Here is a 288,358-nt window from a genome sequence, read left to right on the forward strand (position 1 = left end):
TGAACTTTTCCTGTTCTCAGACCTTCTTTGTCCTCAATGAATATTCAAAGAGAATTGTTCCAAGATTATTTTGGCTCATATCCCTAGACTCTTTCCTGGAATTCGAGCCATCCTGACAATTAAAATACCTTTAACTCCTTGTTTTCTTCCAGATTCTGGTCTGTATCTCAGTCCTCTGTTTGAAGTGGCATAAATGTCTGGTCACAAATAACCCTAATTGCAGATGAGATACAGATTTGAAGTATACACTCACCTAAATCAGTGCTTAAAAAATCCCAACATCAATAGGCAGTGGGATTGATGATACTTAGCCTGTATGTAAACACTTAAACCTGACTTGGTTCTCTTGGATCCTTCTCCTTGCCTTTTCTCTATAGAGGCTGTACTAAATATGTAACTCTTTTTACTGGCTTTTTCGTCTGTTCTGCCTCAGAAATAGTTTTCACTTCATGTTGGTCAGTGCTTAATCTTAACATTCATGTTCAATTCAAACTGGACGCTTCCTCACAGCCTCAGTACAGACATTTACTAAACCTTTTTCCTGAAAATAATCTGGCATAATGTATGTTTCGCAAGCTCCATCTGGGCTGACTTTACTGAAGCTGTGCTGTATGTTGTTAAGGTAGAAACTATACATTTGTTTTCAGAAGAAAAGACAGTTCTGTAAGAACAGTTAAGAAAAAATACATGGATGTCCTAAGGACTGAAGTTACATAATTTTTTATTAAACATTTTGATTTGATAGTAAATATGCAAAAGCTATAAATAGGTATTGTTTAGGAATGCATTACTCAAATGCAAATATTCAGAGGCTAGTATTCCATACTTTTCCCTCTGTCCACTGTACAGGTGCAGCATTATAGCTAAGGACAAAAACTGATAGAAAGGAAGCAGTCTGTGCTTCATGGCTAGCTGAACATGAAGCAGAAGGAAATGGAGAAATAATCTTCATAGTTCTTATTGATCTCCCTTTATATTGTTGCAAGCTAGAAAGCCAAGCTATTTATTGACTGAACTTTGGATAGCCACCTCTGATTAGCTCAGCTTTCATGAGCAAATCTCAGTTCAGTGAAAACACTGCATGCTGTCAGAAAGCGTAGGAAGATGTGAGGTTACAAAACAGATGTCATTTTTTCTTCTTTACCAAATAAATTCAAAAATATTCAAGGTTAACCTTATCACAGTTGATGACAAAACAGAAGGTATTGACATGCTTCTGAACTTACACTTCCTTCATTTTTATTGACAAATGAGTTAAGGTATTTGTCAAAGATTGATACAATACAAACTCACAAGAATGGAAATATTCAAACTATAATAAATTTATCTGGATTAAGTCCTGCTTGCCTACTGAAGTTCTCAGACCAAATGTAATGATGCTCCCAGACTGATGTTTCATTTGGCAAACATACTTGCAGAGTAATGTCACTTAAGTTCCATCCTCTGGTCACAGATGTTTCTCCCCAGGAAACTGAATTTATAAGACATACAACTCTGGATTCCGCATTGGCAAATTAAATGGAGCTCAGGGACCTGTTCTTAGAGGCTGTAACACGCCATTTTAGGCAGTCTCTAGTTTCAGGTTCAGGGAGTGCAATGCAGCCCTTGATGTCTCACGCTCCAGAACTTCTCAGCAGTCAATAACAAACTCAGGAAGAAAAAACCTGCAAATACGGCTATGGTACCAAGAAAAGTTGAGGGTCATGTATGTACCTTAGATCCATTCCATGGAAGGAAATTTGTTACTGTCCTAAAAGCTTTAGTTACAAACTAGAGTATGCTCCACACTCCGTGAAAACACATCTCCAGCACCCCTTTGTTGATATATTCAGAGGAGGTGGAAATTTTCTTCACACTCCAGATCTAGAGGTAGGCAACTGTGAACTTTTGAGCAAGACCAATTAAATAGGTACCTGATGACTTGAATATTACTAGAATTAAAGACATACTCTCATTTTCATCCTTCTTTCTAGTAGAGGAATGTTTAAAAAATATTAGAGCTCAGTTCTACAGGAAGAAGAATAGAGTAGAAGAGCGCAGAACAAATAAGTGGGGTAAAGCAGACAAGAATTAAATTGAGACTAAACAAATAAGTTGAAAAATTATTATCAGCAGGAAGGATCAAGTCTTCTTTTAAAGTCCTATAACAGGACACTCAAAATCTTACATTACCCATCTTTAACTTTTAACTCCAGGATCTTTTCTGCCCAGCTAATTGCAGCTAATCTATCCTGATGTTATTCAGGCTGTTTTTCCCCACAGCTGATCTGAAATACGTAGTTATCACTCCTCTCTTTGGGTGACAAAGAAACTCCATCAAGTTTAATGCCCGTTTATATTTATCTATTATATTATATATATTATATTATATATTATATATATTTATTATATCTATTTATATTTTATTTATCTAATCAGAGAAAAATTTAGGGCCTAGAGATTTTTCCAGTCAATACAGGATGCCCAGAAGTTCCCTCCCGTAGGATGATAAGCCATGGGAGAGATCCAGCAAGGTACTATCACAACTTTTTTCCCTCTCGCTTTGGAGTCCAACTGGGAATGTACAATTTCCAATGCCTCTCTTCTGAAATCAGTTCATTTCCAATTTATATCACATCTGTTGTGGTGCTAGAAAGTTGGTGGACTTTTGCTGGCATTTTCCTAAGCTTCTTAATTTCACCACATCTTAAATCCAGTGGATAAATATTCACAGGATTTTTGGTATAAACTGGTCCTTTTGGGATACTTTTTTATGAGAAAACTTATAAAAGTGCTGCCTGGAATAAAATGCAAAATAACAGCATCTTGGATTAACAAACATCAATTTTAAAAATAGCTGCTTTTAATTACTGAGCTTTACATCAGAAAGTCAGGGCAACATCAAGGGGCTGCTTTTCTCTATTGAATGTGAATAATATTTAAAAGTGAGATGTCTTCTAACCCTTTAATTTACACCTTCTAGGGATGGTTCTGACTCACAGTTTTAATTTCTCCCTATTTTTTCCTCCATGCATTGCAAAACGCATTTCAAAGCCTAGAATAAGTGCAGAGACCTGATCCAAAATTCCTTGGCAAATCTCCCTCCTATTGTGAGGAATACTGGCTGCCAAGAGTCCAAGACTGAACTCTGTAAGGACAGAGTTTTTCCAACAGTTCTTGGTCACTTCAAATATCTCTTGTAAATCTCCTTATTGTGTATCAGGTGGCTGAAGATTTCCCGTTCGTACTGTTCCACAGCAGCAGTCCTTTATTCTTAACTTGGACATTGCAGGAAATGAAACGTTCAGCCTCTGTGTGGCTCTTGTAGCTGAAACACAGAACCTCCATGTGACCCAAACTCACATAGAGGGAAGGGTTTGCATTAAATGTTACCACCGCTGAGCTCTGGTATTCCCCCAAAAAATATAGTGGAAGGCTGCTGTAAAATCTTTAAAGGAAAAGGCACTTTTTACAAGACTCATAGTCTCGCTGTTGCTGCATCAGAGCCTTCTGAGATGAATGAGTTTCATTCACAACTGAGGCAAGTTTCATTCAGTTATTTGTTACATCCTACTGACGACTTGTAACTTCCAGTAGATGAGGGTTTTCTTAGCTAATTGAAAAAACATTTCTTGACTATGATTTTTTTTCTGAAGCCAATTAATTTCAGGGGTGTAAAAGGCAAGCAGTGTGGTGGGTGATCATTGACTTTTTGACAGTACATGTTTTGGTATGGGGGAATGTTTATTAAGCAATGTTAACTTGACCTAAGACTGACTTTGATCTCCAGCAGGAAGACCTATCTAATGATTAAACCATGGAATTAGGCTCTTAGAACCATAGTTAATAAAAGCCTTGTGTGTTTATAACTGGGATGCTGCAATTCTTCATTCTAGAAACATGCTGACCACATGAAATCCAGGGACTGAGGGGGATGATTTAAAGCCATTCACTGAGCAAAGAGCTGCTTTCAGCCAGCCCCAAAAAAGGATTAGTACAAGAGTGAAGGCTGGACTCTGACCTCCTTAGAGGCTAGGTGCCTGAGGGAGGCATATGAGGTGACACACAGCAGGGCAAGATTCATTGAACCAGAAGGGGAGGTGTTAAGGAAGCTGACTCCACTTTTCTCAGCTCTGGTACACAGCTGAGAGCAGGTAAGTCCTGCTTTTAGAGGGCTGTTTTCCCCTGGGCAATCACAGAAGAGAAGAGTAGGAATGACCCCGAGAAACCAGGACCTGGGGATCTCCACCCCACTGGGGCTGTGATTTAGAAAATGGACTGGGGCCCAGGAAGGGCAGGTTGTATTAGGAAGAGAAGGGAAAAGGAGGGTCATCACACAGAAGATTGAGTTGAAAGGATGGGAGCACATGTTGATGGCTCTTTTTCTCTCCCCAGTGTGTAATATAAGTCTGTAAACCTTACAGAAGCCATCCTCCTGCAGTGGCATGATAGGACTACCAGAAATGCTTAGTGCTTGCCCAACCCTAGAGAAAAGAAGTACTGTTAGAGCATGGTGTTCAATGTGTTCTAATGAACCTTTAAAAAGCTTTCTGTAGGCAAATATACAGTCTTTAACATAGCAGAAATAGTTACAGAAAGCCAAAAAGGGATCTTTAGAGTTTAACAAAACTAGCTTAAGAATATGCAAATTTGGTGATTTTTTTTTTTTACCATGGATTTAAAAATAGCTGAATAACCAGAATAACCTTACCATTTGCAGGGTGCTGTTGCATAATGATTTTGGTGCCACCACCAAATTTTAGAGACTGAAGCCTAGCTATTTGAAGACATTTAGATACCTACTCCTATGAGTGTTGGGGGAGCTTGGGGTAAGATTCAACTGTCTAAGCACAGGTGGATGCTTAGATGGTACCCAAAACCAGGCAGACATGACATGGTACCTGCAGGAATCTTGTACTCTGCTTGAGAGGCGGGTGAGGAGGACACTCTGTGGGTAACGATGGCTCTGGGAATTCATGTGAGTCACCCAAATCACTTTCTAGGTCTTTGGGGAATGCGTTTGCTGTAGGTGCAGAGATGCCCACGCTGGCTCTATCTGAATGTTGCACTGAGCACCCTGCTTCGTCTCTTGCTGTGGACTTCTGTACTACACAGGTTTTTTTTGGAAAGACGGCCACAGTGGCAAGGTTCAGGGTCCAAATTGACAACTTTCCAAGGGAGGAACATTTTTATTCTGATCTGTGAAACCTAAGTGAAGACTTGGGTCCTAAAACTGTATTTTATTATGTGTTGGTAAGGCACGGCAAAAATTTTCAATGCTTTATTAAAGGTTTTTAATATGGATGATTGCATATATCCCAGCCAAAATCTTCTCCATCCTACATAGGTATTTATCTCAGCTAGCAGATTTTGTTTGCTCAGATCCAAATTAGAAAGCATTTAAAGCAGATAGCACATCTCTAAAAATATACTGAATTTACAATGAAGCTTTAACATTCTCTTGCTAAATTTCACACATCTCATTTGATTTCTGAAGAAAAAAGGTAAACACAGAAATTTTCTTCACCAGTCCTCATGCATTGCTTGCAACAATAAAAAATGTGTATTTCTCATATTACCACTCTGTGTTTCCAGTAGAGAACAAATGGCCATTCCCTTTACAGAAAAAGAAGTCAAATTCCTCACTGTGGTTTGTACCATTTTTTTTTCTCTTAATTGGTAATGTAAGCTCCTATGCAAATTGAATGGCTGCTGTTCAGACTCAGTTGAATATAACAGGGGAGGATGGGACGAAATTACTTCTGTCTATCTTAACAGGACTTTTTATTAAAATTTTCCTTGCATGGATCCAAATCTTTCCAGGATAAATTATCACTTTAGCCATGTTCACATTCTTGTTAATGTATTTTCACTGCAGTGCAAAAGGTTAGGGTAATGGGAAGAGATGAAGGCAGAATGGTTACAGTGAAAACCAATTGCTGCCTGTATTTAGATAATTTTCCTTCCAAGTGACAGTCCATTAAGTCTCTAAATTGTTTTATTTGCTACTTAAGAAAGCTTTGCTTAGTCTTTGGGTGTCAGGAACTAATGAAAGAAGCCTTAGAAGAAGAAAAGTAAAAGTAGAAATAATATGACATGCAGAGCTTGTCTACTTTGTGGAAAAGTGAGACAGTGCATCATAAAAGGTATTTTTTTACAGAGATTTTAGATATTTATTTCTCCCTTAATTTTAGAAAGTAATAGTTTCAAAATTCAGGCTTAGAAAAATGTCCTAATTTTTTATTACTTAAAAAAAATAAAATTCTACATTAAATATGTTGGGTATCTTAGTACAATTCAATTTTTTTTTTTTTTATACTGAACAGAATATAAAAAGGTTTTCAGTTTTGGTATCATACAGGTCTACCCTGATTTGTGTCACACAATCCAATATAAATAATGTTTTGAAATACTCAGTTATCCAAAATTCATAAGGACTTCTGTAAATCAGTTTATACGACACCTCCTCTTCTCCACCCCTGTTCTTCTTTGCTTGATATGGCCTCTGTGTTGCTAGCTCTTCTCCATCTCAAAGCTATTCCAGCTACAGTGGCTTACTGCAAATACACTAGATCTAATTGGAAAGACAACAGGAATTACCACAACCATCTGATATGCCTCTCCTGAGTTATGTGCTCATAACCGAATGTTATCAACACTCATCAGTTGAGGAGTTAAAACTGTCATTATGCTTTTACGTTTCAGTACATTATGCTCTCATATTTGTGTATATTTTTCCATATATTTGCAGTGCTGTCCCACTTGGGAAGAAATATAACTTTTTCTACTTCTATGGAGTATTAAAATGTTTAACGAGAGAGCACAAAATGCCCAAGTAAGTGCATTGGTTTTTTGACATTTCACACATAGGTCAGGCTTTCAGAAAGCGCTAAGAAGATACTCTGGGAAAAAATGGACCCTGATCTATCCACAACAGGTTTAAACTAACAAGAGAAGAAAAGAAGACTGTGTGGTCTAATGTCTGTACTTGGGAGTATGAAAGATTTCCAATAAAGAAAATACAGGGTACCAATATGATATCAGAAAATACATGCACCAAGTTTTAAACAGAATTCTTAATGAACTGCAAAAGAAAGAGTATACAAAATATCTGTCAAAGGCTGCAGAAAAAACTTTGTTATTATGCTGAAGAAAAAAAAACAAACAACAAAACTTGTTTTTTATAACTGAATGGGAAAGTTTTAGCTTTGTTTGCAGTTCTAGAAATATTTCATATCAAATTTATATGAGAATTTAAGTTATAGCAATCCTTTTTAAAAGAGCCTGGCCCTAAACATTTAACAAGTCAGTAAAGTAGTTAGTTGTTAGAAAAAGCTATTTTCCTCATATTTAACACAGCATTCCATTTGGTGTATGCACTATATGTAGGGCTGCTTTTCTCTCCTGGGATGTGTGATGTTTCTTATTGTCTGTCAAGGCAGAACTTGTGGATCTTGTGTACTGGTCTAACAAGGCATTAGCAAGGAAGCTTATTTCACGTAACAAATACCATTGTGAAATATATATTTTACTTGATCTGTCATGACATTTGAAGCTATGGATTTTAATGAAGTACCACAAATCAACAAAGTAAGTAGATGCAAAAAATGGGCTCTTGCCTTGTTTCTTTTTGTCTCTTTTATTTCATTTGTATTTGCAATATGAGTCAATTAAAGCTATGCTGACTGAAACACATGAATTTACCTGTTTGTAGACCCAAGCTGAATGCTGAGCTGGCGTTTGAGTTTTACAACTGGTACTTCAATAGTCATTGCATTTTAATATAGAATTTAAGCAGCATGTAAAAAATTGCACAGAAACAAAACAAGACCAGCCTAGAAACTTTGGGTATGACCTCCGGAGGACTTCTGGTCCAGCCTTGCAGCTCAAGCAGGGACACCTGAAGACATCTGCCAGCCATGTCCATGGCTTTTGGATATCTCCCAGGTTGGAAACTCCACAACTTCATTGGGCAACCTGTGCCAATGCTTGGTCACTCTCTCAGTAGAAAAGTGTTTCTTGAAACTGTGTTTCAGTGTGTGTGCCCATTGCCTCTTGTCATGTCACCAAGCACCACTGAAAAGAGCCTGTCTCTGTCCTCTTTGCACCCTCCTCACAGGTATTTGTACACATTGATAAGACCATCTCTTCTCCAGGCTGAGCAGTCCCAGCTCTCTCCACCTTTTCTCACAAGAAAGATGCTCCATTCCCTTCACCACCTTTGTAGTCCGTCACTGGACTCTCTCCAGTATGTCCATCTCTCTCTTGTACTGGGGAGCCCAGAAATGGACTCAGCACTCAGGCTGTGGTCTTACCGGTGCTCATCACTTTGGTACAGACTTTGATAGGCAGCAATCCTGGCAGTCTGTCCTTTTACCATAAAGATTGTTTGGTGTTGTCATTTTGAGGATTAGTAATGCCCAAGTGCTCAGCTAAAAGGTGGGAGTCAAAAACAAAGGGGTTGTAAGTTTCAGCACTGACAAAATCCTTGTTTCCTTTGTTGTGCTTACAAGGGCTTTTTCTATAGATTGAAGTTATTATTCTGGTCAGTCTGAGCAGCCTGATGTTCAAGAGATTTTTCAACACATTTTTACAAGTTGGATTCTCTATAGGCTCACAGTGGAGTAGTCTGAACTACTTATTCTTTTTTCCTTTTAAGTATCAAGCAACAATTAGATAATGCTGTGTCCCATTATTTTCCTAACCTATATAGCCTACATAATCTGCATGAGCTCTTTTATATTTTGCTATGTGAAGCAATTTTGCAAACTATGAAACCCAAGATACTGCAGACATAGTCAAATCCATTTCCACAGAAGAAAGCAGTATTACTTAAATGGATTTTAAAATTCATTGCTGAATTTGGAAGCAGAATTTGTGACATGGCATCCCCAAGTTGCCCTCTCACCAGAAAATACTGGGTGGAATCATCAGTAGAGAACATTTGCTATCACCATGTCCTGGGTTCAGCAGTAGCAGTCATTTTTCTCCTTCTTGGTAGCTGGTGCAGCGCTGTGTTTTCACTTCCAGCCTGGGAACAGTGCTGGTGATACCGATGTTTTCGGTTGTTGTTAAGTGATGTTTACCCTGACCAAGGACTTTGTGAGGCTCATGCTCTGCCAGGGAGGAGGGGAAGCCAGGAAGAAGCAGAGACGGGGCACCTGACCCAAACTGACCAAAGAGGTATTCCATACCACAGCACGTCATGCCCGGGGTGGGGGGTAACTGGGAGTTACCCGGACGGACATGGGTTTCATGGTGGGACTCGTTTCTTGGCGGGTGGTATTGTTTTCTCTTCCCATGTTATTTTCTCTTATCACTGTTGTCGGTGGTGGCGGTGTTGATTTGTGTTGTACATTGGTTGCTGGACTGTTCTTGTCTCAACCTGTGGGAGTTGCACTAGTTCGATCCTCCTCCCCATCCCTCTGGGAGCAGGGAAGGGGAGAGCCCGGGGCTGGGGGAGGGGGGACTCAATTGCTCTCAGCCCAGCGCCACTCTCTGGGAGTGAGTGAACAAGCTGTCTGGCTAGGGTTTAAACCATGACATACCAGATTCCCAATGCTCCACACTTCTGCTATATTTCTGTTGTTTCAGAGTTTGGAGTATTTAATAGGAGCACCATGACCTAGGGTGGTGCCCCACAGATTCAGTCTCCTATAAGAGAAGGACCCAGCCCACTGTTCTGCTTTGGCACAAGGATGGCTGCTGAGAGGCTGCATTGGGTGGATGTCACATTCTCCTGAGTGGACACAGCCTTTGGGATGAAATCTCATGGGACTCACAGCCACTGAACACCGGAGTTTGCTGTGTACCTGGCCCCTAGCCCCACTCCACCATCCTGCTCCTTTGGCTGAGGATGCTGCTCACAATAATGAGAGTTGGACCTAAATGATCTTAAGGTCCTTTCCAACCCTAACCATTCTATGACACAGTGGTTTATCAGCTTTTGTAGTTAAGCCCACAGAGATGCTGGCTGTGTTGGGACCCTTTACTCCACACCACCCCACCCGCCCACCCCCACCCCCACCCCACCCCCCCCCCCAAGGACAGTTATGGAAAATTGGTTCTGGAAATCATATGGCAAAATGAAGTGACCAAATTGCTACCTACACTTACATTTATGTAGCACCAGACTGGAGGTTACAACACTTGCTGCCACCCCAGTGAGCAGCCAGCCTTGCTAAGTATTCCACATGCTGCTTTCTCACACCATCAGAAGTGAAGAGCATTTGCAAAAAGAATTTTATGCTGAGATGAAATAATCCTTTTGAAATATTCTTTTTTTCTTTTTTAATAGCAATTTTATTTTTTCCTAGGAAAAGGCAACCGTACAATATAACCCCACTATTCACAATGCAAGGAGCATGGAGCATTTCCTGCGTTAAAGCAGTGCAACAGTCTCTAGACATATCTAGGACTAAAAAAAATAAAATTTAATATCAGCCCTGTAAATATAACTATATTTATCTTAACAATAACCTCTTCTTTGTGACATGCCATTTTCCTTTACCTTCTTGCAACTTCAAGAAAGCTTTAGAAAACATGGTTTTGAAATATCTCCGTGTGTGGAGCTTATTAAATTAGTCTGTTTCTTCCAGTATATAAAAAAGAAAAAGAATAAATAGATTAAACCTCAAGTCATTTCATGGTCTGAAAAGAGTGTCAATAAAAATGAAATAACGTTTGTACAGTTTAGTAAGGTGGGTTAACCTTTTGAAGAACACAGCAAATGTTTTGTGGGAAAAGAAATTACATTCACATGTCCTTTTGGCTTCACAGAGGTAGTTTTTTAATATAACATGAAAGAGCTGCAAATACATGTATTGAATGGCAAGTATGCTGATGGTTGCCCTGTGGCAGGTTTAAGAAAGGCGACAGGCAGAGCACACAGCAGAACTGCCTGAGAGATCGGTTGCCGTGTCAGTTTTGACATCTGTTTTGGAAGAATTTTGTCTGTCTCTAAAGCAGTGTGATCCTCAGTGTACAGTCGCTTTGGAAGTGTTAGCTAGTCCATGTTGTGCTGAGCACACTGATGCTTTGAAGTGTCAAAAGCTGCTCAAGATATTTTAGCAATATATAAGCCCATTTCCTTTGACGGAAGATTCAAGACAAGGCTGTGGGAGAGTGAAATTTCTTCTGGAAGATTACACTCATTGCTATATTAAGTGGCGGAAAATCTTCCAGTCACTCTAGCCTTTGAAAATTATGATCTACAGCCTGAGTCAGTGTGCTCATATTCTTCCCCTGACTGGGTGGTTGAGACTCAGGAAGTGTCTCCATTAAAACCAAATGACTGTGGCTGCAAAGAAAAGGAAGGCTCTGGGGTTGAAAAAACCCAGAAATGTCTCTAGCCAAGATGAGGAAGCCAGGGAAACGTGGTACAACATGAAGAACTCTGCACAATTTAATCATTTTTCTGTACACATTTGTTCTGTTCCCTGTAATAGCTTATTGTAATCTAAAAAAAAAAAATTGTTAATTATGAATGTATTTTTTTCCATTCTGTTAATTTGAGAGACTTTTACAATTAGAATTCATAAACCAAACTCATTTAATGTTCAGAAAGACAGAATTGCCGCTAATTAGAGATAACAGTAAATCAAAGGCATAAAACAATCACATGCTGTACTGAATATGATTACAGCAGCCAATATGTTGAATACTGTGAGATATATTGTCTGTTGTTGATGGGAAAATATGCTGTGTCTTCTCTGATAATGCAGTTTCTCCCCCTTGCTCAGGTAGCCTTTATCCATTTTTCAAAATACTGTCATCCTTCAGATTAGTTGCGGGCAACAAGGCTTTTCATAGTTTGACTCTAATTCCCCATTATGATATAGCACTTCACCTAAGGCATTGCATTGCAAGCAATAGTGAAGATTTACTTTCTACCAGTAAATGATACACAGGCACCAGAGCCAATCTTTCTATTGACATTGTCTATTTAAACAGCTATGGATGGTCCATCAACTCCCTGTGCTAACAGAGAACAGACAGCTCTCATCATTATTTTTCTTCCCAGTTTTCTTCATCCTCCAATTTTGTTTCACTTACTGAAGATTATAGCAGGCCACAATGGAGCAGAGCTGGTTAATAAGCAAGGCATAAAACAAATTAATTATTTAAGTTTGGAAACATGCTAACTCAATCAATTTGAGAGGAAGTTTTAGGTACTGAGTTAACTGATTAACATCCAAACTTGTGCATGTCTCTAAAGAGTCATTTCAGTAATATTCAGCTCCCCTGTCTTGAAAGGAAGAGACACATATTTTCTTGGCATCAGAGTAGATGCCAATTTAAATCTGCTAGCTGAATTCAAGCTCCCTTTCAAGAAAATCTCAGGATATATGAATACATACTCAATAAGACAAAACCTCAAAGTCTGTTGTTAAAACAGTGATGACACTGACAGTGACTGGACTGAACTTACCCCAGGGAATACACTATTAACCTCAAAGCCCGAGCTTTGAGAGAGTAATCTCACTTTACTCCATGTAAATTAAATGAGGATGTGGAGAGTTGTATAAGAAGCAGTCAACAGGGTCTAATTTTGCCTCAAGAATGACCCTCATTTATGAGGCTGTGCATATACACTTGAACCAGCATAACATGTGTCCTGGGTTCAGCAGTAGCAGTCATGTTTCTCCTCCTTGGTAGCTGGTGCAGTGCAGTGTTTTGACTTTCGGTTCAGGAACAGAGCTGATAGAGATGTTTTGGTTTGGCCAAGGACTTTGTGAGCCTCATGCTCTGCCAGGGAGGAGGGGAAGCCAGGAGGAAGCAGAGACAGGACACCTGACCCAAACTGACCAAAGAGCTATTCCATACCACAGCACGTCATGCCCAGGAGGTAACTGGGAGTTAGCCGGAAGGGCTGGGAGACTGCAGGGTTGGAGGAGGTATCGGTCGGAGCTTGGTCGGGCTTGGGGGGCGAGTTATCGGTCAGCGGGTGGTGAGGTGTTGTATTCTGTTCCCTTGTTATTTCCTTTATCATTATTATCATTGATGGTAGCAGTAGTGATTTGTGTTATACCTTAGTTACTAAACTGTTCTTATCTCAACCCGTGGGAGTTGCATTCTTTTGATTCTCCTCTCCGTCCCTCCGAGAGCAGGGGGAGGGCAAGAAAGGCGGGGGGGGAAGTGAGTGAACGAATTACCTGACTGGGTTTAAACCACGACAGTTCTTTTTGGCGCCCAACGTGGGGCACGAAGGGTTGAGATAACGACAGATCTGACCAGATTAATAGTCACTCATCACAATGACGATTTATTGGCTCTCAGAGTTGTTTCTCTTGATCTCACAGCTTCAGAATGTTGTAACTTATGTAGAGCCGGTATTTGCTGTGATAGTGTTTATCAAGTGTGGGGCCTGGGCTAAGGTTCTTGTCTCACTGTGCTTTATGGCAATGGCTTGTAATACGGGTGGGCTCCAGCAGCAGGGCGGGATGGACGTGGCCGTGGGCTTGTACCTGGCCGTCCGGCTGCTCTTCACCGTCCTGGCCCTCACCCTACTCTCCATCTTCGTGAGGCTGCAGGGAACTGAGGGGGAGCGGTCCTGGGAGCCGGCGGCAGCCGAACCGGCCCGGGAGAGCGGCCCCGGGGACCAAGCGGCGGCGGGAGCGGGGCCGGAGGTCGCCAGGGGACGGCTGCGGGTGGAGGAGGTCGGGGCAGTCGAGGAGCAGAAGGAAGCGGCTGCCAAGCAGCAGGATAAGGCGGCGGAGGAGCCGAGCCCCGCGGAAGAGCCGAGCCCCGCGGAAGAGCCGAGCCCCGCGGAGGAGCCGAGCCCCGCGACGGCCGAGAGCATTCCCCGGAAGCCGCCCGCCGAGCCCCAGGAGGATGCCGGAGACCACGCAGCACTTCCCAGCACGGCAGAGGAGGAAGAGCTGGACTCAGGAAAAGAGAAGCTGGCGGTGGGAGAGCCGGCAAGCACAGCAGCTACACCAGCCCCAGTGACAAGCACAGCAGCATCAACTGAGAGTTCTGAAGGCTCTGAATGGCCTTTGGGTATCCTTGGGACCTGCCTGCTGATTGTGATGGGGATCAGCATGTTGGCACACACACAGGCTGTGTTCTACCCACAACCATTTTGTCTGATCTCAAAAGTTAAGCAGAGTCAGGTTTGGGTCTTGTCTGGGGTTAGACAACAGTATAGGAGGACCAAGAGATTTTCCCCAAGGCTGGAGAGTCATGAGTGGCAGGGTGTGTGGGACAGTATGGGCAAGTATCTAGTCCACTGGGCCCCTCCAGTGCTTTGGAAGCGTCGGAGATGGAAGGCAGCTGTATGGAGTCCCCAGCAACAAGCTGCAGAAACTGCTTAAGGGGACAGTGAATTATTTTAAGCCTGGTGGGCCCATGGCACTTCAGGCCATCAGAGCAGAGATGCAACACAGAGATGGACTCATGATCGAGGGGTGGACTTAACAATGGACACTATTGCCCAGGTTATTCACGAGTGTGAACACTGCACACAGTCTCTCCTGCTCTGGAAGACTCTTACAAGAGATGGAGCCTGACATGGACCAGATGGACGCAGCAGCTTTATAGGGACTGGTCCATGCACTAATATAAGAGTGCACCGAGATAAGAGTGATGGTATATTGAAAATGTGGGATCTGAGCATGACGTGAATGGTATGGAATAAGGGGTGGATAATGTCCTGGGTTCAGCAGTAGCAGTCATGTTTCTCCTCCTTGGTAGCTGGTGCAGTGCAGTGTTTTGACTTTCGGTTCAGGAACAGAGCTGATAGAGATGTTTTGGTTTGGCCAAGGACTTTGTGAGCCTCATGCTCTGCCAGGGAGGAGGGGAAGCCAGGAGGAAGCAGAGACAGGACACCTGACCCAAACTGACCAAAGAGCTATTCCATACCACAGCACGTCATGCCCAGGAGGTAACTGGGAGTTAGCCGGAAGGGCTGGGAGACTGCAGGGTTGGAGGAGGTATCGGTCGGAGCTTGGTCTGGCTTGGGGGGCGAGTTATCGGTCAGCGGGTGGTGAGGTGTTGTATTCTGTTCCCTTGTTATTTCCTTTATCATTATTATCATTGATGGTAGCAGTAGTGATTTGTGTTATACCTTAGTTACTAAACTGTTCTTATCTCAACCCGTGGGAGTTGCATTCTTTTGATTCTCCTCTCCGTCCCTCCGAGAGCAGGGGGAGGGCAAGAAAGGGGGGGGGGGAAGTGAGTGAACGAATTACCTGACTGGGTTTAAACCACGACAACATGAATAGTCACACTGAAGTGTGAATGTTTGGAGAGTCAGTGACCTTTGTATTTCAGACCATTGCACAGAAATAAAATAACAGAACAAGGATGCAGCTCCTCTCCTGGAGGACTTAGAAATGTTTTAGTATATTTTGGCTGCTGGCAGATGATAACTAAGCTAGAATGATAACATAGTCTTCAAATGTTTTTCTTTGTAGATAGTTTATCTGCCCAGCTCTCTGTACCTAAGTCAATGCAAAAGTCAAAGGTATGCTAAAGACATGCAATTCCTCCTGTTTCAAGGAATATGTTTGTTCCATTTTAAGAAGTAAAGCTACCTTTATTCTCACTTATGCTGGACTCAGGTCTTATTCTGAAATTACCAGAGTGTGACAAAAGAGTGTAAAACTTTCTCTTGCCAGTTTTGCTCACTTTCAGGGCTCCTTGAGTGGTCAGAAGGCATTAGAAACCTATTGTTCATGAAACTCAGGCTTAGTATATGTAAGTAATAGCACAGAGGAATATTAGAAATCTTAAAAATTTAATAGATCAGTCAAAAAAAAAAGCTGAGCTTAATTAGTTAATCGTTAATTAGATTTGGATATATCACACATCTCCCAGATCAAGCACCTTGTAATTAAAAATTAGTTTTCAGATCTCAGTTTTCCCTATATGAAAGAGTCATCCATTTTATTTTTATCTCCAATTGTTCTTGGCAATCCATGTCAATCTGGGAATGCTCTGGATTTTGCTCCAAAACTCTCCAGTAAGTGACCTCATTAAAAATAGAGTAGTATAGCATAAAGTGGCAGAAAATGGTTGCAGCTTCCAAAACACTAAATTTCCCAATGCAACCAAATATTTTGGTAACTGGGGCAAACGCAGATATAGGTGGAGAGTCTCTGCTACTTAGAGACATAGAAGTGTTATGATTTAAGCTCTGTTTTCTTCTAGATTATTCTGGTTTAGGCTGTCATTTGATTGCAGTGAAGATCCTGCTAGGACTGTTTTTCTGAAATGAATCTTTAAAATCCATGAGAATAAGTTGGTACAGCTTATTATTTTGTAGATGAAGCCTTATTTTTGTAGCTACTTTTAATCATTGTGATATTCGTTTCATGTATTCAGAAATATGCGCATCACCATTTGTATGAGAGGTACCAGGTTACTTCTGTTTAGAGAAAAAAACAAAAAAAAACAGTGATGATTTCATTCACGTTTCTCAGCATGTGTGACTCAGAGCTAGAAACATTGCTATAAATAACATGAAAAAAATTAGATTGTTATTAAAAGCTAAGGGCTAATTTTTCCTTCGGAAAGACTCGCTAACCTACCAGCATCCCTAGTCTTCTGTTGCTCAGAGCACCAACATATTACATATTCGATGTAAGCTGCTCAGAAATCATGATGTTGGGACAGCATTTAAAAGTTAAGATTTCCTTTTGCATTTTGTATCCAGTAAAGAAAGAGCAGGACAGATTCTTTCATTTTACTTCTATGACCTAGGGTACCTTCCTATATTTTTATAGTTTTGAAGGAAAGGATTTTTTTAAAGGAACATAATAAAAGCTTTTGTGAAAAATGTATGCTTGCATCTTTAAACAGAAATGCCTACAATTCTGATTATGTGAAGTCATTAAAGGAGTATTTTCTATTTTTTTTCTGGGACAGTCCTTTTGGCATCATCTCATTCAGCATTTCCCATTATAGCCAATGATTCCATTATGTCAGAGCAACAGCCTGGAGCGCCTTTGAAAAGGAGGTTTCCCTGGGCTTTGGGACTGTTCTTGCTGTAAGGAGATGATGATTTCATTAAGTGAGATGGAGTAATGTCTTGGTCCTAAAAACCCAATGCAGGCTTGCTGTCATGTGCAATAGCAATTACGAGGAAAGCAGAGGTGCCTTGCTGCCCACCAGGAAGCACATGGCTTCTTCCGTACTCCACCCTGGTATTCCAAGCTGGAAGCTGAAGGGGATGAAGATGCCAGCCCATGTGCATTTGACTGTGTGCTTGCTCCAACACCTCACATTGAATGGACAGCCTGGAGGCTTACATGATGATTATCCAACACCCAGCACATATTTTTGGTCAGTGCAGTGCTTGGCCTGCAGAAGCGCTGGTCCTCTGGTCACAAGGTCAACCTTGGCTGGCTTCTGGCAACCCACAAAGTCACTGCCTCCCCACCTCCTCCCCAGCAGGGCAGGGAGGGATGGATTAGTACAAGGTGTGATGAATCCAGCGGAGCAGCAGGTTTTCTCCTTGGTTGCATTTCTTTCATTTTCTGGCTTTCATTCAGGCCTACCACTTGATTAAAATTAATCCAGTCAAAAAATGGTCTTAATGTTAATTCAGATAAAAACTGAGTTGAGGCCTCAGAGTATTTCCATGAAGTTCATTCACAGTAATTTCTCTTTCCTTGTTTTGTTTTTTTAATAGGACTATCTCATGATGCACCCACCTTGCCTTCACACAGAGCAGTAATCCTTTTTTAGTCAAGGCAACAACTATCCCCATGGGTCCTCTTACTCCACATGAGATTCCACAGGGCATGGACATGCTTTGAAAAAATGAGTTTAAGAATCAGCGTACTTTTACAGTGCCTATTGCTGATCAAGAATGGCAAGATGAAATCCTCGTAGGTGTCAGACAGAAAGAGACAGCATATACATTTGGTGTTTCTAAAACGAGAGAATGAGTGCACCACTTAGGCTATCTGCCTTCTGATCACCTGTATGCTTTCCTACCCCTCCTCCCCTGTCTCAGCAGCTGAATGAGTAAGGAACTTTTGAGGCAGTAAAGGAGGGAGGGAAGAAAGAAAGAAAGAAAGAAGACTTGGACTGTGGTGAGATTGGTGTTCCACCACCTGACTGCCAAAACTAGTGGCCCACAGAATCCACACTCCTCCCTTATGATTTGTTGGGGAAAAAACCAATCTGTTCACCTTGCTGAAGAGAGTATACCTTCATCTTCAGCATTGGCAGATTTCCAGTTCCTGAGGCTTGGCTTAGAGACTCATGGTAGAGTGTAAACATGCCAGGTGGAGCAGAAGAAAGGCTGGGTCCAGGGAAAGGGAGGTGTATGCTGTCCCTATCCAAACACACAGACAGTTTTTAGGAACAAATGTGCCTTGGAAAGGTATTGACATTTTCATGGAGGGTCTCAGGGGAGGTAGAGCCACAGCTGCTGTGCTGGGTGAGGGCCTGTCTGGGTTGCATTTGCTTCGCCACCTGTCGCAAACGGAAATCATATTGTCTATTGTAGAACCAATGATGGACTTTAACAGCAAGCAAATAAGCAAGGGCACGGCTGCAGCTCTGCTGGCTCTATTTTGACTGACTGTAGCTCCATGAAGAGAATGGGCAGGGCAGAATACAGGACCTAAGCCCTGGTAAGAGACTTTTCAGCATAACAGATGAGAAAATTCACATATTTACACACACAGATCAAGAACAAGAAAGCAAATAAATAAATAAAGACTCTACTTTCATTCTTTTCTGCTAGCAAAGAGATATATCTGAACTCCAGTTTTAGTTCAGAGGATTGCAGTTTATTTCTAGACACTGAAATTTATACAGAAACCAACATTTTTTTTCTGTCTAAATAAAGTATGGGAGAAAAAGCTGTAAGGCATACGGTAGCCTTAGAAATCTTATATGCATGTTACAGCAAAGACTGGAAAAAACAGCTACTAATGGCTAACATGGTGCTGAATAATCCATTCTGTTACCATGATAGCCACACTGGTACCTTGAAAGAAATTATGCTTGTGTGAATGCAGCATGATAAATGACAAAAATAGCCTTGGATCCTCGAAGACCCTGGGAAAGAACTAATCAATCATGTTCTGTTTCATTCTTTTTAAACAACAATTGTTGCTGATAACAGGTAAGTAAATAGAATTTATTCTCCCAGTGGAGGAAAGCTGAATTAGCTGTTTGATGATAAGCTTCCATACTGGGAGCAAATTGACTGTTTGCAGATTCAGGCTTGAAGGTATGTGTTTTGTCAGAGGTATTCTTTCTGATGAAAAGCCACATTTGGTTTTAAAGGCTGTCCAGCTGATGATGTTCACCCAGCAGGGATTTGCAGCCTACATTTTGATGCCTCACTCCCTTATATACATGGTTTGGCAGCACTGGTGCTTTCCATTCAGCCAGGCATTCCCCGCCCAAGAACCCAGGATAAAGTTTCACAAATGTGGGAGTCAAACCCTTCTAAGTCTAATGCTATAGACACTGGAAAATACCTTCTGCAAGCTTCCATCTGTTCGACCCAGGGAAACAGGGCTTGGGTGCTCACACCCAGGTGACTGATCGACTGAGTAGCTGCAAGCGCGAGTGCGAGCATGAGAGCTAGTGTGAGCTTGGGGTGCCTGTCTCTTGGCCCATGTACTTGTCACTGGCCAGATTTGACAATTGGCCCAAAGTTCTGCATTATCCAGGTCCTGCAAGTTTCATAAAAATAAACAGTAATATAGGTCAAAAGACCATCTTAGGGCTTCCTCTGAGGGGACTGCTGCTATTTAGTTTCAACTCTTACTATATTTAGAGGCCAGAAAAAGTAAATAATGCCTGATTTGTACAGAAAAAAAAAAAAAAAAGAAATAAAGCAGAGATGAGACAGTTTGCAAATTCAGAAATCCCTGTAGGAACTGTCACTATAAGAATTTTATGAATGATTAGTTACTCATCAAGTCATTCCTCCCTTCTGCTTCTCCTTAGATAGTTCCCTTGTTAACCTGCTACAGCTCAATAAATACATTTAATTACTGTGGAGCAAAATAAAATGCCTGCTACAGAAATGTACTTTACAAGAGCAGCAAAAATTGTGAATACTCATTGCCCTGTGTGCGTAATCAGGCAAAGGTCTCGTGGATGAAATATTACATGACCACTTAATTAAAGACTGTCTCACAGTGAGCACACACAGGGGGAGTGTACTGAGTCCCTGCTAATTCTGGATGCTTTTCTTTAAATTCTGAATACTTTGGTCTGCAGCCTTTTCTTTCTTTCTCTTTCTTTCTTTCTTTCTTTATTTCTCTCTTTTCTTTTTTTCCTTCCTTTCTTCCTTCCTTTCTTTTTCTCTTTGTTTTTTCTTCTTTTCTTTTCTTTTCTTTTCTTTTCTTTTCTTTTCTTTTCTTTTCTTTTCTTTTCTTTTCTTTTCTTTTCTTTTCTTTCTTTTCTTTTTCTTTCTTTTCTTTCTTTCTTTTTCTTTCTTTTTCCTTTCTTTCTTTCTTTCTTTTTTCTTCTTCCTTCCTTCCTTCCTTCCCTCCTTCCTTTCTTCCTTCCTTCCTTTCCTTCCTTCCTTCTTTTCTTTTTTCTTTTTCTTTTCTTTTCTTTTTTCTTTTCTTTTCTTTTCTTTTCTTTTCTTTTCTTTTCTTTTCTTTTCTTTTCTTTTCTCTTTTCTTTTCTTTTCTCTTTTCTTTTCTTTTTTCTTTTCTTCTTTTTTCATTTCTTTTTTTTTCTTTTCTTTTCTTTTCTTTTCTTTTCTTTTCTTTTCTTTTCTTTTCTTTTCTTTTTTTCTTTACATAAAGGCTCATTTGAAGTTGGTCTGAAGGGCTTAATGATTTCTTAAAAAAACAGGCAAGCATCATTTGAACTTCAGCAGCAGTGTTGTTTATTGACATAACTACTGCATAAATCTCTGCTTCCTGATCGCTTTTGCTGCTGGAGCAGTGGGGGGTTGTGCTGGACTGCAAGCCAGCTGTTTGGAAATGAGAGAAGGTGAGATTCACACATTGTTATTGGATTTCTTAGATATTGACTGACAGCAGAAGAGTGAAGATGCTCCTGGGATCAGACTGACTTCCTGGAGGGCAGAACACCCCAGTGGCTACAGACGGTCTGTCTCTGAGTTCTCTTTTCACTTCCCTTTACTCTTACCATGTTATTTAGTCTTTTATCTCCATCCATCTCCACCATGCATCCTTGCATCCCACTGTTTATCCCATATGCACTTATTCTGCCTCTCCACTCCTACTCTAGCCCTCTTCTCCCATGAACAGGTCCTCCCTGAGCAATGCCACCTCTTCAATAGCTTGCACTTGCATACAACCACACCTGGCCGTGCAGTAAGCTGGCAGCAGGCAACACTTCAGAAGACAAGCTGCCCTCCTGAAAGTTCTGACAAGGATATCCATACTGAAGTTGTTCATTTATTATGTGAACTGAAGAAACTGTTAATGAGGCCAGGCACCTTCTCAAAGAAAATTAAGAAGAGAATCATAGAATCGCAGAATGATTGGGGCTGGAAGGGACTTCTGGAGATCACCTAGTCCAACCCCCCCGCTAAAGCAGGTTCCCCTAGAACAGGTTATACAGGATTGCATCCAGCTAGACTTTTATTATCTTCAGGGGAGGAGACTCCACAACCTCTCTGGGCAGCCTGTTCCAGTGCTCTGCCACTTTCAGAGTAAAGAATTTTTCCCATATTTAGATGGAACTTCCTGTATTTCTGTTTGTGCTCATTGTACCTTATCCTGTTGCTGGGCACCACTCAAAAGAGTCTAGCCCTGGACTCTTGAAGCTGTCTTTGAGATATTTGTTTGTGTGCATTGATAAGATCCCCTCTCAATTGTCTCTTCTCTAGGGTAAAAAGGCCCAGCTCCCTCAGCTTTTCCTCATAGGACAGATGTTCCAGTGCTCTAAACACCTTGACAGCCCTCCGCCGGACCCTCTCCAGTAGTTGCTTGTCTTTCTGTACTGAGGAGCCCAGGATTTGACACAGTACTCCAGATGCAGCCTCACCATGGCAGAGCAGAGCAGGAGGATAACTGTTCTCAACCTGCTGGCCACGCTCTTCCTGATGCATCCCAGGATACTATGGGCCTTCTTGGCCACAAGAGCACATGCTTAACTTCTTGTCTGCCAGGACCCCCATGTCCTCCTCCGCAAAGTTCTTTCCAGCAGGTCAACCCCTAACCTTTGCTGGGCTGTGGTGTTCCTCTCCCTAGGTGCAGCACCATGCACTTGTCTTTGTTGAACTTTGCTATGTTCCTCTCCACCCAACTCTCTAGCTTGTCCAGGTCTCACTGAATGGCAGCATAGCATTCTGGTGTATCAGCCACTCCACACAGTTTTGCATCCTCAGCAAACTTGTTGAGGGTACATTCTGTCCCTTCATCCAGGTCATTGATGAATAAATTGATAAGGACTGGAAACAGTACTGACCACTGGGGAACACTGCTACCTTCAAGCCTCCAGCTAGACCCTGTGTTGCTGATCACAACTCTCTGAGCTCTGCCATTCAGCCATTCTCAATCTGCCTCACTGCCCAGTCATCTAACTCGCACTTCCTGAGATTACCCTACAAGGAAGTTATAGGAGACAGTGTCAAAAGCCCTGCTGAAGTCAATATAGGTAACATCCACTGCTCTCTGCTCATTTACCCAGCCAGTCATTCCATCAGAGAAGTCTATCAGATTGGTCAAGCATGATTTCCTCTAGGTGAATCCATGTTGATTACTCCTGATAACCTTCTTTTCCTCCACATGCTTAGAAATGACATCCAGGGTGAGCTGTTCCATCACCTTTCTAGAGACAGAGGCTGACTGGGCTGCAGTTTCTTGGGCCATCATTCTTGCCCTTTATGAAGACTGGAGTGACACTGGCTTTCCTTCAGTCCTCAAGCACCTCTCCCATTCTCCATGACTATGAGAATAATCCTATTTCTTAAAATGGACAGGACAGTAGATTCTTTCCTCATCCCATCCACCAAAGCTGTTCGGCTGCAAAAACGTTGCAGGGAAAAAATGTCAGCTAGCAGAAAGCATTTCTTCACGTGGATTGCTTCCCTGCAAATACTATAAAAGGCAGCAAAACTTGCCGTTAGATGGAGACAGTCTGTGTCATGGTGGGTGTTCCTCTCCATTCTGCGTGCTATAGCAAATCTTCACAACAAGGAGACAAATGTCTTGAAGAGATAATAATGGAAGCATTTACTCTGCTCCTTCTGCAATCTTTTGCAAAGAAAATGTTTTCTACTCAAATGTCCAGTGTACCTTCTAAGACATTTAGATAACCTACCTTCCCTTGAAACTATGGTAGGTGTCATGGCCATATTTGCAGACTACTATTTGCAGAGGTAATGAGTTGCGGCCCAATCTCACTAGAGAAGCTCTAAGCTTGGCTGAAAGCAAGCCTTTTGTGATTCCCATTCTCACAAAGCCACGTAATGGTAGAGAACTGTGATCCAAAAGCTAAGCTTTCATTAAAGCCAAAATAAAACTCATATATAAATAGAATATGAACCAGGTCATTCTTGCCAATCAGAATTTGCAGACAGTCTGAAATAATAGCTCTGGGCAATATATAAACTGTTCCTATTCTTCTCAATGTGGTGCTAACTAGGAAATCTAATTATCACAATTTAAATGTCAGTATCATTAAATATTTTGCTACTGAATACTCTAACAGAAACATCCAGCTAACGTACTCTTATTACATTCTCAAAACACCTCCCAGATTTTTCAGTGTGTGCCAGATGTGCCATGTGACCTCTGCCCAGTCATCAAACTCTCTAGATTCCTCCCCAAAATCCCTAGGCTACAAGGTAATTCAGCATTGTCAGTCTAACAGGCTGGGACACACCTTGAAAATAAACAATTTGGGAGAAGATAAATAAAATTTAGTTAAAACATGCTTTGCAGGTAACATTTAATTCAATATAATACTGATTCTAATATCCATTTTTATATGCAGTTCGATACAGTAACATATTCATGATTGCATTTATCTGGATCTGCCATGACATTTCAGACAGTTTCCTTCCAGGTTTTTTAGGAGCTGGTAAAAAAGATGTTGGCTAACAAAATAATGCAACACATAAAAGTAAATTTTTATCAGAAAGAAATAGCAGACATTTGCGGCAAGTTTCTCAGTACAAACGCCTTTCACTTATTGTTGCATATGCTGTGCCAGGGGCTGTATTTCACCTTCAGCAAATGACTGTTAAAAACTAGCAAATGAGCTCCTGATTTATTTCACCATCCAACCAAAGAGTGTTGCTGTTTTTTTTTTCCCATTGAAGCTCAGAGGCTTTTCTTGAAACACTTGAATCAATTCTTTGCTTCAAATAAAAAATGAGTTTTTAGGCTTACTTGTGATCAGAAGTAATAATAAATTATATCCTTTCAGGTACTGATATATATATTGAAAATTGCATTGAATAATCTTCCAGAACGCAGTCTGACATGGAGGACTCTAGTAACCAAAGACCTGCTTCTTATTTTTATCTTTGATGTCAGTTGTTGTCCATAGGCAAAGCCATGAAGAAAGCCTGAAGAATAAGTTGCGTTACTTATTATTATGCAACTTAAGTAAAGGCAAGCTTAAGAATATGAGATGGGCAGCTAGAGAATAAACTAACAAACAGAAGGCCTGATGTCCATCAAAAGACAAGCAGAAGTTAACAGATAGGCGGAAAAAATGTTGTGGGTAGGGGCATAGGAAGAGTAGGAATGTATAATAAAGATACATGGCACGAACAGAGCTCATGGAGCATTCAATGACCTAGAGGGTGTGTCTCAGGATTGAATAAAAATAGCAATCACAAAATAGACACTCTATGTATGAAATAAAAAAAAAAAAAAAAAAAGAAGTGTAAGAGACAGGTTTATGTAAAAATGCCATTGTATCACTGAGCTGCTGAATAGTTGGATTCCCCTGCAGTCTCTGTGGCTGGTAATGCACAACATGGGGCTTTCTGTTTGCTGCAGTGCCCAAAGGGTGGCCTATGCACAGCAGGTCCTGTGCCAACACAAGTCTTGCAGCTGGGGTAAGGTCAGCTCCCAGATGGCTCCTGAACATGCCAGTGGACAGTGGGTGAACAGTTCTATCCATGACACTAGCAGACCTCAGCCCCAGACACCTCTGATGTTAATAGTGGTCAATAGGAGAGGCAGATCTAGAAGGATGAGCCAAAGCTGTTTAAGGAAGGGCACAGACACCTAACTGGATGCTGGCACAGAAAGGTGACCAAATTCAGAACTGCAGCTCTAAGAATGTGCAGTGTGCCCATCCCCATGGAGCCACCAGAGAGCATTGCAAGTTATCACATCTATATAAAAAAAAAAAAAAAGATATCTTATAAAATTTATCTTTAAAAATCATGGGTTTGAGGTAAGACTTAAGGAACTCCAGGAGCTCCAGGAGCTTCAGGAGCTAGAGTTATGGCACTGAAGACCTCAGAAAGACTGTATCTGAATTCCTGATGACAAAACACATTTAATGTTACTGTCACTGTGCATGCTACAGAAGTAGGGGCAGTCAATGGCACTTTGAGACTGATTCTCCGGTGTCTCTTGCATCAGATGTATAAACATCTGCCCCAGGAACTACACAGATGGTACAAACTGAGCAACTATATCCACAAACTATGGCTTTATTTCCAGATGTGCAGGTGAGATCCATCTTACAAAAATGTCTCCCTGATGATGTCATCTTGGACAGGAAGACAAATGAGGGCTTTTTGTGTCAAGGCAGAAGTACTTACCACAGTCTGTTTCTTATTTAGATTATATCACTGCTGTCAAAATCAAACTGAATACTTTGCAGTTTTAGATCAGGAAACACAAGTTTCTTCTCAGAATCATCTCTAGGTGAGATTAAAATTCAAACTGTATTTCCCTTTAAAATGGAGGCCAGTACAGTCTGTGTAGTTGTGCCAAACTTTTCCCGCTTGCCAATTTGTTTGAAACAGGGAAAGCATAGTTTGGACGAGTACTCACTGTGCACTCAAAATAGATCCTAGTTGTGCTTTTGGAAACAACTAATCAATGAGCACTTTAATACAGAGACTTTATTTCCCATCAGTGTCATCCCTCCATATAGCTGGCATACTGCACTTCAAAACTTCTCTCATTAGGTACTCCACAGAGGCCCTTTATTCACTCAGGCTTATCAGCTCAAAACGCACTTGTCTTGTTTTACTGTCTCTTAACTGAAAAGTACAGTGTGGGCTACTGCTTGTTTTAGACTGCTTCCAAGGGCTAATTGAGAGCTCTTTGGATGCACCTTTGCCATCACTTTTGGAATGATAAGTCAGTGAAAAAAAATGGTTTTTGATAGCCAGGCCACAGAGACCAAAGATCCTGAAGTCTGCCAGCTTGGTGAGGAGCCATATAAGAGCAATTCAGATGGAGGACAGCATTGGGTTTGTAATGGTATTTTGTTCTTGCTCTGTCTTCTCATCTCTTTCCAGTCTGCTAGTGCTCAGAGCAGTGAGTGTGTGTGGTCTCTCTGCAGCCATCCAGAAGGAGAGAATTAGTGGTCTTCTTCATGACGTGATTAAAGAAAAAAACAGGCTTGTAAAATAAATACAAATTTACTGGGATATGAACATTGTCACTGGGAATAAAAACAAAACTCGAATTTTAAATTAGTTTTTAAAAATCTACTCCTCCATAGATGAAAAAAAAGACCAGAAAATTGACCAGATATTCTGTAGAGGGTCAGATCTGTTTCGCATAAGTTTCTTAAGGCTCTCCGGGGAAGAAAAGTCCCCGGAGGTGAGGGGAATCTTAGCTCCCAAAACAAGTCTGTGGCAGGGCTTGGAGGTATCTGTGAGTCTCACAAGATGGTGCTGGCTGGGAATAGAGTATTTCCAAGTAAGCAGTGCTTTATTGTGTGCCATGCTGCAAATACTTTTGCTGTTCTGATCTTACCAGACTGTAAACCATTCTCTTTTCTACTCCTGGGGGATCTCGCAAAGGAGAATTATAAACAAACAAACTAAACCCTTCTCTTTGTTCCTGTGTCCTCTGATTCTTCAGTGAAGTTCTCCTTTGAAGAAGATGCCTGAACTGCACCTGAATGGGTAAGCTGAGCTGAATAAATACATTTTGATGATTTGGAATTTCAGAAGTCCACAGAAGCATAAAGTACATTGCTATAGATCCACCAAGCATTTGAAAACTATATTCAAGGCTCTCAGTGCTGCTGATATTTGACCTATCATAAAAGTAATATATTTGGCATCATCCTTTCCAGAAAGAAAACAAGCTAATGGCTTATTATTTGATAAGTGTTTTCAATGGAAACATTCCTCATTCTCGAATAATGTTTTCATCCATAAAAAGTATCAAATCAATGGGAGAGGTCTTTGCTAAAGTGAAAAAAAAAGCATCTTTTTGAAAAGTCCTTTGCTTAGCTTAAATAGCTTGCATAAGCAATATGATGATGTGTCTACTTTCAAAACTATTTTCATTGAAAGTATAAGAAAACTTTAAACAAGAAAGTATTTGTTACTTGGTTTTGCTCTAATACAGTATTTCTTCCTGCAAATGATCTGTTAATTGAAAAACACAAAATGAATGTGCTTTTTCTTCCACCTGTGTATGTCGTAATTTTGCTTTATTCAGCAACTTTGAAAGGTATTTCTTTTATTGCTCAATTTTCTTTCTTTCCAATTGAATGCAAAATACACACTTAAAAAAAAATTGCTTAGTTGTAGAAATTAGAGGAGTTAGGGTGGTTACCGAAAGGAGTGAAAAATGCTGGCCAGAAAGCTCCTGATGCATACTTCCCCCTCTTAGGTACCAGCCTGGAAGCTAAAGCCACTCTGAGATAATTGTAGGCAGCTCTAGAATTACCCCCAGGCCAAGAGGACTCCAAAGTGCAGTGCAACGGGGCCATTTGCAAGAGTTCGATTGATTGAGGTAGACTTCAGTAAAGGTAAATGCAAATGACTGCAAAGATGAGCTGTTTCAATGACTGTTAGACTTGGAAGCAAGTTTGAGCGTCAAAACCCTTGTGTTTGTGTTTACCATCAGTACAAATGTTCACTGGAGGAAATTTTTATAGATCCATCATTCTTCACTAAATATTGCAAACAACTGATAGAAAGCAATTTTAGAAAAATCAGTAGCATCATTTGCAACAGCTTGTTAACATAAGGAACAGGAACCTATCAGGTAGCTCACAGTATTTACTTAAACTGCTAATAAAGAGAATTCAGATGTATTTTCTTCATTTTATAAATTCATTTTTGTTTAATAACTGTGTTATTTTATTATATGTTTTATAAGGTGGAATTAGTCTAAACTAGTGGGAATGGCCTTATTTCTATTTAGAAAAAAAATAAGATTGGTAAGAACCAATCACAGTTGCCATCCTGGTAAGACTTACTCAGATGCACTGTTTGCTTATTAACCAGAGAAGACAGTTTTCTATTTTGCTGGAAGCACACACTGTGTTAGGAAACATTCCTTATCTCTCTATGTCCAAAATATTTATGTGGGAACCTAGAAACATTCCTACCTGTTACACTCATGCAGGAGATGGCTTGAAGTCTGCAGAATGCATTTGGTTGTGCCAAGTAGTTCCTCCAACTCTTAAATCTGAAAGGGTTTTATCCAAACCAAACTGCAGACATCCAAACTCATGTCTCACAGCCTAGAGGTTTTAGAATTTTCCACAGGATTAATTATTTATTGGGACCTTGCTTGGGCCTGGGGTGCAGTAAGGGAAATTGCATTTGAGTCTGACAGCATGATATCCTCTCTCAAGTCTGAGCTTGGCCATCAGTATCTGTATCAGCTGCATCAGCCAGTCACAGACTGGAACAAAATTTGAAATACATTTTAGGAGCAATTGCAGATGGTTTCCTGCCTATAAGCAAGATAAAACATTATATATACAGTCCCAAGGAACCTTTTTCTTTCTAGAATGGTAAAATTTTCTAGATCAAAATACAGTTGAAATGAGGAGTAGATAAAAATGGATAGTAAACTATCCTAGTTTATCACATTGTCTTTTGATAGCATTTGCTATAGTTAAGTTTGTAGGACTGAGGTTATAAATCTAGGATTTTAATTACAGAATTCTGAAGTTAAGAATATTGAGTATATGCTGTCAAATATTTAATTTTGAGTCATTCGCCCCCTGTTAATAGATGGAATGATTTTGCCAATGAATGCTATTGATTTTTTTTTTCCCATTTCACAGGTCAGTCAAAAGTACTTTCATTTTTTGAAAAAAAAACATTTCTGCAACAACAAAATCTATTTGAGAGTTGAACTTGTACTGTTACTTCTACAGCATCCTTGTTACTTCATGGTAAAGTTAAAGTTCCACCAAATTTACTCCCTGTAATAGTGACTTACTTTACAAAGTAATGAATAAAACATTATGCAATTCCTACAAACATCTGGTTTCAATGTAGAATGTCTTAATTCAATAGAAATTGAAAGTTTCCACATAAGACTTGGGAAAAGGTATCCTATTTAGGATGGAGCAATCCATAGTATCACAAATCCATCTTCATTGTGAGAAAAAGTTCCTCAAGACTGTCGTGCTGATTGAACTGTATCTTAGCCTTTATCTTTCGTCACAATAAAATTTGGTAGTCGATATACATTAGCTGTTTTCCTTCTGTCTTATTATAAATCTGAATTAAAATCTCAAATCCTGCTCCAGTATCCTGCTTTATTGTAGCCATGAAATTTAGCCAATAATGTTCTAATTCAGGGAAGCACTTAATGGTTACATTTAAAAGTAATTTTGTTCTTTTAGATGTTTTACCAAGCATGATGCTAGAGGACTAAAGCTGCATACAATGTTATCAAAAGAATGTAAAACATTTAAAATCAGTTTTGTAAATAACATAAGAATGCTAATTTTTCTCTTATTCTCAAGCTAAAAGGTCATGGCGTAAATGCTAAGCGACAAGTTTGACTGCAAGATTAATTTTGAAGGCACAGTACATCCTCTGAACTCACACAGCCACAGGCTTATCAGAGAAATGGTAACACATAAAACACATGGTTGACCTTCTTTCCAAACTGCTGAGCACACTTTTAAGGCTTTATATTTTACTGCATGGGTGTGAGGCTCTGTTCTCTGCTGGGGCAGATCATGGGGGCCCCACTGAAATCAGTACCATACACCCCTTCACACTACCCACGACCCTAGTGTACATCATGTATGGCATAGTATTGGCAGGCCTACTTGAAAGCAGCTCAGAAAGATTTTTAGCGTCTAAATTTGTTTCTGAAAAACAGACTGATAAAATGAGTCTTAACCACTGCAAGCAAGACAGCCTGCTGGATTACATGTGTAAGGTACAGCATAGTGGGACAAAATGCTATGAATAATTCACAGAAAAAGTTGTGGCTCTCACTAAAATAAAAAAAAATATGGAAATATATATTCATTTTTCTTCTTTAAAGACTTTATATATTCTTTAGTCTTTATACAAGTAACACTTCAAAGTTGGAATACAAGAGAATCTTCCTGCTTTCTTAATATCCCAGGTTACAACCCTGCTGCTTACCAGTTGCCTCACTACCCTGCTCTTACCAGTTGCCTCACTAAAGTGATGACCATAAGTGGTGACTTCCAGTCTCACTCATAAAACACACACTATTTACAGGTAGGGTTTTGCAGTGTGGTTAGATTTTTTTAAGTGAGTCTCCACATTAATGTTGAAGCCAGAAATGATAAGTAAAGCTAATAGCTGTCTTCTGTTAGGCCAAGTTTGAAAAGTGGACAGTCTGTATCCTTTGCTTTCAGATTCACTGTCTTTCCAGCAAATTTGAAAAATTATAGTCTCAGTTTTGAAAAGCTTTTTTCATCCACTCATGTGATTGAGAAAGATGCTGCTGGTGTCAAAGAAGAACTGGACTTAGATGCATCCATTCTGCCACTTCTACAGTTGTGTGCATTTGAGTTTAGTGTGTGGAGTTAATAAATTGTACGAAAGTAGTCAAATATGTCAGCATATTTGTAGTTATTGAGCCTAATTGATGCTATTCTGTATTCCTTGTTACCTATTGTTTACAGAATCTACTTCATTCTTCAGTTCATTTGAAGTCTTTTGGTTTTTTTAAGTAGGGCCTTCATGAATGTTAACAATCTCTTTTTTCCTGTAATAACTAAGAAGCCGATTTGAGGTCCCGTTTTAATCATTAGTTTTGATCCCTTTATTTAAAATTGAAAATTAAATTATAAAAAAAAAAGAAAAAAGATTCCACATTGATACTCTCCCAAGACAAACATTAACTCACTAAGGAATTACTATCATCTGTCAGTCACCAGTGTGAAGGGGATGGACTGATTTTCTGGATTTTTTTTAACAATAAATGTGACACTTGCTTTTGTGAAAAATATTCAGCTGTTAGGAAGATTAACCCTTCCTCTCCAGAAGAATTTGTGGGCTTATCAGGGAGAATAGTATGGTCTGAAAGTACATATAAGTCTATTAAACAATCCTGCTTCAAGCATTTTTTTATTTTTTAAATATCACATGCCCTGCAGATTATTGATCTTAAGCATATGCAATGGTCCTTTTGTAATCAATCCGTGAGCCATGCTGTAAAACCACATACAAGAACGTAAAGGGTAGTAATAGTAACCATCACAGCAAAAGTAAATGTCATAAAGGAATGACATAGTCAAAATAAAAGGGCTGTCAGGAAGCACCTTAATAAATCTTCTGATCCTCTGAATGTTTTCAGCTCACTTGTCATCTTTATTTTCTCCACTATAAAAGCCTAAGCTTTAAAAGAAGAGAGTAAAAAGGCAGCGTGAGCATGCTCTGCTCAATGCTTTCTTAGGCTTGTGGCAGGTCACATGGAAATAAAAGCAGCCTTACCTACAGCTGGACCTGGTTCTCCATGTCCATTCTAGACCATCTATGTCAGCAGATGCAGTGCCTGTCTGGCCAGAGACAGGACTGGCCTGTTCTCTGAGGACCACCCAGCTGAACATGTGGCCGGGAACACAAGTGGGAAAGCGCAGGCTGGGCAGAGTGGGGCAAGCCCCATAAATCACAGTGCCTGCCTTAGCACCAGCTCTGATTGCCAGCCCATCTACGCAAACCATAACAAATGAGTCCCAAAGGCAGCCCTAGCAGTGGACATTTCCAGCAGCAGAGTGCACAAGCCCTCACAACAGGGAGTTTGCCCTGCACAATGCAAGGCTAAAAGCAGGTACTGTCCCTGCAGCTCAGCTCTTTCATGGGAAACCCATCCCAGGACAAGGAGCTGGAGGTCCTGCATCGTGTTTCAAGCACACACTGCTGCATCAGGAATAAAACACAGGTACAGCTGCTACAGCAAAATGCAGTTATAAGTCCCCACATTGTCAAAAAAGAAGTAAAATGAGAGAGAAGTCAAAACAAGGGAATCTGCAACTTGAAAATTATCATAAGATGATTGCAACCTGTAGGCCCATCCCATCTCATCAGGGGTATCTAAATCCTTCTCTCCTCCCCTCTCCCTACTTATTAAGGCTTAAATGCCATCTCCGAGGGCTATGCACAGTTCCCACCTCAGCTCTTGCCACAAGCTTACCTCCTCTTCCACAGATCAGGTGCAAGAGAAAACAAAAGCCATGCTGTGCTTTGGCCATCTGAGTCTTTAGCATTGCAACAGGGTAGCGAGAGGCAGACACCAATAGAGGATATGTAAAATAAATATTCCAAATCAGTATTAATCTGTCTTTAACACTGAGGCACCTGTTCATTCAAAGGATTAAGGCATACATTTCTTTCCTCCTGCATTGTAGACTTTAGTGTGTGTTGTTGACACAGAAATTTGGGCTAAAATTTTCACCTTCAAATAGGAGCTATTTCTGTTGTATCAGTGAAAAGGCCCAGATTACATACAGCTCAGGCTACAGAAGCACAGTTTCCACTGTCAAATTAAAGAAGGTTCAGTCAAACATGACAAAATGCTTTTTCTGTGGGCTTCACAAATATGTTTGTAAGAGAGGATGGCTTTTCAACGAACTGGAAAGGGACGCATTTAAGGCAAATGCAATAAAGCTTTGCTGCTCTGGTACTATATAGCATCCTGAAGGGATTTATCATGTCACTGGGGTAGAAAGCACTGCTTCTCTTGAAGCATTTCCTCAGACAGCCCAAGGAAATCAAGCTGCGACACACATCTGGATAGCTCTGTACTCAAATGGCATTGCATCTAGAGATGAGGAATTGGCAAGAAAAAAGCAGTAGTCCATGCACTATTACTCATTTCCGCAAATTCTCAATTCAGCAAGAACCACGACTAGTCTAAACAACTAAAGTAAGGTAAAACAGGATTTTTTTTTGTCAACAAGTGTGTTTTTTTCATCCCACCGACCATCCAGACAGAAATTCTTACCTGGAGATCCGTCTAAAGGACAGTTAACTAGTATTTTATTATTTGAAAAAAGCTATCACACCATGAATCTTCAAAAAGCAGGGAAGGAAGGGTGAAACACTAGTAGCACAGCATGTTCCACTGTTTCCAATAAACTAACAGGTGTGGAAGATTAATACATTCAGAGAAATCAGAACAGCCTAAAAAATTCATCAAGCTGGATGTATTTAAGCAGCTGAAAGAGTTATTCATACAAATTAGATGTTGCTTTACTGTTTATCCCTAAAGGAATAAAGGTTTCATAACTTTGTGGGAGAAGCTGTATAGCTCTGAGACTGTAATATACATCTTTTGCAGACTGTTTTGTGAGAAGAGTTCTAATTGATAGCAGGATGGGACTCTAAGCCAGCTTTATGGGGCACTGATTTAAGTGCTGTAGGTTGTATGATGTTGCAGTTAGATAAGCTGCTCTTTGCACAGAGTTCTAGGGTCACTTCAAGTCAAAATTGTTTTTATGAGTGGGGTAAAACCTGTTTGTTAAAATACAAATATTTTTTCTGCTCAGACACAGGAGGACCTTACAGTTAGAAGTTGTCTTCTTGTTTGTGAGATATTTTTCCAGCCTTTTCAGAGCTGGAAAGAAAGAAAGTCATTTATTCTTGGCTACCTTTCTGGGGCCACACACGCTCTGCCTGTCCAGCTGTCTGCTTGCTTTGTGCTTCTTTCCACCCACAAGCTAATGCAGAGCTTCAACCAAATCAATGCCCCATTTCCTTTCTTTTTTGCAACCAATTTCCAGTGAAACCCCTCTAGCCACACGGCCGAGTTTCCAACCCAGCCTTCCTATTTTGTGTTGCACCTTGGGCGGTGACTCGTCTTGTTTCAATTACCACTAAACAAATGAGGCTTTAATTTCTCTTTCATTTCCTTTGAAAGAAAGATGATCAGCATGCCCTTCCACTTCAGTGTGGTCTGTGACTGTCCAGACTTCACACTTGCAGGCTGCCACCAGTCCTGTCCAACAACACTATATGCCTCTTGCGCATTCAGGTCAACCAGACCAAGGACAGATGTTTCTCTGGTTTTACTGCATTTTCGGCCTGGACTGAGGAGCCATTGTAGGGCAAAATGGCCAACCTGCCAGGACAGATGTTTCTCTGGTTTTACTGCATTTTCAGCCTGGACTGAGGAGCCATTATAGGGAAAAATGGCCAACCTGCCATCTCCTTCATCTTGACATTGCTTTCTGGTTGGAAATTGTCCAATATGTTTTAATTTGAAACATGGGAGTATATATATTCCATCCCAAACTTCGAACATAAATATTTTCCTTTCAAACTAAATAATATACCTATTTTGCATCACTAATTGAGACATCCATGTGGATTTATTTAATTTTTCACATTAACACAGGCATAAATTTGATGGCAACAGATGAAAAAACATTCTTTATTTTACAAGCATAATATGGTTTTAATATGCTGGTATGTTTTTAATGATGCATAGCACATTTTCTTTCATCAAAGTCAGAAAAAGGAATTTCACTAGAGTATTTTGTTATTTTGTCATTGGGAAGCAAGAACAGTGCTGCTCTGTGGGGTATCTGAATTAGTCACAGAATCACAGAATGGCTGAGGTTGGAAGGGACCTCTAGAGGTCACATTGTCCAACCCCCCTGCTCAAGCAGGGCCACCTACAGCAGGTTGCCCAGGGCCATGTCCAGATGGCTTTTAAATATCTCCAAGGAGGGAGACACCACAGACTCTCTGGGAAACCTGTGCCAGTGTTTGAGTGCTACCACTGTAAAAAGTAGGGGGGTTTGCATTCAGATGAAATTTCTTGTGTTTTAGTTTGTGTCCATTGCCTCTTGTCCTGGCATTGGGCACCACTCAAAAGAGCCTGCTTCCCTCATTTTTGTTCCCTCCCATCAGGTACTGCTACACTTGCTAAGATCCCCCCTGAGACTTCTCCAGGCTGAAGAGACCCAGCTCTCTCAGCCTCTCCTCATACCTCAGAGGCTCAGGTTCCTCAGTGATCTTCATTAGCTGGACTCACATCAGTAAGTCCATCTCTCTCCTATATTGCAGAGGACAGGAGCCTAGAACTGGACCCAGCACTCCAGCTGTGTCCTCACCAGGTCTGAGCAGAGGTGAAGGACCACCTCCCTCAGCCTCCTGGCAACACGCCTCCTAATGCAGCCCAGGATACGGCTGACCTCTGCGGCAAGGGCACATAGCTGGCTTCTGGTCAGCTGCTTTTAGATCAGGACCTCCAGGTCTTTCTCTGCAGAGCTGACTTCCAGCTGATGAGCCCCCAGCTGTACTGGTGCCTGGGCTTGTTCCTCTCCAGTTGCAGGTCTTTGCATTTCTTTTTATTGTACTTCATGAGGTTCCTGCCAGCCCATGTCTCCAGCCTGTTTGAGGTCCCTCTGGATCGTAGCACAACCTCCTTGTGTATCCACCACTCCTCCCAGTTTTGTCTCATCAGCAAACTTGCTGAGGATACACTCTGCCCTGTCATCCAGATTATTAATGAAGATGTTAAACAGGACTGAACTCAACCTTACGCCCTTGGGTACACCTCTAGTAGCTTGCCCCCAGCTGGACTTTGTGCCTTTGATTACAATCCTCTGGACAGTTCACTTAAAATATCAAATAATATATGTCTTGCTATTCTCTTTAAGGGTCAAGCCTTGAAAGCTGCAAAAGCAGCATTTCATATGCTGAAATGCTAATTCACACAATTTATTTGAAGTCTTTTCTGTACAATTTGATAGATACATACTATAGATTGTTGTTCTGAAATTCTTCAGAATTATTCACTAACTAAGGAGACAATAAATAAGGAAAGCTCAAGTGACAAAGCACGGCTCTGTCATTTGCAATTTCTTAACAAAAAATGCCATTTTCTTAACAACAGTGAAAAATTGCTCTTGTGACATGGGGAAAGAATGATGCTAAAGTAAATTCCTTTCCCTGAATGAAAATATGGTGTAGGACGAACTTAAAATATTAGACAGCATGATGTGGACACATAATCACAGGCATAGCTAGCAATAAGTGACCAGTTAGATTGCCTGGTCAAGTCCCCTGCCAACACTAAACTGAATTTTGCATGCTTTTTGTATTGTTTTAAGCAGCCTGGGTACTTTCAGTAAATGTGATAAGCATAATTCTGCAGTGTCTCAGAAGTCTGGAGCGAGAGAGAGAGATAGAAGCATCATGTCAAACTACTCAGTGTTGATACTGCAGGTTAGTCTCATTTCAGCTTTCAGAGAAAAAAACTGTCAAGCTTTAAAGGAGGCCTCACTGCACAAAGAAATTAACAGTAAAGTGCACATTGATTCCAATAAATCTGTTTCAGTCCTGAAACTGTATATTTGGCGGGGCAGGGATGCTGCCTCTTTCTGTAGTCTTTTAAACATCATGTGTGCCGATGATAGCATAAAAATAAAGCTGTGGACAGCTCTAATATCAGATAATACTGGTCTCTGATTTGAAAGCAATCCTCAGGGATTGGCAAATTATAACAAACACTGCCCTGGTCCTTCTAACAAACCCCATCAATTTAAAATGACCAGGCATGGGCAAAGCAGTGTATGGTTTCATTTACTGGAAATGGAACATTTAAACAAGTGCTCTTGGATTTTGCTGTAAGCAGGTAAGTTGTCAGACTAGAAAACTTTTCAGGAACTAATCTGCACAGCAAGGGAAGGAGGACCCATGCTATGGTGAAAGATATGTGGGATGCCCTTGGGGGGCAAGGGATGTCAGGATCTGGCATTGCCTGCTGATTGGCCAGCAATGGAAGGGCCACAGGGACCATTCAGAAAGGTCTTTCTGTAAAGAAAATGCTGTCTTCATAGTATATTACTATAGTATTTATTTCTCCATATATGTGAACTCAGATTTAGTTGTAAATCCACACCTCTGTCTCAGAAGCTTGAGAAGGGCTGGACACCTCCTTTGGAGTTTGGAGAGTGGTGACCGCCAGGCATTCCTCTCCCACCACCTGGTCTCCCAGAAGCATGTTAATAAGCAGCGGCAGACAAACCATTATTAATTAGGTTCATTTAAAGTAAAAAAACTCAACACTGCCATGCAAATAATACAGAGAGCCCATAAAAGTTTGGATATATGAGGCCAGCCCACACTAGGAAGTACTGATATGTGTAGAAATAATGATGCTCTCTGGTGTAAATGGCTCTTTAAAGTGATGCTGTAAATACTTCCCCTTGTTCATCACCCCATGCTCACAGGCTCTTCATTCTCCCCTGCCGGCCCTCCTCGGGCTTCCACATTCACATCATGGTCAGAGACGGATGTCCTCTCTGTCGCAAGGTTTCAACTTTATATCACCTATTACTGCACATTGTCATGCCAGGTTGCCATAAATCAGATTAACATTCTTCGAATGCAGCCTCGGCAATACATCCTTAGCAGGGAAATTTCAGATAGGGTGCTTAGGATGGTAATTCTAGTAAGGAGAGAATCCTATACAACGTGCTGAAAGCATTAACTGCAATATAAGCAAAAAAAATGCCTCTGAGCTGTTACAGCCTATTAAGTAAATACGTAATGAATGTATGTAAGCCTCCTCCTGGAACATGACTTCGGAAATATGAGCAGAAAGTACCGGAGGAGGGTCAGTGTGATTTATTTGTGTTTTACCTGCCCCAGAACACTCTCATTTCCTGATGAACACAATGACTTGGCACAACTTGAAGCCCAGCAAGTCAGATTTCTCTCGGCAGACATCCTGATCACTCTGATGGACATTTTAGGAACTTGCCATTAGTTCCTTTAATGAATGCCTCCCTGACAGGGTCTGGCAAGGCCTTTTCCCACATCAGCGGAACAAAATACGCTTCAGCCATTTTGTCCAATAAAGCGAGGATGGGGGATTGCTTCCAAAATGCCTAGAGCCAGTTTCCCTGAAGCCCCAGATACCTGCTCCAATCCACGGCAAAGCACCAGCTTCCCCTGGGAGCCTTCCCACCCCTAGCACCCATTTTATGGCACTTTTTCTACATATGTGGATTCTTCCAGTGCCCCTCTCAACCTTAATAGAGATAAAAAACCCTTATAACATGGGATGATGCACCATCAGTCCTTTCCATGGTAGCCAGTGAAAATCTATGTGGCATAACCGAAGTCACTTTCCTGCTCACAGATTCACTTCTTGCCTTGTAGCCCTGCTCCAGCTGGGAAGCCTGGCCTTGCCATCCCCAGCTGGAGCTGTTGTGACAGCATCCCCACTGTGACAACACCACTGACTCTCAGCCGGTGTATGCCTGCTGATGCCTTGCCCAGGGCCAGGTCCCAGCTCCCTCACCTCATCCTGTGTATTCTGCCATAGACCTGGGACTTTATTTTCTATGAACACTTTGCCAAATAGCAGAAAAATCAAGTGAGGCTATTTAACTAAGTTTTGCCTCTGGCTCTTTGAGCCCATCACCTCTTGCATATCAATTTGCAAAGCTGTAAAAGTCAGTAGCTGTACACAGCTCCGTCGATAAATAAAAATATAATGATAAAAAAAAGCAGGCGGCCAGGAAATCTGCTTGCCACACAACTCCCTTGGAAGGCAGGATGTTCTCGCTGAGCTGACCTCAGCTTAACTTATCACAGAAAATTATCATGCGTGCTGAACTAAACCTTCCTAGTTGGAACTTTAACCTTTGCCACTGGTGGCTGGCACCCTGCACCCTCCTTACAAGGAGACCCTCGCTACAGGTATCCTTTGACCTCTTCAGACGACGTGTGGTGGAATTCAGCAATAATTTTCACCACGGGCAAACTCCAGGCGAGGATGGAAGCCAGCACTGCTGGACAAGCTCCAAGGGATGCTGCAGCCCTTCCTACCGCAGCGTTTGTGAGGGATCCCGCTTGCCCCTGCTGCTCAGCTCTGGGGAAGGAGATGGCTTTCCCCACCACCGGGAACAGGGCTTTGCTGGATGGTAAGTACTGTGCAGGCGGCAGGCTTGCTAAATATGGTGATGCTGGCTGCCTCCCACAGGGGATAAGTCAGCCTCGTGGTGACTTAGAGACCTCAGCAAGGTCAGCTATAATCTTGGCGTTAATGACTTAAGACATGACACCCAAAGCAGAGAACATGCTTTCTGCCTCCTAGTAGGACATCTCATGACCACTTTGCTCACTACAAGTCAGTCCTGAGCAGTTCTAGGTCTGCCTCAGTGTACTTTGCTCCAGGGAATTTCTCACTTCTGTGGGGGCAGGGAAGGAAGCTGAGGGTTTCCCATCACATGACAGCTGTGTTCCCAGAGGTGCCACCTCACTTCTCCTGAGATTCAGGGTGATCCCAAATCCAATGGGAGATTACCACTATGTGGGAAGTCTTTCCACGCTTCCACCAGTGCAGCTGTACTTTGATTTTTGTCCCACACCTCCTATACACTGTCCTCCTCTGTGTCTAGAGCACATTCGCCTGAAAGCTACCTATAATTCAAGCAAAAAAGGCAGAAAATTGCTGTGGGTTGCTGAGGGAAAGAGACTGAATGGACGAGGTGCTGGGGTGTTCTGGCACGCATTATTGCTCGGGAGGTCCAGTCTGCTCACCTGGCCCTGTTCTTCAGTTGTCTCAAGGAAGTTTGTGTTTCCCCTGGATCCGTGGTGGAGCACTCACCCTGCTACACACTCCTGGGATCCTGCTGCCTCCCCAGGGCGTTAAGGACCGTGTTCAGCTAGGTTGGACGGGGCGGCAGCCCCTGCACCCGAGCCTCTCGGAGCGGCTGTGCCAACAGGCTCTTCACATGCCTAATGATGGCACCAAGTAACGTCACGGATTTTATTAGTTTGAGCCGAAGGGGGAAAACTCGGGGCTCGGGTGGAAAGGGGGGGCAGGAGCTGCTGATCCCCTGCACAGCTCCTCACCTGCTCCCGGGAGTGCGGCACCGAAGTCCTTCGCCGCCCAGGAGGGCGCTTCGAGCAGGCGGGGCGGAGCGGCTGCGGCGTCGCCAATAGGGAGGTGGAGGGGGGCGGTCCGATCCGTGCGGTGCCGAGGCGAGCTGAGCCGTGCCGGTTGCTGGAGTCTGCCGGGAGCTGCAGGTGGGAGCCCGGCTCCGCGTAAGTTCTGCGGGCCGCGGCTGTCCGCGTCAGCCTTCTCCGCGGAGAGCGGGAGGAGGCGCTTACCGCGGCGGCGGCGGAGGAGAGCGCGTCCCGAGGCAAGCTCAGGTGAGGAGCTGCCTGTCCTCGCTCCCCGGGCCGCCCTTGCACTGCCAGCCCTGGTGCCGCCGCGCAGCCCGGCCAGTCGGTTCGCGATGCACAGCGGGACCGCCGAGCTGTCCTTGGCTTGAGGTCGGCGGGGAGGGCCGAGGGGCCCTCGCGGGGCGCCGTGCTGCTGAGCTCTGCTCCGCGCCTCGGCGCAAGGAGGCGGCCGGGGGCGCAGGTCCGCGCTGCGGGGTCGCCGCTACCCCTTTTTATTTCTCCCCCTTCCGCGTATTTGCCTTTGGCTGTTTGTGATACTCCCCCACCTTCACGTTTTCGCTGCCCCCCGTGGGTCGTTTCGGGGTGCCCTCGATCAGGGCTTGCTCCCCCACAGTCCCCCCAGCGGCGGAGCGGAGTTGCCGCCCGCGGTGCGGTGAGGAGTGCGCGGGGCCGCGAGGCGCGGAGTGCCTCAGGCGGGTACTGCTCTTGCGGGAGCCTGTCCCTCAGCCGCCCTTCCCGCCTCTTTCCCTTCCACGGCATCGTCCGCGGAAGATCCGCCCAGGTGCGGGGGCTGGGACGCAGCAGCAAAGTTGTGAGCTTGGCGCGGTGCAGCTGCGGAACGGGGCGGGCAGAGAGCGGGGGGATCCGCGCTGCGCAGGGTGGAGCGCGGCCGGGGAAACGTCCGATGGTAAGCCCGTTCGGTGCTGATGGGGTGCCGGAGCCCGTTTTTGGGGTGGTTTAGTGTAGGCTTGGGGTCAGCCCTGAGGAAGCCGCAAGGTTTTGCGGGCGGTCGGTGGGGTCAGCACGTCTGCAGAGTTAAAATGTGTAATAGTGGGGTGTTTGTGAGGTGTGCCGCACGCATACTCACACGTTCAGATGTTCAAAAAACGCTAAAACTATTCAGCCGGCACAGTTTACATTTCGGCAGTAACGTAACGGCAGTTCATTAGAAAAGTGATACTAGCAGGAAAATCAGAAGTCGCAGTAGCGGAGCCCCGGCGACAGCGGAGCGGACAGCGCACGGTGACCCGCAGCTCCGCGCTCCGCCGGCGAGAGGGGGCTGCGGGGCGCTCGGGAGCGTGTGGGGCTGCGGGGGGCTGGGAGCGCAGGGTGCAATGCAGAACTGGAAGCACCGAAACTCTGCATTTTGTGCACAGTTCAGTGCTGGGTGGCCATTTTCCTAATTTTTCCTGACGGGCTGTTGGACACCCCTCTCCCCCTCCCCCCCAGATGCTCGTGTGGGACTTGAACCCCCCCTCACCCTCTTCCTAGGGCTGTTTCATTGCCAAGTACTCGCATTTTTGGATCCCAGTTTGGTGATCCTTCATCAAGCATTAAACCTCATTAAGATGTGGCTAACCGTTTGTGAGAAGGATTTCCTCCCCTCCCCCCCCTTCCCTGCTTCAGTCCCTCTGCACTTCATATGCGTGTTCCCCTGTTCTTTCCAGGGAAGTATTTAGCCCCTGGTATGATGGCTGAAATGGTGACACGCAATTTAATGTGCTGCCAGATGCTCACCTTCTTCTGGAGTTTGGGTTAGGCTCAAGCAGTATTAAAAGCTTGCTAAGAGGATACTGTTATATGGTTTCCTCCATTTTTGGGCTGTATTAGAAGCATCTAAAAATACCGGATCATCATTCCTCACAATGTGACTACCACACTTTCAAAGAAACATTCTTGGATGTATTCTTTATATATCCACCCCACACCCTTTTTAACCTTGAAAACTGTTAGTCCTGGTACCTAATAAAGAGCTACTCTGATATCCTTGTTCTTGCAACTTGGAGGCATTGCTGTTGATTCTGAATTGAGCAGTTTTTAACATCAATTTCTCATCGTTATGAAGGGTCAGGTATTTTAACAAAACTTCCTGAAGAGATCCCCCCTAATGTTCCTAGAAATCCCCCAGCCTTTGCCAGCTGCCATAAACACATGCAGTTAATGTAAATTTGTTGAGAAAAATGACCTTTTCTTTGGCCTTTAAAACAAAAAATTAATTTTAATTGGGAGCTAGCAGGAAAGCAGACTATCGGTTTCTCAGTACTACTCCTGCCCTTCCTGCAGCAGCATTTCTCTCAGCATATGAAGTTTCTTTCAGAGGTAAATGTTACAGAAGTCCCTCGCTCAAATATTGGTTGCACATTACTGCCCAGAACTAGCTTAGGAAGGCACTTTACTATCTCGCGCAACCTTATCTGCTGTTCTACAACTTAGTAACAAACCCACTGGAACATGAAATGACCTTGGAAAGGCATCTTTCAATCTGACATGAGGCATTCTCTTACAGGGAGCAGCGCTGCTCCGTGCAGAGCTGATGCTTTCAAATGGATGCTTCTGAACTGACTTTTTAAAGAGGGGAGGCACATGGGTGGAATATTGAATTTGAAGGGAAAATGTTTCTTTTAAAAACAAACCCACTCAGCTGAAGTTGAAGCACCACTCAGCTGAAGAAGAGGTGTATTAAGAGCGTACGTACAATAGTGACACTTAAGTCATGGGTGAAAACAAGTCTTTAATTTTAATCAAAGGAAAACAGCATTTCCTCTGCCAGTTCTGATTTGCTCTTTCATGAGATCTTCAAAAGCCAAAATTATTAGTGGGACTAATTGAAAACTAGTTGGGTGTGCTAAATGGGGAAAAGAAGTGATGAAGTCTGAAGCAAGCTTTACATTTACTTGTATTGTTCCTGACATCATAATGTAACACTTCTATGTTGAAAATATCCCAGAACCCTTCCAGCCCCCCAAATGCTCCTCCTCTGGAAAGGCTGCAAAAGCACTTGAGATTTGGCAGCTGTTGAGGGAATTAATGGAGATGGTGCCTGCCCGGTAAGCTTAATGGGATTTTGGCCCAGATACTGGACTTGATGCTTCAGGTCTTGCAAATGGGTGGTAGATGCTTTCATGACCATGATGGTTTTACCTTTCTGGAGATGGTGCCTCTTGTAGAGCTGTGCCTGCTCGCAGGCTCCCACAGTGCTCCAGCCTCGGGAGCTTGTGCTACGAGTGCCACCTGCTGGGTGATAGAAAAATATAAATTTTATATAAATTAGATACGTATATGTGTGTTATCTCTCTGTGTGTACATGCGTAAACTACGTTTATGTACACTTTTATTTACATATGGGTGTATGGGTTTTTCACAGAGTTGCTCTTAGATGAACCTAGGAAACTTTGCCAAGACCTGAAGTTTCTCACCTTCTGAGGACTGACCATAGTTTGTATTTTGTGAAACTCAAATAGCGCTTGGGCTTTGTATTGCAAGAATGGAGGGGAGATTTTGATTCTGCTCGTGTTTAATGCTGCCTTTGCTTTACTGAAAGCAGCTGGGAGTTTTCAGTTGTGTAGCTCATTGCTCGTGATGTGGTAAGCTTGAAGCAGTTGTCTGAATGGTCAGCAAGCTGTGGAAGTGGGGCTGTAGACCTGACATGGAGACTGAACAAACCAAACCCAGCTTTGTTATGCATCACTTAAATGTGAAACCTCCACAGCACTGCTGATTTCATCATTTGTCATGTCAACTATCTTATTTCCATAAAGTTTTTTTTTGATACGAAATAGCACTTCTCATTTAGATTAGCTGAAGATGCACAGAATTTGTAGGATGTTGCTGGATGGTCTTTTCATTTTAAAGAACATTTTTTCATGTTCACACTTGAATAACGTTCACATAGAGGAGTAAAATATTAAAGTCTGCTTCTATACTAGAATTTCCACTGGTAGGTGATGCCATAAATCCAAATCTGACATCATCCCCAGCAATGGCTTTCCAATTTCCATTAGTTTCTTTCTTGGCCCCCTGGAGCATTGCCTGAGATGCTGTTTAAATACCAGTTTGATTCAGCTAGATCCAGAGTGAAATCAGATGCAGCTTCAAGGCATGTAGTTGTTCTGTATTGTACCAATGGTACTGGGGAAAGATGCATAGCCCTGGTTTTTGTTTTATTTGTTAAACAGCTAACCTCCTTAAGGCTTTCTTGTTTGTTTATTTCATGGTGCAATGGTGCCAGATGAGTCTTTTACCCTGCCTGTGTATTAGGAATGGGTCCAAGCTGAGCATAAAAGTTTTGAGGAAACTTTCAGAAGCTTTCAGCTGGAAAACCTATATTGATGTACTTCTGTGATAAATGGATGAAATGCTTCATGTGGTTTTGAAAGTGAATTCCACCACTTGAAAGCTATATGCTGGAGAGTGTGTAACAGTCAGGAACAAGTTGATGATGCAGAAAGCAAGTAGTGTAATTGTAGAGTTCATCTTAAAGTGCAATTCTAGAAAAAAAAGCACCTGGCATAACAAGAGGGATTACAAGAGAGGGTTTTGAGATGGGGACCCACAGTAATAGTGTGTAACTAAAGTTCACTGTCCCCTAAAACATTCACAGTTAATTTGATGCTTGAAAAATTGTGATTTCAGTGCCTGGTGAAGAAGCAATTGACCCTAAAATTACTGCCTGATGCTGAACCAACGTTTTTGGTTTCCTAACCGGTGTCATGCAAAAATAGCATGCAAGGAACTATTTTAGGGGGAATGCAAAATGTCTCTATGGTCTTGCTCTAATGCATTTCTCCTCACTGTGAGCCAAGCAACTGGCATGTAAGGTAGGCAGTGGATGCTGTTGCAGTACTCAAGGCAGTTTACATCACACCCATTCATACATCCATCCTGTCATGGCATATTGTCACTTCCCCCCTCTCCGAGCTGCCCATGGGAAGCTGTCCCTTGTAACTTGTCAAACTTAAGCAACCACCTTTTGTTCTCACTCAGAAATGCATGTGCAGTATTGTCAGTGGAGATGCTGCAGTACTATCCCTCTCTCCCATCCTCTCCACATCCTAAATAAACTAGTTCAGTAGATTTCCTGCTCAAATTCTACAGATTTTGAGTCATCCACGCTATTTTTTTTTTGTTCCTTCCTCCTCTTTTTGCACACCACATTTCCCTTGTTCCCACCTACTCAACATATGCTTTCCTGTGACTTCTTGACCTCTTATCTCCTGGTAAGTTCATTAATGTTTGTCTTGCTGCATGCCACCATCAAAATCTGACTTTCCTTAATTTGAAGTCCTGTGTTTAGTCAGGTCACTCAGTGGCCATTACAGTCCTTGGGAGTATCCTGGAGTCATCTCTGCTCCAGTAAAAGCGTCCTCCAAGTAATCACAAATTCCCTTGCAGGGGAAAAAGGTAGGTAATATCTTCGGCAGTCACACTGACAGTGATGATATATGGTCACATCTCTGGAGAAGGACTGTGGTTCACAAGACTGACAAGAGAAATCAGAAATGAAGGCAAATCCTTTGTAATCTCTTTTCCCTTTCCCCTCTAATATTCTTCACATGAAGGCGTTGGAAAGGCTCCTTCTGTAAAAGCACTCCTACAAAAACAGTGACACAAAAAAAAGTTGCTCCCTAGCAAAGTGGTAAATACATGAGCAATCATCATCCTTCTTCTGCAGTCTTTGTGCTGTCTTATTAATGGGCCGTGGAGGCAGAGGAGATATTTCATCAGCCGTAATCCACAGGGGGGCTGCAAATTAGTTGACTGTGCCAGTTATGTTTTCCTCTTTGACACCAACAGATAAATTTGCCTTTGTAAGGCATGGTTTCTACAGGGATCAGAAAAAAAACACACCAGGGTCTGTGCAGATAGCTCACTGGCTTCTTACACTGCCTTGGGATTTCTGGAGGGCAAAATGCTGTTCTGGCCCCAGGTCCCTTTGCTGGGACCCAGCAGAAGATCACTGGGTTGTGAGGATATCTGTATTCCTGCAAACAGTCGAAGAATACGGATGGTCAAAACCTATGAAATGGGGAAGATACTCCAGTCTGTTGCAGGAGACTTTGCAGTGACTTTTGGCTTCTTGGCATCTCATTAGCCTTGGTGCTGTTTGCATTGACAATCAATCTGATAATCATACAGCTACTGAGAGAAGATGGCTGGTTTTCTTCACTGCCACCTCCCCTCCACCACAGGCTTCAGTGTTCTCTTCATCTGGTGTCTTTGTACTCATGGCTTTGTGCTCTTAACTTGCAAATGCAATCGGTTTCTCTGGTCAAAAGAAGAGCGTGCTTTCACTGTTGTTACACATGCATGTGCAATTTGTTTAGGCTAACCCATAGTAATTGCCATTTTGTACAAATCTCTTTAAAGCATTCCCTCTCCAAAGGAATAATAATAAAAAAGCAAAATACCAAATGCTGAACTGGCTGAATGTTTTGGAGTGGTTGTCAAAAGAAATCAATGCTGAGCCTGAGAAAGCTGTAAAACTTGTTCTTGGGCTTTTTATTGGTAGGAGAGGTGACACTTACTGGGTTTGGTCACCCAGGCACTGTTCAAGGTCCAAGTAAAAAATATTTGTTATTTCACCTTGGGTATTCTTGACTGTTTGCAGATGTGTAACTGTGCATAGATACTCTGGTGTGGGGTAGGCCTCGGGCCCCCTTAATTGCAAAGAATAAATTATCAATGCTCCATCCTCGACTGTGGATTCTGAAAAGGAGCAGTTGCTGTGGCCTGCGATGGTTTTTGACTTGCTTCCTTGACAAATGTTACATTTCCTCATCAAGGATTTAGAAATGTCAGCAATGCGAGCAAATAATACACCTTTTCTGGGCGTGATGTTGTTCACCTGTTACTGCTAATGGGGAGGGGTTACTGTGAAAATTTGCCTTTTTCTTTTGTAAATATATTTTTCTCCCCTCACAGGGCCTTTCTTATGAAAGCCAACCTTGACAATTCATTATCAGAGTGTAATTATTATTCTTTTATCAATGCGACATTGCTATTATGTTAATTTTCTTTTAGAGTAAGTTAAGGGTGTGGGTGTGTGTTCAGTCCCTTTAATGAGTTATCTGAAACTATTCTGTAACAGACTTTATAGAAAGCAATAGTGTTGTCTTATTAATTGAATCTGAAGAGTTTTGTTTTTGTTCTCTCCTTTTCTGCTTTGTTTTCCTGTTGATTGCTATGAACATGCTACAATCGTGGACTTCACAAACTGGACAACTGGCTGCCGCCTGGAATATGGATGACACTGGTGAGTCTGCAAAATGAATTTCACTTACTTATGCTACTTTGGAGAAAGAGGAGTGGTGTTTATTGGCAGTTGGGCTGGATGAAAGCTAATTCTGTGATGTTTGTCTTGTAGAAGCAAAAGGCAAAGCTTACTGAATTTCAGCTTTTTTTTGGTGTTTTTTTTTCTTAGCCTGTTTTATTGTTGGTAAAGGTGAAGGAATTAACACACCGTGGATTAATTTGAAATAGTGTCATTTTATGAGATTGAGTGTAATAATTTTAAAATTACTTTTCTGTAAGACACACTGTGAAGCAATGGCTTGGAACATTTTAATTTTTCTTTTCTGGCTTATTCAGTTGCTTCTGCAAATAGTTCAGACAGAAAATGATTAATTCGTTGGATGGCTTTTCTGAAAAGTGCTGTGCAGTTCTTACTGTTCCTATACCTGTGTTGCCTGTGGTGTGAACTTTAAGAGATGATGTGTTGATAGTGTGTTTGCATTAAATATTGTACCAAAGTTTTCCATGAAAAAGATTAACATCCCAAGTAGTCTCAGGTGAGATCTCTCTTTTTTTAGTTTAAAAAAAAAAAGGCACAGTGCCTTCTCAGGGTCATACTCTTTACTCGCATGCAGATGGCTGACCTCAGAGTACCAATCTGGGGATACGTGCTGTTGCTCGTTGGGGATGAGGCTCTGGCACTTTGGACTTTCTGTGAAAGGTGCAGAGAAAGCATTTGCTGCAAATGTTATCAGCCCATAGATTTGCTCCAGAAGCATGGTTGGAGGTGGCAGTATTCGCCCAGCGTTGCTGTAGGAGTAAAGCTCTATCTGAGCACTGACTGGAGGTGGTTGGCAGCTTAGCAGCCTTGGGATTTATCTCTGAGCTATTTAGACCTAGCAGGAGTGACTTGTTACTACTAATAGGCTCAATTAAGGAAAACAACTTGCTTCGCCTCTCACCTGCGAGGTGACAACCTCATATATGCACAGCCTTAAATTCTGAGGGAGAACACAAGTATGACGTGGGCATGGTGTTGGCTGCCTACCCTGTCCCAGGGAGATGCAAATGTTCCCCAGTGTGGTGGTGGCGGCCCCATCCTGGGTAAGGCGTGGGGCTGGGTGCTGGCTACTGTCTGACAGATTGCCACTGGGTTTAGCTGGTGCACACCCTGTTGGGGTGTGTGTGTGGCGCACCACCTCTCTACCTTTCTTCCTTTTCATTCTCTTCCATGTGCAGTCTGTGGCACCTGTGTCACCTGTCTTTTGTACCAGTGCAAGAGCCTGAGACTGAAACATGGGTCTTAAAGGTTTCTTCTCAGGCACAGCTTTGGAGAAATCTGAGATAAAAGCTGATATTTTGCTTTTGAGCATTTCCGAAGTATTGCTGTGTAATCCTTTTTATTGATCCGTAGCTTATTCCGGAAAGCCCTTGTCTCAAGGCAATATACAGAGTCCTGGAGGATAATGGCACTAATCACATTTCACATGACCTTTCAGGCAGGATGAACATCTGTTGCACTGCTGCACTTTTCTCCTCTCTTAGTTCTGGTTACATATCTTTTATTCCTCAGTGTGGCTTAGGAGTGCAGTTAAGAACCCTTCCGCATGACTGGTACATGGCAATTTGGTAACTGAGTAGCAGTAAGGTCTGTAAGTGGACTGCTGCTTCAGATTGATGTGCTTTGATGTGCTAAGAAGCCTTGATCAGCCTGAGAGAGTAATAGCTCCTGTGCCCAGGAACAAAAGTAATGTGTGTTTACTGTGATGGACAGACTACCCGAACCTCTCTGAGTCTGAAGATGAGCAGAGTGCATTCCTTATGGCTCTTCTTCAGCATGTATCTTTCTTTTTTAGCCTATTTTGTAATGTATATGAATAATTGGATCTTATGTTACACCTATTTAAAGATATGCCACTTCAGTATCTGGAAATGCAGTAATATGAGTGTTGAAGGGCTGCCATCACCATGGCACATCAGGGGAAGTTTGATGTGATCGCATGGATGAGCATTTCCACCCAAGTTTTATTCTTAGATTTATTTTTCACTTTCCCTCCGATTTGGTTATATTTTAATTTTTTGGCAAATGCAGTTAGCAAAGTTAAAATCTGAAACAGTAATCTAAATCAAAGTGCAAAGTGTACTTTGCATAAACAGATAAATATCAGAGCTAAAAGTGTAAGGAATGATATTTCATTTCCTTTCACTAGAAGAGTAGATTTGATGTCACCCCAACTCTTCCCAGCAGTATGTGGCGGAAGGCCAGGAAACAGTGGGCAGCAGTTGAAAGGAGTGGGGTTCACACTGGTTGCAGGGAGAAGTATTTTCACCATGAGAATGGCTGGCCAGGCAGGGGCACAGTTTGCCAGGGAGGCTATGCAGTCCCCATCCTTGGGATTTTCAAGACCTGACTGGATAAAGCCCTGAGCAACCTAGTTTGATCTCACAACTGACTCTGCTATGGCCATTCCCATCCTTCAAAAATTATGTGAGAGTGCGAATAAGAGGCAGATTAAAACCTGCGGTTGATTGGACTGAGCAGGAGTCTGCTCCCCAGTGTGAAGTAGGTGGTTTCGGGTGGTGATGTGAAGCCAAACATCTACTACTGAGAAGAGAGAAGTGGTCAAATACTGAGGCAGCCTTGCAGGAAGAAGTAGGCAGCTTGTAAAGAGGAACACGTACGGGTCAGAGATGTTCACAGAGATTTTGGAGGAGCAAATGACTGCTTATGGTTTAGACAACCCCCCAAGTAATCCTTTGTGTTTTCAGGAAGGTGGCCTGCAACATCAGAGTTAGTCTGGCAAACACTTGAAAACAAACATAAAATATAAAAAATGTGCTATTAATAGGATATGGCTTATAAACATGCAAGTGACTGTAAGTGTTTAACCCAATCCCAGTTTTTCTGTTGAATTTCTGATTTTGTTGTCTTGATTTTTGTTCTTCCCAGGAGGGAGTTTAATTTACAGGTTGATTTTTCTTCCTTCCTTCCTTTCCTTTGCAATACATGTGAATATGGAAAGCAACAGTTAGTAACTCCAAGTGGGATTTCAAAGGCTTTCTCTTTTTTTTTGCACTTTTTACCATTATCCCGTCTGCTTCCACTCACATAGCAAGTGAACTGTCATTCTTGCTTGTTGTGCCCCAGCTGTGATGGGATATGGTCAGTGGGTGAGATCCCAGCAAGGTCACAGTGTCTCATCCCTTCCATATTTAAAAGCTGAAAGCCATCAGGATTATTGCTGTGGGAAACTAAAAGCTTTAGATTTTAACCTTAACTTTACCTAGACTGTAATCATGCTGCTCTATGTGCCTGCACAGTGACTATCTTTAGAATTATGGACAAAGTCACAATAGTACATGAATATTTTTCCTCCAGTCTCAAATACTACACTGGGTAATAAGCCTTTTATTTTAACTTTGTATATGTATGCAAAGACTTTGTATTTCTTCTCCTCTGCTTTTTCCCCATAGCTGTTTATTTTCAGTTGTTGCATGGATAATAGTGCTGATGAACAAGTATTTAGTCTGACACATAAAAAGCATAGCTGTAAAGAAAATGAAGCAGAGAAAATTACAGTGGCAAAGGTTCCTAAATTATAGTTGTACAGCAAGATTGTGATAAGGAAGTAGTTAAACATTACTATTTAGTCAAACCTGCAACTGTGGCTGGTACTTCAATTGTCTCCTCCTTTTGCTGACACTTAATTTGTGCAGTTGGTGAGATACTCTCCTGCTAATGAAGTCCCTGTTTTGTTGAACCAGAAGCTTGTGAAAGTGAATGGGCGTGTTCCCCCAGATGGTTTTAGGTCAAGTGCCAAACAAAGGGTAATTGTTTTCAGATTTGCTTTTAAAATGAATGTTAGGTGCTTGCTACAACCAGTGTTAAAAAAAAAAAAAATCAACAAAACCAAAACACAAATCCATCTATCTAAGAGCAGATACATGTTCCATTCAGGTATATTGGAAAACATACATAATGGAACAGGACTGAGCCGCAGTATTCATCAACAGAAGTATTAATGTTTGAGTTAACTGTATGCTTGCTCCAGCTGGAAAGCCTGTTGCTTTTACAACAGCAGCATGTTTGCTCACAAGCCTCGGGTCTGACAAATAGCCTGGGCAGGTGTGAGCATCGCCCTGTGCATCCTCCTCAGTTGAGCTGGGCATTCACTTGTCAACATGATGGTGAGTAGAAGCCATGATCTCCTAGCAGCGTATCTCACTTTTTAAGACCCTTGCTTGGTTTCAAAGCGTCACAGCAGCAAGACCCTGAAGACCAGCTTTCATCCACAGGGATGTGGGACCATGAAAATGTGCTATGTAGATGTTTCACAGAAATAAGAAGCAAGTAGGGTCCTTTAGAGAGAACTTGTACTTTTCACAGACGCTTTTTTTCCTTCTGAAAATTGCATTAGGATCCAAGTTGGTGGCTAGTAATTCCTTCTCTCCTCTAATCTCTCCTCCAAGATGATTCAGAAAATGTCCTACGGTAAGCTGGGTTACTGTGGTTAATTTTGTTTGAGAAGGATGAAACACTGTGAGCAAAAGGTAGTCTTTTGTGGTAAAGCTAACTGCCTTCATGCTAATCTTAACCTTGATGAAGCTATTACCATAGGTTTGTTAGGAAGAGAGTTAGGTGAAGGCAGTGGCCCAGGCTGAGCAAAGGTTAAAGCAATCAGTGATACCTCGGCTGTCAGCAGAATTGCATTGCTGGGAATCACATATCAGGCTTTGCACAACTTTATTGTCTATCTGCTTGGCTTTTAGCTGTTCCTGTGAACATGTCCTTCAGCAAGCAAAGGAAAGGCCAAGGGTTGTCTGCCTGTGATTTCTGCTTACCCTTTGATTGTGAAGTCAGCCCAGAGCATGGCTGAAACACGGCAGAAGCAGCAATTGTTTGTGGTGGAGCTGTAGATAAACGTATTTATCCAGTAACCGTGAGGCTGTTAAAGTTGGATCTTGGCAACTTGGCTCTCTTTTTATTTCTTTTTCCTTCTCACCAGAATAGTTGTACTGTGGTTTGGTGCTGTTGCATCCTATTTTTAACACCAGAGCTCACTTATCTCTAGTTAAACATGTGGTATGTTTCATTTGAGAGAGCTGGCATTTTATCAAACATCACAGATGAGCTTTTTTGTTAGAACTGATTCAGACCAACTGAAAACGGATCCTTCCTATTTAAAATCAATTTATTCTTACCAAATTCTCATATAGTTGAATCAGTAGAGTTTATTGTCAAAATCAAGAGGGATCAGACTCAGTCGTAGTCCTCTCAAACCAGCATTTTGTTTGTTATAGGGTACTTAAAAATCCATATGTGCCTGGTTTATCCAAGCATTGCAGGTCTTCTACATGAAGTTTATGTATGTGTAGAGGAATATAAATTCTTGTGCAGTTACTCAGTATTAAAGCCTGTCTCTTTATGCAGAGATCTAATTGCTGGCCAGTATATGTTTCTGAAGTAACGACAGTCACTGCAGCTGTGGAGTTCTGTCATGTTTATGCATGACCAGATATTGCAATAGGCTGGTAAGAATTTGCTGCAAGAACTTTCATTTTTCCAGTCTTGGGAAGTGGGCTCCATCTAGTGTTTAAATTAAAGATCAGAAACTCCAGTTCCTTCTTTGAATGCCCTTGCAGTGTGGATAAAGGACATAGTGGAGAAATTGAGATAGGCATCACTTCCGCTGATGATTATCTGGAATGAGACATTTCTCGATACAGTCAGTATGTGAATGGCAGCTGAAACACTGCTTATATCTTGCAGTGCACTTGAAGCTATAATAATCCTTCTATGAAATGGCATATAGTTAAACAGAAATTCAACCAGAATGGCAATAATGTGATTCTGGACTATATTGTGGTTAGCTCCTGTATATATTCTCACATTATTTGATGTGGCATGTTGAAAAGCAGCATTTTTGTCTATAAAGTCAGAATCAGAGATCTAATTGTGAAGTTCTGAAGTAATGAATTTTGAAATGTGTACTGGATGTTAATATCCAGTCAACAGAATACTTTTCAGGTATGTAATGCTTATCTAAAGAAGCATGTGGGGTTCTGTCCTTTATTTTTACTGTTTTCTTAGTATTTCAGTTTTTATAATATGTAGGCCTCTGTTAAAGGCTGTGTAAATTATTTACTTTTTTATTAAAAGTGATATCATGTTTTGAACTAATATAAACCAAAATAGAAAAGTATTTTATAGCTATTGTCTCATGGCACCAGTGTCCTGATGATAAACAATGTTGTAAAACAAGCAAGAAACATGAAGAACAGTTGTTCATCTGTTCAAGGTGATGATCATTCATACAAGCAACTTCTTTTTCTTTTTCTTTTTTTTTTCTTTTTTTTTTTTTTTTAACTGGCTCAGACTGAGAAAGTTGAAATACTTCAGACTGAACACAGATTTGCCTTCTCCACTGACCTTAAAGTCCAAACTGGAGAAGCAGGGAAGTTGCAGACCTTTGCTGCAGCTTGAAGGCATGGTCGGGTTGTGTAATATGCCCCTGTGGTCAGAGATCTGTGTAGCTGCCTGCCCCTTACAAAGGTGGAGGAGATCCTTGACACCAATCCCAAGACAGCTCTTGGCTTGTTTTCCACTGGGCGCCAGAGTAATGTAGAGCAGGGGCTGGGATCCAGGCCTGTGTCATTGGCAAAGAGCCCATTGTTGTTTCATCTGTCAAGTATTTGGGGTTGGGCTTTCCAGTTGACACTTGCAAGCTGAGTGTGGACAAAGTTAATGGGAAACATCTGGTGCTGGGTGGGAGCAGTGAGATGGTTACCTCGCTTGCATGAAATTGGGAACCATTGTGGCAGGGTGCTGGGGGGCCCAGAAGACTGCAGCATGGGGGGAAAGAATTGGGAGTGGTGGCCATGGGAAGTGGAATGTGGGTGTTGAAACCGCCCTGGGCATGGGGCAGCACTGCTGAGCTCCAGGCATCGGTTTTGTTTTGAGATCCTGGTGTACTTGGCAACCTCTAAACTTCCAGCCCCATACAGACGTAAACTTGGTCTCTCAACCCTACAGAGATAGTAATGTTGGGGTGAACCTGCTGGACTGCCTGGACAATTTTTTTTTTGTTATTAAATACTGTCTTCTGCAGAAAAAAAAAAATCCCAAACATTTATTTAACAGTTGAATTTTTTGGAAAAAAAAATAACACATTGTTAAATCTAATTTACTTTTCCATGTTACTTAATTTCACATTTCTCCTAGAGTGGACAATGAGTGCAGACATAAGTTTGTGTCACTTGAGGTCTCTGAGTCTTACAGTGATCCAGTAGATCACTAGATACCTTGTGTTGTTTGGGGTTGGTTTGTTTTTTATTTCAATTACCTATTTAGAAGCAGTGGTTACATGGCAATTTCTGAACAAAACATGGAAATACCTGTTTTCCTTAAATCCTGGAAAAAAGCCATTTCCCTCCTTAAACAAAATTTGGTCCAAATAAAAAAATGCCCCTGTTCCTTTAAAACCTGGTTGTAAAATTAAAGATTAAAAGAAAGCAAGGCAGTATCTTTCTTTTTGTAGTGCTGGATGATACGGAGTTGTCAACTCAAATGCTGCACCACGCACAAGCCGGTTTGCATGGTAACCAACACTGTACTTATAGCTGAGGCTAAAATTGACCACAAAGGCTTTGCAGGCAGTTTTTATTGTCATCCACCAGCTAACAGAGCACCTCACTCAAATTCTGTCTTCGAATCTGTGAGAGGTGGACTTTGAACCCATGCTTGCCATGTGCAACACTACTGGTGATCACAGTGGTGGTGGTTTGTTTTGGTGCTGGGGGGAAGGAGGGTCCTCAGAGAGTTTTCCACATCCCCCAACATGGCCCCATGGCAAAGCTGCATCAGAACCTCCCAGTCAGGTCCCAAGTCACCTGTGGTGAAGCTCAACAAAGGAGAGAGAAACCTCAGAAAGGCAAACTCTTTACTGTGAAGGTAGTGAGGCACTGGCACAGGCTGCCCAGAGAAGCTGTGGCTGCCCCAACCCTGGCAATGTTCAAGGCCAGGTGGGATGGGGCTTTTAGCAACTTGGTTTATTGGAAGGTGTTGTGCCCATGGTGGAGATGTTGGAACAAGATGATGTTTAAGGTACCTTCCAACTAAAACCATTCTGTCATTCTGTGATGCTGAACTGCAGGCAGGGAGGTGGCAGCACCAGGGGAAGCTCATAAATAATGGGTGCCTCTGAGTCCACAATGTCCCTCTGCTGGGTGTAGAGGAGCCCAGAATGACAAAGCAAATGCCAGATAGTCCCTCTGTACTTCAGAATGGCAAAGTTGAGAATAATCTGGAGGAAAGATGCTTTGCTGTACCTAGGAGAGCTGTTGCAGAGTTTATAGCAGCAATTAAGGAAAGCGAAGTCTTGAGAACATGAGGTTACAAAGGTGCTTCTGGCACATGAAAATCATGTCTCAAGCTTTCTGATCACTTCTGTCACCCTGTTAGAGGAGGAAAGTGATAGAATTGAGACAGGGAGCGGAAAAGAGCAAAAATGATTCATGATTTCGAGTAGTGCCGGTCATGAAGATGTAATTAGTCCTGGCCTGTTTAACCTGAAAGAAAAAGAAAGCTATAAATAAAAAGAGGAGTGGGGGTGGTGGTGTTGTGGGAGCAGGCAGAGAATTGTGGAGAAGAGATAGAATATTAAGAAGACTTGGCTATTTTGGACTCAGTATCTCAGTATCTGATTATAAAATTCAGTTATAAAATAATTTATTATCTTCGTTTTGCTTTATGGTATAGGTAGCAGATACGCAGTGCACTGTGGAAGTAAATAATAAGGGTAGGCAGTTGGCATCAGCTAATTGAAGGGTTAGGCAGTGTATTTTGAGAGGAAGGGAATACACTAATACATCAACTAACTAGATTAAGGGTGCTAAGACAACAAGATCCTTAATTTAGATCAGTATTTCAGACCACAGTATGTCTGCTCCTGGCTGTTAGTGTTCCTCCATGCAAAGGTCACAGCACCTGTGTTGCAGTAGATCTCTGTTCATCTCTCTTGTACTTTCATCTCTCTTCCCAACACAAACTTCAGCCTACTGGTGTGGGAGCTAGAGCTAGCCAGCACTTACAGTCTTGCACTGGCTTTGGGTACCTCACTTGAACCCCATGCTGGGGACTGATGTCTTTGATAGCTGCATGACCTGTTGGGTCTGTGCCATGGTAGCATGTGGCATTGGAAATTTATGAACCAGAAACTTGCTGTTAAAAGGACATCAGTATAAACTACAGGAAGAGAAATCAGGAGGGCAACTTTACTGTCCTGCAATAGAGAGGATTAGTTTCATGGCCTAACCTGTTGCTTTTATCATTAAATTATCCCCTCACTTGGGGAAGAGATGGATCTGCTAATATAACTTCTTTCTCAATGTGCCCATAAGAAATAACAACAAACATCATTGTATTGTAGCTCTGTTCTCACAAGTCTGATGTGATTTGCTTTTGGTATCCTCTGTGCTTATAGGGACATTAATGGTTTCTGAAGGAAAGCTTGCTCTCATTTGTAGTCATTAAATTGGTAAGAATTTGCCTGTTGTCACTGACGTAATTTCTTCTTTGTCTGACCTCATTCACCTGGCATTAAAATCATATTACTGAATCTCACTTTAAAAATTGCTATAGCTAATAGGGAAAATCTTTGCTTTAAGTGTTTTGTTGGCTTGATCTAATCTGTATCTTTAATGTCCACTGTGGGACTGGATCCAACTCTTCAGGGCTGACAAAGTGCCTTTTGGCTTCATTTATTTATTATGGGGAAAACAATTTAAAAGCTTAGTTATTAAAGCCACTTCTTCTATAGGAGAAAGTAATGAAATTGCCCAGTCTGAAGACACAAGTTATACAATTTAGTATCTAATCTTAAATAGCATTATTAAAGCCAAATACCCACCGTTAAAATTATTTGAGGTTCATTTTGTTACAAAACCCATGAAAAATGCCATTTGACATAATACCTTGTAATGCAATAGGCAAAAAAATACTGCTTTACCTACAGTGCACTTTGCAGGTTACATGTAATCCAGGTTTTATTAGCTTGATTTGCCAGACTGCCTGCCCTTGCAGTAAATGTTCCTTGTGCTTGAAGCCCGTGCATGTTTGCAGCTGTTGTCCTTACAAAGTAGATATGAGGTTAGTTGGACCTATTTTGTGGTCTGATTGCTGTGTAAATAGCAATATAAAACTAGATCAGACTGGAGTAAGCAATAACATTTGATATGGTTTTATCCTTCCTGTCTTAAATTGCAATGGTTTTATCCTTCCTGTCCTTGCTCTAAAGTTATAAAGGGACAACACCTACCTGAAAATCTTTGATTCTAGAAAAACTGGGATTTGATCTTAATTTGTCAATTAAAGTGTACATGTTCTCGCATACAAAAAAAAACAACTTTCATAACTTTTTTTAATGCACAATACAATGTCGAATTCCTGGAGATTTGCTTTTCTTGATAATTCTGATTAAAGAAAGAATTGGCAGCTGGTCAGTGGTGGGGAAAAGAAAGTGCTGAGTTCATGATGTAAGAGGAGAATAAGAATTTCATTAATTCCAGAGATAATTTTACTTTTTGTTTGATTTGATTACTTTCACACTTTGCATGCAAATATTTCTTCCTTGCTGTGCTCAGTGTTGAAAGAGCTAAAGTAAATTGCAAACAGAAGTGATGAAGACAAGTCTTTTTTCTCCCAAAGGAGAATGTAAATGTTATCAGTACTAGGATTACTTTTTTTTTTTTTTAAGCAAAGAAAGTATGCTTCTCATAAAAGTGCAATAATCAGAGTTTTGAATATTTAAAGATCAATTTTGTCATTACATCAAACTAGCTCAATCAGAGCAGAAAAAATGCAGTATTGATAAATGATGATGCCTCTGAGTGAGGTATTTGAGATGGTACTATGACCAAAGTGTATTTATAGAGCTCTCAGGAGCTGTTCAGTACTAGCACTTCACAGGAGATTTATCTTCTTGCCTCCTGGTCTGGCTTATTTTACCAGATAAGGAGTAAAATAATTTCCAATCTGTTGCTTATTTTTGAATAGGAAATAATCCATCACTGTTTGGAAATGAGGGCTTTGACTTCCATTCTGAAATTCACTGGTATTACTTTTTCTGGAAGTAGGGGAAAAGAATATAGGGAAACTGACATATCTGGTGATGATATAAAATAAAAAGACTTCTTGTGTGGGGGTATCATTTAATTTCTTCCTGACCTGCATTAAGTCCTAATATCTGCTATTTTATTGTTGAGAGAAAATAGTATTTATTATTTTAGAAAGGAAAAATCTTGTAAAATCTCTGACTGCACTTCATCTCAGACAAGACGGATCAATGACTTTTTCCATATATTGTAGTAGGAATTTACTGGCTTTATGTTTAAAATCCAGTGTTTCTGGGGTTATAATGGTACTACTCTCCGTGTTAATTCAACTGGCTTGCTGCAACGTTTCCAGTTTATTAAAAAGAAAAGAAAAGGGGAGGGGGCAGCCTTTCTTGAAGCCTGCTGGCAAGAGGAGGGATGAGAGAAGGGTGTGTGCATAAAGAGGGGCTGTCGTCTGGAGGTAAACCAGAAGATGCAGAGGCCATCATGCAGTTAAAAGTTGAATTAGGTGATGTTCATGCACACACTTCACATCTGTTTAAGACAGGGTGTGTGAGTAGTCTCCATGTCAAAAGACCCTATTATGTTCTTGAAGTTAAGCGGATTTATAATTGTTTGTTGGATGATGTCCCAAGCTGGTCTTGCAAAAATTATTGCTTCTAATGAATTTCTATTGCTTGATGCAAATAAAGGGGAAAGGAAATCTTTGAACCACCTATTGTACCACCAGAAAAGAAAAAGTTATGAGACAGAAATTTGGAACCCTTTTATTGACAAATGCAGTCAGCCCTGAAGCGCACCTGAGATTCTGTCAGTGGGGTATTCTCCCCTTGAAGTTCTGCCGTGGTTTTGCCTCCCCTCTCCTTGCCACGTTACTTGTTGCAACACTCAGATGCCTTTTTCCCACCCCACTGCATATGGATGTCTCCTTTGGATCTCCCCCTTGCTTCCTTCTCTAAATGAATAACTGCTCTTGACCTCTGCTTGCCATCCTGCTTGGCACCTCACTGCTGTGTCCAGCACTTGCTGTCCTTCCATGCCCTCCTGTCATGCCACAGAGAGCCCGGGTATGTCTCAGGGTGCTCTCCTTGCTCTAGCAGGGCTCTGCCTGCAGCCTCATCCTTGTGCCACTCTGCCCCTGTCTTGCTGCTGGCTTCACCCCTCTGTCACAAGCTCACCCCAGGCAGCTGCATGAGGTGGGGGACTGAGGAGGCTGGTGGCTGTCTGCACAGACACCCAAAGTGGCTGGAGGATTTCCTGTGTTTCCCGTTCTTCCCTCAAATCCTTCTTTTTCTAATTTAAATGCTACACTCACATTTCATTTTCCTTTCGTTTCAGCTTTTTTCATTTTCCTCTTATCCTGATATATGTGGCTCCCCTGAATCTGAAGCAAAGGTTAGACCAGATGATCTTTTGAGGTCCCTTCCAACCTGGTATTCTATAACTCTGTGATATGACTACAGACATACTAAAACTTTCTGACTGAGATCACAGTGGAAACTCGAGGCCAAGATCCTTGCAGCACTAGAAAGCTTTTTTCTGTTTGGATACCTTACCAGAACAGCTCTTTTGAGCTGACTTAATGTTTAAAAAAAGAGCCTGAGAAACTTCCGTTTGAAAGTCTTGCAACTTCTATGGTTAGGCTGAGATTGCCTTTAAAGAATCCCAGAGGTGGAGCCGTCTGGCTTGCTGTTACTATCAAGAGCGGTCACCAAAGACAGCTTTCACTGTTTAACCTCTACAAAATGTTCCTTGCTCTTAATGAATGTCTGATAGCAACCTTAGATAAGTAGATGACGTCTTAAGAGAAGGAAATCATTGTGATAAGGTTAACGTTTTAGCTACTGATCTGCACTTTCCAAATGTTCGTATTTACTGGAAGATATCTTGATTATTTAATTTTAATGTAGTTAGATTTGTTCTTATGTCTGGGCACAAAAGAATCCTTAGGTTTCTGGTTCATCACTTTTATTGTGTGAATATTTTTTTATTATATTCATTTTCTCTGAACTTTTGACTATGAATACATTGAAATACAGTGGTTTAATTGTTATTATCTCTTTTGCATATGTAACATGTTAAACAAATGCATCTTTCATCCATTATGAGGTTACTATGCTTTGCGGAAAAAACTATTCTTTGGCCAGCAACATAAAGATCTGTATGTGTATTGAATAAATGTATCACAACTGCTGTTGAAACCCTTCCCTTCCACATCCCCATAAACTGCTGGTGCTTCCTCCTATGCCAGTTCACTTCTGGAAATATCCTTTCTAAGCATGGTTAAATGTCAGTCTGTCAATAGCCCAGGGTTTATTTTCATTACTGAGAGGAATGATGCTGGCATGCTGCAGAATGTATCTGGCAGCAAGTGCACAACCATCTTGGCTTTTCAGAATAAATTCAGGATTCCTATGGTATCATGCTTTCAGCTTAGAGCTCTGCTGGTGCAGCGTTAGTGCAGCCTTCCTTCAACTCTCCTCCCTGCCACCACTGTCTCAGGTTCACAGTCCAGCTCACTCTCTCTCTCTCATTGCTCTGCCTCCACTTTAACTTGGACATTTCTTCCAGAATGACAGCTGATAAAATACTGGGTGCTCTTCTTCCCTCCTATGTTTTGTTCTTCTTTTCTCCCTTAAAAAAAAGATTTTTTTTTTTTTTTTTTTACTTGTTGCCCTTCTCTAGGTTCTCCTTTCCGCTGGCTCCTGTACAAAATATAGCCAGAAAAGGACTTTTAATAGCTGTCAAGTTTTCAGACTAGTACCAGAATGGCTCTTGTGAGCTTTATACTTTCCTTAAAGTTCTTTGTGATGACACCCAAAGAAAAGCAGTGGCTGGTGGTCATGAGCTTGCTGGTCATCCAGTGGGCTTCTCTCGCCTGCCCTGCTGTACTCTGGGAAGCACCTCTCTCTCCCGTCCTACACCTCAGATGTGAGCAGTTTCTTGAAGCAGCATTTGCGAGGGATGCAGCTGCTGCTCCTTCATGCAGTTTCATACCTCCTCCTGATAATGAAAGCGATAAAATGTTAACAGGCTCTTGCATAGGAGAGAATAGCACTTTGCAGTTATTAATCAAATCCAAACATCCTTACTTCCAGCAGTGGGAGGTTGGGCTCTTGGACCCAGGGCAATGAGATCTTTTCTGCACAGTCCTTGCAGCTTCTTCTATATGTTTTCCCCATCTGGGATGGTGTGCTTTTGAGTCCAGTCTTTTTTATTATTAATTATTATTAGCTAGGGATTTGTGAGAAGGACACTGCTCTCCCTTTGTGGTAGGTCGTACTTGGTAACGAGCTGAGGGACATCCTGTGTCTTTTTGTGGGTCTCCCAGAAAGTAAGAGCTCAGCAGATCCCAGTGGTCAGAGCAGCAGCCATCAATGGGAGAGCACTATAGCAGCACAAGACATTTAGAAAGCAATCCCAGTTTGCTGATGATTTTCCTAGGATCCTGTCCTCAGAGATCCAAAGGATCCTGTGTGATTCCTGTGGCCTATTGCCCAGCAGAGCACACTTGTCTCTCTAAATAACCATCTGGGAGGACTACTGGAAGGGATTCCTGCTTGCTAATTATCTGTCTTCAGCATCTCCTCAGTCCTTTTCTAAGCTGTATATGGGAATCAAAAGCAGCTGTACATGCAATTTTTGAAAATACTATATGTGAGATGTTACTTCTGCCAAATAAGCTGCATTTTGCCCATTGAAGCATTTTGTATAATTTTTTTTTGCTTTAACTTCATTCTGTGTACTACAATTAAGTACCTTCCATTGAGCTAGTTTGGAAGTTTCTGTGAGAAGACTACAGCTGTGTATACTAAATAATAAATCAAATTCAGTAGAAATAATTCTTTATTATATTAATTAACAAATGATGCCTTTAGATTCATCTGCTTGAAAGCGATTAATACACCATGCAAAAATAAGTAATTTTCTGGTTTGTCTATTTGTTTGCTTACAAGTGCTTTCTGTAATTCCATGTTGAAATGAGTTTTCCTACCTAGCCAATATTGTAGCAAGACACGTTATAATATACCAAGAGGAAATGTAAAGAAATCATAATTTCTTGGAGTAAGGTGCACTGATCCCTCTCTCTCCTCCTTTTGTTTGAAGTTCATATAGGACAATGCGTGGCAGAGAGATTAGTCTCTTATTCCCTTCTGGACCCTTACCCTGTCCCAAATTTATGAAATGCATACAGTCCACCAGATGCTTTGGCAATTATGTTAGCAGAGGTGTTACCCAGGTTTCTGCATTTCATTTGGCAGATGTCGCCCATAGTGGCTGCTGACGAGAGGGTGGATGGGATGGTTGGTGGTCAGCAGCCCTGGCTGTTACTGCCAAGGGATGGAAGGGAGAATGCTTTAGAAATCCCATGCAAGTCCCAGGTGCTGGTGGCTTTGCAGGGGAAGGAAGCTGCCTTTATTCAACTCTGCAAACATGGCAGAGAGTCATCAAAGTCTCCAAAGCTCAGTAAGTTGTTCTAAAAAAATATTTAGCGCCTTACTGCGAATATTTGGTATAAATATAGCAGCTCAGATGAGGAAAAAAAGAAAAAGAAAAAAAGGCAGTGATCTGTATGCATTTTGTTCCTGAACTGTCTCCTCAGCATTAGGGTTTTTGCTCCCTTTCCTCATTTAGAAATAGTCATCCACCCTCTTTGCAAGTGTAAATTGCTCTCCGGTAATGAGATCAATGGACCTGCACCGATTTACAGTAGTAGAGAATGATTTGGCTCATTACACACTTAATGAGATATGATCTGGGAGGCCATCTTTGCATGGACAGATAGTAAAATAAACATTAAGGACTAATAAAAAATGTCATATCCTCCACCACTGTGCTCTGGCTGTGCATATGTCATTACATGCAAGTGGTTTAAAGTATCTGTTGGTCAGCTTCCTGGATTGCCCAGATGAAGGCTTTTCTCTTCTTCCTGTTTCTATTGTGCTAAAGCCTGTTTTGTCCGTCAAGGTGGCAAGAGGCTTGGGTTTAATCTTGGTTTAGCAGATGTCCTGGCAAAGTGCAGCTGCTCTTCATGAAAGCATAGCTGTTGTGTTTTGAGATTTTTTTTTTTTTTGTCTAATGGAACATAGATCCTAATGAAGTCTCTTAGAATAGCATCAGGCTGATGTTAAGGGTGGGTGTTTAGAACAATGATCAGGATTTAAAATCAAACCAATCATCTCAAAATTGGTTGTTCCTGTAATTTGGTTGAGTAAGTAATCAATCATGCTTTTGACAGCCAGCTGGCTACAGTCAAGGCTTTCACATTCCTGCAGTTTCAGTGCAGATCCTCAAAACCTCTACCCCACTGTGACTGCTCTTGCTACTGGCTTGTGCTGCCTGGCAGTTGATTCTTCAGGAAAAAGTTAAATGTGCTTGCTTTTTTTTTTTTTTTCTGCTCAAAGAAAACGTGATGCAATGATATTTGTGGTGATATTCAGAAATTATACATGTTCCAGCTCTGGTGGTGTGAATTCTGGAAAGGGAAGTGGGAGAATAAGATAAAATTGATTGTGGGAGAATAAGATAAAATTGATTGTGAGATGTGTACTTGGAAAGTAGTAACATAAATTATGTGGAGGTGATCTTCTGCAGATTGTTTTAAGAGTTAAATTATTTTTGTTTCTCAAGCTTATATATGTTGCAAATTAGTAATGAACTAATATAGAAACGTGAATTTTGCTAAAAGGCTGCAATTAGGACTTCTGTAGAAAATGAAGTATGAAAGAGCTCTGCTGCTGGTCATGGTTCCTGCATATTCTTTTCCAATAACTTTTTAATAGCACTTTCTTTTCTCATATACCAATATTTTCCCATTTATTGTAACACTATAATGAGTTGGATAATGATATATTTCTGGTTTACTCGCATCTTGCACGTGGGCTTCTCAGGACTGACTTCTTACTCTGTACAATACATGTGATGTTTTTACCCAACACATCAAGAGGACTGGGCAGATCACTTTGACCTTATAAATTTCATCCTTGCACTGTAAAACTTTGGAGTGCTTCGAGCTTCTTCCACTCCATACATCCCTCTGGTGAGTAGGGTTAGCTCTGTTCTTAGTAATGACAGAGCTGTTTTATTTCTTTTTTATTTTTTTTTTTAATAAGAATTAGATTATAATGCTAACAGGTGATGCATTTTACTTACTTCGTGGGCTAGGAAGCACTCAGGAAAACAAAGATGTCTTTGAGGAGGTGGAATAATCCTCCAGCCTCCTACTTAGGCGGCTTGGGTTTAATTTCTGGGCTATGCTACTTCAAAATAACCCTTTTCCTCCTCTCAATTAGTGCTGATGACCAGACTGGAGTGTTTCAGCTGCTCAGTGAGGCCTCCCTGCCACGAATCGGAGACGTGTTCTCTGATGGCAGTAACTGCGGATGAAATATCTGCAACAGCATAGGAGCCCTTCAGTGCCCAGGGGCTGCACGCCGCAGATGCTTTGTTTTGTTTATACACCAGCTGCTTTGAAATGGGTCGTAACTGTGCTGGAGTCCGTGCCACAGAGGAGGCATCCTACATAATCTACAAGACTGCTGTGCTTCAAGTCCAATGATGATGTCCTTGTAAATCAGAAACATTAACTTGCTTAAAATGTACTGTGTTTTATGTGATTTTGTGGTATCATCTGAGATGGGATGCTCAAGATGCCTCTTGTCCACTGACCCCAAAACTTTACTCTGATGTGTGACCATGATGCTTGTGAGAAACACAGGTTTGCAAAAATGGCAGACTTCTTGAAGTAGGCGTGAGCCTTGTGGGCTGTCTGGTGCATGCAGAGCTTTTTCATGTATAAACTGGGCAGGACTTAGTTTGCTGCACATTGTACCAATTTCAAACTGAAGTGTGAAATTAAGAGTTAGGGTGTTTTTACCACCCAATGGAGAGGCCATACTCCACTGGGAAGTGGCAGCAAAGATTTTCAGACCTTTTGTTTGTTTGTTTGTTTTCTGGGAGTTGCAACTGGACTACAAGGCACAATCATTTTTCTTATTATTTTTTATTCTACATAAATGCCTCTTTCTACTGCTGATAGTGATGGGGGAAGTAAATACGGATCAGCCAGGACAGCCCTTGGGTTTTTTTATTTTTTTTATATATATATATATTTTTAGACTATGTTTCACATCAACACATCTCATTCGTTTGCTTTGCAAGTACACAAATAGGAAAGCTTGTCCCAGGTTCTTCAGGAGGTTCACAACTATCGCAGTACAGCCCCTGTGTTGTCTTTGGCAGTGTACTCAGGTAGCATCCAAGCATGGTGATGACAGCAGTCTGAAGGAGGAAGGGTAAGGGACACTAAAGGGATTTTGTGTGTTGTTCTCCCAACAACCTCTTGTGGGGCTGGAGCTTCAATATCTTCTCTGTTGTCATGTATAACTGGGAGGGAAGGAGCTCCTGTGTAAGATGCTTCCCAAGCATCATGATACTTTTGGAGGTTAGACCTATTGCCTTGAATTATTCTTAGAAGCTATTCAATGCTAATGTGGGTCTTTATCTTTGGTGGGAAGTGATGTGATCTGGAATTTCACATTATAATTGGGTGGCTCCATTTCTTCTTGTTCCTGAAAACTTCCTAAGCCAAGACTGTGCTGAGAGCACACTGTATTCCTCCAGTCTTATCAGCCAGTCTGGGCACCTACAGTTTAAAACTACCACAGGGCTGCCTTTTTCAAGTACAATTGAAAGCATAAAATGATTGTATATGAGAATATGCAGAATCATTTTGGAAAGTGAGCAAAGAGGGTTTTAAAACATTTTTAGGAAGTTTTGTAGGTCCATGGCCTTTATGTTGCGTAAAGATGTTATTTTCAAAATCTTTTATGAGCATCTATTTTACATGCTTTTCATTTTATGTTAGTCAAGATTTCACAAGTGAATATGCTTTGCTTCTTTGAAAAAAGATAATGTAAGCTCCAGATGTGATTTCATTCTCTGGAGAGGTAAATTTAAACCTAATGATTCCTTCCAGGCTTTGAATCAGCCATTCTTCCTTTCTATTTTCTTTTTTTTTTTTGTCCTTAATCCCTAGCTCATGAATTACAAAAGTAACTCAAACTTTGTTTTCCAGTTCTTTTTCTCTTCTGCTGGCAGGTGGCAGTACTTTTGCTGTGATGTATATCAAATTGCAGCTTGTTGAGGCTCCTCAGAAATAGGTGTGCAAAGCTCTCGTATTGTGTGTCAGGGTTTGCACCTTTGGGTTGACAGTATGCTGGCTGAATGTGAAGTCATTGAGGACTTGATCTCTGGAGCCTTAGACTACTTTGATTTCACTATTAAAAAAAACATAAATTAAACCCCCTCACTGGTTGCCCAGAAAGCCATTACTCTGTGGCTGCTTTTTATGCTCTTTGCACAACGTTTCAGAATAGTTTGCTTTAGAAAATTGAACGAAGAAATGGTCTTGACAAAATCAAATTGAAAGCTCAGCTAACAAAGGGTGTGATTGTAATGTTCTTGCTGCTAATGAAGTGTAATTTAACAAGTCAATTCAATAATTTGCTTCTAAACCCCAGAGTAAAGTTTCATTCAGTTGCTGTCAAATTTAAGATACCCAAAGTCTCTCAGATGAAGCAAAGACCATGTTTATAGCCCATTTGCACTGGGAGCCAGACTGTCAATGTGGAGCCCTGCCAGCTTGGGCCAGATGAGAATGTGGCTCCATACAGAAAGCATGAGATCTGTGTTTTTTACAAGTAGTTTTTGACCCTGACATCTAATCCAGGAACCACAACTGTAGCTGAATTGCTAACAAACAACAATTTTTATTTTTTAGCACAATAGAAACATGTGTCAAGCACTGAGGCTCATGTGCTGTTCCTAGTCCAGGGAGGCTGGGCAGCCTGCCTTGCATTGCACTAGCAGAGCAATCATACAAAAAAACCAACCCTAGGGCAATAGCACATGGGGGTTTTAATGCTTTGGGAAGGGGCAGAGAATGACGAGAAAGCAAAGTTGGCCAAAGCAAGTACACAGGGACGCGGTTAAAGTGCTTCTTATGACAACCAGAAAAACTGCAATGCCCTTGGCATGGGGAGGTGATTACATCCAAGCTGAGATCACTATCAGCTGTTTTTGTGTGGGGCCACACGCTAACCTTTCTGAGGGCGAAGTCGGTGATGTCACCTACTGGTTCAATTAAATATTGTAGGAATTTAGATGGCAATTAACATCCTACCAGCAATATTTTGCTTCAGTGGTGACGGATGAAGTGATTTACTTTCCATGAACTTTTTACTCGAGAAACAATTCTTTCTCCATTGTGGGCAAAGTGTCATTAAACAGGGATCTCAAAGGGATGAGTCAGCTAAATATGTTCCTTTCTTCATCTTCTTTTTCTTCATCTTCCATGTCTAATATTAATTTGATTCTTTCAGAGGCAGCCATTTTAGTTGATTAAGTGGACCCAAAAGGTTGGCAATGTGTTGCCAATATTTTTAACAGTATGTTCCTTCACAAAGTCATCCATCAGCTTCATGCTCTTTTCAGAGGAGGCAGGGGGAAAGAAACCTATCAATTCTGCATCCCTCACCTCATTCTCCAAAAGATCAATCATTCCTCCTTGCTAATCATCTGGTTGAGCACTTCCTAGCTTGCATTGATTTTTACCTGCCTCCGCTGGAGGGAAGTTCAAGATAGCAAGGAATCTGAAGGACAGAATGACAGACCAAGAGAGGAAGGAAGTGTGGCTTTACTTATCCAGGAGAAAAAAACAATAAATAAAAGTGGGATCTTATGAATGGTTTATAGAGAAAGTGATCAGACCCATCTTGAAATGGTATGGAAGCAATGGGGATTCCTGGTAGGTGTAAATAAACAAATTCACAGCAAGAATGATCAAATACCAACATGAGATGCCCAGAGAGTATGCAGACTTTTCATCCTTGAAGATACTCAAGTCTTGACAGAACAAACACTGGATCAGCCTGATCTAATTTTGAAGTTAACCCTGTTTTCATCAGATAAGGTTTGATGACTTTCAGAGGCTGCTTCCAGCCTGAATTAATCAATGATTCAAATAAAATCCTATGCTTTTAAACATGCTTGATTTTTATCAGGAATGACTGCTAGTCTGGGGTTTCTCATGGAAAGTGTTTTATCACCCATAATTATTCCCAATTTGATACACATAGGCTAACCCCTTTACCCAAAAGGAGTGTGTGTGTGTGTCACCTGGAGTGGAAGAGAAGGGATTTATTGGTGTTTTTTTCCCAAGCCAAAATTATCTTAAACTTGTTTTCAAGAGTGAAAGGATAATACATTGTTTTATTTGTATTCAGATATTTTGACAGTCCTTTCTCAAAAATTCTATTATTCTCATGCTTTCTGGCAAAGACCATTAGTCTGGGAGGGTGCGTGGGTCTTTGGCAAGAGAAATACTGCATGAAAACTTTGTGTTCAGTGGGGATTTGAACAAGTTGATAAGACTAGGGCTGAATGGAAGGAAAGCCTCAGAGTGGAGGGTATGACAAGGATCAGAAAGCGGGAGGAAAAGAAGGGAGCAGAATAGAGACGAGTCAGAGGAAGGGATGGGAGGGTGGTATCTTTGCTTTCTCCTGGGTAGAACTCATTTGGTGGTGTGCTTGGAGCCATCCAGCCTCCTGTTTACTCTTTGCAGAAGGGCTATGATAAATGAGGTAAGGCAATACAGGTGATGAAGTAGCAGGTCAGACCTGACTGATCAATCAGTCCTATCCACTGACCCAGAGATACCCAGTGATGCTATGTCACTTTATCTGAATTTTCCCTTTTCTGTGGTTTGAGCTGAGATTTGAGAATCACAATGCAAAAATGATGAGCTGTAGCTGAAAGCATTGGGATTGTGCTAGAAGATACCAAGTGGTGTAAGCACTCTTCCCTGGGTGGCACAAGCTGGGCATCACAAATTGATGGATACTTTTAACTTTAATGTGTGTGGCTCAGTCTCCTGTGTAAAATGGTCGCTGGAAAAATGGTGATTATCAGTATCGATGGCTATTCTTGCAGTGCTCATTTATCAGTGTTAAACAGTACAGGCATTCAAGGAAATGAATAATTCTGTCTTCATAGTTCAATACCTTAAATACTCTTTACACTGGGTAAGGCAGCAGTTTCTTCCTGTCAAAAAAGAAAAAAAAAAACACCCCAAAAGCTGAAACAAATAAAAAACGAGCAAACAAACAAACAAAAACCAAAAAACCAACCAAACAAACAAAAAAAACCACAACAAAAAAACTCACAAAACAACAAAACAATAAGGGAAGGGGGTTCGAAATAGTGTATTGATAGAAGGCAACTGAATTCTGGCATTAAGTACTGACCTCTGTAAGATTAATATTCTGGTGGGTAATTTTACCTAGAATATTGTATTCCTATTTGTTTTGTCGATTTTCTTTTTGTAAAAGTTGGCCCTTGTGGCATGTTTCTCTGAAGCGTTTCAGTCTGTTTATGTCCTCAGCATTACTGACGTTCACTCAAAGAAAAGTAAAAATGGTCTGTCTGAGACCTAGTGGGCCTTTCTGGTGCATGGATTTCAGCCATCCCTTTCACCTCGCTGACGGGAAATACGTATTTCTGCATTTTGGCTTCTGCTTATGATACTGTTAGAGCCTTTATTTTTAGAGTTGCTATCTTTTCTCCTGCTGCCATATCTGTCTGCAGTATATTACACTGCTGCCAAGTTACACTTGCTCTAGACACAACATAAACAAAATTATATGTAAGAAATCTGAAGTTACTTGGATTCCCTGTGAATATTTCACTTTACCCCTCTTGCTAATCTTAATCCTGGGTGTCTAAAGCAAGGCTTATCTGTCGTTGGTATTTACAAGGTATAGCATATTTTATCTCATATCACTGCCTGGAGTTCTGAGATGCTACAGGGGAAGAATTAATAATATTGATACACTTATGTGTATCAATAGAAAGAGCTTTCTCATTCTCAATACCTGAAAATTCTTACTAGACCTGTTAAATAAATTGGAGCTAAAAAAAAAAAGGGAGAAAAATCTTTCATTTTCTTTAAAAAGTGTGGCCCAAATAGTCGGTGGTACAAAGGACAGACAAGATTAAAGGTTTTATTCAGTGTCCCCTCTGAGGTCTGTCTTCATTCCGAGTCCGTTAGTTCTCTGATTATTAAGACTGTTGTGCAAACCACCTTACTTTGATGCAAAAAAAAAGGAAAAAAATAACTAAAACAACCCCAACAAGAAAACTGAACAAAAAAACACCAAAAAACCCCCCACAAACAACTTTAGTTAGTTCAGAGAATGCCTGTTCTCATTTAGCTCTGAAGAGTAAAAACTGTGAGGCTGAACTTCAATAACATGTGTTACTCAAACATTGCTTTGATGACTTTTTGTTTTTTTTTTTTTAACTTGCAGAAGAGTCACAGAAACACAACTGAATTGGTAATTTGGATGGGTCCTGGTATCTGATCTAGTGCTGGCAAGAAGGATGTAGCTGCTCATCAAACTATTGAAAGACAATTTTTGTTAAGGCTGTTTTCAGAAGAGACATGTAGATGTTATGAAACTTACACAGTTCAGTTCAAAACAAAACCAAGTCCAGCCTTTCATTGGGAAACACAGAAGCTCTAGAATACAATGAAATTGTTAATTTTATTCCTGTAGGACTGTCTTGTATCTAGTGGGAGTAAAATGGGTTTGACGCTCCCTTATCTAGATAGTGTTCTGAAATTGGGAGGTAGAAGTGGTGCTGCAAGCAGTGATGAAGGGAAGGAATTAAGTTAATTGCAAAGCAAGGTGCAGATGAGCCCTAGTCCAGAAGACCCTGGCTGCTGGGGAGACATGCAGCTGCGCAGTTCATGGGTGACGTTCTTTTCTAGGACTCTCTAGAATAGCTCTAGAGAAGAGGTCCCAAGCTTGCTCTGATCCTGAGTGAATGAGCCCAAGAAAATGTTATGCTATCCGTGACAACATGTTGAGCAGTGTCTTGCAGTGATTTTAAACAACAAAAAAAAAGGATTATGTGGCCGTTCATGTGACTCCATGAATACTGGCAGTGTTTTTGCTGGCCTGAATAACATAGACTCATTTCTGGAGTCGCTGGCAGAGCAGCCCTGGAGCTGTAGGGGCTGCGCCTCACTTTCTGCTCCCATTTGCTTAGGGGCTGGTGGCAGCCTCAGCTCTTACCCTGTCTGCACCCAGCTTTCCTCCTTGTGTGCATGCCTGCTGCTGCTGCCCTGCTGAAAGGATGTCTTCTTTCTACTGCAGGGAACAAAAAATTAAGCTTGGAATAGAGGAATACTCCAGGCCATGTTATTTTGCAAGTTCTCTGCAAGAAAGGATTGATGTGCAGGACCAGTGAAAACTCCAGCTATTCTGTGTGTGCTCGCTGTGTGAGGAGATAAGATACAGCCTGTTTAAAAATATTCTTCACAGTTAGAGAAGAACATGGGTATAAAAGAGAAAAAGATGGGTTGTGTCATGGCCCTGGTTGTGCTCTTGTAGCACCCATTTAAATTCCCATTTATGTTTTCCTAATACACTCATCTCCTTTTTTTCCTCAGAGCTGTTTTAATTGAATTTTCTTGTTCTGCCTGCCATTTAGCTGCGAGCTACCCTGACTAAAGCCAGTTTCAATGCAATAAAAAACCAAGCTGTTTCACTAAATTTCCGGTGCTAAAAGCAGCTGACCTTCATGTGCTGCTGGGGGAAAAGGGAGGTCCAGCAGGTCTAATGCTGAGAGCCACATGCAAAATTGTTGTGCACATAGCTTAGATGAGAAATTATTGTAACTGCACTAACTGCTATTAAACACAGTCGCTTTCTTTTCTGTGGAAGTGTGTGTGTGTAATTTTTAAATACTGACTGCATTTGGAATCATCAAATGGGCTGTAATCATATGCTAGAATACATTTGGGAGGAGTATGTATTTTGGAATAATTAGTTCATTACTAAGCATAATAATGTAGCTGTTTCTCTCTAATGTACTCTTTTCATTTATTTGAAAAAAAAAGAAAACCCGACAAGTATTTTTAAAACTTCTTTAATGAAAACAGCATTACTAGTATTGGATAAAACAAATAAAGGGATGGGGTCAGAATTTAGTTTCCCATAGTACACTTTATACAGCTGTACAGCTATTAAAATTATCTTTGGCTTGTAAAACAGAACAGTCAGCCAGTGTGCTGTTTCTCTGGCACTCTAATTTTGTTGTATTTGTTGGGCCAACTGCTTGACCACCAGGAATATCAGACTGCTCAGTGCAGGGACACCCTTGTATCATTAAACTGATGAGTTTTCCCATCCTTTTCAGTGGTCCAGGATTTCATGCACTGAGCTGTTGAGATTAGACCCATCTGTTGCCGGGGGGGGGGTGTATTCATGTTTGCTTCTGCAGAACTACTGTGGCACATTACTATAGGTATAATTGATTTAATTTTTTTTTTTTTTGACCTCTGTTGTACTCTCTGGGACTCCTGGTAGTGTGTTTCAGGCTCCTGTTGAGTGAGTGATAAGGTTTTCAAACAGAGGTTTAGAAAGTTTCTGTTACTTCTCAATGGTTTGGTTGGAAAAGAATGTGTCAAGATAAGGCCTTTGAGAAGCACCAACGAATAACCTGCATGCAAAAAGGCAGAGAGGCCACTTATTTGTGTTCTGTAATGCTGCTTTAATTCTTAGTTTTATAAACAACAGAAGTGTTCAGGCAGAGAAGTGGCCTTGTGAAATCTGATATAATTACGGGATGCTGCCTGGCAGCAAAGTATGCATTAGGAAATAGGTATGGAGGAGGGAGGGCTGCTTTTGCCTGGCCCTCCTTTCCTCTCCCCAGTGCACTCAGATTCGGTGCAGCTTTCAAATCAGATTTGAACCTGTTCGTTTAAGCAACCTGCTTTTATGACTCTGGTCATGAAAGTCCTTCCATTGCTTGAGGATAGCATCTCCTAAAATCATTTACTAGAAAACAGATGTTAAAATAGGTTGATGCATTATCAGTGTAATGATGAACACTTGAACAAAATGTCTTTTTTTTTCTTCTCATATACATGCTTTTAGTTTGAGTTTCTTTTATGGTGGAAAGTACTTTATCACAGTACAATAAAGACTATAAAACTTAAAGAAAATTATAGTCTATACAGATATGAGAAGCCTGGATAAGAGCAGGTCCAAATAATTTATACAAGTTGTCCACTGGGGAGTCTGAGTTACACAATGTTGAGTTTCTGTTATTAACTAAAATTTTCAAAAAGGTTTTATTGTGAGTTAATATATGTCACACCATACATAATAGATGTCATACCATCTCTCCTTTCCATGTTTTCTTATTCTAGTTATTTTCTTATTCTAGTTGCAGTTACAACACTCTGCTTCCCTTCTGCAGAGAGCTTTACAGCTCTTTGGAGCCATGAGGCTTAAGCAAAACCAGAAGATGTAAAAATGTGGGTGGGAGGAAGAAGGGAGAATTCCTTCTCAGAAAGACCTGGTAGTTTTTATTTCCCAAAACCTATGTATATAAAGAGAACTAGAGCCTGTAAGAAAGATGAGGAGAGGCTTTTTAGCAGGGCCTGTTGTGATAGGGCAAGAGGTAATGGTTTCAAACTAAAAGAGGAGAGATTCAGGCTGGATGTGAGGAAAAAAATTTTACAGTGAGGGTGGTAAAATACTGGCCCAGGTTGCTCAGAGAGGTGGTGGATTCCCCATCCCTGGAGACATTCAAGGCCAAGCTGGATGTGGTTCTGGGCAACCTGATCTAGTAGAAGATGTCCCTGCTTATTGCAAGAGGGTTGGACTAGATAACCTTTGAAGGTCTCTTCCAACCTAAACTATTCTTTGATTCTATAGAAACATGTTTAGGAGCATTGGAAATTTAGGGAAGAGAATGTACAATACAGTTGGAAGTTATATTACTGCTACATTGCAATGCTTTCAAAACGCTTTCTCTGGTAAGAATTTCAGGCTGGTTTTCCTTCACTCCTCTAGAACGTATTTGCAGCTCATCTATTCCACAGAACCTAAGTTTCTCCTGTCAGATTCGTTATTGGTCCTTCATAACGAGCCAGGCTGGCCACAAAATACAGGCTTTCTATGATGTGATCCGGGTATCATCAGACTTGTGTTCAGGCACGTGTTTGCTCATTTGCGTTGCAGTTGCACAGATGAGCTCCCACAACAGGTCTGCAGCTTGGGGATCCAGAAGGTGGAGGTGCTCCATGGGCTTGTTCAAGCTTGATGTCAGCTGTGCAGTTGCAAGCAGTTGCTGTTTCTCTCTCACGTTCTGCCTCAGATGTGTCATCTCTGTGCACACAATGTACAGTTATTCCCCATGTGTAAAACTCTCAAATATTTGGAATTGCCTAAGTATAGCTTTAACTATTTTCTGTGGGCTAAGGAACTTGTACCCAAAATGTACCTTTTCGTTAACTTCATAAATTTTACACTTGGTAAATAACTACTGTAGGTGTTTCAAAAGTTTCTTTCTTTTTCTTTTGTAAATATGGAAAAACAAAAAACACTTTTATTTTAGTTTTTTTGTTTGTTTGTTTTTCTTTTTGGAAATCTTAGTTTTATTTTCAGATAGTTTATGCAAGTAAACTTCTCTCAATCTGGCATGTGGATTCCCAAGACAAAACTTCAACGGGATATCTTTGGGAGTGGTTTTCTTCTTTCAGCTAATGCAGTGCAGGCCAGTGTGTTTTGAAGTTTTCATTTAACCAAAAAAAAAGTGATATAAACACATTTCTTTTTGAGAGAGTTACTTCATCTGTATTTTATGTAAAAAAGGTTTAGACTGTGAATTAGTTAAGTTTGAACAGGGTACCATGTTTTTTTGCCCTATCACTTTGCATCCTAGATTCTTCAAGCAGCCATCTCTCTGCTTTTGAGTTGGCCACCAGCTTGACTTGACTTTTTCTACACCACCCTTACACTGTGAACGTGTCTTACAGATTTCAGGTAACAGGTAGTGGTTAAGAGCAGTCGCTATACTCACTGTACAGAAGCTGAGGGTATTAAGGAAATAAGAGATAAGGAAAAAAAGATGTAACATGCCTCATAATCTTACCATAACTCAGTTTGCAGGTATATAATACATAACTGCTGTTTTATGGCAAGTTTTCCAGACATTGTAATTGCCTTGTGAATGTTGCTCTGCTAAGTTCATTGACTGGTGAATTCTATACATGAGATGTCTGAGAAGCTGCAAAGTGAAAATTTTATTTGGTTAGTCTAAATAAAATGGATAAATAACGGGGAACACAATTTTAGCTTTAGAGACTCTGAAGAAGGTAAGTGACTAAAATGTTTGCATTGATGATGTAGCCTTTGCAGGAAACCTTACAATTCATGCTCGTTTTAAGATCACAGTCAATTACAGGAAAATAAAAATTTGCTTTTCTTTACTTTGTAAGTTAATCACTGGGGAGTTTAACCTCAGAAGTCCTCACTTTAATCATAATAGTGGACATATGTCAGAGTATTTGATTTCATGGGAATTGGGGAGTATAGAAAATCTATTTCTCTTGAAGAGTAGACTTTTTTCATGTTATTCTAAGAAATGTTCATTATAAGGCGTTGGTGGTTTTGATTTTTGAATTTTTTTTGGGGGGGGAGTGGAGTTTGTTTTATTTTGTTTTGGTTTTTTTTTTTAATGTTAATTGCTGATCATTAAAAATTGGGAGGGAAAAAAAAAAATGAAGCCTGCCAGTGAGGAATTTACTGATGATCCGAAAACACTTTGAAACTCATTTCACAGTACTACACAAAAGTGATCTTGCCATCTGAAGGGTTTTGGCACTCTTGCACCCCAGGAAGTATTTTGCCGCAGTTGTGGTGGTTAAGTTCTCTAAGAATAAGCCACTGTATCTTCTGCTTTTTTGCTTGGATGGAACATGAGAACAAGAGCTCAGGTTTCATCATTCATCTGTATAATCACTTTCAGGTTTCTTCAAAGAGTGGCAGAATCCTCCAAAAAGGAAAATAAAGCAGGACTTTGTATGCTTAATGGAAAGCAGAGGGTGGGTGGCTTGGGGAAAGAGGTAGAGCTCTATATGATGAGACAGTGCTACTGCATCTTTGATACTATATGTTCAGATCTACCCTGCATAGTGGTGAGAGAAATGAGTAGTGATGTGGTGTAGAAGGTTCTGGAGGCAAACTTTGCCTTTCTAAGGGAAATGATTTAGCATGAGCTCAGCCGTTAAATGTCCTGTGATGCTGTAGTGGCTGGTAGCCTGTTTGAGTAACCAAAGCATATGTTGTGATAGACAACCAGCATGTGCAGTGCTGCCTGTCAGCATGCATATAGCTATTGCATATGCTCTCTCTTGCCTGACAGAAAGATCTGAAGGGATATTTGGAGCTCTGGACTTAGTGGTGGTAAAGATGGAGGGTAGAGGACAAGGAGCAGCAATAAAAATCTTAGGAACATGACAGTTCCCATATATAATTTTCCTAACTTTGCTCCCCAAAATGTGAAAGGAACATAGGAGAGCAAATCACTGAAGTCATCTGAACCCTCTGAAGGCTGTTGTAAGAATTCATTTATCTGGCTTGCTTAGGTTTCTTTTTAATTTCTTTCTTCCAGTATAATAACACTTAGACTATGGACTAGATGCTGTACATAAAGCAGTAAAATGGCCCAAGCCTCCAGAAATGGATTCAATACCAAAGTCAGAATTGGAGGGCTTTGGGACATTTCATTCCAAACTAATTGAATAATAGATTTTTCTTGCAGTTGCAAATGAAACAACTCTGTGATGCACACTGTATAAATGCAATAGTTCATATCGATGCCACCATGTCTTTCCTTTGAGAAAATATTGTGGCTTTCATTATTTCTGCAGTTATGTGTCTTGTCAGGAGAAGACACTGTTTCAAAAGGAAATTACACCTTTTACAGCCTTTATCGCACTTGTCTGGCACCTCAAGTATCAGTGAAATTCCAGATACTATGAGCTCTGGTTACTTTTAAGAACACTGCTAGTTCATGATAGGTGTTAATAGGTGCAATGGCATTTGCAAATTTTTCCAAAGCAGCTTCATTGGCCAGGATACCAGAGCACAAGCTGATGTTATCAATCACTGTGGTCTCATAGTAGTCCTGCAAGCAAGTTGGGAAGCTGAGGACTTTTGTAAGTCCTGACACTATTAACATGATTTTTATCTTGCAACAAAGATGCCGCTCCATCTTTTTCCATTTATTACTTTGTTCTGGGAGAGGAGCTAGCATTAAAATCTTGTAAGTGTGTGTGTTTGGCTGCTTTGATTGGTATATTAAAGAGAGCCTTGAAAATAATTTGACCAAGGCTTGAGGAAAAATGAGTTCAGATGTGGGGGAGGACACAGCCTTGTGAAAACCTATTTGGTTTTCAGGTTTTATGTAAATACGTGTTTGTTTGTTTTTTTTTTTGGGGGGGGGGGGGGGGTGACCACGAGATGTATTTACGTGTAACTGCCACCAGTAGCACTGCATTGGCGTCCCAGATGCACTGAATCAGTGTTTGCTTGTTCCTTAATTGGGATAAGGGAAGGCGGTATACACTGTCTGCAGTTACCCAGAAAACAGATTTTTCAACCTGAATCTTTGTTTAGATTTCAGTTTCAGCCTTAGAAACTCCAGCATACACATTGTTTCCCCCTTTTTTTTTCCTTTTTTTTTTCTTTTTATTTTCTTTTTTTTTTTAGAGGCAATGACAGGAATAGCTACGTTTATTCTACTACGAGGAACAAATTGTGTGCCCAGAAGATTTCTGGGAAAGAGGCAGAACACCTCTTCTAAATGTGGGGTCCTTACGTAAGCTTGTGCTTTCCTACCAGCCTTTTTTCTGAGTTACTTTCTTAAAGCAGGCAAGCTGGCCCAATGCTTAAGGCATTGAGGATGTTGCTTGGCAACTTGAGGCTGTGCATGCGCCTCTCAGGGAGCAGCTGGACAGATGTTTGCATACTGGGAGCTGATGGGAGCAAGCCAGTGGCAACTGAGCAAACCTGGTCCTGAAATTATTGGTCCAGGGGATGTGTGGTAAATTAAACATTTGCACTGTGAGAGGCTGTTCGTGATACTCGTTATTTGCAAAGTGTAAAAAGCTTTTATGAGGGTGAGAGGCTGAGATGCCTGCCTTGGCTATTTTTCAGTGCCTAGGGGACAAATACATATAACTTGTCACTTGGGTGAGTGAAATTTGTTTAGCTTAAAGTTGTGAGTTGAAGGTGATTCCCTCCCCCCGCCCCCCCCCCCTTTAATGTAATAGAAATGCTTTCATGCTATTGAGAGGATTGCTCTTCAAAGATACAAACCCAGACTCCCTGGGGTTGTTTTGCAGGTCTGTGTCGGGTAAGCAAGTAGCTGTATGGCAGTTAGAAAGAAACCAGCGGTGTGTGACTTCTTGCTGCTTTTCTGTCCCAGGATACAATATGCTGGGTGCACACAGGGCACCTGCCTTTGGGGTATGCCAGTATATTTGCCAAGGGAAAGACACAAAGATCCTGGGTTGGTACCCCTGATTTTTTTCTCCATGAGAACTGAGAGTGAGTTGCAGGGTAAGCTGTCAAAGCAGAAGGAAAGGATGGGTTTCTCCTCACTACCTTCAATTCAGTTTTACTGGCAGCATCCCATCAACTCAGTGTGAGACTCAAACTGTGTACTGAATTAGAGCATGCTTTTTAAAAGCAGTGCATTTTGAAAGTGCCTAACCAGCTATGAACATAAGGTGGAGGAGCTCCTGGCTGTGCTCAGGGGCTGTCTGTTAGGCAAAGGTGGACTGGTCCCTGGGAGCCCAGTCCAGCAGGGGCTGAAATCTAGGGGTATCGTTTTGAGCAGTTGCTCACATAAATAAAGGCTGGTGGCCAGCACCACAGTCTGACACCAGCACAGGTTGGCGTGACCAGAAGAGGCAGTGGTGTGACTCTGCCATCATCCCCACTTCTCATGTCACACCACACTGTCTGCTTTTCAGTCTCATATTGATGAGATCTCATGGGGAATCGTGGTGAGGAATTGATCAGATTTGTCCTGACTGTTCTATGAGTCTATTATATGATTTTATCTCCTCCCTTTTTAGTTTTAATTTGGATTGGTTTGCCTACTTCTTTCCATGGCCTTAATAAATGCTTATAGTGGCTTGCTGGCAGGGGCAGGATGGAGCTGGGAAGGAGCAGCCAGTAAATGGTGGGGAAGACACAGACTTTTCTCCTGTTGGTACTTCAGACGTGTGACTGTCTGGGAAAGCATGGCAGAATGTGGGATGGGGACAGGGTGCAAGGAGCAAGGGCTGTGTCTGGCTGGGTGGGCTTGGAGTAGCCAGGTGCGGCATGGACACAGAACTGTGTCCTTTATTTGTCAAGAGCAGCTACTTCTGCTGTTAAAATATTGTGCAAGAAAAGAAGTAATAGCAAGAGGAGGCAGCGTACTGGGAAAAAATACTTTTCTAACTAGAGACAGAGAAATTGCACTATCTGTTGTGGGGTTTTGCTTTCTTGTTTTCTTCAATAAGCATATTTGGTAGATTAAAATCACTAGTCTTTTTCTGTGAGTAAAGTTCACTTACTGTCAAGCATCAGATATGGTTTTTCTTCTCTTCTGGCACTCTGGGAGAATAAAAATTGAGAGGGGTTGTTTGACAGGAAGGATAGCCAAGGAACCTAAAATTCTTCTTTAGACATGCCAGGTTAGAAACGTTTTAATTCTAAGGAATCCTTGGAACTAAAGTAATCTTTCAACCATTAAAGAAAACAGCCTCTGACATGTTAGCATGTGTAACTGAGAGCCAATACAGATATGGATAAAAGTGTTCATTCGTGGGCAGGACTTCTTACCTTTTCTCAATAACACTTTAGTATTACGACAAGCACAAGTATTCATTGTACTTTAAATAAGAATCTGCTAGTGCTTCCCTTGATTGCTATTAACCTTCATTAAGATGAGAGGTGAACTGTGTTGGGTGCTATACAAACACTCATTAAAGTGCCTCCCTCCCTGGTAAATCATGCAGCTTGCAAAGACAAATGATATAAAAGCAGTTGGGGGCCAAACCTATTAACCTGGCTACTGAGAGACATTTAATTATAGGTGATAGGAGGAAAAGGTATCTTATAAAGGGATTTGTAGAAGGTGGTTATGGTGTTTCTATTTCTAATAGCACTTAACAAATATGAGCATTGATTCTCCTTCAAGTCAGTAAGACGTATGCTTGTGCTCAATGTAAATTGCTCCTTAAGTCCTTCTCTCAGTTAGATGCTTCATGAAAAGAAGACACAGAAGAGTTTGAGATAGTTTGGGAACTAAAACGCCACACTGGGCTTAATGGCATGGAAAAGAGGGAAAGAAGGTATCTGCTGTCCTGCTTAACACACCACAAGTAGGGCAAAGCACCGTGCACTGTGGGAATGAGAAAAAAAAAAGACAGCATTTCATGGACTGAAATTGATGGACTCAACAAAAACCACCTCAGTAAAGGAAGGTGGTCTGTGGTGACCTTGATAGGAAGCTCTGAGTCCTAGAGCTGCTGATAGAAAATGAGAGCTGTCCTTGCCTCCCTCACTGTTAGGCTGTCTAGGAACCCTACTTAAATCAAAATAAATTGGTATTTGTTAACTGCATGTTGCGTATCTTCTATATTTTCTGTTTCCTATAGTCAGTGTATATTAAATCAGAGTACAGTTAAACCATATTAATGACTATGCATACACAAAATAAATTCAAAATTAAAACCTTAAGTGAGATTAAAAGCTTCAGTTTATTACTCTATCTGAAAACTAATTCTTGTCTGTTTGCAGCACAGCCTCAGGTACATCCCAAAGCATCATATATCCATAAAATTTGGTTACCTCTGTTTATAGTGGGGGCTGGAGAACTGCAGCAGGTGGTAATCACTTAATAATCCAGTTAATGCTCTCAGCCAGAAAGTAGCTACAGATATGAAAGTGGCAAAGGGCAGTGCTGAATTAATTGCAGTAAATCTTATATAGGCAGGATTTCAGTTGCAGCAGCACTGGGGCCAAATTTACTGATTGTTTCTTCAGTAATCTTAAAAAGGGGTGGATTTGGCACTCTCTGGCAGAGTGAGACTTGCTTCAAATGACAGACCAAATAAGTCCCTGCACTGAGGTCAGGAGTAAATCTGACCTGCTGTGTCACTGAGTTACACTAAGGGATATCTCACCTGAAGGTTTACTACTCGCATATTTGAAGGCAGTGGTAATATTGGCTAATTAGAGGTCTGTGGGCCTTATGTTTGCAGTTGGGGAAGACAGAAATAGAAGATTTGGTCTGATTTCCAAATCTTACCTTCATTTGCTGTCTCACAGTGATCGCTCTTAATTATGAGAATTTTGTTTCGTTGCCATGCAGAAAGCTGAGCTGCATGAGTCATGGGCAGAACAGTTTGCTTTTAATAAATGGAAGTGGATACAGTAATAATAATAAAAAAAAAAATCAGTTTGACTCCAAACCCATCCACCCGTCTAGACAGATAGTGCCAAGCTCCTGTCTACTAAGAAGTATCTTCTTAATAATGCTATAATAATGCTACTACTTTTATGGTACTTGCCATTTTTCAAAGTGCTGTACCCAGCTAATTCATCGTTGGCTGGGCTTGAGACAGCCTTTTGCTAGGTTTGATACCATTTTTGTGTCTTGCTTTTCTGTAATGTGCTCTTTTGAATGCCATGTCCAATCAATTAGGGAATCACAAGAATGTTTTAGGCAGCAGTTCCCAGGGCTGGGCAATAATCCTTGTCCCTGCTCTTCCAGGGTTGCCTATTCATCCTTTCCTGGCAGAGACCATGTGTCTCCCCATTCCCTTCTGCTATAAAAGAAAAGTCCTTGTCGTAGCCAAATACTCTGCACAGGCCCATTTTCCGTAGGCTGCTCTCCTCCAACTAGTACCCCATGGGGAAGGGGGTGCATGTGTTGGTACCTTTTCCTTCCCCACCTCTAATTTACCTACTGCATGTCAGAGGCTGTCTTTGCCTTTATTCTTCTCTAGCTTTTCATGCCAGGAACAGCTCCTTTACTTCCTTCCCTACCTTTGCAGGGCTTTCCAAAGCAAATTGCATGTGTTCGTCAAAGGGGCGAAACCAGACAGAAAACCAAGTGATAGATGGATAGCAAAGGGAGTGCAGGGCAGAAGCTGCTGCCTATTTTACTCATGTCCTCAGCTTAGTGTTGATCTCTTGGGTGACTCTCGCTCATACAGTGGGTTACTGGCATCTCGATAGCTATGTGCCTTCCTCCCCAAAGCCTGGTGTGGTGGAAACTGCCTGGATTCCAGACCAGAGTAGAGCAATTTCGATGTGCATCCAGCTCCTTGCATGTTAGGAAAGGGAGAATCCTGGCCTGGAGAAAACACGGGGGAGGTACGTGGCACAAGGGAAAGTAAACTTACTTGGAGGGAAGGCAAAGAAATACCTCTTGTAAGGGCAAAGGAGAAATAGAGGGTTGGGAGGCCCCCGGTGAGAGGTATGGTGGTAATGGAGGGAGGGGAAGAAGGTGCTGAGCAGGGATGGAGAATGGGGCATGCTGGATATGCGAAAAGGAAAGGGGATGATGACCCTGCAGGAGCAGGCTGGGAGAAGTTCTCTGCAGTCACTGAAATGGAGAGGTGCATGGGGAGTGGCAAGCAGGGAGCTTGGGTTTAAAGCAGCAGGATACCAAGAGTTCAAAGGCTGGGCACTCAGGGCTACCACGAGTGTGTGGCACTTGACTTCCTGCCCACGCAGGTGCTGGTTTTAATGAGCACAATGCAGGAGTTACATTTCTCTGTATCAGGCAGCCGGGGCTGCTCATCAGGCGTTTGGTGGTGGTGAGAAAAGGCTGCTTTGGGCCACACCGAGCCTGATGTGTTGGGAGTTGGGACAAACAAACTCAAATGGGATCATTGAACTCATTTACTCCTGACATCCAGGTCTGAAGCACCACTTCCAGGAAGGTGAGAAAATAGCAAAAATAAAACTACTGTCCCACGTCGAGGCAGAACAGTCTCTTCTAGTGCTGCTTGGACTTCATCTGAGCTTCCTTTCATGTAAATGGACAGTGGGATAACTCCAGTGAAGGGGGGGGGGGAAATGAGTCATGTTTCCCAGCTATGTTATAAGAGTATGGATTCAGGCTAGCTGTAAATTACTGGAAGAATAGGATTTTAAAATAATTAAAAACTGCTGATTCATGGAAACCTGTCAGATGGAAGCTCCATGGAAGTTTAGAAGTCAGGGCAAGCTGGCCAACTTAACCCACTTGGGGATTAGAAAGTAACATCTGAAAATGCCAATAAAATAAAAACACTGTGAGTGTTGAGTACTCTGAAACTCAGGCCCATATTGGTATCCCAGAAGTACCAGCTATCTCATATCTGTTGCAAAGATTTCCTGCTTGTAGGAATAGCCTGTTAATGCCACTTGATGTTTTGAGGTTAAATCAATGTGCTGAAAGCCTTATAGATCCTCAGATGAAAGATGCTATTATATATGTAATATATCCACAAAAGGGATCAGAGAATATTGTAGCTGTGGGGCAAATCTGCCTGCAGTAGGGCTCAAGGACAACATGTGTTGCTGTGAAGGAAGTGCTAATACTCCAAGAGTGTTATCTCTGCTTAAAAGCAGTGTCAACACCTTCCTCTGTAATGGGCAGGACAAGAGCTGCAAAATGTTGATCTAGTAAAAACAATGGCATTGTTTGTCAAATAGTATTTCTTTAAGTCTCCTAGTTTGCCTTTGAGACTTGCTTTGATTCAAACCAACTCAGTCTTTTTCCTACTTTGCTTCCTGCCCCCCTCCCCCCCATCAAACCTTATTAACTCTAATGTGTGTCTTAGCTGTCAAGTCCATTCCCTTGTGATTCATGATGGCTTCCAGAGCTCCTCCAGGAGAAGAGTACACAAGTCTTTGTATTTCAACTGACTAGAGGTATGCCCTCTCTCAGTTGATGGCATGCATTTTCCTTCTGAAGTCTCTCTTCTTGTGCATGTTACAGTGTGCCAGATCTGCTAAAAGGCACTCCTGCATAGCAGGTGAAGGGTCTCTGTGTGTGTGCATGTCTCATTATGATTCTGCATTAAATACAGAGCAGTGCAGTTTTGCAGATCTGAAGAGAAGCATCAGCTGCCTACTGTCATAACCTCTTTCCCTTTTTACCTGCCCCCCGAGATGCTGCTAATTAAAGCAGATACTACCCCCCCCCCCGATATCAGAGGCCTGAATATAATTTGGATTTTATAATCTTGGGGAGCTGTCAATACACAATTTAAAGGGAGAATAAGCCTAATTGGTCCACTGTGTTGCAACAGGATTGAAGGTGCAGCATGAGAGTGGTTCTGTCTGTGGCTCCTACATAGCCCCAGCCATCGCTAGCTTTCCCATGGTCAGTTCCTTCCCTGGAAAAGAGCAAGTTCAGCCGCTTCTGGTCCCCCAGAGAAACGAAGAAGCGGTGCCTCTGAGTGCCGGGGTGCGGCAGAGTTTCAAATCCAGTCTCTGCTGCTATGCGTGTAGTTAGTTGCGTGCTCTAAGGGGAGCTACGTATTTACCAAAATGAAATGGTGCAAGTAGGATTATCCCCTCCCATGCAGCTTCTGTATGTGTTAGGAATTTTTGTTGCTTTCTGACATGTGGCATGTTGTGGTCTGTGTTGTAGTGCAGACTCAGAAGTAATTTCCAGTTTTACATTACCCTTTCTGCATCGGGAGCTGATGTGTGGCAGAACCTACTTTTTTTTTTTTTTTCTGTTTTGGTGATGCTCCTGAGTGAAATAGGGTCCAGATTTTAAGAGCATGGGGTTTGTCACTGGAAATTAAAATAGAAAAGGCTGGTACATTCCCCACCCCCCAAGCAAAACCCCCTGTGGAAATCAAAGCCAGACCTTGCCAGCACCCAGCTTACTCCTTACTCACCATCGCTCGGGTTTGGTTGCAACTACCGCAGCTAAACTCATTTGTCTAAATAGAACTCATTTTGCTGAGCCAAAAATCGGCCGGGTCCCTCCGGACGCAGGTGGGGAACCCGGGACCGGGCTCCTGGAGAAGAAGGTGCACTCCCTGCTGTGTGCCCGGGGAGGTGCCCTCGGCACCCCCTCTCCCACCGCGGCCGCAGGCGGGGGGGGGGGGGGGGGGGGGGGGGGGGGGGGGTGTTGGCTCCAGAAACCTGCCGGCATCAGCTTTTGCCGTTCTCCGCGGAGTGGGTTTCCCACCCCCCACACTCCCCCTTTCTCTTCTTTTTCACCTCTCTATTTTTTCCCCTTCCCTTCTCTTCCCCCTTTCCTTTTTTCCCTCCCTCTCTCCGGAGGAGCCTCCGCAGTCCTGATTTGCTGGGAAGCGGCGGAGGCTCGCTCTGGGCAGAGCCGGGCTGCGCTGCTGACGCGTGGCCGCCGCCGCCTCCCGCCGCTGCGCCGGGAGCAGCCGCGCGCCCCGGTACCGCCGCCGCTCCCCGCCTTCGCCGCGCCGCCGCCGCCAAGGTACCTGCCCACTGCTCCCGCACTCAGTGCGTGCAGTGTCCTCTCCGCAAGGGGAAGCGGAGGATATACCGGCGGGGGGGGGGGGGGGGGAGATTCCATTCCTTTTTAATATATACATTTTATCTATATGCGCACATACATGTGTATATGTATAAATGAGGTTTACAGAGATAAAAACCTCATTCCTAGGAGCCATTTTTAAGTTAGCAGAGCGGGGGGGGGGGGGGGGGGGGGGGGGGGGGTGGTGGGGGTGGTGTGTGAGTGAAGCCAGGGTGCCGGTGGGAGTGGGGGGGTTGTGCCGGGGGAGGCGGCGACCGGTGCCCCCTGTAGAGCGGGGAGGACACGGGGGGCTCCGCGCGGTGTCTGACTCGCTCCGGCCTCACGGGGGGGGATGGGGCACGGTGACACGGACATGGCAGAGCTGATCCCGCTGCAGCTGTGCTGGGGAGAGGGATGGGGGGGGGGTGTTGCAATTTTAATTTTTTTAGGGCGATACGCGTTTTTGTGGGAAACTTCTGTAGGCGGCAGAGGCATGGCGGTGGAGGGGGGGATGGTCTGGATTAGTGAGGCGCGGACTTTCCCCCCCCCCTTCCGCCCGGGTGCCCGCTGCCCCGCTCACCTGGGGGGCACAGCGCCCAGGCGGTGCAGGAGGAGCCGGAGCCACTCCGCCCCGGGCCCTCCTCTCCCTCACTGCCCGGCCGGGGTGCGCTGCGCGCCCTGCGGTGAAGAGGGGGGGCTGTTTCCCGCTTCACCCCCCCCGGCCGTGGCTTCTGCAATGCGGTGGGTGTGGTTATGTGCGGAGCACATCGCGGCCCCGGACCGCTGCAGTGTCAGCGCTGGCCCGGGTCCGCAGAGGGGGCACCCTGCTGCCCGCGTGTATCGGAGCCGCCGGGCCGCGCCCGCTCCGCTCCGCGCTGCCAGGGCTGCCCGGGGGACGAGTCGCGGCTCCCCGCGCTTGCTGCCTGCCTGCCTCGGCACCGGCTCGCAGGTGCGCGGGAGAGGCGGCTCCGGCGCTGCTTCCTTCCTCAAACACGAACACTTCACGCGTGGCTCCGCGAAGCGCGGCGTGGAAGTTGCCGTGCTTGGCCGGGTGTGTGGGCAAAGGGAGACCCCGCACATGTGGCCGGCAGGAAGGCAGTGCGGGCCCGTCCTCCTGCATCCTGGTGCAGGGAGCAGAGAGGGGCTGGTGGAAGAGCAGTTTGGGTTTTTAAGCTTTCTTGGTTTTCACTTTGAGTTGAGACTTATATATACTGAGAATAAAACTTTATCATTGTACCGAGTATAAAATTCCCACTCTGTGACCATCACAAGTATCCAAGTAGTGTAGACACTCTGTCCTTGTGGTTTCTTGATCTTATTTCTCTTGGGGCTGTGCTTGAGGATGACGGTGCTTGGTAAAGGTGGTCATTGCGCTAAATTCTGTTCTCCAGCGTTTGAGGCAGAAATGGAAAGTGTATCCTCAACTCAATATGCAGGGTGATGGGAAGTCGAAGGGAAAGTGCCCCCTGTGTTTCAACTCCTTTCTGTCAGAATGATGGCAAGTCAGAGGCCTGCCTGCCAAAATTAAAGCACTCGGTTAAGCATCTTTTTGCAGTGTGGTGAACTGAATATCTTTTACATTTTACTTCTAATATTGTCAGTGCTTGTGTCCATAGAAAGCTGAAAGGTTTGTATAAAGAGAGCAGGTATAACTAAATCTCATAGAAAATGAGAATATAAACAAAATCTGTAAGGTCTTGACCAGTAAATTTTGGTCAGGTGCAATTCAGTGTATGCTTTTTCTCAAAATCTGTGGAAAGTAGTCCTTTCATAGAGTATCGAAAGGTCAAGATCATCACAGAAGCTGCATTACTGGTGTGGTTAAATTCACTAGTGTTGCTACACCTGTGTTTGTACATGCATAATATAGTATAGGCGAATGCTGCTGTGCTGGTCTCCTTGAGTTGGAAAGTTTCAGCTCTAAGGTGAGGGTGAGACCTGCATGGTAATGAGGGGAGGAGAAACCCCAAGAGCACTGCATTAGAGTAAGAGCCGCTGGGAAGTTTATTCCTTACAGCACTGCTTGAGCAGGAAGGCTCCTTGAGCTGCCAGCATGCTGCAGACCTGCTCACTGCAGCAGAGAACACGAAACACATCAGGGAGTATTAAAAATACACTGCTCAGTATTGACTGGTACAGCTTGGGCCTCTTTCCAAACTAATTGGACGCAGTCGCATCCCTCCATAAATGATGCAGCTGATAGCCTTTTCTCCCCAAGGCTGCCCCGTATGACCGAGGAGCTGGTCGGATGTGTGTCAGCAGCTCATCCGATGAGAGCCTGCTTCTGCGGTGGGCAGGTTTAGCCTTGAGGAGCAGGAGGAGAAAGAGGGGAAGTAGGGGGGGACCTCAGGGTGTGGCACCCATCCCCAGCACCCCCTCCCCCCCCCAAGTGCCTCCGCCTTGGCAGCTTCTTGCAGGGCAGGGCTGAGTCTGCTGGGGAACTGCAGCAGAACTGAAGAGGTCCGATTTTAGTTGGGGTTTTCTTCTCTCTTCCAAGAAGGAGCAAGTGAAGGTGAAGCTAAAGCTTATGTAATTTTTAAATTAAGGAGGGTAAGGTGGTTTTGGGGTATTTTTTTGTTGTTTTTTTTTTTTTCTTTCTCTAGTGGGAACCTGCTGAATATTTAGTCTTTGAAAAAGAATCACTGTTTACAGGTTTGTCTTTGGCTGGGGGTGTGTGTGTGGTGTTATAGACAATATGGGCACTCCTGGTAGGTTTGACCCACAGCAGCATGCTCACACCTACGTTTGTTAGATTTGTTGTTTGGTGCAGTGGTTCCTTGGAGGCTATGCATGGTTTGTTGTGTTGGTTTGTTGTTTTTTTTTTTTTAATACATAAAATGTCACTTCTTTGTATTTCAAGCATGCTCTTGAGTTAACAGAAAGTTCTTGAAATGTGTTAAATGTGTTATTCACGCTGGGTGACATTCAGACTTGTTTCATGGAAACATCATGTATCAGGAAATGACTGCTTGTTGTCTCGGGGAAAACATGAAACCATTTATAAGCTTTTATGAAAGAATACTTGTTTCTCATGAGATGAAGCATCAGCTTTATCTCTTGAGCTGCAGTGTTCTCAACATGAAAGTATTAATAACTGTGTGGCGTTTTCACATCAAAATACATCCTTGGGTGAGAATCTGTGTATGCTCAGTGAGCACTCAGTATATGTTGGGCTTTGAAAACAAAGGGTGGGTCCATGCAGGGAGGGTTCTTGTCTGCAGGACTGTGCTTCTTCAGTGTGTGCAGCATGGCCTTCGGATACTTTGTTTTAGCATCTTATTTATCATGTTTTTAACTTGAAATATGTTATGGCTACAGAGCTTGAATTTTCAAGGTGTTTTGTTTGGCATAATTTCTCTCAACTGAAAATAAATGCGTGTGTATGACTGAAAAATGATTGCTGTCAACTAGGCTGAAAATTAAGCTTAAAACATGTTTATTCCAAGCGATCATGACAGATTTTTATTTGGTACAAAAGTCATAGAGCGTATATATATATGAAGATCTTTACCAAACCTAGACTTAAATAGGTACTGCTAAACAGTTTGAATCAGTATCATAAAGAAAATCTTTAAAAGAGATGCACTACTGAAAAGGTGATGCATTAGCTAGGTTTTATAGAGTGTTTCTTTTAATTTTTAATCTCCAGTATTAGCCTTCTCTAATAGCTACTACTGTAAAATGGCAAGTCTAAATGTGTATATGGACACATAGCACTTCCTCCTGCATTAGCTGACTAGAAATGCCCAACGAGAAAAACTTGTTTTCTTTGGAAAGACCTCCATTTCTTTAAATTTGAAATGCACAGGTAGTGGAGAAGAAGAGCTCAGGCACTTATCTTGGTGTTGGTAAGAGAAATCCTATGAGCTCTTTGCTCCTGCCCCTGCCACTCTCAATTGTTGTCACCAAAGCATCGGTGCAGGGGAAACTCAGTAGGATTGCTGGGGACTAAATATCTGTGGAAGAGCAGAAATGGGTCAGTATTTGGGACAACTGAGTTAATCTGAGACAATGTGCTGTATAAACAGCAAACTCAGTATCTCCTGCACCCTCCCTGAGTAATTGATAATGGAATTTTAGTAATTGTCAGCTTTTTATGGCTGGGGAAAGATGAAATCTTGGTCATTGACTGTGTCAGCAGAGCTGGTTGTTCTCAAATAAAGTGGATAAAAGCAAAAGGAAATTATAATAATCTAAATCATGTATCTGCATCCTACAGGATGCAGTATATGAAGGGTAATACATAAACAAAAGTTTAAAGCAGTACATAGAAGTAAGAAGTGAGGGAAAAAAAAATCCAGTTTACAGTAACCCCTTCAGTTTTTATCCTTTCCTTTATAGATCATGGAAATACTTTGAGTGCCTCAGACAGAGAATCCCTTTCAGTGGCTTCACTACATATCAAAACTGATCTGTTGGCAAATTTGGAAACAAAAGAAGTACTGAAATCCGCATGAAGATCACCCACCAGATGTTTGATCCCACTGAGAAAAGTCTTTATAGTTTAGAGGGTTAAAGAAGAATGTGGAAACTGGGGACTCGGAGCGTGTGTGGGGGGTAAAGGGCTAGAATAAATGAAAAGCATATGTGAATACAAAGAAATATTTTGGGAAGGGGCAAGGGAGTGTGTGAAGAGGAAAAATAAAAAAGCAGGCTATAGCTTTGAATACATGCTTAAGTGCATGTATTTACATGAAATGTGACAGAAGGCAAAAGTCATAGCACTGCTCTAATGAGGTAGAGAAGTAAGAAAGTTCCTGTGTGAAATGGAGAATGGTTGATGTTTCTGTTCTCATGCTATGTTAAAATCTGATCTACCAAGGTATAGTGCGTGCCTGTTGCTTGGCTTTTACTACAGCCTTTTTCCTAAAGTAGGGTCTCAGTTTGATCCCAGGTGGGCTGCATGTAGGAAGCAGGAGAATATATTTGAGGTGGGAACAGCTGACCCTGGCACGTTCTTGGTTGGAGTCCTGTTGATGGATGGTGGGATGTTCATGGAAGAGGAAGGGAAAACACCCATCTCTGGCCCATGTCAGACCAGAGCAAGCTGCCCACTTACACCTGTGGTTTTGCTCTTTTCCTTAGTTGTGTCCTGCTCCCCCAGCCAGGTTCCTGCCTATTTGCTTCCACTGCAAGCCCCCTTTCACTGGCTGTCGTCACTGGCTGGGTGTCCCTTGTTTTGGGCTTCATGGAGGGGTTGCTGCTGATGCAGGAGCCTCTGGCACCATCCATCCTTCCCATCACCCAGGAAGGTGGCCAAGCACCTGCTCCACTTCCCCTCCTCCTGATTTGGGATTATCCCTCTGCATTCTTCATCCTCAGAGCTTCCCACCCTTGCAGTGGCTCAGCCTCAGCTCTCTCCACCTCCCCAGAGGGGCGCAGGAGGTGAGTAAATCCTGGGAGGCAGCCTTTCCCCAGTAGGAGGAGGTGACGCGGCTCACAGCAGCTGGGGCGTGTGACATGTCTGGTGGTGATGGAGCAGGAGTTGTCCCTGGTGGTAGTGGTTACCTTGTTTACTCCTCATGAATCTCAGGGCAATTATGTGTAACACCTCCTAGTTTCCTAGGACATACTGGCTGCAAATAAAATCTTGTTTCGTAAGCCAGCAAATGCAAACAGGCTGTGAAGAGGAAAAAAAAACAAACCAAACCCAAAGCAAAATAAAAACCAAAAGAAAGATACAAACAAAAAAAACCACACAAAAACCAAACTCAAAACTCAAACCGAAACAGTTTATGCTGAGGGTTCTGTTCTCGCACCCTGACTCATGTCAGGAGTATCTTTATCTGCTAGTCTTCCTACAGAAATCAGTAAGCAAGGCTTGATTTCTTTTAGACAGAGGTGTCAAAATCTGACCCTACTGTCTTGGGTCAGGAAGCTGTAATCTCTGTAATGACCTTGGAGATGATTACTTCACCAGGTCCACTGAATTCGTCGCTGTTTTCTTTCAATTAAATCACTGCTGTCGAAGAGCAAGGGTTGGGGCAGGGTTGGGGCAGGCAGCACTCGGCTCCTCTGCTCCCCAACACAGTGTGATGGCTGCGGATGTCCCACAGCTCTGTTGGAGTCAGTATACGGGCACATACTTCTGTACAGAGAGGAGTATTGCCTCTTGAATATGGAAGTTGTTTGCAGCAAGAAACCTAGTACTTCTGGTTTGTTCCTAGTACTCCTAGGTTTATTAAGAACCTAGTGGTTTTTGACTTTGCATATCAGTAAATATGAGGTTTGATAAAGGTGGTGGGTGAGGTATAAAAGTGTTCTCTCAGGGAAGCAGGGTTTTTTTGCTTCAGCCAGATGGTCTTGGTAGTCCAGGCACTGGTTGCACAGAGCCTTTTGCATGGAACATCTGGCACCACTGCTGGCTGGGCAGGTTGGGGAGGGTGATGGGCAGCTGTCTTTTCAGAGGTTAGCATGTCACCTTGTCTCAAAGCAGGAATAAAACACAGGTCTCGCTCTCACTTGAGGGGCTGGTACAAGACATAGTTACCTCTTCTTGTAAGCCCGTTTCTTAATATATCATTTTGTAATGGAAGTGTCTGGTTTAACCATGTGTCTTGCTAGGCAGACACTAATGTGAAATGCTGAGAACAGCCCTGGAAGGAGGGGCCAGCTGTGGGGTTGAAAGATAAAGTGAGATGGCAGGTTTTTACCTCAGAATTTGTCTTTTCCATTTCTTCTGTCTCTCTTTTGGATCATTCCAGAAGATTGAAAGTTTTGGTTAATTATATGTGCGTAAAGGGAAACACTGTAATGTAGTTTCCATGTACTGGAGCATTATTCTTGTACAGCTGGAGCTGGCAGCCTTTCATTCCCTTACCACCTTCTTTTTCTCCTAAAAATAGCAACATACTACAGTGGGATTACAGGAGAGGCAGAGGAACGTTTCCTGAGCAACAATTTTTGCCAGATGGTTGTTGAGGTAGCATCAAGAGTGGATTTTGGGGGAGTGAAAGGGAGATAGGAACAGAACAAAGTGAGACAGGGGCAAAACTGGGATGGAGAGGATGAGGCTAGTAGGTGGGAAGCGGATGGATGGTGGGGTTCACTGGGCTGTGTAACATCCTACCCAGGGAATTGGGAGAAACCTCAGCACTTGAATCATTTAGAAGTTGTCAAGGCAGAGCACTCAGCAGCAATGTATGGGTAGCAAACTCACAGTGTGGAGGGGAGGAGTGAGCAAGATGACCTAATTTCCATCTGATTTCTATGATTTATTAAAGAGTTTTGCAGGCTTTCTCTTGGCAGGCTTAGAGCTGGAATTTGAGGCATGGCAATTAGGAGTGTCCTTTTATACTGTGCCAGCACACTGTTGGGATTTGATCACTTCCTTGGAGGGGTAGTGTGCTAAGAGCAGCAAACAGAGGTTGTGGACAGGCTCTACACTAGTTTAGACCTGGTACTTACACTGGTTTGCATTCTGTGTTCATTCCTGCCCTCAATACTACTGGTCTATGGAGGTTATAATAATATATTAATGGGTTGTATCTTTGGAAAAGTAAAGGAAAAATATGGGCACCACCCAGAGCCATTTCTCACACCACCCTATTTAATGACACCTTCAGGAACTAGGGAATAGTTAACTTGTCTTAGTTTATTCCAATCTTGGGAATCCCTTTCCGCCTGTAATGGGTTGGAGAAGAGTCAGCATCTGATGCTTCCTCCCCCGCCGGTTGTCCAAGGCAAGGAGAAGAGAGCACCCACCCCCTTCATCAATATATTTAAATATATTCAGCTAGGCTGGCTGTCTGCATAAACCACATACTTACTTGCTTTCCTTATAACTAAATATGCCACACATTTATTGTGATGGTGAAAAGCTGATGTAACTAAAGTTACGGGAAAAGCATGCTTCTCTCTTCAAAGAGTTGGTATTGAGGTTATTTTTCTGATGTGTATGGATTGACCACAGTTCTTGCAAAGCCAAATCAAACCATCCAGAACTTCATGTTTTAAGTTTGAAAGTGTTTTATTCTCAGTTGGTAGTTGTGTGACTGTCATGGTTTAACCCCACCTCTCAACTAAGCGCCACACAGCCACTCGCTCACTCCCCCCACAGTAGGATAGGAGAATCAGAGGAGTAAAAGTGAGAAAACTCGTGGGTTGAGGTACAGACAAGTTTAACAGGTAAAGCAAAAGCTGCACGTGCAAGTAAAGCAAAACAAGGAATTCATTCACCACTTCCCATGGTCAGGCATTTCCAGGAAGGCAGGGCTCCATCATGTGTAATGGATACTTAGGAAAATAGACGCCATCGCTCTGAATGTTCCCTTCCATCTTCCCCCAGCTCTATATTCTGAGCATGATGCCATATGGTATTGGGATGTTCCTTGGGTCAGTTGGGCTGTGCCAGCCCCCTCCGCCTCCCAGCTTATTGTCCACCCTCAGCCCACTCACTGGTGGGGTGGTGGGAGGAGCAGAAAAGACCTTGGCTGTGTGTAAGCACTGCTCAGCAGTAACTGATAATAGGTTCCTGTGTTATCAACACTGTTTCCAGCGCAAATACAAAATATATCTTCATACTAGCTGCTATGAAGAAAATTAACTCTATCCCAGCCAAAACCAGCACAGCGACACAGATTTCTTGACTTGTTCTTTATTGTGCAAACCCAAAATTGTATTTCTTGCACTCATATATAAACCATGAGGAATATTTTACTTTGCAGCTTCTCTACTAACAGGGCAATGCAGAACAGTAAAGCCAGTCCTTTTCTCAGCCCAAGGGGACAGTGATTGAGTTAAGGATGCAGAGCTGAAGAATAAAAAGAAATTCCTTCTTTTTACATTTTTCCTGACTTGCCACTGCTGTGCTACAGGAATAGACATAAAATGCCTTTTGCCAGAGCAAATGGTGGGGTTTGAGGGTTACCCACAGAGTCATGGCAGTTCTAGTTTGTGTTATGCTGGCCAGAAAGACACCAGCAGCTTCCGTAACAGGAGCATCCATAATAAGAAGTAAACGCTTTACCTGGTTTTGGACTCCTTTCCTTTCAGTTCCGATTTTATTTTTACCTGTCTGTTATGCAGACATGATGATAGTGCTTTCTCCATCTTTTGTTCTGAATCACCTCACCCCAGTAGCAGTTTGGTTATTGTACTTTATTTTGCTGTTTGCTTATGTCCTGCATTTTCCATCATCTGACACACTCCTTCCTAGCTCTTGCTGGCATTTTTTCTATCTAAAAGCCAGATAGCTGTATGAAAGAAGATGCCCCCTGTGACCTTCTGATCCTGTGATGTGGCTTCAAAGAATGCAGTCAATGTAGTTATGCTTCCTTCTCCTAACAAGTTTGTGGAAATCAGTACAAGTGTTTAATATCTCCATAGTTTTGTAAGAAATCTTGCTGTGATTTGTTTTTTAAGTAAAAAAAAAACACCAAAATGATTGTGTGGAACAGATGATACAGCAACAAGCCATCATGTTATACAGATACAAGTTGCCCTAAGAAGATATCCGTAGTTCTGTAACTTCCCAGCAGTTATCAAGGGATAAAATAGATACATTAAGTACATACTACATTACACAGTTTACTAGAAATGCTTTGCTATGTCTGTTTTTTTAAGGTATGCCAGGGCTATTGTCATTCCTCACCTGCAGAATTGTGAGTCTTCTTCCTTGATAGTGCTCTCTGCACCTTGTAGATGTTGTTGTAAGCAGAAAAATCACTGCAGGATGGGACTTGGCAAACAAATCAAGGTCTCAGCCAAGGAAATGCATTGTCTGTTCATTTTCTAAACAAAACTAGTTCAGCTGAAGGCAAGTGTTTTGTATTTTGTTTCCACTAGCTGTATTTTGATTTTGTAAAGTAGCTCTGATGGGCAAGTATTTCTGTATGTGTGCCATTGTTTAAAAAATACTAGTGGTTAAATATCTCTTAATTAAATGTGAGCCTGAAAGAAACTGTCCAGAAATTGAGAAGGGATAGCACAAACATTATCAAGAGTCTGAGTAAGTGTTTACATGATGAACAGAATTATTTCCTACTTAAAAACATACTAGTTGGAGAAGTGGGCTGAGCAGAAGTAATTCTTGGACTACTGGCATGTTTAAGCCCAAAATTTTAAGATTCTCAAGCAAGGAATCCTACTTTTTGGTTGCATTTTGCCTTCCTTTTAAGAACTTATGTAACCCGCTGTAATTTAATCCAGTATTATGAAATTGTGGTGTATGGAAACCCCATTTTAAGTTACTCTGTGGAGATTGTTTAGAACTTTCTTTCTTTTTGAACTCTATTTAGACACTTAAAAAGGAAGTTATTCATCTATTGATTATTGATCTAATTTCAAATATTAGAGAGAAAATTAGTACCTAAGAGTAATATTTAACGTCACTTAAGATGACAGCTCTGCAAAAAGCATAGTATCTTCCAGAAGTGGGTTGTCAAGACTTCAGAACAAATGCACTCTGTTAGAAAAAGGCAACTCCTTGAAAACTTAGTGTGAGCTTGGACTGTTTGTTCCCTTCTGTAGGGAAGTGACCTGCAATAGGTAAAGCTTTCATTTAGATGCAAGTAAAAAGCTCCTCAAGCTTCTTAGTCCTCCCTTTCAGAGCTGCCAGTACAGAATGAACAGCTCTTTCCAGGTGCAGATAAAGCCCTCAACTTTGTTTTGCTGTCACCTTCCTTGCAAACCACAGCATTTTTTATTGTTTGGGCTGCCCAAGGTCCTCTCCTGTTTTGGAAAGCTGAAGCTAGGAAGTAGCAGTGGGGACAAGGGTAGAGGTCCTGTGCCCTCCTGACTGCAGTGCCTGCAAGAAGTGCTTTACCCTGGGGTGCTGCAAAATTCTGCTTCCCTGTCTTAGAGATGTTCTCTAGTAGCTCCTGGGGCTGGTAACTCACTGACTTGATCATTTGTTGTAGGTGCTGTGAAGATTAATAATTCAGTTTGTCAGGTGAAAATTTAAATTGCATCAGTCACACCTCTTGTAGAGTTATCCTGTGATTAAAAATGACTAACAGTTTTCAGTGAAAGGCTGTTTTCACCTTCTCTTAACCTCTGAAAGCATACGTATTTGAAGCTTAAATGTGTCACATGCACTCTTCAAAATTTACCTTTAAAATGATACGTTTAATGTAAGAAGAGAGGAAAGTTTCAACTGTAGTTTAGATAGAACTGAAAGCATATTAATTCCACTTAAAATGTTGAACTGTTGAACTTTCTTGCCTTGCCATTAGGAACAAACCATAGCTGTCCAAGCTTTGATTTTTTGCACCTGTCTGGTATGATACCTTCACTGAGCAACAATGCTTTTAGACTTGACAAAACTCAATCTTCTGGTAGCTTACCAACATAGCCTTACAGTAGTTGATAAATCCTGACCAGTTACTGAAATACTTTTCAGCATTAAAACCTTAATGTTAAATTGTTAGCCTCGACCAGTAGGATAAAATTAAAAATGAGTGTGTTCCCTTCCTGAAGGTGCCCCACTTTGTTTAAATAACAGCTAACTTTCAGCAAGGCTGCAGCCTTCATTCCCAAAGAAACCAGCCTGTGTTTTCTGAAATGTGAAGACTGGATCTAAGCACTTAATTTATCTCTGCTGTGTGGGGCAAAAGGCAAAGCCAAAGCATGCTGTGACTCCTAAACATGTTAAGAGGAGACACAGGGGTGGCTGACCCCGAACATCCTCATGTCTTCATCAAGCAGGCAGTGTGATTGCTGCAGGCTGGTGGGTTGTCATGATTGCTGGTGGATGCTGGCCAGACATGTTATGAATGGATCCAGCTCACTGTTTGTAATGATAGCGTTTCGTCTGCTGAGCAAATGTTGCCCTACTCTGTAACAGATAATATTTGGAGATGTTGGCTCCTGGTTTATATTAAGGAGTTGTAGAGCTCTGGGATTGAAGATGCTGTGTGTGGTTATTCAGCCTTCAGGTTCGGGGTGGAGGAGCATTGTGGACTCAGAAGCTCAAAAGATGTCTGAGGTGTTTGAGGCTTCCAAAGTAACCCAAGTTTGTGGCTGTGTGATGGTGTTTTCTTGTCCTGGATCTGAATGGCTTGTGAATCATCGTTATCCTGAAGCCTGTCTTGTGCATGTGCATACTGAGTGTTATGGTGCTCTAACATGCTCTGTTCAGCTGCCCCAGGGTCCGGTTCTGTCTTGTTACCAGAAAATACAGTGTTTACTTCAGACCTCTTCTCCTTTCCTTTTTCAACTGTGAAGCCAGACGCTTTCTCATAAAATACAAAGTCCTCTTGAACACTGTAACAATAGCATCAGACAGAAATGTTGCCAACCATCTCTACTGTTCATGTAATCATTTACGTGAAATGTGAAAAAGAGGTTTTCAGATTGCAGTGCTAACCCTAATTGACTGTTGCAGTCCAAAGTAATATGTTTAGTCTTTCATTACATCTGTTCACAAGGTATTTCCAAATCTTAATTCTTTCATCTCTGAGCTGCTGTTTAAACTTTGGGCTTGGATTGAACATCTTTGTAAGTGATGGTCCTTATACAGCTCTTTCCAGTGTATTTTCCATGCAAAATGTGGAATCACTTGCAGCATATATCCATCATGTTTTGAGCTCTTTGCTTGAAGGCTTATTTTTATTAGTGCTTGAAAACTTATTTTTATAGTGCTTGTTGGCACTATAAAAATGCATTAGTTTAATTATTAAGATAATGCTTCTTGGTCATTTGATTTCCCTAGCAAAAGATGGAGCAATCTGTAAGCAAATGGAAGGTTTTCAGCCTAAAACCTGGAAGTGTAAGAAGCTTTTGTCCTTGCCCATGGTATTGGAAATTGGAAAAAGGGCTTTTTAGGGACTGCTGAGAAACAAATAATGGATATTGGTGTCATCTCCAACTGTGGCAGCTGGAAAGTTTAATTATAGGCTGGAAAGTCAGTTAGGGATTAAGGAAAGTGTTAGCAGAAGGGGTGAATGTTAATGACAGCTGTTTGCTGTAGGCTTCAGGGAGGCAAAATACATATAGCATATGAAGTGTAGGGCCAAACATACCCTGTCTTTGAACATTCTGAAAGTCTAGGTCAGTTGTTCCTTCACATGTGAACCTGGCTTGTATGAAATCATTTAATGGCTCACATACATGTAGGGGTGTGTGTAGAAGGGCGACAAAAGTCCTGTCTTTGTTTCAGAGCCCTCAGCATGAATGAGCTTGTGTTCACTGTTGGAAAACAGCACCTGGGTCAGGGATAAATATAAACTGGGAGGGTAGCATGAGCCCACATTAGGCAAGGGGCATTGGCCTGGGAGATCTACAATGAAATGTTCAGGGCTGAGGACCTGTCATCCACATGCTTTGCACTGGCTTTACTCTGGTCCCAAACAGCATGCTGCCTGTGCCTGCCAGAACCTGAGAATTAAAGCAAGTTAGAAACCCCATGCCACTGAGTATGGGGTTTATAAGCACACTGTAGCTTGTGTTGCAAACCCACACTGCTAGTTTGAAGGAAAATTTCAAGTCCTTTTGCCTTTGAAAGTGTATAGGTAGGGAAATAGTTCTGCATTTGCTTAGGGTACCTATAAATCATATTGTACAGATCAAGCCCCACTGCTGAGATTAGTAAACGTTCAAATTGCTAGGATGCTTACAGCCAATGCAGTGTTAAGGCTGAAACAGTCTTGCCTTTCTGTAGTTTTTCTCAGTACTGAGTTTAGGTTTTTTTTCATTCAAGTACATTTGGTCTGAAAATAGCACTTTTAATTCTTTCCCCTTCTATGGCACAGGTTTTTGTTTGAATGAGGAGGAGTTGAAAGGGATGTGTGCCGGACTTCAGCTTGCTAGGTGCATACATGACTTAACAAATCTGCTTTCTAACACACTACAGCAAGCAGAGGTTATCCTCTGAGAGGACAGAGAATGATAACATGAGCCCTCATCTGAGAAAAAAAAAACAAAAAACCAACAAATCCAAAAAACCAACAAAAAAAATAAAAACCTCAAAGCAACAACAAAAAAACCCCAGCGTTTTTGTTTTGAATAGTGTTTAGAACAGATGTGCAATAGTGACTTGGTGGAGTTTCTTCTTACGTCATATGGTAATAGCACATATGGACAAGTCTAAGGGAATCATCTTCCCCATAAAATCGAACTAATTTGAGAGGAGGGCCAAGGGGATGATCAGGGGGCTGGAGCACCTCCTGTATGAAGACAGGCTGAGAAATTTGGGGCTGTTGAGCCTGGAGAAGAGAAGGCTGTGTGGAGACCTCATAGCAGCCTTCCAGTATTTGAAGGGGGGCTATAAAGATGCTGGGGAGGGACTCTTCATTACAGACTGTCATGATAGGACAAGGGGTTACGGGTTAGATTGGATATAAGGAGGAGGTTCTTTACTGTAAGGGTGGTGAGGCAGTGGAATGGGTTGCCCAGGGAGGTTGTGAATGCTCCATCCCTGGCGGTGTTCAAGGCCAGGTTGGATGAGGCCTTGGGTGATATGGTTTAGTGTGAGGTGTTCCTGCCCATGGCACAGAGGTTGGAACTAGACGATTTAAGGTCCTTTCCAATCCTAACTATTCTATGATTCTGTGATTCTATGTGGCATTACTTACAATACATTTAATATGTTTCTATGTGTACGTGATCTTCTGTGATAATTAAAAGCTTGTAGAGCACAAAAATGTGTCTAGTTTAATAAACTGTAAAACTTTCCCATATGAAACTTCTGGGTGTTACAACACCGAGGTTGCTGCAAAAAGGTAATAATTCGACCTTTCCACATGTAATTCAGTATGACCCACCCTAATGACTATATGGTTGCAGTATATAGGGTAGTACAACCGTCTGCTTAACAAAGTGTTCATCACACCAAGTTAGTAGCTTTTTGGTTCTTGCCGATTTCAGTTACAGCTGGAGCTGTTGGCAGTGAAGAGTGTTTGGCATTGGTTATCCTGCCAATGGTGTTTTCTGTCCTCACTCGCATGGTTAGAGGGGGCTCAGGCATCACCCATTGCTGGGTGTGTGCTGTAGCATGCAGGGGATGCTGGCTCTCTCTCTAGCCCAACTGCTTCCCACTCACCAGGGAAGGAGAAAGGAATTTATACCTCTCTTTCCTGGAGAGCCTACAGTCCTTGGGAAGCTCTTGGAGGGTTTACAGTCCTTGGGAGTCACACTAGGGATGGAAAGAAAGCACTTTCATGTGGTATTTAAAATACTGGACAAGATTTCACAGCAGGCATTTCCTCTCTTAAGAAGTGTGAGAGGAGGGAGAGAAAAAAAAGAAAAACCCTAACGAAATATAGATCACTTGGTGAAACTGCACACTTGAACCTGTTTCACTTAAGTTTATGTCAGTGTACGTCAAGCAATACACTGACCTGCAGATAAAATAAGAATTAAAAGGAACCCTCATCTTCCTGAAGGCAGCATGCTTTTACAAGACCCTAAAAGATTACAAATTAAAAACAGGCTAGAGCCTCAAGTATGTGTGTTCTGGGAGTTGTGCCCTTTATTGTGTGCTTCCATGTGAGTGTGTATGCGTGAATAAGAGAAGATACCCTTAACTTGCTCAGTCTGCAGGCTGCTGGGGACTTTTGGGGTTCTTTTGATTTAGTTCTTTTCCCTGGTTGATTCTTTCCCTCTCCAGCTTGGAAAACCCATTAATTACAGCTGTAATTCCAAGGCTTAGATGCGGTTCTGGGCACAAAGGACCCTGCCATGTTTCTGGTCTTACTCAGTACTAATGGATTAGACAAAAAGAAAAAAAAAAGTCTGTGAACCCCACCCTGAAATACTGCAGCAGAAAAGCTGCTTTTCTTCTTAAGAACTCCTAAATGTCCAAGTCCACACTTGCATCTACTTAAGCCAGCTTGAACTAGCTTCTCTGCAAGTTTTCAGTCATCTGAATGCCAGCCATTGTCTAGCAACTGGTTTGAGTGAAATGGTATCTTATACAGGCGTGTCAGCCCACTCCTTGGCACCGCATCTCCATGGCACGTTTACTGTCAGTACCAGGGATGGGGAGAGTAGATGTTCTCCTTGGTGGTGTAACATAGGTTGGGGGTTTGTTCCCTCTTAAGAAACCAGTATCAGGTTAAAGGAATCAGCCTCAATCAGCCTTTTGATTTTCCAGTTTTCACTGGGAAGGCATAGCATGGAGTTCATTTTATAAGTATATTAAGATGCCTAGATTAACCTGAAATTGCAGTCTTTCCTCACCATTTAACTTTTGGTGTTCAGTAAGCGTTGAGGCAAGCATTTGCCAAGCATACTGAAAGGGACCTGACACTTCTGTTGCAAATAACTTTTCCCCAAAAGCACTGCTTGTGTTGAAACAGTTCGGGTTCTGGCTTGCAGCCATGAGTTCACCTAAGCATGTTACAAGAAGTGACAGGTAGACAGAAGTAATACATATTTTAACGTGATTGACTTGGCTGGAGACCATAAAATGGGGTAGACTAGACTTTCCTTTCCCAGCACATGTGAGCTTACTCCCAATTTACTCAAGGTTACAGCACTGCCACTCGGGTCACATTAATGGCCCCAAGGCTTTTGAAAACACACAAGAATGTTGAGTTCCTGCAGTTTTTGGAAATGTCCTTAGCTCCTGTGAAACTACTACAGAAAATGTGCCTAGGGGTCAGCCTGCCTAATTGCTAATAATGCCCCTAAAACCAGCCAAGGACTGTGGTAACTGCTTCTGGGGTGGGTATTTCAGCAGTGGGTGCAAGCTGTAAGTGAAATAGGAAATGTTTCCAACTAATATTCCCTAATATTTTAACAAATGAAAGTATCATGTCTTGAATGTACTGTGGATACAGGGAGCCACAGTTGTTCTAATATAAATCACATGCATTCTGTCACTGAAACTAGACCTCATACATTAGTAAATACTTGTTTGAATGATACTCAGCACAAGAGAATAAACTTTTAAAATATAAAATAAATAAAAAAATCAAATAATATCTGCCTAGTAGGTGGTGGCGGTGTTTTTGTTGAATATAATGTAGTTAAGATAGTTTTTTTTCAATTTGGGAGATCTTCAGGCAGGAGTTTAGAGAAACAGTGTGGGACTATGATGATACCAAAGGCTAAACTAAGTTGGTATAAGTGTCATAATATGGTGAAAATACTGAACTCTTTACTACCAGGAGATATAAAGAAGAGTATTCAGAAATAAAGCCATCCTAGGAATCTCTTCAGCACTAGTAGGCACAGTTGATCTTCAGCCTAAAGTAGGGTTTGGATGCTATTGCGTGGGAAAGAGGTGGGCTGACAGGAGAACAGAGGAAAGAGCCTGAGAGAGGACTAAAAATAGGACTTGCCAGAAGAAGGAAAGGAGAGAGTGGTCTGAGGGGCGGACAGCAGCCATCTGCAAGCTGCAGAGCCATGTTACGCATCCACTGTTGTCGGGGCGAGGAGGAGTGTGCCTACATTTCAAATAGGAAGAATTAGGTCAGTCATTTGGGAGAATTTTCCTAAACAGGAAGGCAGTGGAATAAATGGCCTGTGGGAAGCATGGAAACTTCAGTATTGTGGTATTTTAGTGTCAGGGGACATAGATATATACCGGGTAGAGTTTAGACAGAGGGAAGTGGGAAGGGGACCATGAAGCACTGTTGTTGGTATGCGAGACACTTTGAAACAGTGGGTCCCCTAATTAAGATCTGGCATGTATCTGATGTGCTTGTTTTGTTGGTGGTGCTTTTGGCATACTTGCATGGCTGTTTCTCTCAAAAATAATGTTTGGTGGCTGTTGCTGTAGGGATATTTAGTGCAGTTCTGCAGCTGGGGGAAGGATTATTTGGTTTCTTGCTTCCTTGCAAACCTTGGAAAAAAGGATTTCTTAAAGGTGGCCCCAGCTGTGGTGAAACACGTGCATATAGTGAAGACGATGGAGAGCAGAGTGGGTTGGACCCCAGCTGCAGGGTACCACTTCTCCAGGGCATTCATGACATCCAGGGAGGGGATGGATTACTTCATTCATTTTTTAGTTCAGATGTAATGGCCATGTCAGTATTGGCATGGAGATTTCTGTCCCCACAGAAAACAGACTGCGCAGTGAACAGAAGAGGGGAGGGAGAGGTGAAATAGAATGCAACTCTGTCATTTACCTAGCATCAGCTATAGCTACTAGAAGAATTTTTTTGTCAGTGAACTGCATTTTATGATGAAGTAAGAAGTAATTCTCTGTATTTTCTGCATATTAGTAGCTTCTGAAAAGGTTGAGTTGTGAACTAAGATATCAAAATTGTTTGATGTTAAACTTTGAAATGATAAATGCCTTCTTGGGAAAATCTTTCCAGTAAAGAGTGAGACAGTTGCCTTTCTTCCTCTGCACATTACCACATAATGTAATATATAAATAACTTGATTTTTACATGCTGTGATCTGAAGGGTACCGAAAGAAATGAATTGGCATAAAATAATCAGTAGATGTAGTGCACAATGGTCATTTGTCATATGTCCAGAGTCTTGCATTAGGTCCTGTGCAACATCAGGAGGAAGGATGGGAAAAGCCACCATTTATGGGTCTGTTTCACTGATTTGGGTGCTTTCCTGGTTAACACATGAGACAAGTTCGATACCAGATCCTGTTTGGTGCACTGAGTTTCAAAGTCTTTTACTTTATTTCTGAATTGTAGGATTCTCCCTTAAGTAAGGTAGGTCATTTCTATGATTTGGATTATTTAGTAGCTACCAAATTAGTGGTTTGTATCCTTAAAAAACGCACCATCAGACATTTAGCAGAGCTAAGTATAAGTACATAGGGAACAAAATAATTCAGGTTGTCAAGTCATTCATTCATGAGTTAGGAACTAGTAGTATCTGGCTTAATTACATTCACTTCTGATTTCAAATTATAAACTTGATACAGAATGGATTTTTATTTTATTTAAATGATTCATTCCTGTTGAGTAACCTGTAGTGATTTATGTGACTTACTTTCCTTTTTGAATCCCCAGTGATTTAAAAGCTGCAAAGAGCTTTTCTTCCTCTTTCTGCTCCAAGAATTTGTCCATTTCCTCTTACTCTCAGTTTTGTGATTAAGCTGCATCACTGCCACTTTCTCCTTTCTGTTGCCAGATCAATGACATCTACGGAGATGAAGAATGGGTCAGGAGTATATAAAGCAAATTATTCTATAGCTGTATGTATAGCATTTCAGGGTTGAATAGGTAAAAAGGGTCAGACCCCATTTAAAGCTATTTTCTTTGTAATACTGTACTGGATGCTGGTCTCCAAATCCTCATAATTTAGTGTAGCTGCACAGGTGATGAAAGATTTTGGCTTTATAGGGATGCTATGTGAAGACATAGAAAGCTTGCTGTTAATTCCTTGTAGAGTTCATCATGCGAAGGACCCTCAGGACTTAACTAGTATGCACTGGGACAACATGTGCATGAGCTTCCGATGCTTTGAAACTACATCACTAAAATGGTCTGAAAATACGTCACCAAAGTGTAGCTGAAGCTGGGAGAGAATCCCTCTTGCTGATTGATTTTAAGTGAGACACTCTACTCTGCAAATGCCTGGATTTGCTGTAATTCCTTGTTGTCCATACGTTTCCAATCTGACCAGTTTGTTCCTGGAAGTCCCTGCTCCAACACCATCTTTAGGTCTTGGTCTGCATCCAACATATTAACAGCTGGTGGCTTTGAGGCATTGTGGCTGACTGTTAGTATGTGCACTTGAGTTTTGTGGGGACATGTTGGGAGCTGGCCATTTCTCCTAGTTGATGTCTGGCACACAGCGTTGGGCTGGGAGGGATGGTTTTGGAATGACAGCATAACATGCAGCATGGGTGTCAGGGACTGGCTGCTGGTGCCAAACAGTATTTTTGTAATCTGTAGTGAGTAGTTAAAGCGCTGGGGAGCATGGGGATCCCAGAAGTGTTGAAGGATAAAAAGCTGGCTGTCTGATGCCACTGGTTTAGTTGTTTAGACTCGAAAGATTTTGTTTGGGGAGCCAGTGTTTTCCTGATGCGGTGCTCCAAACTGGAAAGTCTCTTACTTGATATTGCAGGGTGTGTTTCATGTTCAAAACTGATGTGAATGCCCAGGAGATTAAAATCTTAACTGCAAAGTGAATAATGTTTATGCCTTCAAAAGTTGAAAAATGTGGTATACAATTTGTATGATACTGGGGGGGGGGGGAAGGGTGGGGGGTGGTGGCGGAAAGATGAAGAGGGAGTGCTTTTGGCCCCAGACCTCGGCGTGATGACTTTCCTCACACAGAGGCACATTTATTTAACTAGGACCCAGTATGGATTCCTCTGTGTTTTTGCACTATCTGTGACTATTTCCTTTCTTTCATGTCTGCCTGAGTTTGAAGGTTTCCCAATTATTTTAATCCATTATTCCAGAAAATTTGCAGGACCTCAGTGATGGAGAGTGGGCGCTGGCCTGGGATGCCGTGGGGTAAGCCATCCATCCCTCAAGCACCCTGTCTTGCATGACCCATGTCAGATGGCTTCCTCTAAGAAGAAATAATTGATGACCTCCTTATAAAAATTTTTTAAAGCCTCAGTTCTGGGCAGGTTCATGGAGAACATTGTGGCCTGCTGAAGCTGAGCAGGCTTCAGGCAGCAGTACGTGAGGGTCCGTGCCAGGTCTGGGAACAGGGAGCAGAGCTCTTGGCTGCAGTCATGTGTCTTGCTGGAATGATGGAAATGGCAGTGGCTGGCTGAAAGAGTCATTAGCCAGCTGACTGCAAAACGTCTGTCTTCTCTGCCCCAAATACTTCCTTTTTTCCATCTTTGAACCACACTGGATTGGAGTAAAGGCTACAGAAAATTAAAAAATGATCCCCCCCCCCCAAATCATAAAAATGGAGGAAAAGCCTCCATTCACTGCAGAAAAAAAAAAAAAATACTACATCACTTTTGCAAGTTAACAGGCTGGGAGAGGTGGTGTTATTTCATCAGTCACTTTTGCAAGTAAAATAAAACGCAGTAAAATAAAACAAAAACTGTTGGTTTCTCTGCTGATTTCTAGTTAGTGAGATGTCCAGGAAATCAGAAAAGACATGTTGATATTTTAAATTTCAGTTCATCATTTCTTGTTTTACTTCATAAAGCTTTTGCATCACCTGAGTTAGAAAGATGAATGGCTGTTGGGAGGGATCAGGAAGCCCTTGGAGGAGATGGGCTTCATGCTGTGATCTGTTGGAGGAGATGGGCTTCATGCTCTGATATGTCCCTTGTCTATCTGATTCCCTTGTTCCTGTGAGGTTAGGCAAGTCACCAGCTTGGGAGCACTAGAGCCATCTATTTAGGTAGTGTATGAAACAGAAAATATTGTTCACAGGTGTTACAGTATTTTGGCCTGAGGGTAGTGTGATAATGTAGCACACCTGCCATGTGTCAGCAACTCCTGCGACTCTTATTTATTTATTTTAAATTGTGAATTGATTTTATTTTCTGCTCAGTATAAGAGAATATGAACTTTAACGATCTGATGCCTGAAGCACACTCAGTCTCTGTAGCATTAAATACAACTTTTAAATAGTGAATGATGCACAGGGGCCGCACGTGAATGTTTGGCTCCAGAGCAATTCAGAAAGGTCAGAACCTCACGGAAATATAACCCAAGTAATCAAAGTCACTTTGCGGAATACCAGCGTGTGCCATTGACGTCTTTTTCTTGCCTTTTTAGTTTCTTGATGAAGTACTACCCATCAGTCAGTCGTAATCAGAGCACTACAAGAAGTTTTATTATTTTCTTTTGTCTGGATTTTTTTTTAATTGAAATGAGAGGGTGAAGGCGGGGGTGTTTTTATGCGGCTCTCTCATGACCAGTGTTTGTGGGATGCTGCTGTAGTCTCCATTACTGCTTCCTTCATTTCCTTTTCCTCCTCCTCATATCTGCCTCCCCCTGTAATTCCCTGTTGTTTCTCAGCATACTTATTTACTGAGTTATTTGTGTGTTATTTCTGCTCCCCCTTACTCTTCCTGTAATTGTAGTATTTGAGCAGATTAAAGCTTTTCAGTGAGCAGATGCTTTGCTAAAGTCTGCTATAAGCAGCAGTTTTTTGTGTTTCTTAGGAGTCCTCCTTTTACCTTTTTGGAGTTTTTTTTTTGTTTTTTTTTTGGTTGGTTGGTTTGGTTTCTTGTTAGTTTGCTTGGATTTTTTAATGAATGAAGTAGCCACCAGGCTTAGGTTTAATTTCTGTGCACTTCTATAGTTATACCCAGTGCTCCCAGGAGAGTTTGCATGGTCTCTTCCATGCAGGAGCCATCTGCAGGATTCGTGGTGTGAGCAGTGATCCACAATCCTGCTTTTGGAGCAGGTGGATGAATCTTGGCACTGGGGATGAGGAAGGCAGAGCCAGCCCCCACTCTGGGGTAGGAAAGAGTGCAGCGGCAACTGCACCCCATTTTCTGGAGACCTGTACAGAGAGGTTGGTGGGAGAATGCGATTCCCATCTTCCTCTGCTAAATACATGTCTGCCCACGGGGAAAACTGCTTGGATCAGCAGGGTGGGAAAAAAACAGCCAAAACAGCTTATGGTGGCCTGATTTTTCTTGCCTTGTTCAGAAATTAGGGCAGCCTTGAGGTGATCTAGTTGATACGACCAGGTGATCTGGTGTCTTCAGGGAACCTGGTCAGTCATACCCTTCATAAACCTTGCATGCAGGATGAGCAACAGAAATCATAGTTTTTCTGGGTTTTATTGCTGTGGGAAGCCACCCATCATGAGAGCAAAACAGACACTGGTAATTTCACTGAATCATAGAAATGAAAGATAACCAGGAGATAGAAATGTTACCCTGTGCATCCCTATGCTCTGAAGCAGAAGGAAATATATGCATTTTGTGAATTCACAGTTGCCAACCCAAGTACAAGGGGTGGCAAAGTCAGCGAAATTTTATTTGCTTATGCTTTCTAAAGTTGCAAACTGACAATTTTGCTACTGCTTTTTATATGTACAGTCTCCAGTGATGACTCCACACAGCTACAGATAACCTGTTCTTGACTGTCGTTATTGTTGCTATACCATCTACTCTAAATCCCACTTCGTGACAATACAGTTCTTGCTCCACTGTTAGCAAATGCTTGATTACCTTCTGTCTGCAAGAAGCTTGTATGTATTGCAAGTCTCTTATCAACTCCCTTCTCCCTATTCCTTTTCTAGGGGTAAGCAAATTCTGCTCTTTAAACCTTTTACTGCTGGTCACATTTTCTGAACCTATTACTGTTCTTCCTACTCTCTTCTTGGCAGTCTTTAGTGCGTATTTCTCAAAAACTATGCATCCCAAACTGAAACATGGTGCTGCAGAACATGGAACAGGTCCAGCGTCATGTACCAAACTGAAACTCGTCTTGCTTAATGTGTTACTTCAGACCCTCATGCTACTTCATGCCTGCTGCCTAAGCCACATCACTTTTCACTTCTCAGATCCCTGCTTCCATGGCTGTTACCCTTATCGGAATGTAGTCAGATTCAGGTTATATATGATTTTCTGTCAGACTGCTTTTCTCTTCTTTAAGTCTGTTGAGGATGCCAGCAGCACCAGTGGGTGTGGATTGGGCACTCTCCTTCACTGATGCTCAAAGGGCTGTGATTCCTAAAATTGGTAAGTTCTCACAGGTTGTCACTGTGCTACTGATAACTGTAGGCTAGGATTTGGGTGGGGTTTTTTTTTAATCATTTGTACAACTCCCCCCCCCCCTTAATCATTTAAACTATTTCTGTGGTTCACTTCTGAAAAAGTCACACAGGACTGTTTTAAAAGCCTTTCTAAACATAGCCTCTGTCATCTGTACCACTTTCTGTTTATCAGATGCCCTGTTGGAGAGAGTGGGAGAGACATTGCCCTAGTTTGGCATGGCTTTTGATATGTTCTTCTTGACTGTTCGTGTTTTATTGTTGTTGGTTGTGGTATTTTTTTTTCTAATCTCATTATTTTTACAGGATTAGCAATCCTTTAGCATTTTGCTCCAGCATCCAGCATTTTGCTCTGGTATTAAGTGTGCTGTAATTTCTGGCTTTTCTGTCCCCACTTTCCTTTGTAAGATCAGGTGCTGTGTTGGGTCTTTCAATTTCTTTTAGACCTTACCTGGCCTCTGTGGCATCTGCAGAGTAGTGGTTAATGGTTTAGAGATGATTGCTGCTGGTTCCCCAAGACTGGTTTCTGCTAATTTGAAACAGCCTGGCTTACTGATGTGTTTGCTCAGTTCTTCCCTTACTCCATCCAGCCTGCATTTGCACATCAGGTGAAAGATGCCTGACTATCTGGTCCCAGCTAGTTGCTGTTAAATGAGGCACTGAATAATTCAGCCTTTCCTGTGTTCAGTAACAGGCCTGATTTTCCTTCAAAATCTATTTATAGACTCTCTTCCTATTGTTTGCTGCATCTCTTGCTGATTGTAAGTCACTTCGCATCCTAGTTTTCATTTCTCCTTCTATGTTGATGTTCTTTTATGTTCATCCCTGAGTCATATGTCCTTGGTTCTGCTTTGGTATACAATCCCTTTTTGATGTATTTCCTCCTCCCATTATTTAGAAGCTCCTGGCACTTCCCATCCCCACCTTTGCTAGGTAGAGGATACTCTCCAGAAACACGTGGTGCGTTTGAGTGGTAGTACCAGAGAGGTGCATGTGTGCCTGAGGTGGGGGAGTTTCAGATCCTAATGTGTAATTCAGGTCTGCCACATTGCCTTTTTGTCCCCTCTGAAGGTTGTGTCTGTTGGTTTTAAGGTGTCTCCTCCATCTCCTCTGGATTACATGGCTCCTTCCTCAGATGTTGTCTCTGGTTTTCCTTCTTTCAAGAAACTTGATGATTAAACTTCAGATTTCACTCAAGAAATCTGTATCATGCACTTCCCTAGAAGACCAAACAGGTATTTTAACCCATCCCATGTTCTGCAACACGTCCAACCAACCTTTTTTATTACTACTAATTAACACCTTCCTGTCCTCCCTGAAGCTATGTTTGGGCCCATGGTTTGTGCCACCAAATCTGTTAAGTCATTTAACAACAGAGCATGCTGTACTGGCACAATTGCTGCTCATCCTGGTGCTTAGCACCTTTCTTCATTGTTTTTTCATCTTGCCAATGTTGTTATTACTTTTTCGGCTTTCTTTTAGTGTTGTTTTTTGGTGGGTTTTGTTTTTTTTTTTCCATGCTGACTCTAATGTGTTTGTTTATATTTTTGATGTTTAAAGTGCAGTGCTAAACAGTCATTGTGTTTGTGAGCTAAAGTGTAATGTTTGCACTTGCTGGCGTGAAGGCCCCTAGCCGGGTTAGACAGATGAGTGACCACTGATGCTAGAACAAGGGGTGCTGCTTCCCCCTGCCCATGTTGGGGAGGTTCAGTGCTCCCAGCTGAGCCACTAGGCCCCCCAGAATCACACTGGTGCTGGTACAGGGAAGGTGACAGGAGCATGCATTTGAGAGGGGGCACATCCTGTTGGCCTTTTGGGTCTTTTTTTACCCACCTGTTTTCATTGAGGCCATGTCTCTGCAGTTGCCCTGGCCTGTTGGTGTCTGCTGGAGAAGCCGTAATGCCAGGAGATGTCTCCTCTGTAAGGCCTCTGGTTGCTGCTGCCTGGATGGTGATGGGTAAAGAGCTGGTCTTAACTCCTGGCAAAGTGCCACAGAGGTCCTGCATCTCCTGGGGACCCTGCACCAGGCTTTTGTGGCTGAGGGTACCTCCTGAAGTGAGGGCGAAACTCAACCAAATTAAAGAGGAGCAGCAAAAAGCCACTGTTTTCCTAATAAGGAACCCAACTGGAATGAAGTGAGCTGAGACTTCAAGCAGTCTGATGGAAACAGTTTATACTTCAAGCTTAGAAGTCGGGGGTCTGGCATGTATTCTTTTCTTGAAACATATTGACATTTCTGTTACTGCTCTTTGCAGCAATATTGTTCTCCGTATGTTCTTCTCATCAGTGTCTCAGCATTATTGGATAAATATGTCTCTAGTTATGCAGAACATTATTTTTGAAGTATGGAATCATTATTTGATTACATAACTTCCAAATTTGGACTTTTGCAATGATTCATAACAATTTTCAGAAAGTATTGTAATTAAAGAACTTTCCACAAAGAGAATTAATTAGATCAAAGAAGCATTTAAATGTAAATCATTAATCTGTGCATTACAGGAAATAGTGACTATGTATAGTACATTAAATTATACTTGGTTCAATTTTGATTTGTCATTACATCCCAATTTTCTTGAAATTAATTTGCAATTTCTTTTGTAATGTGATTTCCATTTGCTTAATATAGCAGATATGTTCACTAACATGTATTTACATATAAATAAAGGTTTATTATGACTGCTGAGTTAATTAAATTACGGACTCTGCTGTCAATTATCTGTGAATTTTGGTGCTTGGTAGATGTTTAGTCTGGAGAAGAGAAGGCTCAGGGGGGACCTTATTGCTCTCTACAGCTACCTGAAAGGAGGTTGGAGTGTGGTGGGGATGGGTCTCTTCTCCCAAGTAACAAGTGATAGGACAAGAGGTAATGGCCTCAAGCTGCACCAGAAGAGGTTAAGACTGGATATTAGGAAAAGTTTTTAACAGAGAGGGTGATCAGACATTGGAACAGGCTTTCCAAGGAAGGGGTGGAATCATTGTCCCTGGATGTGTTCAAGAAACATAGAAATGAGGCCCTTAGTGACATGGCTTAGTGGTGGTCTTGGCAGTCCTCGGGAAGTGGTTGGACTTCCTGATAAGGTCTCTTCCAACCTAGTTGATTCTGTGATTCTGTGCTTTAAGTCCATAGCAAATAATTGGTAATGGAGATGGTAATCTCCCAAGCTGCAGTATGTTGGTAAGTGTAGGTAACAAGGACTAGTTGTGTTGGAAGGTTTTAAGATGCAGGCTTTTTGCGCAAGGGTTTTGCAGGTTTTGCAGTCCCTATGCAATGTCTTTACTTTGTACAGTGTAAGGGTATGAAAAGATTTTTTTTCTGTGATTTGATCTAATAAAAAATATTCTCAAAAATGTCATGTAGTCTTTTGAAGTTGTGTTTTAATACTTTGATAATATGTGAATGTTCATCTTCCTTAATTATTCTTCTGCAGCAGTCACTTATATTTTAAACCTTCATACTGCTGAAAGTACATATGTTTTTCACTTTAAGAAGTAACCTGAAGCTAGTTCTTCTGGGGAGGGGGTTTGTCTGTAGCCAAATTGACTTTAGCCTTTGACTGTCCAGTGTTAGCAGCATCTGGGTTAAGTCTGGACTCAGCTAATCTTTTGGAATCTTTGAATATTGGGTTGTAAGCCAAAACTTTGCTATCCAAGAGCACATCTGGCTTGCATCGTATTACCTCGTTTGTATAAGGTAGTGCTCTTAGTGTCTTTTCATTAGTTTGTTTTCTGTTTGCTGAAAAGAGGAATTTGATACGGGGTTGTGCTGGCAACAGAAAAAGTTTAAGAACCTTTTCTTTCTTCCTGTACTGAAATTCACATTGAAAGTCATGATTTTGGTCCACATCCAGGTATAGTAAATAAACAAGAAATTCTCAGCCAATTATGTTTGACAGATGCGTAGACACTGTTAGCTGTTCTGTCAGGTTTGCTGTGTACAAAGGTAGAGTAATATTTATGTTGTTAAATTTCTTAAGATCATTGTTATTTCTTCCAATAAGTGAAGCCACCTCTTCCTAGGAGGATTGTTGTGCCATTTATAAGAACCAAAATGCTTTTGAAGTGCATTTGAATAAAACAGCCTTTTGCTGAGAAAGGCAAAACAACCTATTGTTTTGAACTGAGAGAGGGATGTTTTCTGTCTCGCAATGTAGGTATTTTCAACCTGCACTAGATGGAATGAGATAAATAGTAATAATACAGTCATCTGAGGAGTTTGTAAGAAATTGGATTCAAAATGTTTGTTCTGCTTCTGTTTACATCTGTATGATAACAGTGTGAAATCGATAGTATTTTGTTCTCAGTATTTGTTATTAAACATATTAGTATGCATTGGGAACTAAAGAAGACATTTGGAAATGGATAACCTTGGATTAATTAAATCCATCTGGTGTCTGACTAATGACAGGAATATTGTATCCAGGAAATCGCTTATGCTAAAAGATTCGATAATGCACAAAAAGTTTTCTAACAAAGCACTCTTAGAGCAAGCAAGGACTCATGTAACTGGAAAGAAAATCAGTCCCAGAGAGTTACTCACTGTGTTGTGAGGCTCTGCTTCGTGTGGGAATGTCTTCATGTGGGAAGAAGTTAAGAACCACATTTGTTGTTCCTTGAGGTAGAAAATTATAGCTGGCAAAAAAAAAAGTAAAGCTTGATTTAATCTCTAGCTACATGAAGTTGTGTCTGTGAAGCTAATTTAAATGGCTGTGTTTCCATACTCTTGAACAGCCAGGATACAAATGTTCATTAGGAAAGAAGCTACATAAGGTGCAAAATTGAGCTTCCAGAAACACATTGATGACAGCTGAAGGAAGACAGACTTTTGGTTCGTATTGGCTATCAGTCTGATCTTATACAGATTAATGCTTTGAGATAGTTGGGTTGGCAGTTTCCAAAAAGCAAATAATGTTGATTGCTTCCTATTTACACTGCCCTAACTCATATCAAGAGGGAGGGGAAAAAAAGACTTTGTACTACAACTTCCAGGCATTACACTTTGTATTGGTCATCTGTGCTGTTTGGTGTTGTTTGGTGAATGGTTTTTCTAGCTGGAAGGCAGTTTTTTGTTACTTCCTAATTCATACCCTATGGAAAAGAAAAATCAAGTACATAGTTTGCTTTTGTTCACTTATTTAGTTGGTTAATTTGCATTTCATGTCTTCATACACCTGTACAAAACATGGTTTGGGGGGGGGGGGGAGTTTGTGGAGACCTGGGTGCTTTTAAAGCAGTGTGCTCATAATCAGCTGAAAAATATTTATTCCTTGTTCATCTGACAGATGGGCAAAACAAAACTCTGAGAGATTAACATTGTTCTGCAGTTTAATTTTTAAAGCATAAAAGAAATAGTGGCTTAATAGAATTAAAGGTGGAGGATGGGTTTGTTTGATCTACATTGGAGGAACTTGTTTAGGCTTCCTTTGTAGTGAGTTGGACAACGTCATGCTAGGATGTGATTTATCTCAGCTTAATGCAGGCATCTAAAATAGGTCAGTGCTCTGAAATGTCTGGCTTTCTGCTCTGCGTTTAAAGTGACCATCTCAGATGTGGGCACCTGAAGTTTGATCAGGTGAATGCCTTTCTGACTGTCACATTTTAAAAGACATTGAGTTATTATTGCTTTTTGGAGATGCTAAAGACAACTTATTAAACAATAAATTATAATAAGTGTTTTTTATATAACTGTGGCTGTTTGAGTGTAGAAATTTATGATGGATTCCTAAACAAGTGTATCACACATTAGTACCTTGAAAGTATGGCCTGAAGCATCAATCTGCCATATATGCTTTCTAGTTCCGCTTCTCTCTTGTGCTGTTTTAGACATGCAGGAGGTAGGAACTAGCACTCCTGGCCTTACACAGTGCAAAAACTGAGCACAGGCTGAATGCTGTGCGCTTGCTTGATGTAGAGACACACATACTCACTGTAGAACTTAGCGTTGAAAGTACAGAGTACATAAATGAGTTTGAAAATAATAATTGGCCTAATTTAAAACATTTCTGTCAAGCAATGTAGCTTATTAAACATCGAAGTAAACAAAAAAAATAAAAACCTGTACTTTTTTTTTGGTGATCCTTAATAAACCTGCTTCTATTAGTAAACATTGCAGTGTATGTTAAGGTTTGATAGTGACTTCCTAGCAGATGAATTAGCAGATGTATATTTTGTGGAACTGCTTATATTTACATAGTAGCTATGGTTACCAGGTTAAAGAAATCATGGCCTGATAATGAACAGAAATAGGTTGCAGCAGATTGGTTTCTTTTCAAGTTGCTTAAAAGCAAAATGCTCAAGGATAAGATCACGAGGACTAAGAATGTATGAGTAACAAACAAAAACACACTCTGCTTAAGTGGCACAAAGTCTGCTTTTTCAAATCTTTGTTTTGATAACGAAATCACGGTATGATTTTTTAACGTTGGGTATAGCTTGTATGTAGTTTGAGAATTGGGTGCCACACACATATTTATAATTAAACTATTTAATTGAAATAGTTAAGATTTTAAATGGATATTGTAATGTTTTAATTTTCATTTAGTATTGGACAAAGTTAAATTCAAATCTCTAAACTTTGTTCATATTCAAGGAAAGTCATATTCACTTTAAATCTAACACATAGAATGACTTAATGGAAGTATTTTTTCTTCTGGATGCTCTAGCACTTAGAAAAAAATGACAGAAATGTTGATGAATTCAAGTGGGAAGGACGGAAGTGGGCTTGAGGACAGTTGTACATTTGCACTGAAGTTGGTGGACCCACTTCAGATGCTTCTAACATATATGTTGCCTGGAAGCGTTGAAAGTACTTGACTCCATTTCTGAAAGGGAGTGCAGGTGCTGAGGAGTTCAAGCCCTGTTGACTTTAATGTAAAGAACAAAAGATGTAGTGTTTGCAAAAGTTTCCACATGGTTCAGAAACCCAAGCTGCAGTGAATTGTGTTGGATTTAGGGCCCTCAGTCACATGAGCTTTTCTCAGTATGTTATTCTCCTTTATGGCCATTGCTCTTTGTCCTGTTGCTGGGCACCACTGAAAAAGGGTCTGGCACCATCCTCTTGGCACCATAATGTAGAATAAGATCTTATGGCATTGTGCTCTTCCTTAGCATATGGTTGCATTTAGATCTCTTTTGTACCAGGGAAGGTTTTCTAGGGAGCCTTGTCAGTCCTCTTTAGTTCTAAAAGCTGAGCATATGAGACTAAAACTTGTGCCTGATGTTTCTCTGTTTTGTAAGCCTAGCTTACAAATTCATGGCTATGAGATCGTACTCAGTAGGTCTGCTCACCTTGTTTTACAGAATAACCAACCATGACTACGGAATCAGGATCGGACTCAGAGTCCAAGGATAAAGAGCAGGATCAGCAGGAGAGCCCTGCTCAGCAAGAGGCAGCGGAGACCCAGCCACAGGACCAGCAGCAGCTTAGCGAAGAGCATCATAACGCGCTCGAGCAGTTCTCAGCTGTGGCAGCCCACAGCACGCCAGTGAAAAAGGAGCAGGTAAGGGAGCTTCTGCATGCATGCTTGCTGCACCCCACTGGCAATGTGCCCCCACTTATTACTCGTGGGATAAAAGGGGCCTGGTGTGCTATGAGTGGAAATATATATTCAGATGTTTGTGGAAGGATGTTTCATGTGATGCTGTAGATCTTGAGTGGTTGGTCTTTTGCTTTCAAAAAACAATAGTTCTCATGCAGAGTGTTTTTAAATTCATGTTAGGTCTTTTTGTCTCCAGTGCTTAAATATAAGGGAAGTCTTATTAACTAAGCAGAAAATGTCTGCAGTCTTCCATTTGCATTAAATAGCAAACAGTGCCAGTTTTTAAGAAGTTGAAGATGTTTTTAGAGTTTATTTCTTTGAGACCTGCTAAGAACTGATTTCATGCTTGCTTGTCTGATGTGTGAGCCATGAAGAATATGTGGACCCTTAAGCTTCTCGTAGTTCTGAAATGACTGCATTATAATTACTCTAACTATTCATGTAATAGGTTTCAGGAGAGCTTTCACATGCTTTTCCATTTGGTTCGTTGTTGCACTTATTAAATTTGAGGAAGCTGCTTTCTTTTTCCCTGTTAATAATTTCCAGTCAATAGGATTAACAGGCATTGTTCTTCATGGGTAAGTGACACACAATTAATGAGGTACCTGCAAATTACATCTCTTAGCTCTGTAAGGTTATGACCTCCACTTGATTGCATTCACACTTGAAGGAGGGGAGTAAGTCTAACTCCTCTTCTTCACCCTTTAAAAAGTGGGGTCCTGTTGTTTTACCTAGTTGTGAAACAGTGCTTATGAAACAAGCAGATGTGAGGTGTTACTTAAAATCAGTGTGACCCTTCTGTAGAAGCTATTTGAGGGGCTGGCTGTGCTTTTGGGTTTGAAACAGAGCTACAGCCCAGTCCTGCTGGTGGGGAAAAAGTGGGGAGGTGAGCAATTTCAGATACAAAGTATTTATGTATCTCCCTCATTTAGGGGTGCATTACATAAATGCTTGGGGCAACAAATGATTATGGGACCAAATTAAAAGGACGTCTAATAGTTTATAGAGGTAGACATGGCAGAGCAGGATTTCTCATGCTTATTTCTGTTGGAGATCAACTATCGGAAGAGCTGCTTATTTTTTTGATTGCCAATCATTTTTACCATTAATGTAACCCTTGATCACCCTCATGCTGTGCACACCAAAGACACCTCTGCTCTTGCTCCCACACCCACCAATTATGTGTTGGAACAGTCTTGGTCTCTGAAAGAGATCAGAAATTGCATGTAGTTACTTTGGGGAAAAGTGGCAGGGATGCTTGTCCAGAAGAGAAAGGCACTGCGTAAGCTGGTACTAGTTTAAAGTGTAATTCTATCAAGCCTAGGCATAAGTATTATTAATTTTGTTCTTCCAGACATCTTCAGTAATCTTTCTGTCCCCAGTAGAAAAACCCAACAAACCAACAAACCAAACCAAAACCCAAAATAGCCACCAAAAAAAACCCAACTCTTTAGACACCACACTTGTCCATCTGTGTTTACTATGTAGGTTTGAGTTTGGAGACCTGAGATGATCTCATTTGCATGATCCCTTCCTTTCCCAAAGACCACCACTTGTCAGCCAGTGTCTGTAAGAAGCCTTGATAGAAGAACTGGATTTGTGAAGGGATATGTGAGACTTTCCCACTGAGATGACCAGATTGAATCCAAAAGTCCATACTGTAAAATGAATGCCAAATCCACCTACAGTGATCTGCCCAGTATATTTTGTAGTGGCTTTAGTGTCTCTATCACAAGAAAGAACTACTTAAACAGAACACTGAGACAGAGCTGTTGGGAGTAGTATCATTAAAAAGGTCAATGAGAGAACCTTGGGAAGAAAGATTTAAGTTACCAATCCATGGCAGTGACATTTTGTCATTCAATACACGTAAAAAAGAACATTTTAATGAAGACTAAAAGGCTTCTTAATGTTGAGATTAGCAGCTACTAGAGAAATTGCATTACTATACCTTCCTATCATGTATAGTAATGCAGTCTTACGATCTTCCTGCTTACCTTCTTGCTTTTTCTCAACAAAATAGGAATCATGGAGTTTGGACACTAACATTACTGAGCAACTACAATCAGTAGGTGGAATTCATGTGTTGTGCAAGCTTGGCAACTTCATACCGCAGTGAGAAGCTGTGAAGCATCAAAGAGCATTACTGCTGAATCCTATGACTCTAAAGGCTTTTTTTGAGAGAGGGGTCCAGCTTCAAGAAGGGGTTGGACATGCTGTGTCAGAGTAAGGTGCAGTAATATAGACAAAAATAAGAGACCTTATGCTGAAAAAAACACAAATCCTGAAGCAGCTTGTGCTGCACGAAAATTTAGTCTGCAACACTGAAAATACTGCAGAAATAAAGCACAGAAGTATCTTGGAGAAGAATTAAAGAGAAAATGTAACTGCACTTGCAGAATTCAAAATAATTCACTGAGTACATGGATTTTCACTGGCCACTTTTTTCCCCCCTCTTCCTAGATACCACGATGTCGGGTTTCTTTAGGAAGAAGATGCTTAATACAGCCTGAAAGTACCTCAGTGCCTGAACATGTCAGCATAGTTTGGAGAATCTTCTGTAATAGTTCTTGGCATGTTTTGTTCTCCAGACAAATGAGAAAAAATCCTTTGTATGATTTTAACATAGACACATTCTGTGATCTTCGTGTAGATGGGAACCTTAACAAATAAAATAACCTCAGTACTTTTGTTTTTTAATATTTATAAATAAGCAAATAGCTGCTGTATTCTTGAGATACCAAATGTCTTAATGAAGACATATAATCACCAGTCCACTAGGATTCGCAGAAACATTTGCAGGCGGAAGATGATTCTAAAACTTAAATGGCTGCTTGATTTCCTTGTTGTGTTCTTTTCTCTCAAGTAGCTTGTCTGTTTTCTTGCAAAAGATTAATTCCTTGTATCTGTTTGGGGTTTTTTGTTGTTGGTCTGATGGAGAGGGGTTCTGACTCTCACATCAGAAATCTTAAAGAGCCACCAGGTATGCCAGTATATTTTTTCCAGCCCTGGAATGACTTTTGCAGCCACACATGTGTGTGCACCTTCCCTGGCAGATTTCTTTAACAAAGCGTATGAAGATCATCAAAGAGCCCTTCAGCAGCAGCACAGCTCTTCCCAGAGGCCCTAACAGGAGACATCTTCAGTCTTGTTCTTGGTGCAGTAGGTTGGACCACTTGCCACCTGGCCGTGGTTGTGGTAGAGGGGTAACTGACCTTCAGCCTTGCTGTGAGCATGGAGGGGCTCTCCCCATTCCTCACAGTGTTAAATGCTCAGCAAACAGCTAATCCACTGACATACGTTGTTCTTTCATCTCCCACCAGTCTTCAAGGTATGTGAGAATCTTGATATCCAGACACAGATCTGGTGTTCAAGTGCTGGAGCCAGATCGGAAAGAGCTGGCTGGCATGGGGCTGCTCCTGGGGAAGAATTTCCATGGCTCAGGGAATGAAGTGGATTTTCAAATCAGCTCTTGCTCTTTTATCTTTCTAGTTCCACTTTCTTTTTAGTCTCCCTGCCCAGGGAAGCCCACAAGATCATGGCTGTGTGTCCTTTCTTGCAGGTTAAGAAGGACTGTGCGATCTTGCCTTGCCTTCTTGCATTTGCCTCTTTGTGATTTGTTGTGGCTTTGGTGGGAGCTGGTGCTGTTGGTAGTGCAGCTGATTCCAAATTCCTTTTCCCCCCATTCACCCAAAGGCAGAGGTGAAGGTTATGGCTTGTATGAAATCTCTAGGGGAAAGTTCCCTGTGATTTAGCAGTACACTGTTGTTGCTGTTTATATGATGCAAGGCTGTTTTGCTCTCAAAGCAGATTAAAGCATTTGGATGGATTTGCTTCATTCAAGGTTTATTATATACCATGAATGGAAACCGACTTGGAGGATTAATTTCTATTCTGTTTCCAGCAATGCTTGTTGCTTATTACACTGTCATCATTCAGAGCCAAATATGTTTGGGTTTTCTTTCCTTGTAGTGAGATAATGGAAATACATTATTTTAATTTTATTTTATTTAAGCTTTAGCTTAGGTATTACTTCACTCACGTTGAGGTTTTGTTTGGAGACTGTCAGGGGCATAACTGATGAGAATGGTAATGACTGTGACATAGAGCTGTTGCTAGGGAAGGTGAAATGCTGTAGAGCTGTTCTGGCTTTCATCTAGTGCTGTGGTGAGGACTACGGGCTGTGCTGCATCACAGTAACTCTTCAAATGGTCTGACCCTCAGATAAACCCAAGCAAAAGTAAGCACGGTTGTTTCTTCTTACCGCTTTTCCCTGCAGTGTATTTGTCTTTCAAATAGCACCTAGTTCTTGCCAGCTTGAGGGACTTACCAGGCATCTGCAGAGAGCAAAATTCAGCCTCTCATCCTGTATTTATCATCCATTAGCCAGCTGGCTGCACATGAAAGTTGTTTGGTCCCTCACTTCCATCCTGTTTATTTAACCCTTTGCTTACAGAGCCTTTCACTCTCCCAGACATGTCAGCATCCCCCTGCAGATTCACACTGTTACAGGGATCCATTCCCTCATTCAGGTACTGCTCGCTTACAGACAGCAAAATTAGTGCAAACCTGATGGTCTTTTCCTGTTCCGTATGACACTATGGAAGCATCATACAATTTCATAGGTAGAGGACTTGAAAGTAATATTAAGAAACTGTAGGAATATCTGTTCATCACATTTACCAGTTATTCAGGATTTCCAACAGGGCAAACAGGTCCAGGAAGTCCAAGTGCGATTTTGTATCTATGGAAAAAATAGAAGCCTAAAGTGTTTTTATACATGTCTATCCTTCATGGGTATTCTGTGTATTTTGGAGTGAGAAAGGAGGGTTGGGATGAATATGGGAAGTCTTTTCAATAGGTAAAGGAGACTCCATCCTTCATCAGCAACTTTCTCATCCAAGCCACACTCTAGGCTCACTTAAATACTTCGATGCTGGGTGCATAGTGTACTGCACAGCATGATTGGCTTATCTCACTTAAAAAAGTATCTTTTTTTCTCTTTTAGGACACAGACAAAGAACAGGAGTTTGCTGCTGCAAGTGCAAAACAGCTGGAATACCAGCAGCTAGAGGACGACAAGCTTTCACAGAGATCATCATCTAGCAAACTTTCCAAGTCTCCTCTAAAGATTGTCAAGAAACCGAAAAATATGCAATGCAAAGTGACACTCCTGGATGGATCAGAATATGCATGTGAAGTAGAGGTAAATTGCTTTTTGTCTTTGCTTTTTTTCATCCTGTCTGGAGGAAAACAATTGAAATTAGATTCCTAGTTAAAGGAAAAGAGTGAATGGTCTGATATTTTGCCAGTGCCAAGCACAGAAATGTTTCTGTTGTTTTCTCTGGAGGTTGAAGACATTGCACAGACTTGAGCTGGGTGAAGGATCATGAACAGTCCCTGGAGGAGATGGAGACTTTAGATTAATATTGTGTCAGCACATGCTGCAACAGAATGCAGAAAATGAATAATGGGCAGCAAAGCCCATAAACAAAGGATTTTGATCCCATCAGGCTTCTCTTTTCCTTGGTACTCTGCTGACTTGACACTTGCATTGAGTTGCTATCCAAACTAATTCTGACCATCATGAGATTAGTTGGGGCATGAGAGATACCCAGCGGAAGACAGCGGAGACGTCAGGAGTGAGTAGCAGTGAAAGTGGGGAGTTTTATGTCCTTGTCCGTAATATCTGTGAATCCTAACTGTGTCTAAACATTACTAGCAGAAAGGTGCTGGTGGTTTTCTGTAAGGAAACTTGCCTTCCTTGCTAGGACTCTACCAGGAGCCTTCTTTTGAAAAGGATGGTCTTTGCCACACTTTCACTTAGGAACTAGTCTGTGCCTACAGGCAGACCCATGCTAAGCGGATGCCTTAATTGCAGCCCCACAAGGTCACAGAGACACAGAAAGTGAGCAAATTCAGCATCTCAGAGTGAGCATGAGAGTGGACTCATCTCAGTGTGGACCCATTTCTCTGTTCAGCTGTTGGCACCAAAGTGGTCTTTGGACAGTGGACCAGCCTGTACTGAGTCTGCTTTAGATCAGGAGGCCATGCACACAAGGCAAGGCTGAGCTCTGATCCAGCAGTAGCCAGGAGGGTAAGAATGTGTGTTGGAGGGCTCAGGAGAGCCAGCCTTCCCTGCAAAGAAAAGCCACCTGGGGGGAATGGGTGAGTGTAAAGGTAGAGATACAGGCTTGAAAGGAGAATCTGCAGGAACACAAAGAAGGAGAGAGGGTGGAAGAAAGAAGTTCATGACTGGGAGCCAAAACATAATGTCCTTAAAATCAGATAGCACTCAGCCCTTGTGTTCTCCAACCATTCTCTTTTTAAGTGCTTTGAAGAGTGGCAGGTGAGGAACTTGATTTTTTTAACTGCGGCTTTACAGACTGGGCCAAATTTTGCTATGCTAGGAGTTAGCTTCAGACAGGAGCTGTGATTTTACTGCTCTTACAGAGACTTAGTAGCCATGCTTTCGAATATCTTTTAATTTCACTGGCCAGGTCTTGTGTTGTTTCCTTCAATCTAGCAATAGCCATCTGGCTGCGTACTATGTGACTATGAAATCATTGCAGAAAGCATAGGCAGGGACTGAGAGAATGAAGAATTGCTTGTTGTAGGAGAAGGTCAGGTTTGAGATTATCTGAGGAACCTGAAGGCGCACAAGTCTCTGGACTTGATGAGATACGTCCATGAGTTCTGAGGGAACTGGCGGATGAAGTGGCTAAGCCACTATCCATTATATTTGGGAAGTTATGGTGGTCCAGTGAAGTTCCCATCAACTGGAAAAGGGGCAGCATAACCCCCCGTTTTTAAAAAGGAGAAAAAAGGATGAACAAGGGAACTTCAGACCAGTCAGTCCCACCTCTGTGCCCAGTAAGATCATGGAGCAGATCCTCCTGGAGAATATGCTAAGGCATATGGACAATAAGAGAGTGATTAGCGACAGCCAGTATGGCTTTCGTAAGGACGAATCATGCCTGACAAATTTGGAAGCCTTCTGTGATGCGGTCATGGCATTGGTGGATAAGGGAGGAGTGACTTGTACAAGGCATTTGACATTGCCTTGCATGGCATCCTTGTCACTAAAGTGGAGATAGACGGATAGACCACTCAGTGGATAAGTAATTGGCTGTGTGGTCATGCTCAAAACTGTTGTGGTCAATGGCTTAGTGTCCAAGTGGAGACCAGTGAGGAGTGGTATTAATCAGGGGTTAGTATTGGGACCAGCACTGTTTAACATCTTTGTTGGCAACATGGACAATGGGATTGAGTGCATCTTCAGCGAAGTTTGTCAGAGACACCAAGCTGTGTGATGCAGTTGACAGGCTGGAGGGAGGGGATGCTACCACAAGGAACCTTGACAGGCCTGAGAAGTGCTTTTTACATGGACATAGAATCATAGAATAGTTAGGGTTGGAAAGGACCTTAAGATCATCTAGTTCCAACCCCCTGCCATGGGCAGGGACACCTCACACTAAACCATGTCAGCCAAGGCTTTGTCCAGCCTGGCCTTGAACACTGCCAGGGATGGAGCATTCACAATCTCCCTGGGCAACCCATTCCAGTGCCTCACCACCCTCACAGAAAATAATTTCCTCCTTATATCCAATCTAAACTTCCCCTGTTTAAGTTTGAACCTGTTACCCCTTGTCCTGTCACTACAGTCCCTAATGAAGAGTCCCTCCCCAGCATCCCTATAGGCCCCCTTCCGACACTGGAAGACTGCTATGGGGTCTCCACACAGCCTTCTCTTCTCCAGGCTGAACAGCTCCAACTTTCTCAGCCTGTCTTCATACGGGAGGTGCTCGAGTCCCCTGATCATCATCATGGCCCTCCTCTGGACTTGTTCCAACAATTCTCATGTTCATTTTCTCATCGACCAACACCCCCAAGTCCTTCTCCGCAGGGCTGCTCTGAATCTCTTCTCTGCCCAACCTGTAGCTGTGCCTGGGATTGCTCCAACCCAGGTGCAGGACCTTGCACTTGGCATGGTTAAACTTCATGAGGTTGGCATCAGCCAACTTCATGAGGTTGGCATCAGCCCACCTCACAAGCGTGTCAGGGTCCCTCTGGATGACATTCCTTCCCTCCAGGGTATCAACCAAACCACACAGCTTGGTGTCATCGGCAAACTTGCTGAGGGCGCACTCAGTTCCACTGTCCACGTCACCAACAAAGATGTTGAACAAGACCGGTCCCAATACTGATCCCTGAGGGATGCCACTCGTTACTGGTCTCCAGCCAGACATTGAGCCATTGACCACAACTGTTTGCGTGCAGCCATCCAGCCAGTTCTTTATCCACCGAGTGGTCCATCCATCAAATTGATGTCCCTCCAATTTAGAGACAAGGATGTCGTGTGGGACAGTGTCAAATGCTTTGCGCAAGTCCAGGTAGATGACATCAACTGCTTTACACCTGTCCATCAGTTCTATAGCCCTATCATAGAAGGCCACCAGATTGGTCAGGCAGGATTTCCCCTTAGTGAAGCGATGCTGGCTGTCACCAATCACCGTGTTGTTTTTCATGTGCCCTATCATGCCATCCAGGAGAATCTGCTCCAAGGCACGAAGGTGAGACTGACTGGTCTGTAATTCCCTGGGTCATCCATTTTCCCCTTCTTGAAAATGGGGGTTATATTTCCCTATTTCCAGTTGTTGGGAACTTCACCTGACTGCCATGATTTCTCAAATATGATGGCCAGTGGCTTATCAACTTCATTCACCAGCTCCTTCAGGACCCACTGATGGATTTCATCAGGTCCCATGGACTTGTGCACATTCAGGTTTTTAAGATGGTCTTGAACCAGTTCCTCTCCTACAGCGGGCCCAAGCTCTTCATTGTCACAGTCCCTGCGTCTGCCTTCCAAGACTTGGGTGGTGCAGTCAGAGCCTTTGCCAGTGAAGACTGAGGCACAGAAGTCATATAGAACCTCAGCCTTCTCCAAATCCTGTGTAGCTTCCAGAGAGAGCCTACATTGTCCCTAGTGACATGTAGTGACAGGACAAGGGATAATGGCTTTAAACATTAAATTTTAGAATTTAGAAATTAGGTAGATTTAGATGAGATATTAGGAAGAAAGTTTTTACTGTGAGGGTGGTGGGGCACTGGAAGAGGTTGCCCAGGGAAGCCGTCTATGTCTCGTACCTGGAAGTGTTCAAAGCTAGGTTGGATGGGGCTTTGAGCAGCCTGGTCTAGTGGACTGTGTCTCTCCCATGGCAAGGGCATTGGAACTACGCGTTCCAACCCAAACCATTCTGTAATTTCTTGACCTGTGGTTCCAGTTTTGTCTGTTAAGATAAGCATGCGAACCGTTAAACTGGAAAATTGACTAATACTGGCTTTGATGGAAACAGTCAAACTCGTTTCAGCTTTAGCCTCTTGGTTGTAAAATGTGAGTCACTTTTTGGAATATAGTCAAGCAAATCTTACCAAATAGGATTTCTATGGCAATCTTGTCTAGCAGGCTGAGCTTTATGAAAACATAAGATTAAGCAGGAATGGAGATTTAGACTTCCACTTCTAAAAAAAAAAAAAAAATAAATGCTGTGAATAGTACTTCCTTTCAGGAAATTCTGCTTTTTCACTAAACTTGGACTCTGTTGAAGTGTCAAAATGCTTGCATATAGAAGCCATCATGTTTTATTGCTTGTCAGATTTCTCTACTTTGCAAATATTTAATAGCTCTTGAATAATGTCCAGTATAAATTTTGTATGTATTTTTCTACTTTAGTCCTGAAATATTTTGAAGTTCTATTGACTGTCCTCAGTGATCACTTTATCTGCTTCTAAGATGGTCAGACTTCCTAGGCAGAATATAATATTGATGAGAATAGAGCTCTTAAAAGGATGAATCCTTAAATGACAAAGCTGTAAGGCTATGATGATGGGCAGACTGTTGGGTTCATTGGAACAGAAGTTAGTTAGGATGCACAGGTATTTCAGGGAACAAGTGCAGCTGGCGTGGTGCATGCATTTACATAACTTAAATGGGTGATCCAGACTTTACATCTCTTCCTAGGTGGTATTGTCAGCATATTGTGTGTATTGAGGATGCAACAGCAGGTGCCTCTCTGGCACAGCCCACCTTAGCCAGTGGGATCACTCGGTAGATCCCCAGGGGAGACCACTTTCCATATGCATAAATTTTAGCTATAGCAAAAGGATGCTGTGTCCAGACAAGAGAAATTACGTGATCTTCACTGTGCTTTTTCTGCCAGGGAGAAAAAGCGTATACAAAGGGAGTTAGGGCAGGGAGACTGAGGGTCTGTCTCAGGAGACATCTCAGGAAATCATGTAGGAGGCTGAAGGTGAGGTTCTCCTACTGTAATTTTGGGTAATAACAAAATTCTGTGGCTGTTTCACAGAAACTCAGGGCTGCAGCATGAGAAATGATCTGTCACATTTAAAAAAAAATGCTATCCTATTTTAAGGATCACCTACAAGTGAAATTACTGTATCCCTTTAAACTGGCAGGGAGGGGAAAGTATACTGGAAGACCTAACAAAATATCGAGGTCAGTGAATTCCCTAAGACTAATTCCTTAATAGAAAGGGGAGAGGGGTGGACAAAGCATGGTAATCAAATATTTAATATTTCTATTCCTTGTGTTTAACTCACTTAAATGCAACTTTCAGTGTGGACAGTAGCCCAGTCTAGGGATGTAACAGTCAGTGAATGTGAGTCAGAAATGTCATCCCATGTTGTCATCTCCTGTCTTCCAGCTCTGTGTCATGCTTCTTTCCACTGAAGGCTACAAAGCAGTGTAATCTAGAAGGATCAGAAACTTAGAAATACAATTTTGAGCTAAAATCATAACTCTGTCTGTGAATCTTGGTCTGGATGCAGGCCAGGTATTTATCCCTCCAGACTTGCATTCCCTAGCCTGGGAGTTGGAGATCATTATAGAATCCATCAGGTACTCTGTAGAGTGCTTTGCAAATGGCAAATGCTTTTATGTATGTTAAATATTAATGTCATTTAAAAGGAGCTTATTGTTTTCAAGTAGAGCACAACCTAGAACTTATCAATTATGTGTTTATCCAGTTAATGACCTGACAGCTGAAAGTGCATGTACTCACAGATTGAGATGCTTCTGAGGCAGGTTTGGTTAATCCATTATCTCATTGATGTCCTTTGTTTCAGAAGCCCCTTTTTCTTATTGCATATTTAATGCTGGATGTTCTTACAGCCTCTTCTGCTTTATCTTTCAGTGTCTCACATTCAATACTTTGCATGTGTGACACCAGGGGTTTCTCATATTGTATGAGATGTATCTACAGGGATGTCCACCTAAGGGTGCTTCAGTTGTCCATGGACAGCTGTTGGCTTTCAGAGCAGAAGTATTTGCTGTACAATAGCATTGCCCCTGGTACTCTGTCAAAGAAAACCAGCATCAGGGTAGCTACGTGGTTCTCTTATGTTGTGAAGAAGCTGGAGACTCCTAATGGGCGCTCAGTCACAGGAGTTGATGCATCCTGCTTAGAGGAGTGCTGAGCAGTGATTTATACCTGGATGTCCACCCCTGATGGAAGTGGTTCTTTTTGGATTCTTCATTGCATTCTCCCAGCCATCAGCAGGTTCAGAAATGCATTGTCAAAAGCTGTCAAGTCTGGAGCTGGGCTTAAAAGTGCACTTCCAAGAGGATGCTGAAGACTGCTCTGTTAAATAAACTGACCTTGCTTAATGCACTTCTCATTTGTTGGTTTGAAGAACCAAAGACAAAGCAAGATCCAAAACTGCAAATTAGTTTCAGATAACCTTGAAAAAGATAATGAACACACTAGCTCAGGTTTTTCCTAAGATAGAAGAAAGCAATTAGAAAGAATTTATTTCTAGGTTCCTTTCCACTTTAAGTAGGGGTTTTCAAGTACTGTAGTATAATTATGCTATTTCTAGGATTTATTTGTCTTCCTTCTCTGCCCCATCTCAATGCTATGTTATCTAGACTACTGCATTTTAATTAAAAAATGCAAGTGGAACCAGCTGTCATCCTCTCCCTTACATGTAGCTTAATTCGAAGTGTCTTCCTGAAACAGGTTGTAATTTGCCTTCATTTCTTCTCTAAACATATACAAGCTATTAAATGCAAAGTGAGATCAGAAAGCTATAACATAATCTGTATAAATTAATGGTAAAATACTTAATTTTCAAAGGCTCAGCTGTCTGAGCTCACTGGTAATTTGTACTCTTTCTTCCCTCCTCTACTACTCAGACTTTCTTATTGTGCAGGACACCAGTAAGTGAAAAGTTTCCATGGCAGCCTGTCTTGTGGCATCTCTGCAGCCCTACATCAAACACAATGAGTTGCTGTAGGATTCCAATAGGCTGCAGAGCACATGCAATACTGACATCTCAAAAAAAGCTTACTGGTATCCCCTCTTCTTGATGGGTGAGGGTCAATTGAGGTAGGAGAGGACTCTTAAAATACACTGTGGGTTTTTTTTGTCTCCAGTTTTCTTAGCCATGCTGCTGCTGGGACCTAGGCAGTAGCTGGGTGTCCCATGCTGTAGCTGTTGCTACACCTTTGTAATGAACCTCTGGTGACTTACCTCCCTGATGGAGACACTATTTTCTTAATGGGTTTCCCTACATCCACACTGGAACAGGTTGCCCAGAGAAGTTATGGATGCCCCATGGCTGGAAGTGTTCAAGGCCAGGTTGGATGGGAGCATTGCGTTGCACGTGATTTTTTTCTTTTTTTCCTGTTAAAAAGTGAGATTACATGGATACTTCATTTAAAAAAAAATAGGTCCTTAAAGATGGTCATAGGACAGGCTTAGAATCAGAATAGTTTGGGTTGGAAAGGACCTTAAGATCATCTAGTTCCAACCCCCCTGCCATGGGCAGGGACGCCTCACACTAAACCATGTCAGCCAAGGCTTCGTCCAACCTGGCCTTGAACACTGCCAGGGATGGAGCATTCACAACCTCCCTGGGCAACCCATTCCAGTGTCTCACCACCCTAACAGGAAAGAATTTCCTCCTTATATCCAATCTAAACTTCCCCTGTTTAAGTTTGAACCTGTTACCCCTTGTCCTGTCACTACAGTCCCTAATGAAGAGTCCCTCTCCAGCATCCCTATAGGCCCCCTTCTGACACTGGAAGGCTGCTATGAGGGCTAACACAAATAAAGAACAAGCATACTGTTGTAGTTTAAATACTATGAGCCATAAATCACGCAGTTGCTGTCTCACTCCTCCCCCTGCTCCTGGAGGGATGGGAAGGAGAATCGAAAGAATGCAACTCCCAGGGGTTGAGATAAGAACAGTTCAGTAACTGAGGTATAACACCGATCACTACTGCTACCACCAATAATAATAATGATAAAGGAAATAACAAAGGAAGAGAATATATCACCTCACCACCAGCTAACCGATAACTCACCCCACCCCGCCCAACCGAGCACTGACCAATACCTCCTCCAACCCTGCAGTGCACTAGCCCTTCTGGGTAACTTCCAGTTACATCCTGGGCATGACGTGCTGTGGTATGGAATACTTCTTTGGTCAGTTTGGGTCAGGTGTCCTGTCTCTGCTTCCTCCCAGCTTCCCCTCCTCCCTGGCAGAGCATGAGACTCAGAAAAGTCCTTGGTCAGACTAAATATTTGAGCAGTAACTAAAAACATCGGTGTTATCAGCACTGTTCCCAGGCTGAAAGTCAAAACCACAGCGCTGCACCAGCTACTAAGAAGGAGGAAAATAACTGCTGCCGCTAAACTCAGGACACAGACTTATTTCTGCCACTCACAGAAGTGAAGGAGAGTGGTGGCTGACTTTAGTGCTGCATGCGTTTCTTGTCCTGGCTTGCAAGCTACCCTCTGGAGGAAAAGCTCTTCTGTGTTTCTGTATGGCAGTGGGGGAACATATGGCCCTGTTGTCCCCCTCTGAACATCCAAGTTAACCCTCCCCTGGAACCTGTCTCAGTGTGCATCTGCACACCACTTTTGCATGGGGAGTTCAATAACATTGAATTTCTCATCCATTTTGAGGTAGGTTTTAAGGTCAGGAAGGAAATTCTGTAATAAGCTGCACCCTGCCTTCTGAAGGATACAGTTTCAGTTACCCCCTGCCCATTTTAATTGTTTAATGAATTCCACACAGCCTCTTGCAAATGACTTTACATGTGAAACTGATTACTGAATGCAAGAGGGATTTTTTTAAATGTGTCTTTTCCTTTTGACCTACTCATTGCTTACATTTCAGTTAATTTAATATGAAGAGCTTTGTTTTAGTTTTCTGTTCCTTCCCTGGGATGTGTTTCAGTAAACGTGTCTGGGTTGAGATGCGTCATCGTAGTTACACAGGATGTTTTCCATCCTCAGACTCGATAATTAGGGTTGACTTAGATTAGCCAAGGGATTCAGTTAAGATCTATGGTACCTGACACATGTCAGTAGGAGTCTTGGCATTGCCTGAGTATGTTCCAGCTGAATACAGTTAATACACAACTCTTCTGTTGTGTGTTTTCCAAGTACCATAGGTAGCTTTTTATGAGTTAAAATCCTTGCAGTTCAAGAAGTGTAGGGGTCTGGAAATCAATAACTGATGTTGTCCAGTTTATAATAATCAACTATAAGGCTGAGCAGAAAAAGTTCTTTTGCTTCAGTTTGGTAATTAAAAAAAAACCAAACCGAACAGCAAAACATTTGGGCTCCTTTTCAGTGGTAGTGGTGGTGGTGATGCTGATTATTATTATTTCACTGAAGCTAAAGAAATTTAAATAAAAAACAAACTCACTTCATGTTGAGCCAAGCCATATGGAAATGCTGCAAGGTGGAGGGAGGATGCTGGTATGGCCTTTATGGGGCTGGAGCATTTCCTCTTTGCCAGGAAAAGCTCAGCTCCTCGCAGCTAGGAACATCTGGACCACATGGTATTCAGGGGAAAAGTCTCTTATAACCTTGTTAGGAAAACATACCTAAGTGGTGGGACAGGTGGGGTCCCTTGTAGTTCCTTCAGTTATATGCAAGTATTATACAGATATTGAAGGAGAGCAAAGAATTAAAACCACGTCACTTCTTCAGACGTCGTACCAAGTGAACAGCAGATTGGACTTTAAATTCCACTTCTTGCCATAGCAGAGGACATGGTCACAATGAAATAAATGCCAGAAGTTTAAAAGAACAACAAAAAATATATCTGTATATGCCCATTCCACATCCATTTTTTGCATCTAGTCCTCTTATCTCTCGGCTTTCATTAATAGTTTCTGAAAATGGTTTAGGCAGTGAAATGATGGGTTTAGCATTGTTTCAGAATCAAATCGGACTTCAATATCAAAATCTTCATTTTGGTACTTCGGAGGCACCAGCTGATTTTCCTAACGGTGAAAACTATTGAGAGGGGTTGACCTACATGGAGAAATAGTTTCAGCTTCCCTGAAACTGCATTTTCTAGGGAATAAATGATTAGCTGAAAACTTCCTAGTGGAATGTTATCTCTGGTTCCCTCCCCTTGGTGCACCACTTGGGCATGAGCCAGGCAACAAGAGCTTGTTCTCCATCTGGCAAAGTTTTCAAACATTTTTTAGTCATGTGCACTCAATGCGAGGCTCATTGCTGGTTAACCTGCTTGCGAGAACCCAGGGGAGGATGGCCTTTTACCCACCTCTTCCCCCAGCAGACAGAGGTCTGTTGGTGCCAAGGGTCCTGTCCTTGTTACCATCCTTGCTCATGGCCTCACCAGGGTGAAACTGTGTCAGTCCCTCTACCTTTGTTTTCTCCAGGCTCATCACTCAGGGTGGTTCTCACTCCAAAGAGCCTGCTGCTGCTTCTCTCTATGTGTTTTTACGCACTACTGGAATATAAATCACAAACAGCGATGAAGGGATTTGCTTACCCTTTTCCCTTCTCCAAACAGATGGTCGGATTTTGAAGCCTCGTGCTATTTCTGGTTAATGTGTCCATTCCCCCAAATACCCCATGTTCATACTCCCAGAGAAGTTGCTGATTTTCATGTTGCTTCCTGTCCAAGTCTCCCTGCATTTTCTCATGTTTACTGCCCTATTTCTGTGTCACTCAAGTGCCCATTATCTGCTCCAGCTCCCATCCTGAGTTAATTTCCAGCTCTTGTGCTGGTTGGTTCCATTTTGTAGGTGCTGTCCCCACATTAACACTTAAGAGTTTCTGTTTCCAGACCAAAACTAAGTAAATGCTCACTTTATTATCATCCCCTAAAAATGTTACCTGTCATATAAAACGCTAGCATCTCATATGTTTTGGTTTTTTTTTTCCAGATGAGCCCCATGCAGTGTTTGCTGGGCTGCTTTTATGTTTTCTTATCCCCATCTGTTGATACAGTGAACAAAATATCAGAGATGGGACTGGGTGGTGAGGAAATACCTGCTTATAAAGCTTCCATAGGGTGAGGTCTGTCTTTCATGGTTTATCTTGTTCTGGCAGAAACGGTTTTTGATCTGAATTGGATAAAGCTTGGATGTAGCCTGAGAAGAGGCTTATATTATTTTTCTTGACAGCTCCAGCACTGATGGTGTAATACTGTCTAAGGTATCCAGATCTAAAAGACTGATCATCATGCTGCTTCTTCTGCCTCAAAAGCATCTTTCTGTGCTGTATGCTTTATTTATGTTTTTCACTTCAGCTTGGCAGTGTAGGTCAGGAAGAGCTCTGTGGCTTTTAAATTCATATGGCGAGATTGCGCTGTAAATCAGACTGTGTTGCCAGTAGAGCTTTTTTTCAGCTGGAAATAAACATAACATTTATGGTTGACTTTTGCTGATGTATGTCAGGGACTATTTATGTTACCAGTAGCAGTGGGTTCCCCTTGCTGTGTTGGTACTAGGCTTGTGCATAGTTAGCAGTTATGCAGGATAGATGAGTGTTTGCTGAACTCATCCAAGTATAGGCAGAATAAGGAAGATATTTATATTTATAACCCCTGTGGGAAGGCTTCAGCTGCTGTATTGAATCCCAAGAGACACACCTGAGTTACTGCAGAGCACCTTGAAGGAAATAGTAGGGCAATCAGGAGGCATTAAGCCAATGGGTCAACTGCACATTTAGTTAAAATCCAAGCCCAAACAGTCTGTGTTCTTCAGAAAGCTGAGCAAGGAGGGGTACTTTCTTTGTTGAAAAGCCTCCAAAATCATGGAATACTTATTATCTCTTAATAATACATATTTTACTTATAGTTAATTCATATATTTTTATGTGAGGATTTAGCAAATGTGTGAGACTAGTTTTAGCAAGCGTGCTGAGAACTGAACTGCTGTTGGAGAAATAGTGTCTGCTGTTTTTTCCTTTGTTGGAGGGTGGTGCTTGTAAGCTGTTGCCAGTTCTCATTTTTTACAGTATGGATTCTGTTGATGCACTTGGGATTCCCAAGCATTTGGAAATCAGCACATTTGACAGGTATTTCTGCAGCTTATGTGCATATGCAGCCATGGCTGTTACGCTTCCATATATAAAGACATGCTCCAGAGTATTTAGTATTTCTCAGGTGCCTCCATTTGCTGCTTTGCATTGCCATGGACATGCATTGCCTGCTTTCTTCCTAAGCGTACAAACTGTGTAGCATGTGCATTGATGCGCTTAGAGCTCGTATGATGCCAGTGCTCATGTGATCTCTGCTGCTGATGTAGAAGGCAAAACCCTAATTTGGTTTAATGCCAGAATCAGGACTAGGTCACCAATCTCCTTACTGGGATTTAACAGTCCCCTAAGTTTTTTTTAGATTAGTGCTGGCTTTTAAGGATTGCAAGCTCAAACGGTATTAAAGAAGGTTGCCCCTGATAAAAACTATGTCATGTTATACAATGTCATTGACACCTGCTGCAGGTATGTAACTGCAGCATAGACAGTGATACATATTTATCTAAATCTTGTATTAAATACTTTAAAGATAGGTGTCAGAAAAGGTAATTTTTCAGGAATGGTATTTCAGTGTGCTAAATTACAGTAAGTATCAATAAGCTGATAAATCATAGTACTGCCATGAAGGGAAAAAAAGTCAATGATCAGTTGTCACTGTATATTAAAATACTTTCTGGTCTACTCTAAGTTTTCTTATCTGGTGTTCATTTATATGTGCAGAGCAGTATGGGATGGAGTTCTAAATTAAAAAGCAAAAACAGGCAAAATGCTATTGTAGTTTTTATTTTAAACTATTAGAATATATTAGTTATCTACTGAGATGCATAGGCAGGTTCATACAATAAAAGTTAATACAGTAATAGAACATTTGCAGAGCTTGTATTGGGAAGCAGCTTTCAGGAAAGTAATTTCCTTATATGAAATACACTCACATTGGGGAAAAAAAAAAAAACAACAACAAACCCAAGCAAAGTCTTTTTACACAGCTTTTATTCAAGTAAATCTTTCTGAAATTGCCTATTTCTTAGTTCTCCCCACAGTTGGCTAAAATGTTTATTCAGTAGATTGTATTTGGAACTGTGACCTGGGACATTTCCAAATAGAGTTTACCATTAAAGTATGTAAAAGATTAAATGGTACTTTCTTTTAAAAACCAAAAAATGAATGTATTTGGCTCTGAAGCTTTTCTTTTCATTGCCTGTATTTTTTGCCACCTGAAAGGCTGGCAGAAAGGTCTTGTTCAGTATCTCCTATATGTGCTGGCAAACTGCTTACAAACTGATGAGAGTATTATGTCCATCCAAGGCATACATTTCTATTACTCTGTGTATGCCAAACCCAAGATTTTTCCCTAGGAAACATTAAATAGTTGGAATAAAGAGACCAGATGAGGTAATTTCTTGTATCTTTAAACTTTTGTCTGTTTGTCTGAGTGGGAGAGAGGAGTAGAGTATTTGCTATGTGCTTTGTTACTTTGTCTTATCTTACCGCTGTCTTTGGTGTACAACATTGTGCTGGTAAACTCAGCAAAGTTTTTGTTCCATAGCAGAAGTGACTCTAAAATGTTTTGTATAATGCCTAGAACATTGCTCTCAATACACCAGACTTTCAGATGAGCTAAATGTTGATGTTTCTGGAGCTGCCAGTCCCATTTTCGGCAAGTACCACAAGGGATGTAGGGGCCTAAATTCCAGTGGTTAAATTGTGTTATGGTTTTGAAAACTCTCATCCTGCAAGTTATACATGTTGTCTGTAAGAGGTACTTCAGTAAACCAGAGGAAAACTTGCCAGTTAGCACTTCAGAAAATTCTCCTATTCCTCTTCCTGGATGTTCCCCACTTTGCTGCCTCTAGGGGATTTCAGCTGAGAAACAACAGATTTGAAGAAAATCAGGGTTTCTTTTCTGTCACCTTTCTCCTTTGTCTTCTTTGCCATGTGGAGAGACACTGTGGAAAAGTGTAAACACCCAAGAGCAAATCCTTTGAAAATCCTAATCACAAATGTGTAGAAGTGGAAGAAGTTAAACTTCTTTGAAGTGACTTCTTCAGTTTATCTTCCGTGAGAAAGTAAACTACCTGCTATTATTTTTCATCTTCTAATCAAGATTTGTTCAAAAAATACATTCCTTCCTATTTAGAAATTTCTTGGCCTGAAGTTCAATGATTAGTTTCTAGAATTTCTCAGTTCAGCCCTTTGTATTTTGAGCTCAACTCTTTCAGAAAAAAAATGGGAAATGCCACAGTATGTAGATTTTAATTTCATTCACAGATAAAAATGTGCTCCTTACCAGAATGACTGCATGAGTTTAGGACTTCTGATTGACTCTTCATAGATAGAGAAGCCCTGTGATGTGGTCACCGGCTCCTCTGCATTTAGTACCACACTAAACATTTGCTTCTAAATTGATACATGTTTGTGTATGCACGTGTTACGTACATTCAGTTACTCACATATTTGCTTGTGCATATTAAATTATGACATATATGTAATGTTCAGATCCTTCCTCCAAAAATGGAGTTCTCAATATGGAAGTGATCTTGGAAGCACGCATATACTCGATCATTTCAGTTTACAAGTAATAGCTATTTGCGCAAGTAATTTTTTTTCTTGGGATTGGGCATATTTTCGTGTAAATTGGGTAATTCATGAGGAAAGAATGAAAAAATGTGTTGTCAGGAGGCTGGAATTCAGCAACTCAGAGACTCAGCTGGGAGAATTTGTGGGAAGAGAGTGCTCACTGTGGCAAGTACAAAGTATTCCTGACAGCCAGTTAATAGTTTACACTTGTTTGTGTTGCAAGAATAATTACAGAAGCTGCAACATGAAGAGGGAGAAACTTCCCCTTGCTAGTTATTTGTTGCCATGTACATTTTAACTTTTATGGGTATTTTCCTTGCGTTTGCACAGAGGAGACTACCATGTGGCCTGTGCAGTGCAGAAGCCAAAGCGTTGACCAAAATAAGTTGCAACAATGCAATTGAAATTGAAATAGTAAAATGAAATAAAATCAGTGGTCTGGACATGATCGGAATCCTTTTCATCATGCATATTGTAAATGAAAAAATTAGCTAATTCTTCTCCACCAGAAAGAATGGGGAGAGAGGAGAGGTTAGTACAGCCACATGCCAAAAATACATTGCAGCATACAGGGCTAGAGCCAGCCCACATATTTATTCAGTGCATTGTTAAGAACCATTGGAAAGTGCAAATGCTAATTAGGAATGTGAACCAGATAACCTCAACATCAGTTAAAGTCCAATTATTCCTACCGGGATTTCATGATACTAATCTGTTTGTCCTTCTTCCAGTGATCGTGCCCAACTGGAGTTATTACAGTAATTGCACAGAGTTTAACGCCAGGCTAGTGCTAATGTGGTTCAGCTCACTGGCAGGTTGACAGCTTTTCCGAGGAAAGCAGGCAATGTTGTTTTAATATGTATTCATGCAAAAAGATATGTGCACACTCTTTCCATTTAAAATCCAGGTCCACAGCTGTGCTCCTTCTTCATCTTGCTGTGCTCCTTGACTGAGCACAAAGGGAGGTGAAGTTTCAATTCATGGGGTGCCCTGACCTTGCAGTTTACTCTGAAGCAGAGATGATGGTTGTTGGTGGCTAAAAGAAATCCCGTTATAGCTGTTCAGCTGTGGGACTCTCTCTCTTTGAGTTTTCCCTTGACTGTAAAATTTGGTCCGAATGTGATCTCTTGTAATTGCTTTCAAACAGGAGGAGCATACCTGCATGCTGCAGGCAGCCCTTGCTCAGCATTTTGCATCCATGTGAGACTGCAGCATTGGATTTGAAAGTAGAACCACCCCAAAATGCATCATTTGGGAGACTGCAATGGCTTTTATTTCTAGGAGGCTGGGAGGGCTGTTTTCTGCTTTTCAGCTCCTCATCCTAGCTCACTATCAGTGAGAGGAAGGTAATCTGCTCCTGAGTGAAAATAGAGTATGAGAGTAGACTAACTAACACTTACACTCTATCAGGTACACAGCGATTAACTCCTTAACACCTGAGGAGATGCATGAGGAGCCCATTATCATGGCCCTGCTGGTTCAAAGGGACTGGGGAGAACCCTGATTTAAATAGTGTTGCATCAGGCCAGATGTGGCATTGCCTAGCCAATGCCTTCAAACCCTGTGAAAACAGGGGCTCCTCAGACTTGCTGAGATGCCAGGCCCAGTGCAGGATTGACCCTCTAGGGAGAAATCTATCAGACACAGGTTTGTATTCAGTCTGGAAGAAGCCCATGTGGTGACAGGTCCTCAGCAGGGATGTTCTTCTGATGGAGTAAAGCTGGGGGAGGTGGCTGGTCCTGTAGGTTGGAGGTTATCCAGCAAATGAAGGTGTGTTTCTCAGGGTAAGGGTGCATCGGGGAGAGGCTCAGGCTGTATCACCAAGGTGGGTGTTAAAATACCTTTCAGGAAGATTGCAAGAGGTTGTGTTTCAGGGGCAGAGCAGGATTGCCAAACTGGGAGCCACAGCAGCTTGAAGGAGATGTTTCCAAGAGATATGGAACCTCCCAGCATGGGGCAGCCAAGCCTACACTCTGGCAGAGAAGCAAAATTTGTCTCTTGGAGGTGGCAGTTCTGGATCCTGATAAACTTTCCTCTCATACAGCTAGCTTCCAGTCTGGGAAGCACCATCCAGCACATAACACTTGAAATCTTCCTGGCCTCTTTCCTGTATCTCATTAAATAGCAAAGAGGGTTCCTGGGGTCTTATTAGCACCTGCATGACAAGGAAGTTGGTGTCACATCTTTGTGTTAAGTTGCTGGTTGCTCTTTTCCCATGTAATTTTCCTCCTTGCTTATCACAACACAGTAGCATATGGTTTTGGTAGCTTAATTGCTGCAATAAAGGTTTAATATTACCCGAGGGTCCTGATGGATGACATAGTGAACGAAAGTCAACAGTGTGCCGTGGCAGCGCAGAAGGCCGGTGCCATCCTGGGCAGTGTTGCCAGCAGGTCAAGGGAGGTGATCCTTCCCAACTACTTAGTCGTGTAGTGCTGAATCCAGTTCTGGCCTCCCCAGTACAAGGGAGACATGTCCACACAGGAGATAGTCCAACAAGAGCCAGGAAGATGATGAATGGCCTGGAGCATATCTCCTGAAAGATGAGATGAGGAAAGGCAGAGAGGTGAGACTGTTCAGCCTGGAGACGTCTGAGGTGGATCTTATCGATGTCTGTCAATATCTGATGGGAGAAATAAAGGTGACAGCCAGACTGTGCTCAGTAGTACTCATTTACTAGGACAAGAGGCAATGGGCACAAATTAAAACAGAAGAAATTCCACCTGAAAAACAGAAAAAAAAAAAAACTTTTTACAGTGGTGGCACTCAGACACCGGCACAGGTTGCCCAAAGAGGTTGTGGTATCTCTTTCCTTGGAGACATGTAAAAGCCATCTGGACATGGCCCTGGGCTGCCTGCTGTAGGTGACCCTGCCAGTCTCAGCCAATCTGTGATTCTGTTATACTGAAGTGCAATACATATTTTGTGGCTCAACTGATAATGTATCTGTAACAAAGGCTTGTATTGTTTCACTTTAGCAATATTTATTTATTATAAGCACATGACAGTTTATGGGCTTACTCAAAAGAAGACTCTGTCATTATTTTTCTGCATTAAGCAATACCAGACATTTAACCAAATGTCCACCAGTGAGAGTAACTGAATTTATAATAACGTTATCCAGGCAGAGCTAAGATGAAAGTACTTGATTTTTGAACTTCTCACTCTCAGTGATGTGCAGCGTGTTATCTTGGACTCTTAACCTTGTAAGGGCAGGGGTATGATGAAGGGAAATGGGCTGAAGAAGCTGATGTGGAGAGGTTTTAGTGTGAACTTTCCTTTCTGGAAAAGCCAAGTAGGGGACACGAGAGTCTTTTGTGGCCTTTGGCCTCCCAAGGAGAAAGAAGCTGAGTTCCACAACTGAGGAGAAGCTGGTGAGGAGAGAGGCAGCTTCTCCTCTGCCTTGCATGTGGGAGTTGCTGGTGGGTGCAGGCTTGCCAGGTTCTCTGCTGCTAGTTCCTTTCACTGGGAGCTTGACCAGGAGGCTGTTTATTCCCATTCCAGCTTCGACTGAGAGCCCTGGCCTTTATAGAGCTGGAGGGAGGAGGCTGTGAAAAGTGTAAAGTTTTTACTCCCAGGCTTCTGTACTCATTTATACAGTTCAATCTATGTCTTGCATTCTTTCTGTTGCCTTGATTTCCCAAAGCTTAAGTGAAGTGTCTCTTTTTCCACATTTGCACATTTCATTTCATCCCATTCATGGCTGAAAAATATCAAAGAGTAAGAGGAGAAAAGAGGAGGCTCTTGACATATTTACCTTTCCAAAAAACTCCTAATGTACAGGGCCAGTGTATTATAGCATCAAGTCTTCTATTTCTTTTTAAGTTCTGCGTGTGTTGAAGAGCTGTATGAATTTGTAAAGTGACCTTTGTCTCCTCTTCCTCCCATTCTCTCCTTGCCAAAGCAATGATAACTCATGCCTTGTCTGGCATGCTTATTTGGGCACACAGTAAAATTAAAGCAATTAACAAGGGCACAGGAGGTCTGTTCAGTTGCTTAAATTATATATTTCTATTTAAACCTCTTAATTTCCCATGGATTTATGCAGTAGCTCACCCTCACTGTGTTTCTGTGAAACAAAGTTTTAGAAAGAGAGTGTGTGTGCTCACACCACATGGGTATGAAGCAGCAGTGATGCATATTTGCATGTGCACAGGGATTTCTTTTGATCTTTGCATTAGGAGGACATCCAGGCTGGATCGATTGCCAGGCAGTTGCCACTCCCCAAGTGATCCCACAGGTCAGCTATGATCTGGGAAGAGATGCTTAGGGGCAGTGGCAAAGTTGCAGCATGAGGCTTATCTGTCTGGACACTGATGGGCATTTCTGTGATCAGTGAGAAGGACAGTGCTCCTGGTAAGGCTTGTCCTCAACCATCACCAGTTCATACGTGGTGTCTGGTGAAGGGAGGACCCTGACTGGGAAGGGCTGTTAGCTTTATATGATATTTCTGACATCCTCTCAAACACTGGCAGGGATTTCTGATATCCTGACACAGCAGGAATTTTGTGGGAAGTAACTTGGGCATCTTTGTACAGGAGGAGGAGGATACATTTTGTCCTAGACAAAAAATGATATATGCAAACTATTCCAGGCTTGCCATACTTATTCTCACTTGACTGCAATGTGTAGCCAAAAAGAAATCCTGAGCACTGGTAGGTTTTCTATTAGATGGGTTTTGTTACAGCACAGCCTCACAAGACTGTTTCCTGCAATTCCCTATTAAAACACTTTATCTTGCAGCTGCTAGCTACTATTTCTCAAACCTGACATCTGTGTAGCTGCATGGATCAGCCACGTAAAACAGCTCCTGTGTTGGCCTTGTGTGACTCTTAAGAGGATATTGGATTGTCACAACTCAAGTACATGTGAATGGTGTAGTGGTGCAGTCATAATGTTTCTCAAAGCAGGTATCCTCTACAGCTAACCTGCATATTTCTCTCCATTCAGTATAATCACTTGGTTTGTTTTCAAGCAGAAAAGACAGTGGTAAAACACAGCATCACTTGCTTATAGCAGAAATGCGACTATTTTGGCTTTAAGGCTTTGAGTTGGCTTCTCTCTTCACACCAGTAGTGAGGTGTTTTTTTTATCCACCTGATACTCTCCATGGAGCATCAAGTATAAAACTACCAGCCTTTTATTATCTACTTCCAAGTTTTGGGCGTGAAGATTTTACTAAACCTTTGCTTCATGTTGTAACAGGGCTGGGGTATATTTATGTTTCCTACTACAAGGTGGAAAGGTTGAGACAAGGAGAACAAGGCCCTAGAGCTGTTTGCCTAAATGATGCTGGAGGACACGGAAAATGAAGTTGCAGCAATATGCTTGTAATACGCTTCTGGTCCTGTTTTTTTCTCAGCTAGAGAACACTTGTTAGACTCGTCAGCCACACTCTTCAGTTTCCTCATTGACAAAACTCTAGAGGTTATTTCCCTCTTTCTTTCTAATAGACCTTCAGAACCCCAGTAGAAATACCAAATACAACATAAATTAGGTTACACTGCACAACTCCCGCCATCATCTTTTGTAATGTTTTCACAGGGTGTTAGGCAGCAACCTTCAGTTCCTTTTTTTTTTTCCTTTCCTCTTGGCTTGCTTACCACTTTTAAAATAGTTTGAGGCCAGCATTGGGCTCCGTGGGTTTGTTGGCATAGCTGTGTCAGCTTGGATTGTGAAATATCCACCCCCCTGGCCAAGGCTGCTGGGCTGGCAGTGCGGTCTGAGCGCAGCTCTGTCAGCAGACACACATAAATTCAGAGGGAGCGTTCTCTCCCCTTCTGTGTTGGCCTCCTGCATTGTGTTTGAGGAAAGCAGTGCACTTCCAGTCTGCTTCAAGTCATGCGTATGCTACAGTTAAAGAAAATACAGCACTGACAGCAACTAAAACGTTTACATATGTGCATGTTCGAAATGAAGAGAGGTTTTTTTGCCTTCAACTCAGCTGCATTTAGGGAAGCAGGCAGTGATGAAACAATAGCCCAAATAATTTTGAATTGTTTATCATAATTGATGCATATTAAAGTTGGTACATATAGCTTATAAAGAGGACATTTCTGTCTGTGTTTGGTTTTCTTGGAGATCTTTTCTCAGTGTTGCATATAGCACTGAGAGCTAGGATGACCTGAATTTTTACTGGCCAGTATGAGAGATACTATGAAGCTAAGGGCTCTGGCTGTTAACAGTGAGAGGTTTTCTCATCTAACAAGTTAGTAGTAAAGAAGATTAGTGGGACACTAGAAAGCTGCTTTTTTACCCAGCTGTGCTCCCAGTGAGATACTAGACTCTTCCAGTGATTTCAGTAGATGGTGGTACCATGTTTCCTCGTATATTAGAAAAAAGGATTCCTGTAATCAGTCCACATAGTGGCCCAAAGCAAGAAATACTTTCACATTTGGTTTACCTCTGGTGGATCAGCCCCAGTCACAGCTCTGATAGTCAATGACCAGGAATACTTTGTAGCACTGTGTGTTGTTGCACACAAAGAATACCCTGGTTTGCTGAGAAATGACCTCTGCATGCATTTGAAATTGCAATTTCTTAAATACAGAAGAGATCTTCTCATTGAAACTTGACACATGACATGTACTGACTTATTTTTAACTCCTCAAGAATACCTGAACTTTTATGAAAAGCAGGTTTACCCATTCAGCAGATTCTTATGAAGCTCCAAGTCAATAGGTTTAAAAGGTGTGTGAGTTTAATTAAATCATTTGAGGTTATTGATTTGAAGACTGAACAGAAAATATGTTATTTTAATGCTTATATTACTTTATTTTGCAAATGTGATTTATTTTTTTTTTCACCTATTCATTTTCCACAGAAACGTTCCAGAGGCCAAATGCTTTTTGACAAAGTGTGCGAGCATCTGAACCTTTTGGAAAAAGACTACTTTGGGCTAACATACAGAGACACAGAAAACCAAAAGGTAACCCACCAAACTGCAGCCAGCCTTTGGCATATGGACATCAGAGTTCCCCAAGACTTCCCCCAGACAGTTGCAAATAGACCAGAAGTGGGTTTTATTTTCTTTGCCAAGTTCCACAAACATATCTTAAGCTACTGTTTTTTGTAACTACTTGTCAAGTTTCCCTGGCTTCCCTCTGTGATGGCTATTTATGACATGAAAGAAGTTAATCATATAGCTTGTACTCTTTCTAATATGATTTATTTCATTACTGATGTAGATGAAAGTCAGGTTTATATTCAGAGATACACTACTAAACATATAATACTATAATATGGCTTAATAAAAATACTGTGGTTGGGATACAGATAGGCAGGAGTTGATTGCTCTTGCTAACTGCTCAGATAAAGTAAGGCTTTAAGTCTTGACTTTGTCAAGTTAAGTGTTGTTGATTTGGCTAAAGACATTAGTCTTCAGAAGCACTTGGTAGCAATAGTGAATCACATTCTGCTTCTCTGCATCTCAACTTAAGTATTAAATGAGCTATTAACACTGTCCAAGATGATCTAATGGGCAGGTGATTTGATATATATATATATATAAAATTTTAGACACATTATGATGAAAGAGAGAGTATCAAAGGATAATTTAAAATATTGCTGTGTGATTTTGGCACTTTAAGATAAATATTTTGAAAGAAACCAGTAATTAAACTTCTTACTAACATATGCAGTAGCCCAGCAGAGTTCAGGTGAAGGTATTTTGAGCTTTGAATGGCCTCAAGAGGTTTTCCCTGGTGGATCTGGAGCTATTACTACTTCTTTAGCTGTTTGCTTGTGAGAATAACACCCATATTTCCCAGGTTTCCCTTTGTTTCAGTGATGTGAAAAAAAAATCAGTCTTTTTGTCTTCTTCTCCTTTCTTTAAAGACTTTTAAATATGAGGATTTTGTTTGATTCAGAAAATCACTTAAGCAGTCACTTAGTCCATGGTGGTGCAACATAACACTTTAGCATATGCTCAGTTTTGAGTTGTGGTAAAAGTGAGGCAGATGTTTAAGTGCATTTCCAGATAAGTGTGCTTTCCTGTACTGGAAAGAGAAGAATGTATTCATTTTTAACAGGTGGTTTAGAAGCACTAAACATTTATAGGTGTATAGATTTTAGCTTTTTGGAGCTAAACTGCTAAAAGAATAACTGCCTGCCACCACATTTATAGATCAGTAACATGCATATTTTTAATGTCAAAGTACTTAGCATTTCACCTCCATCCTCTGCCAGATAACTTCTAGCCACACAGTACATGGGCCCACATCACGTCATCTTCGAAAATAGAAATCCTGATGCATATTTCTTGGTGCATAGTGTGCTTTCGCGCTCAGCAATAGCTGGAGTTATAGGAGGCTCATGTTTTGCACCAGAGGCTGGGTTTGGACAGCTGCAAACTTGTTGTTTTTGTTGGGGGGGGAATTGTTGTGTTCTGCTTGTTTGATATTTCTTCCGTATTTTTTTTCTCAGATATGTTCATTTATCTTTCTTTGGAGAAAGTGGAACTTTCTTAGGGGAAGCAAGCTTTATGTTCTTGGCTGTGTGACGCATTCTAAGTATTAAATTAATCCTGCTAAAGGACAAGGCAGAGGTGGCAACAAGAGACCCCAAGCTGCTGCATGCCTCCTCCAGAGGAATTTCATCTGCTCCTTGACATTCATGGAGTAGTAACACATCACTGTGCTAATTCCCCACCTCCTTGTCAGGAGTTTTGGGTAGTCACCAGGCTCTGTGCAGCGTGGATAGGGGCAGCCCTGATGCTGTGATTCTTCCTCAGCTTTCCCCACACACTCCCTCTATCCCCAGGGAGAAAAACTTTTTAACAAGCTTGTAGAAATTTAATTTTCCCAGAACCTACTCTGGCACATATTTCTGTGGATTTATTTTATTAATTTATATTTCATTATTTCTTACATCAAGCTATCTAGACCCTCAGAGGACTCTTCCTTACAGACTGTAGCCATAGGATAAAGAGTAATGGGTTTAAACTTAAACGGGGAAGTTCAGGTTAGATATAAGGAAAAAGCTCTTTACTGTGAGGCTGGTGAGTCACTGGAACAAGTTGCCCAAAAGAGTGGTGAATGCTCCATCCCTGGCAGTGATCAAAGCCAGGTTGGAAATAGACTTATGTGACATGGTTATGTGAGGTGTCCCTGCCCGTGGCAGGGGGATTGGAACTAGATGATCTTAAGACCCTGTTCAACCCTGCCTGTTCTGTGATTCTATGATTCAATGTCTGGGAAGGTTAATAAAAGTCCTGCTTTTACCCAGGGACACATCTTGAAAGTTAATGTTATTCCTGCCTACTGCCACTCCAAGGAGAAAGGGGTGGCAGACCTTTGCTTGTTCTAGCTTTGACTCATATCACTGTTGTAAAAATAATGTTTATTGTGTTTTCTAATTCAAATTGAAAAAAAAATGAACTATTTTCTTTGCAGAATTGGTTGGATCCTGCCAAGGAAATCAAGAAACAGATACGAAGTAAGTTTGTTATCATTGTGTGTTTATTTCAGGGAGTCTGGAAAGCTTCTATTCTGGCGTATCTGGAACCCAGACATCTATACAGAGAAATCTGTTTCTCTAAAACGCTATTAGTGTTTGTGAAGACATCAGACCTCTGTGGCACTGAGTGGGGATGCAAGATAAAGAGGGGCTCCTTGGCATGCACAGCCCGTCTGATCCTTGGGGCTTGTTCCTAAATGGCCAGGATAACTTACTGCTCTTGAGTTGAAGGGCCTATCTCATGGGGTCCCCCGGGACCAGAGGTTTGGCAGCCAGCTCTTCCCCTTCTCTCATCCACAAGATGAGGGGAGAGATGGGATGTGTCCATGGCTGCCTTCTCGGTGTCTTCTCCCAGGAGGACTTGCTCCCTCTGGGGGCACAAAGCCGATTTCACAGTCTTCTTCTGCATCCTCTTCCAAGTCTCTGGCAAAGGACTTACCTGCATCTTTTAGGTATTTTACCCAATGGTGAGTGCAAGCAGTTACAGAGACTCGTAACACATGAACTTGCATTGCTGAAAACAGCTTGAGATTTTCAGAGATGTGAAAAACTGAAGTTTGACATTAAGCAATGTAACCTTAGGGACTAGACCGTGTATGTAAATTATTTCTTTGCATTACTGATGTTTATATCATAACCAGAAACACTGTTCATGCCTCATACTGAAATACTCCACTGATGCAAAGATAGCACTCTATCTAAAATATCTTTCCTTCCTGTGTGTCAAAAGCTTGAACTCTGCTCCTAAAATGACCATTCAACTGACAGAGAACCAGGCAATTTTCTGCTTCACATGAATATTTTAAAAAGACCAGTTGTTAAATTTAGCCCTCTGTTACATTAGAAATTCAAAAACCTCTCGAAGGAGAGCCTTGTCAAGACTGCAGGCTCAAAATTCGACCTGCCTTTTTCACCGCCCCTCACTTCCTAAAATTGATGAAAAGTCTGTGTGTCTGATTCTTTGAGCAGGAAATCCCCAGCAGTTCTTTTCACATTTTGTAAATGGTTTCTTCTAGCGCTTGATACATCTGGTAGTTCACATGAGTGATGGGTGAGGTTCAGCAAATTAATCACTTTCCTCTCCCAAGATTCAAAGGGTTAATTTACACTGGCTGGAAAACTTCCCCACTTACTGCCCATCTCCCTTGGAGTATTGTGTGCAGTTCTGGTGTCCTCAACATAAAAAGGACATGGAACTGTTGGAACAAGTCCAGAGGAGGGTCACGAGGATGATCAGGGGACTGGAGCACCTCCTGTATGAAGACAGGCTGAGAAAGTTGGGGCTCTTCAGCCTGGAGAAGAGAAGGCTGTGTGGAGACCTCATAGCAGCCTTCCAGTATCTGAAGGGGGGCTATAGGGATGCTGGAGAGGGACTCTTCATTAGGGACTGTAGTGACAGGACAAGGGGTAACAGGTTAAAACTTAAACAAGGGAAGTTTAGATTGGATATAAGGAGGAAATTCTTTACTGTGATGGTGGTGAGGCACTGGAATGGGTTGCCCAGGGAGGCTGTGAATGCTCCATCCCTGGCAGTGTTCAAGGCCAGGTTGGACGAGGCCTTGGGTGACATGGTTTAGTGTGAGGTGTTCCTGCCCATGGCAGGGGGGTTGGAACTAGATGATCTTAAGGTCCTTTCCAACCCTAACGATTCTATGATTCTACTGTAGGACTTTCCATCAGTATTATTTTCATTAAAAGTAAGTGATTTGCAATAAAAAATAACAAAAATCTGCCACCTTTTAATCTCGTGAGAAGATTGAGAGGAAGGTGATGTAGACCTTGATGAGTCAGGTTATGCTAAGGGTCAATGCAAATAAAGCAGCTCAGCTCCACACCACTGGTTTAAAATGTATTTAATATCTGCCTGAGCCATGAGATGGACAATGAAAGGTTGTCACAGCAAGAGATTAACCGGGGCAGAAGAGTCTCGTCCTGGACTTGACAGAGGGGACAGATGCATTTGCAGAAGATGACAGCAGTAATTTGCTTGCTCTGTACAATTCACCCCAGGAGTTTGGAATAGGATGATGGTAGAAAAGTAGGGCTGTTACCCATGACACTTTCCAAAAGACAAATCATAATCCTGCTAAATGCTGGTTGAGTTGTACAACACTCAGATATCCATTATTCTACTGCAGACCACAGGGATTTCATCCCAGTATTTGAGAAAAGAGGCTGAGTTATAACACATAGCAAGTGTAACAGTGTATAAAACAGTGTTAGGTTTTATTTAAACCCCTGTAAGTGTGTGTGGAGGAGGGAGTGTCAAGACCTCTTGCTCTGGTGTCTTAACCACCCATGCTTTAGGACAGGCTATATCACAGGTTAGATTTACTTTTTGTGAGACAGAGGAATAGATTTTTGGGCCATGGCTCCACTCCCACCTCAGTTCCCAGTGGGAGTACAGCAGATACACCTTCAAACCTCTTTAGGAGGTACCTAGGCACATGGAGTCACTGAATTGAAAATCATGGGAAACCTCTACCCTGTCAGATTTATAAGAAGGATTCCTGATTTTCACAGCATTCATGAATGCTTCCTCATTAGACAACCTATGTGGACTTTTCAAGAGATATCTATTTCTAATTAGATCTGTACTTTGACATCAGCGTGTTCCTTTGGTTTCTTCACTGCATATTTCTTCACTGCTGTGATTTATGTGGTAGAAGTACCTATAAGAGGTATATGCCACACAGGCCTTGTACTGAAAAGGCACTGTCTTGCTTGTAAGAACACTGTGGTCTGGACTTTTGTTACTGCTTTCTATTTGCATTTGAGACATGGCCCAGTATAACCTGTCCCTTTTTCAGAATAGCTTTTATATTTACATACTATGTTTAACGCTTTCAGGGTTTTTTTAATCTTGCTGTTCTTTCTTTACAACATTTAAAACTACAGCTCCATGAAAAATTTCACACCCTGTGGTGGCGCAAACCAGTATCCATCCCATGGGTCACCTAAACTTACTGAAATAACCAAATAAGAATTCTGTAGCATTAGGTACTGGTTTTCAGTCATGCTCTCTGTGTTTGTCCTTGCAGTTTTGTCTGCACAGTAATTTACATCTGCTGGAGACAGGGAGCTATGTGCTGAGGCAGCACTCTGAGGATGTTGTGAGCTGCTTTGGGAAGCCAGACCTTGGCGTATCGCCCCACCCCAGACCCCATTTGTACTCTGGCCTGCAGTGTTTGCAGCACCTCTGTGTTTTGGGTGACTAGTTTTTAAAGCTTGTATATAGGCTGTGTTTTCAGGTGGTTAAATCCAGTATAACATTGTTTTCAGACTGAGGATTTTTTTAGTGCTAGAAATAAATTCCTGCTCCCTTAGGATCCTTGCTTCAGTGGAAATCTTACTAAATAAGAAAAGAGCTGTAAAATATGATCTAATACTGTAATTGTGAGAAGAAAAAGTAGTATCTTCAGAGTGATGTATGGGCAAAAGATTCTATATCCTGTTCTGATTAATTGCTTGGCTAGAGTATTTTAAAGTTTGCTGGTAATAGAACAGCATGAGCATCTCTGTTTGCACTTACAATGTTCTTACAGTTAATCTGTGTTCTTTTCCAGGTGGTGCTTGGCAGTTTGCATTTAATGTGAAATTCTACCCTCCAGACCCTGCCCAGCTATCTGAAGATATTACCAGGTGTTTAAAACATTAAATACCTTTCTAGAAGTGGCTTAAAAGTTGTTTGTAGTAGTGCTTAAACTTTATCCAAGAAAAGGAATGTTTTGTATTGCCATTGGCTTCCTTTCTCTTACGAGCTTATGGAAAACATGTAGTGCTTTGGCAGAGAAGACACTGTGAACAGCGTCTGTCCTCTGAGCTAAGAAGACTTAGTATAATTTAATGTTAAACCCCAGCTTTTCCGAAATACATATTCCTGAGTGTTGAGTTTAATTTTCACAAAGATTCCTGATGACCAGTTTTGCCAGTGTTAGTAAGTTACTATTGTAAGTACAGTCATAACTATGAAAGGAAAGAAGTAGAATAAAGATAAGCATGCCTGTAAATTTTGTATGTCATTTGACAGGGTAAGCAATTGATGTGCATGGTAACAGGAGCTTGGTGGTAATGAATGGCTCCTCCTTTCTATCCAGGACACTTAGCTCTGCAGTCTTCACCTCTGTTCTCCAGTTTTGTATTCAGATTGCAACCACAGGAAAAAAAAAGAACAAAAACTCATCTGGTTTCCTCCTTGGTATATGGTAGGAAAACTTCTGAGCTGTGGCGAGTTCTGTGCCACCAGGAAACTGTTCCGTAGCCTTTTATAACATTTTGCAGCCTGTGGATATTTTTAACCTTCATTGCTTTGTGGACTACTTGATGCTTTTAAGGTAGCATGAAGCCTTTGGCTTAGATCAGAGGTTCCCTGTGCTAGGCACTGCACAGAAAGTCAGTGTGCCAAGAATACACGCTTCAACAGAGGTCTTCCAAAAGAAAAGATTGTTTTTTCCCTCTTGTTGCCCTCAAATCTCCCCTGGGAACTCTGTGTCTTCACCACCAAGCCAATGCTCTTCCCTTTTTCCAGTTTTCTTCTATTTGCTGATCCCTTGCACTGCTTATCCCTGTGTTTTTAACAGCATTTACTCTTTAAATGTATTTTTGAAAAAGCTCAACAGTTTGCTAAAGAGACAACTTACATTTTTTGAATGCTTGGAGTTCAGCACCTATTCAGTTAACAGTATTTGGGGTCTTTAATTATTTTTTCTCCTTAAAAACATCATGAGATAGCTATATAGTTTAGTGATGTATAATAGAAACATGGGATGGCTAATAGGTAATTCTCCCATCTATGTCACTAAACAAATAGGGGCCTACAAAATAAACAAAAGGGACCTACAAGAATTCTGGAGGGGGACTTTTTACAAGGGCATGTAGTGACAGGACAAGGGGAAATGGCTTTAAACTGGCAGAGGGTAGGTACAGATATTAAGAAGAAATTCTTTACTGTGAGGGTGGTGAGACACTGGAACAGGTTGCCAGGAGAAGTTGTGGTTGCTCATCCCTGGAATTGTTCAAGGCCAGGTTGGATGAGGCTTTGAGCAACTTGGTCTAGTGGAAGGTCTTGAAACTAGTTGGTCTTTAAGGTCCCTTCCAACCAAAACCATTTTATGATTCTATGATCTTCATACTTCTTTATAAAGGTAAACTAGGCATTGCTACCCATAAGATAGGCAAGGTTTGTTTTGGGGTTTGGGTTGTTGTTTTGGTTTTTTTTTTTCCCAAAAAACCTCATTATTATCCTTGTTAACACCTGAAAAACTCTGGGCTTGGGAGCATTAGTAAATCAGTAGAGGAACTGAGGCCTCTTGCTGGTGCTTGGATGATGCTCCTCTGGGGGGTACTGGTGAAAGAGTGCTTTCTGAGCTGTCCTTGTGCTGCTTGCAGGTACTACCTCTGCTTGCAGCTGAGAGATGACATCGTGTCGGGTCGGCTGCCGTGCTCATTTGTCACACTGGCTCTGCTGGGCTCCTACACCGTGCAGTCAGAGCTTGGAGACTACGACCCCGATGAGTATGGCAGTGACTACATCAGCGAATTTCGCTTTGCGCCAAATCATACTAAGGAGCTGGAGGATAAAGTGATCGAGCTGCACAAGAGCCACAGGTAAGCAGAGGGCGTCAATGTGGGTCTGCACCAGAGCTTTGGCTCTGGTAGGGTACCCTTGTTACCTGAGGGATGTGCTGTTTCTGTAAGGCTGAAAATGTTTTCCAGCTGCTGGATTTTATTTTGGATTCTGTTTCCTTAATAATGATGCTACATTGGTTCCTTTTCCTCAGGGGTATGACACCTGCAGAGGCTGAGATGCATTTCCTGGAGAATGCCAAAAAACTGTCAATGTATGGAGTAGATCTCCATCATGCCAAGGTATGTACTCCAGTTCTTTCACTGGTCATCTTTATCCTGTGGCATAGCACTTGAGTCTGCATGGACTCCGTGATTTATTCTTTCTTCTTGTTTTTAGACAGGCATTTTGTGGGATAAATCATGTGTCAACACGAAGAAAGATGACTCATGGGATAAGCATAAATATATCTTGTAACTGAAACATAACTTAGCCTATAGATTGGAGGATGTTGCACATGAACCTTTCATGTTGATTAAACAACCAGATCCTTTGGGAAAATTTTGAGTGAACAGAGTAGTGAGGAAGGATTTCAGAAGCTGTCCAGAGAGTGACCAGTTGTCATTTCATTTTCTAATTTAATAGCCAACGATGGTATCTTAACCGGATAAGCACATCATTTCTAACACTGCAGAGGACTTTCAAGCAATTATTTAGCTATGCTGGAAACCTAATCAGTTTGATCATAATGGGGACACAGTTGCTTCTCTCTGTTTTGAAGTGTGGTCTTGCACTTGCCTGGAAGGGCAGTAATTCCACTGGAAACATTCTCCCATGATAAAGCAGTTTCTCTAATCCTTGGCAGGTTAAGTTATGAATAAAACATGGTCATACTTATTGTGGCTTGGGAGAGCCACCTACCAGAATAGTGTTGGTTGTGTGGTTTGTCTTTGTGGGCTTTTTTTTTCCAAATAAATGATTATTTTTCTTAACTCTTCAAAGAAAAGCTAATGGATTTTAACATCTTCAAGGTTTGCATCCTTAACAAGTGAGTGCTGAACAAAGAATCCTGAGCTGTGGAAAATGCTGCATTTTCTGTAAAGGTCAAATTATTGTGAGCCTGTTTTTGTGCTGCAGCAGATCCTTTCAAGAAGCAAGATAAATTTGCAGCTTGGATCTTGAAAGGGTTTGCAGTGGTGTCCCTGGGGCATTTCGTAGGAGCCGTGCATGTGTGTTACAGAATCCAAGGCAATCTTTTGTGTTCTGTTAATTGCCTTCACTGAAAATGAAAAATCTGGGCATGGTTCAACGGGCAGCACTCTGCCACGAGGCATGCCGCTGCCTTCCCTGTGTCTTGCAGATAGGCGCAAAATCTTGAGGTGCATTTGGAGCAGAGATAGAAACGGACTGGTGAATGTCGCTCAGTAGCTTTTTTTCAACATTCTTTTTCTGACACAAATCTTCAGCAGCAAAGTGAGTTCCCGTTCTAAATACACTGCAGACTTTGTTACTGGTAATTTAACATAGCATAGCATTAAGGCCTAAGTTGTTTTTTTTTTCAGGATATTGGAGAAAGGCTGTGGAATTTAAGAAAGGATATCCTGAGTTTAATTTTTTTCCTAGAAAATACTACTATCCAGTCTTACTGTTATGTTTGTCTTATGAGAAGACAAGTGGGTAGACAAGCCAATCTCCCTCTAAAGCGATGTTCTGAATCAGAAAAGCTGAAGAAACTAGCTATTCTGTGATTCTGTAATTCTAAGTGGTAACCAAATTGGGTCTGTCTGTGGGTTAAGAAATGCAATGGTAATCTTGGAAACTGATCTGAAGGTGGCAAAAGTAGACTGCGTGAGAAGTAATGTTTAGTTTTAATTAGGTCTGCCTGTGAGATCTGATGGTATCAGGCTATGGGGCAAATATCTCTGTGGATGCCTTTTTGAAAATCACACTGTTTTCCATGCAACCATATCACTCCTGAAAAAAGCCAAATTCTTTTATTCAGGTTTCATTTTACATCAGTAGTAAGTATCACGTTGAAAAGCAGTCTTTGACACTGACAGGTAAGAGAAGCCTTGAATGGAGTTACATCTGCTGCAAAGGTGGGGATAAAGGAAGAAGGCATTGCTCAACAAACTGTTGAGAAAGTGTATCAAAAGGAGCCCCTTGCACCTGCATCTTTGTGCTGCATGGGAGCACACAATGCATTTCAGGCATTGGCCGTACAGTGGGATTGCTGGCCATGAGACTTCCTTTTTTAGAATGTGTTCACTGTATTTAGACATTACACTTTGCTTAGAAAGCTGAAACTGAAGACCACTGAAAAAAATTAGCTTTGTCTTGTATACGTACTACCTGACAGTGATGCCACACGAGAGATTTAATTAGGAAAAATCTACTTTTAAGGGGTGATTCTATGATTATTGGAACATGCATCCTCTCTTGGTTTGTCTAACATGGGAGTGACTTTGAGGCACTAATTCTGTGTTGTGTCTCTGATTTTAAAACATACATGAGGTATGTATTTTTTTGTATTTCGATCTGTGCTTTATATGCCTTTTCATCATGACTGGCTATGCATGCCGCTGTGTTCATCTTAAAATGTAATCAGATTTTCACTGTGTGCCTAAAAGATGGCTTGCCAAGAAAACCAAAGGAAAACGATGAATTCATTTCATGATTATCATAGGGTGATGTCTTCATAGCTTCTGTTGTTGGGCTTTTATAACTTTAAGTTATTTTAGAATAATTACTGAAGAACTTTGTGCTCTTAGGTACATCCTTTTTTCCTCTGGCAGTATTAGCACTCAGCTAAATGAAAAACTCCACAGAATTACACAGGCTAGTAGTGATAGCAAACAGTGAAGATTGAGTTTAGACTATTTGAAGTCTTCTAAAGGAAAGAGAAATGTGTACTTCTTACTTAAAAAATACATATTTATGAGTATATTCTGACATGATTGTGGCCAAATCTTCTGTAGTGCTAATGTGTCTGACCTACAGCTTCTCTGTCAAAACATGGGTTATAGCACAGGCATGGTCGCACACTTTCGAGAGACTCTTTCTTGTCCAAATACCTAACTTTCTGCACATTTCAAAGTGAAAATACTGAGCATAGGCACAACAGCATTAGAGAAACTAACAAATGAAAGCCAAGACCAGCAAACTGTGGAAGAAAAATCTGTCTAAGGATTCACAAGGCTTAGTCATAGAGATGAATGATGCCAGAAGTAAATTTGTATGCCGTCCCACTTACTTTCAATCTGGTATTTATGCTAATAACGCTTTTTTGTTATGCTAATAAAATGTTGCTATATGGTTAATATCATTCTTTTAATAGCATCTAAAATTTCCCCCCTCCTTTTGGAGTCTTTGTAAAATATAGGAAACATTCACAATGCTTCCTGCCTGACCTTACTATTACTTGCATGAATGCAGTCAGTGAGTAGGGTAGCTCTCAGAAATCAGGTCACTACAGCTGATGCGTTAAAAAGACATAGCTCAGATAGAAACACAGTATGTAAGAATCTGTAGTACTGTAAGATGTAAGGAGAAAAGTATTTAACAAAGTGCGTTACTTGCTTTTCCAGGATTCTGAAGGAGTGGAAATCATGTTAGGAGTTTGTGCAAGTGGTCTTTTAATATATCGAGACAGACTCAGAATAAATAGATTTGCGTGGCCAAAGGTTCTGAAAATCTCCTACAAAAGGAATAACTTCTACATCAAAATCCGACCGGGGGAGGTAAGGACACTCTTTAGTGAATGAACCTTTTCAAAAAGCCCGTGTTCTGCTTGCTGATTTGTCATGTCTTACAAGCCTTTAATATCCCTCTCCATTTACATGTTTTGTGCTGATTTTCTTTGGAAAGATTAGGTAAATACTTTATTTAAAATACAGGTAAAACCTTCTTTGGTGTTTTTATGTTTACATCCATGAACTAACATAAAGTATGGCCATCTGCATATGAAAAGCTCATCCATATTATAAATACTTCAAGAATTTAAGTAATACATTGTTTATTCACGGTGTGCTTGTTTATCCACCTTAATACTATGTTAAATTAGCATCCTTTCATCTTGCCCACTAGGAGATGTAGACAGGTCATACCAGATTTTATGAGCTTATCAGACCAGTACATTTGGAGTTGGAACAGAAATCCGGTGACTGATTAAAAAGCAGCCAGGCATCTATCACTGAGCAGTCTTGGTAGCTGCGCACGAGCCCTCCCAGCCCCACTGGAGCTCCTGGTCTGGCTCTGGAGAACGGGATGTGAAATCTTGTACAGTGAGTGCCCTCTCGTGGCTCAGCCCGATGCACAGCAAACACCTGCCTCATGGATTGAGCGTGTATTGTTAACCCATAGATAAAATCATAAATCTTAGGAAGAATCCCAGGAGGAGTTCAGGATCACCACAGGCAAAGAAGCATTTCCATTTTAAGTGCTGGTACAATCACCTGTGTGCAGTAGATGGAAAACCCATATCCATTTTAGAGGGTGGAGCTGTATAGTGGGAGAGAAATCGCGTGCATGAGGACTGGCATTTCTTCCTTAATGCAGTATGGCAGTTGGGATCTGAACCAATGTCCCCAGAACTGACTTCATAAATGACCTGGAAAATCTCCTGGGGCCCCCCACCTGCCCCAGGGACTGAAAACTTCCCGGTCTTGAGTTTGGTTTTAAAACCAAAACACACAGCCAGTGTTGTTCCCAGTGCCTGCACTCAAGCTCTCCATCACTGGAGCATGTTGAGCTCTGCTGGTCGTGATATGTGACCTCCTGTGACCAGGTCATAGTTCCTCATGCAAAATAATCAGTGCAGTCTCTACCCAAATCACATTTGATGATAATGTGATTCATTATCCCATGTGTCACTTATATCTTGTTTTATTGTTTTGCTTTTTCCTGCCTTGTTTCTTTCTGTCAACTCCACATAGGGATCCAGGCTTCCCTACAAGTGCTCTTCTGCTTTGCTTTTCCCAGTTGCAGCAACACTATTTCACGTACTCATCTATCTGCATCTAGCCATCAACTTGCTACAGTACTTATAATTGGCACAGTTTTTGCTTCTGGAATATATAAATCTGCAGCACAACCTATAAAGGTCTCTTAGTATCCCAGCCGACTCTTCTCAATTACCTGTCTTTTCCTCATCTCTCCAGGAGATAAATTAGCTAAAAACACTGTGATTTACTAACTGTAGTTCTTTCACTGTAAATCTCCTTAATCTAAGGCTGCATGAGACCACATCAGTCCCTGGGGACTATTGCCGCCCTCCAGACTATTATCAGGTTTCCCACTGTTAACTGGTAAAGTTAAAACAACAGGGCTGAAACACTTAAATGATGTTTTTCTCAGAAGTCTCCCAAGTCATCTTTGTTACTGTAGGGCATAAAACATCACTGTCACCATCAAAAGCCTCTTGCTTTCCGCAAATAAACATTCTCATTGATTATTACTCACAGCTTCCTTCCCAGACATGGTAGTCTATAGGATGTGTATATATGTGGTTATATACACCTTGCAATAAGGTGATGTAGATGGAGGAAATGAAGATGATCCTGTGTATACAGTCTAAAAACAGATGCACAGCATTTATTCTTTTTCCCTTTTTTTTTTCTTTCTCTAAAATTTCTTTTTTTTTCCTGCCTAGTTTGAGCAGTTTGAAAGCACTATTGGGTTTAAGTTGCCAAATCATCGTGCTGCAAAACGCTTATGGAAAGTGTGTGTTGAGCATCATACATTTTTCAGGTATGTGGATTTCTTTTCCTAAAGGTGTGATATAAAACGCAACAGGAAAGACCAGTTCTGTCAGCAGTGGCAAACCCCTCCAAATCAAATTGGCCTATTGATCATGAAGCATCTCTGAGCAGACAAGGGAATGTTATTGCTTCTGCAAAATTTTAAATGTTTCACCCAAATTATTCATACTATTTCAATAGATACTGTTTAAAATCACCATATGGTCCCAATTAATTGTTCTGCTTTATCTGTGTCATGATATTATCAGCTGCTATAATTAAAGAGATGAAGGAATCTGCTGCACTTCTGCACATATGCTTGTATAGGGAGAACAACTTAATGGAAAGTTACTGGGGGATGTGGGTAAGAGTCTAAAAAAGAAATATGTATATATATTTCATTTCAAATGAAATTACAGACAGTGTTCAGTGTTGTATTTGTAGTCAGCAGAATATCCAATCCATAGCTGTCATTTTTTTATTACTGAGGAATTGTGCAGCTGTGTCTTTGACATCTAAGAGGACCTGAGAAAAGTTTGGGATAGTGGAATAAATGCTGTAATTTGTTTGTGCTAAGATAGTCAGTAAAGAGATACTTAACAATGGAAACTCAAAAGGGTGAGATATTCAGTGGTGTGAAGGGGCTTCTAGTGCTTGGGAACCTCTCTAAAGATGTTTGGAAAGACTGAAGAATTTCTATTTTTTCTTAAAACTATTGGTTCAGCCTGTCTGTATGTTCATATGAAATGCAGTCTTAGCAGCAAAAGATCTAAAAGGAAATTGAGTGTGCATTTTTGGGGTGTTTTCTGATTTTTAATGGAAAACCAGTGTCTAAAACATAAACTTCATAGCACGAGAATGGTTTTTTCCCATAGGCAAATGGAATGGCAAATTCACATAGCCAAAATAGAGAGGATGAGATGGCTCTAACCTGAAAAATGTCTGCCTCCCCTGTGAATGAATACTGCCTGGCATACACTGGAAATTTGCTCTGGCCCTGCCTTCAGTATAGCAGCACCATTTTAAATCTGGAGTATAAAGCACTGGAACAGGTTGCCCAAAAAAGTGGTAAATGCTCCATCTCTGGCAGTGGTCAAGGCCAGGTTGGACAGAGCCTTGGGTGAAGAGTCCCTGACTGTGGCAGGAGAGTTGGAACAAGATGATCTTTAAGGTCCCTTCCAACCGAGACCATTCTATGATTGTATGATTCAGCCCAGGTCAGCGTCCCTGATACAAGAAGTAACATTTTTAGTTTTGGTGATTAGAAAATAATAAACTTGATTTTCAAGCAGGAAGGGACTGGGTGATTCTTGCCTGTTAGGAAGAGCTCAGCTCTTCAAATGCATTAGCTAAGCAGTTTTGTCATGCTGTATGAGGGGCATCATTTGATTCCCTTTTAGCTGCAGACCTGTGAGGCACAAGTTATGATGGAGAGTGATACCCAACAGTTGTCTTCTCTCCTCTGCAGAAATAGTGGACTGATTTTTGGAGGAGGCGGAGTAATGGGTGCACTGCTTGGTGTGTTTTAGGCTCCTGCTGCCAGAAGCACCTCCAAAGAAGTTTCTCACACTGGGCTCCAAGTTTCGCTACAGTGGCCGGACGCAGGCCCAGACGAGAAGAGCCAGTGCCCTCATAGACCGTCCTGCACCTTACTTTGAGCGCTCTTCTAGTAAACGTTATACTATGTCTCGAAGCTTAGATGGGGGTAAGGCCATCTCAATTGACATTGTCAAAAGATATCATCATGGTGATTACTGCTTTAGGTTCGGTGTAAGCCTCTTGTCATCTCATCTCCTTGGGCTTCAGCTGAGTGGAGGTTGTGAGTACCTCCACATTCACTGCAGGGTAGGAGAGGACACAGAGGATTAGTGCTGTGTACTGCTGCAGTCCTTACAGTGTTTGCCTGGAGAAGGCCATTGGCAGCCCAATCTTTGTGGAGCAGAGCCTCTGTCCTTGACCTCACACCTGCAGAGCACTTCCCTGCTTTGCAGAAGGATGAGGCACCTGGACTTGCCAGCCTGGACCTGCCTGCCTGAACAAGTCAAGTTCAACACTTTTTCAGGGTTTGCAGGAGTAACTCTTTGGGGTTTGGTTTAATTTGGATTTTGTTCCTGTGTAAGTTTTTCATTTATGTTCCAATTCATAAATTAAATATTTCCCCTGACACTTGCTTCCAGTTCTCTCATGTCCAATTTGGGTGAGAACTAACAGGCTTTTTCCATGCATTTCTTTTGAGAATGTGAGATGGGGAGTAACATACACAGGTTAATAGTACATTCTTCCTCTCCTGTCTTTCTCCATGGTTGATGGAGGTCATGGTTCTGCTGATCCTCTAGTTTCAGCCAGCATGTGATTCAGAGTCTCAGCTACTTCTTCAGCTCTTACTGTTGTTGACTGTTGAGTAAAAAGAGGCTGCAGTTTATTTTTGTACAAAAAAAAGACTGAGACTAAATTCAGAATTAAAAAAAAAAAAAGGTGAATTTTTCTGTGTAACATCACAAATGAATTGCAATGACTATAGTTGATTGTGGGGAGGGGGAGAAGCTTTAGTTTAAGAATACTAGTGACAAGCCTTTTTTTCTCCCCCTAAAGGTGCTGCTTGTCATTAATTATTTTGGAATCTTCTAATTCTGATGTGCTGCTTGCTCGTTACCAAGCAACTGGTGACCTGATCGCTGTGCATGTGTCTCAAAGCAGAAATTATCCTTCTGCGTTATTTTGTTTGTGGCATCTTAAATGAAATGTCTCCCTCCCTTTGCTTTCTCCTGCCTCCTAAGCTCATTCCCAAGAGAAAAAAATATCCTAAATGCTTTTCCCCAGCATTTGTTAGACTCTGCGAGGTTTTTATGATGTTAATTTGCATAAGTGCAGATGGGGAAAAGAGGTTTTTTAATCAATGCTTATGATTACTTCACTAACATTACTATAGCACAAACGTGGCTGTAACATTCTGAATCATGATTACACTGTTATCCTGGCCCTGTCATCTGTTACAGATGCAAGTAACTATAAATTTGAATAGTCCTATTGACTTAGAAATCAGTTACATAATAGTCAAGAGTGGGGTCTGTGTGTATAATAATGTTTTGATTACACTCTATCTGTAAATTTACTATTTATTTCAAAATCACTTATATATATTTAAGTTTGCTAGATTATTGCACATTTGCATCCTCAAATATTCTGGTTTCATCTGCTAAACTGAATGTCATCACTTCCCAGAATTCTTTAGGATAATGAGCACACTTAACTACCAGGCTTCAATACTCATTAATACAAAGATCCCGTTTCTTGATTCTCAGATAGTATGCCTGCATTACATCAATATTATCATTTTCTTTAATGCAGCACATTACTTATCATGCATTTGATCTGCATTGTTATATCCTGACATATAAAAAAACCCTCTTCCACCCCCATGGCTGATGTCATAGCTGGTTCCCCTTATGTTTCCTGCCTGATAACTGTGGCAACACATTGATTTTTTTGTTCTGATGTTTTACTACAGCAGCACTTTTAATGGCTTGCTACCATTTAACAACCGTGTAATGCACACATTAGCTACACTAATGTGTGTATACACATCCATAATGTATGTTTATACATATAAAAGCTACAAGCTTTATTTCAAGTAAACAATTTATTTAAATGTATGCACATGCTTCTGATTTCCTGAAACATGACATAGTTGTGTTTTCAGCATATCTTAAATGTTTTACTAACCCAGCTTTTTAATTTTATGCAGCTTCTCAGCAAAAGCTATTTCAGACTTTCCCTCTTTAAATATTTGCTTTTAGCATCAGTGAATGAAAACCATGAAATGTACATGAAGGATTCTGTGTCTGCTGCAGAGGTTGGTACTGGCCAGTACGCCACAACAAAGGGCATCTCTCAGACCAACTTGATAACCACTGTGACCCCAGAGAAAAAGGCAGAAGAAGAGAAAGACGATGAAGAGAGCAAAAAGAAAAGAGCAGAGGAAGTCACCCCAGTCTCGGCAATACGCCATGACACCAAGGTAGAGTTTTGAGGGTTTTGTATTAAACTGACCTGCCTACAGAGCGCTCGAAGAAACACAGAATTGTCAGGGAGGGAGGGAAGGGGTCCCTTATTCTGTGAAAGGAAACTAGAATATACATGGTTGTATATTCTGTTTAGGTACATGTATATATGTGTCTTGAATCAATATTTTTATACTCCTTCTGCATTTCATATGATGTTGTAAAAGTTGGTTCCTGCCTTGGACTTTTTTGTTTTAAATTTGTTTAACATTGAGCATAGTGTTTTTACACAGCATTCAAGAACTCTTTAGGAAATAGCTGAAAGTAGCTTGGCAGTGCATGTTTTGCTCCTTTGGTCTTCAGTCGTATTTTAACTTCAGTATGGGCATCATGGTTTTTGTTTTTTGACAAGGTAACAACATAGTTCTGTGTTCTTGTATGTAGCTCTGTGCTTTAAACTGTTGTATTTTTTCTCATTTACTTCTCAAAACACTCTCTTTCCTTACATGTATTTCAGTGAGCATTTTTCTCTATTAACTTCTGGGTATTAATATACTATTATAAGCTTTTTTCTTTTTTTCTGGCTTACAAAAGCATTTACTTCCCTCTTTTGAAGTTTTGCACTGAAGAAAACTGGTTTTGTTGATGATTCTCTGCTCAGATGTTAAAGCTATTCATCCCTCACCATCTCCAGTCCCACACCCACCTCATACACGTTCAGATATAGCTATGCATTATACCTACTGAGTTACTAAGATGGAGAAAATTGAGCAGGGGGACAGTGATTGACAGTGAAAAGAAATAAGGTAGAATCAGAACAGATCATGTATAAAATGTCCTCTGTTTCTTATATATTGTGGAAAAGAAAACAGAATACATAATACTAAATCCAGCATATCACACAAAAGGTGTACTATGGAATGCACTTGCTAAACAAGTCAGATTTACCCTCTTAATTTATGAGAAAAAAACCTTGATGTAGGCCTTTACACGCACAAAACTGTCATGCATGCCAGTGTTAGAACCTGCACTTCTAACCTTATTGTTTGAGGCCAGAATGAGCTAAATAGCTAAAGGATCAGTTCCTCAAAATGGGTTGCAATTAAGATCCCAAAAACCAGAAACAAACATGAGAAAATACCTTCTATTTAAAGTATGGTCTGTAACTGTAGCGTTAAGGAAAAAAAATAACCTTTGTAAAATTAAACTGGTGTCTTCTTGAAACTCCATTAGTTTCTGCATTGATAAGTATTTATGAAAATCAAATATGCAGGAAATACCCAGCAGAAACGAATTGTGTTCCAAGTGGTTATTAATTTAGGTAAGTGGAGAGATCAGCTGCATTCGGAATATCGTCTCTTCTTTATATATGGCTAGAAATAGTCAAAGATATTTTTAGGGCAGTACTTTGATGGTACTTAAACATGTACAAATTGATGATTTTTACCCCCAGCTTACGAGGTGGATTCTGTTTAAGACACCTGTTAATAGAGTTTCAGTTTGATAAGTCTACAGAGATCTCAGTCCTGTTTGCACTGGACCTGCTAACAGCTTTGTCATTCATCATAAAGAGAGTAGGGTCTCAAGAAACAGGACAAGTTAAAAATCAATTCCTATTTAAGGGTATATAAATTTTATAGGCAGGTTTTCAACTTTTCCACTAAGACATTTTTCCTTTGTTTTATCCATGTGTATTTCAGTACCAGAAGTTATTCTAAATATTAACACTGCAAAGATGTTAATAAGTGAATAGTCTGTATTAGCAAAGAATAAATTTACTTTGGCTTTTTTGCCTTTACAATATAAAGAGAAGTTCTGTGTATTTAGCTTGTATCAACTCCTGTGAGTCTGTCAGCATTAAATTTTTACTTGAGGTTACCGTATTAGGCCTGTGAAGAAGACATTTGCAAGCAGTTTGAAGTTAGGGTTGATTCTCATTGCTTAATTCAGGAATATAGATTGCCTGAACTGATAGATTGAGTTTTTAACTATTCTGGTTAGAAAAGAGAGAAGTGAAACATTAAGGAAAAGGGAAGGAGCTCTTCCATGTAAATATTTGGCTTAAATCCCATTCCTACCAATTGATGTACCTGCCAAAGATGCGGCTTAGTAGCTAGGACTGATGCATCCTGTGTCTAAGACTTGGATCCTGCTTGTTGGCTCTGATGTGGCACCATCTTGTACAGGCAAATGCTGTTTTGGCTTTGAAGTCATTTTGGTCTTAGGAGCTAGGAGTGGCAGTGAGGTTGAAATGCCTTTTATAGCTGTTTGGGGAGATGCGTGATGGATGGAGCAGCTCAGGTGCTTAGGTTTTGGTCATGGAGACAGTGTGTCACTTCAGCTAAGTGCATCTAGTTACCTTTGGCCAGAAGGTCTCTCATCCACCAGCATTGTGGCAGGTCTGTTTTACTGGGGTATTTTGGTGGCAGTGGTGGTTGTTGTCCTTCTAAAGAGCGATCATGGCTGCCAGCGGGGGGTGTGTTAGGTGACAGTCACCCCTCCTGCTGAATCACCTCCCTCATCCTACCAATTGTTTGTCCTAGAATGACCTTAAAGTCTGGTGGGATGCACTACAAGCAGCATATCAAAGCAAATCCTGCTTGTTGGTAGCCAGTATTGTTTGCATTGTGGTAAAATTTGTGGCAAAAGTGTTGAGTACATTTTTACTTCTTTGCTCTTGATTGGTCTTTTGCATCATCTTTTAACTGTGAAGAGATGTGGCTGTGTGAGGCAGGGACCTCCCTCTGGTCAGCTCCCTTCTTTTAACGTGCTTTGGAAGCAGTGTAGAGGGACAGCAGGGCAAATGGCTGGAAAGGGGCAGAGGGGAGGGCAGGGCTGTGGGAATGCCCAGAGAGGGACAGCCTGTGTGGTGGTGGGAGCCCTGCTGAGGAGCTGGCTGCTTGGGGCAGGCATCAGGCTAGTCAAGGTTTTCCCATGGTAACAGCTCATGTATGCATTTGTGCTCCCCCAAACTAGAATGTGTTTTAATTGGGTTTGGGAACCTAAATTTTTTCTTTAATTCTGTAACAGAGGAATTTGGGCACATACAGTTTCAAAATCCTTGATGGTTTAAATTATTACTTCTGAGTCTGCCCAAGGCATAGATGGGAAGCATCTGGCCCCCACTGGGTCTCCTCCTGACTGCAGGAGCACTATCACAAGCAGTATTGGTATTAGAAATACGTTCCCTCATTTCTTTGTTGCTCTCCATGTGCTTCATGTTTGAAAGCTCCTTACAATCTGAAGCCTGTCTTGCAGTAAGTGGAAATTGGCAGCACCTGAAACTCCACATATGGCCATGAAGGTTTATATGTAAATCCCATACTGCAAATGACTAGACAAATGCTGAAACAAGAAGTTGCCTTTTGTAAGCTGTAATCCCGATTCACTAATACCTATGGTGTGCAGCATGGGAACAAGCACCATGTAACTCAGTAGAAAGTTGTGGTGTTGAAATACTGTTTATAATTTTATATATATATTATAATACTTATCATCACAAAGGAAAATTAACTAATTACAGTTTTCTTTTTGTCCTTTTGCTTTTGCGCCTTGTTTGCTGCTCTTTCTCTGTCACCAGCCATCTTTGCTTGGCACTGACTCCCACCACCCCTCGCCATCCTCGCAGCCTGGCCCCCATGTATCTTCAGCAAAGCTTCGCAGGAGATGCAAGGAGAGCACTCGAACAAAGTCCTTGGGTTGTGAGGCTCCCAAGGAGAGTGCTCCAAAGCACGGCGAGTTGGAGCCAGACTCTGACAGAAAGGGGCGAGTGTGCTCCGCCGAGCAAGACGTGGCTTTCGGCTATAAGCAAAAAGCCAGCAAAGGCGGAACGCTGTTCTCCTTCTCCTTGCAACTTCCAGAGTCATTTCCTTCCCTCCTGGATGACGATGGCTACCTGTCTCTCCCTAACCTCTCTGAAACCAACCTCCTGCCTGCCAGTGTGCAGCACTACCTCCCCATCCGCTCCCCCTCCCTGGTGCCTTGCTTCCTCTTCATTTTTTTCTTTCTGCTCTCTGCCTCTTTCTCAGTGCCATACGCCCTCACTCTCTCCTTTCCTCTGGCTATGTGCCTCTGCTACCTGGAGCCCAAGGCGGCCTCCTTGAGTGCCTCACTTGCCAATGACCTGAGTGACAGTTCAGAGGAAGAGGTGTGTACCTCGGCATCGAACACACTCTTTTTCGTGTTCAGTGCTTCAGTCCTAACCAGTGTTAGATTGCTGCAATAGTGGTCCTACTTTCAGAGCCTCATTTCTGTCTGTGCTGATATGTTAGAAGGGGAGGGTTTGGTTTATTTTTTATGTTTGGGGCTTAGTTTTTTTCCTCCTTTTCTTACTTATTTTTGTTGTCTTGGGAGCACAGCTTGGGGCCCAGGGTTAGGCACAACACTGTGTGGAAGTGGCTTGGTTTAAACTGTGTCAGCTGATGCGAAGTGACTTGCACTAAACAAATTGCCACTGATTAGCTCTGATGTATTGTATGTGAACCCATCCGGACCTTCCCCCCCCCCCGTCAGTTTATACTAGGGTTAGAATAGTTATCTAAATAGAGGGTATTAAGTACAATTTCCTGCATAATTACATATACATATGTATATATGTTATATTTGTGTAACTAGCTACCCAGTAATAATAACAGGCACTCTCACCAGCTTTAGCATGTTCAGGGAGACGGAGCTCTTTTCAAGAGGCTGTCAGCTGTAGCCTGAGCCTAGAAAAGGCTTTCTGATCCAGTGAAACCTGGATCTGGATTTTCAGCCTCGATTCTATCTCTGCTGCAGATTAAATTGTTTTCCTATGCTTAAATCCAGTATATCAGTGAGAGGTCAGATTGGGACAGCTGTTCAACAGCTGTGGGCGAGCTTGCCATTTGCAGCGTTCAATTAACACTCTCGAAACCAATGCCTCAAGCCACCGGGGTGATCACAGGCAGATAAACCAACTGCAGTAGGAGTCCACAGTGGTTCTGGGAACTGTGGATGTGATAATATATCTGGAAGAAGAAAAGGAATCTGCTTGTTTAGGACCTAGAATAACTGGCATCTCAGTTTTTGCTGGTGCTGTTGTTCTTTGTTGACAGAATAAAATAATGAGCTCGGGTTTTCCTCCTTTTTACCCTTCATCTTCAAATTCAAAACTACAGCTTTGTTTCATGTAAAAAACCACAAAAACAGATCAAACAATCATAGACCAGTTGGGCATTGGTAAAGTCATCTTGGCCACTTTTCAGTGCTGTTACTGTAGTTGTCTTCAATAAACCCACTTGTGCATCTAAACATTTGTGTAATCTGCTGCTGTTGGTTTTGTAGGACTTGGTGCCGGATTTCATTTCCTTTTTATAGAAAGCCAGAAGTCATATCAATTTATCCTGTAAAAACATTGCTTTTAGATGCTTTTGGCTCTTTGATGCCTAACAACTAAATAATAATGTGCATTTTCTGATAAAAGGCATCCAAAATGTTGCTGTCTCATTTTGTGTCCTCATTTTGAGCCAGCATTTAGGTCTCAATTTGCGTTAGCTCTGCACTTGGATTAATCTAATAGCAATAACAGCATTAATACAGTGCCAGCTCCAGAGGCAATAACGAGGCAGTGTTTATGTAATGCATTGGTCTGTTCCACTTTCAGAAATGAGCACTTCTTTTCATTAGTAAAGTTAGGAAGTATTGAGCATAAAAATGTATTGAATAGGCTTTTGAGTGTCACTCTTATGAGGGTGATTATTCTGGCAGTGCTTCCTGGCAGACAACACAGACTTGTGCCTAATCCAGTGGGTATTTCTTGTTCAAAATATTGCATGAAAATGAATATGTTTTAAACTCGGGCATGTCTGCATTACATTGGCAAAACAAATCACAGCAATTATCACAATTTAGAGGAGGTGCAGCCGCAGCATCCCCAGAGATAGCTGCTTCCCCTTCCTGCTCAATCACTTGCCTGCCCACAAGCCCCACCAGCAGCTGCACTACAGCCTGTCTCAGAGTTGAACCCAACCTTTCTTACTCTCCACTCCAGAGGAGACCTGCCTTGCTCAGCCTCAATTCACCATTCCCTGCTCTGCGATAAGCCCAGATATTTATTTCAAGTAACTCAGTAATGCTGACTTCAGCTCCATGGCTGTTGATTGGCTTATTAGCAGACATGTATGTTGCAATAAAGCAAATTTTGTGCCTTATTTAGGATTTCATTGCTGTCATGGTAAAGAAATACAAACCACTTTTTCCTTCTAGTTCACAAGAGATTGCTCACAGTGATGCAGAAGGCTACAGGCAGTATCCTGAGCCAATCTCATACCATTTTGAGCTCTGTTCTCCCTTGAGCAGTGCATCTGGAGGCAGGCCATGCAGTCAGAGACAGAATCTCACACCTTAGATTTCATTAGCTTTTGCGTTTGTACCTTAGCAGCTGATACTTTTATTGATTTTTCTGTAATGTTCCCAATTTCAAGTTCTTAATGAACCCTGTGTGCCAGACTCATGTTACAGTGCCTTGACACAAATCTTTTAATTACTTTTAAATGCCTACATTCATTAATTCCTCTCTTCTTTTCTTTTTTCTTTTTTTTCTTTTTGTAAATAGGAGTGACGATACATAGATTTTTTTTTCTTTATACTGCCACACCTTTACAATTGCTTATAATCATAGAACTATAGAACAGTTCAGGTTGGAAGGGACCTTCAAAGGTCTAGTCCACCCTCTCTGCCATGAGCAGGGACATCTTCTGTTGTAAAGATGTGAGATCATTCACTAATAAAGAAATGATTTTCTAACACTTTAGTGAAAACAATTTGACCATCTGGGTAGACTATTTTGGCATTACAGTTTCATTTAAAAATAAAAGTGATCTGTCTAGTGAGTGGTTATTGATTGGAATATTGCATGTAACTTGCATTCATGCACTTAACCAGATAGTACAAAATGCCTGCCTGTTCTTCTGCCTGGCATACAAGCAGTACAAGTTATTTAAAGGAATGAATGATATAAAACAAAGCAATGCAAAAATATCAAAAAAACAGTTTTATGAAATATTTGAGTTGTCGGAAAACAACAGAAGACAGGAGATTCAGAGTTAAGACTGGTACTCCCTCTACCAGTAGATTGTTTTTTTCTCTTGTTTCATACCGGTGCGATTTGAGATTGAGATGTATTGTCTTAGTTTTACATTACCTGCCTGGATTACTTTACGTTATCTAAGGACCATAGAAAATCACTAATCAAAAGCAGAGCTTTCACTTATGTTGAAAAAACTGGGATGTGCCAATCTGGGGAACTAGAGAGCACTTTGATTACTTACTAGTTTTCCATAAGCTTGCATAACATCAAAAATAGTCATTTGAACTCTCTTCTCAGCCTGTAGTAACCTATCCTCTACTATTTATTAAATCTTGACATCTGCATTCTCCGCTAAACTTTCTTCATGATGTTGAGCAAAGCAGGGATAGATCAGTCTGTGCAATGCTGTGCTTTGTTTCATTTTTCTCATTCTTACCTAGTAAGTGTTTGGGTTTGGTTTGTTGTTTTTTTTTGGGGGGGGGGATTACTTTTCTTTTTCTCCTGCTTTCATCCGTATTCTTAATTGGAATGAGAAGTATTTTTTTTTACACTTTTAATGGCAGTTTTCTTTCTTTTTACTATTGTTAAGTATCAGCTGCTCTTTATTGGAACCGAATGGGATCTGAGCCTTACCATTACTCCACAGACAGACAGTAGATGGGCTGGGGGTACAGTTACTTGAACTCCTTGGTAATGCAGACAGCCTCATTGCGTATAAATATGGAGACAAGAACAACTTCTGTACAAATGAGGGGCTGAAAGTCAGGTGACTGTTAAAGTAGCCTTTTTTTTTTTATTTTAATGATCCTTTCCCCTTCCAGATAAAAAGTCAACCACCAAATTGATCTGTATTGGCTAGAACAAAAATTTGATGAGTAATTTTCTGTTAACGAAATTATTATGGGAGGAAATGTTTGTTTAGAGAATATTAGCTTTTTTGTCCCCATTTTTTTAAGCCACCTGGCTTTCTTAAGAAAAAAAAAAATTGCTATTCAAATAACACTTTTCCAGTAATGTTTTATTTGGCTTATAAATTTGTTCCAGTAAAGCCATATACTGTGTACAGTACGCCTGGAGTCTTCCTCTGAGTCTGTTCTGTTTACTAATATAGCATTTTTATTTTGCTTCTTTGACTTGTGCGTGGTTTGAAAAGCAATGCTAATGCAGTTCACAGAGATGTTGAATTTAACAGTTCCCCATATGACCCACGTGTACTGATGAGCTGGGTTTATTCTTTATTCCTGCCTTCCTCTTGGAACCCGGTTACTTGTCTAACCAAATAGACTGACAGTGAGCAGACGGATACTGCAGCTGATGGTGAGACCACTGCCACCGAGGTTTGTACAGTCACTGGCACCCAGTTATGGCAGGGGAGAGTGTTCTGCCTCATCTCTTCCCAACCCTGGGCATGAGGGCTAAACTGCATGTTTCCTGTGGCAGTTCGGGATCCTTCTCTGTGCGTGTGTGCATGTGCGTATGAGCGAGTGTGAGAGTTTAGAGTTTTCAGTGCTCCCTACAGGTTCCTCTCATCTTTGCATTTGATGTGGAAACTGCAAGGCCACACTGTGCAGATAGCAGGGCAGTGGCAGCCACCCACACCAACACAGCCTACCTGGATGGTCTTTCTCACCAGGTTGTGCCCTGGGTTTTAATATTTGCTTGTTTGCTCGTGTAATCTTCACCTTGTATGTGAGGGAGAGGGGAGAAAAGACAGTTAAAACCATTTTCAAGTTCTCTACATAAAGGTATTTTCCACATTATAAATATCTGAGGCTTTCCTTGACTGTAATGTCACATGTCATCTTCATATACTGCTACCAGGAGTCCAGGGATTGTATTCAGAGAAGAAATGTAAAAAAATTGTATTTTCTTAGCACTGAGGGGCCTCATATCCACAACGTTATAAAGACTGTGCAGGCAAATTCAAACCTACGTGACTCCACTGAAGTGCATATAATGCTTTCATAATTAATATGCCTGCAGCTGCAAACATGAGCAGAATTGGGTCTGACATCTGGTAGAAGACAAGTATTACCACAAACACTGCTGTAACTTTTCAGTAGGATCTCATTAATATTTCAGACTGTTAAAATTATCAAGGAAAGATTCTGTGTATGACACATCAGGACAATTCGGCCTCTACTGTAAAGAGAATAGATTTGAACTGAATTACAAAGTAATCAACAGATTTTCCCATGGGTCATTTGACTAATTAGGACTATATGAAAAATTAACAATAAAATAGCAGCATGAGCATTTAAATAATCCAAGTGGAGCAACAACATAGAATCATAGAATCTTTTGGACTGGAAAGCTTATCTAGTTCCATCCCCTGCTGCCATGGGCAGGGACACCTTCCACTAGACCAGGTTGCTCAAAGCCCCATCCAACCTGGCCTTGAACACTGCAAGGGATGGGGCAGCCACAGCTTTTCTGGGCAACCTGTGCCAGGGCCTCACCACCCTCACAGTAAAGACCTTCTTTCTAATACCTAAGCTAAATCTCCCCTCTGTCTCCCCTTGTCCCGTCACTACAGGCCCCTGTAAAAAGTCCCTGTCCAAATTTCTTTTAGCACCCCTTTAGGCACTCAGAGCTGCTCTAAGGTCTCCCCAGAACCTTCGCTTCTCCAGCTGAACAGCCCCAACTCTCTCAGCCTATCCACAGGAGAGATGCACCAGCCCTCTGACCATCTTCATGGCCCTCCTCTGGAGGTCCATATCCTTCTTGTGCTGTGGGGCTCTGGAGCTGAAGACAGTGATCCATATGGTGTCTCATAAAGTCTGTTGGGACAAGTCAGGATTACAAAATGCTTTCAAGTGCCTCTTGCACTCTGTAAGTTCAGGCCTTGAGCCCTACAGAAAGTAAAATATAATCCTAAAAACATGACATTTAAAATGTTCAGTTTATTCCTAAAAAATGTGTGACAGTCTCCCTAGCTGCTGTCTTTATTTCAGGGGAGAAGACTCTGTAAACCTCATTTTTCCAAATGGATACCTGTTTTTTTAAAACATGCAGTGTATTTGCCATCTGAAAATTCATCCCTCAGGACTGGGGCTTATTGTGTTGCTTTTGACAATGTGAGCTTAGGTAAATGTGATGTGTCATTCCAGAAGACCACCATTGCTGATAGCTCGTGAAAGAATATATACAGGCTAAATATGAAATAAAATTACAGAAATACAGAAAGGGACTGAGGTTAGAGAAATAGCATTTTAAGCAAATACAGTGTGCTTCGTTGTGTAAAAAAGCATTGCGGGTGGTTTACCTGTGGTGAGTTTATGCCAGGCTTTGCCTGTGGCCCAGGAAATGCCACATATTTAAACTCTGGTATTTTGGACTTCCAAAGAATTTGCTGTTGCCGTCTAATCCTAAACCAGATGTAATCTTGGTGATAATGTCAGACTGCTGCTCTTGACATATAGATCTGTGAATGTGGAATGCACCAATATTTATAAAAGGAAAATGTCCTAAGAGTCCATTGTTCACAAATAACAAATTTGAAAAGAGGAGACTTGCTCTGAGTTAGGGAACTGTGCAAAGTCAGCCAGCATGTCTACTCCTTCTCCTTAATCCCTTAACGTAGAGAAAATGTGAATTTAACCTAGTGTGTTCCTCTCACCAACTTTCCTAAAGCCTTCAGTCTTACAAGTGGGTAAGGTGTTGTTTTCCAATCTTTCTCATGCTGGCAGTCGGATCAAGAGGAGGACGGAGATCTAAAGGCACAGGTACAGAAATGAAAGGTCTAGATGTTACTCAAGTACCGATGTTGGAGGTGTTCACCTCTCTCAGCATGTTATTGTGGGTTCTCTGTGAAGAAATGTGTAGAAAACAGCATTTTGTATCCTTTCAATACTGTGTCCCTTACCTTTCCCTTTCTTTTTCACTTCTTTCAGAATAGTCTGATTAAGCGAATACAGGGTGAAAATGTGTATGTCAAACATAGTAATCTTATGTTAGAGGTTGGTATTGGTATATACCAGTGCATGTACGTACATGTGTGTTAGTTTTAGTGGTAAACTGTGAATCTGCACTATGATGCATGAACTGTGTATTCCCACCTGCTAATAAATTAAATAGATTTTTTTTTCTCAGAGTACGATGACTCCTCTAACTTGTACTATAAATATAGATATATGTGTGCATCCACGCGCATATGTATGTTTGTTTGAAGCCTCTTTATCAGGTGTAAATTATAGCCATACAGATAAGCTTTTTAAGAGTATATTTATGCTCACTTGTACAAGATATGCTATGCTGTTATCTTTCAAAATGCCACATTTTCACAGAGTGTTGTGTTAGTGCTGTGCTCCCCGGCTCCCTGAGATGTGACTTCCCTCTTTACTAACCAACCTGTGTGTTTTGGCTCAAAAATTTGGCTGGCTTAGGATGTATTACAAACTGCTCTATTCTTTTAAAACTGTCCAGGACCTAGACAAAACCCAGGAAGATCTGATGAAACATCAGACCAATATAAGCGAGCTGAAACGTACCTTCTTGGAAACCTCCACAGAAACAGCTGTATCTAATGAGTGGGAGAAGAGGCTTTCCACATCTCCCGTTCGGCTTGCAGCAAGGCAGGAGGAAGCTCCTATGATTGAACCACTAGTGCCTGAAGAGGTCAGCGTGAGATGAAAGGCTTCATTATGTATTTGTCTATTCATTTTTACTTATAATAGTTCTCAGTAGGTTAAAGGCCGTAGGTAGAGGCCATTCCCCACTTGCAGGTGCTCCCTTTTCTCAGGACTCAGGTTCTAGTAACAAAGATGCAAGAAAGAGCAGATACCTTTTATATATATTTAGAGTATGAAATTCACTGTAAGCTGCATGGCAGAATTGGGTCTCTCTGAGAGTGAGAAGTGCAGGCTTTGTTACGGGTTCGGTGAGCTTGAGGAAGCCCAGCCATGCATGAAAGAAACCATGAAGGTGATGGAGAGAAGATTTGAATAATGGTGACTGGTAGGGAGCAGCGGTGTAGCGGGACGGATGGGGTTATGGTACCAAGCGTGACAAGAAAATACAGAGCAAAGGGCAGAATTCTCTCAGTCTTAGAAGGCAGAGAAGAAATAATGATAATTAGACCTGCCTGGAGAGTTCCATAAGAGAACTGATAGTTGCTGCAGTCTGCTGGATACCGTTTCATTGAAGACCCAGTGCAGATTGCTAAGTGTATGCATTCTCATGCAGTGTGCATGCGTGAAAAACTCTTGCTTACTATGGAGTTTTGAAGTGTTTGCAAGAAACTTGCCAATTAAAAAGCTGCCTTTAATTTAGTTTGTGAGTAGATAATGGGATGTAGAGGTGACAACGTAACATTCATGTTGCCATAAAATACATACATCTTCAACAAAAAGCAGAGTCTTGGTTTAAATCCAGTGGAGCAAAAAGAAACATGCACGTGTGGTCTGCATGAAGATTAATTTTTTTATTCTACTGTGGGTGGGTGTCTGGTTTCTGTCTCACAGGAATCATCTTTATGGTTAACACTTGTTTTTAGCATTACAGACCAGGAGATGGTCATAAAGTTTGCTTTTGTCCCCCCAGCACTGATGCGATGCTGTAAGGAACTCGGAAAAAAATTGGCTGGAAAGTAGAATTCGAAAGAGTTTTCTTCTTTCCCACCTCAAATTAAAGATTGGCATTGCAGACCCACGGCTTTCTGAAGAAAGAAATCCCTGGAGACACACAGATAGCACATGGCAGCTTCTCCACTTAGGGAAAGGGATGCTGCCAAGAAAAAGGCCCCAGCTCCTCTTCTCCCACATTATACCCATCTAAACAGTGGGTGATACAAGCATCAGATGCATTAGAGTGGCCATCATGTTGGATTGAAATACCCAACAAGCAGACATGGTGCCCAAAGCTTACCTGTTGGAACATTATGAAGAGCCTTAATGTTGCTCCTACTGCCTTGGTCAGAAATCACAATAGATCTTATGACCATTTTCATTTGGTTGTAGTTGACAGTACAGGTTGTCTTAAAAGTATAATGGTAAGTATAATGAACAAGATTAAATTCACATATTAAGATGTAAGAAACTGTTGAAAAGGGAGCAGCTGGCTAGCAGAGCTTCAGAGGAGTGCAGGTGGAACAAACTTATACCTTCCCCCCACCAATTCATTTCATGTCTTTATTACTTTAAAAATTTCATAGCAATTTATCATTAAAATGCACAGGCAGTAGCAAAGCATTACCTACTTATACAATCATAGAATAGTTAGAAAGTTGGAAAGGACCTTAAGATCATCTAGTTGCAACCCCCCTGCCATGAGCTCAGACACCTCTCACTAAACCATGTCACCCAAGGCGCTGTCCAACCCAGCCTTGAACACTGCCAGGGATGGAGCATTCATAGCTTCCCTGTACAACCCATTCCAGTGCCTCACCACCCTCACATTAAAGAACTTCTTCCTTATATCCAACCTAAACTTCCCTTGTTTAAGTTTTAACCCATTACTCCTTGTCCTATCACTACAGTCCCTAATGAAGAGTCCCTCTCCAGCATCCTTATAGGCCCCCTTCAGATACTGGAAGGCTGCTATGAGGTCTCCACGCAGCCTTCTCTTCTCCAGGCTGAAGAGCCCCAACTTTCTCAGCCTGTCTTCATACAGGAGGTGCTCCAGTCCCCTGAACATCCTCGTGACCCTCCTCTGGACTTGTTCCAACAGTTCCATGTCCTTTTTATGTTGAGGACACCAGAACTGCACACAATACTCCAAGGGAGGTCTCACGAGAACAGAGTAGAGGGGTAGGATCACCTCCTTCTACCTGCTGGTCACGCACCTTTTGATGCAGCCGAGGATACGGTTGGCTTTCTGGGCTGCGAGCGCACACTGAAGCCGGCTCATGTTCATTTTCTCATGACCAGCACCCCCAAGTCCTTCTCTGCAGGGCTGCTCTGAATCTCTTCTCTGCCCAACCTGTAGCTGTGCCTGGGAAATGCAGGCTGAGGAAACACATTTCAATTGGAAAGGAAAAGGGCAAGAGTTATGCTTATCTGGTGTGTCTCTTCTTGTACTGCTCAAAAGCAGTGTCCAGTAACTATATCTTATTTGCATCTAAGTAAACTACAGCTGCCCCACAAATTCTCATCCAAATGAACGTGTTTCTGTGGAAAACTGAGTGGATTTGAGCTATCAGAGCCTAACTCTGAGGTGACTTATGACACTAAGGGGCCCCTGCAATAGATAACACCTCACTGTCCTGTTTGGTACTGCTAAGCAGGATGGTATCAGGTCACAAGTCATGCTGATATAGGAACTTTTCAGGAAAAAAATGAGGCTATGCATAGGTCAAAATCAGCACCTTGGTGTCTACTGAGAGATGCAGCAGTAGTCAGAATAGAGGGCACGTAGATCTGCATTATGTAGTAGCTTCTTCTAGTCAAAGAAGTCATGTGTTTAACTTAGCATATCCACTTTAAAAAATTATTCAGTGCTGTTACCTGTAGCTCTTTACTGTAAGAAGACAAGAACAGAAGGGAAATTATGTAATTTCAAAATGTGTGCTTTGAGCATTTGGTACTTGTGTGCATTTGGTCAGTTTGACTTTTAGCCTGCCTCATCACCAGTTAGTTTCTTACAATAATGGGGGAAATACTTTGATTTTCTTTAGTTATGAAAAATAATGTTTCAAATATTTGCTGTAATTGTGGCCAGATAGCTGCAGAACGTGAGAGCCATCATGCTAACAAACTCCTTGACAGTGCTTAGTCTGACCTCGATTGAATTAAACCAGCACTTTAGAAATAAACAAGTTATGCATCTCACTGCAGTCAAGGAGATGAGCCATTTCTCCCTTTTTCTAGTTTCTAGTTTTGTAGCCTTCTTTAAATGTCTACCTTTCTTCCTGAGTACATGGAGTATACGTACTTAAAAGAGTATGCTTTTATCATGCCATTCATAGCACTTCCATTGGCATGTCTAATGAATACACTAGCCATTGAAGTGGGTAGAACGAGTTTGGCAAGAAACCTACTTTCCTCTGCAGGGGCTTACTTGCTCTGGCCTAAGAAAAAAGTGGACAGCCTAGAAGCTGGGCTCAGAAGGCTTAGGAACTGGAGCCTTGCCAGCATAGAAAACTTTCCCATTTGGTTGAGTTGCAGAGATACTATCCTCACAGCATTGGTAAGGAATGATAGGATAAAAGTGAGGAGGATTTTGGTGTGACACTGTAGAGATAATAGAGCCATGATTAGCTTCCTGCATAGGAAAAGGCTCTGAGACCTTTTATACCTGTAAGGAGAAAGAAAGGGAGAGCTGAAATCTCTTCAGGACACACTTTCTGCCTGCTTCAGCAGAGAAGGCTGCAAACTCAGGAGAGAGCTAAGTCCAGGGTGAAGGTGGAAAAGCCTGTTCTAGGTTACTTACGGAAGCCATGTAAGTTGGCACCAGGCACAGTTAAATGAATAATGAAAGATGAAATGAACACAGTGCATCCACACCCAGGTGTTACTCAGTTTAGTGGTTTTTGTGTTGCACAAATGGTATGCTTGTGTCTGCTTTGCATTCACTGCAGAGACACCGATTTCACTTATTGGAAACCTTTGTAAAATCATCTATTTATTTTTTTTTCCTAAATTCCCATGCAGTTAATAACTTGTAGAGAAATATGATGAGATTTGTAGAGAAATATGATGAGCTATTGTATAGTGGACTTTATACCCTCCATTTACTAAAACCGTTTATTCCCCTGACATTAGACCAAAGAAGAAAATGAAAAATCAGAAAAACTCATATTTTTGCAGAAGGGAGGTACTACATTCCTTGAATTGCAGGTAAAACCAAATAATACTTTCTTGAAATGCAGTCAGGCTGGCAATGATATTTTATTATATTTTTTTCCTTTCCAAGCCCCTCACCCCTTTTTTTTCTTACTATTATTATTTCATAAGTTCCAGAGAGATGTAATATGGAGGCCAAATTCTGAGGAGTGAGTTCTCTCCAGAGCTTATGGCGTCCTAATAGAGACTGATTTCTCTGCTAGTTGGAAGTCTACTTGCACGGTGCTGTTTGTGGATGTTGTTTGCAGTTGTGCATGCGTTTCCAGCATCAGCATCACTGAGAACATTATGGTGAATCAGGCGCTTCTGTCATTAGAATGAATTTCCTTTATACTGTCAAGTGAATTCAGATTATGCTGAGTGATGGTGAACTTTGTGTTCTTATTGGTTTTTCTATTAGCCAAGTGTGCTAGAGAAGAAGCTGCAGGAAGGAGAATCTGCTGGCACTTTGGTTACTTCTCATCAAATCATTATCCAGAAAAGTATCCCATCATACCCAGAGGTTATTTTTAATTCATTTGATTTTAAATTACCCCATTTGCTTAGTTAAATACAAAGGTTATGGTCTTAAGGTCAAATAACTGGATGCCAATTGCATAGTCAAAGCGAATACTATAGAATATTTGCCTAAGGAAGAAAAAAGATACTGCATTAAGTTCCCTTCAGAATATTCAGTAGTACTGTGCTGTACGGCTCAGTTTAAACAATTCAAAAGAGGGTTGATGTTATTCTAATGAAAACAAGGAAATTCAGTGCAGACTTCGGCTACGTACAAATGCATGCTGTTCTACAACCTCCTAATAGTGTGTTTTTGACAGCTGAGGAACAGTTGAATGGGCTTACTTGCCTTATTTTTGTAATTTGTTTTTGACTGTAGCATTACAAATCATTGCGATATATGATTTTTAACCTCAGGATGATTCCAATCATCATTTTAAATGATGCACTAAAATGCTATTCTGCTTTGGTAAATAATTTTTTTGTGTCCATGTTATATGGGCCTCTAATGGGAAGGAATATGCAAAGAATTCATACTTTGCCTAAGTTGATTCTATTTATTTGCTTGATAACTGCTCTAAGAGGTACAATGGTAAAAGTTATTACATGCTTTCAGAAGAGGTGGCATGGATTTCTTAAAAGTCTTCATGCTTTAGTGCTCCTGATGTATAGATAAACCTTCAGGTATTCTAATTTAGCTTTTATATCTCAAATATAGGGCACTGAGGATTGGGTTATTATAGACAAAGTACCCTCTGAGGTAGTTGATGGTGAATCGAAAAAAAGTCTGGCATACAAAGTAGTGACTGTGAGCAGTAAAACTACCCTTCCACCTGAGATGTTAAAATCCAGTACCGTTCTAATGCAGAGCTTTGAGGACTTGGAAAGTGAAATGCAATCCAAAGAGGAGAATAAGCAGAAAATGCTCACCCTAGGAAAGTCCTATGATACTGTATCTGGGAAAACTGTAACCATGACAAGTAAAGCTAAAGAGGGTGAGAAAGCAGTACAGCCTGCAGTAGAAGCTTTGCAAAAAATGGAAAGGGAAGTGCAAGAATCTGTGAAAATCACTCCGGTAGTGTCAGAGTATGAAATCCTCAAGCCTGTCACTGATGAGAAAGCCAGGTGGGGATCCGACGTGCAGAGCACAAAAAGAAAGATGTCTGACTCCTTGACAACTATAAAGGAAGCAGAATTACAGTTACAAAGTCCTGAAGAGGAGAGTTTGAAAAAGACACTCAAGATGGACCAGGATTTGCAGTTACATGGTACACTGGGAAGCTTGCAGCATGGCAAAGCAGAAAAACAACTTGGCAGTGAAGCTATAAAAGCAGGGGCATTTGCCCGGAGAGATAAGAGCCTGTCTGAGTGGAGATATTCCAGAGAACAGCCATTTACCATTGCTACTGCTCACTATGTTACTGAGTCGTCTGCGTCCAAAGTAGTGGTAACAAGTGGCTTTGACTTCACACCATGGTTTAAAGTTTAAAGCATGACTTCTTTTAGGCAATCCCCTCACACCACCCTACTTTTTGGTTCTCTTGTTGCCTGGCTTTACGTTGACAGCAGACAACCCAGCTTATTTTTTTTCCTCTCATACTTTGAATCTATCCACGGTCTGAAGCAGACATTATATAAGGCTTTCAACCTTTCTGGTTTATTTAAATCCATGTTACTGAAATGTAGTATTGCTGCTGTGGCTTGTTAATAGAAGGAAAAAAAAAAGGTTTGCTTGAACCGGCAAAACGCCAACGCTAACAACTATGCTTTGTAACTACTGCTTACTACAGCCATTATGAATATGCTCTGATTTATTTTCCCATTTTGTTCCTGTTTCCAACCTCTCTGTGCTCCTGCAGCCTTCTCTCCCTTTCCTCTGTCTCTGCCTCCAGTTTTAGCAATTAACATGTCTGTGCATGCGGGTCTGCCTTTCTTCTGTGTATGACTCTACATTTCTTTGTCTATTTAGACTAAACAGTCCACCAGTGAGAAAACCATGGATGGTTCAGATATCTTCAGTTTAATAGAGTCTGCGAGAAAACCGACTGAGTTCATAGGAGGGGTTACTTCTACTTCACATAGCTGGGCTCAGGTGGCCATTTGATACCCTCCATCAGCATTATAACCAATTATTTTTGCTTTTGTTTTGTTTTCTGGTTTTATGCATAACTCGGAAACTACATAACTAATGCATGTGTTCTGTGCCTTTTCTTTTGTTACAACAGACCACAATAGAAACTTCATGGGAAAAAAAACCCAAAACACTGTTTTCTCTCATTTCACTTTATTTTGTTCATGTTGTAGGGTGCTGTATTTTGCCTTTATATATCTCACACAAAAATGCCAACAAGAAAAACATTGTGACATTTCCCTTTTAAAAAATGAGATTTTTGCTTTTCTACTATTCTGGTAACATCCCGAGAATGAAAAGCCATTCAATGTGAGAGAAATAAAGTGGCAAAATATAATACCCATTTTTGTATTTGTGTTCACAGTACATTAACCTGAGGAGCTATTGCAAGTAGCGTAGTCTGGTTCAGACACTGAGGGGTTTTTCTTTTCCTTCCTTGCAGAGAATAGACACGACAACATCTCAGGAGATAACTTCCAGTGAAATGAAGCAGTCAGTTCAGCCACATCAGGATATCGTGAAGAAGGTTGTACAGGAGACTGTAGTTATCGAGGAAAGGCGCGGGATGGATGTGTGTGCAAGCAGGGATCCTACTAAAGCGGCTGGACTTGTGCTGGATGCCCAGGCTGAGGCAGCATCAGTGGCGGCTGCTGGCATGAAAGAGAAGGAGGGCTCTGCTGGGACTGAGGGGGCAAAGGAGGAAAAAAGGGAGGAGGCTGGCAAAGCCCTGGCCAAACAGGAAGGAGTCGCTGCTGCTGCTGCTTCATGTGAGCAAGCGGAGGAGCACACTACAACAGTCCACATTTCAGAGTCTTTGGAAAGAAAACCTCATTTTGAGGTAACTTGTAACTAAATTGGTCATGTCTGTGCTGAATTGTGAATGTGGGAAATAGTGGACTAAGATAATTTCTGTCATGGAAAGTAAAGCATACTGAGCTTGTATGAGTGCATCTTTACAGCAGGCAGTTTCTCCTCTTATTTCCTCCTTGTGTGGCACCTGCAAGACTAGTTGCTGGCTTCCATCACTGGGAAAATGCCATGCATGTTTTACCCAAAAGTGCTTTTCATGCTACAGAGACATACCTAATTTGGTGGCATTTTCAGCAGGCATTCTCTCTGTGAAGCCCATCAAGACTGACAAAGTTTTATGTGTCCTCAAAGATAGAAAACACGCTTTTCCATGCTTGGCACAGCTGTAAATTAGTGCACTACAGCTTAACCCAGTTTCCTTATCTGAATTTCAAGACCTGTTTTGCAAAAGGGTTAAAAAGTAATAAATTGTTCTTGCTCTTTTATGTGAGAGCTGGATGGAAGACTAAACCTGGATAGGATTAGTTCTCTTGTCATTTTAAGAAAATACAGAATCTCAGAACAGCTGAGGTTAGAAGAGACCTCTGGAGATCATCTGCTGCAACTCTCCTGCTCAAGCAGGGTCAACCAGAGCCAGTTGCCCAGGGCTGTGCCAGACAGCATTTAAATGTCTCCACAGATGGAGTCTCTACAGGGTGCCCTGGGCAACCTGTGCCAGTGCTGGGTTAACCTTACGGTGAAAAGGTATTTCCTCATGGTCAGAGGGAGCCTCCTGTCTTTCAGGTTGTGTGCATTGCCTCTTGTAGTGCTTAGATCTTTTCTGAAGTTTGTTTTCATGAAATCCAGCATAGTGCTGAATGTGGCCAGCAGTATATACATGTATGTACCACTGTAACAGAGAATTTTCTCTCTTTTTTATTTATTTTTTTTAAGTGCAGGCCATTTTTTAGTTGTTCCATTTAGTTGTTTCCATTTCCAAAGGGAAAAAAAAAGCAAACAAACAACATTCTGAGAAATCCATAAGCTTTGCCAAATGTTCTAATTCCTTCTTTTTTTGTTCATGCAGTCACCTGTTGTGAAGACTGAGACTATCAGTTTCAGTAGTGTTCCTGCTGGTGGGGAAAACCTTGAAATTTCAACAAAGGAAGTGCCAGTAGTCCATACAGAAACAAAAACCATTACGTATGAGTCTTCTCAGGTAAGAAATTCTGCAGAAGCCAGAGTGTAATTATGCTTTTAAGGAACCCATGTTTCTTCACCCATCTTTAAGTGTATGCTTTAAAGTAAACTATTCTCAATTGTTCAAATATTAAATATTAGTATGGGGAGGATGTACATAAAAATAGGTTACCTAAGGGTGACTCTCATGTCCTTGTGTTGGGCCTTTAGAGAATATTGATGAAGCTACAGATTTCAGGGCCCCAGCTTCTCATCTGTCCTTCCAGAAGCAAAGGAGAGTCTCCAGATGCAGAGAGAAATACTGGCACATGATCACCCTAACAGCAGTTACATGCCTAGCATTAGATACTTGTTTTATGAAGAACTGTAGAAATAAGGAACTTCAGCCAGTCCAGTTCTTGCCTCCCTGTGCTCAGGATCTTGGTTTTGATGACTGGTTTTCTCTTTTGGTTCCTTAGGTGGATTGCAGTGCTGACTCAGAACCGGGTGTATTGATGAGTGCACAGACTATCACATCTGAAACCACCAGCACTACAACCACTACACATATCACCAAAGTGAGTCCTTAGAAAACAGGGAGGGTCTTTTTTCCACGAGGGTATATGTTAATTTCAGTTCTGTTATTTCTTTTGAGGACACACGCTTATGCTGTCTGGACAAAATCCTGTTTTGGATATTTGTCTTCATTCACCTGTCTTTGACTATACTGGCTTCACTAACGCATCATCCAAGGGCTTGACAAGAGTTCTGAAAATCATAAACCCCTTGGATGTGTCTGTGCAAGCACAAAACATTGCTGTGCAAAGACGTAACTGCAAATACTGTCTGGAACTGGAAGCAGTGTAGCCACGCTGGCATCATATTGGAAGGAATAATTTGCCTGAGAATCAGGCTCTGTTGACATGACTATAACTGTGTTTGAGTCTTGAGCTATTATCTCTGCACAGTGTTGAAAGCACACAGTAAATATGTATCATGCAGTCATAACAGGACATGCAGTCACCTCAGACACCACCATCACATCGCTAAGGAATTTGCCAACAACCAAGCCAAAAGCTTATGGCTGCACAGACAAACGATGCTGGGTCTTCCAAGTTCCAAGATCTAAATAATAGTTCTTCCCTAAGGAGAAGCCCTCTTAGTGCTGTGACAGCTCTCTTATTAGTGTTCACCGAGGACAGGATTTCATCTTTCCATAGTGTAATTCACCCTTCAGTAGGTGAGCTATACAGAGGTCATACTGCCCTGTATGTCCTTCTGAAGCCTGCAGTCGGACTTAACTGGGTCTTAATACGAGCTGTCTGTATGTCCATTCTTTTTTCATGGCATGAATTTACCATAAATAACTGCTATTTTTGGCATACAGACATCTCTTCTGACACATGTGCAGATTGACTACAATAAAAATTATCTATGTGGGAAGGACCTCTGGAGGTCATACAGTCCATCCAGAGCAGGCTAACTTCAGAGCTGCTCTGGTTGCAGTTCAGGGTCATTCCCTTTGTGCATAGTGTTTGAGATAGTTCAGTCCAGTCACCTCTGGGTTCCTGCACTGAGCATTCTCTGGGTGAGTAGCAGCCCTCTTTAAGTTACTGACATGCATTTGTCCCTCCCATCTAGACTGTGAAAGGCGGCATCTCAGAGACAAGAATTGAAAAACGAATAGTCATCACAGGAGATGCAGATATTGACCATGATCAGGTAAAGTCTGTAAACTGCTAAAGGCCGTCCTGAAGACTGCTAAAGAGAATAAACATTGCTTTAAAAGATACTATTCATACTGGCATGCCTTAAGTTAAACTGGATTAGTACTTAAATCAGTGATGGTATATTCCATATTTTAATCATTTTCCTCATTTGTAAATTGTGTAATATCTCATGAATCTCTCCACCTTGCTACTGATCATGCATGTTCCACCTCCTTTTTGTTTTTGCCCTTCTGTGGTTTCCTTGGGATAGGCGCTGGCTCAGGCAATTAAAGAAGCCAAAGAGCAGCACCCTGACATGTCAGTGACCAAAGTAGTGGTACATAAAGAGACAGAAATCACACCAGAAGATGGGGAGGATTGACCACAGGTAAGAGGACTAGATGATTTTCCTAGGCATTTACTGGGCTGGCATGTTGCATATGTTGTTCTCCTACCACAGTTCACCTCTAACTCCTTGCTTTCTTTCACTGGCATTCGCAAGTTGCATTTGTGCTTGTTATCAGTTCTGGTATTTAAATGTAAACCACATTCAGCTCTAAATACCTTTCTTCATTCAGTGATGCCAGCTGGAGAAAGAGAAACTACTCATTTGCTTTTGTTTGCTCTCTAGAAAGTCCTCCTCATTGTCCATGCTTTGATATAGTCTAATTTTCTAATTCTGAAGTCAGAAAAATCTGTTGTCTGCTTCTATGTCATTTAAGAACAAATCTATTTTGTTCTTAAAGGTATGCATTTTGTTTAAAAATGCCAAGGGAAAAACGTACAGCTGCTTTTTAAATGTCCCATGCAGATATGTTACTAAATGAAAGTTTTAATTCCAAACCTGCAAAGGTGTGACCCAGTGTGCTTTTGATTTTTCCTGTAAACCCAGCAAATTAGTGTGTCAGTATTTGGATGTCTTGGCTTTCTTATATTTTAAAGAACATTTTGTGTTTTAAAGCAGCATTGTTTATCAGGATGAGATGATAATGCAGCTTTTTTTGTGCCAAGTTTTTTTTTGGGGGGTAAAGGCATGCTTCTAATTGTGGCTGGCTAAACAGATGTCTTAATATTACTATATTTATTCTGCGTGCAAAAACATGTCATGCATACTAACCTGCTATGCAAAGGCCGTTAATGCCAACACCATTGCACAAATTGCTTTGAATGCTGTATGCATAATGAGAAAAAATAGCTGCTTGTCTGATTTGTTTAAGTCGATAGCAGCATTTTGTTCTTAAAACAACGTATATTCCCTAGCACTTGGTGTAAGTAACAGAGTATAATGCACAGCACCTTTTGAAGCTGTTTTGCTCTCCTGCTTTTGGATATACAGACCCTAAAGAAAACTGAATTTCAGTACCTGTTATTTATTTGGAAGATGGAGCCAGTCACTGAGGAGTGAGTAGCTGTGATTCTTGTAGTGTTCTGCTAATTGTTTCAGAGACAACACAATGTGGCTTGCTTAAAAGTCTGTTGATGTCGCTAATTCTTTTCACTGGCATCAGTGGACTTTGAATTTGGGCCAAGTTGCTTATACTGGGATGATGCCGTTTTCAGACAGCTTTCGTTACATGCACAAATTGACAGAATCTCTTTTGCAAGAGTGTAGTTAGTTCAAATAATTAACTTGATTCTCTTTCCCGCAGGAATAACCTGGATTGCATATGAATCCAGACATACACACCAGTAGGAATACGAGAGCCTGTATGGAGTCTCAGTTCCAACCTGACTGACTTGTATCTGTCTATGGAAAATTTCAGTACAGAAGAATTGATCTTGACCATTAATAAAGAAACTGGCAGAGATACCTTCCCATAGAAAGCAATCTGAATCAGCAGCAGTTAAACAATATTGCATGAAGCAACAATAAAATTACAGAAAAGCAGCATTTTTAATTTTCTTAAAATGTTTAAGTTTTCAGCTATACCTGCACGTTCATAAACAATATAAACAGTGATCTCATGTAACACATAAACGGTTCTAGCCTTTCACAGTTTATGAAAGTCTAAACAAATTAAAATTTGTTAGGTGGCAAGCCTTTTGTTTACAGATATTGTAAATGAAGATTACCCCCAAAATGCTAGAAGCTGTATAGGTACTGTGTATAATGTTTTACCACACATTAGATGTGCCAATAACACAGTTTATTCAGTAAACAACTTGAATCTTATATTTGTTTCATCTGGTTTTATTACTGCCCGATAAACAATGACAAATCTTTACTGTTATCAAAATATTTAAATGCTTACAAAGTGTGCTTTGTATACCTGACTGAATACCTTATAAGGTAGTAATGATTTTAGTGTATTAACTTTAATGATTTTTGTCAGCATTGTTCAGAGTCAGCTTCCAGTCACCCTTCACAGATCCTAACCTTGTAAATTATATGTAGTTATTTTGGAAAAAAAAAAAAAAAAATCTGTATTTTACTTAGTTTGCAGCATTAGAAAATTATTAATCTGAAATAACCGTGATGGTTTTCTATTGATTTCCCTTTTGTTCTCAGAGGAAAACAAGAAAAAAATCTGTTTAAGAATCTGGTCAACATTTACTATCTAGTTCAGAGTCAAGCCTTAACCTGTACAGAACATTCACTGAAAACTCGTTAGTGTCCAGCTATAATACCCACTGAAGGGATAGCATCCATTACACTGTCAGCTGCATCACAACACATGGTGAATGTATGTTTCTGCATAGTGAAATAAAAGTGGTAAATGCATCCAAAATCGTATTGTTCTGTGTCTAAAAGCACCTAGTGGTTTTTAATATTCAAAACATTAAGTTATATTTGTAAGACACCACAGGTTCTACTCATTTGCACAGTAGACATTTTGTCTTCAGCAGCTGACACTGCACTGTGCAGACAGTTGAAGTTAGCAGAGCATCCAAAGGGATGACACTGTTCACCTCTGGGCATATGATGTTTTCAGAGGAAAAGGAGTATATGGTACCTTCCATTTTCTCTGGTTATGTACTGTTTCACTGAAGCTAAATGAAGGATACTGTGGTTGCTTAGAAAGTAAAGACCAGTAGCACTTGGTCCAGATCCACTCTGTTTTTGAAGTTTTGTTCTGCAACATGGATAAAATTGTCTTTAAAGCAGTACTTACTTACCTGTTCGTTTTTCTTGCTCCTTTGCCACATCCCATTGACACTCCCCAGTAGCTCAAGAGAAAATCATAGCAAATAATTCACCCTTAATCTCTGTTCCTTGCAGAATTGAAAGAAATGGGTACAAGCAGACTTTTCAGGACAGAAAGGGCCAAATTTGCCCTTCATTGTTTACACAGGGCTCCCTTACACTGAAGTCAATGGAGTTGGCTTTAGTGGAGAGCAGGATTTGACTCAGTGACATGTTAATAAATATTTTCTTAATTTACAAAAAAAAATAGTATATATAAAGAGAATAACGTGTAGATAATAATTAAAAGTAATATCCCAAGGCTTTTAAAACTTTGCCCTTAGCCTCTAAAACATCTTTCTTCCACCAGCCATTCTTCATGACTTTAATCCAGAGTGCTGTGTAACTCGCCCTTACCGCCATCATTGCTTACCTCTTGCCTAATGCCCAACACAAAGATTACAGTCTCTTGTGATCTTTGACTGACCTCTCCTCCTAGCCCAAGATCATCTCCGTTCTCAGCCCTCTTGGTGATGGTAGGCTTAGGTCTCTGGTGTCACCAGTGCCTGGTGGCGGCCAGGGCTGGAGGAGGTAATCACCCTGTGTCTCCACAGATGGCATGCCAGGTTCTCACTACTGCATCAGGAGTTTAAAGATAGACTCTGAAGCCATATTGATCTTCCCTCAGGTGCCCCTCATGTCGTCGCCTAAGAAACAGCATTGTATTACCTCAGAGAGACGTGAGGTGATTGCACAGCCTTCTCTCCAGAGTTAGCGTTATGTTTTAGCATGGCTTGAGGAGATTGTATTTTGGTGATACTGCACAGTATGTACGATATCTAAAGATACTGTATCTTAAAAAGTTAGCCTCCTTGGAAAGGGTGCTCACAGCTAAGATACAGCCTGAGCATATGCAAACTGTGAGGAGATGAGAGCGGAAAGGCAAGGGCGTCTCGGTGCCACTGTTGGCAGTAGACCTAGCCTGGGGGATGGTTCCTATAAGCAATAGTTTTGGTTTTTGTTAGAAACTGTTTCTTGGGTTGTCTGCCTAATGCTGTGCCACATGAAATAAAGAGCACCTGCCTGTTTCTACCAACAATCTTTTGTCTCCGTCTCTTCTCATTTATTGTTGATCTCTGTCCAGCTTCTTGACGTAAAACAGATATTCTGTTATTTGAAAACATCATTACCAGCACAGTCACCAGTACAGCCTCACTAGTTACAGATGGAGTCACAGCTTCAGCCCCATGAGAACTGGCTGCTCTGCACCATTGAAGTAGGTGACCAGGATGATTGGCAGGGTCTTACTAGGTAAGGATGGGCACAGCAAGCAATCACATTGGTTATGGCCATCCAAATAGTCTGTTAGTTAAGATCACAAGGCCCATTTGCAAGCTTCACCTTTATATCTTCCCTCTTCACAAGTAATAAGGGTGAGGTAAAGAAGTGTGTTCCCCTGTTTTATACAGGAACAGTAATGGTCCAGGTTCTGCAGAGCTAGGAATCAAACCTTAATTTTTAATTATTTTCTGTAGCCTGGTCTATTAAACATTTGTGGCAGGCCTGAGGCAATGCTGAGATACAGAGACTGATTTTTTTTTTTATGTTTGTTGAACACACCAACAGCACATACTATATACTGTGAGCTGTATTGCCCAGATAAAATCCTGTCCAGTCAACCACATTTGATCAAACTGTCTGGCATCATATTTATATTGTTAGTTCCTGTACATTCAGAGACCCTGCACAAAAAGCTATCTCAAATGAACAGAGTTCAAATACCAAAGGAAACTGCATTTTCTTTTGACTTTAGCTATCACAAAGCATTAAGAGGAAAAGTGTTTTACAAAGTACGTATGTTCCACCCATTCACTATTTTGAAAATTAATTTCAGCTCTTCTATACCGTTAACTTTGAGGAAAATCTGTAATTGGGCTATTTCCCCATCCGAAGTCTTAGATCCACTGTCTCCTGAAGTAAATAAAAGAGTAACATTTGGCTAACAGGAGATTAAAAAACAATTTCTACATTCTCTTCTTTCCTTTCCTCTCCATTACATGAAGAAGCAGATACTTGTTTTCAAGTGTTTTCTGTTGGTACTGAACGTACATCAGCTGACTCCAGTGATCTAATCTGCTGAGATGCCTTTGCAATTTATTTTGCTCCTGAAATCCACTATCTCTAATTACAGGCTTTCAGTGTTGATGTTTTCTATGGCTGTGTTCTGATGAAATGACACTAAATTCCATCAAATCGAGTAAGACCAAAGTCCTTTCAAACAGGATCTGAGGTTAAATGAACACAAAACAAATGCTTTCTATGACAACAGGAGCTGAACTGGACCTCCTGAAGTCCTCCCTATACATCCCAAGGTATAATGGTGTTTTGAGGTACTGTGGGTGGACTAATGGATGAGAAATTCTTACTCCATTGTATAGGGGAAATGTAGCACTTTTCTTAAATCTATAGATTTAAAAGGCTTTATCAGTCTTACACTGCAAATGATGCTGTCTTTTGTTGTTAGTGCTATGCCACATCAGCGAAGAGGTTGTCCATGGGTGCTTTGGGTTCCCTCAGAGCAACACAAAGTACCAGCCTTCCTAATAAAAACATGGTCATATGTTTAAAAAGCCTGTTATTAGTTAGGTCTCTTTTAGTTCTGTCTCAAATAGGGATTTAGTTTTAAATGAACAATGAGGTATATTACTAATAGGTCTTAGATAAAAATGTTTTCACAAATTCCTGTATTCATTTATTGAAGCCATATTATTCTATTATCTTGGAGGTACTGTTAGCCCTTGTTCATACTGTAAAATTTTTTATGCCATTAGATTCATTCTCCACCCTTTATCTGTCTCCCATTCAACATCACTCCTGCTTCTCAGCTAGAACTAATGGCTGCTGTAAAGACTGGTAGGAGCAGAATTTAAAAAATCCTTGCTTAAGGGAAACCACTAGACACAAATTATGCAGCTATCTATCTCAGTAAACTCTCTTCCTTCATCTCATGCTCCCAAATGGATCTATAACCTCCATAAATCAATGACCTCACTCTTGCAGCTGCAATGACCATCAATCACTGTAAGCAGGATTAGTGGTCTGTCTTTGAGAATGACTACAGTGACATAAAGGAAAAAGAAAAAAAAAAAAGATTACTGAAACTGGAAATTATTTTCATTTTTAAACACATTAGACTTTTATCTGTACATTCTACCAGCTCTGTTTTCGCCAAAGCAAAACTTTAATATGAACCTTTTGTTTCTTTTTTTCCAGCGTTTACTAGGAATTTACTAGAAATCGTCAGTTGCTGAGGTGAGTAGCTTGAGAGAGGACGCCTGCAACACCGGAGTGGAGCGGGGGGCAGATCAGCGTCCAGGAGCCGCCCCTCACAGCGACAAAAGCCACTGAGGAGGGAGCCTCAGGTCCTCAACAGGACTTGCCCAGGAGCCGGCAGCTCAGCTCTCGCGAGCAGCTGACTCACCGGGGGCGGAGCCAGCGGGCTCTCCGGCAGCTGCGAGCGGTTAAAAACCTGCCCAGGGAGCGCGGGGAACAGAGCGGGCCGAGGCAGCTTGCGCGGCAGTTGGAGCGGGGTGACCGCCTCATCAAGAGGACTCGACTGGGGCGCAGGAGGAGGAAGGACTGCTTGCTTGTGCAGAGAGACGTAGATGGACCGATCGACAAGATAGATCATGGTCACAAGAAGATCAAAAGCTGTAGTGAGGAATAACGTGGGTACCCAGACTGAGCCTTCCTGCAGACATGCGGCCGTGCAGGTCTCTGGCGGCAGTGAATGCCTGAGCCCGGCACTTGTACTGGAGAGAGCCAGTGACACCGCTTGTGTGCGGTGTGGGCGAATAAATGATCTGCTCAGGCAGGTGGCTGAACTGAGGGAGGAGGCAGAAAGGTTGAGAGACATCAGAGAATGTGAAAGTGAAATAGATTGGTGGAGCCACACCCTAAGGCAAGGGCAGAGGGAAGTGGTTGAACAAGTGATGGATCCTCTTCCCTCCTACCATCAGATAGAAGGAGTGAACTTAAGGGACAAAAAGTTATGGAGGGAGGTCCCTCCTCGGAGAGGTAAGCAAAAACCCTCGCAATCCCTTTCTCCCTCCCAGTTGCCCTTGAATAACAGGTACGAGGTCATGGAACTACAGGGCCAGGTTAATGGAGATGGAGGGGTAGATCCATCTAGTGAGTCACCTAGGGCTTGTCACTCACCCCCATGCCTTAGAACTTCCTCAACGAAGAAGAAAAGAGTAATTGTGGTGGGTGACTCCCTTCTGAGGGGAATAGAAGGGCCCATTTGTCAACCAGATTCATCCCACAGGGAAGTCTGCTGCCTACCTGGGGCTCAGATTAGAGATGTTAAAAGGAAACTCTCTGATCTGGTGCAGCCCTCTGACTACTATCCGCTGCTGGTTTTTCAGGTTGGCAGTGATGAAATTATTACAAGGAGGGCAAGGGCAATGAAGAGAGACTTCAGGGCCCTGGGATGGCTGGTTAGAGGGTCTGGAGTGCAGGTGGTGTTTGCCTCCATACCTGTTACAAGCAAAGGTGAAGAGATAAATAGGAAGAGTCTGCAGATTAATGTATAGCTACGTGACTGGTGCCAGGGGTTTGGGTTTTTCAATCATAGGCTGCTATATGAGACACCTGGTTTACTGGTGGCAGGTGGGATACATCAGTCCCAGAGGGGGAGAAGGTTTTTGGGGCAGGAGTTAGCAGGGCTCATTGACAGGGCTTTAAACTAGGTAGGAAGGGGGAAGGGGAGATAACTGGGCCTGTTGGGGACAAGCCCAAGAGAAACATGCTAGGGCTTGAAGGATGGCAGACTAGGGAGGACTCTCAATCTATTGTTTCATTTGAGGGAAAGGGTAGTTGTTTAGACCCTGTCCTGCAGGGGAAAAAGGGTACCAGGGCAAGAGTTAGTAGAGCTCACTCACAGAGCTCTAGGTTAGATTCAAAGTGTGAGGGGGTTGTAGCTGGGTTTGAACTAGTGGGGCAATGTTCTAGTATGAATGAAGACCAGAAGGCCTCCCGCCTCCCAAGGGTGCCACTAGTGTGCTCAGCTCGCTCCCTGAAATGCCTGTACACCAATGCATGCAGCGTGCGGAATAAACAGGAGGAGTTAGAAGTCTGTGTGCAGTCTAAAGGTTATGACCTGGTGGCAATTACAGAGACATGGTGGGACAGCTCACATGACTGGAATGTGGTCATGGATGGCTATGTCCTTTTTAGGAAAGATAGATCAGCAAAGAAGGTGGTGGAGTCGCTCTTTATGTGAAAGAGCGACTGGAATGTATTGAGTTCTGTCCAGGGGCAGATGAGGAGCAAGTGGAAAGTCTGTGGGTACGAATTAAGGGACAGGCTGGTACGGGTGATACAGCTGTGGGGGTCTATTATAGACCTCCTGATCAGGACAAAGGAGTTGATGAGGCTTTCTACAGGCAATTGAAAGCAGCCTCACGACTACATGCCTTGGTCCTCATGGGGGATTTTAACTACCCCGATATTTGCTGGAAGACTTACACAGCCAGTCATTCACAGTCTAGGAGGTTCCTCCAGTGCATTGATGATAACTTCTTAATGTAAATGGTGGATGAACCAACTAGGAGAGGAGCGCTGCTGGATCTGGTGCTCACCAACAAGGAGGGTCCGGTTGAAGTGGTGATGGTCAATGGCAGCCTTGGCTGCAGTGACCATGAGATAGTGGAGTTTAGGATCTTGTGTGGGAGGAATAGAATACCTAGCAAGGCCACAGTTCTGGATTTCCGAAGGGCCAACTTTGGCCTCTTCAATCAATTGCTAAGGGAAGTATCATGGGAAAGGGTACTAGGTGGTAAAGGGGCTCAAGATAGTTGGTCAGCATTCAAGGACCACTTCTTCCAAGCTCAGGATCAGAGTGTCCCAATGAGTAGGAAGTCAAGTAGGGGAGCCAGGAGACCAGCATGGTTAAACAAGGAACTGCTGGGCAAACTCGTACGGAAAAAGAGAATCTATGGATTATGGAAGGAGGGGCTGGCCACTTGGGAGGAATATAGGACAGCTGTTAGAGGATGTAGGGAAGCAATTAGGACAGCTAAGGCCTCCTTGGAACTTAATCTGGCAAGTTGGGTCAAGGACAATAGAAAGGGCTTCTTCAAATACATAGCGAATAAAACTAACACAAGAAGCAATATAGGCCCACAGCTGAATGAGGTGGGTGCCCTGGAGACAGAGGATATAAAGAAGGCAGAGGTGCTGAATGCCTTCTTTGCCTCTGTCTTTACTCCTGCAGACTCTCCCTGGGGGACCCAGATTCCTATTGCCCCAGAAGGAGTCAGGATAAAGGAGGAGTTTGCTTTGGTGGATGAGGATTGGGTTAGGGATCAGTTAAGCAATCCGGACATCTATAAATCGATGGGTCCGGATGAAATACACCCGTGGGTGCTGAGGGAGCTGGCGGAGGTCATTGCTGGGCCACTCTCCATCATCTTTGGTAAGTTGTGGGAAACAGGTGAGGTGCCTGAGGATTGGAGGATGGCAAATGTCACGCCGGGCTATAAGAAGGGCAAGAAGCAGGACCCAGGTAATTATAGACCGGTCAGCCTTACCTCCATCCCTGGAAAGGTGATGGAACAACTTATTCTTGACACCATCTCTAGGCATATCAAGGATGAGGGGGTCATTAAGAGCAGCCAACATGGCTTTACCAAGGAGAAGTCATGTTTGACCAACCTTATAGCCTTCTATGAGGAAGTAACTAGGTGGATGGATGATGGTAGAGCGGTAGATGTGGTTTTTCTTGATTACAGTAAGGCATTTGATACTGTCTCCCACAGCGTCCTCATAGATAAGCTAAGGAAGTGTGGGCTTGATGATCAGGTAGTGAGGTGGATCAAGAACTTGTTGAAAGGAAGAAAGCAGAGAGTTGTGGTTAATGGGGCAGAATGTAGCTGGAGGTCTGTGATTAGTGGAGACCCTCAGGGGTCGGTGCTGGGACCAGTGCTGTTTAATATTTTCATCAATGACCTGGATGAGGGAACTGAATGTACCCTCAGCAAGTTTGCTGATGATACTAAACTGGGAGGAGTGGCTGACACACCAGAGGGCTGTGTTGCCATTCAGCGAGACCTGGACAGGCTGGAGAGTTGGGTGGAGAGGAACTTGATGAAATTCAACAAGGGCAAGTGTAGAGTCTTGCATCTAGGGAAGAACAACCCCGTGTACCAGTACAGGTTGGGGGCTGACCTGCTGGACAGTAGTGAAGGGGAAAGGGACCTGGGGGTCCTGGTGGATAGGAGGATGGCCATGAGCCAGCAATTTGCCCTTGTGGCCAAGAAGGCCAATGGCATCCTAGGGTGCATTAGAAAGGGTGTGGTTAGTAGGTCAAGAGAGGTTCTCCTCCCCCTCTACTCTGCCTTGGTGAGGCCGCATCTGGAATATTGTGTCCAGTTCTGGGCCCCACAGTTCAAGAAGGACAGGGAATTGCTTGAAAGAGTCCAGCACAGAGCCACGAAGATGATTAAGGGAATGGAACATCTCTCTTATGAGGAGAGGCTGAGGGAGCTGGGACTCTTTAGCTTGGAGGAGACTGAGGAGTGACCTCATCAATGTTTACAAATATGTAAAGGGTGAGTGTCAGGATGATGGAGCTAGGTTTTTTTCCGTGATGTCCAGTGACAGGACAAGGGGCAATGGGTGTAAACTGGAGCATAGGAGGTTCCACGTGAACATCAGGAAAAATTTCTTTACTGTGAGAGTGACAGATCACTGGAACAGGTTGCCCGGGGGGGTTGTGGAGTCTCCTATGTTGGACATATTCAAGGCCTGCCTGGATAAGTTCCTGTGTGATGTATTCTAGGTTACCCTGCTCTTGCAGGAGGGTTGGACTAGATGATCTTTTGAGGTCCCTTCTAACCCTTAGGATTCTGTGATTCTGTAATTTCTTTTTCATTTTCTGTAAGTATCTTTGCCATCTGCTTCTGTGTAGAAGTGTACCAGGACTCGTCTGTGCATAACCGAAGCTCAGGCAATGATTTCAACTAATCTGGACTTCAAAACACAGATCCCAGAATATGTGGAGCTTTGGAGCTGCCTGAATTACAACCCAGAGCAGCATGTTTCCACACCAAGTGCTGCCTTACAGCACACATATTCCTCTCAAGTACAGGGCATATGTTCTTTGGTGAATAATCCCAGGTGACTATAGTGTAAAATATAGCAGGTTAGACAAAGCACATTAAAGGGTTCAGAGAAGGATGCATCATAAATCACACAATACAGCAAAGAAAAAAAGGGAAAAAAAAGAAGGCAATATATCTGAAAGTACAAAAGCAAATAATTATGAAACCTTCAAAGCCTCTCCCAGTAGGAAGAGTCTAGCTAATATGATGCTCATTCTTTCCTTAAATCAAGAGGATACTAGCACAGATACATTTCTTCAATGTATTTACAAGGTTGTTTCTTGGACATATCAGTTTTCTGGCCAAACTCAGTTGATGGATTTAGCATTTGAAGGCTTCTAAAGACATTTATATTCCTTTAGTCCAATCTCTAACTCATAACCAACTTAGACAAATGTGAATCTTTTTTATATAGTCACAGAAGCTTTGACAGTTTGATTACTCATCCTTAGAGCTCCTAAATCCCAAGCTACTGGACAAAGACACACACATACACACATCTTTCCACAGAAAATTAATTGTTCCAAGAGTATCTCTATGAAATTAACCTTGAATACGCATTAAATAATGGATTTGTTTTGGTTTTCTGTTCAAAATGCCATCTGGTGACTGACATGTCACAAGATGATTCTTCTCCTGCAATCAAATGCAATATGTCAGTACAAATACTTTTTGTCATATTGATCTATAAAACTGAGCATGTAACATGAAAACACTGCAACATGTTGCCTGCCATCACAGAAATAATGGGCTGTCTTGAATATCTGCACGAGGTGTTCCTGTGACAAGGAGGCTTCTGCAAACTCCGAGAAGAAAGCCCGTATTAGTGCTTATCCCAGCACTTCACAGTCATTTTAAATTTTCTTTGTCCCTTCCTGCTTGCTTTCATATTCTCCAGCTTAACCTGTTTGTGTTTGATCTATCCAGCTCCTTTCTTCTGCATCTTCTTTCCAACTCTTCTCCTGGCTTATGTACATGTGTTATTTCATGGTATTTTTAACACATACCAGGGAAATACTAGGGGAAAGACTGTCCAAATCCACTGCCTGCACACCTTCCTTTACTATCTCAGTGAAGCTACTGCTAATGACTCAGTCATGAGCACAGATGTCAAGTAGTGTCTAGATTAATAATGCAATAGTATGATCATTTGCATTTGCCCCTACATAAACAGGCATGAAATTACAAATATGTGTGAGCAAGCTCAAAGTATTCCTACGCTAAGCTAGTAATATCTCTGAATCTACAAGAAAAAACAGCTATTGCTGAGACTCCAAAGTGATCTGATTCCAGCTGTACATCTTTGGCTGATGACATCCATCTTAAAATCTCTGCTTGGCTAAAGAAGATCTCTCTGTGTTCAGCTACTGTGGCAAGTAGATTTGTCATATATCAATCAGTAAAGCAAATATTCTTTGTCAAAGCTGATGTGCACTGTGTTGGCACCAACAATTAACACACATGCACACCCCCCATATCATTCCTGCATTAGGCAGTGTTTTGCTGCTAGAGAGAGAAATAATGATCTTTAGAGACAACGGTTATGTCTAAGACTTTCTAATATGAATGCCTCATCCTTTGCATCTATTTTCCCCTAGGGGAGGAAAGATTAGACAGAGACAGCAGGATTTCTCTCTTGATTCTCTTGGGAACATACTGATGGAAAGAAGTCATAAGCCTATGGAGGCATTGTTTCAGACACGGCAAGCCTTTGTCCTCAGAAGACATGGGTTTTGAGAGCATTGGATCTGCTGGTGTCTTTTCTGTCTGGTTTGCAGAAGTCTCTCACCAGCCTTTTCTGCTCAGTTACACTTTGACTAATTAGAACTGCACTGGGGAGAAGCCTGCCTCTCTTCTTCTGCTTCTGCTTTCTACATTTCCTCCTTCCCCTCCCAACTATTTTTCAGTGTTTCTCATTGTACGCATTATGGGCCCCTTGGTGTTCATCACCCATTATCACCTTTCTTGCAGCAAAGCTTTCAGCTTCATCTCTACCTTTCCTCTCTGGGATGGAGTCATGGCACTTCATGCTGAGCTTTTCTGCCATTTTCCTGGTGAAGAAAACAGTGACACAAATTACAAGACCTGAATATCTGACCTTACTAGTCTTTGGATTCAACCTGCAAATACAATATCCCTACCACCTCAATGACAGAAATTTTCAGAAATATCCATACACGTGCAAGGTGTCATGCCTACTTACTTGTCAGCTGATACCTATGGCCTGTTTAGAGCCTGCCATGACAGCAAGCAGGGCTAGGTTCTGCACTTTATAAATACCCACATACTGGCTCTCAGTCCCCTTGGTGGATCTGCCTGAGCACTAAACCTCTGAGTGAGTTGATCAGAAGTGCATACAAAAAGTACCAAAGGAGAAACTCAAACCTAAATAATGGTTTGGTTGTTTTTTCTTGAATGATAGACACAATGTATCTATGTCCATTTATCAACAATTATTCCCTGTGAATGTCTACCATCATTCGTAGCTCTTCATACCCTGCTGCTATGACTGATGAACAGAAGTTCACAAATGCAGTGGGTGTTACTATTATTGCCAGCTAGAGCCAATCAGAAAACTGTCAACCTGAATTCAGTAAACCCATTGCAGATGTTAAAATATACATGACTAATATCATGACTGATGAAGAACTAGTTAATATTTCCTGCAATATATTTAATAGAAGCTTCCTTTAGACTAAGCTCAGTCATCTGCTGCACAGAAACAGCCAACTCTTGTATCCATATAAAGGTGACTTCAACAATAAGAATATCCCCAGCTAAAACACAGCAAAGCTGAAAAGAAGGCTAGTATCTTCTCCCCAGAAAGTTGTAGGAACTCTTGAAAAGCCTAAAACAGTCAGGACCAATGAGGAAGGGCACTTCCTACTGTTCAGCAGTAAGAGAGACATCAACCTCACAAATGGTTACAGATACGTTGCTTGTGTCTGAATGTATATTTGCTTCACTTGCAAAGAGATGCCTATCCAGTTCATAACAACTATCTGCTGACATTCAAGGGTAGATTCCTCCACATGCCCTCCTCCATAGTTGTATGCTATGTGGTTCAACAGCATGGCTTGTCAGGGTCTCGCTTTTATAGATCACAGGAGTATCAGAACATGAAAAGCAACTCCTTCTCCTTTCTCTTTACTGTTATACATCACATTTTGAATAAAATTACCTGGTAGTTCTCAGATCAGAGTTACCAGAACCTTATTCTAGACCTAGAATAAGGTTGGCACCAACAATTAACACTGGCTGGCATTTGAGAAGCACCTACCAGCTCTCAGGTCTTCCAGAATACTTCATCTGAAGTAATTTCTCTTTCTAGATCTCACTCTTGGTAACTTTCTCTGTCTTCATTGCTGTGCAGCACTCAAATGGCTGGCAACACAGCTCAGCACTTCTGGAAGCTCAGCAGTGAATGTTACATGTCTTTTTTCTTGATTAATTACCATTTTCATCTGATATGCATGCAAAACAGTATGAGAACTTAGGTGATGAAATTTGCATTTTGAATGACAACAGTGTCACTGTCCTGCACAAGCTTGGTGGGTTCAGCTGCTGGGGTAGATTTCTGTTTGTAAGAGAAGTGATAAAGTCTGAGGGCACAGCTCTAAAAAGCCCTGCTTCAGCCAGAGAAAGTTATCTGTGACTGGCGAGGATAAATATAGGAGATTAGAGTATGGATTTATTTCCCCTACAGGCCATGCAATATATTCTCCATAATCTCACCATAGGCAGCCACAAGGATCCTGTGACAAAGACATATCAGCTGGGTGGAAGACTTGTCATTTTGAATCGATATTATTTTCTGTGTCTTTGTTCCACTGCAAGTACAAATAAATTAGGCCTGGCATTGGGAGTTGGGAGGCAGACCTTCAAACAGAATCATATAATGGTTTCAGTTGGAAAGGATCTTAAAGATCCTTTTGTTCCAGACCCCTGCCATGAGGAGGGACACCTTCCACTAGATCAGGTTGCTCAAAGCTCTGTCCAGGCTGGCCTGGAACACTTCCAGGCATGGAGCAACTTCTCTGGGCAACCTGTTCCAGTGCCTCACCACCCTCACAGTAAAGAACCTAAATCTACCCTCTTTCCATTTAAAGCCATTACCCCTTGTCCTATCACTACATGCCCTTTTAAAAAGTCCCTCTCCAGATTTCTTGTAGGCCCCCTTTTGGCACTAGAAGACTGTTGTAAGGTCTCCCCTGATTCTCCTCTTCTCCAGACTGAACAAGCCCAGCACTCAGCCTGTCTCCATAGGAGAAATGCTCCAGCCTGCTGTTCCTCTTTGTGGCCCTTCTCTGGACTTGCTCAAGCAGGTCCATGTCCATCTCATGTTGGAGCCCCAGAGCTGAATGTAGCACTCCAGGGGGGGTCTCATGAGAGTGGAGCAGAAGGGGAGAATCACCTCACTTGTCCTGCTGGTCACACTTCTTTGATGCAGCCCAGCACATGGCTGGCTTTCTGGGCTGCAAGTGCATATTGCAGGTCATGTTGAGCTTCTCATCAACCAATACGCCCAAGTCTTTCTCCTCAGGGCTGCTCCCAACCCATTCTCTACCCAGCCTGTATTTGTGCTTGGGATTGCCAGGACAGTGCCAGACAGGGAAAAAGTTATGACAGATCTAAAAGACAATATATAGTATCTGCCTATATCACACAGATAAACAGAAATATCTAAGTTATTTACTTTGTAAAAGAAAGACTGTAGGCTCTGGGGTCTGGGATTCAAACTAGCCCAAACAAACAGGTCTGAAGGATATAATCCTGAAAGAAGGCTATAGCATACAGCAGATATGTAGCAGATACACCAGATTGCACTGAAAGCAGGAAAAGTCATTTCAAACTGAAGTTTTACTGTGTGCTTGCACTTTAAGGACCAAACTTGTGAACAGAAACTGCAAGAGATGTTATATGTGTCCTGGGTTCAGCAGTAGCAGTCGTTTTTCTCCTTCTTAGTAGGTGGTGCAGTGCTGTGGTTTTGAATTTCAGCCTGGCAACAGCGCTGATAACACCAATGTTTTTAGTTCGTGCTCAGTAATGTTTACTCTGACCAAGGATTTTCTGAGTCTTATGCTCTGCCAGGGAGGAGGGGAAGCAGAGACAGGACACCTGACTCTAACTGACCAAAGAGGTATTCCATAAGACAGCACGTCATGCCCACTACATAAACTGGGGGCAGTTACCCAGAAGGGTTAGGTCACTGCTCGGGTCGGACTGGGTATTGGTTGGCAGGTGGTGAGTTGTTGTATTCTCTTCCCTTGTTATTTCCTTTATCATTATTATTATTATTGGTGGTAGCAGTAGTGGTTTATGTTATACCTCAGTTACTGGACTGTTCTTATCTCATCCCATGGGAGTTAACATTCTTCCGATTCTCCTCCCTATCCCCTCCAGGAGTGGTGGGAGGAAGGGGGAGAGTGAGCAAGCGGCTGCGTGGTTCTGGGTTGCCAGCTGGGCTTAAGCCACGAAATTGTGTTATTAATGAAGAACAGTTTGAGCCTGACTTGAAACAGAATGAGAAAAGAAGAAAGGAATTCTGCTGTGGCAAGTTTTGTTTGGGCAGCAAACAGAATTCTGCAAGGTACTCACATTTCTAGATACAATCTTTTTGGCATTTGGTAAACTTTATATGGAATGTATACATTCCACTGTTAGCAGGAACTACATCTTTTAAAGCCTTTGTGCCCTTTAAAATTATAGGTCTCCAAATGCTTCATGAAACTGCATAGTATTTCTTTGAAGTATGAACTTACCTCAGAATTTTACTTGAGGACTAATATTCCTTTAAAAGGGATTTTTTTTCCACACAGCATGTGAAAGTAACCCAAAGGAAATCACTAGAATTATAATTCAGTTACAAGACTGGTAATGAAGGTTGCATGTTTGTCCATGGGACTGATGCAGAGTTGACCAATGTACAGGGGGGTTGTACAAGGGGGTTGTACAGGGGGGGTGTACAAGGGGGTTAGAGGAATTTGCTTGCTTAAACAAAAGTATTGTCTGTTGTAAATGCCTGCTAAGCAGAACAAAGACACCTGGTCCTATTGATAAGGAAAAGCAGACACTTGGTTCTATTGATAAGCAGCTATTGATAAGGAAAAGCAGATGCCTGAATCTGCTGATAAGGGGGACAAGCAGATGGTTTATGGCTGGGATACCGACCAAACCCTAAGGCCATACGTGAAGACTAAAAGGTGAAAAGTGCAAGAAGAGGAAGACTCATTTACTTCATCTTGAAGACCCCTACCCACAGGAGGAAGAGTCATTTACTTCATCTCGAGACCCCTGCCCATGACCAGAGGGGGCACTGCGCAGGTGCAGAGGACCTTCTGGCTCATTATAATACGAAGCGGGGATAGGACATGAATATGTATAGGCATATTGTGCAACCTTATGAATATATGTAACTTTAGAGAATAAATGTAGAGGGAAACAACACTGAGGCACGCATGACTTTGAGGAATTATCCCCGTGCGTCTCAGCACTGAATAAAAAGCATACCTACTTTACAACTTGAACGAGTTGTGGAGTCAGTCTGTGCATCAGGACTGAGAAAGTTGAAAAGAAGAATCTTAACTCCTTCATGTTGTATGGCATCAGGATAACTCTTTTAGCTTTCTAGGCCCATTTATTCCCTGAAAGGAAACCAAACACTCTTCCCATTATCTAAATCTTTCTTAGTCTTGAACAGATTACAATCAATGATATTTAGCACTTCTCACACATCTAAGCTTTTTTTTGCCTCTGGCCTGAATCTAGCTCAGTTGAAATGTTTTTTCTGTGGTTACGGGGTTTTATTGCCGGTGATGTGTTTTCCACTGAACTTTAATGACTTCCGAGTTAGATGAGACCAGTTCTGAATTCTGCTGTAATCGATCAATCGTAAAATTGTTTCCCCAATCCGTCCTGCACAAGGGCAGGCTGAGCCTGGAGTGGAAACCCAGGTGAGGGTCGGGCAGGAAGGAGAGGCCGCTGGTGGCATGAGGCTGCACGGAGCTGCCTCAGTGCTGGGGCCAAGCTTGCAGGTATTATCGAGGCTGCTGTGCCAGGGCAGCCGCCTCCATCCCATGACTCCTTCTCCTGCCTGCAGGCAGCACCTCCTTAGGGAGCCCACGGACGGTCTGCATACGAGGACGCCTAACATGCTCGTGGATGCCCAAGATGAAGCGGTAGCTTCACCGCCCCAGATCCCGGAGTACAGACCGGGCCACCACACATTGCCCGAGGAGCACATGGCGAAGGAGACGCAGCGGCTTTTCCCTTAGATCTGACCACAGACCTGTGTCCCAGTGCAGCCCTCACCCCGAGCCGGGGCCGCCGCCAACCGCATTTTAACCCCCCCGTCCCTCCCCGCCCCGGGCCGCGCGGGCCCCAACGATCCTCTCAGAGCCGCGGCGCTGGCGCTGCGGGCGCGAGCTGCGAGCGTTCCACGCCGCCACCGCGAGCGAGCGAGCGAGCGAGCGCCGCCTCCTGCCCGCCCGGCGCGGCCCCGCCCCTCCTAGCGCCGCTCCCTCCCGGCTCGCTCCCCGCGTCTCAGCCGAGCCCGCGCCGCGCGCCGCCAAACGGGCGGGCGGGGGGAGCAGGGGCCTAGTCCAGGTACGTAGGAGATAACGTGATGAGAGGTGAGATCGAGCGCTCTGGAAGCCAGGGCGGGGAAGAGTATTTGAACATGAGAAGAATGGAAAGCTGTCACAGCTTCACTCTTGTGCTTCTGCAGTAATGATCTTCTGAGAGTGAAATGGGACCCGAGCCTTACTTGAGTTGTTGCCTGTGAGCAGCATGCAGTACGTTTCAGGAAAAGCCAAGTAATTGGCAGATCTCATTTCCTGGTTAAATTGCTCCTGCAAAGCAAGCAAGCAAAAAGTTTCAATAGCATGTTAGAGGACTGCAAGTGAACATTGCTGAATCAAAGCCGCCTGCCGTGACTAAGTCTGTTATATATTTAGCCTCTGTGTTCATTGTACATGTTGGTGGCACGGACAGTGGGATTGAGTGTGCCCTCACCAAGTCTGCTGATGACACCGAGCTGTGTGGTTCAGTTGATACGCTGGAGGGAAGCAATGCCATCCAGAGGGACCTTGACACGCTTGTGAGGCGGGCTGATGCCACACTCCCTCATATGGAAGTATCTGAAGCAAGAATTACAGCACCTTGATTTTGTGTGGTACTCAGTTGCCAGCTGGAGTTAAATCATGACAAATGTATATGGAATCTTGCTTGTTGTCATTTTATCAGGTATGAAAGCATGTAGTTGCACACACATGAGGCTGACACAAAGAAATGTGGTTTACTTCTGTTACTAACCATATACCTTGTTAATATGAGAGCAAATCTGGAAATTGCTGCATTTGGAAAATATCTGTAACTAAATAAGTGCATAAATAACCCTGATAATTGTTTCAGTGAGTGCTATCATTATGGCCAGCGCTGGACAGCATGTGGAAAACTCTGTTTTGACTATGGTAAGCTCAGAGAATGCTAGCCAATATGCAATAGCAGTGTATCACACATCTGCTTTATTTGCACATATCTCTACCTAATGGGTATGAACACCAGCAATGACTACTTACATTTGATTTAGGGAGAGATGACAATTGAGATGGAAAAGCATATTGAGAGACAGAACCTCTCTTATAGCACTATATAGATTTTCCATTGACTTCACCTGCACGAGACACACCATTCAAAGATGATCCAGACTGGAAGCATTACTTTCTGTAACAGCCAGAGCTATTATGCTGATACTGTGAAAATGGTTCTTCTCTGTCCTTACCGTCCCTTTCTCCCCTGACTTATATTACATACAGATACTGGGACTGAGAAGGTGCTGTAATAATCATTCCTGAACTGTGTATGTATATCGTGTTATTTATGCAAGGCCTTTGAGAACCTTCTGTGTCTTCTTCAGTATCACATTTGGAAGATTAGTGACTTAGCTGTGAAGCTCCTCTAGGCTTTTCTGAAAAGAGGTTCTTTTTTAGCATGTGTTTCTCCTTCCACATTTCTGAGACCATCTCTCTGCATTCATGTCAAAATAAAACAGGAAAGAAAACTGCAGAAGTTGGAAAAGCAGAGAACAATGATTATCCATCCACCTTGAATTCTGTGAGTAATAAATTGGGATTCAACAGTAAATACAGATTAGTTTAGTTGCCAATGTGTAAAATAATTAGACTGTAAGTTTGCAAATTCTGCTGCAGACATGTTATTAATGTAACCCCAACTTATTTTGAAATCATAGCACATATCAAGCTTATTTACATTACTATCACAGATTGTAGTTATATCACTAACACTGTATCACTGTACTTATATCAGCTTTGGCTGAGATGTCAGTGGGCATTTAAGTCCAAAGTATGCATTAGGTAAAGCAGAATGAATAATGTTTGTGATGACCTTAAGGCATGAGTGTTATTAATTTCTTTGTATTTACAGAGGCTGAGCAATGTTCACTTGCTCCAAGTAGTTTGGTGGCAGTCACAACTGCTGGAAATATTTGTATGTGTCCTGTGAAAAAGACTATTAGAGACTGTGGTTATAAAACCTAAACTGTTCAAACCGAGCAGATGTAACTTCTGCTTATTTCCATGGAACTGATAATTCACACAAGCCAATAAAGTATTGCAAATTATGTTTCTTGTATTTCATGCAACTTGCACAGGGCTGATTGTGACTGTAAAGCCCACATGCATTCAACATTGTGTATCAGTTTGAAAAACACAAATATTCTGGGGACACAAGCAGTGAAAAGAACTTCAGTCAAAAAAGCTGTTAAGAGCAGTCTGGTTTGGCAGAAATTTTGACAGTCCTGTGGCTAATAACAAAGGCTGTTCTCAGACCAAGTCCAGCTGTACATCATCACAGAAGGAGAAGTGGCACACCATAGCCAATTATCATCCCAGCATGCAGCAGCTATATTCCATGTATCTTTTCCAGTCTTCCCCTTGTATGCAAGCTCTTCAGATTTGGAAAAATCGTAGGTTTCCTGCCTTAGCGAGAAGCATTCAGCAGTGGTATAACTTCTTGCTGAAGCAGACCAACTGTAAATTGAACTGTTTGCCATACGTGTTGCACTACACCTTTTTTATTCCGTAGTTGTTAGAGTTCTCATTTTGGTAACTATGTTTACCACTATACATAAGGACATACATTATCCCTGGGGATTCTTATACATCTAAATAGTTCTCTCAGAGGTTAAAGTCAGATTATTTGTGATAGGCGAAACATTGCCAGCTACAATGTACTGGGATATTTTTCAAGCTTCTCCAATGGCAGAAAAGCCAACTACAGCTGCTAGGGTGCCCTGAAACTAGTAAAGACCACTGTGTTTAAAGTCAACAGCAAAACACAGCCAGGCCTAAGCTTCAGAAAGCTGTTGTATTAGGGGTTTTGTTTTTTTTTAGAATTTCACTTCACAGGAAACCAGTTGGAAAAAAAAACAAAACAACACCAAAATTGGTGGTGTATGCTCTGGATCTAGTTCTGGTAAGAATCAAAAAACAAACAGAACCCCCCCAAAACAACAGCAAAAAACCCCAAAACCTAGTCACTTTGCTAGGGATACTCTACTCTGTTAATTCCTTTCCGTATGAAGGAAAAATGAATAAGTCTTTACGAAGTGAGGAGAATTGAAACTATTAAATGCTGTGATCACTTGAAATCACCTGTGGCCGCCTGTTATATCTGACACTATGGTCCACACTCACAGTACAGGAAAGTATTTTGTTGACCACTATATATTATTTGCTCATAAACAAGTGAAAGGGGAGAAAAGGGGAGAGCTGCTTAAATTGTGTTATCTTAAGTTAGTATTTTGTGCGCATCATCACTTTTATCTACTTATCTTTGGATCCCTTAATGATTTAGAAAAATGTGGCAAAGCAATTTGTTGAAGATTGCACAACAAAAGAAATATTGATGGCGGTTCAAATCTGTTATCCCTATCAGGCAGCCATTTTCCTCCCAAATATGTGTCAGAACTATTAATTTGGATGTATTCCAGGGATTATTTGAAGTGGTTATAGAGGAAATGGCTGGTATACACAAAGTAAGTGATTGCCAACCATTTTGTCTTAGATATCCTGCCTGCAGTTTTCACTTAATATGACACCAAATTCTGATCTTATGTAAAGCATTTTTGGGTATTTCTGAGACAATAAAAATCATTCTTATCTACAGAAGCTGTACCTATGTGTCAATAAGGGCTTCTCTGTACCCACCAAATCCCATAACCAACAGTTAATCTCCTTTCATACTGAAATATCACAATGAGGTCCAAAAATGATCACAGGAATTTTTATTTTACTTTTTTTTTTAATCTGGAAGGGAGTGTAGTTGGAGCCAATGACTCTTCTGGTAACCTTTATCACCTAAGCATCAAAATGAGCACAGTTTAAGGGAAGAAAAAGAAGGAAACAGAGGTGAAGTGACCGAGATCATGACCTCTTAGAGGAGAATTGAGTACAGAATGCAGCTTTCTCATTCCCAGTCAAGTTCTCAATCCATCTACAAAGAGAATACTTTTCCTTTTGTGGTACTTTTTAATGCCTATTAATTACTATTTTAATTTCACGTAAGAAGCTAATGGTCTTAGTATTTTTTCTCTTTAAAAAAGCACAGAAATACAGAATTTCATTAACTCTGTGATCCTACGCTGCTAAAAGAAAGCTCCAAAATTCTGACATGGTAGTGATTGAGAAATAAAAGTATTTGGGAATTCTTAGGGATTGTAAACTTTAATAGAGGAATGGAGCCAAAACCATTAAGCAATTAATGCATTGTTTCTTTTGGGCAAGACAAGTAGCCATATGATGCAGAGATGAAGAATATACTAACAATGAACACTGGAGGCAATCCAGACTAGGTCACAGGGGATTGCTTCAGTTTTAAACAGTAAATCTAACAGGATTCAGCATAGTCATTGTGATAGTCATATTATTCCACAAACTTCGTTCACACTGAAGAACACAGAAGGATGTAAGTAACTTTGATACATTTAATAGAAATAATCACTTAATTAAATACAGGTTTTGCAAAATCCAGTCCTGAGAAAGCAAAGGCAGTAATAATACCTGTATTGATTCTAATAAAGGACTTTTATTTTTCCAAACTCTCATCAAACTAAAGGGAGAGGTAGGCCTTACCAGACCTGTTCCAGTCCAACTTTAGATTAGAAAGTAATAAGAAGGAAGCTAGTTTGAATAACTGACATCACAGACCACTGGAATTAATTCTTTCTTCAGGACAGTTCATGATACATTTACTACAAACACTTGTTTTTCTGCACTTTCAATGACTGATAATGAAGGTTGCATGCTTGTCCATGGGACTGAGAAAGTTGAAGAAGAATCTTAACTCCTTCATGTTGTATGGCTCTAGGATAACTCTTTTAGCTTTCTAGGCCCATTTATTCCCTGAAAAGAAATCAAACACTCCCCCCATTATCTAAATCTTTCTTACTCTTGAACAGGTTACAATGAATGATATTTTACACTTCTGACAAAGCACTAAGCTTTTTTTGCCTCTGACCTTAATCTAGCTCAGTTGAAATGTTTTTTTTTTCTGTGGTTATGGCGTTTTTTTGCCAGTGATGTGTTTTCCAGTGATCTTTAATGACTTCTGAGTTAGATGAGACCAGTTCTGAATTCTGCTGTAATCATTCAATCATAAAATTGTTTCCATGCTTTCTACAAGTATTCAGATACAGTAATGAGATAAAAATGCAGATGCTAATGGGCTAGAACCTTTCTGATCTCCTAGGGGGAAAGTGCTAATGAAGGCCTGAAATGTACAAAGAAGAATAGTCAGGGGAAGTGCTGACCATTCTAAAATTTGCACTTTTTCAAAACTGAAATTTTATGGTTGTTAGCAAATGTGAGGAAACTCAATTACCTTTAAATAAAATGTTGTACTGTACAAGCTATTAGTTGTATGAAGTTCTCCATCTCTCTTTAAGCATACGAATGCCAAAATAGGCTCAAACTGCTTAGAAAAATGTCCGCCAGCAACCAATTAGGGAAGACAACAGCTGTATCATCTACAGGCAGGCAAGCAGTCTACTTGGGAGGGACTTGATTCCTCCCTACTAGTGGCATTGCGCGAGAAGTTTATGAATGCAGAGATTCTGGTCATTCAGTCTCAGGTACAGAATGTCAAGTATTTTGTGTAGTGTGGACAAGGTTCCATTTCCTTCTGTTGTTGCACCCTGTGTAGCTGACTTCTGTGAAACTATCAAATTAGGTACTGGTTTTAGTTTATTTATAGAGCATTAAATAACAAAAATAGCAGTGGTGAATTTAAAGAGTTGTTTTTGCTGCAACCATAAACATCTACCTTTCAGGAATAACAAAACATGAGGTTGACAAAGAATGAGGCTGGAGGGAGATAGAGGGCTGTAGCTGTGAGATGCCTGATTTTTCATTTATAGCCTACCCATAATTATGAAGAACAGTTTCCAGTACTCAAACATCAGATAAAGGCTTAGGGTTTTGACAAACTAAATACATCACAGTAAGCGGTACTTGTTCACATTTGGCAAGCTTTGTTCCTTGCAGAAAATGCTATGTCCACAAATTCACATTTGAATAAAGATTACTTTTGCATAGCCATGATGATATACATGATAAGTTGGTAACCACAACTCCACCTCAGAGAGAGTTTGTTTTGCTCTGCCCATTCTCACACCAGCACATCATTCATCAAAAAAAAAAAAAACCTGTCTGCCCTACTTACACAAGCTGGACATCATGTAAATAATTCACAGAGTGGTAGTCTCTTCTATTAACTGCATACCGAAAGACTCTGCCTTGCACATGAAATATGGCTGAAACTGAAACCGCTGGCTTAGTCTTCTAGAACCAGATGGCACATGTGCTCTGTAAAGCAAAAGATATACCTGACCTGTGAATGAGAAATATGGGGTTTTTTGATAGATCAGGCATGAAGAAGCTGTTATACTCTTGTGGATCAGCCATTTCTTAGGATTGTGTTCATAACATTGGGTCTGCAACACAAACAGGAATTCTCGCCTAGTGAATATTAACTAATTCACCAAAATGTCTTTTATTCTGCTTATATTTTACATACTTAAAAGTTAAGAAATATTCAGGTTAAAATGGAATGTGTAACTTCAGGCTCTTGCTCATTGGATAACATCTTTACCTAGGATGAAGGATCCAAATATATGTACCACTCTTTCTTTCTCCTCTGGGAGATCTTGCATCTCCTTAGTGTCCTCTTTTCAAAAGAGGATGCTTTGGATGACAGACAGTAAACATTGCTGCTCTCTAGCAGCACTTCTCAGCTTCAGCACCAGAGTACAGGATCACGACGGAATAAGGCAGGAAGGTAACATAAGGAAACCCAGACAGAATGCTGCAGGAAAGGAAGAGAAAGGGAAGTTTCATATTCCTCTGGTACTTGGCACTGGAAATTGGCATCCATCCTTCTTCACTCACTGTCATATGGTTCCAATCAATTAAGGATGTGAGACAAAGTCAACAAGTGGGTCTAGAGTCAGGTAATTGACAGTGAAAAGGAAGAAAGGAAAATCAAAATGAGAGAGTGATGGGATCATAGAGAAGAAATAGAAAAAAATAGTAAAGAAAAGGAGTGCAAACCCCAAAACATGAAGAAAAATACCCCCAAAGAAGGCAATGAGAACAGAGATAGAGACCTTCCAAGAGGGAGAGTAAAAAAGTGTGTGAAGTTATGCAAGTTACAGCTAAACCAGACTATTTTGCTTTTAGAAACAGAAAGAATATGGAGGGCCTTGTGCATGCACAAAGCACAAACTGCTGCGTTCACATATCCACATCTCTTACCTACCACAACTGTTGACAAACATCAATCATCACGCATTACTATACATGACTGTAGGTAGATAAACATGTCACAAGCATGTACTAGAAAGAATTGGTAAGAAAAGTATATAATTAAAACGCTCTTCTGCTTAGAATTCAATACTACTAAATAAGATCTGAGAGATCAGGGTCTCTAGAGAGGACTTGTGTCCCTGCTGGCACAGGTGCAAACTGTAAGTATTCTTCAACCACTTACTCAGATGGTGAGATGGCCTCTCACCATCGCTATTCATACAGCTTAGCCAGGGGTTGTACTGCCAACTTCCATCATCTAACCTCTGCTCCTCCTCATTTGTCTCTGCTATTCCATCTTTCTTTTATCTTGAAAGTACAGAAGTGGGTAAATGATGTGAAAACATGACTAACTCGCACGCAAATTTGCCAGGTTGCTAAGGGAAACACACACTGCAAGAAGCATCTGCTCCCTGACTGTCCTCCTCTGTCCTAGCACAGTCACTTCACTCTCAGGAGGCTTACATGGACTGTCCTTGCTGACTCTTGGGAATATGCTAATAGGCTCTGTGATTTCCTTTCACAAATACTGGACATTTTGTATCTTCACTTTCACTCAGCCTGAAGAGAAATCTGACCCATGAAAAGCGAACACAAATAATCTATGTTCTTGTATGGTGACCTTTCCTGCAAGACCAAGATACAATCTGAATAAACGAAAACTGGCCATAATACTGCAATGCTTGTATTGTCACTTGGAACTCAGACTTTATGAATCTAACCATCACAAACACACAAGAACCCACTAACACTTCAAATACATTTTAAACCAGTCACCGCTTAGAACACACCAGACACAAACCTTCAGCCTTTCCCACATGCCACCTCCAGTGCTTCACACGTGTCTGCAGAAAGTGGCACTTACCATTTTTCCCTCCAGTTACACAACTTCCTAACAAGCCAAGCGCATGCTAGAAAGGGCACTTTTCCCCACAGATATCCCTGCAATTCAAACAGTCTGGAAACAGCCTGTAGGTTCAAAAGTTCAACGGTATCTCCAGTCTGGTGTATCAGATAGGAAAACAGCAAAATGACATCAAAGCCTGAATGTTAACCTGCATTAGCTGGGAACAGCGTAATTTCATAGGAAAAGTGTTTCACTCTTCAGTTGCTCTTGCAGACGGGCAGCCTGGGCACTGCATGGCACTGCCCCACATAGTCGTGTCACACCAGGAGACAGTCCATTTGCCACCATTTCCAGCAGCGGCACCTCAGCTGGCACCTGCAGCTCAGGCAGCGAGAGCTACCAGCAGGTGCGGCAAGCTGCCGCCTGTGACACCAGCACCCCGTGCACTTTGTGCCAGTACCAGCGAAACAGCCAGCAGCAGCACAGGCAGTGGCCACCAACAGCTTGTCCCAACTGCTGCTCAGCTGTGCCACATCCGCACTGAAGGCATCAGAGCTGCGTGGCTGGAAAGCAGTAGGCCCGCCCCACACAGCCCCGCTGACTAATCCGCAGGGGTGAAGGGCACACACAGTGTGAGCAGGGTTCTGAGCAAGGACTGTACAGGATGCCAGGGACCCTGCTAGCTGCCAGCAGCACGGCAGGACTGGGCATGTTGCTGGGCTCCGGTGATGAGAACAAGAACAGACAAGGTCTGGGCAGCCGATGGCAGGAAGACTCCCACCAATCAGCCTGCACCTGATCCTCATGTTCATGGGGGCACTAGTGCTTCCAGAGGAGAAACTTGGGGAGAGTGGCAGAGCACAACCCAGCAATGCTGCCCGCTCACATCAAGGGCTGCCTCAACAGCAAGTCACTGGGCCTGCACCAGAAGGCATTTGCACAGTTTCTAGCCATCCACTCCAACAACATGAAGCCTTGAGAGATGTGGAGAAGAGCTGCATGTCTGAAGCTCTTGAACAAGAGGAGAACCACGCACCACTTGCTCCTGTGGCACAGGGACCAACTTGACCTGGCTGCAGCAGCACATGTGCAAAGCCAGACTCCTGCACTGTAGAGTCCCACAGAAAATTACACTCTTCTGCAGGTCACATCCAGGTGCACCACAAAAAAAAATCTGGTTCAGGGATGTGGTCGAAAAGGAGTCAAAAGCACCAGAGGTTCCCCTGGCTCTGGCAAGCAAGACACAGCAGCACAGCCCCACAGAAAATTGCACAGATCTGCAGGTTATATCCAGGCACAGTCTGAAGAAGTTCCGGTTCAGGGATGTGGCTGAGATGAAGTCAAAGGCACCAACTTCTACTGGCTTTGGTGAGCAGGCTCACACACAGAGCAGTACATACACAGGGCCCAGCACCTGCTCTGCAGCACCTCACAGCAACCGACACAGTTGTGCAGCATGCAGTCAGGTGCATTGATAGGGAACCTATGGGACAGTCTGTGTCTGGGGTGCAGGGAATTAGCCAGCAACCTGCAGAAGAGCAGGCCATGACCCAGAGTTTGGATGCATTGACGGCAGAAAGGACACCTGCAGCAGTTGAGCACTCCTAGTCTTCGGAGGCTGCACAGCCCCAGGTCCAGTCCATTACAGCCGTTGCCTCCCTGGCAATATATGAGGATGAAGCGGTAGCTTCACCGCCCCAGATCCCGGAGTACAGACCGGGCCACCACACATTGCCCGAGGAGCACATGGCGAAGGAGACGCAGCGGCTTTTCCCTTAGATCTGACCACAGACCTGTGTCCCAGTGCAGCCCTCACCCCGAGCCGGGGCCGCCGCCAACCGCATTTTAACCCCCCCGTCCCTCCCCGCCCCGGGCCGCGCGGGCCCCAACGATCCTCTCAGAGCCGCGGCGCTGGCGCTGCGGGCGCGAGCTCCGAGCGTTCCACGCCGCCACCGCGAGCGAGCGAGCGAGCGCCGCCTCCTGCCCGCCCGGCGCGGCCCCGCCCCTCCTAGCGCCGCTCCCTCCCGGCTCGCTCCCCGCGTCTCAGCCGAGCCCGCGCCGCGCGCCGCCAAACGGGCGGGCAGCTGGGGTGGAGAGAGGAGGGGAGCGCCGCCGCCGGTCTCGCACACGCGAGCGCAGGCGCGGGTGGAACATATCGCCCGGCTTTCCCGTTCGGCGACGGCAGCCCTTAGGCCCCACGGCGCCGGCTCCAGCTCCCCTTCTTCCGCCCAGCCGCTGCGATGCTGTCCCGCCGAGAAGGCCGATGGAGCGGGCGCAGTACCCTCTCTCCCCACCGCCCCCGCCTCCCCCACGCTCCCCGGCACAGGCGCGCCCTACCCGCACCGCGCATGCACGTACCCCCGCCCCCGGCGCGCGCGCGCGCACTGGGTGCTCGTGCAGGAGGCGGCGGTGACGATCCGAGAGACGCGCGCGGACGCCCCCTTCCCCCCCCCCCGGCTCCCCCTCCCCAAATTCCCCCCTCCTCCCTCCCTCCATCCTTCCCTCCCTTCCTTTTCCCCCCTTATCCCCGGCCCCCTCCCGCTTGGTGGCGGCAGCGGCACCGGCAGCCCCCCGCGCTCCCCGGGAAGTGCGGGTCCGCGCGCGCGCGGGCGGCAGGTAAGCGCGAGCCCTCTCACTATTCCTCCAACCCCCCCATTCCTCCCCTCACGCCCAGCTGCAGGACCGCCGTTGCGGTGCGCGCGCCCGCGCTACCCTCCCAGACCCCGCGCTCTGCCGCTGCCGCCTCCATCAGCCCCATTAAAGCTGGCGCTGGGTGAGATGGAGGCGCCGCGGGCGCGCCCGCCGCCGCCAGCAGCAGCAGCAGCCCGGAGCACGTCGTGCGCCTGCCTCCAGCGCGCGCGGTGGGTGGGGGGCGGAGGGCGAGGACAAGTCCAGCGATGGGTGCGCACGTTGGGGCGCGCGCTCCCCGCGCGGCGGCCGCAACAAAGGGGCGCGCGGCCGCGGCCTGTCGGCGGCGCGGGCGCCGCGCGAGAACCGTTGGGGAGGGGAAGGGAGGGAGGAGCGAGGGAGGTGGAGGCGCCGGCTCCGCGCAGTCCCGTGAGGCGGCGCGGGGCGGCGGTGGCGCCGGGCTCGCTCTGGAGAGGGGCCGCCTGCTGCTCGCGGGCGCCGCCTCCCTGCCGCAGGGCCGCGCCCGACCCCGGCGGTGGCGGCGCGGGTTCTCGTGGCCGCGGCGGCGAGCGGGTGGCGGCGGCCCGGCTGGGATGGGCTGCGCCCTGCCGGGAACCCGCCTGCGCCGCGTCCTCGGTGGCGGGTGCATGGAGCGGGCGTGCGCCTCACTGCCTCTGAGGGCACAGGCAGGGCGGTAAGCGCCGCTCCAGCGCGCCTCCAGAGCCGGGAGAGCTGCCGCGGTGAGGCACCGAGCTTGTCTCAGGCGGCAGCTGCAGGAGCTGCCAAAACTATTTTACAGGGTATATAGGAAAACACAGGACATATTTTCCCCTTTCCTGCGGTGGTAACGGTAGTGTGTAAAGTGTGCGTGCAGGAATAATTAGAATCGCCCCGTGGAATAAGTAACGTAGTTGCAATGGGAGTTACCCCCTGGCTTCAGTCGGTGCTGGAGGTACTCTGGTCAAGTGCCTGCCCTACTCTTCTCGCAGAGTAGTATCTCTTTTTCGCAACAGTTACATGCCCCTGCCTACTCTGCAAAACTGTTTTCAGCCAATTGCTACATCTGTATCGTTCTGATTTAAGAAGTCTCAGCAGAATTGCATCAAAATTGCATATCGTTTAACAAAACAGGGTGGGATTGCTGCTAGATTATCAACAGTGACTTTTGGCTGTTTGCTTAAAAAGAAAGCATTTTTCCCACCTTGCAAAGAATTCTATAAACGGACACTGTTGAAATAGTTTTGTCCTGCTGTGTTTGGTGCTGGATTGGTGCATTTTCCTGGGACAGTAGACCCAGACAGCCAAGAAAAATGAACACAGTGGTTTTTGGGTTTGCTTTTCTTTGTGTATTTCAAATATTTGTGTATTTGGCTATCTTAACATATTATTATTTAGGACTAAGAAAAGAATTTTTACTTTCCTTAGGTTTTTTTGTTTTGTTTTGTTTGTGGTTTTTTCTTTTTGTAACCAGTGCACTATATGCTGAGATGCGAAGGCATTTGTAGGGAGCCAAGTGTGCCCATACCATGTTAAACACCCAGCACTGTGGGTGGAAGTTGTATGCCTGTCACCTACTTCCATTTTGTATATGGCCAAGGAAAGATTAGACTTCAGGAAAGGAGCTCTCAATAGCTCTGTGTCAGGTGATGGAGGGTTTCTGCTCAACCATATATTAAGTTTCCCTCCTCTCTGCTGCATTTCCTGCTTCTATCACAGTTAGATGCCTGTGGGAGATTGGGGTTGATTAGTTTCAATTATGTGTTTTGTGTTATCCTTTTGCTGTTTAAGCATCTCCCTTGCGCGCTCGCAGCTCAGCAGGCAAATCAGACAGTGGGCTGCATCCAAAGGGGTGCGCCCAGCAGGTCAAGGGTGAGATCTCACCTAGACTACTGCATCCAGCTATGGAGTCCTCTGTGCAGGAAAGATATGGACCTGTTAGAGAGGGTCCAGAGGAAGGCCATAAAAATGATTAGAGGGATGGAACACCTCTCCTGTGAGGAAAGGCTGAGAGAGTTGGAGTTGTTCAGCCTGGAGAAAAGAAGAATCCAGGGAGACCATATTGCAGCCTTTCAGTACTTAAAAGGGGCCTATAAGAAAGATGGGAGAAGCTTTTTAGCAGGGCCTATTGCAACAGGACGAGGGGTAATGGTTTTAAACTAAAAGAGGGGAGATTCAGGCTGGGCGTGAGGAAGAAATTTTTTTACAATGAGGGTGGTAAAACTCTGGCACAGATTGACCATGGAGGTGGTGAATTCCCCATCCCTGGAGACATTCAAGGCCAGGCTGGATGTGGTTCTGGGCAACCTGATCTAGTTGAAGGTGTCCCTGCCCATTGCAGGGGTGTTGCACTAGATGGCCTTTGAAGGTCCCTTCCAACCCAAACTATTCTATGTTTGTATGATTGTTTGGAGATCTGGTATCTCTGGTGTCATTTTCCCTGGTCCTGAAATGCACCCCCATCCACGGCCCAGTTTGCTGTCCTTTCGGGTGCTTGGTCTGCTTGCCAGGCCCTCTGCTAAGCCAGCTCAGTCCACTGGTTCAGCAGAAGACTCACCACCTTCTTGATGGGTTGGTTACTGGGTTAGTGGTGGTGATTCCTGTTGAGGAGTTTTTCCGACTTTTAGATGTAGTGCAAAGTAAGTAGCAGGGATGTGGAGTCAGGGAAGTAAAGTAGCCAGAGGCAAGTAAACACATGGTTTATGACCGCAGCACTTTCAGATCAATTTATGCAGTTGTCTCTAGAACCTGTCAGATTAACTGGGTATTTTAACAGTGCATTTTGTATAATTTAAAATAATTGGAAACACTGTGTTTTAAGACACAAATTTGAAACCAATTTTTGAATAGATTTTATAATTGCTTAAAATGTTATTATCTTCCTGTCTTTCAGGGCGAAGGTGGCCCGTTGTGAGAGTTAATCTGCCAAATATTTAATAATCATTTGTTCAGAAGATTTCCCACATTGTTCATGGTAAGGCCTGTGTTTGTTATTTCACATTTTGTTTGTTATGCTGATACATTTAGAGTATTTCTTATACCTTATTTTAGTATTAGCAGTCCTTTAGCTGTAAAAATGACTTCTTTTGCAGATGGGAATTGCAACTTCTCAGAGGAAATTTACAGTTTTGGATAACTAAATCAATAAATATCTGAAACGAGTAATTTATTCATACAAAAAAAAAGTCCTTTATAAATCACTGTAAAGTGTCTAACCTAGAAAAAGACCTGTATTTATTCACAATTTTAAAAAAAGTTTGAGAGTAAAGCTTTTATCATCTGAAAGGCTTTTTCTGGTCATATTGAGAAAAAAAAAGGATTTGGAAATTCTTTTAGTGTGTAAATGACATTGTCTTTGGGGATTTTATGACCTTGACTACTCTATAAAAATTGCAAAACTTTCCTTTGTCATTTTACAGGAGTTTTTCATCAGTATGTCTGAAACCATTAAATATAATGACGATGATCACAAAACTGTGTTCCTGAAAACATTAAATGAACAACGTTTGGAAGGAGAATTTTGTGACATAGCTATCGTGGTTGAAGATGTTAAATTCCGAGCACACAGGTGTGTGCTTGCTGCCTGCAGTACCTACTTCAAAAAGCTTTTCAAAAAACTGGAAGTTGACAGTTCATCAGTAATAGAAATAGATTTTCTTCGTTCTGACATTTTTGAGGAGGTTCTCAATTACATGTATACTGCAAAGATTTCTGTTAAGAAGGAGGATGTAAATTTGATGATGTCTTCAGGCCAGATTCTTGGTATTCGATTTCTGGATAAACTCTGCTCTCAGAAACGTGATGTATCTAGTCCTGAAGAGAACACGCAGTCCAAGACCAAGTACTGTCTAAAAATAAACCGTCCTATGGGGGAACCTAACGATACCCAAGATGATGAGGTAGAAGAAATTGGAGATCATGATGACAGTCCTTCAGATGTGACGGTGGAAGGAACTCCCCCAAGTCAGGAAGATGGAAAATCACCTACCACTACCCTAAGAGTGCAAGAGGCAATCCTGAAAGAGTTGGGAAGTGAAGAGGTTCGAAAAGTCAACTGCTATGGCCAAGAAGTAGAGCCCATGGAAACAACCGAATCAAAAGACTTGGGTTCTCAGACCCCTCAGACTTTGACATTTAATGATGGCATAAGTGAAGTAAAAGATGAACAGACACCAGGCTGGACCACAGCAGCTGGAGATATGAAGTTTGAGTATTTGCTTTACGGTCACAGGGAACACATTGTATGTCAGGCTTGTGGTAAGACCTTTTCTGATGAAGCACGATTGAGAAAACATGAAAAGCTACACACTGCAGATAGACCATTTGTTTGTGAAATGTGTACGAAGGGCTTTACCACACAAGCTCATTTGAAAGAGCACCTGAAAATACACGCTGGTTACAAGCCTTACAGTTGTGATGTATGTGGAAAGTCTTTTATTCGTGCACCAGATCTAAAAAAGCACGAAAGGGTTCACAGTAATGAGAGGCCATTTGCATGCCATATGTGTGATAAAGCTTTCAAGCACAAGTCCCACCTCAAAGACCACGAAAGAAGACATCGAGGAGAGAAACCTTTTGTCTGCAGTTCCTGCACTAAAGCATTTGCTAAAGCATCTGATCTAAAAAGGCATGAGAACAATATGCACAGTGAAAGAAAACAAGTTACAACAGCCAATTCCATCCAGAGTGAAACGGAACAGTTACAGGCAGCAGCTATGGCTGCTGAAGCAGAGCAGCAGTTAGAAACTATAGCTTGCAGTTAAAAGCTAAAGCAGAAACTGTATCAGAAATAATATAAGAAATTAAATTGGACAAAATCTATTGTTGGTATGCATTTAGACTGAGAATTATCTTTTCAAGAAAACATTTTTAGAGGATTTGAATGCTACATAGTAACAAATAGCGTTGCTTGGTTAGGCATTTTAAAACATTTCAGAGATGGGTATTCTTAGAATATGAAGTATGTTGCTGTCATTAGCAGTATAATGCACTAATACCTGATTTAATATGAGAATGAGATCAAGTTCTCTATAAAACAGGGATCATCACTGGCTGATGTTTTGTTTCATCCAGCATGGAATACTGCGTACGATGCAGACGTCGAAATCAGTGAGTTATGTTTGAAAATGCTGACATCTCAGAAAATAACAGACATGGAAAAGAAATACTTGATTTTCATAATTGTGAAGGTGTTACACCTACAGTTTTTGAGAAACAGACATTTATTCCCTAAGCTTTTTATTTCCTCCTTTTTTCACCTAATGTAGGTGCTAGGGGTTGATACAACAGAGTGTAAGGGGGGATAGTGGTCAAAATTAAATTGCTTCCTATTCCATTCCCTCAGATATCCTCTTACTGTAATCAGGGTGTCAAGTTTAATGGAATACTTGCTTTCCTGAAGAAAATGCATTATTCAGTGGTCCTAGCTAGTAAAGCAGAAGGGTCACAGCATTCACCAGTGTTAACTGTGGGGAAAGAGTCTGCCTCATTTGTTCCCATGCTCACTTTTATGCAGATTCCCTGAGGTGGGACAGAGCCACAAGGCAGAAAGGGTGCAGCATGGAGGAGACATGTTCCTTACCTGGATCCAGTAGAAATTAGTTCGAGCTAGTACAGCCTGAGGCTGTAGTTTTTATTATGCAGCTTTCCATTCACCTAACCTGTCACCACAGTGTTTCTGACAGCAGAGGAGGACTAGCTGTACTGGCGAGTGATAGGGTATCACTGCCAGACCTCCAGAGCTGCAGAGCACAGCCATGGGCGATTGCATACCTGCCCACAGTGCTCAGCTCAGCATGTGTGTCATGGCTGGTCACACCAGCTAATAGGTCCTGTTTGAATTTAAGAACTCCTGCCTTCCAACACAATAGCTTTCAGCAAGAGGGAGACTTCAGTGAGAGACTTCAGTCTTAATTGACCCAGAAACAGTGTTCACTAATACCTGTTACATACAGTTGCCTGATTTTTGTTGTTTTTTTTTTGTGGGTTTTTGTTTTTTTTTTTGTTTTTTCCTAGACAGGCTGGGTAGATGCTGCTAGTTTAACTGCTAACTCAGAGGTTCAACAAAGTAAGTGGTCTTTGGATTGCATTCTGCTGTGTGTAGTCAACAAAAGAGAACACAGTAACAGTCATAATGTAATCCAAAGGGATATGGAGCCTTTGTTTTAAATTTGTAAATACTACAGCAGTTGTCAAAGCTTCATTTGAAGTTGGAATGGGCAAAAACCTGCACTCTTAGGCATGTGGCTGGGTAACATTGGTCACTTGCAATACCTATAGCATATGAAAGCGTTAGACCAGTTTCTGGTAAGTTGCCATGTGGTAGATCACATCTTGCTTTTCTAACTTGAAATCGAAAATGGTGGTTTTGGAACTGTTCTGTGGAATTTTGATTTTTTTTTTTTTTTTTTTTTGGCTTTTTTTACAGCTTCATTTTATTCATGTACTCATCAGGTTGAGCAGTTATCTTAAAATGCCAATAATTGCTTGAAAGCTGGTCTGTAAATAAAACATGAACATAATATTTTAGAAAATGTAAACTTTGGACCTTTACCAATATATTTTTTTAAAATGTTGCTTCATTTTACATTCAGTAATTAGTTTGTAAACAAACTATACATTTTGTATCTGTGCAACATCAGAGGATGTGTATTCATTGCATTTTATTGGTTCTCTTGAGGAACATGATAAATGACCATTGTTAAAATGTTTTACTGTATATTATCGTAGATATAAAGATAGTAGGTCCAAAATGGGATCTACTTTCTTTTTCTAAATATATTTGTCTTGCTATGTTTTCTTACCTGAAATTGTTTGCCTATTTTTTTTAATATAGATGATAAAATTGGGGTTGATATGACTGTGCAGAAGAGATCTGTTGTGATAAGAGTTCAAAAGTGTAAAAGATGAAGACAGCTAAATTTCCTCTAGGTCTTCTATGAAAATCGCAAGAAGTAATGAGCTTAAATTACAGCAGTGAACATTTGCATGAGAAAAAAAAAAGGGTTGAATCATGAATTATTAGAACAGAATGCCTGGGAGTGTGCCTGAGACAGGGGATGTGATTCTGTCCAATTAATGGGTATTTTGCTGTTGACTCTGTTGGGGCCAGATTAGTCTAATATTCCTAACAAGGTTTCCAACTGCGCACAAATAGCTAATTAGTGTGTGTGCAAGAATGACAGAATGCTTTAAAAGCATAGATGGCTACAATAACATTAGATACCAATTACTTGTTTTTCTCAGAGTTAAGTAGCAAAAATATCACACATGGAGTTAGTCCTGAACGTAAACTTCTCTGTCTATGGTTTGTGAGTCAAAGGAAGTTCTGTCTTTCATATATATTTGATAGCAAAAAATCAGTTACTCTTTCTGGCTTATATCAAACATCTGTCCATGTTACAGTGGTGACCAAGTGGCTTTAGTGTGTTGGCATTAAGAATACGTATAAGTGTTTGTGTGGCCAGAGCTTACATGTTGATAATGCAGCAGCATGTTGGTTGATGTGAAATGAGGTTCTTGTGGTGGTGCAAGTGGGTCTATACAGTCAACAGTAAGTGAGATGCAAAACCAGCGCCTTCTCAACTGCAAAAAGATCTAAACACTAAAGAAGTATAACCATTTAGTTAAAAAGCTTTGTACTTTAAAAGACTAAATAACTTAGAGTGAAAAGAAATACTTGAAATAAGAGTTTTGCTATTCTGTGATTTTAACCATGTGTTCCTAAAAATAGTATGTGGGGTTTTGTATCTGATTCATTTCTGATTCAAATTGTGCTACTGGTTATTTGGCACAACTCAGTTTGAAAACTGTAGAAGTTCAGGTAAGAACACCTTCCAGCCCTTCTGCACTCCCCACCCCTTCTACACACTCTTCTTTATCAATATTTAAACAAGCATTAGAAGATGAAGCAATTCACAGTGGAGTACTTGTGTTTTAATTTTTCTGCTTTAATCTTTTAAAAAGAGATCAGAATTTTAAAGGTTCTGTGAAAGAAAACAGCTCGTGCTGAATTCGGTAGCAAAGGTTTGTTCATGTAAGCTGCAGAATACTAATTACACCTCAAAATCTTGCCATTTAGGTATCCAAAGTGGAGTTCTTTTGAAGATCAGGCCCCGTTTTTCTAATCTAGAGATTGCCTTCTTGACTCCAGTGAGTAAGGATATTTAAATTAATAGAGTTGGTGTTTGGTGAGATATAGAATAAAATATCAGATGAGATCAGAAAGTCTGCCCTAAGCTTAGACTGTAGTTTTAGGGACAGATTATCTATTAGTAAGTCTTTTTTATCATTTTAGACACCAATCTGTTTTACAGAAGAGACAAAGCATTTTTGAAACAAAGGACATACACAGCTGACAATGTACCACTTTTAGAATATAAACATTTAAAGATCTGTGCAGAGCAGGATAGTTCTTCCTAAAAGGTAAAGACAGACCTAAGGATTTCATCTTTTTTGAACAGTTTGTCTGTAGATCACAGTACTATTCTCAATCATAGAATCATAGAATAGTTAGGGTTGGAAAGGACCTTAAGATCATCTAGTTCCAACCCCCCTGCCATGGGCAGGGACACCTCACACTAAACCATCTCACCCAAGGCCTTGTCCAACCTGGTCTTGAGCACTGCCAGGGATGGAGCATTCACAACCTGCCTGGGCACCCTATTCCAGTGCCTCACCATGCTAACAGGAAAGAATTTCCTCCTTACATCTAATCTAAACTTCCCCTGTTTAAGTTTTAACCCATTACCCCTTGTCCTATCACTACAGTAATCAGGCAGAAATGTGCAAATTTCATTAAAAATTCCATTACAGCAGCTGGTCTGTCATTTGCCTCCATCTAGATCTAGAACAATTATAACAACATTCATTTTGAAACAGAGGATTTCCATGAATAGATTTGTTAAATAAGTGTCATAAGAATTAAGACATCTCAGGAATTATTTTTAAATGTAATGCAGGAAATCTGAAATAATCACAGAGCTAAAAATAGTGATTTATACAATATTAATACATTTTTCAATGTATTTCTCTCCACTGTTCTTTTATATAGATTTTTATTGGGGCTTTTTGCAGGCCCTGATCCTTTAGATATTTATAGAACTCTGAATCTTGATGAACTCAAACAGTTCCAATATGACCAGCACTAGAGCTCTTTAAAATAAAAATAGACTTTTGCCATCTTACTCTTAGGTTTCAATTTTCTTTTTTTGTTTGTTTGTTTTTGTTTGGGGTTTGGTTTTTTTTTGGTTTGTTGGTTGGTTAGTTTGTATTTGTTTGGGTGTTTTTTTAATAATCTGTATCTAAGCACCTAGTTTTTTATAAATAAACTTGAAAAAATTTGTAGACCATTTGAATAAAGTTGTACTTTATCTGACCTGCTCAGTATACGGATATCAAAAAGCGTGGCAAATGCAGAACTGCTGGATATCTGTATCTCAGATTCCTTCCAAGATATACTTTATTTTAAAATCTGTAGTTCTTGAAAGAACACTGGTATGTAAAACAAGTGATACTAACAAGAAATTTAAATTCTTACTGAATGGAAATTCCAAAGATTTGGTTTATTTTTTAATTATTCTGAGCCATTTTGAATAAGTATGTAAGACAGTAACTATATATTATGCATATAAATAGACTTAAAGCTGTCTTTTAAGGCAGCAATAAAGTGAATGGATATAATGCATTGAATATAGAAAATCTTTATGGAATTACAGAATAATGAGTTATGAAAACTGACAATTTCAACTTTTTCAACTAAAACATAAATGTACTCTTCTGAAAAACTTATTTTCTAATGCAAACTCATTCTGTTAAAAAGAAAAAAACAACCAAACCATGAGTGCTTACATTTGTAGTGTTCTGACCTCCTCCCAAAGTCCTGTGTGTACATTTGAGTAGTCTGCATTAGCAAGCAACTTAGATGCAATGAATGTAAATTTTGAAAATTTGAAAAGACAGAAATACTATGAGTTTTCATTATTTTCTAATGAAAATCCATTTTTTCAGGGTCAAGGGTACCACAGGCAGTGCTTACAAGAGCAAACCACTGCAGTGGCATCGCAGATTGTGCAGAGAGGAGGATGTAGTATGATTGAACTCCACTGGGAGATCAAAACCTCACTTTTTTCTACTCTAGAATTTGGATTATGGTACTAACACGAGATCCTATGTAACTTCAGGCTGGAGTTACTCTTCAAGGAAAGTTGTCAGTTATTTGCAGATGATTTATGTCTGCTTTGTACTAGTCATTATCATAATCGGGGTTTACAGAGTAAAGTTTTCAGAGCTGTATCTTCAAAGACATTATTTGGTTCTATTTTGCGTACTGCCAAATCTTGTTTTATATGTTTCTGTTGTGTTTAAGGTTGCATGGGCAAAGTCAGGGAGAAGAGTTGGGAGTAAAATCAAGAATATACTGTGAAAAATGTTCTAAACATTGATTTTATTAAACTTGAATACAAATTATATTCAGATTTGTATTTAATGTATTCAGGGTACCTTATATTTAAGAATGTGTTTTCATTGCTTAAGAAGTTGGTAGTCTCAGATGATAATTTATAGATATGTTTTCATTACCTTAATCTCGAGCATTTAGAATTGGTGTATAGATTTATTTTTTCTGGGTATTAAAGCCATGAGTATCTGTTCATGTAGCTCTATTAGGCTAGAAATATCTAATTACACTGGCTGTCTATATCTAAGCAACATTTAACACATTTTTGGTTCCCAAATAAGTCTATTATCATCCCCCCATTTCCTGTTACAAAATAACTGAAGTTTATGTGAGATCTGCTTAGGACACTAAGAAATGTGTTCTCAGATGGCAATAGCATTTGATCTGATTACTTTGCAAAGATGAAAAGTGAATAAAAAGTGGCTGATTCCGCATGGCAAGATGTTTTACAATTGAATTTTTATGTTTATTTCAAAACTTAAGCTTTGGCATTTATTTGTCTCTGTTCTGCTATAAAGCTTCTTTTGTGACAATACAGTTTCCTAAAGTAGAAAAGCAAAGTAGACTTTGTATCATAAAACTTAATTCTCCTGAAAAGGTGAGTGTTGTTTTGTCTCCCCCTCTTTCCTGCTCACAAAGAAGTCTGGTTAACTTATTTCTGTGTTGGTGCAAGCTATGAGATGAAGGTATTCAGGCAGGAGCAGGGATGAGGGTAAACATGGAAGAGGAAGCAGCTGAACCTTCTTATTTCAGTTGAAATAATGAAATGAGTGACAGTTAACTTTGTCTTACGTGGTCAACTCCTTAAAGCTTGTACTGTCTGCACAAATCTCATTCCTAAGTTATGTTCTTTTGTTGAATTCTTTCTTTTTGAAGACTTTTCAAGGTGGAGAGGTTCAAGCAAAATTGAAAAGTATTTTACTTTCTCCAGGTAGAATTTACTATGCATGGAACTATGATAGAACTAATATTCTGATTACTCATTAATATGCTGGATAGTGTCTTCTATTTTGTTAACAAAGTAATGCCTGTCAGCTTAAATGCAGGAATGATCTTGCAGTTCTTAGCACTCTTTAACTCAAACCTATTTGTCTACCTACCCTGGGTGATGATAAACAGAGAGAAGTAATGCACCAAGGCAGTAGGCTTTACCTCCAAGACACAGCTAAATCATGAGATGTTTCCTTGTTTAGAAACTAGTGGAAAAGTTAAATGAGATCAAAGGATCAGATCCATGGTGATTTAAGGGAACCAATGTTGTGGTTGCTGCAACTCTTTTGCTGGCAATAGCACTCATGAAGTGTCTCAGGGAACCACTTAATGGAGAGCTGAAGCACCTGAAAACTAATAAGTGGTTTGAGTCATTTTTCCTTAACCTTCTTAGTAGCCCCACATGATTGACTCAGTGCTAGGGTCAGTGGAAGAGCAGGCCCAGTTTAGATCAAGTTTGGTTATTGTGGAGCTGCCTCCTAAGGCAGCAGCATTCTGTTTCACCTGTCATGGTAAAACTGCAAATTACTGCTAAAAGGGGCAATGCTGTTCTCTCCCCTTTTGCTGTTACCTTTTGCACCTGTTTCCTCTGTCTTGTTTGCTTCAAATTTAATGGCTTTTGTGGCTTTAGGAGAAGCCAGTCAAGTGTGTTTCTATAACAAAGCAATTCAGTGCTTCAGTGAGTTAGTTTCAGGTTGTTGAACCAATTCATGAGATCTGGTCCAAGGTAAGTGGCAGGAGTGCATAGCTAGAGTTAGGAGAATGAGTGGAGCAGGACTTGCCCAACTTTGGCAGCATGTTAAATGCACAGTAGTGAAACAAAGCACTTGGTGCAAAGCATTTGTGAGAAGCAGTCAGGCAACACAAAGGACCATATATACCTCTTTTGCAAAAACCACTGGTGGTAGACTTCTGGGATTTTGAAGAAGGATATGTGTGTGCTTCATTTCTGCTTTTTCAGGAAGACAGAATTTGGGGTTTGAAGTTGCTTTGTTTTCTTTCATTTTTATTGTTTAAATTAATCTGACACTGCCTCTTATCTGCCAATCCTACGAACCCTTGAATTGTGACAAATTGCTTAGGTTAAGGAGAAAAGAATAATTAAAAGGGACAACAGGTACTTAATTCACTGAAGGACAAAACCCCAAAAGGATGGAAAATTGTATTTTTACATTCTAAGTAAATGTTTACAAGTATCAGAATATATTCACTTCATAGTTATTTCGGTCTGGTTTGGATTACTTACTGTGTAAAACTCATCATCTCTTTAGTTATTGAAAATAAGATAAATCCCAAGTATAATGTATTTCATTAGGTGATGTCAGCAAGAGTGATTCATGTTAAGGTTTTTTTTTTCCCCACCTGTCTTTAGTTTAGACTGCTGTGGTAAACTCAAAGTTTTCAGAATGTTTGACTTTTATTTCTTTCCAGGTATAAATATGGATTCATTTGAAAGCCTGAATATAAAAACTGTAGGTATTTTTATATTTCTATTTGGTACTTCAGAGTAAGAAGTTTGAAATGTAGTTCTTCAGTTGTGTATCTGAGGCTGCAGAAGGCATTCTTTTCCAAGAGTTGCCTTTTTTCAGTGAAAAGCTCTTCCTAGGTATGAGTTATGTTCTGATATTTCTAGCAGTTTTCTGTGTTTTAACAACATTTGAATATTTTCTTCTTACACTATTTTTTTTTTAATTTTACTAATTTATCCAGATTTTCCAGTAAGATTTAAAACAATCATAGGTTTTTAAAGTGTAAAAATAGAGCTTAAACCATGGTTTTTGAGACATAAACTTTGTTATGCTTGTGTAAGGTTTCATTCTTTAACTTTTCAGCACTGTAAATGAAATACTGTACTGAAATAAATCAGATACTCTTACTTGAAAATATGATGACTGCCATCATAAATGGAGGTATGTTAAACAGACATTTTTTAATTGAAGTTAACACCCATTTTAAGAGTGTTAGTAAATGTTTTCAATATGAAAAATAGGTTTAATTTTCCACTTCAGTAATGAACTTTTCTTTTATTCAGTTGTATGACTCTTGTAACTCTCCCATTGTTCCAAGGACAGATTAAATGCAGTCAGAAGGGGGCCTTGACTTGATGGATGTGATAAATTATGCCAAAGTATGGATATCCTCTTACAGGTATTTTTCAATTCGACATGGATTATGCTCTGTGAATCTTGCTAAACTAATTTAAGGTTTTGATATTCTGCTTTTAAAATCCTTTCTTTTGTGACATAGTTAATGTTTTTAAACACAATTTAAAATTCATATACTTATCTTATTTGTCCAAATGATTTAAATTTTAGCCATGTATGATGAAATCCCCATCCTTTTGACTATAGGACAAGTTAAGAAACCACATTGTGTATTTATTCTTTGTATTTTATATATTGGTGTAATTCAGTATAGTTTCCCATTCTTAGTTCTTGAAAAATCAAAACTGTTTAATAGCATGTTAAAATTACGATTTTGATATTTACATTTCACATATCTTTGTTCTTTTCTTTGAGCGTTAAATTAAGCATGCAGTTTAAGACTTAGATTGTTTACATTTATCAGAATATTATAACTGAACTTATTGAGGACTTTCATGGCATAGTATTTTCTTGAAAGTTTGTAAATAATTGTAACTTGACTTTTTTTTTCTCCTTAGCTCATTGGCTAGCAGTTTTGCCATGGGTCATAAACGCATCTTTACTTCTCTCCTTCTAAGTTCTTTGAAGACTTGAGCATATGCCTAATTTTATGACTTGTGTCAAGTTACACATACCAATAAGCTGTGATATGATCAGGGTCTTCTTGTAGGAAAGAGGAAGACACATGCAAAACCACTCATTTTTAGTCTAACAAATGTGGTGGTGTGCGGGTAGAATAAAAAATGTTTAAAGATGAATTTTATTTGTGGCAGACTCCCAACTTATCCTATGAGTCATTAGCATGGTGCAGAATGGTATGGCCTTGTCCATGTCATGAGTCAGTGGTTGGTTGTGAGGTTCTTTAAGTCTCCTCCTATGTTTCACTGTGTCTCTGCTAGGTACAGACTCATTAGTCAAAGACTTGACTGAATTCCTTGCTGTATAAAAGAATTCCTGTGTGATCTAAAGGCTCTCAATTTTGGACTGTAACTTACTTGTCTTGGTGAAAGGACTGGCTGTCTACAGAGGTGTGACAGGTGGGAGCAGCAATTACTCTGGCACCACTGATTTTTGCATAGCTGTACAAGTACTAATGTTTTAGTTGAATCATTCAGTCTTGTATTTAAAGCTCTTAAATGTATCTAGATCTTTTTTTCTTATTGGTTGGCTTTTGCTTTGGGTTCAGCTTCTGTATAGCTTTGACTCCCATCTATAATATAAAGATACTAAGTTACTTCTTATGGGACTGTTGGAAGATAACAAGTGTAAGGCATTCAGATATTGTGAGGGTGATGTGATCAGCTAGAGAGATTTCCTAGATCAAAGGGAGGCTTTTGGGATTTCTACATGCTGTGAGAAGTCCTGGGGTGGACTCATCTTTGTGATGCTTAAAAAGGCAGACCAAATAAAACCAAAACTGTACAGCTGTTTCTCCTAGACTCTATCTAAAATTTGTCCATGTTTGTACACTTCAGCCCTGGACTACTATGCAGTTTATCAAATTAGTTAAGAAAAATTAATAGACTATTGTATTCAAACTCTAATGGCGACATTAATCTAATGGTATTCACTTTTGCCTGTCTCTGGAAATGGTGCATGTTCTTGCTGCTGGCTTTCGAGGTCTCGGATCTTTTGCTGCTGGAAATATGTGCATTGCTGTTTTTCTGGAGTACTCAGGTAACTGGCTTTTCATTTACTTTGTTTTCGGGAGAATGGTATTTCTGCCCATTTTGATTTTTCTTTTTTTCCCTTCTTTGTTTATTTTTTGTATCTACCTGTTAGAGGCATATTAATCACAGAAGCATTAATTGTGCTAGTCTAAATATAGGACACTGACTGTTTTGATCCCTGGTATATACATTGCCATTTGACAGTTCAGATATTCATCTAAATAATTTTAGATATTTCTTGCTGATGCTCAGTCACAATTATTTCCTCTAAAAACTTTCCTTGCAGTTTCAGATATAATGTATGGCACCATGGCTGGTAAAGATTTTTATTGTTAAACTTAACTGTAAGATAGCCAGTGACTGTAACTGCTTTTTGAAGATCATTATGACAGTACCCAGTTTAGCAAAAGACATCAAGTAGTTCAAGCAGTTTACTGATAATATTAATCTTCCCTCATAAAGAGCTAGGTTTGATTATTAATGTTGAGGTGTGTGAGGAAATTTAAAAAAAAACGGCTCAGAGCTAATTCATTCTCAGAGTTGAGGAGAAAACTTTTTATGAAATGTGAAATCTCCCCAATTTTCTCTTCATATCTTTATTTTGTTACAAAATATTTTCATTTATACTTAGGTGATTACTTCCAAATGATTCTTCCGGAAGAGTGTAAAATATTACCTGTAAAATTTTAGCTGTATATTCTTGTTAATGAAACATGGAACATTATCAAGTAAAAATGGCTTTTTCCTTAAAACACGTTTACTAAGCTTCTGAATATATGTGACCAAATAACTGTTTTCAGCCCCTTTGGAATAAAGGGATTATGTCGGATATAAAACCATAGAATTACAAGTAGCAACAGATGATTTAAAGTGACATCAGTTAACTTGATTTTTTTAACCATCTAAAAATGTTAGTTAACTGTTAAAATGTTAAAATTCCTAAAAAAAAGTATCCTCAGAGTAAGTCAAGACATTAAAAAATATCTTTGAAGATACACACTAGTAAGTCTCCTGATTTTTACAGGAACTAGTAATTCCTCACTCAAACAGTAAGAAATTAAGCAATACACAAGGTGGGAAGTGTAGAATTACTTGTAAAAATATATACAGGTGCTTTTGTGAGTGGTTTTATATTTTCTGTTTCATACAAGTTGCTGGTACATGTTTAAATGAACAAGGCCAGGTACTGTATTTTAATGATATAACCTCATTTTTACCACTGTGCTTCATTCTTAATGTTTGGTTTTTGTTTGTTTTTGTTTTTAATAACAGGGCATAACTGATGTTGTTTTTCACTGAAGTTGTATGAGTATTATAATTAGCGCACTGTTTGTTTAGGTGGTTGTACTTCATTAATTGCACATTTTCTGAGGTGACAGTTCATTACAGAATTCTTCCCTGTGCAATTATTTCAGTGATTTCTGTGCATTTGAACTTGTGACCAAATCTGGAATTCAAATATTAATTAAATGAAAAAAAAAGAAGCCCAAGATGCTCTTTGATAACATTTTTCTCCTCTGTCTGAAAACATTAATTGCTGGGAGCTTTTAATTTGAGCAAGAAAACTAAAATCCTTGAAATGAAATGTGCTTGTTTAGAGTAATTTATTAGACTACATACAGGGAGCAGTTAAAGAAAGATGTTGCAGATGCCCACCTAAAATTTTACAGGTTTCTTACAGACGTTCAGATCACTAAATCATAGTTACTGTTTTGCAAATTTTTTTACAAGCTGCTCCACCCCCTTGAAACCCAGTCCTTTGGAAACATACATATCATTTGTATATAATAGGAATATATCACATAGATATTATTTGAGGGAGAAAAATGGATTGACATCTTTGTTGCTTGAAGGCTGGATCTCCACTGAACACATTAATCAAGTATGTAGGTGCCATGTAACATCATAAAAAATACCTCTACAGGTTTTCCTACAGTCTTTCAAATTATTTTTCAGTCCTGATTTTCTAAAGTTATACAGTCTCCTTCACCTTTCTCTTAAGAATGCTGAATATTGCTGACTGTAATCTCTTCTGTATTTTATGTGGGATACTTGTACTAGAAATTGTTCTAATTCACTTTGTAGGTATGTGTTAATGCTCAAACTTCAGGTGAATGAGAATGATGATAGAGGGAAGAAAGTTAGGATAAAGATTTTTGAAGTCATATTTTTAGAGGGAGCACCATTTCTGAGCAGCCAGAGGTGTAATGCTTGTTTATTCAGTTGCTTTTGAGAGAAGTGAAATTTAATTTCTGAGCTAAGAGAGGAGAAGGAAACAAATGGCAACAAAGAAGCTGAAATTGCTAATAAGGGAAATATACAGAAATCAGATACTAGAAATTGCATTCCCAAGGAGAAATCATTTAGTATTAAAAAAAAAAAACCCCACAAAAAAAAACACAAAACAAACCTGTCACAAGATGATTAGTTTGACTATGATGATGATGCCATTCTTGAGTTCTTGCTGAAGTACCTGGGCAGAATTATTTAAGCAGGTCAGTGCTTTTCTGTATGTGTACTTTAAGACAAAGGTCTTATTAGGAGACTTACTATATTCCAGATTTAGTTGGAGAATTCTCTGTGTGCAAAAACCTGGACTATAAAAAGAATGAAATAGGCTCTGTGGGTTATGAACACGTGATTGGAAAATGTATTGCACATTGCAAAAATTTACATGCAAATATTAATTAAATTTTTTTTTTTAATCCACTTTCTCTGATTTGCACTGTTAATCAGTATTTTTCACAGTAACTCTTGCAGGTTAGGCTTATACGGGACAGTTAGTTTATCTAAATTTTGTCCCATCTGGCTGTTGTGCTTCCTGCTTCTGTTATAGAAGTTCAGGGTCCACAGGAATTCTGAGCATGGGTTTTACAAATAAAAGCAAATTAAATGTGAAATATAAAATTTGGTGGAAAAAAAAAAAGTTTTGTCTTCTCCTGCTGCTTGCCCTCCACTTTTTTATTTTGTTCATAATTCATAAATTTATTTACCTTTTGTCCGAATGTCATCTTTCATATGCTGGAACATTCATGCTCCCTCTTAAATCAAAGTGCTTCTGCTCAGTACAGCTGGGTTAACGGGCCTGTGAAATCGGAGTAGAAATTCGTCAGCATTTGAACCTTTGAAAACTAAAATACTGTGACAAAGTTCGGTATCTCTGGAGCCTACTAACAGGGCTGTTAGCTTGTGGTGAAAGCAGCGCACCCCGAAATGTCAGTCAGCGGGAGTGGGGGATTGCTGCGAGTTAATTAGGAGCAATTAGCTGGTCTCCCTGCTGACCAGACAGCTATTACCTTTCTCTTCTTTGCCCTTCCCCTGATGCCGCTGCGGGACAACGAGTTGTGGCAGCGATGATTGCCTGAGAGTGTCCGTGTCGGTGCGGGCGGTGGAGGCACGGGGCCGCGCTGAGCCCCGGCCCCCTCCCCGCCCCGCCGCAGTGTGGAGGGAGGGACCGCGGCCCGCAGCCGCCTCCCGCGCCGCGCCACGCCGGGCGCTGTCCGGGGTGCTGATCCTTGCGAGCTGTGCGCTGTCCGAGGTGCTGAGCCGTGCCGGACCGAGTGCTGTCCGAGCTCCAGAGCCGCGCCGCGCCGCGCCCCGGCGGCACCATGGTGTTCGCTCCAGGTAAGGGCAGCCGCTTCATGTGCCCGGGCAGGGGAGCCCCGTGGGAAGGCCCCGTCCTTGCCGGAGAGCTCCTCCGAGGCTGTGGGGAGGGAGTGACGGCTGAACGCCAGCTGCCACAGAGCAGGGACAGGTGGTTTCAAAGAAGGTGACTTAAGGTTAGGATGTGTGGAGCCAGAGGTTAATAGGGTCACCCCTGTGGTTCCCATCAGGGACAGGAGCCTTCTGTACAAGTGTGCAGGGGACTGTGCACAAAAAGGTCAGAAAGTCACTGCATGGCCTTGCATGGAGAGTGAGTACCCCCCCAGTGCCTGCCAATGAGACAATCTCTGAAACTCGTGGAAATACTTTACAAATTTCCATTCCTCCTTCCCCTCCACTGCCTCAAGTGTTTGAATGGAAGAGAAGAGAAAGTTTCTTCAGTATAGCTTTTAGTGAAAAAAAATTGACTTCAGCAGGAGCTCATGTCTAATGCGAGACCTCACTCTAGGAGGTTGTAGAATCTCTGCTGTGTAGTATGTATGTGCTACACCACAGAAGAAAGCTGAAGAGAATCTGTATTTGGCTTGGTACATTCTGCTTGCAATAGGCAGTTTGTTGTTCAGAAAGCTATGAGAGACCCAGTAGCTCCAGGATATAAATGTAATTCATGTATAATAGCTTCTGTAGCGAAATGACTTGAAATTAACTTTGCTAAAGATGTATAATTGTCAGTAAAAATAGCGGGTCAATAAAAAGGCAACCTAAAAGCTGCAACTTGACAATGAGTAACTATTAATGCCTTTGTTTTGCCAAGCTAATGGAAGTTTTGTCTTCCTTTGAAATTCTATATCCAATCTGTAGAGGGATAAGGATCCGAAATCTTTATACCTTCATTAAAGGAAAAAAAAATGATCTTGAAGCTGACTTTGCTAACTTGACACAGATGAAATCTGTCAGATATTAATATCCTTTTTCAACAATCAGAAATTCATTTTGTCTCTTTAACAGCCCAGTTGCTGTCTAATTTGATACTTCCTTGTACATCATGTTCTGAAACTGGGACCAAGTTGTTTATCTTAATAGAACCAGGAGCTGGTTTTTTGTCCTACACCTTTCAGTATCAGTGGCTCTTTCTGAATTCCTTCTATCTGGCAGAGTGTCACCATCAACTGTATTAATTTTTCAAAAGCACTATGGGACTGGAATATTGCAGGAAGAGATTACCCCTAAAATAATGAAAACATGCTTATTTTTCGGCAAAGGCTGACAATGAACAAATCACAAATCTCATTAATAACTGCATGAATTGTTCTTTTCACAACTCTAATCCAGAAAGAAAAAAAAAAAAAGTTGTGAAAATCTGTTTTGTATAGTCATCATTCTTTAGTCTGCTTTTACTCAAAGAAAAGTCCATGGTTTCCTTGCAAATGTTGCCATAATATACATCGGGTAACTAAGTAGGAATTTATAAAAGAGATGATAAAACGATCAGAGGGGCTTGACAGTCTCTTGTATTCAGACAGAGCAAGCCTGAGTAGATTTCATTTTTTTAATTGCTTTTCTTCACTGTAAATTAGCCCTGCCCTGGCGTTATTGCTTTACCAGATATTAAACAACACAGGCGTTTTGTACATCATTATAGCATCTTCATAGTACTTAAGGCTGTATGGTATCAGAATGCAGTATGTTTACTGAGAAACTAAGTTTAGTGTCTTGAATCAACTTTTTGGTTTTATTCTGCTGTGATGAATAACCTTATTTTCTGTACATTTATGTTTCAGGAGGGTCAGAGAGGGGAAGAAGAAAATTTGTCTAACTATAAATGGTTTGGGTCAGAATGCTAAACATCCTTCCCGGATGGGGGTGGGAAAAAAAGAAAACAAACCAATAACAATCAAAAAGAAACTGTCTTCCAGAAAAGTAATGGAGCTTGTTTATAAAGATAAGATTTTGCAAATGAATAAGATGATGCTCTCTTCCCGAAGGTAGTAGATACATTATTGCAGAGCACTGAATTAACACCTTGTGTTTATAAACTTTTAAATGGGAAAAGCTTATCGAGTTTAATATACTTTCTCAAAGGCAAAGCCAACTGACCATTGACTGAATAGATACTTTCAAGTTAAACTTCAACTCTTTTGCCTAAAACTTACAGCTACTACGTAAAACAAAAAAAAAAACACAAAACCCAAGCAAACAACACCAAAAAAAAACCCCAAGAAACAATAACACCCCCCCCACATACACACAAGACAACAAAAAAACCCCACAAACAAACAACAAAACAGTACCCACTCCAAAGCCCTACAAACACACAAACAACCAACTCCCAAACAAGCCTGGATATTACTGAGCTAGATACATCAAAATTGTTGCAAAAAGACCAGTATTTTGTCTTCAAAACTGGACTTTCTGGCTCATTCTAGGCAGTATATTGCTATTTACAGGTATGCAAAAAATTATTATTTGTATGTGATTTTTATTCATACCCAGATTTAAATAACCTTGAGTCTGTTCCAGAGAAAGGAACTGCAAAAAGTACATTTTTTCCTTACTCGGTTTAATTTGACTGGGCCTTCATTGCACTTTGTTGGGTTGATTGACTAATGCCAGGTTGGTGTACAGGAAATGCAGTTCAAACTCTATGAGTTGTCCGGGAGTTCATTTTAGCAGGAGCATTCCCACATGATGTGCTGCCCTTGCACTGGAGGATGATCCATGTAGTAGAAAACTGGACAAGGTATACATTGCAAAGTTTAGCTTCCTTTTCCTGGATTGAACTGGTTTAGGGAGGCTGAGAAGTAGACAAGAAAAGTGTTACTGATTGTTGGATGTAAGGATGAAGGTATGTGTGCCACTGTAGTAGAGAAACATGAAATTTCAAGGTTATAGATCAGGTCAAAAAGCAAAGTGAAGCTGTAATTGTTGAATTGGCAGATTTTCTTAGAAAAATTCAAAAGAGAGTCTATTGCAGAATTTAAAAAACCCAAACAAAACAAACAAAAACCAACAAGCAACCCCACCAAAACCAAAAACAAACACCCCCCCCAAAAAAACACACCCCCCCCAAAAAAAAACCCACACCAAAACCCCAGTTCCAAATTAGCTTATAAAAGACTGATGACTATAAAAATTCACGTAAGAAATATCTATCCTTGTAAGGTAAGGAAGAATAAGCGAAACATTTATTTGTTCTAAAGCATTAGCAAAAACTATAGGATGCACCAAATTTTCTTTTATTACTACGTCATTAATTTACAAAGGAGTGATCACTTCCACTATCAGGATTAATCAGATTTAACAGTAACTTTAAATGTTGTTAAACAATATCTTAATGCTTCTTTGCAAATTGCTTTCAGTTAACTTCTCCCCAGAATGACCTTGGGCATATTCCATGCTTATCTTCACCCCTAAAACTTTCTTTCCTCCAGTGGAAAGGTAAAATAAAATTTAAAATAATACTGTTTATTTTTGAGTTGTCTGAACAAATGGGAAACATAGGAATTTTTCATGCTTGAAGGGTTGTTTTTGTTTCCTGATGCTATTTTCCATGAGTCACTTAAACACTTCTGTCTTGGACCTTTGCCCTTATGTGTATGTACTGATACAGCACACAGATGGCCTGCATTTTTAAAACTAGCTTGAGAACAAACTTAGAAACCTATTAAAGATATCTGAACTACCTAATGTTTTTTCCAGCAACTTTTGCTAGAGTATAATTTCAGTGATCATTTTAGTATATTTTTAGAATTTTACTCCATAATGTAAGACCATAAAAAAAAAACTAAAACAAATTAGAGTTTCATCATTGTATTGTTTTCACCCAGTTAGTAGTATACAAAGTTGTGCTTGATTGACTAGGGATCTTTATTTTTGGCTAAATAAAATCTTTTTGCAAGGAATCGGTTTTGATCTGAATACATCAAGGCAGTTTGTTTCAGTGTCTGAACACTCCCATCCTTTATGCTTTATCTACTTTGAGTTGTGCAATTTCATCTTTCAGATGAGTTTTGTTATTTTTCAGTGTCAATTGAGGAATTCTTCTGACATTTTCTCCGTAACTAGGAACTTGAAGGCTTTACTCATGACCCTGCAATCCCAAAAGAAGAAGGAGGAGGTAGAACTCATTTTTGTATCAATGTTTCTATGTAAAAAGATTTGTGAATACACTTAAAGTTTAAAGATAGACATTAGAGAAGTCAGAATATTCACTGCTCAGCACCTTTTTCTTACAACAGCAACACAAATAGCTTTTCAACCAGCTTTTTAGCAGCACAGCTGTTCTTAACATTTTTAATCTAGGAGCAGCGTAGCAGACTTGTGTAATGATACTGCAGATCAGAAGTGCATCCTGTACCAAGCATTTTGGGAATCTCATTAAGCTGCAATTGAAGACGTAGCAGCTGCACACTGAAACAGATGTGCTTACTTGTCTGAATAGTCCTGGTCTTCTGTAGTGGAAAAGCTGGGAAAACAGCAACTTGTTGTGCTGCAGGATGCAAAGACAAAAAAATTCTTGATAGCCTTTTGCTTTTTTTGGTTTTAGAGTTACCCCTGGAGAACTGTTCACAACGCACAGATTGAGACACTATGCAGGGACCTGATAATGAATAGAAAAATGGCTTGTCCCCATTACTGCTGTGCTACATTCTGCTAATGCTCTAATTCTGCGGTACCAAAAAAGCACCCTAATATAAGATGTAAGAGTATATATATGTGGGATTCTTTCCTAGCTTAGTGTTGACGAAGTCCATGTGATGGACCTAATTTGGAGTCTATAGGTGAGACTACTTTGCAGACTTCATGCAGTCTGATACAATAGTTGCTTTTGTCCAGAATTTGTGATGGTTGGTGGCAAGTATGGAGGCCAGTTTCCATCCAAAATTATCTGTACTCATTTGCAGCTAACAGCTTGCAAGAATACTTCAAAGTGTTTGCCACCTGGTAAGAAGAAATTGTATAGGAGGGAATTTCTTGTTCTGTTTTGCTGAGGAAAAATTGTTTCTTGTGATGACCTCTCCCCGGTGATCTTTTCCTTGCTGTGAAACTCCACCAGCAGATCTCATTAGTGAGGCGGAAAAAAGTTATTTCATAGGTATTCAGAAATGGTATGAAATTAGCAAGCTCAAAAAGTAGTCAACAGTCCTAGATGCAATCTTTCTTTAAAGTCTGAATCAACATAGTGTTAAAAACTAGCACAGAATTTACTTTTTTGAATTATTTTTAACAGATCTGAAGGCTTAAACAAGTGAGGCTGGCACCTCTCACTTCCGTATCACTGGGTTGAATCCTATTCAGCTTAGCAGTGAAAAGAATTCTGTCTTCACAGTGGCTATGTGGCCTATATTGAAGGAGTTCTTCATAGTTGAAGGATGGTGGTAATATGCAACACAGTCATTATTAACATCCTTACTGGCACTGTGTATGGGGTCCATGTATTGAGCAGGAAAATCAAACACTGAATATACAAAAAGAATGACTTACACTGGCTCCTAAAGTTTTTCCTTCCAAATGATTATTCTTAGATGAATTGCTCCATTGTACTTGTTATAGATATAAATAATATGATTCCAAGCTTATAAGTTTTATCATGATATTAAAAACTAAATGCACTTACTGTAAAATGCAGTGAAAGGCAGATTTATTCTTATACCTTCAGTCTCATCAACTACAGATTTTATGAAACCATTGTATTGAGTTTATAAATATTAAGTTAAACAAAAATTCTTCGCAAGCAATGGATTGGTTATTTCTGTATAGTCTTTCTGAAATATCTGAGTAGTGGTTACCCATTTGTGTGTGTTCATTCCATAATAGCTTGCAAGCTCCTACAAAACAAGATTTAATATTTCTTAAGGGATTGCAACTGGAGCAGAATCTATACTGATGTTAGCAGAAATGAAAAGCTGACCTGAATAACCATAAAAAGCTCCGGGTTCCTTTAGAATGCCTTGCCAGGAAAGTCAAGACAGGTGATCTCTGTGCTGCTGTCATCTGACCCTGCAGTCATGTTATCAGAAGATGCTGTCTTCCTTCTTCAAGAGAGTCTGAAATTTTCTGCCTGAAGAAGTAAATTGAACCCTATTCTATTCAGGTATTTCTCTAACTGTAAGGCAAATATAACCTCCTGTGGATTACTTAGATTTACTTCACTTTGTAGTATGCATATCTCATATAATGACACTGTTTTCTTACTTCGGTCAGTGAATCCAGCCAGTTTGTCAGCACGGAGGGGATGCGCATCCGTTACTGCTTCTGTTAAGTACTCGCAGATTAACATTACATTTTGTCTTGAAGTTAAGTACTCGCAGATTAACATTACATTTTGTCTTGAAGTAAGGGGGATTGGTTTGGGGTTTTGGGTTTGGTTTTCGTTTGTTTTTTTTTTTTCCCAAGAGATAAAGAAGGGCTGTGTTTCAGCTGAGGTCTAACTAGGCAATTTCTGAAATTAGACTCTGAATAACCTGGTATACATTGAAACACATCTAAAATGTAACAGGATTTGCTGGTTCTTGACAGGTTCCAATAACATCTTCTTTTTTCTTTTTTTTTTTTTAAACTTTTTACCAAATAACCCAGGTTTAAATACTGCAAATTTAATTAACCTGTACATAGCTCTTCATTTACACTATAAAGTGGTGAGTACGAAAAGTCTTCTAACACCTACCAAAGCTAGGTAGAGAATGTATCTGTAGATTCCAATAAGTTTTTAATATAAAAAACTTTGGAAGCTTCATTTTGGCTGGCATATTTCAAATAGCATGAAATAACTCACTGCAGTCTTCAAAAATTTATAGTAAACAAACCAAAGAGACTTACAGAAAGAGCAAAACTTGGGGAGAAAAAAAACAACAAAACAACAAGCCAAACTTCACTTCAGATATAGCTAATGTCTGGATAAAAATGATACAATGCTACTCTGGAGATATTTCATCCTTTGAGACAATTTATCTGCATTTCTGCTCTGCTTCTTTGCCCTTCTGTTCCTCCTGGGTTAGTGTTCAGAGCAGGGTTGTTCCAATTTCATTCTTATTGTTTGTTTTGAAGACCAAAGTAGTCTGTGCTTGCCCACTTCCCGATACTGTTCCTTTTCCATGCTGATTGCATGGCAGGAGTTAAGGATGGAGGCAACTGAGTATTGCCATCCTGTACTTGACAGCTATGTGTCAGGACTTAACAAGGCTCCATTTTAGAGCTTGAGAAATAGTGCTGGACAGAATCAACTCTAATGAACTTAAGAATACATTTCTTATTTAATTTTCTAAGATTAAATTTACAATTTCAGAGTAGGACCTTTTCATGAGGTCTCTGAACTGGCATCATTAAAGACATGGAGACAAATAGGGTCTCTAATCCTGAGAATAGCTTAATAACACTCATGCATAAAGTTGGGTTTATGCACATGTGTTGGAAAGCCTTCAGCCCTGGATGACTGCCATGTTCATTCATTCTGGGTGTAATTAACATGACTCATCAACATTTCCTGATTATGGATGCTGTGCAGCCTCATATTTTATATCTCTTCAAATTAGGCTTCTAGTGCTAAAATCCGAGTAACCAACCTATAAGGCAAATCAAAGAAGGAGATTGATTTTATTTTTTTTTTTATTTTTTTTTAACAATTTCAATTCACAGGTTACAAAATATTTGCCAGAAGACACTCACTTGGAACTTCCATGCTGTGGTTGACAAGCTGGAGGGATACATCACTGCCTAATGCCAATGGGAAGTTAAAAGAGAGGAACTTTGTTTCTTGTAGTAGAATATCAATGTTGATACAAAGAATGTTGCTGTTAATTACTACAACATATACATGTACATGATGTCATTGCGAACTTGCCGGGTTCTTTGAAGTTTTTTGAAAGATCTACGATTTCTAAACACAATTGAGGCAATATCCTGCATCTATTTTTCAATAAATATAGCTCCTATACATCTGCAGTGGACCTTGTGATGATGAAGTCTTATCGTCACAGTCTTGCTTACTTATACTTCCATTCAATTTTAAAATTTCATTAATACTGACATTTGGATTATAAAAATTACAGCAGTAATTTTCAGTATAATTAAAATAGATTTACCAGACAGCAGTATTTTTGTTGGACTATTATTAATTTTTATTAATAATAATTCTAATGTTGCAAATCTGCAGAAAATAGTATAATGGTTAACTATCACAATCCAAAGCAATATATTAATAAAACAAATAGTAAATTTTCTAGTTAAAGGATATACCTGCTGAATTTCATGTAAAAGTGAAGAAAAAATATTTGCTTCATGGCTCTTTCAGCTTCAGAAATTTTGCATAAAATGGAATTGTAGCTAACAGGGGAATACATTTTGTGTAATTATGAGTTCTGAATTGCTCAGAAGTTTGCTTAGAGGAATGTGATTTTTATTGTTAGCTTTATGTATGCTTAAGCTCAAAGCTTTTTGCCCAAACAAAAACTTCATTTTTTCCAGAATGACTTTGGTGGCATTCATTTACTGAAATTAAACTGCATTTGTTATTCCTGTGAAACAGAACATAAACTTTCGATCTCTGAGGCGTGGCCCTTGGGATTCACGGAACCTGTTGTCATAAACTGAGCTGTTCTCTTCAAATGCAATGTTTGTGTTGTGCCTCAAGGCAGGATGAGACCTAACCTGCAGGAAGACATGATGAGCTGTGTAAATGTCACATGCTTGGAAAAGAGGTGACTTGAAAGGCATTATTTTTCTCCTGGGAAAGCAGTAAGGTCATACAGTTGAAGAAGCAAAAGGAATAACTGAGGAACAAGAGAAGTTTCCTGAGATAGGGTTTACATTCATGGTCATGTGAGCTCACAAATGACTTATCTTTTCTCAAAAAGTAAGAGATAAATTATTTCTAGTCCATGTTTTCCAAGAGTTCAAAATTCCTTCCTACCACAGCTCATTCACCATTTAGCCCCTGCTCTCTTACCATGTCAGAATGTTGCTCCTGTTTCCTTCTAAATCACTGATTCTGCACTCACTGAAAGGTGTCTCATCCCCTCACAGTTCATTGCCACCAACAGTGGATCTGGGATGGACTTGCATCTTTGCAAGAGCAAAATCATGCCTGTGGTAGTTTAGCTTCATTATAGTATTCCCAAATATCTGATGAAAAGATATGGTAGAAAACTTAACTGCTGATTCATACAAATTACCTGTTATTAAGTGTTACTTAGCAAGAGTGTTTATGAAACATTAATTTTAACTTGTAGCAAGCTGAAAGGGAAAAGGCACAGGGTATATCAACAGGAAGTGCAGGAGACTACTTTGATTGCAATCTGAAAAGGAAGAGGAAGTGACTCAGGATGCTTTGAAGAAAGTAAGGTGTGTTAAAAGCTCCATGTGCAAAGAGTGTGAAGTTTTTCAAGATTTAAGCTGTGCTAAATGCTATTTCTCTGTAGCTAGCATTTTCCTTGTATACTTTTCTATGCATATTCTGTAGTGCAGAGAATGTAGTCTCCTACACAAGATGTTCTTGGACTTAAACTAATATTAGTTCTAGTAATTGAGATGAATATTTGGAATATACTTTAAATACTTTTATTTTCCAAACTGCTAGCAAATTTTTCTTCATGTGGAACATCTTCAAGTGAACCAGAGGAATTTCACTGATACATGGCACTAGTTTTAGATAAAAGTGAAATATGTGACTGATTCCTGCAGTAAGTCCAAAATTTTGAGGGTTTTGTTTTGTTTTTTTTTAATCTCTCAAACTAATCTTTAGATTGTGCAACCAGGCTGGAGTTTACAAAATAGTCTTCATCTGCTATGTTAGTTGGCGTAAAACTCCCCAAATGAAAGACAGGTTACTAAAAACATGCTAAAGGGACTTTGTCATGTCTTAAGGTAAAATTGCTAACTTGAGTTTAGTATCACTTAACCTGCATTTTTCAGTTCTCTGTTTGCAGAATTAGGGTGCTGGGCTCCTGTATAAGTCAGGTGAGCATTTAAAAATAGAGAATAAGTAGAAAAGATTTTCTGTCATTGAGAGAAAAAGAGTAGTCATTAGACAAGGATAACTAGTAGACAGAATGCTGTTTCTGTATCCTGCAAGTTTTTCCCAGCAATTACTTCAAATGACTTTGTTTAAGGAAATCTTAGTAAAGCTAGTTATTCTTCAAATCTCAAAAAAACATAGGTAAAAATTAGCTGTATCTTATCACCTTAGTAACTCTTATTCTGATTAGCTAAACACCAAATACTTAGACAACAGAGCAATGTCTCAGTTTTACCTAATGGAAAATAGGCAGTTCTTAAAATATCTGATTAATTTTACAGGCGCTCAGATTTCTGCCTTTGTTTATATCCACAGCAGTCTGTATTTCAGCAAGGTGGTGCAGTTTGATAGATATGTTCCAGCTCATGATCCCTTTGGGATCCTTACATGAGTCATCTCAGTTTTCCTTAGTTCCTCTTGTGCCAAGAGCAGTGCCAGCATATCAGTAAATAAATGACCTTCTCAGCACTTAGCACAAAGCTATTTTCTGTTCTTGAAAGGAATAATTGAAAGAAGAGGAAGTAGTGGGAATGGTCTTCCAGACATGTTTACTCCTTCAGGAAGTGGAAAAGTTGGAGTTTATAACAGCTTCACCAGCTATAACACAGAAGGGACCTCTGGATGTCATCTTGTCCAGCTCCTGCTCAGGCAGAGCCAATCTCGAATCATTTGTTCAGGCATGTCCAGATGGGCCAGCTGTGATGGACACCACACACCTGGGGGAGCCGGACATTCATGTCTGACTGCTCAACATGTCTGGATCCTGGCTGGCAGTCTAGCTCTTACACATAATGGTCCTAATGCAGGCTTAGACCTCCATACAATGTCAGATATCTTCCTCAAAAAAGGCTATTTTTTTTCACTGTTGCTTTCTAATCTGTATGCTCAGCATAAACTGCCAATGGTCTCATTGGTCACATCACCCCAGGCCAACATCTCTGACTCTCTCCATGTCCAAAGCCAATTAGCTGTTGTAACCTGCGTTACTATCTGCCTAAATGTGTTACACAGGTGTAAAATTCTTAAGTTTGTTTGAGCTGCCTTATTTCCCTTCTGTGCATACCTAAACCATCAGGGCAGTAATAGCCCAGATATTTTGGGGGTTTTGTTCTTGATATGTTTTCCCAGTAAAAAAAAAGAAAAGAGTCATCTAATGAGTTCAAGCTAGGCGCACGTAATGTAGGTCTCACTTATCTGAGTGATGCTTTCAGGCAGGCTATGCTCCATGATAAATGACTGAAAACTTGGGTAGAAATTCACTGGAAAACTAAAACTACCGTTTTTTCAACTGGGCATTGCTGTGGATGACCTTCCTAATGTAAAAATATTTAAAGTTCAGATTTTGTAGATTGTCAAGAACCAAGCATCCCTAAGGAGAGAAAACTAATTTTAAACAGCACTGTGCTTAATGAAAGTATGTTTTTAATAATAAGTTTTGAGGGGTTTATGGCTATAAGGGTTGGAAAATTTTTCACATTTCATATAATCTCATAGTCCATTCCAGCATACTCATTTGTATTTACAATTTCCTCTTTATCCATGCTTTTGTTAATATATTATCTTCTGAATATCAGCTGAATTGGCTGGTCTTTTTCAGCCCTGCAAGAAGACTAATTCATTGTGTAATACCAAGTGAGTTTATATTTGAGTAATAAAGAAATATGTGTACTTTCCTGTTAAGCAACATTGAAATTTTTCCAAAAAACACTGTTTCAAGTGCTGAGGGGTGGAACAAACTGAATCAGGGAATCTGACTGTGCCAAGAATTCAAGTGATTCCATTTGGTCAGCTTTTCCAACTTAAAATGTGTTTTCTAAGTTTTCATGGGTTTATCCTCTTAATTGTGGGCAAACTTTGTCATCTCAGTACAGCTGCATTTTTTTAAATTATTCAATTTCAGTAGCATTAAATCACACTTGTATTTTACCCTTAGCATGTATAATATGAACATGATAGAAATAAGTATATTTTTGAAGCCCTTTCAAAGAAGCAGGAGAGATAATGAATAATTTCTTTCTCATAGAGTAAGCTTTCATCATTTTGCTGATAGTTTTATTGGCCCAAACAATCCTGGAATCACAGAACCGTAGAATGGTTTGGGTCAGAAGGTCGATATCCTTCTTATGTTGGGGGCCGAGAGCTGAGCACAGTACTGCGCGTGATAACGAGAGCAGAGGAGGAAAAATCACCTTCCTTGACCTTGTCTTTACTCTGGCAAAACAAGGAAGTGTCACATAAGAAGTATGTATTTGTCAGATTGCTACAGGCAGTTTCGTGGATGTGTGTGTGTGTTCCTGCTTTACCTACAGCAATCTCAGCCTTTTTAAATGCTTTTGCAAATGTTTTTAGGGACCTAAGAATTAACAAGCTGGCACTTAACACAGTTTTATACCTCAAGGTCAATTGAAATTTGATGGGTGAGTGCTTTTAGTCTGAACTAAAAGTAAATAGAAATGTTAATGAAACAGATTTTTCTCTGTATGGTGGTGAAAAAGTTCATGTCAGGATTGCAAAATGAAGTCCAATTCCTCATCCAGAAGCACAGCTCAAGTCAAAAAAGGATATGATTCACAGCTGGATGACAAAACCTCCCTGCCCTGTCTTACTGCAAAATGCAGCTGTTCTTGTTTCAGCAGTGGAGCCACAGCTGTCCCCAGAGCTGGGAAGCAGGCATGGGTACCTGAGCTCTATGTTTCAAAGCATCCTTCATTCAGTCCTATAGCACTGAGCATATGGAGGCACTATCTGCCCTACTTCATCTACCCTACTTCATCATCTTCTGTGTTTGCAGGTTTCCTACATAATGAACTGTTTCCAAGCACTCCATGGTTGGTTTTGGTTTTGGTTTTGGTTTGTGGTTTTGGGTTGTGTTTGTTTTTTTTTTGGGGGTGGGGAGGGGGGTGTGTGTGTTTTTTTTGTTTGGTGGTGGTTTTGGTTTGTTGTTTTTTTCTTTTCTTTCTTTATCCTTCAGATTTTCAGAGAGTAGTCACAAATGCTTAGTTCCCTTTCTTTTTCATTTGGCTGTGGCAGGTGAGAAGCCAGGGACAGAGCAAGATGAAGTTAAGCTGCAGAACGCCAGCAAGCAGATTGTGCAAACTGCTATCCTCCGAGCAGTGCAGCAAGTTTCCCACGAGAGCCAGCAGAAGGAGAAGAGAACAAACAGCAGTACAAGCCTCCAGCTAGAAAGAGGAAAATTAACCAAGAAGCATGAAAAGAAGTAAAGGAGAAGATTGGTTTTTTCAGTCCTCCAGTCTGCATATTTTCAGCCTTCTCTTTAGTATCAGCTGTACTGCTAGTGCAATGTTACTGTCGTAAAGTAAACCAAAGTATAATCACACCTAGACATAGGGTAAAGCTGCAGTAGTCCTCAGCTGAGAAATATTAAGTGCATTAGATGACTAAATCTATATTTATGCAGTGCCTCTTAACAGAAACAATAACCATAGCTATAAAAGTAGTTCCAAGCACAAGCTTTTATGATATGGACTTATTCTGAAAAGCTTGTTGTCAGTGCACTTTCATGTAATTTCTGCGTGCAATGTTTATGTCAGTTCAGCTGGATGGACTCTTCTTTGAGTTACTGGGTTCACTGAAGCTGTCTTCACTGAAGAAATAGCAGAATGCTTTCAGGCTGCTTTGAAGCACGAGTTTGTACTTTGCTTTGATTAAACATGAACTATGCTCGAATGGCAGTATAAAGTAGATTTGGTAAGTTCCGTGAACCAATTTTTTTCTTCATCTTGGGATGGGGGGAAAAGCAATCCAGTAAGACTGTGGTGACTGTGATTTATGACTGTGATTATAGATCTATGGTCTATGTCTTTTTTTAAAGAAGTTAAAAGAAGTACTGAAGTTTTAGCCTACTCATTTGAAATACTTTTTACTTCTGCATAAAAGTCACTTGTGCCTCAACTATTCCTTTCAATTTTCTTGATACTAAGAGAAGAGAAACTGATGTGCTAATATGGAATTCGCCAACTTTTCCTTCAGTTTTGAACTTTGATGGGGCTTGATTTACAGAAAGTTAAGACTGGAGTGGCTTAAAAATAGGGTTTGGATTTATTACTGTCTTAAAGGATGGAAATACACTGTGTCTGAATTCTGTCATGGTAGATATTTCTCACCTGCTGGGCATAAAGTGACTTCAGATATCTACAGTTGTTACATAGATTCACTTTAAATAGCACTGTGTTAAGCTGGTAATACAGAACTTATCCTCTAACTGCTCTATATTGCTGAAGAAATCCATGATTTTTCTGAAGATAGAAATTAAATACATGTAGCTTTAACTTTTATGCTCCCTTACTGTAATGATGATTGCACTATTAACATCTGAAATAAGTAACAGTATATTTAATTCTGGAATAGCTTGTATCTCTGCTTCAACTGAATTATTGTAGTTATACACCTAGAAATACAGAGAAGCAGATACACAGGATCTGCAAAGGAGACAAACTTTTGTAATTGCTTTTCTACTCAGTTAGATGATTCTCAAAGAAACTGATTTAAGTAATTGGTTATAACTTGCTGTGTCCTACTGCTTGTGTTAAACAATTTCAGGATTCTTTCTCATGGCTGGAGGCTTAGTCATGAATAGCCACATTCTGTAATATTAAGTCTTTGAAAACTGCTTGGTTCCTTTTTCTTTTTTTTTTTTTTTTTATTTGTAATTTAACAGCATTGACTATAACAGAAGATGATTTGGCTCAATCTTCTTGTGCTTAAAAGTGCAAAGAAGAATTCAACATGATTAAAGTTTGTCTGAATCCTCTGATAATGGAAACTGACTGAGATTGCAAGTACACAGTTGGTTCACTTCTATAGACACTGGGTGAATCTTCCCAGCCAAGCAGACTTTGAAAGGTGGAAGTAATTGTGTCGGGAGGCATGTGCATGTTTGTCATAATGGTTGTCATAATGGTATGTTTTTTTACCATTAGCCTTTTTGTTAATTTGCCTTAGGCTGAGAGGTAGCTCTTTTGTAAGCACTCTTTGCATCTTTGCTTTCTAAGAGCCTAAGAAAACTGATCATGAGTAAAGGTTAAATTCTGAGGCAAATGAGCAGGCAAGCCTAGTGGATGCAGTGCAGTCCTGTTGGAAACACTTCATAGTGCGTAATGATGTTTGCCATGGATGCACCTACAGTGCTGTAGGAAGGAGAGCTATAGAACAGGAAAATCCTCATTTCTTGAGTTATTTTCTTTTTGTTAATGCCTTTTGTCCCCCTAAATTTGAAATATGTTTCTTTTTATATATATATATGTATATGTACTTGGTAGTTATTTTAATAATCTGTGTGTAGGCTGGAAATTTTTTGCGTGTCCTATTTTTGTAAGTGTTAAAAAAAGAGGAATTTTAAAACACAGTGAATCCAGGCTTTTGCTGGATCCACTGCTTCATATGAACCTATTCCACTCTCCTCCCACTATGCTCTTCTACAATACCACTTCACTATCCCTGCCCTTTTGGGCACGCTATTGCTCAACCATTAAATGATACCCATCATTTTCAGTGTTGTCAGACATCTAATATCTTGGAAAGATAAAATGGTAGGAAGTCTAAGGAAAAACAAATGCTGTAGCTTAAATAGCATAGTTTTCCCTAAGAGCCAAATAATGTGTCCAGCTATAGTATATATTTCTAAATTAAGGCATGCATTTAGTATTTCTTATTGACAAAGGTGTTCTGCACACCACTTGCATCCAGGATATGTAGCTGAGATCTGTACTGCACACGAGAGAGTTGCACAGAAGAAAACTTTACCTTTGACTTGTTGTATTCTTACTACATGGTGAAAGCAGGTATTTTTGGTATCTTCACTGACAGATTATATTTTCAGGACAAAACAGAGGTGAGAGAAATTACTACAGATGTGATACAGATCTGATTACAAATAAAAAATCTCAGCTCTTAATATCTTACATGTCTCTGGTTTCTCTTGTCAAAAGAAGGGAAGCAATTTTCAGATTCACTAGACAATCTATGTGTTCGTGACAACAATGACAAACATACAATGATAAAACAATGTGTTCATGAGGTTTGTAGTAATCAATGCACTATTCATCTCAATAATTCGCCTCTGAAAAGTAGAATACAATCAAAATGGTATCTATGTATGTTTAAAACAAATTCACCACCTTTTAGCACTTATCAGTGGTAAGTAGAATGATGCGCAAACATGTGAAAGTACATGTATCACATGAAGAAGAATTGGGTGCCTGGAGTTATCCTGCACTGAGCTTGCTGAGTCTTCATTCAGGTTGATTATCACAATTTTATTATGATACATGTGCTATTCTTTGTAAGCAGCAATACCTAAATGGAAATAATGGAAATTCACCTGCAGGATGTTGTAAAAGATTAGTAAAGGCCACTGGTCATAAAGTTTTTGGTTCTGTGTGGTTACATTGAAAATCCCTGCTCTAAAATAAGAAAAAAAAAAAACAACCTTGTGCCTTAGAAACAGCTATCTTAATTTTATGTCATAAAAGTAAAAACATAGAAATAGTAATATTAAAGTTAAGAGAGTTAAGAGTTGGAAATCCTTGAATATTCAATAGCAAACAAGGCACCTAAGAATCTTACAGTCTCTACTCATGTTGGTTTTGATGTTATCTTTTCTTTTTTTGGTGACTTGTTGAGTCTCTCAGTTTGTAGTATGTCTACAATGGTAAGTGTATAAAAATAGCTGTGCAACTTTCTTAATATGACTACCATGAAATATGTTGCAGTTGTTCTTTAAATGTGTACTAATGTCAAATACATGGGGTAATATGTCATTACTGAAGGCTTTTCTAAAGAAGTTTAATCTAAATTAGGGGAAAAGATAAGAGGATGTAGCATATATTCTTGAAAGGATGTGGGGTTCATGCTTGCTTATACACTCAGGTCTCAGAAAAAATGAAATTAAGGAAAACATGAGTATTGGCATCGCCTAATTTCTCTCAATGGGTTACTGCAAAACAGGGATCAACTGTTAAATTAGTTTCTGGGGGTGAGGGGGAAAACCCAAGCTGTTGGTAATGTCTTCTGTATTTGATACTCAGTAAAGAGTGAGCAGCAGTGCTGATGGAGCCTGCTTTCTAATCGATGGGTTTCCTTGTTGTCTTTTGGTGCCTCATGATAAACTCTGGCAGAACCTTTTTCCCTATTTTGGGTTTTCCAGAGCAAAGGGGTTCTCTGAGGTCTGATATATTTTTAATTTGTGCTGTACCCTGCCTTTCAAAGGGAGCACAAATGAAGTCTCTTTCCTCTACTTCCAGAGCTTTACTCACAAAACCTGGTGGACAAACATGGGCTTTTGTTTTTAGAGACCAACGTATCTTCCCCAGATTTAGTCAACATGAGCAACAATTTCTTTAATCTTTAAGACTGAATGGATGAGCACACATACTGGCTGTGTTTGAGTGATCTGGGGAACACCAAGAAATAGATACATACTTTAAATGCATTTGCTTCTAAGCTGTTCTTGTCTGCCAGGCAGATTTTCTTTGTTTAATTAACATAAGCAGCTTTTCTTTTTTTAATAACTTTTCCTCCAGTGACTTGCTACTTGGATTTTGTTATATGAGCTTGCTACTTTTAACACTAAACCAATAATAGTTCATGTTTAGTTTGGGTTTCATTAGAACCCCTGTGGAATTACACACTGTGGTGTGGTTTTTGTCTTTTCTTTCATTAAGGTGAGTAGCAACAATAAATAATACCCTAAAGAGAAAGAAGTGTGGGATTTTGTTGTTGTGGTGGTGTTTTGTGTTGTTTTTTTTTCCCTCAGTTGCCTATAGCAGGAGGCCACACAGTGCAGGTCATCACGAGTCATTCACATGTGGTAGTATCTGTGTGTAGAACTTGTGCAGAAAGAAAATTAACTCTTATGCAAGCTGGAAACTGAACCCACCTAGAATGATTCTAAAATATCAGAAAAAGACACTCCTGGGGGAAAATGAGTGCTACTGTATTGTTCTGAAGACTTAAATGCTACATGCAGGACTTTAAATTGTGTCCTTTGGCAGGGTGACCCACTTGCTCCTGCCCTGAGAAATGAATATCTGCTATTCCATGTGCATATGCATCCCAGAAGCCCCTGTCTCCAGCTGCTATAGTAGATGCATTTGCCATATATTTGCTTAGTAAACATGCCTCCTACTATTGCTTTTTCCCTTCATTTCTTTCATATGAAACAGCTCATTCTGAAAATCCTTAGCCACAGTATGAGCTATGAAAGCCATCTGCTTCCAGAACAGGGAGAATGAATATAATAAATCTTCTTTGCTTCATTGGTGGGATATTAACCTTTTCTCACAGCTCAGTATTTCCAAGGGGGACAACTGTGTTAGTCAGTGCTTCCTTGCCTTTCCTTGCTGAGGGATTACTGATAAAGCAGTGATATTTGCTTCCAAGGCAAAAACTGCTCCTGGGACACAGTTTGCCCTGGCTTGTGACAGTTTACTAGGTTCTGCTGACTTCAGATTTCCGGTAGACTACATACCTGCTTTGAGTTTTTACTTGCTATAGTAGAAAAGCAGACTTTCAAATCTGAATATCTGGAGTGGTGCTTTACCAGCTGAAGAAGTTCATAAGCATGCAGTTCAGCAACCTTAAGTAAAACGTTGTTGGATCATGTAATTCCTCTGATCATATTTCCCAGAATTACAGATACTTTTATGCAGCCACTTTGTTTTACTGAGCACTAGACTTCCTAAATACATAGGCAGGAACAGGGGGTCATCTTGTCCTCTTTTGTTTAGATCCCTGAAACCTGCAGGGAGCAAGAGAAGCTGCACTGTGCAGGAAAATGACCCTCAGTGCTGAGCTACTTTTGTGGCTCTTCCCTCGACCTCATGTTTTTTTATTTTTGGACATTCACTTCCAGGCAGTAGTCAAATTGAGAGATCCAGAGAACAGAGATGTCTGAGATACCGGAGGTGCAAGGACCCTGTGTGTCCTTCCATCACCCTCAAATTTAAAATCAGCCCCATGCCATGCTTCCCTCTGGTAAGTGGGTGAAAGAACATGAGACTACAGATTTCCTCAGCAGTTGAGACACTGGGATGCCAGCAAGGAGGCATCAGGAGGCATCCTGTATTCGGGGGGTACGCAAACTGTTCCTTCTGTTTGTTAAAGCTGGCTTCAAGGTTCAGTGCCTGAGTCAAGTGGCAATTGCTCATCGCTGAACTCAGAGGAGCTGGATGGATGAGAAAGAAGCATGTCACAAGCCAGGCTCTGGCAAGTAAAACTTTGCAGAAGGCAGTGGGCTTCTACCTGACCAGGAATATTCGTCTACCAGGTGGAATCAAGTCCCTCCTTCTGTGGGGCTGTGTTGGTGCCTTGTTCGGTTTAGTTTAATTAAAGAAAAAAGAAAAAGAAAAGCCCTTGAGTGCTCTGTGTTCACTGCCGGGCAGGGAAGCAAACACCAAACAAATTTCTACCAAACAGATTTGGCATTCAAGACCACTATTCAGGGTACCTGGCCTCAGAAAAAAAAAAAAACATTTTTTTTCAAGGCCACATTGGTACATATACTTCTATAACTTGACTTGTGCCTTCAGCCTTTTCTCCTTTGCCTTATAATGTAGGGGAACACTGAAACCTGCAAGATAAAGTTAACCTGCACTGTTTGTGGGTTGGGTAGCCGTGTGCCTGCTTTTTTTTACTCCAATTAGCCTGTACTGTTGCCTCTCAAGGTCACCTTTTTCCTTGTTCTGAAAAAAAAATGCTTGATAAAAAAAAATACTGGATCATTCCTGTAGCCCCTGTTTTAAGGGGGCTATTTGTGTTCCAGTACTTCCGAGGCAACATGTTTTTCCTTGATTTAGGCAAAAATCCCTGTCATTATTGCATCTTCTGTTCATTAAACAGTTTTCCCTGTACCTTCATTGTGTAGAAGTAGGATTGTAGAAACTGCCACCACGTTATGATTCTGAAGCTGCTAGAACTGCTGTATATCATACATGCTAAATCCCTGCTTCCTTGAAAAATCCCTTACTCTTAGAAATCAGATTATACAACTCCATCTAGCTGACAGGCTAGAAGGCTTTTTTGTTTTGGTTTGGTTTTTTTTGTTTTTGTTTTTGTTTTTTTCATTTTAAATATCTACATTTTAGTCTATTGGCTTGGAACATTAACCATTCTACTAGGGAGCACAGTGAGAGACTAAGAATTAGGAGCCTAGCTGTTGTGAAGTGACTGCATGCAAAGCTGATGACATATACCTCCAGGATCTGTGCGACCTGCGATTTGGAGGTACAATAACAAACAGCCCTTCACAGATTATGATGTCCAGATAATAGCAGCTTTCACTGTGCAGATGGTGATGCTGTCAGGAAATGTCAGCCTTTGGTCTCTAAACGTCTGTCATATTTCATTAGGGCACACAGATGACTATGTTCCCTCCACTGCTGAGGCTTGATAGCAGATAACAAATGAGTTCTGCTGGTAATTGCTGTGTTACTTATTATTTTGTAATCTGTTCCTATCACCCAAACACACATACCTATGAAAGCAAAAAATGCTTCCACACAGGAATTTTCACGCTGTTGGTGACAACAAATGTGCCATCACACAGCGAGGAGCCAAACGCTCTGCAGAAGGGCAGAGAAACCAAATTTTCTTTCAGCGTGCCTCTCTAGAGGAACAGTGCATCAGCCTAAGGATTCAGTGTATGTTTTCAGATACCTATGGGAGACAGACAACTCCTCTTTGTTTAGCAACTGTCACTTTGGTTATCAGACTGTACTGTGTCTCTGCTGTCATTTTGCCTCTACCTTGGACTGAAACTCCAATAGCACAGATGCAAGAAGAACAACAGGGAGTGTAAAAGGACATGATCGAGCCATGATTTTGTCCTGGCAGTTAAAGAGCATAGCTAAAACTCCTGCTCCCTCCCCGATCTTTCTGGCATGCAGTACTGGAGTAACAGCTGAAGTGATGTGGTCTGGGGACCCTAGCTTCTTCTGTTACATGACCTTCCTGTTCAAAGTATAGGAGGACCCAGTGGAACACTGTTGTGGTTTAACCCCAGCCTGTCAATTCAGCCATGCAGCCCCTGCTCACTCCTCCCCCCCCCCTTCCTCCACTCTCAGAGGGATGGGGAGGAGAATCGAAAGAATGTAACTCCCACGGGTTGAGATAAGAACAGTCCAGTAACTAAGGTATAACACAAATCACTACTGCTACCACCAGTAATAATAATGATAAGGGAAGATAATACAACACCTCACCACCAGCTGGCCGATACCCATCCTCACCCAGCAGTGATCTAGCCCTTCCAGGTAACTGCCCCCACTTCTACATCCTGGGCATGACATGCTGTGGTATGGAACGCCTCTTTGGTCAGTTTGGGTCAGGTGTCCTGTCTCTGCTTCCTCCCAGCTTCCCCTCCTCCCTGGCACAGCATGAGGCTCACAAAGTCCTTGGTCAGAGTGAACATGGCTTAGCAACAGCTAAAAACATCGTGTTAACAGCGCTGTTCCCAGGCTGAAAGTCAAAAACGCAACACTGCGCCAGCTACTAAGAAGGAGAAAAATGACTGCTACTGCTGAACCTAGGAGAAACAACAATGTAGAAAGGTCAGATTTGGGTACTGAAGACCCTTGAAAATATCAGTCCCAACTCTGAGATGATGCTTGATTTACAGAGCTGATCTGAGAAAGCAAATTTCCTATAGATTTTTCCTATAAATTTTTATCCCTTATAACATAAAATAACTTATGGTATGTTTTTGCAGGAAACATTCTTTGGAGTGAAATAAAGCAGCTGTTCCTGGGGGAAATAAATTACATACCAACAGAAACTTGCCCAGCCTAGAACAGACCCTCACTGCTCAGTCTTTCTTTCCTGCCTTATTTGTGCTTTATGCATTAAAAAAAAAAAAAAAAAAAAAAAGATCAACAAAAGAAGCCCAAAATGACAGTAATTTTGAGGTGAACACTCTGTGATAGATGAAACCTAGTGCCTGTGAGTAATAGCAGAAAGCCCGTGATATTATGTGTCATGAAGCTCACAACTAAACATAAATGTCAGACTGTCAGCACTATTTTCATAGTCTGGTACAACTCCATATCAAAAGCCTTGAACACTACTCCTGGTTGTTTCTGATTTGCTGTTTAGGCTATGTAGGAGAGAGAGACAGGTTGATACCAGGCTTTGTCTTTTAAAAAGTCTTTCATTTGCTGTTAATGGAAGCCCATTAACTTACCTGGAAACAAAAAACCCACCTTGTTCTGGCTGCAGCTGAAAGAAACAATGGTATGAGGGAACGGTGGCAACTTTGTATTCACATTTGGTACATTGATAGAATCATAAACCATTAGTAACTTCAGAAAACACAGATTTCCAAGGGTGTTTTATGGAACATGTTAGAGCAGGAGTAGTTATTAAATATTCACTAGGCTTTATTTTCAACAGGCACATTTCCTGTGTACTTACAAATGATCTTCTCATAATTTACTATCAGCCATAGTGATCCTAAAATCTCATGTGAGCAACTTCTAGCTTTACATATATTCTCAAATGGTCCTCCTAGAGATTAATCAATGATAAGGAATCATTATTTTCTAGCAAGTGGGTTAAGGGATTCTTACAAATCAGCTCTTCACAGACTAGCTCTACCTGGCCCTCTGCAAAAAGGCGGTCTGCCAAGTTAGCCATTATGCATCACTCTATATCCATCACAGCTGATTAAGGAAAAAAGCCACAGGCCCCAGATGAGGTTTAGAAGTTGCATGTGTTTATGTTTTAATTGTGTTAAGGGCACATTACGTTTTGAGACAAGGAGGCACAAAAGTACAAAATGTAATCAGTTCTAAGTAATGTTAAGTTTGATGGCTTTGTAACGGAAAATAACTGCGGTGCTTGGAGGTAGCTGACATAGTTTCAGGCCCTCAGGGCCTCAGTACAAAAGGTGTGAGAAAAGCAGAATAGAAGGACAGGACCTGGGGATGGGGAGTATCCCGGACTAGCAGATGTCCAGGATGAGAGCAGTTAAACTAACTGATAAGTAGAAGGCCAGGATGATCGCTATGTCTGTAATGTTAATTAAGCTTGTTGGGAAAAGTAAACGACCCTTAAAGACCACCACATTTTTGTATGCATGCCGGAAACCTTTTGGAAAATGATGTAATATGCTCAGCAACCATATAAGGATGACCTGTACAGCAATTCGGGGACACACGTTAGGAGGAGCTATCCCCCGTGTCTCCCGGCGCCGCAATAAAGAATACCTGCTTGTCAACTTGAAACTCTGTTGGCAAGTTTGTTTCTGGAGTTTTCTCCGAATCAGTTCCTGTAAGAAAGCAACTGGAGGAGCACTGTCTCTGGCTCATTCCCATATTGTATTTCTATTTTTAAAATGACCATTATTTTGGAAGTGTTATCTAAATAAATCAATACTTCAAACACAGGATAGAATTATTTTCCTAGGAGTTGAGAAACCCTTTGTTATGCTTGTCCTTCTTTCTGAAGCCAGTTGTTCATTGCAGTTAATGAGTCTGAGCTCCAAAAAGTTCCTGTCAAGATTCTCACCACCTTGAAAAAAGCCTGGATTTCACCCAATTACACTTTTAACATTAGCTTCAAAATTGCTGCTGCTGCTGCTGCTTACAAATCATGGTTCATATCTCGGCAATAAAATATATATGACAATGCACTATGAGCTCAGCTGACCTGAGTTACCCAGTTATGCGAACATCTGAGGTCAGACTTTCCTCTGTCTGCCTTTCCCAGAAAGAAAGGTTTACATGCTCACATTAGCTGTCTGTGTTCGTGCCTCCTGACAGCTTTTGCATCTGTTGCAGCAAAACCTGACAGAAAGGTCTCAGGATGTGACACCCCTTCCTGCAAGGACATGGAGCTTCATGGGAAAAATAGTGGGGAAGGCTTGATTTTGAGGGATGCTTTAAGGAAAAAAACCTCTCTCCTGAGCATGTCTGAACTACACACTCTTCTAGTTTCATATCTATAACTCAATTACTCTAGGGTTTCTCTTATTATTTATAATAGTTCTTACTTAGAATCATAGAATAGTTATGTTTGGAAAGGACCTTAAGATCATCTAGTTCCAAACCCCTGTCGTGGACAGGGACACTACATGCTAAACTATGTCACCCTGACCACCCTGGCCTTGAGCACGGCCAGGGATGGAGCATTCACAGCTTCTAAGACATTTCAGTACAGCTGGGCTTTTGGAGTTTTTTGGGGGTTGAGGTTTTAAATTCTTTGCACAGGTTACAGTAGCACTCTTTATTTGAGATCTAAACAGCAATATTTGACAGATTTATGTGAACTAAGCCAATTAATGAAAGCAAAACACTCTATAAGTGCATTTGGCAAAGGACTGAAAATAAAGCAATTCATATGTTTTATAAAAAGGAGAGAGCAAAGAGTTCCTTAAACAAGGGAATTTATTCATTTCATACAATATTCTTCACATGAACATGGTATACTCAACTTTTGTCAAGTTTTACACCTTCAATAATGCTTAAATCTTTGTATACACACAAACACATTAAAAAAAAGTCAGAAATAGTAGCTGGAATCAAACTCTGAATACAGGTACTTTAACACTAAGATACACAAACAAATTAAATTTCCTTCCTTTTTTTTTTTTCTCTTTTGCCATTATTTTTTTTAGCTAAAAGATGCTTTTATGGCCAAGGAACTTGACATTCATCCTTTGTTGTAAATTACTCTTCAAACGATGCATTACATTTAGAAGCTGAAGAAAATACAAGATCTGATTGCTCTTAACATTCAAATCATATCCTAAGAAGCTTCTCATATTTTAAAAGAAATACTAGCATTACATATTTATTCACTGGAGGCTTCTCTCAGTCTTTTTAGTGTATAAAATACAAGTTGCAGCTATACAGTCTTCACCTGATGCACAGATAAAAATCCCCACAACATAGAAAACACGTTACGATCCTTTCAACTGCAAACACAAAATTAACCACTTGGTTAAGATATGCTTCAGCGTTTCTGAACATTCAAGACAAATGCCTCTTGCACTCTGGAACACTTGAAAATTGATTGAAAATTCAAATGATGACAGGATATTTTCCCATGATAATGCTTTCCTGCATTATTAGCCACCAATATAGTATTTGCCAAAGCTGTATCACTGTACTAAATGTCTAAATTTGTAAATATTCCCAATTCCCCTTCACTGCAGTCTGTAAATATTTAGATATTATTCTGCTAATGAGCAGTAACTCGGGAATACTGGAATAACTTTGAGGAGAATTTGATACTTCCAAGAATTGTGGCATCAGAGGAAAAACATCTTTCCTAAAGAGTCTTTGATTCCTTTCTACATAGAGATGCCTGTCATACAAGAAATTTTCTATTACCAGGATGTATAACTCTGGTTGTGTGTGCGTGTGCTAAAGAACAAGGCTGTTTCATTAGCGATTGCAGTCAAGCAGCCCCCAAAATGTCAATATCTCATAGACTTTTATTTTTGTAAAAGTTTGGGGTTTTGGGTTTTTTTTTGCAAAAGTTAGTTCTCCTTTTAAACATTGCTTTAACCTCAGAAGCAGCATCTTTCCCTTGCCATTTCAATTGCAGAGCCATGCTGTGTCACACCACAGAAAACCACTGAGCTTGCTCATGCATCTTGGTGTGGCTGGTAGCTCTGCATGGGAACTTCAGGAGCTCTGGTGGTGGTGTCCCCCTAGAACCAGCTGGACTTTCCCAGAGGATCTTTACTTCTTCACTGAGTATTTGCCATAAAATATACTGAACTCGGTGTGTGGCAAAGACTTTCTGTTTTCAAAGCCAACTTTTGAGATATTCCCTTCTTTACATATTTTTTACCAGGTTTGTAACTGCTAAAACAGTGCCTGGGAAATACAATACATCAGGAAACTTGTTATGGTATTGTGTTAATAATTTTTGTTTGATATAATTTTTATAATTTTTAAATAAGTCAATGCAAACTGGGAATTTTCAACTTTATCACAAGTTTTCTTAGAGGTTTTGATTGTTGGGCTTGCTTTCTATACTGAATACAGCATTTAATCAACAATTACCTCAAATGTGATAAACAACTTTTGCAAGAGGAAGGGGAAAAACAATGCCTGGGGAACAGGTGAAAGGAATATCTGTCAAAAATTACTAGATGTAACTGCTCCTGTCCTAAGATCATGAATGGGTTAGAAACCTTCCCAGCGACCTTTCAGGCTTCTTTTTTTTTCTACAATTCTGTGATAGTTTAGTGTTTTTGTATACATTATACCATCAGGGTGACTAAGCACTGGCATAGGTTACCTAAGGAGGTTGTGGAGTCTCTATCCTTAGAGATATTCAAAAGCCACCTGGACATGGTGCTGGAAAACTGGCTTTGTGTGACCCTGCTTGAGCAGGGGAGTTGGAGCAGATGACCTCCAGAGATCCCTTCCAACCTGTGACCCTATGAAATTTGATTCAGTCTCTCCTCATTCATGTAAGATGTGAATAAAATAAGGAATTAAAGAAATAAGGGACTTTCCTTGAATAAAGGATACACTACAACAGGCAGAAGACTGTTAAAGAGACTCTGGGATAACCTCACTTAGTGAGAGGCTTCAGAGTGAGCTCAGCTCCCGCTGCATATAGGTTTCCTCGGGATGCAGGATAAAAGATTTAGTGGATTTAAGGGGGTGATATGCATGAAGTAGAAATCCGTTGAGAATTACGATATACAAGAACACTTAGAGGCCTATAGCAATTCAAACGGAAAATGGATAGATTATAAGACACTAAGTTTTTTTAATCAGATGATATGACAGGTCAGTTATTGTAATAGTTAATGTTTGGTGCTCTTATTTCAAAGTCAGATTGTCTGCTGCCACAGGTCTATATTGTTCCCCTTTGCTGATGTAGAGCAGAATCCTTTTAAATCAATCAATTATAAGAATATTTTCCTGTCCCCTGCACTAAGGAAATGCATTCTAACTCAATGCAAATAGGATAAAACTATTAAAAACAGATTTCCTGTTCCAGCCAAGGCTCTTGAGTTTTATTCAGTCTTACACTACAATATTTTGTGCTGAAGTGTGGACTTTGTTTCAGGAAATTAACATATTCACAATCACATTGTGCAGAGATAAAACAGGACAAGGAATATCACAGAATAGGTTTAGTATGTGTCTTCCTTAACTGTACCAACTGAACTCCTTCATTTGCTAAAGTTGTGTCTCTAGTCTGTAAGTACAGGATGACTGCAGCTACCACATAGAACACAGCATTGCATGATGCATTTGGAAATGACTGATGGGGCATTTTCATGGGATGATCAGTGTTTATCCATTGGGAAAAATTGTACTCCCAGTGAGACTCCTATCCTAAGGAGACAAATGATTCATGGGGAGCGCAGAGGTAAGCGAATGAGAGCAGAAGAGCAGCGCTCAGCCAAAACCAGAGTCACAATCCACACCCACCCCTCCCAGGTAACTACCTCCGAAGCACAGAATGAAAACAGCCTTATAGATGTGCACCACCAATGGCCCAAAGAAAAGGAAATGGAATGGCTGAGCCAGGACAGACTTTCCACCAGCATCCAGCACTCTGCTCTGAAAACGAACAGACACAAATGAGAGGGGTGCCACAGAGGGCTGGTGTTGAAAAGCTGCTATTACAAGGCTTGAAACAAAGCTTCTGAATTTAAATTCTTGATAGGTAGGAATAACTTAATGTTATTCAGCACAATTTTGTTCAAATTTCAGAAAAAGAAATTGAAATAGTGAATATTGAAGTTTGTGCCGAATGTGTTTAATAAAACTAGCGACAGCTTTCTGGAGGAAAAGTCTGTACAATCCATCGATATTTCCTGCAAGCAAAACTCCAGCAATTACAAGGCAGAACTAAAGGTTTGTGCAGTAGAGTTATCTTACCTTTCTTAACATTTTTTTAATGGACACTGTGAGTCATGTGAAATCATAGTAAGTATTTGCTTAGCATGACTATTAAAAGATGCTAGAGGATAGGAATCTTGTCATAGAGTAAACAATAGTTTTTCAATCTTACCACAAGCTAGCACTAGAAGTAAAACCTCTGAGATTAGTGGAGTTACACAGTTAGTAAAGACATTTCTGTGGTATTACTTGGTGAAGATGCAAAAATCAAAGCATGGTCATTTTTCTTAACTGAGAAGAACACAATTCACTCTTAATAATCAAAATCTAAATAATCCAGAACTAAACCTAAGAAAATAATCAAGAACTAAACCTAAGAAAGGTACAGCAACAATGTGTTTAATTTCACAATAACATGGGCTCTGTTGTAAAGTATGTTTTTAGTGTTAATGAAACTCATTTTAAGACTTATGTGGAAGTAAGGTATCTGTGTGATAATATAACCTGTTTGTTCTGCTGCTTAGAATTTTCTCTGTATTTTTCCCTCACCCACTGTGGGATGATTTATCTCAATTTCACTGTCATCCTCTTAATGAAGTTAGCCAAGATTCTTCAGTATTAAATTACAGAGAGCACACAGGCTGACGATTTGGAGCTCTAAACTCTTTAAATTGGCAGTCCTTTCTTGGGGAAAACCTCTTTATTAAAGATTTATTTCATTTGCCATTTGAAACTAGTGAATTACCATCAATTTGAAAGTTTTGCTAAGGTTATTCCCTGGCAAAAGAGGGGAAGTAAAATCAATCTCTGCTGCTGCAGAGCTGGTTTTTGTGATAACTGTGTCAGGCAACCTTTAAAGAAATTGGATTGTAGTCATGTTTCAGACACAGCCATATTATATCTTCTTTTTTTTTTTAACATGACTGCAGTCTGGTTTATTTTAGAGCTGTTTAAAATGGGATAATTAATGCACCAATTAGACGGATGGTGAAAGGCAGCTGCTACTGCCTGCTGCAGAGCACACTGCAGCCTGATTCGCCCTAGAAGGAGCCAGGATTGCAGGATGGACGTTCCCATGAAGTGAGGAACAGTAGCCCCTGGTTTTTGGTTGGCATGCTTGATTAGATCAGCTCTGTCCAAGCTCCTGCTCTTTAGCTTCATTGGGTATCCCTGAAGCTCTCTGCTCGAGCCTCAGTTGCTCTCACAGCCTTGGCATTTTCTGAGCCATGTTCTAGGATTAAAACAGTGCTACAAACAAAGGTGCAAGATAGCCGCTGCTACCCCAAGTGCTTTTTATATCTGACAACTTGGTCATCACAAGTGTCTCATGTAATTTTAACTGCCCTCCTTTCAGTATTGTTCAGTCCAAATATTAAAAATTAACTATTTTCTCAACATATAAATGGAGTTTGATGCTATATGAGGTGATAGTTGAGGTTTTGAAAGGAGTGTATCCTAACTGAACACAACACCTGCATTACCTGGTCCTTAATTATATCCCTAAAGTTAACCTGTGTTGTGAATGTCTCCCCCCTTGAGCTTTGAACATGTGGATTTCTAGTTTTTCTCTGCTCACACTCGCTGTGTGTGATTTTATAGCGTAACCTGGTGCCTCATAGGCTCTGAACATTTTAGATCAGCAAAACTGCCTGGGTATCCTCAAGCACTTGCAGAGCAATCCAGAGCTTCCTGCCTTTTGGCAGCAGGATAAGGCAGCCTCTGTGCAGGCAACGCTGCCCGGAGGATCTCTTCAGGCCGGGAGAGGTGAGCAAGCTGCCCCTCCAAATCAGCAATGCAGATGAGCTTTGTCTATTTTTCTCCTTGAATGAGTGTATTATTCTGGGCACTGCAAAGAAAATGGCACTCACCAAATTTTTTACTCTTTTATTGCACTTCAGCTAATTTAGAGCAAGTGGTATTTTAGAGCTTCCTCTAAAAAGAGAAACCTTCAGGACAACTGACCTAAGCAACTGTTCTTTCAAGGTGATCCACCTCCCCATTTGGTACTGGTTAGGCAGGAGTCACAAGCAAGTTAATATCTATTATTTCTGAAAAGCTCTCTATTTGATACTTTTATCTATTTTTTCCCATCTGGTACTTGAGTAGGGGAGAGGTAGTGGGGCACCCAGCAGTTTCACATGCATAGACCCAGTGCGGAAGGGACCCAGGGGCTGTGGGTGGTATGGGCCAGCAGCAAAGGGACACTGTGACAGCTGAACCCATGCCAGCACCAGCTTTGCTGGCTGCTGAGGAAGGTTTCCTTATTCAAGTGAGGTGGCAGTCTTACACCTAGGGTTTGTAGCACAGAACTTGCCTCTTTCATGAGCATTGTATGCAGGAGTTTTCTGCTTCTCATCCTGTGGTGGTGCATGCTGGTCAGGAGAGTGTGCTGGGCTTAGGAGAAAAGGAACACTTTGGGTGCTCTGGCTCTTCCTGTTGGCTGCTGTAGGTGTCAGTCAGTATATCCTGACTCTTTGAGCTGCAGGATCCTTCTCCAACACAGTGAACAGAGCAGAGGTTTTCCACTCTGTGTGAGGCCTCCAAATTACAAACATTCCCAGCCTCCTGCAGAAACAGGTAAAGTATAGGACTGGGGATCCCTCTGAGTTCAATTCTAACAGCTCCCAAAGGCTTGAGCCTGGGTTTCCTGGAGGCCCAGCAGCATTTCCTTCCCCAGGCATCTTTCACCTGAAAATCTTTCACTTGGCTCATCAGAGAAAGGCAAGTTGATGGAGCAATCGGGTGGGGTAATAAAAGTACCACAGACTCACTCATATGGCTATGCCTACATCTGAGGAACCCCCAACAGTGGCAGGGTAAGGGATGGGATATCATTTAGGAAAAAGATGCCTGAAATCAGATGTGAATTCCTCTGCTCCACTACTCTGAGCAGTTTGCTTAAGAAAGCAAAACCACGATGCTCTTAGTCTGTAGTTAAACAGAGTTTTTCATCTTGTTGCAACCATACTAATAAACCCATTTATTGAGGTCCCAGAAGAATGCCAATGCAAATTACACCATTTACACTTCTTTAAAAAAAGGGAAGCAAAATATAAGTGTGAGCTTCTTAAAGATGAAATATTGTGATCTTAGAATTACATACAAACAGGTTTGAATTATACACCCCAATTTCATTCTTAGGTGTTAAAAAGAAACAGCATGGGACTACTGAGTTTCCACTGCTTAATCATCTTCCAGTTTAGCCTTTCCTCAGTTTATGTGAGAATTAGATTCCAAATTTGACTGTAGCAAGGAGAGGAAGACCTCCTGCAATTCTTTGAGTATCTTTCCTACCTTCCTTTCTGAGGCTATTTCCTTTTTTGTTTTTCACAGGGCTTCAACCCTCCCAGATGAAGGTATTTCTAATAGCAATTGTCCCTGATCCCTACAGAATATTCAACTGGCTAAGAAGGGAGAGGAGTGGTATAGTTGTCTCCTGCCTTTCTGACAGCTGCAGTCCAGCCTCCCACATATCTCCATCCCATCTTTGTCAGCCTGCTCTGAAAGCCCCAGGATATTCCACACGCCCTTGGTTACATTTCTGGGACCTGTAATTTTCTCTTATGGAAACCTTGGCATGGTCTGCAGAGCTAGAAAAGACGTAGTAAAAAGCTTTTTAACAGAAAACAGCAGCAGGTAGCAATCCTGATCACTAGCCAAAGGTTCATTTATTTTATACAGGAAAAAGAGAAATAAACCAACAGCAACAGAATGAGATGGTGTGTGCCCTTTACACCTGAGGGAATATCTCTCACTTCCATCTGTCACCTACTGTTGTCATCAGAAACTAGTTGGAGTCTTGCTAGGGAAACTGATGGGGGAAACGCAGATTTACAGTGATGTTTGGTGCACCTTTTCATCACCTAAAATAGAATAACTGTTGCATCATTTGACAAACAGAGAAAGTGCTTGCAAGTTCTTTCAGTATAAAATGAAATAATTTTGATGTTTGGGAACTATGTTCTATTGCCTTTTAGGGCGACTGCTCTGGAGGTGAAATAATGAATTTGACATTTAGGGATACTGATGACGATTACTGTGCTCAGTTACTGAGACTGAGAAGCCACTTGCTTTTTTAAAGGAGTACTAATAGCTTAATTAATATTCATTTCAAGTCAGAGGTAAGTATCTTGTTGGAAGGTAGATCAATAGTGCCCATCACAATTTATAATTAGAAACTGTTGATCATACATGCCACTCCCTGATGTAAAACTGAGGATTTATAGCACAGAGAATATGAGGATATTAAAGTCTTTCATAGTGAGCTGAGGAGGAGGCAGACAGAGAATACTTACTCAAATGTTAATTAAGAATTTTCCACATCAGCACACCTTTTCTACTTCCTGCCATTGAATATTGAAATATCATAGGATACTTCAAATAATTTTTTCCCTTTGGCATATTTATCACAATTCTGAATGTTTATTTTTAATCTCTTCTGTAAATAAAAATATTACAAATCTTCCAGCTGAAAACGTTTTCCAAGCAGAACATTAAAACATTTAGATGAGGTTGGCACCATTGGGCTGACTCTTCTGTATGATCCTCTTTTCTAATCCTTACCTATGACTCATGTTGAGAATGAGGGAGAGAGAGCGTTTTTTCTTCTTCTTGTAAACCCTAGGAGGTGTCTTGATAAAAGCAGGAGGGAAGAGAGGAGAGGGCCTTCAACAGTAAGATGAAGGAGACTGCTCTGTGGCTACTGAGAATTATGTGCCCAAGTGAGTGGTAAATACCATGATAGGAAAGAATTGCCCTCAGGCACAAAGCTGGCAGAGATGTAGTCAATAAACAGATCAATATCCTTGCAGTATTTCTAGTGGAAGCTGAGTCCCTATAGAAATCGCGAGAGAGGCACTTCAGCAGTTATTTCATCTACATAGCACATTCTGAAGAGCTGAAATCTGGATTTCTGTGACTTTCACAGGGTGCCAACTATGTTGCTACATTCCCCTGAAAATTAAAATAACACCCTTCCCAAAACAATGGCCAGCAGAAAAACTGTCCTGGTTTTGGCTGATATAGAGTTAATTTTCTTTCTAGTAGTGGTGCAGTGCTGTGTTTTGGCTTTAGTCTGAGAACAATGCTGATAACACAACGATGTTTTAATTGTTGCTAAGTAATGCTTACTCTGATCAAGGACTTTTCAGTCTCATGCTTTGCCAGTGAGAGAGGGCACAAGAAGCCAGGAGGAAGCAGAAGCAGAACACTTGCCCAAAGTTGCCAAAGGGGTATTCCATACCACAGCAGATCATGCCCATTGTATGAACTGGGGGAAGTTACATGGAAGTGGGGATTGCTGCTCTGGTTGGGCTGGGTATCAGTCCGCGGGTGGTGAGAAATTGCATTGTGCATCACTTGTGTTTTCTTCTTTCCCTTTTTAGTTTTATATTCTCTCCCCTTGTTATTTCCCTTATCATCATTAGTAGTAGTAGTAGTATATTGTACTTCAGTCATTAAACTGTTTTTATCTCAAGCCCTGGGGTTTGCATTCTTTTGGTTCTCCTCTCCATTCAGCCCTGAGGGTTGAAGGGGAGGTTGAGTGAACAGCTGGGTGGCACCGAGTTACTGGCTGGGCATAAATCACAGCAAGGACTTCTCAGAATTTATCTATAGGGCTTCTTGGTGGAAGGAAAAATTCTGGAGCAATGAGGTACAGTAAAGCTAGAAAGTAAAAATTCTTCTGAAAGTGCAGTGCTAATGGGAACTGGCTTCAGAGTTGGAGTCTTATGGTTGGTGTATTGAAAAAGGTATTTTCCTTGAATGATGGCATCTGGACAAGTCTCTTTCTTATGTGGATTCTTTGATGTCTGGTAATGTGGAAGCTCTCACTCCTGACTCTCCTGAATGGTTTATGCAGCCAGCTATTTTCACAGACTTTGCAAGAGCTAAATTTCTCTGTGATCACTAGACCTTCATTAAACCTGTATAAAGCCAGAAAAGAGACTCAGCAGACTTCATCTTCCCATTTCTATTGATCTGAAAGCTCTCTAGCTCTACCTTTAGAAAAGCCTTAATTTGAACTTTTCTTCTAAAGCATCCGCCTAATGTTTTCTGGTAATAGAATTTCTTCATCTCTCTTATGGCTTTGCTAGGGATGTCATTTATCAGTGGGCATTTTGAGACCCTGTATCTTGTGTAACCTCTGACATTTTAATGTAGTCTGGGAGTCACAAAAGTTTGGCAAGGCATCCTCTGAAAATCAGGGCCTTAGAGAGATGGTAAATCTCAGAATCAGTCACCAGTTTTGAAAACCTGGTTTATGTTCATATTCAAATTTAAAAAAAAAAAAAAAGAGGAAAATGGTAAAGCTTGCTAGGCAGCAAAAATAGCTATGAGTAAAAGTGGCAGGATTTGGACAGCAGTAGCTGTCATCAGGTACAACCCACATGTGGACATTTCTATGGCTGTACAGCATGGTCTATGCATGGACAGGCTCCAGCTGAAGTTTTTCTGGAGATAATGATTGCCTACACCATCTCCAAGAAACAAGTTTGTTTCTAAGTGCTTGAGTGCTCAGACCAGTGTCTATTACAGACTTCCAATTTTAAAACATCAGAGTATATTGTATGGTAAAGACTGAAGAGACTTCTGGTTCCAGCAGAGTTGTTTAAACACAATAACACACAATGGTTTCCAAGTCCTGATTGTCTAATGCATCTCTCACTTTGACATAGTATGGATTAATATTACTCATGAAAAAAAAATCTGGGTACAGTTAAATATTAACAACCACCTGTGGCTGTTACTGCTTTCAGATGCAACTGCTGTTACCTCTTTCAGATCAAAACAGCAAGAGCACAGCTTTATGCCTTGGCTTCAAGAATGAAGGAGAGTGACTGCTGAAACTCTTCATACATGTCTAAGATGGAGAATCCTAAATCACAGATTAATGAAAAGATTTAGGCTAAAAATTGTGACATATTATGCAAAGTCCTTACTAACGATTGAGGCAGTGTAATGTTCAGCAGCTTAAAACTGTGACAGTATATTTGATGTCCCAGACCCTGCAGTCTTGGGATGGCACAATGTTTCAGACAGAAACACGAGGTACATAGTGCATTTGGGTGTTGCTCAGCACAGGGGAAATAATATGTGCTACCAATGGTTTTGTGGGTTTCTTAGCAATTTTTCGTATTTGTTGAAGGGTGCTGGCAGAGTTTTCAGGTCAAGTCATTCTGAAATGCCATCTGAAGGTGGTGATTTCCTTACAGTAGGGAACTGCAAGAGACGGGGTCAGGGATGATATTGTGTCCCTCCCTGCCATGCTGCTGCTCGCACTGCACTCACTTTGTTGACTAGACAGTCGCAAGCCTTTAACATGATGGCCCAGTGGAAAAAAAGGCCCTGGTCTGGCTAACATATTTCTTTAAATGAGCAGCTCAAAACCCAGCCTCAGGTAATGCCCCAATAGCTGCTATCACACAATTATGTAGACCAAAAGGAATTTATGTTCTTCTTGTCCCAGTAAACTATTAACCTTATTCATGTAACTGGTCATCACTTAAATGCTGGGTTACTTAGAACTTTTTGGTTCAGGTGTACAACAATTATTTCTTTTGAACTGCTGTAATGGGAAATCACAGAGGAGAGAACAGAAAAGGGTAGGGTTATTTTTGCCACTGGAAAAATAGTAGGATTTTAATCTAAATTAACTGAAGAAATAGAAGAGATGTTTATAGAGTTGGAGGAATAAAGAGTAATAAGGGACAAAGACAAAAGGGCTATTCAGGCTTAATGTTCAGCGTTAACAGTTACACCTGAAATAGTGTGTAATTATTAAAAATACATTGTCTAATAATGCTGCCAGTAGGACTTAGTATTATCTGTTCCTTTGTGACAAAATAGCGAAAACTGTTCATATGTGTCTTAAATTACAATATGACTGGAAACAGTGCAGTAAAAATCTATTTCATCAACATTTTCGGGATCATCAATGTGGCACCAGGCACCAGCAGCTTCCTCCAGAGACCAGAGACAGGCTTTTGGGGAACAGTGACAGAAATTCCAGTGACATCTTGACCAGAACTGCAAAAGAAATCTGTGACTAGGGTGGTTAAAGTAAATAAACTGATAAACTGGTACTTTTTTTTTTCATCTAACAACACAATAACAAGTCGTTCAGCTTTCCTTTTTTTTCCCCAGATGGAAATTGCTGTGGCCATGGAGAAGGAGAAAAGAGCATCTTTCCCAGTAACTTCAGTCAAATCTAACAGTGGATAAATTTGAAGCAGTGACTTGTGACATGAAGGTTTCACCCAGTATTTAGTTATAAACCAAATTTATGGTCTAGTTGTTACACAGAAATTACTTCCTAGTTCATTTAAAAACTTAATTTAAAGTCACTTCAAAGGATTCCAGTCTTTCTTTCCCCAAATATTTTAACAGACTGTGTCTGATTAAAAATGTATAATATCTTTTTTCAGAATCCCACGTGTCCCAAGCCTGATCACAGTTTTACTACTTAACCAGTGGGGACAGAAATGAGCCTCTGGGGGAAAAAAAAATCCCCTGAAGATTTTATGGGTTACTTATTATACAAACACCAAGGCCATTCTGCTATGTTTTTAAAAGAAAGAATAAATCTTTGCTGATCTCTCTGTAGCAAGCTAGCAAGTGCATTTAACTTTCATTAAGGAGAGTATTCTGCATAAGCAATCCTGACACTGGTTATTTACTGCTTAGTGAATATAAAGCTGAACCAGCTCAATTTAGTTTGAAACTCAGTTTTGGTGTTTGGACCTTTTTGCTTTGCATTGCTTTTCCTCAGTGAAGTGTTGCTCTGGAGTTCGAGGATTCCAGGTTGAGAGAAACACAACACAGTAAAGAATCATAACTAGTTTATTAATACCGAGAAAATATAAAGATAACAAAAGATACAGTAAAGGATAGTTCCGATGTTTGGTTATACCAGCCCCAAGGACCATGTAATGATGGTCAGGAAACCAGCTCCGAGAAACATCATCACAGTGCAAGGTGGCAGGCTCAACCTTAGCGGGCATCCCTGTGGAGGCAACGCTGACCTGGGTGGCACGAGGTTCTGCCTCCCTCCATTGTCTGAGGCTCGGGCTTTTATACTGACAAAAATGCACACTCATTCTGACACAGGGGGCCAGCCTACATTGGAAGAAGTGGCCAGCAATACCTATAAATGTCTCCAAGGGTCGAGACTTTTCCAGGGAGGAGTCAAAGTGGGACCTTTCAGTGAGGAGCCAAAGTGGGACCTTTCAGTGAGGAGCCAAAGCGGGGCTTTTCGGGTGGGAGCTACCAAGGACAAACACTACTTTTTTATTTTTGTGTGTTCCACCATGGACCATTATCTAGTATCACTAACACAGGTGACAGGGTGCAGACCCTGTGGCGAGTCTCTTTGGGCTGGATACAGACATACCAGCTGCGCTCTGTGGGTATTTTCAGGCAGCCCAGGAGAGAAGGGTCATTGCTGTTGCTGTTTGAAAGCTGTTGAAAAGACTGGTGTTTTCAACACCATTTCTGGGAACTAACACTCCAAGACTTGCTTAGTTGTAGATTTTTTGGACTCAGTCCAGGAAAGGACAGTACTGAATGATTCAGGTCCCAGAAACTTTAGTAGGCACTGAGAATAAGGGACACTTCCCAGAAGCAGCAGAATAAAGCAATGGGAAGGGGACAGCTAGTTAGGAAAGTAAAAGCTATTTCACGAAATCACAGAATAGCTGGCATTGGAAGAGATCCTCTGGAAATCATCCAGTATTTGGGTGAACGAGAGGTTGCAGGATGATGGTCGTGCTATGGCTGCTCTAGTACAGAAATCCCTACAAGCCTCTGATGAACAGCTGTTTCCTACAGTGATCTCAAGAAGCATTTCAGAAATCTTTCTCTTAAAAGGAGATGCTGGGGCCAGATGGCTTTAAGTAATCGTATTTCATAAAGAAGAGGGACTCTGCATCAGGGACCGTAGTGATAGGACAAAGGGTAATGACTGCACACTTAAACATGGGAGATTTAGGTTTGGTATAAGAAAGGAGTCCTTTAGTGCGAGAGTGGTGAGGCACTGGAATAGGTTGCCCAAGGGAGTCGTAAATGCTCCATCCCTGGCAGTGTTCATTGCCAGGTTGGAGAGGTCTAGTGGAAGGTGTCCCTGCCCATGGCATGGGGGTTGGAAATAGATGATTTTTAAGGTCCTTCCAACCCAAACCATTCTATGGTTCTATGATTCTATGTTGAAAAACATAACTAACTTGCAAAGGAAACAAATTGACAAAGAATCTGCCAAAATATGTCAACTATTGGATACATTTTAATTCCCAATTAACTTTTTTTTTTTCCCTTTTTGATTTCTCTCGAAGTGCCTCTCAAGGTGCCGAAATGCCAGGTGAAATGCAGAGGGCTGAAGCCCACTGAGCTTTGTGCAGCTGGGTCTGCTGATGAATTTGCTGTCACTGAGCTTCATGCCTCAGCTTCTATGGGCACTGCTGGCAGAACAGAAGTATCCCACCCAACTGTTTCCTCATCTGGTGGATTTCCCCCTCATTCAGAAACAGATCTTTTATAGCCACTTTGGGTTCTGGCCTAGAAAAGCAAGAAACAGTTGCTCAGGGATAAAGTAGCTATTTTGTACAGTTCATACCTGAGGATGTGCTGTAATAAAAGTCACATAAAGCGCTACAGACCGATGAATTCACGCTGCTTGAAAAACACTGTGTAATAAAACAGGCTTCGATGAGCCTTTGTGTCATCTACCCGACTTCTGCTTTTGGAAGAAGAAGAATCTAACTTCACCTGAAAACCTGCCTATGCAGCATAAATCCATTCCAGTTCCCAGACAAGTATTTCTCCACAGAATCAACGTGCCACATCACTCTGGTGACAAATACAAGAGACCCAGCCAGGGGGGAGGAAGACAAACGGTCTAATAAACTACTCTTCCCGAATAATTCAGGGGATTAAAAATGTCAGGCTCTGTGAGTGCTTAATAAACCGCATTGATACCCATTACATGGAGAGTCCTGCCTGCTCTCGGAACCGTCACGGGCGGTGCCATAGCGCCACCTGGCGCCGCGCCGCCGCCACCGCCGCCGTGCAGGCTCCGCGCCCCCCGGCGGAGGGAGCAGACGCAGCGGGGACATCGTCTGCGCAAATACTGGATTCCAGAGGATCCATTCCGATATCCTCTGTTTCTATGAGAATATTCTAATGCCAAGCACAAACTGTGGTTGATTATTTAAGCTGTAAGTAACTTCTAAGAAGCAAAAAAGTGTATTAAACACAAAGAGTAAAACTACTCTGGAGCCCCCAACACAAGAGGGATGTGGAGCTCTTGGAGTGAGTCTAGAGGAGGCCACAGAGAGCTGGAAAACCTCTGCTATGGAGACAGGCTGAGAGAGTTGGGCTTGTTCAGCCTGGAAAAGAGAAGGCTCCACGGAGGCCGTATAGCAGCCTTCCAGTACCTAAAGGGAGCCTACATGAAAGCTGGAGAGAGAACTTTACAAAGGGCATGCAAGTGACAAGACAAGGGGGAATGGCTTTAAGATGACAGAAGGTAGATTTAAATTAGCTGTTAGGGAAAAAGTTCTTCATTATTAGGGTGGTGAGGCACTGGAACAGGTTCCCCAGAGAAGCTGTGGCTGCTTCATCCCTGGCAGTGTTCAAGGCCAGGTTGGACGGGACTTGGAGCAACCTGGTCTAGTGGAAGGTGTCCCTGGCCATAGCAGATGGTTAGAAAGAGATGATGTTTAATGCCTCTTCCAAGACAAACATTTCTATGATAATTCAGCCCTCCTTTGGGTGGCTGAGTGGGGTTTAGTCATTCAGGCTGACCCTGAGCAGGGTTTAGTGCGTCAGGCTGAGTGCAGCTCTGTCAGCAGCAGCTAGAAAAGATGAGGGTAAAGCATGAAGGGAGCCAAAGGAAGCCCTAAAGCTCATTCACTATTAATGAAATTATAATTATTTATTTCTAGAGGTAAAAAATATAACAAAAGCATAAAACTCATTCAAGCTTTATTATTACTCTTTCTCTGCAGATTTAACCTTTATTGTCCTAAATACTCAATTTCCCCATCCCAAGTTGTTGCTAATGTTAGTGTTGTTACTGTCTTGGTGCGAGCAGACTAGGCAACCAGTAGGAAAAGGTGGTTTGTTTCATATAGCTGTGTGTTTTGGTTTGGGTGGGTTTTGTTTCTTTCTTTACTTTTTACAAAATTAATTCCTGTCCAGAAATCAAATGTGTGGTAGAGGGGATACTGTGCCACTGTGGCAGGGCTGCATTCCCTCCAGCGCTGCTGATGCTCAGAGCTGCTGCCCTCTGGGTACCCCTTTGTTTTGGGAAGACACTTGAACAAAGTGACTCTACAATCCTGTGGACACTCACTGCAGCATTGGCATTTTTTGAAAGAGCAGATGGCACATCTTCGATATTCCCTGATAGATATTGTGAAAGAGCAGTTTATGGCCCGTCTTTGATATTCCCTCTTAAGTTTATCACCTTTGTCCCCTTGGAATTTAATACTCAACATATGCTCAGGGCAGAGCCAAGGCTGCTAAAAATTGCTCTCTCAATTTTTCTTTTTCTTTGCTTTGTAAAAGCATTTTACTTTCCAGTCTGTTGAGCATTATTTCCCGCAGTATCCTATTGTGGGACACCTTTTTAAAGACCATTCAAACTACAGATGTGGAGGCTTCCTCTCCATGTAGAGTGACCCAGGACCCTGAACGCATCAGATCAGCTGGTTTCTAGGGATAGAAGAGCCACTTGCAGGAGCACAGTAGTGATGTGGACTATTGTACAAGGGGGTTAGGTGAACTGTACAGTGGGGTTGTACAAGGGGGTATTGCTTAAGTTACATAGCTTGCTTAACAGATATATCGCGCTCAGCAAATACCTATCGTGCTTTACCAGGCAGTACCAGAACATAACCTCCTAATAAGGAAAGCAGTTACTTTAGTTTCAGCAAAAACCATTTGGACAGAGACCAGACCCATCCAGGCTCCTAAAGAGCATGCGTGAGGACCAAGGGTGAAAAGTTCAGACCCGAGGAAGACTCGTTTACTTCATCTGAAGACCCCTGCCCATGACCACCAGGAGACACTCCGATGTGCAAAGAACCTTTAAGCTCTTTATAATACGAAGCGGGGATAGGACATAAATATGTATAGGCGTATTGTATAACCTAACGCATATGTAGTACTTTAGAGGATAAATGTAGAGGAAAATAACACTGAGGTGCACATGCCTTTGGAGGAGTAATCCCCCATGCGTCTTCAGCTGAATAAACGCATCCCTGCTTTACAACTTTAATGAGTTGTGGAGTCTATTCCGATATCAGTAGTAACGGTCACTCACACCTCACAAGAACATGGTCACCTTTTTGCTGTGTCCTCTACCTCCCACTGCCAGGCACTGAGCGATACCTGACACAAACCTTCCCCTCAGCCTGGGGAAAGCTGCAGTGCAGAAAGTCTTGTCCCTGAGTGCCCTCTAATGTCCCCATTGACCCCTATCACTATCTCCAAGCCCATCCCCAGCTAATCTCTCCTAACACCTTTTCTAATCTAAGCTAAATATCTGCTGGCAAACCCACTAATTCTGCTTGTTAATTCTCCGTCCTCTCTGCTCACACTAGTTACTAACACAAAGCTTTCTACTGGTGAAAGAGCCTTCCTGCCCAGGCAGAAGTCACACTTACAGGCATGACACAGAAGATGTGCATCATTTAGACATGCTTCAGTGTTTCTTCTGTGGTTGTTTCAATCACCATTAATATTCCTGAGTTTGCTTAGAGAGTAGAGCAGCTCAGCTCTGAAGCACAGAGCTCACCAGAGTGAGCACAGCACGCCCTGATGCCTGTAGAAGTGATGAAATCTGTTTCCCTGCACTTTTTTTCCTATCTGGTTTCTTTCATGAACTCTTTCAATGAGCACACTAACAAGATCTCTCTTCTGTCAGGCATCTTACTCCATGTTCCAGAGCATCAGCCTTGTACCTCTGCTAGCTGCCTCCTTGAAACTATTCAGCAGCATTCAAAGGCTGTGGAAGAAGAAGGGAATTGCAGCAGATACACACATGGCTTGATAGCACAAATCTAGTTTCATTTAAGAAAAAGCTGTTCTTTTATTATCATTCCTCATTAAATTTATAAGAATATGTAAGGGTAATGATTTATATCCCAACTGGGAGAATTTTTTCTAGCCATATTATTATTATTTTTTTTTAATTTTATGGTTTACCAATGAATTATTGGGGTAAAAATACCAAAATATTAACAGTGTTTGAGTCACTGTGAAAACAGTTTTTATATCTATATATATGTTTATATCTCTTATTCTAGAAAACAATGTAAAGTATTGTTTTGGTGTAGGATATTTTATATACAGTTGACAAGTGGGTCCTTTATTCTATCTCAAAACCCCTGAAGAACAAAACCCTTGATTATTGAAACTCTGCATGTCTGGTTTAAGCTTTAAGTCAATTCATTGTAAAACTGCTTCAGAATGGTGAGCAGTGAAAATAGCAACAGCAACAACAAATCTCAGCTATTCCCTTTGCATGACTGGGTCAATTACTTGCAAAATGTCTAATTAACACATAGTGTCTTCCCTCTCACTCCTACTCCTGTCTTAGGTCCTTTAATTGCCTGTGAAAAAATGTCTACACTGAGCAGCTGCGATGTGGAAGGGAGAAATCAGAAATGACACAAATTCAGTACTCCACAACTATCGAGGTAAACAGGAGGCCAAGTCATCATGCAACACTAATGAGTCCACTACCAGCTTACAATGCTCCTTTTCGCAGTTTGCAGGGTGGTGGTGTCATATAACCCAGCTCAATCATGGAAGGAAAAACCTTCCCCTGCTTCCAGCTCAACGGTCCCTGTGTGGCTGCTTGTCATCAATTAGGATGACACTTGACAAAGCAAGCCCTTCTGGCAATGATCTGTTTTCTGTTAACCTTGGTACAGTAGTTCTTAACAAAACCTACCCAAACAAATTAACATTCATTTTAGGCTGCTGTGGAAAACTTGTTGAATCATAATTAACATATTAATATGGATTGCCTGAGTAATTTCATATAACAAGCAACACCATCCTTTAAAATGCATAGGTAAGGACTTTCTCAATAGTGCAAAAAATATCTCTTTCTCCACTCCAAGATAAAAATGCATCTTAAAAGGAAAAAGCCCCACTGATCAGAAGCTTTCACCTTGAATAGGGCTATTAAAAATTTGCTATAGAGAATTCCAAAGAGTGGGGAGCGTGTGTAAAGAGGGGCAGCAAAGCCCCACCTTGGTGCTGAAGCATACTGAGCTTTCTGCTGTTTGCAGCCTTCCTGAGATACGTGGGAGCAATGAGCAACTTCAGCACCACTGACAGTGAGATTTTGCTCTGCAGCTATGGGACAGGAATGTGCTTGATGAGAGGTCAGTAGATAAGAGCAGGGCACTGGGAGCCAGCCTGTGTATTGAGGCACACAGCCTGACATCAACTGTGCATGCACATTTGCTTAGCAGCTGCATTTTGGTCCCAGAATGATTGCATGTGAAATGGGGAAAAGGGCAGTCTGAATGCTGCATGTGTTTTTCTGACCATCTGCAAACTGGTGTGGTGCTGCAGTAAACCAGATTTGAATGATGCTCTTTAAGCTCACCAAAACTGGGGTCAATTCCCTTCCCAACAACTTCTTTTCTGTTGCACTTACACCCTATCTTGGAAGGACTATAGCTACAGTCCCATGGGCAACCTGGTTTGCAGCTAGTTTCAAGGACCAGATGGATTTGATAGATGTTCGCACAAACATTTGAACTTCCCATTTCTCATTTGACTGTCAGCTTAAACCGGTGTGAGTCCATCCAGCCACTACAATTAAATTTAACTCTGTAAATTAAACCAGCTAATCTTCCATGAGGGTAAGAGCCTTAAAACATCTGCTGCAAAATAAGGAGAAAATAGATGCTATAAATATTTGCTAGAAGATGTGTAAGGACTTTTACTCACAATTCTGCAAGCACTTCCAATTAACTTCAGGAGCATCCTTAACACTTGGGCACTGGAGTAGCCCACTGGCAGCACTCGTCATGAGAGCAGTTTCCCAGGAACCATTTCCAGAGTCATTTTTCTTGATCAGAAAATGCATGGCAATGAACAAATATGCAGCTACCTTAATACATTCAGCCCAGCGTGAATCATTTTTCACAGCAAGAAACCACTAAGGTTTGAGAAGACTATGGATCACAAGAAAAGGGCATTTCTATAAATAATTAGATTAGAACTAACAAATGTGAAACTTGTATTGAAAAATGTGGCTGTTTATGAGATGTGATCAGCAGTTGCTGCTAAAAGAAATGTTCAGAGACAGATTTCAAAAGCAATGTGTGCATTTCAACCTCCTTCCACCACGAGAAAACACCTATGTTGTGGGTTAGAACAGAAGCCACTCTTAATTATGTAAATAGGCATTGCAGAGTTGCAGTGCCAAACGGGCTTTTTGCAGAGAACCCAGAGAGAAAAAATAGCTAGGGAAACTGTAATTTAGTAGGCAAGGTCTAATGTGTTCTCTTATACTTGCTAATGGCCAGACTGGGTGAGGATGCATGTGCCATGAGTGCTGTGCAGTAGTCCTGTGGGCCCATAATTCTTTTCAATAAAACATCTTTTTGAGATTTCATGGGTTATATATTCAAACAAAGGACTAGAAGGACTAGAACGAAACAGAAGGCTTGTACTATGGCTTTGGGTTTTGGTTGGTTTGGTGGTCTTGCTTTTGTTTTTTAATGCTGAAAAGAACCCAGATAGCATCAAAACGGAGAACTGACACATTGATTTCTTTCCACTTGACACCCTAGCAAATACTGAATACCTGCTTTTTGGAAAGTAAACCTCAAAATCAGTAGTTGTGAAGGGTTTGATTTTATATAGTGCTATAGTGCTTTGTCACCTGTTTGCCTTTCAAGGGGTCTATATAATGACTGGGGTGGGGTAGTGGACTGGACTGGACCAGACTAGACCTGCTGGGGCAACTTCAGCTTCTTCATCTCACATAAATGAACAAAGAGAAATGACCAACCTGAGTAATGGGTGAGGAAGTAAGACTGCAACCTTCTGCTGCTGCATCCTGCTATGGTTGCAGGTGAAAGATTATGGTGTCTTGCAAAACCTGTTGGATGTGTATTTAGGATCAGAGATCCTCATACTGCAAAATGTAAAGGTCCATGCATCCTTTTCATAAAGCACCTATTGACTTTGGGTAGGACTTGCTAGAAAACATCTTGATATGCTTTAGTGCAAACGTTCCCCTTTGTCTTCTGACTTTCATTACCACATTCAATTCCTGCTAATGAGATCTCTGCTCCTGGAAAGAATAGCAGCCTATGTTCTTGCTGCCTGTTCCTTGAAGTTTTAGTTCACTTTAATCGTAACAGTCTTTGCACTAGAAATAAGAGTCACTGTCATTAAATAGAAGCAAAGAAAGAATTCCTAGCAGTGAAACACTTGCTTCCCTGTGTAATGAAAGTTTATAATGGGTTGGGAGGGAAACTTGCCATGAAAAAGAACAATGTTTGCTCATTATTGTTTTTCAGTGTCTTTGTCCCTGAAGTCAGGACAAAGTCCTGTTTCAAAAAATAAATAGCACAGTATGGCTTTCGAAGCTCTTGGTGGCAGTGAAGTGTCACAAATATTTCAGTGCAGAAATTGTGATTGGAATCTGCACACCACATTGGGTGAAGTCTGAGAATGTGTAACTTGAATCACCCCTGTGCTGGCCAGAGGCTCCATCTGTTGTTATGCATTATTTACACCAACTGCCTTTAAATATTGCACTGGGGATTTGTCTGTGGATTGTCTGAGTTTGTGTGCAGATAAAGGGTTCAATAAATAAGGTAACCAAAAGCAAAGGGTATGTTACACTGAAATCCCTTCAGCTTCTCTGTAGTTGCAGCAGCTCTTCTCTAAATCTTTCTAGATTAGTGTTCAAGCTGTTGAAATGTACCTCATAATTCACAGTCTGACCCTTTGAGAGGGGGAACACTACTTCTCCCCACTTTTGACTTGAGATGTGACTGAATATCTCTTTTGTAAAGAAAAGTCAATGTCCTATAATTCAGAGTACAGGCATGTGGTAACTAGCTTTGGGCTGCTTAAGGCAATGCTAGGGTGCTCATCTACATGTGTCTCCCGCAGTGTAGTGAGGGGAGAAGGGAAAGGTGTGGGGACTTTGCCTGCGAACTGGCCAGCAAGCAGTTGCCTCCCCTGCATTGCTGGCTGCAGCTAGGTGAATATTCACATTCCCATCTTCCTTGTCCTGATAGCTGCTGACAGCAATTAAAGGGTAGGAAGCTACTTGGTGTCTGGCTGCAAGTGCTTGCAGAAACTGGAGTGGAAGGAAGTGGAGGGTTCACCCGGGGAGAACAGAGGGGAAGAGAGGCTTTTGAAGATATATGAATTCAAAAGAAAACATATTTCAGAAAGCTTGTAAAATAAGGATAGAAGGATAGCATTTTGACCTGACTACAAGAAAGATTTCCAGTTTGTCTATTGGGGAATTAGACTTTCCCCTCTTTTCCAAGAGGGAAGCTTCCTAGTGCTGTTGAACCAACTCAGTTGTGATTTATGCTTGGCATTTATCATTTGGCAGACTTTGCTCAAAATGTAATTATTACTTAAATTACCCTGACCCAAACCAGACATTGTTTCTGTCAGGGAGGATTGTGAGACTTTAATGGGTTTCTGAGTAGTTTTAGTTGCTTTTATGCTTATTTGTTACAGGTAACTCAGGAGTTACAGATGGTGTAGTCCACAGCTTACGGCAGTGCAGCTGGCTTTCCTTCTGCATGTTACCCAACTGCTAAACACGTTTGACCTCTTCAGCTCTCTTGGAGGTAGACATAGGACAATTTTTCGTGTGGAAAAGTAAACTATGTTGTGAATGTTGCCACAGCAGTCAATGTGAATATGTGATCTGAATGCTGTAGTGGTGAGAACTGTGGACCTGTCTGTTTATGGACTCAGTTGGGTTATCCTAACGGCAGTTCCTGCTGTTTGCTTTCAAGTAAACAGAGCTTGGACCTGCAGGCTTTTCCCGTCTTTCAGGTATGTCACTGCTTGCATCAGATCAGGACAGCTGTAAGCTTGCAAATCACAGAACAGGCAGGAGTAACGGCTTAAATCCAGAAAGCTTTCAACTGGCAAGGCTACAGTTAATCCTCAGTTTTCTTTCACTTACCTTTTCCCTTGCTTTTGCCACCTCCTGTCCAGAAGCAAAGCATCACTTTGTGCTTCCATGTTCAGGTGAACGCTTTCTTCACTGAATATTTCAGAGAATCTCTAAAAGCTGCAGACTGCCAGCAGGGTTTGTTTACCCTCTTGGGGCTGAAGTGTCCTCTTTTCCCACACCTCTGCTGGGCAGCAAAGCGCAGCCAAACCCTTCCCAGTAAGTTGTCATGGGACAGCATAGCAGAAACTCACACCATTGCAAGGGTTTCTGGCTTAATCAGGCCTCTGCTAGACTGAGCTGCTCTGCTGAAAGTGCCTTGTGCAATAAGGCAAAGCCTTACTTGAAGAAAAGATGTATGGCAATCAAGGTGTGGTCCTTGACTGCCACACACATCCCTCTTGTTCTCAGCAGAATACACAGCCTGATCTGCCCTGTCACATACTGCTGTTGAGAAACCTGTAGAAGGAAATTTGGTAAGGCAGCTGTTAGAGGGCTGGTACAAGTGCAGGCACTGACAGATGCAAAAATCAACCCTCACACATTTCCCAAGACCTCAGTGACCCCAGAGCAAATCTGCAGAAGCTGATCCCAGAAAGGGAGTCTTTTCACATGTGGGTTTACTTTGAGCATGTCTTTGCTGCAACAGGGAAAGGATTCATTACTTAGTGACTCTCCTCCATGATCAAGAAGAGCAGAGGGAAGGGTTTGATGTTGCAGGGCTTTAGAGAACAAAGCTTTTTTTCTGCAAAGTAATATCACTCCTTCAAATAAAGAACTGAAGTCATTTAAAAAGACAACTTGATCCATAAAGGTATTAAATGTTACATTTAATGTGATTTGGCTAAATGTTGCTTCTGGTCTTACTGGGGCTTGACTTCTTGAGATGGTAACAGGAGGAGTAGAGCTGAAGTGTGCTAGTAGGTACTTGGTGGATTTTTTTTATAACTGGCAACAGGTGTACTGACAACATTTCAGTGGTGTTCTGCTTTGGGGCTTTCTAAGGATCTTATGAGTAGCAAATCCCACTAACAGATATTGCCAAGCATGCCAGTATTGCAGTTTGTCTTATGGTAACTATTGGACTTGTATGTGGGGTCTAAAAATAACCTGCCATGGTAAAAGGAGTATTTCAGCCAAAAAAAACTATGTTCTAACAACCAGGGGGAATAGCATTTCTCATCTGTCTCTTCCCTCCTAAATAACTGTGTTCCTTGCAGTTATTGCTCTGTTCTGTTCTGTGAAAATGTATCTAATGAAAGCTGAACAGGGAGGTATAGGATAGAATACAGTTTTGAACACCTGTGATAAAGCAGAATTAAAGAATAGGACCAGAAAGCAATACCCCTGCTCACAATGAGTAGCATAGTCTTTGTTAGCCTCATTAAAGAGAAAGGGACTACAGAGATTCAAGTTCTATTTAATATGAATGAATTTATCAACATTCTAATTCAGGATTAAAAGCAGAATTAAGTTTTAATGGAGCATAAACACTCTAAGAGTTTTCCATTTGTTTAAATTCGTTCCTTTCCTGAAGAAAAGGAGATAATTCTTAATGCAAATGTGGCGCTAGGTAATAAAGAGTGTGAGGGGAAGATGATTTAGATGAGGCAATGACTTCAAATTGAAGGAGCAGAGACAGATGATAAGAGAATTTAAACAAATAGCATGTAATTAATTTTCACAATTTTACCTAATGCTCTGATATGGCTGTCACCAACATTGTCAGGAGCTATAAGTGAAATGGGATTGAAAAATCTTCCATGCAGCAGTAATCTCAGTGTGTTGGAAGAATGTTTTTGTAAGATGGATGTCCCTGATTATATAGAGCTCAAGTATGCATGAAAGAGGAGCTGAAAAAGCTTAAGTTATTCTGTATTGACTTTCCTCTTAGAATGCTGCTCTCACTCAAGCTAGCAATATATAACCCATATGACAATCAAAAAATGTATTTACTTCTCTGTGACTGCCCTCCAGGGCACTATTTGTAATTATAAAAAAGGCCATGAATGCATCTGATTATACAGTTTTACTGATTCATTTATATTTATGTCATTGGTGGTTTTTTTCACTGTTTGAAAGCATTTTTTTCCCCTGTTAATGCACCTGAGACTGATGTAGGTAATTATGTGCTCTGGTAGGAGAATAAATCTTGTTTACTGGTTCACAAGTGCAGCAGGAGTAAAATGGGGATGTTCACTTTCTGTTTTAAAGGACCTCTCCAGCAGGATACATACAGAGAATTAATACTAAATATGAATTAATGTTGTATTAACCTTCCTTTTTGTTGTACTGCATCTCTTGGGTTTAGCTACAGCAAAATCTTTGTTTGCTGAGGCAATGCTAGGTGGAATTATACTGCACTTGTTGTGAGGGCTATATGGCACTTTTCAGTCAGAGATACTGTTCTCTGTTACTATTTTCTTAGTTGTTAATTATTCAAGTTAAGATCTTCCTTCCCAGATATTCTACTCTCCTTTGCGAAATAGCAGAACCATGTTAGCTGAAGGCAAATTTATGGGGGAGAAATGTGTAAGGGGGGCTCTTTTTGTTTTTTTTTAATTGTGCTGCGGGTTTTGGTGGTTTTGTGGCTTTATTGTTGGTTTTGATGGTTTTGTGGGTTTTGGTGGTTTTGGTTTGTTTTTTTATTTATGTTTTTTGTTTTTAATGGAGGGGCTTTCCATTTCTTTAATCTTATTCTGTTTTTCTGGCTTGGTGCGGGGATTTCAAATCTGTCAGAAGGTGGCTTTTGAAAGAGAACCAAGGGTTTTGCTTTTGCCTGGGCTTGTTAAACACCTGAATTAAAAAATAGTTTATATATCCTAGGATATGTGTGTGTTTATGATCACATTCTGAATTCCCAGAATATTGTCTCCAGTCCTATGTACTCAGCAGTCTTGTATGTGGCTGCATGTGTCTTTCAGGTGCAGGGAGAACCCTGTGGTTGAAGAGCTGTTTTGACAGTGTCAACAGAACAGAGATTGGTTTGTGGTTTGTTTGGATTCTCACTACACACCCTTCAGCTATGTTTAGCTGATGTTCAGCTGGGGTGAAGCTGGTAAAATCCAGCAGGGTTGCAGAGGGAGTGTGAGCAGTAAGGAGCAGAGCTGAAGTGCAGTAAGTAGTGGAAAATAGCAGAAAACAGAGGTAAAGAGGATCAGGGGGTGGTAGAGGGTAAGAAAGGAGGAAAGAATGAAAACTGAGGGTTGAATTGTTTCACACAGGAGTGGTTAAGGAGCTTGAGAGGGAGTAGATTGATGTATCTCTTTGCTTAGCTTTAATAAGTGAGTAGATGGGTCAATGAGCAGGGAGCATGGAGAAGTGGGAACTGTATGGGGACTAGTGGTTGTGCACCCAGAGAAAGGCAAAGGCACTGAAGAGGGTGTTGAAAATCCAGCAGCAGGCAGATAGTTAGAAGATCTTACCAATGGAACAATGCACATGAAGATCTGGTCAGAAATGGAGTTCAGGTCATCTCCTCTCATGCCTTACAGGCTTTTCCAGCTGGACTCTCATTAAGGATTCCTTGGAATCCTTGTGGCTGCAAACACAGTTGGACATGTTCATGTTGGACCTGGAGACTCTTCATTAACCTTTCAAGCACATAACATGCTATTATTGACCCCAGCTGGTGATGTCAAGTCCCTGGCTGTGTCCTGTTACTGGTTTACAGGAAAAATATTTGTGTAGGGAAGGGATGGCTCCTTGGCATAAACTAAAAGAATAATAATAATGTTAGGCTCTGGGCCCAGACCTGCTGAATGTTTGAACCTCTTAGGTACTTGTCCGATAAATCAAGAACATGCAATCCCTAATCATGCAATATTCTGTACTGTTTAGTAGATGTGTTTTAGCAAGCAGTGTAAGAATTTGATATGGAAGTAAATATGAACTGCTATTAGCCTGGGCTTTAATTACATTTTTAATATAAGCCAGTAAGTAGAACACAAGCTGTGGGATCTGAATTTGAAATAAGGTTTAAAATTTCTAGAGAAAGCTTTTTGTTGATTCTGCATCAGCTGATGCTAATTAGACAATGGAGCAAACCTAATAAGCATGTTTGCATGTGGTGTTGACTGACTTCATGTGCTAAGTGAAAATACGAACCAGCAGACAACTTAGACTTGTGATTAGAAAATATCTTGGCCACATCCACACCTACTGATCACTCAAACATTTGCATCTAGAGATTTGTGAGAGAAAGTACCATTTTCTGGACACAACCTACATATAACTACCCAGAGTGAGTTGTTCAGTGTTAGACTAATGGAAAATATCTGATCAAGTGGGTTTTGTTTCTGTTCTTCATCTTGCTAACTCAGATCACTGCAGAAAAAACTTTTATTACAAAACTTAATTACTTTTCTGGTTTGAATAACTTGTACAAGAGGTCTTCAACCCACTTGCATTAATCCTTGTTCATGGAAAAGTGTCAAATTCTGAAAACTATTGCAAAACAGAAGTCCTCATCCAACAGATTGATGACAGTGTAGAGGTAAAGAATTTGGATTGATCTATTACTTTCAGCATCTCCCTTTAATGGATAAATATTCGGTAAACTGCAAATATTAGCAGGCACATCTGACTAGATTGTTGGTCAGACAGAGGAGAAAATCTGTAACAAATGAATACTTGTATGATAAGTGTCACCTCTCCGTTTTTCCCTGCAAAGTGCCTGGGAGATGTGGCTGTTGCAGCTATCAGCAGTGACTCTGGTCTGACAAGGGCAGTTTCTAATTTTCAAGGTCAACAGCAGGGTTTGAAATTCTGTTTGTTCTAATCTTTGACCTAGCGCTTTCAATTCACCAGGTTCACAATAAGCCACAAAGCTGTAATGGGGGTTACTCTGAAGTGACTACATGGTGATGCCAAAGCCCCAGTGACTGCAGGGAGGGGAAAAAAAAGGCAGAATTAAAACTCCTGACCAGGTCAAGACCACTTGGGGAACCAGGCTGTGGCCATTCAAAAACCACTAAAGGAATAATGAAAGGACCCTATCCATAGCCAGCAAGTGGGACAATTCTCAGTAGGAGCGCTTTAAGGATGGAAGAAAGATACCCCAAATGAAACCATCCTGTGATGAGACACTAACATTACCGGTTACAGCAGTAAAAAAGATTAAACTGAAACTTTATCTAGGTTCTGGGCCAGTTTCCGAGGGGATAAAAAGCAACTGAGCAAACAGCTAAACTGGAAGCCAAAGAGATCTTTTAACTTAACTCGCACCAAATCTTCAATAACCATAATTGTTTTTGGAAGGTGGGAAAATTTATACTGCATGAAAACTAAAGACAGGCAAGAGCTGTTTGATACTCTGTGCATTTTTCACTCACAGATCAATGCTTAGAATTGCAAAATAGCTGGAAATATTTCTTGTGGAAGCTACAAAAGTATGCAACTTACAGCAGCTGTGAGTTAGAAGGAAGATCTACCCAAATTCCTGGTGACTATTCATAGTTCTTGTATTCTTGGTAAAAACTTATTTGTGAGTGTCCTGGGTATCACTTCATCAGTGATTGCAATGATAAGACAAGAGGTAAAGGGGTTAAAACTTAAACAGGGGAAATTCAGGTTAGATATAAGGAAGAAGTTCTTTGCTGTGAGGGTGGTGAGGCTCTGGAACAGGTTGCCCAAAGAAGTAGTAAATGCTCCATCCCTGGCAGTGTTCAAGGCCAGGCTGGACAGAGCCCTGGATGGCATGGTCTAGTGTGAGGCATCCCTCCCCATGGCATGGGGGTTGGAACCAGATGACCTTAAGGTTCTTTCCAACCCTAACTATTTTATGATTCTGTAATCACTTACGTAAACACTAAAAATAAACTGCAGGAGGATAGTGATGACTAAAACTTCCCCATATTCTCTGTGCCACTGAGGGACATTCAGGGTGAGCCAAAGGCAGGAGTGGAGGTAGGCACCAAATGAACTGGTGTGACCTAATCCACCGAAACTGGCCTGCTCTGCTGTGTGGCTGGCAGCTAAGAACGACTTGCTGGTCAGCAGAGCTCATTAATAACATCTGCCAGGTTTTTTTTTCAGCTTCTTCCTCTGCTTAAATAAGAAAGGAAATTTTATCTTGGGCCAATGGGAAGACCAATGGTGTTTTGCTGTGGGGCTGGGATGCAAATACAGAGACCTGGGGACAGATTGACCAAGTCATTCAAGCTCTTTGATTTTTGATTATTTTTTTTTTTCCAAGTTTGTAGAGATCACTGAGCTGGATAAATGGAGGCTTGAAAAAGAGTGTTAATGAAAAGCGTGTTGTATTTCTACTGTGAAGAGTTGTCCAGTCCTTGGAGAGTGGGAGCTCAGGTTTACCAATGCCTAGATAAGGGACTTTGAATGGGAGAACAGAAGCATCCCAGAGGAGGGGGTCTGCCCAGCATAGCAAAATGTCCCTCTTCCTCACCCCACATGTTTAGTCATCTGGATCTGGGGGTTCCCTTGTGGGCCCCTTGCCTAGGACAGTGTCCCAAGAGCTCTGTAATGAGTCTTCTAAAGCTGAAATAGTGCCAAAGCTGGCTTGTACTGGGCTTCACCTTGCTGTGGAAAGAGTGGCTAGTGCTCCAGCAGTAGCATAGCCTAGAGAGGCTATAAAAATTAAGGCAAATACAAGCCTGAATGTTGAGGTGATAAGATGTCCCAGTGTCAAAGTTGGTTAAATGGTAAGTATCCCTGTGACACTTAGAACTGGTGCAAGATAACTAGCTTCTGTTTTAAAGAGCTTTCTGTTACTGTTGCCACAAAAGTGGTTTGCTGCATCTGGTAAATCCTTGCTGAAATGGTGAATGTCAGTAGTGTCACTCAATAGCCACACAAGATTTTCCAGCCTCTGCCTTTGCTTGGGGATGTGCTGAGGGATACACAATGAAAAGAAAATGGAGGCTTAAGATAACTCTTGTCTGCTTCTGTGGTAAATGCCAAACCTGGGCCTGACAATGGCCCTTCTTCAAAGCAGTAAAAATACTCCCCACAATTCTAAGAGTCTAAATATATCTTTAGGTCTTCAGTAGCTCCAGGAGAACAGTTGCTTCACAGCATGTTAATCTTTCACATACTCACTCATTTTCCCAAGAGTCTTGAATAGATTTTTTACTGTTTTGAAGAAGAGTGAGGCAGGTAAATTGTCGTGGGCTTTTTCTAAAGTTATGAAAATGTATGCTATGGGAAGACTTGTATGAAACATTATTTGTACTTGGAGACTGTTTAATAAGACATTGTCATTTGCTCTGTGATTCTAGACACTCTCAAAAGGCCTTAATGTCATATGTTAAACACAAATAGAGATGCAGTAGAACAGTAGAATGATTCATAAGAACAGCTCTATGCTTCCTTTCTGTTACTCTGCTCATGTTTTGTAGGAAAGGAATAGTGAAAAACAAACCTGCAGTTTATAAGGGCTTTTCAGGTCTTAAATTACAAAACCCTATAAATTGAGTTGCCTGTCTGTTTCTGAGCTTTAAGCTGCCTAGTTTCTTTCAGAGGACCTAATCTGTGTCCAGTGGTGTTTTCATTAGTCTGTCACAGTTTGGTCTCTGAAAACAAGCTTGCAGGTAGAGAGAAAATATGACTGCTTCTAGGGTTCAGGACTCGCAAAATGGCAGGAAAGCTGGTGAGATGGCATATGCAGTTTGCATGTGAAGGACAATTATGTTAAAGTCTGCAAAAAAACCCCAAAACCATCACCCCCTTCACTTGGAGCCTCAAGTGCCCAATCCAGCCTTCAGACAGCTGATTGTCTTGGCAGAGGAAGATGTCACATGGAAGTTCTGGAATATATCCACCCAGTGACATGGACTTTCCTGCTCCCTGCCCGTGGGTACCTGAAGAAAGGGCAGATGAATCTGCAGAGTTATGGAGGCTGTGAAGTCATGTCTGACAACACAATCAAAAGCTGAGAGAAGGGACAGGCATTTTTCCTGCTGCCTTGCAGATGTCTGAAACTGCCCCTCATATGGTTAGGGGAGGAGGGAATATATAGGGACATCTGTATGTTCACAAAATTGATGGTTATTCTGGTCATCAAGTTTTGTTTTTTGTGGGGGTTTTGGCTTTTTTTTGTTTGTTTGTTTGTTTGTTTGTGTTTTTTTTTATGTTATGGACTTCAGATTTTTTTGCACCACATTGGACAGAGTAATCTCTTAGATATTTAATCTCTACAGACTCCACTCTCTGCTGAGTCTACCACCTACCAGATAAGGTCTTTCAATGTCTAATTATTCTCACAGCTAGGAAAAAGCATCTTATTTCAAGGTTGAATTTGTAGAACTGTTTCATCTGGTTTTTGTGTTCATGATTTTCTCTTTCAGCTTACTTTCTATGAATTTTTTGTTACTAGATAAAAATTACATGAAAAAATCTGAAATGTACAGGTATCCTTAAAACCCTTGTCTTTAATTTTTCAAAATTAATTGTTGCATATTAGAATATCTTATATAAAGCTGGAAGGGAATACTTAACAAGTCTAACTAGTAAGTCTGCTCTTTCCGACTGAATCCCAAAGTTCTAGATAACTAAATCTCCACCATTTACTTCCAGCCTTCCTCCTTTGTTTTTAGTTGCTTCTTGTACCTGTCGATCCACAATGGCTTTATCAGTTTTTGAGCAGGTCTTTTAACTCCTTGCCTTTCACAGCCTCTGTATTGACTCGAAAATATATTTCATCCGTCTTTTCTTGGAATGAACTATTTAGCTGCAAGCCTTTTAAATGTGACATGTCTTCAGGGTGCAGAAGAACAACTGTATGGGGTCAGATCCGAGGTTCATGTAGCCCAAAGGCCTCTTTCCAGGAGTGTTGAGAACAGATGCTTTTGGGAAGATAAGTTTTTGTTAATCATCTCCTCCTTGGCTATTAGCCAAACCACCACTGCACATCTGCGTAGATGCCAAAGCAAGCGGGCCTTTAGGTAAATAGAATTTGGAAATAATTTTTGCTGCCAAGTCTGGCGTGCGATTATTTCACAGGTGGGCACATTCAGAACCACACAATACCATACAGTCTGA

The 288,358-nt window shown here is 41.3% G+C and overlaps 3 protein-coding genes and 1 long non-coding RNA gene across 34 annotated transcripts; all 4 read left to right on the forward strand.

Moving 5' to 3' along the window:
- The first annotated feature begins 3,844 nt into the window (after positions 1 to 3,844).
- Positions 3,845 to 29,685, forward strand: LOC130592874 (uncharacterized). Its single transcript, XR_008970686.1, has 4 exons — positions 3,845 to 4,133; positions 7,369 to 7,478; positions 26,949 to 26,992; positions 29,122 to 29,685. It is a non-coding gene; the product is annotated as an uncharacterized LOC130592874 (long non-coding RNA).
- Positions 29,686 to 41,015: 11,330 nt separating this feature from the next.
- EPB41L3 (erythrocyte membrane protein band 4.1 like 3) lies at positions 41,016 to 186,555 on the forward strand. Of its 27 annotated transcripts, none has more exons than XM_057397516.1 (27): positions 41,016 to 41,111; positions 116,810 to 116,982; positions 122,030 to 122,227; positions 143,755 to 143,859; positions 146,324 to 146,366; positions 149,954 to 150,029; positions 151,776 to 151,994; positions 152,168 to 152,255; positions 155,541 to 155,693; positions 157,604 to 157,701; positions 159,221 to 159,396; positions 161,489 to 161,709; positions 165,273 to 165,839; positions 170,024 to 170,077; positions 172,430 to 172,465; positions 172,634 to 172,699; positions 173,166 to 173,357; positions 177,440 to 177,514; positions 177,921 to 178,022; positions 178,737 to 179,465; positions 179,988 to 180,110; positions 180,592 to 180,987; positions 182,026 to 182,157; positions 182,597 to 182,695; positions 183,759 to 183,839; positions 184,098 to 184,214; positions 185,476 to 186,555. In XM_057397516.1, exons 3-26 carry the CDS (start codon positions 122,174 to 122,176, stop codon positions 184,206 to 184,208), a joined length of 3,996 nt encoding a protein of 1,331 aa, XP_057253499.1. In that variant the 5' UTR covers positions 41,016 to 41,111; positions 116,810 to 116,982; positions 122,030 to 122,173; the 3' UTR covers positions 184,209 to 184,214; positions 185,476 to 186,555. The 27 variants fall into 27 exon arrangements, with proteins under 27 accessions (XP_057253499.1, XP_057253495.1, XP_057253493.1 ...); XM_057397512.1 differs by lacking the exon at positions 41,016 to 41,111 and adding an exon at positions 47,436 to 47,456 and having other exon boundaries at positions 116,783 to 116,982; XM_057397510.1 differs by lacking the exon at positions 41,016 to 41,111 and adding an exon at positions 85,783 to 85,933 and having other exon boundaries at positions 116,783 to 116,982.
- Positions 186,556 to 213,331: 26,776 nt separating this feature from the next.
- Positions 213,332 to 223,936, forward strand: ZBTB14 (zinc finger and BTB domain containing 14). Of its 3 annotated transcripts, XM_057397542.1 has the most exons (4): positions 213,332 to 213,460; positions 216,363 to 216,443; positions 216,889 to 217,887; positions 223,478 to 223,936. In XM_057397542.1, exons 2-4 carry the CDS (start codon positions 216,441 to 216,443, stop codon positions 223,625 to 223,627), a joined length of 1,152 nt encoding a protein of 383 aa, XP_057253525.1. In that variant the 5' UTR covers positions 213,332 to 213,460; positions 216,363 to 216,440; the 3' UTR covers positions 223,628 to 223,936. The 3 variants fall into 3 exon arrangements, with proteins under 3 accessions (XP_057253525.1, XP_057253523.1, XP_057253524.1); XM_057397540.1 differs by lacking the exon at positions 223,478 to 223,936 and having other exon boundaries at positions 216,889 to 219,137; XM_057397541.1 differs by lacking the exons at positions 213,332 to 213,460; positions 223,478 to 223,936 and having other exon boundaries at positions 216,039 to 216,443; positions 216,889 to 219,137.
- Positions 223,937 to 229,339: 5,403 nt separating this feature from the next.
- Positions 229,340 to 247,248, forward strand: AKAIN1 (A-kinase anchor inhibitor 1). 3 transcript variants are annotated; one of them, XM_057397545.1, is made up of 2 exons: positions 229,340 to 229,457; positions 245,375 to 247,248. In XM_057397545.1, the coding sequence occupies exons 1-2, from the start codon at positions 229,436 to 229,438 to the stop codon at positions 245,563 to 245,565; spliced, it is 213 nt and encodes a 70-aa protein (XP_057253528.1). In that variant the 5' UTR covers positions 229,340 to 229,435; the 3' UTR covers positions 245,566 to 247,248. The 3 variants fall into 3 exon arrangements, with proteins under 3 accessions (XP_057253528.1, XP_057253529.1, XP_057253527.1); XM_057397546.1 differs by lacking the exon at positions 229,340 to 229,457 and adding an exon at positions 232,103 to 232,353; XM_057397544.1 differs by lacking the exon at positions 229,340 to 229,457 and adding an exon at positions 232,727 to 232,992.
- The last annotated feature ends 41,110 nt before the right edge of the window (positions 247,249 to 288,358 follow it).

This window comes from Pezoporus wallicus, unplaced genomic scaffold (genome assembly GCF_028554395.1).
Source record: "Pezoporus wallicus isolate ANWC-B61680 ecotype Strahan unplaced genomic scaffold, APGP_CSIRO_Pwel_v1 contig_227, whole genome shotgun sequence".
Taxonomy (NCBI): Eukaryota; Metazoa; Chordata; class Aves; order Psittaciformes; family Psittacidae; genus Pezoporus; species Pezoporus wallicus.

Bases quoted from the DNA above. Each gene is read 5' to 3' on its own strand.
- EPB41L3 (XM_057397512.1), top strand. From the start codon at position 116,794: ATGACTACGGAATCAGGATCGGACTCAGAGTCCAAGGATAAAGAGCAG. The intron at 180,988-182,025 runs GTAACTTGTAAC...TTGTTCATGCAG, and splicing joins AAAGAAAACCTCATTTTGAG to TCACCTGTTGTGAAGACTGA. The intron at 182,158-182,596 runs GTAAGAAATTCT...TTGGTTCCTTAG, and splicing joins TTACGTATGAGTCTTCTCAG to GTGGATTGCAGTGCTGACTC.
- AKAIN1 (XM_057397544.1), top strand. From the start codon at position 232,962: ATGAGAGACCCAGTAGCTCCAGGATATAAAT. The intron at 232,993-245,374 runs GTAATTCATGTA...TGGCTGTGGCAG, and splicing joins AGTAGCTCCAGGATATAAAT to GTGAGAAGCCAGGGACAGAG.